This window comes from Anomaloglossus baeobatrachus, chromosome 6, assembly GCF_048569485.1.
Source record: "Anomaloglossus baeobatrachus isolate aAnoBae1 chromosome 6, aAnoBae1.hap1, whole genome shotgun sequence".
Classification (NCBI taxonomy): domain Eukaryota; kingdom Metazoa; phylum Chordata; class Amphibia; order Anura; family Aromobatidae; genus Anomaloglossus; species Anomaloglossus baeobatrachus.
In genome coordinates this window covers 485,395,273-485,639,065 of record NC_134358.1, presented here as the reverse complement: position 1 = coordinate 485,639,065, position 243,793 = coordinate 485,395,273, and the positions used below count along the sequence as shown (strand labels likewise).

Here is a 243,793-nt window from a genome sequence, read left to right as displayed (position 1 = left end):
TCGGCGTCATAGCGACGTCACTAAGCGGCTGGCCAATAGAAGCGGAGGGGCGGAGATGAGCGGCCGAAACATGCCGCCCACCTCCTTCCCTCCGCATTGCCGGTGGACGCAGGTACGGTGAGGTTCCTCGCTCCTGCGGTGTCACACATAGCGATGTGTGCTGCTGCAGGAACGACGAACAACATCGTTACTCACCAGACAACGATATTTGGTGTTTGGACGACCTCTCCAAAACCAACGATTTTTACCACTTTTGCGATCTTTGTAGGTCGCTTGTACGTGTTACACGCTGCGATGACGCTAACGACGCCGGATGTGCATCACAAACACCGTGACCCCGACGATAAATAGTTAGCGATATCGCAGCGTGTAAAGCACCCTTTAGTCCCTATATGTTCTCAGATTACATAGCAAAAACCTGCTGACAGATTCTCTTTAATGAAGCAGTCCAGCAATTTATTTGAACACTAAACCTCGTCAATCATCTTAACTCCCAGATTTCTCTCAGCATTTTAATAATTTATGTTCCACAGTAATTTCCATAAAGCATCAGTACAGCATAACATGAGCTGCAAGAACAAGTACCTTCTATGCCTTTTGTGGTAACACTATAACTATCCTTTCTCCTATATCCTCATAAATAAGCTACTAAACTTTAAGTATATACAGTAACAGAATATGTGTTGTCATCAGGAGCTGTGCAATCATCATCAGTAACTGTTATAGCAGTTTCTATGTCCCCCAGCTACGAACTGTCCAAGAAATTTCATCAAACAAGAAACTTTGGTGATAGAGGAGAACATAAAGCAATATTTCTCAGGAAATCATCATGACATCAACTACTTTATAAGGTAATACTAGCAGAATTCTACGCAATTCTTGCGTTACTGGTGACAAAATGAATTTAAAAAGTCATTGAAATGCGACTTTAAGTGCTTAATATTTTTTTTTATGTTGCAGAAATTCAAACAATTTATCAGGGTGACATCAGGAAATGTAAAGTACTCTGAGGAAGGCACAATTTGTTTCCACATGTATTTTCCCTGAGTGTAATGCATTTAACCCATAAAAAACAAACAACCCAATCAGACATTCTAACAAGTCTGTTTTTGGTTAATTTCTTGGAATATTGTGCAATAAAAATACCATTTGGCTTAGATAGAAAGTCATTAAGTTGCTAAGTAACATTAAACAAACTAGTATGTAAATCATTGGTTCCATATTTTCATTAAAATACAAATGCAAATATGCAGAGATAATAAGTCTGTGGTCCTCTGATCATTCCCTGAGTCTTGTTAGCGGCCCTGTCACATCAGTCTTGCATTTTCATCTGTTTCATTGGATTTCCCAGATTCACTCATAATTCAATAAATGGTTTGGAAATTCTGTCTTTACAAAATTATTAACATTTTGGTTGTTTTCTTTTTTTTTTGATGCTTTTATATCAAAACTTCCCACAATTGCAACTTATTCCCTATCCACAGGATAAGTGATACATTTTTGATATTGAAGCCCTTATTCATGAGAAGAACGGTCAAGGCCTCTTTACACGCTACGACATCACTAAAGCGATCTCGTTGGGGTCACGGAATTTGTGATGCACATCCGGCTGCGTTAGTGATGTTGTTGCGTGTGACAACTATGAGCGATTTTGAATCGTTGCAAAAACGTTCAAAATCGCTAATCGGTGACATCCCCCCTATTCTCAATTATCGTTGCTGCTGCAGTAGCGATGTGGTTCATAGTTTCTGCGGCAGCACACATCGCTACATGTGACACCGCAGGAATGAGGAACCTCACCTTACCTGCGGCTGCCGGCAATAAAAAAGGAAGAAGATGGGCGGGATGTCACGTCCCGCTCATCTCCGCCTCTCCTTTTCTATTGGGTAGCGGTTCAGTTATGCTGCTGTGACGCTGAACGAACCGTCCCCTCAGAAAGGAGGCGGATCGCCGGTCACAGCGACGTCGCAGAGCAAGTAAGTGCGTGTGACGCTGCCGTAGAGATGTTTGTTACGGCAGCGATCAACACATATCGGCCGTACGACGGGGGCGGGTGCTATCACACTCGACATCGCCAGCAAATGCTTGCGATGTCGCAGCGTGTAAAGCGGCCTTCACTGTTGGCTGACTGAATAGAACGCCGGTCACACCGACACTCCAATCACTGGGAGTGCGGACATGGCTGTGCAGGGCTCGGCTACAGTACCTCTTTTAGTCCCATAGACCTTGAGTAGAGCAGTAGTGAAACATGTGCACTGCCACTGTGATTAAAGAGGACCAACCACCAGGATTTTCGTATATAAACTAAAGTCAGTGCTATACTGACACTATCATGCTGATTCTAAACGTACCTTTAGTTGTGAGATCGGATGTATACTTTCCTGAATATAGGCAAGTAAAGTTTGGGAAATGCACTGTTACTTGATTGATAGCAGCTACAGAATATTTAATAGGTGGGTCTGGTTTTGCTAGTTATACCCGTCCCTGTCTGCTGCCTGTCCTTCCTTGTCTCTGTTATTACAGGGAGAGGAGGGAGGGAGGAAGGACAAGGGGGAGGAAGGACCAGCAGGCAGACAAACTTTACTTGCCTGTATTTCAGAAAGTATACATCCGATCTCACAACTAAAGGCATATTTAGAATCAGCATGATAGTGGCAGTATAGCACTGGCTTTAGTTTATATATGAAAATCCTGGTGGTTGGTCCTCTTTAAAGGAGGGATTTGGGACCCCTATTCTCATGGCGGCCCTAATAGAAGAGGTGATAAGCTGTAATATCAGTCAACTTCCTTTAGTCCTTTTGAAATGAATATTCTTTAAGTACCAAAAGATGTGAGTGTACAAACAAATTATGCCTTCTTCTGAATCCATTAAAGGCATTGTCCACTACTAGGACAACCTTTTCTGATTCCACGTTTCCACCAGGTTAAATTATAAAGACTAAACTTGTCTTCCGTACCAGCGCTCACTTCCTGTTGATTGTTCATTTGTTCCGAAGGCAAAGAGGAGGAAGTCAGAGCTGATTGGAAGTGGGGCTTGCGTGACGTCACAACCCCATGTGAGCCACGGCACTGCGAGCCCAGACACCGCTGGAAGGATGTCGGTATGGGAGGTGAGTATAGGCTGTATTATTTTACCTGGGGGAAACATGTGGAATCAAAAGGGGTTGCCCTAGTAATGATAAACCCCTTTAAACACTAAACTGTAGATTACGGGTTATGGGGACCTAAAAAAGTTACTAACGCTAAAAATCATACACAAATGTAGAAAATGTTGAGAGTTCATTAAACCACACGTATTGCTAATATGAAATATACACTTTGGCCCCGATTCTTCAAAGCTTTTATGCCAGAAAACTGGCATACAAAAATTCTGAAAAGTCACAAATGTTTTGCGCAATTTTTTTGTTTTTGTGTTTTCTCGCTCAACTCCGACAAAGTGGATCAGGGTCTATGTTTGTCACATTGGAGCAGTCCATTGTTCCCTAATCTCCAGGTCTGTTGTCAGCAATAGATGATATACAAGTGTAATGTATGCTCTGATTTTCTTTTCTTTCTTTGCAGAAAAAACAAAAGGGAGAAAAGGCACATTAGAACCAGAGCAAAGTTATGAGAGTCAGTGCCTTAAGAGAGGAAAAAAGCAGAGGAGCCATCGCCTTTAGTGGCTTAAAGGGAACCTGTCACCATATTTGTGACAATAAGCAGCGGCAACCACCAGTGGGCTCTTATGTACAGTATTCTAGAATGCTGTATATAAGAGCCCAGGCCGCTGTGTAGAACATAAAAACTTTTAGAGTACTCACCTAGCGGGCGGTCCTGTCTGATGGGTGTTGCTGCTCTGCAGTCCGGTGCCTCCTCTCTCCACCGATCTCCGTCCTTCTACCCAGCCCAGGCCGGCATTGTGGTCTTCCACAGGCACACTTTGATCTGCCCTGCTCAGGGCAGATCAAAGCACTGTAATGCACAGGCACAAGGAAAGGTATAAGAACACATGCGCAGGTGCACTACAATACTTTGTTCTGCCCTGAGAAGGGCAGATCAAAGTGCGCCTGCGCAGGAGTGCAATGGAGGCCTCTGTGGATGATGTAGGATGCGTCATGCACATGGACCTCAGAAGGAGGCTGAAGAGATTGCCGCAGAGAGCAGGCACCGGACCAGAAAGCAGCAACTCCCATCGGATCAGACAGCCCCCACATAGGTATTACAAAAGTATTTTTTACGCTCTACAGAGCGGCCTAAGCTCTTATACACAGTATTCTAGAATGCTGCATATAAGAGCTCAGTGGTGGTGACTGCAGCTTATAGTCACCAAATCTGGTGATAGGTTCCCTTTAAGGCCAGTTTCCCACATCTAGCATTTTGCCACTTTGCCGGATCCGTCACACTGCAGTACAGTGCAATACAGTATAATGGCATCGCGGCAAGCTCCAGTCACATGCTGTCATGTGACTGGAGCTTGCCGCGATGCCATTGTACATGTTATCTGCAGAGGAACACGAGTTTTGTGGCATGAAAAAACCTTTATCTGCTAAAAAGATATTGTATGAAATTTATCAACAAAGTCTTAAAAAAAAACAAGCTAAACAAAAAAGCAAACCAAACAATAAATTAGTGTCTAAGTGTAGACGTTACTTTAAAGCAATTGCAAATGAATGCTTCTTCTCATTTCTGGCGTTAGGGATGGAGGTCACAACCATACAGACTGTGCTGCTTCATTACATGTATACACCTTGTGTTATTACATAGTAGAGTATTAAGGCGTCATGTATAGCTGGCAGATATGCCTTATTAAAGGTGGACATACTGTATATGTAACCCGTTTCTGCCAATACGGCAAATCATGTAATCACTTTATATACATATTCCGTCCACATTTGCTGCCTTCTGTAAATCCACACTTACTGTACAGACATATTCTACAATCCTCATCGATAATTGAAAGGATTTTCTCGTCATTATAAATAAGTCAAATTTCAAAGAGCTTATGAAAATAAGAAATTTTGCAAATTAGCTGTCATTAAATATCCTCTCGGTTCTGAAGAAGGAATAGTTCTACAATTTACTTCTCACGGCGTACATTACTGGCCGCCTCTGCAATGTATCAGAAGTGGCCTGATCCTAGGCAAGGAGTGCAGGCTTACAAGCTCTTTGCTGTAGGGCTTGTAAGTGCTGCTCTAAAGCTGGCTTGATAGCTGTATTTGTCCAGCTTCAGTGTCCCTGTACACCCCTAATGCTGAAGAGGCCAAGCTTCATGTGCTTGCAGCATAGGGGAGCACATACTTTGGACCAAGGATGCAGCTAAGCTACTGGTACAAAGGATAAATTATCAGGATCACATCGCCCCTTGATAAGCATGAAGCTGGCAGGGAGGGAAACAGAAATCTCCTGGACACAAATTTATGGGAACAACCATTTAAAATGATCCTGTCACATTTAGAAATGATATTCAGTTACAGATAGGAGTAATCTGCACATAAATAGCGGTAAAATCCTATTTATTCAGCTTACTCAATCAGCGGCTACAGTGAGAAAATGTTTTATTCTCCTTGCAGCTGCTTGTCTTTAGTCATCAGACAGTTGCCAGAAGAGGTTAATCTCTGCTCACTGTACCACGAGTGTGGTGTAATCACTCCCTGGCAAATTGATTGATGGTCTGCTCTGCACACATATGCTGCAGAATGGACTGTCAATAAAGCGATCGTACCCGCCCCCGTCAGTTGTGCGACATGGGCAAATCGCTGCCCGTTGCGCACAACCTCGCTTAACCCCGTCACACGGACTTACCTGCCCTGCGACGTCACTCTGGCCGGCGGACCGCCTCCTTTCTAAGGGGGCGGGTCGTGCGGCGTCACACGGCAGCCGTCCAATAGTAGCGGAGGTGCGGAGATGAGCGGGACGTAAACATCCCGCCCACCTCCTTCCTTCCGCATTTCCGGTGGAGGCAGGTAAGGAGATGTTCATCGCTGCTGCGGTGTCACACACAGCGAAGTGTGCTGCTGCAGGAACGACGAACAACATCGCTAACATGCAGAGAACGATTTTTTGTTTCAGGACGACCTCTCCGCGGCAAACGATTTTGCCCACTTTTGCGATCGTTTAAGATCGCTCGAACGTGTCACACACTGCGATATCGTTAATGACGCCAGATGTGCGTCACACACACCGTGACCCCGACGATAATTCATTAACGATATCGCAGTGTGTAAAGCCCGCTTACCTCTACCTGCAACGTTCCATTGAAGCAAGAGGATACAGGGAGAATAGAACTTAATTTTCTCCCTGTAGCCGCTGCTTCAGTAAGTCGGCTACACAGGATTTAATCACCATTCACCTACAGATTCCCCCTATATTTGCAGGTATATAGTTTTTTGGACGAGCCAGGTTGCCTTTATTACTGTCATATTTTGCAAAATGTTGTTACTCTTATGGACACATTAAAGGGAATCTGTCATCAGGTTTTTGGTACCTAATCTCAGAGCAGCATAATGTAGAAAAAGAAACCCTCATTTCAGGGATGTGTCACTGTGCTCAATGTTTTGATAAAATCACTATTTATCACCGAGATTATCACTAGAGGACTAGTAAATCTGCTACCAGGTATAGTATTCATGACCTCTGTATAACACAGCCCCCCACCACTGATTGTCAGTTTTTTCTGTACACTGTACATATGCAGGAAGCTGCCAATCAGTGCCGTGGGCGGGGTTATACAGAGCTCAGCATTCAGAGTACTGCTAGATCAAAATAACAGAATACAGACCAGTAAGTGACACATCGTTGGAATCAGGATCTCTATCCCTAAGTTATGCTGCTCTCAGATGGGGGATTAAAAACCTGGTGACAGATTCCCTTTAATAGTTATTTTAAAAGTGGAAGTACAATCACACCAAATGTATTATAGCAGTTTTTTGTAATCTAGGACGACACTATACTTAAGTCTGCGTTGAGAAGCTCTGTGTCTCTTAAAGTTTCTTATTCTGTTTAAAATGCTATAATTTTGGATAATTCTACCCCCAAATTTACCATTATTTTATCTTATAGTTTTATAGACGGTTAACACAGAAAAGTTCATAATTTTACACTTGAAAAATGGCCTATTGTTACATATAAAAACTATTACAGTACTTCAGAAATGAATTAATGAAAGCCACCAATATGTTTCCCTTGCAGCAGTTTAAGCACTCGAAAGTTGCTTTTTTCCATGTCCGCAGATGTAGCAGAGCTGGATGTGTCATTTCACTTTTTTTGTGCATCAACAACATGAGGCCCTGTGCGCACGCTGCAGATTTACTGTGGATTTTACCACGGATTTGTTGCAGAAAATACGTCTAACATTTCTGCAGTCATTCCCCAGCAAAACCTATGGGTATAAAAAAAATGCTGTGCGCACACTGCGTTTTTTTTATACCTGCGGATTTACCTGCAGAATTTCCGCTGAGGAATTAATGAGCATGTCACTTCTTTTCTGCAGGTCCCTGCTTTTTTTTGCCATAGATATTGATAAAAATGCGGAGGGACCAACCTGTGGAAAAACCGCGGCAAACCCCCGGCATGTGGATTTCGTTGCGGTTTTGGTGCGTTTTTTTACCGCGGGTGCAGGATTCTTTAAGAGGGTCCAGATTTTCCTTGAGAAAAAGTCAATTTGTAGTGCGCACATGACCTAACAAACTTTAGAGTCCAATGACAAGCTCATCTCAATGCGTCTGCATCGTGACAAGGCCACAAACCTCTCTGCGAAGTGCACATACAATCTAGCTAAAGTGTAATCAGTGCTTCGTAAAAAACATACAAAAGATAATAAAAAGAATAAAGTGCTAGAGTCAAACCTTGTACCGTACAGTAGTAATGCACATGGATCTAGTAGAGCAGCTACAAACAACTCTCCGCAGTTATGTCAGTTCACAAATCTATACAAGATGAGAAAAATCATGTCGTGACGAGGAATCACTCGGTGCCATCGCTTGCAGAACGGCACTCTATAATTATCATTAGTCTTTTGCTCGATAAACGAGGGCGTCCGTTCTGATGGTTTGTCACGTGCGGAATAAACAGGCCCTGCCCATTTATATGGCATTAATATCAGGCTAAAGAATGTCTAGAAAAAGGCAGAAAAGTCACTGAATGCAGACGCCACGGAGAGATGTGGTCACCTAACGCAGACAGGAGCTTAAAACTTGTACTTGAGCGCTTCGTGCACCGCCAGTTTCCCAATGCTGATATTAATGTCTTCTGGCTTTTCCCGAGTATATGTCACGGTCCTCGAGTACACATTGTGCAGGCCATTTTTATCCTGTGGGAAAGACAAGAAATTTAGGAAACAGTCTTCATCCATTGTTGTTCAGTGTCTGTTTTTACCCTCAGCGCAGCATTGTACATTGTATGCAACATTGTATGCATGTCCGTGTTGTTCCAGGATCACGGATGTCAAGTCTATGGGTCAATGAGAAACGTGTACCGCACATGGATGCCATCAGTCTGCCAACCGTGTGCTTTTGTGTTTTACATCGCAAAGTATAGAAGAAGCTTTGTCCTTTACTTTTTTACTAAGCTATCAGTGAAGAACAGTGATGACACTGAAGGTAAAATAAAAGACACGCGGACGGTACACTGATGGAAAACACATATGACACCGTCACCAATTTTTCATGCATGCATTTAAAGCCCGCTTTACACGCTGCAATGTATCTTACGATGTGTCGGCAGGGTCACGTCGTAAGTGACGCACATCCGGCATCGTAAGGTACTTTGCAGTGTGCGACAGGTATGTGCGATTGCGATTGAACGGTAAAACGTTCATCGCACGCACGTCGTTCATTCCTCATGAATTGAACGTCAGGTTGTGCAATGTTCCCGAGGTAGCGCACATCGCAGTGTGTGACACTCCAGGAACGATGAACAGATCTTACCAGCGTCCTGCGGCTCCCGGCCAGCAATGCGGAAGGAAGGAGGTGGGCGGGACGTTTACGTCCCGCTCAGCTCCGTCCCTTTACTTCTATTGGCCGGCTGCCGCGTGACGTCGATGTGACGCCGAACATCCCTCCCACTCCAGGAAGTGGACGTTCGGCGCCCACATCGAGGTCGTATGGAAAGTACGTGTGACGGGGGTTAATCGTTTGTGCGGCACGTTCAACAAATTGAACGTGCCACACATACGATGGGGCGTTGCAAATCGCATACGATATCGTAAGCGAAATTGCAACATGTAAAGCAGGCTTAAGAATGGATGTGTGAATGAGACCTTAAAGGGAATCTGCCAGCAGGTTTTTGCTATGAAACCTGAAGCCAGCATGCTGCAAGTTTTAACACAGAGAATTCAGGGCTGCCTGTCTTGTCACAGTCCAATCTGTTGTTTATTTGCTATATTTGTAAACAGCAGGATCCGTATCATTGCTCAGACTACAAAGTAACGCACTTGGCAGTCCGGCAAGCCCCCTCCTCTGAAGGACACCTCACTGTCAATGTCCAGTCTCAATTGAGAGCCTGGCCTGGTGTGGGCAGGGACAGCTTTCTCAGTTCTGCTGCATGACTAAAGCTAAAAATTCTGAGTGCATCGGAACAGCTGCAGCCAGTAATCTAAGTGATACATAATTGGATTCAGGATCTCTTTGCCTACATTATACTGCTCTCAGATGAGGTCGCAAAAACCTTCTGACAGATTCCCTTGAAGCACATAAAAACAAACACGAGTGACACATTGGTCACATGTGTGTGTTTTAGTTTTTTGTGATAATCCTATTAATTTTAAAGGAAAAGTTGGCTCCTTGACTCATGGACCTAATGGAGACGGGCAGGGAGAGATTCCGGATTTTGGGGCACCTTACCTTCATTGACGTTGGCACCCTGTAGTCAGATGAAGAGGTCCTCCTGTTGTTACTGCATTGTAAGAAAGTAACTCTTATTATAAGTACAGAAAGAAACCCAATAAGGAAGGTTGCTGTAAAGATGATGAAAAATATCTTCAGGATCCAAGGGTCCGAGAAGCATTCTGAAAAGAGAAAGTAAATGATAGGTAAGGACTGTACACTTCCTATCTTATCCTGGGGTAGGATGTTGAAAGCCCACATAAATTTACATTACAGTGGAACCTTGCTTAACGAGAACAATCCGTTCTGGGACTGTGCTTGTTAACCAAGTTACTCATTCAGCAAAGCAAGATTTCCCATAGGAAATCACTGCAATGCAGACAATTCCTTCCACAACTAGTTAAATGTCTCATCCTGGTCCCCTATTCTGTTATTCCACACACGCACAAACACACACAAACACACACAAACACACACAAACACATATTATATGCTCACCTTACCTTCCGTTCCATCGCCGGTCTCCTGGGACTTGCGGTGCGGGACGTGTTACAATAACGACGAGGGAGGAACTTCCTGCCAGAGCGCTGGCGTCAAAGGCAGAGCCGCTTGCCTCTGATTGGCTAGTGCGCTGCCTTTGAGTAGCGGTGACAGGAACCAGGAAGTTCCTGCTTCGTCGCTATGGATGCACAGCCTGGAGTGGAGCGGAGCGGCGCGGCGCACTACAGGACCCAGGAGACCGGCGATGAAACGGAAGGTACACATATTATATGCTCATCTTACCTTCCATTCCACTGCCGGCCTCATAGTACTTGTAGTTCGCCGCGACCACGTCGCAATGTACCCGGGAACTACAAGAACCATGAGATCGGCGGTGGAACTGAAGGTAAGGTGAGCATAATACTGTATATGTGTGTGCGTGCATGTGTGTTTGTGTGTGTTTGTACGTGCTTGTGTGTGTTTGTGTGGACTGCAAGTGCGGGTCAGAGCGCGGTGGATGGACGAAACCGGAAGTGTGTGAGGTGAGGATTTCGCTCGTACAGCAAAGCTTTCTCGTAAAGCGGGTTACAAATTTACAGAAAGCTTTGCTTGTTAAGTGAAATTCTCGTTAAGTACTCGTTAAGCGAGGTTCCACTGTATTCACGTTAAAGGGAACCAATCACCAGGATTTTCCTATATAACCTAAAGCCAGTGCTGTACACTGGTAACACTACCTCCTGATGAAGCCGTGATAGGCGGCACGCATTGGGTCAGGTCTCCTCTGCACCTTATCTTGCTGCTCATTGTATGCTAATTTTGACACAAGCTAGGCTGGTTATAGTGGGAATATACTATATATCAGCTATATTATATGCTTGATGTGCTTCACCTCTATATGTTATATGGTTGCTTTGTAGACTTTGTCCTACCTTGCATTGTCTGATAGTATTGAGATATTCCCCTATATTTTCTTGTGCTCTATTAGGAGCCTTCTCTGTTATTTGGTTTTGGCAAGATTTATATTATTATGCTTTTAAAGAACTTAGGTGCATAAGGGGCCCTTGGTTTATATGGTGGTGTCTGTTTTTATGTATTTCTGTATGGATTTAATTATGCACTAATAAAACTTTGTAATTTTTATTCATTGAGTGAGTGTCATATTTTGTAAAGTGCTTTTTCTCCCTTGTCATTTACCTCATTTGCAGGATAATATAGTAGCTTAGGTATCCCTTGTTACGACAACTAGCAACTAACTATTTAATACGGAGTGGTCGTAACCATGGATACCTAAGCTGCAATGCCCTGCACATGAGGTAAGAGACATGGCTAATCAAGAGAACTATACTACATTTCTTTGAGACAAGTGTAAATCCAGCAATAGTGGTGTTGTGTAATTAACACATATTATAAGATTACAATGGGGGAGTCCTTGATTTTAGACCTCACTGATAGAGATGAACGGACCCGAACAGTAAAGTTCGATGTTTACACCAGAGATTTTTTAAAAAAATCATTATTAGTTAAAGGTTTCAGGTGCTTTATGTATGCAGACCACTAGAATTAGGATCTCTGTACTCGGGTACCCTCGGTGCTAAGCCCAGTGCAAGCCGCTTGCAGTGTTTAAATGCTTCGCACGTGATTGGATGTAGTGTACACGAAAAAAAAATGCCATTCGTCCTCTGGAAGTGATCTGTTTATGACTGGCTGTATATGTGAGCGGAGACACGAACTGCCCAATCAGTGACTTACAAAGTTCAGGTCAAGTCCAGGTCCAGAACTGAACTATATCTAAGGTTTGGCTGAAACCGCCAAACCTGAACATCTATGGGTCGCTCATCTCTATTCCCTGATTTCATGAATTATTGAGCAGTGAGAACCATTTCAGTGAATTTGATTCATAGGAATTTAATGACAAGAGTCTAAACCAAAAAATATATATTGATAATGTAACACTTCCACCCACATGTCTCGGTCAACAGATGTCATGATTTGCAGGTAATCAAAACAGACTTTGGGATTAGAGACAGCTGAATTCTCTATTTCAACTCTTACAGCATGCTGTCTTCAGATTACATAGATTAAACCTGCTGACAGAGTCCCTTTAAGTTTTGATACTTTATATAACAAATATATCTATATATATATATATATATATATATATATATATATATATATATATATATATATATATATATATCTATTAAAAATGGAGCAGTTTTTGCAGGTCAAGCTGTAGCTTTTAGGCTGCGACCGCACTTTGCGTTTCCACCTGCATTTGGGTGCTTTTTAGGTGCGTTTTGAGAAACTCCTATTCATGCCAAAAGGGTAAAGGATGTGTCGTTGCTTACCAATTAATCAGATAGTCAGCAAAGCAAAGGTACTAAACAATTGTGGTCACAATTAAAAAATAACTTTTAATATTTAAATTTTTTTAAAAATTTTTTTTTACCACACAACATAAATGGTTGTATAACCAACCAGCTAATTGGAGCTAGTATTTAAGCTCCTATCATTACCCGTTAAGGACACTGTATAACCGGTAGTAATAATTCTACCGGAATAACACCTATTGAGACAAAAATTGTCCCGTATGTGATATATAGATTAGTAATCCATAGCATAAACAAACATTAAGCAGGAATGGTCCCACTAAGATAACAATATTAGAGACCAAGGTGTTACTGTCTCCTGAATGTTATACATAAACTACAAGCTACAGCGACAGATAACCAAGGTATGGTCTCACTGTAGAAAAATGAAGTAAAAACTTGTTTTAGTTGTCCAGTCGCAGGGGGGGGGGGGGGGGGCGCACCAATCAGCCTCACAATACCCCTTGGCTGGCAACAATCTGACCTGATATTTTCTTAGACCTCCCAAAGGTGCGTTTTGCTAACATTGGAGTCAATGAGAAATGGCAAAAAAACAAGTTTCCTACAAATTCTTGCGTTTTACCTGCTTTTTCTGTGCAGAAAACATGCGTTTTGAACTTACAAAACGCATGCTTTTTGCACATTAAATTAATGATTTCATATGTCCCTTTACACACACACATAATCCGACAATTAAATGAAAGAAAATGTTAAATTTAGTGCTATTTTTCTAATAAATACTATATTACCGCTATAATTCCATTATATATTTCTATTTTCTTTTTAATTTCTGTACTTATGTAAGTAATCCTTTTTTTTAATCTTTTTTCAATATATTTGAATGTTTAACCTTTATTTAGCAGTGTCTTGATTTTACAAACGCATTTGTCAAAACACAGGTGGAAAAGCAGGTAAAAAGCGCTGAAAACGCATCAAAAACGCGGGTAAATACGCATGCGTTTTCAGCGCTAAATTTCTGAAAAAGGCAACTTTGGTCAAATCATTTAAGCACAAAATGTGCGTTTAGAACTGCAAGTAGGAAAACGCAAAGTGCGGTCGCAGCCTTAGAGACTATTTGGGATACGTCTGACTTTTTGACTATCTTTTCACTTTGACTGCTTTTCTGGGGAGTCAAAGTGACCTAATATCAACAATTCTGGCAGTTTTTTTCCTGATGGAGCGGTAAATATCACAATAATTTAATAGTTTGGACCGCTACAACTTTAAATACAAATCACTCTGGGGTTTTTTTTTTGCTTACTTTTTTATATAATCTTTTAAGTGTAAATGTTTATTTCTATTTCAGAAAACATTTTCACTTCTTTTAATATATTTTTTCTTTTTATATATTTTTTATTTTTACTATGGGTCTTGATCATTTGTTGGCTTGTACAATACATGGCAATTTTTTTGTGTTGCGTGGTATTGTCTCATCTAAGTCCACCTCTGGAGTGCAAGTAAATATTCTTTTTGTATAGAATTTTCTTTTTATTATTTGACTGAATTTGCTGCTTTTATGAGTTCTCATATGCTTGTATTCCTTGTATAATATCCTACAAGGTGCAATAACTGGAAGTAAAATGACTATTGGTCAGGACAGGTTTCTCAGCCGTATACTATACGCCGGGTAGGCCTTTCACTAGGTAGAGTTATCGTTCTTAATGACTCCCACTAGAACTAGTCTCTAAGAGATCCTCAAAGGCTGCAAGTCATCAGTCATCAACTTGTAAGATTATAATGACTTCTTGTAATTCCCCCGACTTCCTAAACACCATTGAATGTTGTTAATAAAGTGAAGGAGGAACGGTCTGTGCCTGATACAACCAGACCTTTTGATAACCTTAACATATTTGGAGAAATAACATATTATGCTGCTGTAAGACTACAAATTAGTAGACGTTCAGTTTATCGGACGGTGTGACCTTGCCATTGGCGATGACCTTCTACAACTTTGAAGTGTGCACAAGGGGTCTGGAATTCATCTAGACAAACTCATTTCTTCCGAGGCACAGCTATCTTGATGTGATAAACTAGGTAAACACCGTCTGCTCCATTTTCTCCCTGGCATGGCCAATGTCAGATGTTACTGCCTGATTCCCAGCATCACTAATGTCCAGGACTTGGCCGTCTTGTAACATATATTTGGCTGAATTTGTATGAAGATATTTACCCAATTTCTCGACAATACACTTCTCATCTCTGGGCGACCAAGTCAGTTTCATTTATTGGAATGCTGTATGTTACAGGGGTATTCCCAATTTACAAATTTATAACATATCCAGAGGATAACCTAAAAAACGTCTAATAGGTATGACCTGCACCAATGGGTAGAATGTGAAAGTCTGGCAGTCACCTCAACATATGGATTTGGGGTCCCTTCACGCCCGTTGTATACATTGGTGTCAGTCCCAAAGGTTTAAGCCACAATTATCAGACATTTATTTCTTACCCAGTGGAGATGTTAAAATGCAAAAGATTGAGAATTTGCTTTAAATCAGTCATCAGGTTTTTACTACACATCTGAGAGCAGCATAATGTAGGTGCAGAGACCTGATTGCAGCAATCTGTCACTCCATGGGCTGCTTGCTGTTGTTTTGACAAAGCTTCTGTTTTATCTGTTGCAGATATATCAGTTCTCTGAATGCTCAGCTGTGCATAATCCCACCCACGCCACTGATTGGAAGCTTTCTGCCTATGCACAGTATACACAGAAAGCTGCCAATTAATGGTGCGGGCGTGGTTATACAAAGCTCATGAATATCAATTCAAGATTCATCAGGCACATATTACATTAGTGGTGTCTATTTTTGGACGAGTAACTAAGCATGAATATCAGTACAAATATTCAATATATCGGATACAAAATGTCTATACATTTATCCATTAATACGGCCATCGCCATCAAGTGCACAGCTCCTTCCTTGACAAAGCATCTTGCGAAACGCGCATCGGACTGCGTGTGGGGACCTCCATATGGGTGAGCCATGCACTTGATGGCCGTATTAATGGATAAATGTACAGACATTTTGTATCCAATATATTGAATATTTGTACTGATATTTATGCTTAGTTACTCATCCATTTTTTCGGCCTGCACTATATATAAGTGAAATCCCCATTGTCATCTGATCGTTCCCCTGCTTTTTCGGATGTACTTGTGTACTCCTTGTGACCTCTATTATATGTAATGTTTGTCATATATGTTTTTTAATATGTCCCAATAAATATTTTGATACATTTTATTCATCTTTTGGGTTGATTAATCTGGTTGCTCTGGCCATATAATTGTGTTTCAAAGCTCATGAATATGCAGGACTACATGGCTTCAGGATTAATAGTCCTGAAATGATAATATTCTGCTGATAAAACACTGATTTTATCAAAACTACAGCAAGCAGCCCAGTAAGTGACACATCGATAGAATAAGGATCTATGTCTCTACATTATTCTGTTTTCAGATTAGGTGGCATAAACCTGGTTGCAGATTCCCTTTAAATTGGTTTTATCACCCTGTCTCTTCAGGAGCGCAGCACTACCCTGCCTCACCGTTAGATTGACAATTCAGACCAGTCCGAACCATCCAGTCTCCGATGCTGCTAGGTTTGTTTCTGAAGAGCAGTCGGTCTGAAGCTGGCATTTATAATTGAAGGTATTTGCTAATATTATTACACCTACTACATATTAGGATGGGATCTTGGAGCTGGGAATAACCCTTTAAACATACCCTCACCCAATGTTCACACAAGCAGTATGGCTGACCATAAACTTACAAATTGCTACTGTAATACTATAAACTGGGAACCTTTTGAAATAGTGAATATTAAAATTCCCAGGCTCTGTCTAAGAATCAAGGCCCAAAATGTGCAAAATAATAAGGGTTTAAAGCAGGGGTCTCAAACACGCGGCCCGCGGGCCGCATGCGGCCCTTCAGGTGGCTTCTTGAGGCCCGCAGGCCCGTGGACCCAGTAAAGATGGCGACGGGTGCAGGAGCCGCAGCCGCCAGCTATTTATTTCAGCCTACAGTTTTGTCTTTGCCGCGCACAGTGAAGTTCTCGCTGCAGAACGCAATAACAGCCGCCTGCCAATCAGAGCAAGCATCTGCTGCATATGACCTCAGATGCTTGCCTGTGATTGGCCAGTGGCTGTTGTGCAGTGATAACTGCTCTGCACGCGCCGGCAGAAAGTTCAGTGATGACAGCAGCTGTGATCATTACCGGGTCCACGTGCCTGCGTGCCGCTGACGGCAGGTGAGAAGAATGCTTTTGTGTGTGTGGTGTGTGTGTTAGCTGAGGCTGCACGGGGTGGGAGTGTGCTAGTGCGTGTGTGCGTGTGTGTGTGTGTGTGTGTGTGTTAGCTGAGGCTGCACAGGGTGGGAAGGGGTGTTAGCTGAGGCTGCACAGGGTGGGAAGGGGTGTTAGCTGAGGCTGCACAGGGTGGGAGGGAAGGGGTGTTAGCTGAGGCTGCACAGGGTGGGAGGGAAGGGGTGTTAAGCTGAGGCTGCACAGGGTGGGAGGGAAGAGGTGTTAGCTGAGGCTGCACAGGGTGGAAGGGGTGTTAGCTGAGGCTGCACAGGGTGGGAGGGAAGGGGTGTTAACTGAGGCGTCACAGGGTGGGAGGGAAGGGGTGTTAGCTGAGGCTGCACAGGGTGGGTGGGAAGGGGTGTTAGCTGAGGCTGCACAGGGTGGGTGGGAAGGGGTGTTAGCTGAGGCTGCACAGGGTGGGTGGGAAGGGGTGTTAGCTGAGGCTGCACAGGGTGGGAGGGAAGAGGTGTTAGCTGAGGCTGCACAGGGTGGAAGGGGTGTTAGCTGAGGCTGCACAGGGTGGGAGGGAAGGGGTGTTAGCTGAGGCTGCACAGGGTGGGAGGGAAGGGGTGTTAGCTGAGGCTGCACAGGGTGGGTGGGAAGGGGTGTTAGCTGAGGCTGCACAGGGTGGGTGGGAAGGGGTGTTAGCTGAGGCTGCACAGGGTGGGTGGGAAGGGGTGTTAGCTGAGGCTGCACAGGGTGGGTGGGTAGGGGTGTTAGCTGAGGCTGCACAGGGTGGGTGGGTAGGGGTGTTAGCTGAGGCTGCACAGGGTGGGAGGGAAGGGGTGTTAGCTGAGGCTGCACAGGGTGGGAGGGAAGGGGTGTTAGCTGAGGCTGCACAGGGTGGGAGGGAAGGGGTGTTAGCTGAGGCTGCACAGGGTGGGTGGGAAGGGGTGTTAGCTGAGGCTGTACAGGGTGGGTGGGAAGGGGTGTTAGCTGAGGCTGCACAGGGTGGGTGGGAAGGGGTGTTAGCTGAGGCTGCACAGGGTGGGTGGGTAGGGGTGTTAGCTGAGGCTGCACAGGGTGGGTGGGTAGGGGTGTTAGCTGAGGCTGCACAGGGTGGGTGGGTAGGGGTGTTAGCTGAAGCTGCACAGGGTGGGTGGGTGTGTGTTTTGCTAGCTGAGGCTGGGGCACATTGCTACAAGGGGACAAGGATGCACACATCTTTACAGAATGGGAAACAGGATGGGGCACATTACTACAAGATGTTGGCCAAAATTACTATGCGGTGGTTATTGTAACACACACACACACACACACACACACTCTACACATTTGTTATAATGGACAAATGAAAAATGTTCAAAAACAGTGATCCAAGGGTGTATAGAAAGAAAAAATGGTACCACTACCAATGTCACTTTTTCCTGAAAAGAATGCGGCCCCTCAAATTATTTTTTTCCTGTGTGCGGCCCATACACCCAGCCGAGTTTGAGACCCCTGGTTTAAAGGTTCTTTAGAAAATATATTTGAATATTTTAGCACAAGAAAAAGTTTCAACAAAACTATTCTTACCATAAGTCTGATCGATATAGTACACCAGTGTGTTACATTTGGTTTTATAGGGATCCTTTGGATCGACGGATCCGTTTAGTGATCCGTGAGAGTGCTCACAGTTCCTGTGCATTAGATAAACAGAGGAGATCACAGTTAATAAAGAGCTTTGACATCTGTGTGACTTAATCTGTGGTAACAGGCAATAACAAGACAAAAAAAAGCAAATAATGTACAGAAAAAGCTTAAAATATATTTAAGGTCTTGCTTTTTGCCACGATAACATTAAACTGGAGATAGATGAAGATCAGGTTTATCATCACTGTACAGTCTTGGTAAAGTGTTATGACTGACACAAAGTTTGGTTTTCAGTGTTTTTGTAGATCTTTTAGTCAGATGTTTCTACGATTACTGAAATACAATTATAAGATACCTCATAAGTTTTTAAGTTTATACAAAGGGGCACTTTGCACACTACGACATCGGTAGCCGATGCTTGCGATGCCGAGCGCGATAGTCCCCGCCCCCGTCGCAGCAGCGATATCTTGTGATAGCTGCCGTAGTGAACATTATTGCTACGGCAGCTTCACATGCACTCACCTGCCGTGCGACGTTGCTCTGGCCGGCGAACCACTTCCTTATTAAGGGGGCGGGTCGTGCGGCGTCATAGCGACGTCACACGGCAGGCGTCCAATAGAAGCGGAGAGGCGGAGATGAGTGGGACGTAAACATCCCGCCCACCTCTGTCCTTCCGCATAGCCGGCGTGAGCCGCAGGACGCAGGTAAGGTGATGTTCCTCGCTCCTGCGGCTTCTCACACAGCGATGTGTGCTGGCGCAGGAACGAGGAACAACATCGTACCGTCACAGCAGCGTACTTATGGAATTTCAGGACACTGCACCGATGATACGATTACGATGATTTTGCGCTCGTTAATCGTATCATCTAGGATTTACACACTACGATGTCGAGAGCAACGCCGGATGTGCGTCACTTTCGACATGACCCCACCGACATTGCACCTGCGATGTCGTAGTGTGCAAAGTGCCCCAAAGACTTTAGTATTTACAGTGTTGCCCCTGACATTTTTTTAAGACTTTGGCAGTGTGCTCCGGCATGCTGGACATCAGCTTCTGGGCCAAATTCTGACTGGTCGCCCATTGTTGTCTCGTCAGTGCTTGGAGTTTATCACAATTTCTGTGTCTTTATTTCTCCTCCCGCTTTTTGAGGATTGACCACAGGTCCGTGTATCACAGTCCTGTTACAGACCTGACCTTGACAGCACATACATATACATATACATTATATATATATATATATATATATATATATATATATATATATATTATACATTATACACGTGCTGCCACTTTCGGGTCAGTAGATCTGTGGCCAGTCTGTGTGAATCATGGTCAGCGAAGCCAGGGACAGGTGAGTAGAAAGTTTCCGTTCTCCGTGTGTTATCACGGATAACACACGGAGAACACACGTGTGCCACAAACACGACGCACGGAGGGCAATACGCACCTCTGACACATCCGTGAAAAACGTGCTTGGTTTTTCACGAACGTGTGAAAGAGGCCTAATGCTGTATTAGACTGGTCATATTTCCATCTGCCTGAATTGTGTGTTTTTTACATGCAGTCCCTGCCCCCACACTGTGTCTTTATTCGCATGTGATGCCGGTTCTTCTGTTTTGGTCACCCTGCCTTGTGGCAAATACCTTCCCTCCCCCCCTCTTTTTAATCAATAAAATATTAATTTTCTGACCTTACTCGGTTCTCTGTAGAATTTATTTCTACCTATTGGTGTTTCTATGTCACTATATCTGTAGGTCGAATTACATCCATTCAGCCCATACACCTGTATACTATGAATTGGTGATGTATGTCTTTTCCTCCCCTTGGGTGATTTGCATGGCTGTTACTCTTGATCTCTCTCGGTATTTAGGTGTTTGTGTGTGTGCATGAGATTTCAGAAATCTCATAGACTTTGCTGGGACTGTAAAAAGCAGTGTTTTATTAGCATGGATTTGCATAAAACCAAGGCAAATCCGCAGCTAAAAAATGCAACAAAAACTTACCAAAAAAGCCCTGTGTGAACATATCCTAAATGTATGGCTTCTGGAACAAGTGCGAATTGAAAATGAAACAGGATGTATACCTAGCTTAAATGTGCACGTCCTGGGAGTTTCTTATCAGCATATAGGAAAGTAATTTCTGCAGAGAAAGGCGTGATATTGGGGCGGTCAAGTCCATCAAACTGCAATTAGGGAAGTGGGTAGAATAGAGTGACCGAGCAGATATCAAGCACCAACCACATGACTGGAAGCCAGAGATTTACATACAAGATAATTAAATATTTTAAGTAAATTTTTATGCTTATGTACTAGAGCATTTAGAGGGAGCCTGTCACCAGGATTTTCCTCTACAAGCTGTGGCCAGCACCACTGAGCTCTTATATTCAGCATCCTAGAATACTGTATATAAGAGCCCTTATATACTGCTCTGTATAATGTAAAAAAAGAGAATTTTGTTTACTTACCGTAAATTCTTTTTCTTATAGTTCCGACATGGGAGACCCAAACCATGGGGTGTATAGCTTCTGCCTCCGGAGGACACACAAAGAACTACACTCAAACGTGTAGCTCCTCCCTCCCAGCATATACACCCCCTGGTAGCCAGTCCTAGCCAGTTTAGTGCAAAAGCGGAAGGAGGACATCCACCCACAAGTAGAGATAGAGCAAAACCCGGAACAACCGGAACCTCTGTCTACAACAACAGCCGGTGAAAACACACGGAACAAGAAAACTGCCAACAGGCAACAGGGAGGGTGCTGGGTCTCCCATGTCGGAACTATAAGAAAAAGAATTTACGGTAAGTAAACAAAATTCTCTTTTTCTTTATCGTTCCTTATGGGAGACCCAAACCATGGGACGTCTCAAAGCAGTCCATGGGTGGGAAATAAACAGACACTGAGAAGTAGGCGAAACCTAACTTCACAAATGGGCGACAGCCGTCCGAAGGATGCGTCCGCCCAAGCTCGCATCTGCCGAAGCATGAGCATGCACTTGGTAGTGCTTCGAAAAAAAGTGCAGACTAGACCACGTGGCATCCTGACAGACCTGCTGAGCCGTAGCCCAAGAGGCACCGACGGCTCTGGTCGAGTGCGCCTTAATCCCCAGCGGGGGAGGCATCTGAGAACATTGGTAGGCCTCGGATATGGCCGACCTATTCAATGAGCTAGGGTCGGTTGAGAAGCCGAGAGACCCTTGCGCTGACGTATGGTCAGCACACAAGAGAGGTGCACCGCCTAAGAAACAGCGGTGCGTGACACATAGATCCGGAGCGTCCGCACCAAATCTAAAGCATGCAACGCTTTCTCAAAGCGATGCACAGGGGCCGAACAAAGGGAAGACAAAGAAATGTCCTGGTTAAGGTGGAAAGGGGACACCACCTTAGGGAGAAGGCCCGGAGTTGGACGGAGAACCACCTTGTCTTGGCGAAAAAAACCCAAAAAGGGTGACTCCGAAGAGAGCACAGTCAAATAAAAGACTCTCTTGAGATAAATTATGGCCACCAGAAAGACCACTTTCTGTGAAGGACTAAACAACGAAACCTCCCTAAGAGGCTCAAAGGGGGGTTTCTGTAAGGCCATGAGGACCCGAGTAAGGTCTCAGGGATCCAGAGACCGCCGGTAAGGCGGAATGATGTAAGATGCGCCCTGCATGAAGGAGCGCACCTGGGCCAGTCGGGCGATATGCCGCTGGAACAATGCTGACAGAGCCGAGACCTGTCCCTTGAGGGAATGAGGGACAGACCTAGCTGCAGGCCGGACTGTAGAAAGGACAGGATGGTCGGCAAGGAAAAAAACGGCCAAGGAGCATGGCCGGAAGAACGACACCAGGACAGGAAAATTCTCCAAGTCCTGAGGTAAATCCTGGCCGAGGAAGACTTCCGAGCCTGAGTCATAGTGAAGATGACCTCGGAAGGAATGCCTGAAGCCGTAAGGATTCAGGGCTCAAGAGCCACGCCGTCAATCTGAGAGCCACAGAATTGTTGTGGAAAACGGACCCTCTGAGAGAACGTCTGGCCGGTCCGGGAGATGCCACAGCACCTCTTACGAACAGACGGAGCAGGTCTGGAAACCAAGCTCGCCTGGGCCTGGGGCGATAAGTACGACCCGACGGCCCTCCATTTTGATCTTGCGCAGGACTCTGGGCAAGAGAGCTAGAGGGGGGAAACACGTAGGCCAGACGGAACTGGGACCAATCTGGAACCAGCGCGTGCCAAGGCCTGAGGATCGTGGGAGCGAGCCACGTAAACCGGGACCTTGTTGTTGTGCCGGGATGCCATAGATCCACTTCCGGAGTGCCCCGCCTGCTAAATTGACCGGAACACTGCCGGATGCAGGGCTCACCCGCCGCTGCCCATGGTTAGACGGCTGGGATAATCTGCCTCCCAGTTTTCTGCGCCTGGGATGTGGACTGCGGATATGGTGGACTCGGAGTCCTCCGTCCACTGAAGGATATGTTGAACTTCCAACATTGTTAGGCGGCTGCGAGTCCAAGGACTACAGCCCTGATTTCTAGCACATTGATCGAAAGGGCTGATTCGGACGGTGTCCAAGTGCCCTATGCTCGGTGGTGGAGAAACTGCTCCCCAGCCGGACAGACTGGCCCGTGGTCAGAATCACCCAGGACGGGGCCAGAAAGGAGCGTCCCTGGTACAGAGAGAGGGGCCGAAGCCACCACTTAAGGAGAGCCCCTGGTCTGTGGCGACAGAGCCACCAGTCTGTGCAAGGAAGAAGTCCCTTGCCCCAACAGCGGAAAATGTCCAGCTGCAGGGGACGCAGATGGAACTGGCAAGGGGAACCGCCTCTATTGACGCCATCGTCTGACCCAGCACCTGCATGAGGTGCCTGATGGAATGACGGCGGAGCCTCAGCAGAGAGCGAACCGCCAGATGAAGAGACTGCTGTATGACTAAGGGCAGCTTCACAAGCGCCAGCAGAGTCTCGAATTGCATACCTAGGTACGTAAGTTCCTGGGTCGGGGTCAGAGTGGACTCACTACCAACCCCTGGAGGAGCAGCACCGCAATTGGTGAATACACAAAGGGCCGTGGCTAGCCCAAGGGGAGAGCCACGATTGGAAATGTTCCTCTCTGATTACAAAACGTAGCCAACGCTGGTGGGAAACTGCGAATGGCACATGCAGAGAGACATCTCTGATGTCGATGGATGCTAAGAAATCTCCTTGGGTCATTGACTGATCGCAGAGATTTCTGCAAAATTGCCGCACCTGAACATGCTTGTTGAGAAGCTTGAGATCCAGGTCGGAAGCACCGTCCTTTTCGGGGACTAGGAAGAGATTTGAGTAGAAATCTCAGAACCGTTCCCAGTCGGGAACTGGTACAATTACTCCATTGGCCTGCAAGAATGCCACGGCCTGTGAGAAGGCGGCTGCCTTGGAGCAGGGGGGAGTTGTCAGAAAAAAATCTGTTTTGTAGCCGTGGGAGAGGGTAACCCACACCCACTGATCGAAGACGTGTTGCAACCACACGTCGCCCAAGAGGGAGAGCCTGCCATCGACCAAGGACGTTACTGGCGTGGCCAGATAAACAAGAGGAGGCTGCCCTGGTGGCAGCAGCTCCTGCCGACTTAGGACACGGCTTCATGCGCTAGTTGGTTTACGGACCTTGGCTGAGATAGTGGACGAGGCCGAGGGCTTAGAGGACGACCAGTTAGAGGAAACGAAAGGAACGAAACTTCGACTGGTTCCTGCCCTGGAAGGTTTCCTGGGTTGTGGCATGGAAGTACTCTTCCTGCCAAAAGCTTCCTTAATAATTTCATCCAGTTGTTCACCGAATAGACTGGTCCCAGCAAAAGGGAGTCCAGCAAGGAACCTTTTAAGAAGCATCTGCCTTCCACTCTCGAAGCCACAGGAACCTGCGGATAGCGAGGGAAGTGGCCGAGGCCACCGCAGTGCGGTGACAGTCTCCAGCTATAGGATGAAAAGACTGAAGCCTGGAAGTTAAGGCAACCCATTCGGGCAAAAAGGCCCTGGTGAGGGAATGCATCTCCTCCCAAGAAGCAGAGATGGCTTGAGAGCTCGCACTGCTGCAAAGATGGGGAGAACGAGGCCCCTGCCGCCTCATATATAGATTTGGCCAGAAGGACAACCTGGCGGACAGTGGGATCCTCAGAGAGGAGCCGACAACTGTCCGGGCTGAAAATCTAGACCCCGGAGGGTCCACCCTTGGTGAATGAGCCCACTCCTTGACCACCATTGGTGGAAGGGGGAAACAGTCATCAGAACCACGCTCTGGGAAGCGTCTGTCAGGACAAGCTCTGGGCTTGGTCACAGTGACCTGAATGGTGGAGTGGATAAGGAACACACTCCTTGTTCTCTTAGGCAAGGTATACTGATGCTTTTCTGCCAAAGAGGGGTGCTCCCCTGATACAGGCGGATTGAGGTCCAGTATAAATATAATGGACGCAATCAAATCATTAGCATCTGCGTCACTTTCGGACAGATCAATAGGGTACATGGAGAGCGTCCGAGCCCCCAGTAAGTCAGAAGTACGCTTAAGAAAGCGTTTGTCAGGACAGGCCCTGGGTTTAGTCACAGTGGCCTGCTCTCTTAGGTGAGATAAACTGATGTTTTCCTACTCTGACACTGGAGGGTTAAGGTCCAGAACGGAGTTAATGGACGCTATCAAATCGCTAACATCTGCATCCCCATCGGTATCAATGGGGTACAGAGACGAAGCGTCTGAGCCCACAGTAAGGGTATCCTCCTCGCCATGTGACTCGGCCCGTGAGGCAGAGCCGTGGGGCGAGGAAGGAGAGGAGTCCCTGCGTCTCCGTTTAGGAGGACGGGGTCTGGGATTAGATGAAACAGACTCTGTGAGCTCTGCAGAGCGAGCTGGAGCATCAGAGGCACCCTGAGAAGGGGGCTGATGCATGCATAGCAGCGTCCGAGACAACTGTCCAATGGAGTCTGCAAAGGACTGGGAAATAGCGTTAGAAAAAGATGCTACCCAAGACAGGGGTTCAGCCTGGGGAGACTCCAGGCTGAGGCACCACCACATGAGACCCTTACAGTGTGTGGTCTGTGCCGGTTCAGGCAATATGAGCTTACATGCAGAGCATGTAGTGTACAGCCTTGGAGCCTTGCTCCTAGTGTGAGCCATGCTGCTGAGGAGGGGGTTCTATAATAAAGAATTAACTCCTTCAGAATGCCCTGAGAGTGCATAAAAGTGCACAACCAAAGGTTGTGACTTATCAGGCCGCTATTATGAGTGCCCTCCGGATTCCAAGCCTGGACCCCCAGCCAGATATTCACTCCCTCTGCACTGCAGAGCAGCCAGCGCCGACCAGTGTACTAAGAACGCTGAGAAAATGGCGCCAGAGTGAGGGGGGGGGCGGGGGTTAACCCAGGAGCGGGAATCGGAGGGCTAAGGAGATGTACAGGGGAGGGAATCATCTCCTCAGATAGGAGTGTCCTCCCCTGTGCAGAGCGGCCGGCGGGCGGCGCTGCAGTGTCCCCCTGCATGACTGACATGCAGGGGAACGAAACGAAACTAGGCCGTGGCTGAAGCCGGGGCCTAGAGTTATGCATGCGGCCGACAATCAGGCATCATCGGCGCGGTTCTCAGTAAAAACCGTGGAACCGGCCGGAAACAAAGTAAAAAGCAGCATTATCAAAGTAAATCACTGTCCCCCCCAATAAAAGTGCCCCACATTGCAGAAGGACCCTCTGAATAACGTCTCTATACTTAGCTTTGAGACGCAGGGCCCAGTCCCTGGTGGGGTGGGGGTTCAGTGCTCCTTCCAGCAGGGTCCTGCACAAGGGCTGCGGATGGAAGCCGGTCTCCTGCAAGGCAGTGAGAACCGTGTTGGCTCTAACTTCAAGCCAGAGCCCCTAAGGGATGGTGAAGGAGCGCGGCATGAAGGGCTCCTGCCCTGAAGTCAACCTTAACAGCACCGCCGCCAGGGGGGTGAGAAGGGACATGCCGGGAGTCCAGTGGACCCGCTTTTCTTCCAAATCTTTAGAAAAAATGAAAAATCAAAAGAGAATGCATGTGTGTGTGTGATCCTCCTGACACACAAAGCAAAAACTGGCTAGGACTGGCTACCAGGGGGTGTATATGCTGGGAGGGAGGAGCTACACGTTTGAGTGTAGTTCTTTGTGTGTCCTCCGGAGGCAGAAGCTATACACCCCATGGTTTGGGTCTCCCATAAGGAACGATAAAGAAAAGACCTTTATTATACTCACCTGTGGAGCGGTCGGTCGGTCCAATGAGTGTCTCTGGTCTCGGTCCGGCGCCCCCTCTCTTCCGTTCATCACTATCCTCCTTCTCAGTTCCGTGTGGATAACGCGTCCTACTTCATTCAAGCACAGAGTCTGCCATTGCTCCTGCGCAAGTGCACTTTTCTCTGCCCTGATCTAAGTATTGTAATGCGCATGTGCGGGCGGTCCTTGACCTTTACTCACACCTATGCATTACTTAGTACTTTGCTTTGCCCTCAGCATGGCAGATCAAAGGAGCGCCATCGACGCCTCCGTGTGGATGACGTGGGACGTGTCATTTACACAGAGCAGGGAAGGAGGACAGCAATGGACGGAAGAGAGGAGGCGCCAGACCCAAGAGCAGCAACTCCCATTGGACCAGACCGCCCCATAGGTAAGTATAATAAAAGGTCTTTTTTTATGTCATACAGAGCGTCCTGGGCTCATATATTTATATACAGTATTCTAGAATGCTGTATATAAGAGCTCACGGATGGTGGCCGCAGCTTATAAGGAAAATTACTGGTGACAGGTTCCCCTTAGCCTCACAGAAACATGTTAATGATGTACATTGAATGGGGGAAGCTGAGTAGGGCAAAATGATGACAGGTTCCCTTTAAATTCACGTTAAAGAAATACTCCGAAAAGAAGGCTACAAGTCACTTGTGATGCTGATGTAGCATTTGTTAAACTGCCCGACCTGGTGCTATGTCATTATGATAGCACACGTACACTATCTGCATAGCTGCTGCTTATTCACATTGTATGAGAGCAGCTACAATATGCAAAGAGCACGGCGTGACATTTATACAGCGTGACATCTGTATATGGAGGTCACTGATCATACTGACCTCATGGTTACTCAGTGGTGATCTATAAATTGAGAAATACTTGGAGGACATACAAAGTGATACCAGGAAAGTCCACTACAACATTATATTAGTATTTTTACATCCATATTTTGACATAACCATAGTCTAGTCGTGGATCTTCTTTCCGCAGTGTTCCCTGTCACCTTTGTATAAGATTTAAAAAACATTTTGCAAGTACATACGGCCATCCTTAATATATTTATATCCCCAAAAGCTATTATCGCACCATATAATAACAAAGAGGCAACCACATAGGCCACAAATGATCTGTAACATCAATATTTGGGTCACAGCAGGTCATAGAGTCTACAAACAAGCCCAATAAAAAGCCACAATGCCAGTGCGGACTGCATAACATTATAGTATCTCCTGCACCGTACACTCCCAGCTATTAAACAATGGGTGATGTTCCTCGCACCCCCTGCAATATATCGTGTTATAATGCCTCCCCCACAAGAGCTGTGCTCCCACCTGTCTCATATATAGTGAGGAGAAAGGAGGCCACAAAGTAAGAAAGTCAATCTAGTAAAATCCTTAGTTAAGGAAGATAATGTTTATGTAGATTGCGGATGTGTAATGAGTATCGGTATTTATTAAGATAACAGCGTAGGAGCGAGGCGCTATGAAGAACGGTATCATTTTCTGTAAAGGACATGAACCGTGAAAGCTTTGCCTTAGTACTACAAAAACATTTTCTGCATGCTGGATAGAAGGGAGTAGCTGTATAAACAGATGGAGACGGTGATTTTCAGCTCCGCCGCGTCTTGGTTTATAAGCAAACAGGATATGCTTCTAGAATGTTTAATTCAGAGGATAAAACATAGAAGTTACAGTATTTAAAGGGAACCTGTCACATTGAGTATGCTCTCCGATCTTCAGAGTGGGAAGGACTGAGGGGATGGATAGTTTATGGGATTCTACATAGCCTTACTAGTATTTGATTAATCATTTTTCTTTTTCTAACCTTAGTAGTCCAGTGAGTGGTCCTAGTTGATTGGCAGCTTCCCTATTATCAAAGGTTAGGACCACCCACTGGACTACTACACGTAAAAAGAGTAGACATTTAAATGAGGAAAAACAAGTTATGCTAAAACATTCTCCACAAAACTATATATTAATCAGCTCAGCCCTTCCCACATATAGAGCTGTGTTTACAATGTGACACGTTTCCTGTAAAATGAGGAAAATATACATAATACAGCCACCACTCTAGATACACGCAGCAGTGACTGACCCTACGCCACCTCTGGGACTGACACTGGAACGCTGCCAGGAGGCTTCAAGTTAACTTCCATTTATTTGCTTTCTTTTTCCCTTATTTTTTTTAATTATCTGGGTTACTGAACCCTAACAGTAATATGGACTTCCCTGAGAAGTCTGTGTTTGGAATCCGTGCACAGACACAAGGTATCCGGCATGTACCCCAAACTTTACAGTTCGGGTTTGCTCATCACTACTTTTAAGGTAAATTTGCAAAGGAAAAAACACCATCCATTTCTAATCTAATTACAAGTCTATCTGTTTTGAAGCCGATAGGTGAAATAGGCTGGAGATATCAGATGTATCCCAACCGGACCCGCTAACCTCATAGGTCTCTCCATGGCAGACTCTTCCCCAATGGTGGATATTTGGGAAACTAAGGATCAGTCATTAGCATTTCCCTACCAATCTATAAAAGGGGCTTTACACGCAGCGATATCGCTAGTGATATCGCTGGTGAAAGCACCCGCCCCCGTCGTTTGTGCATCACGGGCAAATAGCTGTCCGTGGCGCACAATAACGTTAGTCCTCGTCACACGGACTTACCTACCTAGCGACGTTGCTGTTGTCGATGAACTGCCTCATTTGTAAGGGGGCGGTTTGTGTGGTGCACGAAGCGGCTGCCCAATAGAAGCAGAGGGGCGGAGATGAGCGGCCGTAACATGCCGCCGACCTCCTTCCTTCCTCATTGCCGGCGGCCGCAGGTAAGCTGTAGTACGTCGTTCCCGGGGTGTCACACGTAGCAATGTGTGCTGCCTCGGGAACGACGAGCAACCTGCGTCCTCAACAATCAACGATTTTTTGAAAATGAACGACGTGTCAACGATCAATGATAAGGTGAGTATTTTTGATCGTTAACGGCCGTTCGTTAGTGTCACACGCAGCGACGTCGCTAACGATGCTGGATGTGAATCACAGAATCTGTGACCCCGGCGATATACAGTTAGGTCCAGAAATATTTGGACAGTGACACAATTTTCGAGAGTTGGGCTCTGCATGCCACCACATTGGATTTTAAATGAAACCTCTACAACAGAATTCAAGTGCAGATTGTAACGTTTAATTTGAAGGTTTGAACAAAAATATCTGATAGAAATTGTAGGAATTGTACACATTTCTTTACAAACACTCCACATTTTAGGAGGTCAAAAGTAATTGGACAAATAAACCAAACCCAAAACAAAATATTTTTATTTTCAATATTTTGTTGCGAATCCTTTGGAGGCAATCACTGCCTTAAGTCTGGAACCCATGGACATCACCAAACGCTGGGTTTCCTCCTTCTTAATGCTTTGCCAGGCCTTTACAGCCGCAGCCTTCAGGTCTTGCTTGTTTGTGGGTCTTTCCGTCTTAAGTCTGGATTTGAGCAAGTGAAATGCATGCTCAATTGGGTTAAGATCTGGTGATTGACTTGGCCATTGCAGAATGTTCCACTTTTTTGCACTCATGAACTCCTGGGTAGCTTTGGCTGTATGCTTGGGGTCATTGTCCATCTGTACTATGAAGCGCCGTCCGATCAACTTTGCGGCATTTGGCTGAATCTGGGCTGAAAGTATATCCCGGTACACTTCAGAATTCATCCGGCTACTCTTGTCTGCTGTTATGTCATCAATAAACACAAGTGACCCAGTGCCATTGAAAGCCATGCATGCCCATGCCATCACGTTGCCTCCACCATGTTTTACAGAGGATGTGGTGTGCCTTGGATCATGTGCCGTTCCCTTTCTTCTCCAAACTTTTTTCTTCCCATCATTCTGGTACAGGTTGATCTTTGTCTCATCTGTCCATAGAATACTTTTCCAGAACTGAGCTGGCTTCATGAGGTGTTTTTCAGCAAATTTAACTCTGGCCTGTCTATTTTTGGAATTGATGAATGGTTTGCATCTAGATGTGAACGCTTTGTATTTACTTTCATGGAGTCTTCTCTTTACTGTTGACTTAGAGACAGATACACCTACTTCACTGAGAGTGTTCTGGACTTCAGTTGATGTTGTGAATGGGTTCTTCTTCACCAAAGAAAGTATGCGGCGATCATCCACCACTGTTGTCATCCGTGGACGCCCAGGCCTTTTTGAGTTCCCAAGCTCACCAGTCAATTCCTTTTTTCTCAGAATGTACCCGACTGTTGATTTTGCTACTCCAAGCATGTCTGCTATCTCTCTGATGGATTTTTTCTTTTTTTTCAGCCTCAGGATGTTCTGCTTCACCTCAATTGAGAGTTCCTTAGACCGCATGTTGTCTGGTCACAGCAACAGCTTCCAAATGCAAAACCACACACCTGTAATCAACCCCAGACCTTTTAACTACTTCATTGATTACAGGTTAATGAGGGAGACGCCTTCAGAGTTAATTGCAGCCCTTAGAGTCCCTTGTCCAATTACTTTTGGTCCCTTGAAAAAGAGGAGGCTATGCATTACAGAGCTATGATTCCTAAACCCTTTCTCCGATTTGGATGTGAAAACTCTCATATTGCAGCTGGGAGTGTGCACTTTCAGCCCATATTATATATATAATTGCATTTCTGAACATGTTTTTGTAAACAGCTAAAATAACAAAACTTGTGTCACTGTCCAAATATTTCTGACCCTGACTGTATCATTAGATAAGGCCCCGTTACACGTAACGACGTAACTCACACAATTCCTAAATGTGTATCTATGAACAGACATATGGCCTCAGAACGGACGTCATACTGAATACAGCTGATCAGTGCTACTGCGTTAGAGCAGTCGCATACTGTAGATTTAGCGAATTAGACACATGTGACCACCAGAGACGAGGGCACTGAGTGGGCATAACTCAGAATCCAAGGAGATCTACACATCTACTTATGGGTGTGATATCAAGCTAATTTTACAAATTACATTACAGATATTATAGCTCTTTACCTATTGGAAAAAACATTTAATGCATTCATAATGGTAGAGTTAATGAATTGGATAGTTCAATATTTCATACCATATAGTGTATGTCTAAATACAAATACTATAGATAGCTAATAAAAAAAAAATGAACAAACCAGTTGTCTGTGCAGGTATTGCTACATCCAGAGCAGTATTGGCACAAAGGGCCAAAGCTTTTGTCATTAGTGCACTCGCATTTACCACACGTGCAGGTTCCCCTCCCACTACATACAAGTCCATTAGAGTCCATGCAGTGTTGTTTTGATGAGGAGCATTGACAGCGGTCACCTTCCCAGCCACTGTGACATCTACAGTACCCATTTTTACATTCACCGGTACCTATCAGACAAAAAAAATAAATATTAATTGAAGACTTGGAATTAAAAAAAAAGCCATTTAAAAAGGTCTACATTTCTGTGTTGATAAACTTCTTAATATCTCTTTAAAATAGTAATAGAAATAATGAAGATCAAAATCTATGCATAACCAGAGTAAAAATATAACATTTGTTCTGCCTGTGGTCACCACTAGAGGGAGCATACTTTACAAACAAAATGCAGTAAACTCCCTAGCTCCCTCTAGTGGCAGCCAACCCCAACCACTCTTCTGATGTTGTGATTGACATGATAAATGTCAACTGCAGGACATTTTCTGTAACATTTCAGTATATTGTTTAAAGCAATGCTTTTGACTTTACTGGATAATTTACAAACTGATGTCTATTTTACAAGCCACGAGCATTCCAGGATAAATGATCCGGTTCTAGGGGTGTCTAGGAAAAACATTCCAAATTCTAATGTAATCCAGTGGTGTTTGTAATGGCTCCCCTGCAGAGGAACGTCTGCTTAAAATAACAAACACCACACATTACTTGTAATACAACATTAGCTCTCACAGTTTATGCCTTTTCACACGCTGTGAATAACATACATGTTCACAGTACCCAAGAGTTAAAGCAGAGGGGGTCCTCCGGGCAGATTTCATACTGATCGGTGAAGTATTATGCTTCATTTCCTGAGTGTGTGTGTAAGTCGTAAGCTGTAAACCCAGGTCATTACTAGGACCTGACCCATCACCGGACGGATGTGTTAGTTAGGGCTTAGAAACATTACACAATCATCTACTGCACAGAATATTCTGCTCTGCACTCAGCGGCCTTCGGCTCTCCCCTCCCCCGTCAGCATGCTGAGTATTGTAGCTTCGGTGCAGCTGGAGAGCTACGTGATTTACACCATTGATGAGGTGTCCCATAAAGAGACTAAAGTTCTAATTCACAGTGATTTTTTTCCCATTCTTTTTGAGTTTGTGTTTTTATCAGCAAATATATTGCAGCCCGTAGAACCAGTGGAACCCAAATCAGTCACACGGGTCACACCTCTGTTACAAAGGTTAACCCCCCAGAAATGTATCACTTCTCAATAGACAGATATCTAACGGTCTTATCGCTGGGTGACCATTACACTCCTACTTTCATCACTGTGGTTAATCAGCATATGGTCATGAAGAACAGTGGGCGCTGGATCTAATCACCAGTGAGGCCCCCAATAATCACAAGTTAACCATCCAAGCTCTGTAATCAGATGTGTCTGTCGGCCCGAGAGAGTGGGACTCATGTGTGACCACCGATCCACTCAAACTTTGCTCTGTGCTAATGAAAAGCAACGCTGTGGACAAAACAAGGGCAATAGGATCTTACCCAACAAACAGAATAAATTGTGGGTGAAAATGCTCACCTTGTAGGGTTGTGTAAACCCACAACCAGTATGAAAGCAATATATGGCTGCCGCATGATCTACTAGCCCTAAGGCAGAAAGGAAATATATAGGAACCAGGAGAGGTGTGGATCAGTTTACACTGCTGTAGATAAATAAAAACTCCAGTGGTAGATGAAGGGTTCTTTATTCAAAGCGTTTCGAAGTGAAGCCCCACTTCGTCAGGATAGACACCAAATTCAATGCCTGTCCTGAAGAAGTGGGGTTTCACTTAGAAACGCGTTGAACAAAATACCCTTCATCTACCGTTAGATTTTTTATCTATCTACAGCAGTGCAGATTGATCCACACCTATCCTAGTTCCTATAAATTTCCTCTCTGCTAATGGGCAGTATACAATGAGTGGAAACCGGGAGCTCAAGACCCCACATCTAGTAAACATTGGAGGTACCAGAAGTGAGTCCCTCTACAATCATACAGATAATAGCCAATCAATGCACCAATAAAGAACGCAGCAGCAGGCTGCATGTGTGATCACTGCTCTAATTACACTCCTAAACACTGTGGCACTCATTTTCTAGAAATCAGTAGGGGCCCCAGTGATCTTACATTAATCACCTATTTTGTAAAATTTTGATCATGTAACAATCCCTGAGGAAATATCAAACGTGTGAATGCAACCTACATTTCATGGCTAAGCTACTTACCAGAACATAGTTTTCCAAGGTTGTATGGGCAAGAAAAATTGTCCATTTCACAGTATTTCCCGTATATTTTTCCTAGTTTGGTTTTCGAGCAGTAGCATTTTCCACACAGACACTTTCCTCTTCCACTACACTCAGACTCGGATGGGGATTGCTTGCAGTTTTCAGTTTGGGTCTCCTCGTCTCCTGAGCTGCAGTTACTGTCTGTACATGGAACTCCTGGGCAGTCTGGATGGACCTCGGTAACACACTTGTCCTTATGCCTTGGCGGACTGTTACACTGACAGCTGCAACTTTTGTGAATCTTTATTTTAGCGGTTTCATTGAAACCAATAGGTTTAAGAATGATGTAGTTGTGTCCACCTTCTACATCACAAGTGTCCATAGTCACTGATACATTGAAAAGTACCTAAAGAACAAGAAGACGTTAACATTACATCATGCCATAGTGAAGAACTAACCTATATTTCCTGCCGATTCCTTATCTAGACTCAGCTTATAACTATCATTGCTTTACATCATATATTGAGAAAACTTCTCAAGTGAAATAGAAAACTGAAAGGTTAACCTTTTTTCTTAGAATCCCAGACACAAAGCTCAGTGCAACAATGACTTTTAGGTTAGGTCCATCCAATGAAACAAGTCTCCCTGGAATAGGTTATGATGCTGGGAGCCAAGGAGTGTAATGCATTTAGGCAATAGAGACAGGAGATCAGCGTAGATCGAGACCAGAGACTGGATGTGGGATGGGACCTCCTAAAAAAACACCATCATGAACTGCTAACACCTTACTTGGCTAGTGAAAAAGAACATACCATCCCGGGTAAGCCCTCGACTTAGCCACACTCCGTCCATCTGGCAGGAGAGCAAAATCAGACTTAAACTTAAACCATTCTGTTTTATTTTCTCTCTCATTCAGTTCCTCGGTCAGAGACAGAAATGTGGACACACATGATTTCACAGGTTTTACTGTAAGTCAGCCTCGAAATACAAAAGCAAAGCTGCATTTTAAATGACATCTGCTAGAAAAATATACAGTACAAACCAAAAGTTTGGGCACGCCTTCTCATCTCTAGAACAACTATTAAGAGGAGACTTTGTGCAGCAGGCCTTCATGGTAAAATAGCTGCTAGGAATCCACTGCTAAGGACAGGCAACAAGCAGAAGAGACTTGTTTGGGCTAAAGAACACAAGGAATGGACATTAGACCAGTGGAAATCTGTGCTTTGGTCTGATGAGTCCAAATTTGAGAACTTTGGATCCAACCACCATGTCTTTGTAGAAAAGGTGAACGGATGGAGTTTACATGGCTGGTTCCCACCGTGAAGAATGCAGGAGGAGGTGTGATGGTGTGGGGGTGCTTTGCTGGTGACACTGTTGGGGATTTATTGCAAATTGAAGGCATACTGAACCAGCATGGCTACAACAGCATCTTGCAGCGGCATGCTATTCCATCCGGTTTGCGTTTAGTTGGACCATCATTTATTTTTCAACAGGACAATGACCCCAAACACACCTCCAGGATGTGTAAGGGCTATTTGACTAAGAAGGAGAGTGATTGGTTGCTATGCCAGATGACCTGGTCTCCACAGTCACCAGACCTGAACCCAATCGAGATGGTTTAGAGTGAGCTGGACCGCAGAGTGAAGGCAAAAGAGCCAACAAGTGCTAAGCATCTCTGGGAACTCCTTCAAGACTGTTGGAAAACCATTTCCGGTGACTACCTCTTGAAGCTCATCAAGAGAATGCCAAGAGTGTGCGAAGTAGTAATGAAAGCAAAAGGTGGCTACTTTGAAGAACCTAGAATATAAGACATATTTTCAGTTGTTTCACACTTTTTTAATTATTTCATTCCACATGTTTTAATTTATAGTTTTGAAGCCTTCAATGTGAATCTACAATATCTTTGAATGAGGAGGTGTGTCCAAACTATTGGTCGGCACTGTATATTTTTAGACATTACTACAAATAACAAATGGGTTTGTAATGTCTAAATACTTCTGTGCAGAAATAGATCATTTATTGAATATATAAGCCCAAAGCTAAAGGGTTGAGTACAGCAAGGTCTTGATGAGAAGAGTTCTGAATTTGGTTGGGTGCCTTGTGTAGATTCACATCAATATCTACAGTTTGCCGGTGTGAGTGTGAGCACTTTGCGATGCGTTGGGTTTCTGCACACATAGATTTTGCTTTTTTTCCCTTTAAAGTGCTGTTTAATCCATTTTCCTACATTTTGAAGTACTGTACAGTTGTTGATTGTTTTAAAAAAAAGGAAAATATTCAATTTACTTCACTTTTTGTGGCGATTTTGTACATTTTTCAGTGCTTTTTATGCAGAATTGATGATTACTTTAAAAAAAGGTAGTATGTTCTAGGTACGCAGGTTCCTTTATCGAACAGGAAAACGCGTGAAAAAACGAGTATTGAAACAGCGGCTATAAAAAAATAAAACAAACAAAAAAATGCTTTGTGTATGTTAGAAGGTGAAAAAAAGCCCTGCAAAACCTAAATGAAAATGTCATCAAGTGTGTGGCAAATTAAAGGGGGTCTGTCATCCCTATAAGGGCAATTAAGCTGCCTATACATCTACAGTTAGGTCCAGAAATATTTGGACAGTGACACAATTTTCGCGAGTTGGGCTCTGCATGCCACCACATTGGATTTGAAATGAAATCTCTACAACAGAATTCAAGTGCAGATTGTAACGTTTAATTTGAAGGTTCGAACAAAAATATCTGATAGAAATTGTAGGAATTGTACACATTTCTTTACAAACACTCCACATTTTAGGAGGTCAAAAGTAATTGGACAAATAAACCAAACTAAATATTTTTAATTTCAATATTTTGTTGCGAATCCTTTGGAGGCAATCACTGCCTTAAGTCTGGAACCCATGGACATCACCAAACACTGGGTTTCCTCCTTCTTAATGCTTTGCCAGGCATTTACAGCCGCAGCCTTCAGGTCTTGCTTGTTTGTGGGTCTTTCCGTCTTAAGTCTGGATTTGAGCAAGTGAAATGCATGCTCAATTGGGTTAAGATCTGGTGGTTGACTTGGCCATTGCAGAATGTTCCACTTTTTTGCACTCATGAACTCCTGGGTAGCTTTGGCTGTATGCTTGGGGTCATTGTCCATCTGTACTATGAAGCGCCGTCTGATCAACTTTGCAGCATTTGGCTGAATCTACACTTCAGAATTCATCCGGCTACTCTTGTCTGCTGTTATGTCATCAATAAACACAGCAACAGCTTCCAAATGCAAAACCACACACCTGTAATCAACCCCAGACCTTTTAACTACTTCATTGATTACAGGTTAACGAGGGAGACGCCTTCAGAGTTAATTGCAGCCCTTAGAGTCCCTTATCCAATTACTTTTGGTCCCTTGAAAAAGAGGAGGCTATGCATTACAGAGCTATGATTCCTAAACCCTTTCTCCGATTTGGATGTGAAAACTCTCATATTGCAGCTGGGAGTGTGCACTTTCAGCCCATATTATATATATATAATTGTATTTCTGAACATGTTTTTGTAAACAGCTAAAATAACAAAACTTGTGTCACTGTCCAAATATTTCTGGACCTATCTGTATATAGGGCACCTAGCCCCTATTAAAATCATCCTAAGCAAGTATAACTAAGTTTAATATGTAATTAAAAATCAACTTTTATTTGATATGCAAATGAGGGCGCTTTGGTGCACCCTAGGCCTGGCCTACACCTTGGAGCACTGTCACACCTTCTTATTTGCATAATAAAGCTGGCATCTCCCATTGATTCACTTGTCTCTATGGTCCCAAGCGAATGCTGCACACAATGACTGCCACGTGCGCTCTAATCTCTAGCTCCTTGGATGACACATCAGAGCCAATCCGCACTGACACAATGAGTGCGCGGCCGTGATCATCCAGTGTAAGTGCGCAGGCGTAGATAGGAGGAACATTTTTGGTTCTGGGCCTTAGGGACTAGTCAATCAATGTATAGTACCGCCTCCTAAATAAGAAGGCGTGAGGGTGCACCAAAGTGCTCACATTTGTGAATCAAATATAAGTTGATTTTTGTTTAAATATTAGGTTAACCCCTTCACCCCCCAGCCTGTTTTTACTATGAACAGGCCAAAATTTACAATTCTGACCGTTGTCACTTTAGGAGGTAAAATAACTCTGGAACGCTTCAAAGCATCTCAGTGTTTGATATTGTTTTTCCGTGACATATTGTACTTTATGGTAGTGATAAATTTAGGACGAAATTTTCTGTGTTTGTGAAAATATCTGAATTTTGGAGTACATTTTTAAAATTTAGCGATTTTCAAACTTGTACTTTTTATGCCCTTAAACCAGAGAGTTATATCATACAAAATAGTTAATAAATAACATTTCCCACATGTCTACTTTATATCAGAATCATTTTTGAAACATATTTTTTTCCTTAGGAAGTCAGAGGGTTTAAAAGTTTATCAGCTTTTTCTATTGTTTCCAGTAATATTTACAAAACCTTTTTTAGGGACCAGATTACATTTGAAATGACTTTGAGGTGTCTATGTGACACAAAGAAGGGAATTTTGTTTACTTACCGTAAATTCCTTTTCTTCTAGCTCCTATTGGGAGACCCAGACAATTGGGTGTATAGCTATGCCTCCGGAGGCCACACAAAGTATTACACTAAAAGTGTAAACCCTCCCCTCTGCCTATACACCCTCCCGTGGATCACGGTCTCCTCAGTTTTGGTGCAAAAGCAGGAAGGAGAAGACTTATGAATTGGTCTAGGGTAAATTCAATCCGAAGGATGTTCGGAGAACTGAACCATGAACCAAAAGAACAATTCAACATGAACAACATGTGTACACAAAAGAACAACCAGCCCGAAGGGAACAGGGGCGGGTGCTGGGTCTCCCAATAGGAGCTAGAAGAAAAGGAATTTACGGTAAGTAAACAAAATTCCCTTCTTGTCGCTCCATTGGGAGACCCAGACAATTGGGACGTCCAAAAGCAGTCCCTGGGTGGGTAAAAGAATACCTCAATAAAAAGAGCAGAAACGGCCCTCCTCTTACAGGTGGACAACCGCCGCCTGAAGGACTCGCCTACCTAGACTGGCGTCTGCCGAAGCATAGGTATGCACTTGATAGTGTTTCGTGAAAGTGTGCAGACTAGACCACGTCGCTGCCTGACACACCTGCTGAGCCGTAGCCCGGTGCCGCAATGCCCAGGACGCACCCACGGCTCTGGTAGAATGGGCTTTTAGCCCTGAAGGAAGCGGAAGCCCAGAAGAACGGTAGGCTTCGAGAATCGGTTCCTTGATCCACCGAGCCAAGGTTGACTTGGAAGCCTGCGAACCCTTACGCTGGCCAGCGACAAGGACAAAGAATGCATCTGAACGACGCAGGGGCGCCGTGCGAGACACGTAGAGCCGGAGTGCTCTCACCAGATCCAAAGAGTGCAAATCCTTTTCACATTGGTGAATTGGATTAGGGCAAAATGAAGGCAAGGAGATATCCTGATTGAGATGAAAAGGAGATACCACCTTAGGGAGAAATTCCGGGACAGGACGCAGAACCACCTTATCCTGGTGAAACACCAGGAAGGGGGCTTTGCATGATAGCGCTGCAAGCTCAGACACTCTCCGGAGTGATGTAACTGCCACTAGAAAGGCCACCTTTTGCGAAAGACGTGATAAAGAGACATCCCACAGCGGCTCGAAAGGTGGTTTCTGAAGAGCCGTTAGCACCCTGTTAAGATCCCAGGGTTCCAGCGGACGCTTGTAAGGCGGGACTATGTGGCAAACTCCCTGCAGGAACGTGCGGACCTGCGGAAGCCTGGCTAAACGCTTTTGAAAAAATACGGAGAGCGCCGATACTTGGCCCTTGAGAGAGCCGAGTGACAAACCCTTGTCCATTCCGAATTGGAGGAATGAAAGAAAAGTGGGTAAGGCAAACGGCCATGGAGAGAAACCGTTATCAGAGCACCAGGATAAGAAGATTTGCCAAGACCTGTAATAGATCTTGGCGGACGTTGGCTTCCTGGCCTGTCTCATGGTGGCAATGACATCCTGAGATAACCCTGAAGACGCTAGGAGCCAGGACTCAATGGCCACACAGTCAGGTTGAGGGCCACAGAATTCAGATGGAAAAATGGCCCTTGTGACAGCAAGTCTGGGCGGTCTGGAAGCGCCCACGGCTGACCCACCGTGAGATGCCACAGATCCGGGTACCACGACCGCCTCGGCCAGTCTGGAGCGACGAGAATGGCGCGACGGCAGTCGGACCTGATCTTGCGTAACACTCTGGGCAGCATCGCCAGAGGAGGAAACACATAAGGCAGTCGGAACTGCGACCAGTCCTGAACTAACGAGTCCGCCGCCAGAGCTCTGTGATCCTGAGACCGTGCCATGAATGCCGGGACTTTGTTGTTGTGCCGTGACGCCATGAGATCGACGTCCGGCGTTCCCCAGTGGCGACAGATCTCTCGAAACACTTCTGGGTGCAGAGACCATTCCCCCGCATCCATGCCCTGACGACTGAGAAAATCTGCTTCCCAGTTTTCTACGCCCGGGATGTGAACTGCGGAGATGGTGGAGGCTGTGGCTTCCACCCACTGCAGAATCCGCCGGACTTCCTGGAAGGCTTGACGACTGCGAGTGCCGCCTTGGTGGTTGATGTATGCGACGGCAGTGGCGTTGTCCGACTGGATACGGATCTGCCTGCCCTCCAGCCACCGCTGAAAAGCCAATAGGGCTAGATACACTGCCCTTATTTCCTGAACATTGATCTGAAGGGAAGACTCTATCGGAGTCCAGGTTCCCTGAGCCCTGTGGTGGAGAAAAACCGCTCCCCACCCTGACAGGCTCGCGTCCGTGGTGACCACAGCCCAGGTTGGGGGTAGGAAGGATTTTCCCTGCGATAGAGAATTGGGAAGGAGCCACCACTGAAGTGACGTCTTGGTTGCAAGGGAAAGAGAGACGTTCCTGTCGAGGGAAGTCGACCTCCTGTCCCATTTGCGGAAAATGTCCCATTGGAGCTGCCGTAGATGGAATTGCACGAACGGCACTGCCTCCATTGCTGCCACCATCTTCCCCAGGAAGTGCATGAGGCGCCTTAAGGGGTGTGACTGACTCCGAAGAAGTGATTGCACCCCTGCCTGCAGAGAAAGCTGTTTGTCCCGTGGTAGCTTGACTACCGCTGACTGTGTATGAAACTCCATCCCGAGGTAAGTCAGTGATTGGGTCGGTGTCAACTTGGATTTCGGGAAGTTGATGATCCACCCGAACTGCTGGAGAGTCGTCAGAGCGACTGTAAGGCTGTGTTGACACGCCACCCGAGAAGGGGCCCTGACTAGGAGATCGTCTAGGTAGGGAATCACCGAGTGGCCCTGAGAGTGTAGGACCGCCACGACGGATGCCATGACTTTGGTGAAAACCTGTGGGGCTGTCGCCAGGCCGAAAGGCAATACCACGAACTGAAGGTGTTCGTCCCTGATGGCGAAACGCAAGAAGCGTTGATGTTCGGGTGCGATCGGCACGTGGAGATAAGCATCTTTGATGTCGATCAATGCTAGGAAGTCTCCTTGTGACATCGAGGCGATGACCGAGCGGAGAGATGCCATCCGAAACCGTCTGGTTCTCACGTGTCTGTTGAGGAGTTTGAGGTCCAGAACGGGACGGAATGATCCGTCCTTTTTTGGCACCACGAACAAGTTGGAGTAAAAGCCGCAACCACGTTCCTGAAGGGGAACGGGGGTTACAACTCCTTCTGTCTTCAGAGTGTCCACCGCCTGAAAAAGTGCGTCGGCCTGAGCGGGGGGCGGAGAGGTTCTGAAGAAACGAGCCGCAGGACGGGAGCTGAACTCTATCCTGTAACGATGAGACAGAATGTCTCTCACCCATCGGTCTTGAACATGTGGCCACCAGGCGTCGCCAAAGCGGGAGAGCCTGCCACCGACCGAGGATGCGGTTAGGGGATGCCGAGAGTCTTGAGGAGGCCGCCTTGGAGGCAGTGCCTCCTGCGGCCTTTTGGGGGCGTGACTTGGACCGCCACGCATAGGAGTTCCTCTGGCCTTTCTCCTGCCTGCTGGACGAAGAGGATTGGGGCTTGGCGGAGGGACGAAAGGACCGAAACCTTGATTGTATTTTCCGTTGTTGAGGTCTCTTAGGTTTGGACTGGGGTAAGGAGGAGTCCTTTCCCTTGGATTCCTTAATAATCTCATCCAATCGTTCGCCAAACAAGTGTTCGCCAGAAAACGGCAAACCGGTTAAGAACCTCTTGGAGGCCGAGTCTGCCTTCCATTCGCGCAGCCACATGGCCCTGCGGACTGCCACAGAGTTAGCGGATGCCACAGCTGTACGGCTAGCCGAGTCTAGGACTGCGTTCATGGCGTAGGAAGAAAAAGCTGACGCTTGAGAAGTCAAAGACGCAACTTGCGGAGCAGAATTACGTGTGACAGCATTAATTTCAGCCAGACAAGCTGAGATAGCTTTGAGTGCCCACACGGCTGCAAAGGCCGGGGCAAAAGACGCGCCCGTGGCCTCATAGATGGACTTCACCAGGAGCTCTATCTGCCTGTCAGTGGCATCCTTTAGCGATGAGCCATCGGCAACAGACACAACGGACCTAGCCGCCAATCTAGAGACTGGAGGATCCACCTTGGGACATTGAGCCCACCCCTTAACGACTTCAGCGGGGAAGGGGTAACGCGTGTCAGTGAGGCGCTTAGTAAAGCGCTTGTCCGGGACCGCTCTGGTCTTCTGGACAGCGTCTCTGAAGTTAGAGTGATCGAAGAACGCACTACGTGTACGTTTGGGGAACCGAAACTGGTGTTTCTCCTGCTGAGACGCCGACTCCTCCACAGTAGGAGGCGGGGGAGAGAGATCCAACACCTGGTTGATGGACGAGATAAGATCATTCACTAATGCGTCCCCCTCAGGTGTATCAAGGTTAAGGGCGACGTCAGGGTCAGAACCCTGAGCTGCGACGTCCGCCTCGTCCTCCAGAGAGTCCTCAAGCTGAGAACCCGAGCAGCGTGAAGAAGTCGGGAAGATTCCCAGCGAGCCCGCTTAGCCTGTCTAGGACTGTGGTCCTGGCAGGAGTCCTCCGCGTGGGACCTAGGGCCCAACCTGGGAGCGCGCTGCGGCTCGGACCGAGAGGGGCCTGGAGGTGACGATCCAACAGGGGCCGGGGCCTGTGTAAGGACCGGTCTGGACTGCAAAGCTTCTAGCAGCTTGGCAGACCATTTGTCCATAGACTGAGCCATGGATTGTGAAAGTGACTCAGAGAGTTTCTCAGCAAAAGAGGAGAACTCTGTCCCTGCCGCCTGGACAGGGGGAGCAGGGGGGTCTACATGAGCCGAGGGGTCCACTAGTGACCGAGGCTCCGGCTGAGCAAGTGAAACAGGGGTCGAGCATTGCTCACAGTGAGGGTAGGTGGAATCCGCAGGTAACATAGCCCCACAAGAGGTACAGGCCGCAAAAAACCCCTGTGCCTTAACAGCTTTGCTCCTTGTGGACGACATGCTGTTGTCTCCTAGGAGAATGATCACTGAGGGTATATGGGCAAAAACAGGGTATACAGCCCGACCAAACAGAAATATATATATAAATTCGTATCTATTACGGCACCCTAAGGGGGACCAGCACCGGGTGACCGGTGTGGCTTACCGACCGCTAACAAGCGGAGTGTGTGCCTCCAGATTCCCAGCCTTAGGTCCCCCGGAGCTGCAGAGCTGTTCCTGAGAATCCTCCACCGGCAGAATGCCCAAAAAATGGCTGCCGGAGATCTCAGGGGAGGAGTGGAGCCGTGGACGGCGCCAGGAAAGTGCGGGAATCTGGGGTCCCCACAGTGATCAGTGAGGGGGGAGGAAACATGCAGGATGCTCCAGCCCTCACATCCAACGTCAGGTCGGCAGTCCCGCCCTTACCTCTGACAGGCAGGCCCGGGGGCGGGATTTTTGCGACTAGGCCGCGATGAAGCCGGGGACTAAATTTGAGACCGCGCCCGACAAGCAGGCACGGTCGGCGCGAAAGTCCGCCGGTCTTCTCAATTCAGCAGCTGCCGCAGCGTCCGGGAAGAAGGTGCGCTCCTGCACAGTCCCCAATGGGGACACAGAGTACCTTAGAGTTGCAGGGCCCGGTCCCTGAGGTTGAATAGACTCCGGTCCGGCAGATTCCCACAGGGGCTGCGGAAGGAGCACGGTCCCAGCAAATGGATGACCGTTCAGGATCCCACTTCTCCCAGAGCCGCTAAGGGATGGTGAAGGAGACGGCATGAGGCTCCGGCCTTTGTACCCGCAATGGGTACCTCAACCTTAACAACACCGCCGACGTAGTGGGGTGAGAAGGGAACATGCCGGGGGCCCCGTGGGGGCCCTCTTTTCTTCCAACCGACATAACTAATATGAGAATGCATGAGTGGATGTGTGCCTCCTTCCACACAAAGCATAAAACTGAGGAGCCCGTGATCCACGGGAGGGTGTATAGGCAGAGGGGAGGGGTTACACTTTTTAAAGTGTAATACTTTGTGTGGCCTCCGGAGGCAGAAGCTATACATCCAATTGTCTGGGTCTCCCAATGGAGCGACAAAGAAATACCCAAAAGTGACACCATTCTAAAAACTGCACCCCTCAAAATGCTCAAAACCACATCCAAATTCTGCATTCTTATAAGGGTAACAGCAGAAAATGCACCATACAATTTGCTGTGAAATTTCTCCTGAGAACACCGATACCTCACGTGTGGAGGAAAACTACTGTTTGGGTGCATGGCAAGACTAGGAAGGAAAGGAGCGCTCCTTGATCTTAAGAACACAAAATTGTCTGGAAATGATAGCGGGCACCATGCCACATTTGGAGAGCCCCTGAGGTGCTCAAACAGTGGAAACTCGCCTCAAGTGACCCCATTTTGGAAACTAGACACCTCAATGAATTTTTCTGGAGGTGTGATGAGCATTTTGAATCAACAGTTGCTTCACAGAACTGTATAACTTTGAACCATGAAAACTAGAAATCACAATTTCCTACAAAAATGTTTCTTGAGCCCCAATTTTTTTCTTTTCACAAGGATTACAGGAGAAAATGGGCAATATTATTTGTTGTGCAATTTCTCCTGAGTACACCAACATGTGGTGAAAAACTACAGTTTGGGAGCACATCAAGGTGCGGAAGGGAAGGAATATTATTTGACTTTTTGAGTGCAAAATCAGCTGGAATTGATTGCGGATGCCATGTCGCATTTGCAGAGAAATGTGCACTGACGATCATAAGACAAACTGACAAACTGCAGATTAAAAATTTACAGAGATTGTCAATTTATGTGACAGATATTTTTCACACTGCATGGATGACATTTCTTAAAATCTCATACACAATGCTGGTACTGTAAAGCACAGTGGAATTTCCGTCTGCACAATCCTGAAGCACAATCTGCTGCCAATAATGATCCAACAATATCTTAAAACATACTTGGTATTTAGTCTAATCACAGAGCACTTCACTCTTTAGCACAACCTACAAATGAACGGTTGTCAGAAAAGAGGAAGACAGTGACGCCAGACGCCACATGTGTAATATATGGTGCAGGTATGCGTAACCAGTACATGAATGATTAGAAGAATCACACATTACATATTAAAAATAAGTTTCGCTCTCTAAAAGAGGACAATTAAAGAGTTATCCATCTTTATGTTTAATCTTTTTTTATTAAAGTTTTAGAATAACAACAAATGTGTCCATACAAACAAAACATGTCAAAACATCCACAGCGTAGACATAAATTCTTGAAAAGTAAAAGTACCCCAACGGGTAAAGAACAATAGTTGTTATCTGGAACCAAATCCTCTACACATTTTGTTGAGGAAGAAGTCATTTACCAATGCCTTCAATACTTTTATAGATAAACAGGAAAGATATAGAAAAGGGAATGAAAGGAAAGAAAAGAAAAGAAGGAAATGAGATGGAAAGAGGGCAGGAGAACAACAAAAAAACCCCAAACAACCCCCTCACCGCTATTGCACATACATACTGCCTCGCCATCCTTCCTGATCTCAGAACACCGCTCGAGAGAACACAATTAAGGGGAAAGATCCAGGAAGAGACAGCTGATGCAAAGGGAGGAACAGAAACCTCATGAGTTAGGGAAGGATGAAAACAGGATCCAGGGGCTCCATATTTGTAGTCATTTGTCGGTATTCCATCTTAGGGTATGTGCGCACTAGGCGTTTTTTTCACGCTGCGTTTTTATGTGCGTTTTTGTCTAAAAAAACGCGCCCGCGGCTAAAAAACGCGGCAAAAACGCATGCGTTTTTGCCGCGATTTGGTGCGTTTTTTGCTGCGTTTTTAATCAGTGCACAATGCCATTAAAGATTGTTGATGAAAAAAAAAAAAAAAAAAAAGGTCTGATGTCATTTCCTTCTTCAAAATGTTCATTGTATACAGGAGAGCAGACAGCTGCAGAACTAGTGTATGCAGGAGAGCAGACAGCAGCTGCAGAACTACAAGTCTCAGCATCCTCCATTCACTAGTGTATGCAGGAGAGCAGACAGCAGCTGCAGAACTACAAGTCTCAGCATCCTCCATTCACTAGTGTATGCAGGAGAGCAGACAGCAGCTGCAGAACTAAAAGTCTCAGCATCCTCCATTCACTAGTGTATGCAGGAGAGCAGACAGCAGCTGCAGAACTACAAGTCTCAGCATCCTCCATTCACTAGTGTATGCAGGAGAGCAGACAGCAGCTGCAGAACCACAAGGCTCAGCATCCTCCATCCAGGACTGTATGCAGTTTTTTGCCCAAAAAGAAAAAAAAAATGACATGGGCTTCGCCATATTTTTGTATGCTAGCCGGGTACAGCAGGCAGGTACGGGCTGCCCCCAACCCCCAGCTGCCTATTTGTACCCGGCTGGGAACCAAAAATATAGAGAAGCCCTTTTTTTTAATTATTTCATGAAATAATTAAAAAAAAAAAAAATGACGTGGGCTTCGCCTAATTTTTGAGTCCAGACGGGTACAACTAGGCAGCTGGGGATTGGAATCCACAGTGCAGGGTGCCCATGCTTTCTGGGCACCCCCACTGCGAATTGCAGTCCGCAGCCACCCCAGAAAATGGCGCTTTCATAGAAGCGCCATCTTCTGGCGCTGTATCCAACTCTTCCAGCTGCCCTGAAGCCGGGTGGCTAGCTAGGTAATAATGGAGTTAGGGCTAGCTGTATAGCTGGCCCTAAGCCCGAAATTCATGGTGTCACGCCAATATTAGACATGGCCACCATGAATTTCTAGTAATGACAAAAAAAAAAAACACAACACCCAGAAAAATATTTTTATTAGAAATAAAACACAACACAATTAGTGACTCCATCTTTATTGAAATAAACCCCCCTCCGCAGTAATCCTGGGTCAGGGTCCCGCGCCGTCCAATCAGGATCCAATATCATCTGATCGGTTTGCTGGAAGGCATAGCGATCAGATGATGTGTCAGGATCAAGTGCCTGAATCCCATCACACATCAGCTGATTGTATAAAAGCCGATTATACAATCAGCTGATGCATCGGTGCAAAATAAAAAAAATAAATAAATAATACTCACTTATGTGCTGTGCTGATTACCGGCAGCTCCTGGAGCGATCGATTGGACAGGAGTCTGATCCCGTCCGATCGCTGCAGCAGCTGCCGGTAATCAGCTGATGAAGTCCCCTGACGGCAGGATCAGCTGATAGCCGGCCGGGCGCGAAAAAGCCGGCGACACCGCGATCAGTTGATGCGTCAGGTGACTGCATCAGGTGATCCACCGCCAGGTCCTGCAAGCAAGGTCCTGCCCCGGGGAGACTGCACACAGCCAGAGCGGCGGTACCGGGAGGAGCTGGGAGCGGGCATGGCACCGGGACCTTGCGGACAGGTGAGTATATATGACATTTTTTTTTTTCTACTGTTCACTTTGGTTTTCGCCGCTGCCTCCACCTCCCGCCCAGACATGGCGCCGCACGGAGCTGACATGGCACCGGACGGGAGGTGGAGGCAGCGGTGACGGTACCGGGAGGATTCACGCTTCTGTGTTTACCAACAGAAGGAATCCTCTTCCTGTACACGTCAATATACTGCCCACCCCTTGCGTTTATAGCTGCGTTTTTAGTCATAGAAACGCGGCTATATGCGTTTTTCATTGCGTTTTTAACATCTCATTGAATTCAATGAGTGAAAAACGCAGTGGAAAACGCAGAAATAATTGACATGCTGCGTTTTTGTGGTCACCACAAAAACGCAGCTAAAAAAAAACGCTGTGTGCGGACAGCACTTATGAAAACCCATTGACATTGCTGGGGAAGCAATGTCACTGCGTTTTCAGCACAAAAACGCGGTAAAAAACGCCGCTAAAAACGCGGCAAAAACGCCTAGTGCGCACAAGGCCTTATAAAGGCTGTTCATCTCCCTGTACCATTCCTCTAGGGTTGAGGACTGTGAGGACCTCCAATACCTGGGTATAACCGTGCGAGCCGCCATCAGACAAAATCTTAATAATCTCTTTTTCTGAGACTTAAGTGACTCTGGAGGACAAATAAAAAGCTCCTTATTCCATCTCTCCATGAAGCTAGTGTTTACTATTTCAGTTTGTTGGATCAGTAGAGTGTATATGAGGGACACGGTGTGTGCCGGTAGCGATTTCAGGAGAAATAGTTGCTCAAATCGTGTAACAGCAGAAGAAAAAATCCTTTCCCTACCCCCTCCAGAAAGGAAGGAACGAGTCTGAAAATATTGCAACCAGGGAAGAGGCCCCTCTCCCTCAGGGGCAGCCAATTCACCGTAAGGGGGTAAGCTATTGCCCCTAAAGATATGAAAAAAACAAGTATCCTCACTCGACCTTGGGGTATTCATCTTTGAGAACATTTTTTTCCATTTTTTAAATGCATGTATTTGGGACTTTAATTTTTTTTACAAGTGGGTTTTATTATAAATGTTGCCCCATTTGCCTCTATGGCCATTATATTGTGCTGTCTATTGATGGCTGCAAAATAACGTAAACTAAGAATGCATTAGTCAGCCCATGATGATGGTCTCACTGGGAGACTTACGCGGGCGTCACACGGTACGATATATGGGCGATATGTCGTCAGGGTCACGTCGTTAGTTACGCACATCCGGCATCGTCAGACATATCGTACCGTGTGACACCACGGAACGACTGTGAACGAGTAAAAATACCTTATCGTTGCCCGTTGACACGTCGTTCATTTTCAAAAAGTCGTTCCTCCTTCTGTGCTCCGGTTGTTCGTCGTTCCCGTGGCAGCACACATCGCTCCGTGTGACACCACGGGAATGACGAACACAGCTTACTTGCGTCCCACCGGCAATGCGTAAGTAAGGAGGTGGGCGGGATGTTACGTCCCGCTCATCTCCGCCCCTCTGCTTCTATTGTCCGGCAGCTGTGTGATGTCGCTGAGATGCCAAACGTCTCTCCCCCTTCAGGAAGAGGATGTTCGCCGCCCACAGCAAGGTCGTCTTGTAGGTAAATACGTGTGAAGGGGTAAATGACTTTGTGCGCGACGGTCAACAAATTGTGTGTGACGCACAAATGACCGGGGCTGATGCGATCGCTTATGCGATCGCAAGATTTATCGTCCCGTGTGACGCCCGCATAACTCTTTTATCTGTCTTTTTCTGAGCTACTCAAAGCTGATTTATGAGCACAGACCACATCAAAGCTGTATGTGCAGAGACAAAAAAGTCTGCAAAAGCTAAAAGGTGCAAAGTTTTGAGTGAGATCCAATTGAATAAATGATGTTTAGACCCAAATAAATTGTCCCTCAAAATAGTAAAATGATGGACAGAAAATATGTAAAACAAATAGCAATAGATATGATGCCATTTAAGGGTGTCTTTACACGCTGCGACATCGCTAGCCGATGCTAGCGATGGCGAGCGTGATAGCACCCGCCCCTATCGTTATGCCTATATTTTGTGATCGCTGCCGCAGCGAACATTATCGCTACGGCAGAGTCACACGCACTTACCTGGTCGTCGTCGTCGCTGTGACTGCCGAACAATCCCTCCCTCAAGGGGGAGGGATGTTTGGCATCACAGCGACGTCACCGCGACGTTAATAGGCGGCCGGCCAATCAAAGCGGAGTGGCGGAGATGAGCGGGACGAACATCCCGCCCACCTCCTTCCTTCCTCATTGCTGGCGTGTGGCAGGTAAGGAGAGGTTCCTCGTTCCTGCGGCGTCACACGTAGCGATGTGTGCTGCCGCAGGAACGAGGAACAACTTCGCCATGTGACAGCAGCGATATTTGAGAATGGACCCCCATGTCAACGAGGAGCGATTTTGGATGTTTTTGCAACAATCCTAAATCGCTACTAGGAGTCACACACAACGAGATCGCTACAGCGGCCGGATGTGCGTCACAAAATCCGTGACCCCCAACGAGATCGCTGTAGCGATCTCATAGCGTGTAAAGCCCGCTTTACCCACAATTGGGAAATAATTTGTCTCGTAATATGGGACAAATACCATCTGTCACAAGGTAGACTTTGTCTTCCTCTTAATCAACATCTTAGGGTATAGGTTTAAATGAATATTATTATTATTATTATTATTATTAATAATAATAATAATAATAATAATAATAATAATAATTTGATGGACTTTTTTCAACCTTCAGCCCTAAAAACTATGAAACTATAAAACACAGCAAACATTGGGCATTTTTAGTTATCCTAGTAAGGCTGATAAGTCGCTATGAGAATTTGCCATATAGAAGGATCCACAATTACAGGGGACAATGTGATATCTAGACCACTAAGCATCTAGAGCACTCACAGAAACGGACAGTGATAACATTGCATGAGAAGGAGCTGTGACACGGTCAGACATTTTGGCAAAAAAACTGAAATGATGAGAAAAGTAACTGAAAGAGGGAAATGCAGATGGAATAGTTTGACACTTATAATCTACAGTTTGTGCAATCATTTCCCATAACAGATGTGTAGGTCGAAACAAGGTCACACACACAAGCCATAAAGTGGAGCTACGGTTTAGAACTCTCCGAAAAGAAAAAGGCCAGGAATGGATGAGATGTCAAATCCTACCACTATAGCAACAACATCAGAGAAAGGTTATTTGAGTCTTTACTTTTGTTCATTACAGTAAAAGATCCCAATGTTATAAAATTCAGTTTCTGATGCAAAACAGGACGGCAGTATCCATAGCAAAGCCATCAACTTCATGATTTACAAGCGATGATCTGTGGCCATAGTGACAGGAAAATGTGATACAAACGTACACTAAATGTATATGCAGGCCTAGCTAATCTCCTGTTTTCAAGAGAGAATTGATGAAAGTAGTTTTTGAATGCAAAATTGTGTTTGCATTATTCCCAGACCACCCTCAATATGGGTTAGGGGGGAGTTCTTGCTTTTTGTTCAGAGCCTTACTTTCACATGCCCAGAAAAAAAGTGGTCAATGGTGATTTTCACTTCCTGTTTAATAAAACAGCAAATGTAGAGTTGAATCATGTCATCTCATGGTAAATCTCTAGGAATTACATGTCTTTATGTTCTCTGAAGGGAGTCACCATCCAAGTCTGCAGAAATACCTGTATGATCACACTGCATGGATGGTACCTTGGAAGTTCTCTGTAGGGATTAATAGAAAACTCCTATCAGAGATACTGATGATGCTTATACAGCTCCTGTCATACGGTTAAAGCCCCCTTCACATTGATGGGTTCGACAGACAGTCTACTGAGCATACGGCCTCCCTATTGCCCTCTGATAGATGATGTTGGGGAACAGAAGAAGTAAGTGAGAAATTGTAATACCTGCCTGGGATCACAGTCTCAGGATGTCTGTCACGGACAGGGTAGAGGAAAGCCGCCCACTAAGCAAGATCCCGAGAACCCGAAACTATTTAACCTCTATGCAGGGCTTTGGAATTACTACAGGGACCTGGAGATCGCTACCTATGGAAGGCTGAGTCTGGAGGAAAGTAGTCGTCAGGCAGAGTCAAACCAGGAAATACTGAAAAGGGACAAAATCAGCAGACAAGGACGTAGTCAGGAAATCAGGCTGAGGTCAAAACTGGAGATGGCAGTGAAGTACAAAAATGGCAGGCAGGAGAGTAGTCAGAAAGCAGGGGTCACAACACAGGGATCAATATTCAGAACAGAGCGAGGACTAGAAACAAGCAGGAATTCAAAACTATATCTGGCAGCAACCAGCAGACAGGAGGGGGAATTAGAAGGGTGTGGTGCTTTTCCATTGGCTGTAGCTGAATCGTGGAAACTTCAGCTAGAAGACACACACCACCACAGTCAGGCAGTTGTACTGCAGATCCCAGGGAAACCCAGCTTAATGGATGGGTGGAGCCTGCGCCCACCAGAGCCACTGGTACTGACTCCTCCCCTATCACCAGCACTGTCTGCAGCGGGAATACGGTGGCGCCTGGTGACTGAAGCAGGAGTTGCAGGAGTGGACTCCGGTGGGGACGTGACAGATATGTATGACAGTGGCTCTCTTGCAGAGAATGCACTACAGCTTGACCAGCTGAGTTTGCCTGTGCATGGGAGTATTAGGCTGACAGTTATCTAAAATATTTGGCGGGCTTTAGAATGTAGGTGATGACAGTTAAGCCTTCCTACTTGAATAATGAAAATATAGAAGTTTATTTAGGAGATTAGAGGGGAGAGCAGCCACTAAGTTACCACAGTAAGCAGAGCGTACTGGCTCTAGCTCTCAATGAAAGGAAAAAAAAAGGTAGGGTTCAACATTGGAATCACAATGGAGTCTGAAGTGAAGCAAAGAGCAAGCTGAACTGAATAAAACAATTACACCATAAATTAAAGGATTGAGGGCGTAAAACACATTTAAGTGGAGGAGCAGAAATGGAAATAAAACTTTGCCGGACTACTTCTTTATATAGAAGGTAGCCATGGCATTACTGTGCGTGGGTGCAAAAATAGGATCCTGTTCTGTAGAGGGACAAATTCGGCACTCCAGATATGTGACATGGTGGGGTTAATTATAAAGAGAAATCCAGAATAATAATAAATGTTTTGGTCATCAACAGAGAGGATCATTCACCTGTATGTGACTAATGGTGGAAGCCGCAGCATCACACGAGCGCTGAACTCCCAGCAGTCTCACTGCAATCAGTGTACTGACGAAGGAATGTCTATTTATGCGTCTTTGTACAGGACATGTCGGCTCTCTCAATATGTTTGTTTTAGCAAATACTTCAATTTCCCAATTCTAGAGCATATTTCTTATAGCTGTTCATTGTGAAGCTTGAATAAATTCACCACGGGATTTTACCAGTTGGGGATGTGTCCCAGTCAGTGCTGCAGGTAACAATAATTTAGGGACATTTCGTCAGAAGAATGATATCCCCCAGGAATCAAATCCTGAATTTCTAAAAGAAATAACAGAGATACATAAGAGATGCTCCAGAATTGGGACTTCATACCTGCAGTCAATCATATCAATCATTAATGTTTACACTTTGTTCCCCTTGTGATGTGCACAATGAGTTTTATACACGTGCAGGGTTTCCTTATTTCAGGAGGTTGTGCATTAAGGTACCATTTTAATAGGAATATCACGGAACTGATCAAAAATGAATACTTTGAAAGTGTATGCTCTGTGATGCTCTGCAATCAGAGCTAGCATGAGGTAACTATAGTGTTGGCCTGGGGATTGGGGTATCTGTCCTTGTGGGGTGCACTTATATAATGCTAAGAGTACTGGGCAATCAGCCTAAACTACCGTATTAGTATGGGTGTCACTAATAGACTTTACTGGCTGAGCGCTCCTTCCAACAGCCTAGACTGTTTTTAATTAGAGCTGATCCTGCCTACCCTTAAAATTGTACGCTGTCAGCCCAGGTAGTGGCAGAACTGGTTAGGGTCGCAACAAAAGGGTACGCATTCTCACAGGGAGTTGCATGTATGCCAAATTAATTTGTGCGCTAAAGTACCTTCATTTCTTTAACATATTTTCTATGGCAGTAATGCTGTTCCAAATTCATATATTCAATGCTTGCATATTATAGCAATTCAGAGTGCAGCTGTATATTTGGGTTATACTAATAGACTGTAAATCAGACACTGTCTGATTGGCGCCGTATGCAAGGCTTATCCTTGTGCACATCTAACTACTTTTTCATGAACAGTCGGCATTTGATGGTTGTTTCATCAGAATTTTGCACCTGTGCTGTCCCCACCTCTATCATGGGGGTCGGCTGCATCCTGCAGGGCATTAATATTGTGTTGTGGTGTTGATAAATATGGCTGCCTTATTTCCATGAGGTTATTATTATTACTTGAACACTTGATGCAGAATAGTAGACGATGTATTTCTGCAGCTGTGGGGGATATGTAGAAATACTGTACCTTATCATTAAACTGTACATTACGACATCCTTCCATCCCAGAATGTCTGCTCCCATCCGGACAGATAGCAGTAATATTTACATGAATGCCCTTCATCGGATTGTCCACTTGAATCCTCATTTCTGAGAGAAGTGCCTGAAGAGAATACATCAAAGTCGAGATTAGATTTATTTACAATCATGTCTATCCTTTTAATTAACCAGTGGGTTTCTCACAATAGATGAGCTGATTCCGATAAATAATAAAAAAGCGTTAACAACATCTGAACGCATGAAGCGGGGACATTAATAATGGCCTAAAGGGAGGACCACAATTAACCCCACACAAGGACAGAAGTGTGAAAATATCTGGTAGAGACCCAACTAATATATAGACCTATAGTAACAAAAAAGACTCAAAAAACAACCTTATTGCAAACCAATATATAATTTTATTCATGAATCAATCATAAAAACAAACATCAATAACATATACAGTGTGTCCACCCATATGCTGTCCACCGCCATTAACTTGAGAACAGCGGCAGCTATAGGCATAGAAGTGGTGTCTAGGTATAGTAAAGTAGCCATGCGCTACGCAATGAAACCACCTATAGCACCACCTGGTGGAAAACAACGGAGTTAGCATTTTTATCTCGAAAATGAAACGAGATAGAGAAGAAAAGTGAATTACAAAGTTGTAGGGCATCATGAATTCAATACGACTCGACACCTAGCATACAGAAATGCTATGATTAGAACGTGTAAAACTCACAAGGCTGCGGACGTGAAGCTATACCTCATGGAGACCTTCCTACAAGTCAATGGGTATGGTGGCTGTGTGGAGTGGCCTCCACGCTCACCTGACCTGACCCCATTGGACTTCTTTCTGTGAGGTCACATCAAACAGCAGGTGTATGCGACCCCTCCACCAACATTGCAGGACCTACGAAGACGTATCACAGATGCTTGTGCAAACGTGTCACCTACCATATTGCACAACGTGCAGCAAGATACAGTATGCTATCCAGAGTCCAGATGTGCATTGTAGCTGACGTTGGCCACTTTGAGCATCAAAGTTAAATGAGCGCCATATTCGTGACCAGCATTCAATGTTTTGGAGGGTCATGTGTTTCATATCATAGCATTTCTGTATGCAAGGTGTCGGTTCGTATTGAATTGATGATGCCCTACAACTTTGTAATTCACTTTTTTTTCCTCTATCTCGTTCCGTTTTTGAGATAAAAATGCTAACTCCGTTGTTTTCCACCAGGTGGCGCTATAAGTGGTTTCATTGCGTAGCACATGGCTACTTTACTAGACCTAGAGACCACTTCTATTCCTATAGCTGCCGCCGTTCTCAAGTTAATGGCTGTGGACAGGATATGGATGGACAGACTGTATAATAAAGACATGAGTGCTGGTGAGGATACAAAAAAGGAGGGCACCCACACACTGACAATATAATAATAGGGAGGTGGGTGTAAAGTGCCTATGCAAGATAGCAGCTTCAATGTTTAAGTATGATGGGGGAGTGTTTGGTCCACAAAAAAAGTGCTCATGTGCAATAGCAGCGAAGTTGAAAGCATTGCAAAGTACAGGGCTACCAGTAACCACCCCTCATAAAGTGCAAATGCATAGTTAACTCCACACAAAGCAGCTAAAAATGGAGAGACACTCGCCCATAATACCTCCTAGTCAGCAGGGGGATGCACCTCCAGGACTGGTCTGATCACAACTGATCAGCAGGACCCAGCAGTAGTGTAAAGGCCCAGTCACACTAAACAACTTACCAGCGATCCCAACAACGATACAACCTGATGGGGATCGCTGGTAAGTTGCTAGGAGGTCGCTGGTGAGATGTCACACTAAGCGACACTCCAGCGATCCCACCAGCAACCTGACCTGGCAGGGATTGCTGGAGCGTCGCTACACGTGGAACCATGCTGCGCTTGGTAACTAAGGTAAATATTGGGTAACTAACCCGATATTTACCTTGGTTACCAGCGCACACCGCTTAGCGCTGGCTCCCTGCACTCCTAGCCACAGTACACATCGGGTTAATTACCCGATGTGTACTCTGCTACGTGTGCAGGCAGCAGGGAGCCGGCTTCTGTGGACGCTGGTAACCACGGTAAACATCGGGTAACCAAGAAGCCCTTCCCTTGGTTACCCTATATTTACCTTCGTTACCAGCGTCCGACGCTCTCACACTGCCAGTGCCGGCTCCCTGTTCCCTGCACTCCTAGCCACAGTACACATTGGGTTAATTACCCGATGTGTACTCCAGCTACGTGTGCAGGGAGCAGGCAGCTGAGAGCGGCGGACGCTGGTAACGAAGGTAAATATCGGGTAACCAAGGAAAGGGCTTCTTGGTTACCCGATATTTACATTGGTTACCGGCGTCCGCAGAAGCCGGCTCCTGCTCACTGCACATTCAGTTGTTGCTCTCTCGCTGTCACACACAGCGATGTGCGCTTCACAGCGGGAGAGCAACAACTAAAAAATGGTCCAGGACATTCAGCAACAACCAACGACCTCACAGCAGGGGCCAGGTTGTTGCTGGATGTCACACACAGCGACATCGCTAGCAAGTCGTGCCTCAGCAGCGATGTTGCTAGTGATGTTGCTTAGTGTGACGGTACCTTAAGGAGCTAGTAAACAGTGTAAGGAGCAGTCGTGTTTGCTCAGTTCTCTACTTACATCTGGCCTCCACCAGAGTTGATTGGTATCAAGTGGTCCTGACAAACCTGATAAAGGTGCAGAAGCTGCACTGAAATGTGTTTTTCAAATAAGACTTTTTAATAAAAATGGTGATTTGGCACCAGCTCATTTGGACCTAAGCAGCGCTGTCAGTGCTGATCCATGCCCCTTTCAGCTAGGGCTGGGCCTACCTCCTAGAGAAATGGTCCCCCAACCTGTAGCTTTGGAGCCACATCTGACTCGCGGGCCCATGATGTGTGACTCGCGAATGTCTGCCAGCTTGGTGCATAAGCACCAGGTCTAGCAAACAGCTATGAAGAACAGGTCTCCATATGGTGACTTTTAAGAGTAGCTTCACACAGAAGAGTAACATCTGAATGGGAATAAGGTAGGAACCCCAGGATCTTGGTATATTACCTTGTGAGATTTTTGTGGGAAAGCTTTGGCTGACATTATACTGGTAATGGGGGCTCTGGGAGTCACTACTGTGAGGGGGCGAGAGCTGGATGTGGTTTGTGACTGTGTGTCAGAGCTGATTGTGGCTCTCAAGGTCAGAAAGGCTGAAGAAGAAGCAGAAGATGTTCCCTTACGGGGATGGTCTGAATGCTCAGAGGAGTATTTCATAGAGTTGTACCGAAATTTGCACCTTCCATCAAGTTAGGGTATTTCTATCAGACTACTTTGAAAATTTTGATAAAATCTGCTCTCTTATATTCATTGCACCAGGGAGTGCATCTATCTCTTTTTTCACAACTGTACATAACCTTTTGGAACAATATAATGTTATAGGCTCTGGGCACAACATTTCTAGAATAAAACATTGATCTAGGGAAATAGTTTCATTGTCGGGAAGGAACGTTTCCCCTAATATGAGGCAATTATTGTTTTCATGGAGATTTGCCTTCCTCTCTATCAACATGTTAGGCTATAGATTGAACTCGATGGACTTTTATCTTTTTTCAACCTTAAAATTATAATGAAATATTCCAAATGAATGGAGCAGCAGATAAAACTGAAAATCCATTAGCTCAAATTCGAGATCACTAACCTGGTAAGCTTCAACCACCACATTCTTAATGTTTGTGTTTGACGTAGTGTCATCCAGTTTCTTGGCTACTGTTCCTGGCAGCAAAGGTAAAAGATCCTATAAAATGAAGAAACTGAAGTCATTTACAACTAAAGAGAAAGAAATATTTAAAAAAAATGCAATCAATATTTTTTGTTTTACCTTATACCAACTGAAGGCGCTTCCACGGACAGCAAACAGACCGTAGATATGGTTTTCTGCTAATTTCTCCCCCAGCAAACCTAGTGATGGATACTCCTGTAAGGAAATATGATTGGATTAACTACTCAGGATATAACGCAGGTTGTATATTAGGGTATGACTTATCAATGTGTATTATTCATGCACCATGTACTGGACATGATAGATCCCATCTAAAGGCCGCTATACACGCAACGACGTATCTAGCGATGTCGTCGGGGTCACGGAATTCGTGACGCACATCCGGCGTCGTTAGCGGCGTCGTTGCGTGTGACACCTACGAGCGACTGCTAACGATCAGAAATACTCACCAAATCACTGATTGCTGACACGTCGTTCATTTTCATAATATCGTTGCTTTTGCTGGACGAAGGTTGTTCGTCATTCCTGAGGCAGCACACATCGCTACATGTGACACCCCGGGAATGACGACCAACAGCGTTCCTGCATCCTCCGGCAACAAGGTGGGAGTGAAGCGAATGCGGCTGCTCTCCGCCCCTCCGCTTTTATTGGTGGCCCGCTGATTGATGTCGCTGTGACGCCGCACGAACCGCCCCCTTAAAAAGAGGTTGTTCACCAGCCACAGCGACGTCGCTAGGTAGGTATGTGTGACACGTCCTAGCGATATTGTTCGCCACGGGCAGCGATTTGTCCGAGACGCACAAACGACGGGGGCGGGTGCGATCGCTAGCGATGTCGCAGAGTGTAAACCACCCTTTAGTCTATCGGGTGGGCGTTGGTGTCCGGCATATACATTGTCCACAACTGATATTAGTTTTGGTATTCTGGGCTGTCACATGAGCAGAACGACAGAATTTGTATCACACATACAGGAATGTGCAGAATAAATATATATACTTTGACATCTGTTCCTAACTGTATGAGTGTAAAATGCCTTGAAAATACAGCTGATATGATTTGATTCTACCTATTACACTAAAGATTAGTGACTTATAGTTATGAGACAACCTAAATTGGAAGCAAGCAGCTGCAAACCACCGGATGTTGTGACTAAACCCACATCCCCATTAGTCCCGAGATCCCAATTTCCTATGAAGTTTACTGTTCATTTTAAGGTTATGTTCGTAGCAGAGAAAAATGCACTGGATGAAATTTCAAGACTAAAGCCACATTTATAAGCCAAGTCCTGTTTGCAGTACTCGGTGTTTACACCTCCACGTGCGGAGTACAAAGTGTTCCCTGTATACTCCTCATAAAAGGAATTTGCCTTTTCTTCTTGAAGTGTCTCTAAACCTAATAAGACAGAGGTAAAACTTGGTGCTAGGAGTTACCAGTACACTCAGTTTGGGCAGCGGCTTGCTGTACTTGGCATGGAGCTGCCACAGACACTTGGGCAGAGCATTGAGATTTGCTGTTAGTCGCCTGCTTGCAGTCAGTCAGCAATGTTTAAAGCACCACTACAGCAATTTTTTTTTATTTTACCGCTGGAATGATGCTTCTAATCTAAGTCCCCTGCCCTTTGTCTTATACTCACCCTCTGGCGTCTTCATCTGTCGGTCTTCATAGTTTGATGCTAACATTCGTGATCATCATTTAACCCCTTAACGACCGCCGATACGCCTTTTAACGGCGACAAATTAGGGTACTTCTTCCGATCCGCCGCTTTTTAACGGCGGTCGGAAAAAAGGGTCTAGCGCCCCCCAGAGTCAGAAAATTTCCGGGGTCTCAGCTGCCGCGGGTAGCTGAGACCCTGGAGATCATGATTCTGGCCGGTTTTTCCGGTCCCCGCTCACCTGATGACCGGTATACACCGTATACCGATGATCAGGTTACAGTAAATGACCGCGCCGGTAAAAAATCATTTATCTCCCATCTGGCATGATCAAACATGCCAGATGGGAGATAAATCTTTTTCCCGGTTCCCTCCGGTCCCCTCGGTATCCCCAAAGTGCCCCCCCGACCCCCAACCCCCTCCCGAAAATCCAAGATGGCCGCGCGCACCGGCGAGCACAGCAGCGCGCCGGCCGCATTTCCCCCTTTCCTATGGTTTCTGTCGTATGTGCCATAACACATGCGACAGAAACCTGCTCCCCAGGCCCTGCCGGGTCCCCCCCTATCCCCCCGGTGTTCCCCGGTGTCATACGTACCTGTCGGAGCGCTGATCCCCTGCGGCCCCCTCCTCCGGCTCCTTCACAGCAGACGCCGGTCACATGAGCAGAGCAGCTGACAGCTTCCTGTGTTCAGGACGCTGGCTGCTGCTGCTGCTCGGCACTGTGTGTGCAGCTGTGACCCGGGGAGGGTGGGTGCAGATTCATTGCACCCACTCTCCTCAAATGGAGGGTCCTCACACCTAGAAAATGGGGGATACGTTCCCTGAACGTGTCCCCCATATTCTAGAAGGTCCAGAATCGACGTGGGATGTCCATTTTTTTTTTCTTTTCTTTTCAATAAATTGGTCAATCAGGGAATGTTTTGGGGAGTGTTTTTTCAAATAAATTTTTTTTTGTTGTCAATTTTTTTTTTTATTACTGTCAATTAGTTATGTCGGGTATCTGATAGGCGCCGTGACATAACTAATTGCTGGGCTTGATGCCAGGTGACATTACACATCTGGTATCAACCCCATTTATTACCCCGTTAGCCAACGCACCAGGGCGCGGGATGAGCTGGGGCGAAGCGCCAGAATTGGCGCATCTAATGGATGCGCCACTTCTGGGGCGGCTGCGGCCTGCTATTTTTAGGCTGGGAAGAGTCCAATAACCATGGCTCTTCCCATCCTGAGAATACCAGACCCCAGCTGTCAGCTTCACCTTGGCTGGTGATCTAATTTGGGGGGACCCCACGTTTGTTTTGTTTTTTTTTAATTATTTATTTATAAATAATTAAAAAAAAAAAACAGCTTGGGGAGCCCTCCAAATTGATCACCAGCCAAGGTGAAGCTGTCAGCTGTGGTTTGCAGGCTACAGCTGTCTGCTTTACCCTAGCTGGCTATCAAATATAGGGGGGACCCCACGTCATTTATTTTAATTATTTTTTTTTCTTTTTGGGCTAAATACAAGGCTAGGCACCCTTTAGTGCCACATGAAAGGCACTAAAGGGCGCCAGCTTAGAATATGCAGGGGGGTGGGACGTTATATATGTTTGACATCTATCCATTGTAGCATTTTAGGCTGTGTTCCCACAATCAGGGCTTGCAGCGTTTTAGACGCAGAGTGTTTTCCCTGCGTCCATAACGCTGCGTTGTGCAGTAGAAGCACAGTGGAAGGATTTTTAGAAATCCCGTGCCCACTGTGCTTCTTTTCTCCGCAGCATAAACCGACCTGTGGTGCAGCTTCCCGAGCCTCAGCATGTCAATTTATGCTGCGGAGATGAGTGTTCTCTGCAGGTAGCATAGAGCTCCACAGCAGCCTGAACCCAAATCGTGGGCATGGGCAGCTGCGTTCTCCCGTGGACAACACTCACATCTCTGCAGGAAGGCTGACACTGTGTACTGGACGCCGTGTCGCTGGATCATGGCCACATAGCCTAAAAGAGAGAAATTTGTTGCTACAGCAACATTTTTGTGAAGTACCTATGGATTCAAAATGCTTAGTATACTCCTGAATAAAATCCTTGAGGGGTCCAGTTTCCAAAATGGAGTCACTTGTGGGGGGTTTCTAATGTATAGGTACCCAAGAGGCCCTGCTAATGTGACATGGTGCGCGCAATTTATTTCAACTTTTCCAAAATTCAAATGGTGCTCCTTCCATTCCAAGCCCTCCCATATATCCAAACAGAGGTTTTTGGCCACATATGGGGTATCTCTGCGCTCACAAGAAATTGGATAACAACCTGTGGGGTCCACGTTTTGTTGTTGCCTCTTGAAAAAGTGAGAAATGTGATGCTAAAGAAACATTTTTGTGAAAAAAATGAAAATTTTCAATATGGCAACCTAAGCTTATCAAATTCTGTGAAGTATTCGTGGATTCAAAATGCTCAATATACACCTAGATAAAAGCCTTGAGGTTTCTTGATTCCAGAATGGGGTCACTTGTGGGGGGCCTCCACTGTTTAGGCACTTTAGGGGCTTTCCAAATGCGACATAGCGTCCACTAATTATTCCAGCCAAATGTTCAGTCAAATTGCACTCCTTCCCTTCCAAGACCTGCCGTGTGCCCAAACAGTTGATTTCCACCACATATAAGATATCACCAAACTCAGGAGAAATTGCAGAATATATTTCATGGTGATTTTTTTCCTGTTACCCTTGTGAAAAAAAAAGCTACCTGGTTGAAGTAACAATTTTGTGGTAAAATTTTATTTTTTTATTTTCATGGCTCAACGTTATAAACTTCTGGGAAGCACCTGGGGGTTCAGGGTACTCACCAAACATCTAGATAAATTCCTTGAGAGGCCTAGTTTCCAATATGGGGTCACTTGTGGTGGTTTTTTGCTGTTTACGTACCTTAGGGGTCCTCCAAATGCAACATGGTGCCCGCAATCTTTTTCAGCCAAATTTCCTTTCCAAAATTCAAATATTGCTCCTTTCGTTCCAAGCCCTCCCATTTGTCCAAACAAAGGTTTCAGACCACATGTGAGGTATCACCGCGCTCATAAAAAAGTGGGTAACAAACATTTGGGTCAAATTTTTGGAATTACCTCTTGAAAAAGTGAGAGAATTGATGCTAAAGCAACATTTTTGAGAAAAAAATTACAATTTTCAATATGACAAAGTAACGTTATCAAAATCTGTGAACTGCCTGTGGGTCCAAAATGCTCAGTATACCCCTCGATAGAAGCCTTAAGGGGTCTAGTTTCCAAAATGGGGTCACTTGAGGGGGGTTCCTGCTGTTTAGGTACCTTAGGGGATCTGTAAAAGCAACATGGTGCCCGCAATCTGTTTCAGCCAACTTTGCTTTCCAAAATTCAAATATTGCTCCTTTCATTCCAAGCTCTCCCATTTACCCAAACAAAGGTTTCTGACCACATGTGGGGTATCGGCGCGCTCATAAGAAAGTGGGTAACAAAGTGTGAGGTCCAATTTTTGGTGTTACCTCTTGAAAAAGTAAGAAAATTAGTGCTAAAGTAACATTTTTAGGTAAAATGTTAATTTTTATTTTTTTTCATTCCATATTACTTTAGTTCCTGTGAAGCACCTGAAGGGTTAATAAACTTCTTGAATGTGGTTTTGAGTACCTTGAGGGGTGCAGGTTTTAGAATGGTGTCACTTTTGGGTATTTTCTGTCACCCAGGCCTCTCAAAGTCACATCAAATGGGATGTGGTCCCTAAAAAAATGGTTTTGTAAATTTTGTTGAAAAAATGGGAAATTGCTGATGAACTTTGAACCCTTCTAACTTCCTAACCCCAAAAAATTTTGTTTCAAAAATTGCGCTGATCTAAAGTAGACAAGTGGGAAATGTTATTTATTAACTATTTTGTGTGACATAACTCTCCGGTTTATGGGCATAAAAATTAAAAGTTTGAAACTTGCAAAATTTTTAATTTTTTTGTCAAATTTCAGATTTTTTCACAAATAAAATAAAAAAATATCATCCTAAATTTACCTCTAACATGAAGCCCAATATGTCACGAAAAAACAATCTCAGAATCGCCGGGATCCATTGAAGCGTTCCAGAGTTATAACCTTATAAAGTGACACTGGTCAAAATTGCAAAAAATGGCCTGGGCATTAAGTACAAATCTGGCTTCGTCCTTAAGGGGTTAATAATGCCCATGTTTACCCAGCTCAGGTCCAGGCCATTTTCTCAGTACCTGACCAGGCTCATTTTCAAGTATTTTTGTACACGCAAATTTAAAGATGTGTTTTTAAATCCCTTTTTTAATCTTTTGTTTTGCAGATATTGAGGTGGAGCAGAGTAAGGAAAAAAATGAAGTACCTGTCTATTTTTCATGATTTTTTTTTTATGACTACAAGGGATCACTTAAAAGACCTTTTCAATTGTCTTCGTCTTTCCATAGAAATTATTCTTTATGCATTGACTTTGATCTTGATAATAAAACACAGTGGACCTGCACCAGCAGATGACATGGCTCCCCAAACCATCACTGATTGTGGAAACTTCACACTAGACCTCAGGCAGCTTGGATTGTGGCCTCTCCACTCTTCCTCCAGACTCTGGGACCTTGATTTCCAAATGAAATGCAAAATTTACTTTCATCTGAAAACAACACCTTGGACCACTGAGCAACAGTCCAGTTCTTTTTCTGCTTGGCCCAGGTAAGATGCTTCTGGCATTGTCTATTGGTCATGAGTGGCTTAACACAAGGAATGTGACACTTGTAGCCCATGTCATGGATACGTCTGTGTGTGATTGCTCTTGAAGCACTGACTCCAGCAGCAGTCCACTCCTTGTGAATCTCCCCAAAATTTCTGAATGCCCTTTTCTTAACAATCCTATCAAAGCTGCAGTTATTCCGGTTGCTTGTGCACCTTTTTCTACCACATTTTTTCCTTCCACTGAACTTTCCATTAATATGCTTGGATACAGCACTGTGAATAGCCAGCTTCTTTAGTAATGACCTTTTATGCATACCCTCCTTGTGGAGTGTGTTAATGACTGCCTTCTAGACATCTGTCAAGTCAGCAGTTGTTCCCATGATTGTGTAACCTACTGAACAAGACTAAAGCTGGTGTCACACTAAACGACAGCGACAACGACGTCGCTGTTACGTCACCATTTTCGGTGACGTAACAGCGACCTTGTAAGTCGCTGTTATGATCGCTGCTTAGCTGTCAAACACAGCAGAAGCAGCGATCATAAGGTCGCTGTGCTACATGTTCAGAGAGCAGGGAGCCGCGCTTAGCGCTGGCTCCTTGCTCTCCTGCAGCACACATCGGGTTAATTAACCCGATGTGTGCTGCAGCTACATGTCACAGTTCAGAGAGCAGGGAGCCGCGCTTAGCGCTGGCTCCTTGCTCTCCTGCAGCACACATCGGGTTAATTAACCCGATGTGTGCTGCAGCTACATGTCACAGTGCAGAGAGCAGGGAGCCGCGCGCACTGCTTAGCGCTGGCTCCTTGCTCTCCTTGCTACAGTATACATCGGGTTAATTACCCGATGCATACTGCAGCCACATGTCACAGTGCAGGAGCCGGCGCTGGCAGCAAGAGCGGAGGCTGGTAACCAGCGTAAACATCGGGTAACCAGGGAAAGGTCTTCCCTTGGTTACCCGATGTTTACGCTGGTTACAGCTTACCGCAGCTGCCAGTGCCGGCTCCTGATCGCTTCATTTCGTCGCTCTCTCGCTGTCACACACAGCGATGTGTGTGTCACAGCGGGAGAGTGACGACCAAAAAATGAAGCTGGACATTCAGCAACGACCGGCGACCTCACAGCAGGGGCCAGGTCGTTGCTGGATGTCACACACAGCGACAGCGACGGGACGTCGCTGCAACGTCACAGAAAATGGTGACGTAGCAGCGACGTCGTTGTCGTCGTCGTTATGTGTGACACCAGCTTAAGGGACCATTTTAGACACTTAGGAAGCCTTTACAGGAATTTTGTGGTAATTATTCTAATTTTCTGAGATAATGACCTTTGGGTTTTCATTGGCTGTAAGCCATAATCATCAACACTAACAGAAATATATCTGTGTGTAATGACTCTATATAATATATGCGTTTCTTTTTGGTATTGAATTACTGAAATAAATTAACTTTTTTGATGATATTCTAATTTATTGAGATGCACTTGTATATACCTACACACCTACCCATACATACATATATATATATATATATATATATATATATATATACACATATATATATATATATATATGATATACACTACATGTGATACATGTGTTTGTATGGGAAAATACTAACCTGTATATATTGCGCAAGTTATTGAAATTACACGTTTTGTTCTAAAACATGTTTATCTCCTTTTTGTGTATTGGCAATGGATATGTTGGATATAATTTTTCATGTCTCTATGTCAGCAATGGGGTCCTCCTGGCTCTCCTGCCATAGTGTATCATTCAAATGTCGACAGATAGTTCTCGGTGATGCACCCTGAGCCTGCAGGACAGCTTGAATTTCTTTGGAACTTAGTTGGGGCTGCTTATCCACCATCCAGAAAATCCTGCTTTGCAACCTTTCATCAACTATTCTCTGTTGTCCATATCCAGAGAGATTAGCTACACTGCAATGGGTTGTAAATTTCTTGTTTATGTTGTGCATGGTGCACAAACAAACATCAAGATTTCTGAGATGGACTTGTAACCTTGAGATTCTTGATATTTCAACAATGTTCGTCCTAAAGTCCTCAGACAGTTCTCTTCTCCTCGTTCTGTTCTCCATGCTCAGTGTGGCACACACAGACACACAATGCAAAGACTGAGTTAACTTCTCCTCTTTTTATCTGGATTCAGGTGTGATTTCCATATTGCCCACACCTGGTACTTGTCACAGGTCAGTTTGAATGAGCATCGCATGCTTGAAACAAAGTTGTTTACCCGCAATTTAGAAACGTGCCAACAATTTTGACCAGCCCATTTTTGGGATTTTATGTGAAATTATGGCCAATTTGCCTTTTTTTCTTGTCTTGTTTGAATACACACAAATGAAATAAACATGTGTATAACAAAACAAGCGTAATTGCAATAATTTTCTGGGGCAAATGCCTCATTTTTTTTAAACAATTTCAAGGGTACCAACACTATAAAGAGTCTTTATTGCCTACCTTTGTGGCAATAATGATTTTTAAAAACCACTTAAGATAATATCATGGTGGTAGCAATCGCAATAATTGCAAATTACCATACTTAATTTTATTATAAAATATTTTGAGATGCCTTTATCTTCACTCGTTATTACGCAGGTTGCGTTACGTGTTAGGTACATTTAACAGAAGTTTTCATGACAGGCTGCCAGTGTATACAAAGCTAAACATGTAAGCCAATTAATGTTAAACCTTTTGAGTATGTCAGCCACACGTGCGTACAATTACCTCTTCCTGACAACCTTTCTGATCACTTGAATCACTTGCGCTGGGAACCAAGATTACAATAACGAGCCCTTCTTACCCAGACAGATTATTCCTCTTGTACAGGTCCTTACCATATCTGACGCTCTGGTGTAAACGTTGTCTTTGAGATGACAGCTTCCATCATTCGGGGACACAATCCCGGCTAATTTACTGTCAAGTGCTAAATGAGAAGTTTGATCTGTCATCAATATAATTAAGCGCTTTGCTTCTTTCCGCCAGCCAATTTCTTTCTGAAACATAAAAGAAAACGCGGTAAAAATCAGTTTGCCTTTAATCTAAAAATGAGAAAATAGTGACATAGAAATCACCATTTATATTTACAACGTATCAAATCGGAATGTTGGGAAGATGGGAAAGAAACAGAAGAAAGCTTTTCTTCTAGTCCTGACGCCTGATGCATCACGTCATGCGATCCTGTCCATAGATCTGGATGAAGCAGCGACAGGAGGAGGATACACAGCAGTAACTAGAGCAAAGTTAGGGAGATTCGCTGCTGATCTTGGATAGTAAACCAAGTTTTGGGATAATGAACCTGGCACGCCAAGAAGATTAAGCTGTAAGATAAGCCGCTAAAGGAAAAACATGACAATGAAAATAAACGACAAAAAAAACAAAACAAGAGAAGATATATTATCTGTTATTACATTTCATATTTTCTGCTGCCAAAATAAACAGGTTACCATATTCTCTAAACAAGAGTAATAGGAAAGAAAGTACTTTAGATATTAACAGTGTCTTGAAAAAGTATTCATATCCCATCAACTTTTCCACTTTTTTTCATGTTAAACCAAGAAACCCAAATGTATTTTATTGGGATGTGACATATAAACACCAAGTAATGGAGTAATTATGACGTGTAGAGGAAATGATACATGATTTTCTAGTCAATGGGATTTAGGTCTGGCCTTTGACCAGGCCATTCACATACATGACTATGTTTTAATCAAAACCATGCACTGTAGCTCTTGAGTATTTTAAGGGTCGTTGTCCTCCTGGAAAGTGAATCTACACCCCAGTCTTAAGTCTTGTGCAGCCTCTAACAGGTTTTCCTCTAGATTGCCCAGTATTTAGCTCCATCCATCTTCCCACCAAGTCTGATCAGCTTCCCTGTCTCTGCTGATGAAATGCCTTCCCACAGCATGATGCTGCCACAACCATGTGTGACGGTGGGGATGGTGTTTTCAGGGTGATATGAATTGCTAGTTTTGTGCCACACATAGCATTTTGCATTTAGCCCAAAAAGTTCCACTTTGATCTCATATGACCAGAGTACCTTCTTCAACATTCCAGCTGTGTCCTCTACATGACATATAGAAGAAGGTACTCTGGTCAGATGAAACTAAAGTAGATTTTTTTCAGCTAAATGCAAAGCACTATCTGTGGTGGAAAATTAACACTGCTCATCACCCCAAAAACACCATCCCCACCGTCAAACATAGTGGTGGCAATATCATGCTGTGGGGACGCTTTTTTCAGCAGGGACAGAGAAGCTGGTTAGAGTTTATGGGAAGATGGATGGAGCTAAATGCAGGACAATCCTGAAGGAAAACCTGTTAGAGGATGTAAAAGCCTTAAGACAGTGGCCTAGGATGATGTTCCAGCAGGACAATGACCTTGAACATTCTGCTAGAGCTACAATTGATGGTTTACACCAGAAGCATATTCATGTGGTGAATGGTCCAGTCAAAGGCCAGACCCTAGTAGAGACATATCCTAAAAGACTTGCAGCAGTTATTGCAGAAAAAGATGGTCCTACAAAGTATTGACTTATCAATACAAGATTCATTAAGCACATAAATAGTTCAATAATGTCGAGGGTCTCCTCAAAATGAGAAGAACCCCTCCATTTTTTCTGGTATAAACCACTCAGAAGAACAAACAGCAACAAAATATGGGGTAGAACAAAAACCAGAAAAATAATCCAAACTTATTAATGAAAATATCAAAAATATTTATTAAGACATAAAAATGACATAAATGGCAAGACTATTATATAAATTAGAGGTCAGGGAGGAGTAAAAAGTAAAACACTCCTGAAGGCGGGAGCAGGATAAACACTAGGTAATTGTATGTCGCTTATTGGCCACAAGTAAAGCAATGACCGAATAGCAATTAGCCTATCTGTGTAAATGGTTTCCACCCCATCAACAATGTATAGATGGGAGAGTATAGTGTAGAATTATAGTGCCCATGCAAAACCTCAGTATCAGAGGTTGTCCCTACATCACCAGGTTAAAGTGGGCCAAACAAGTGGAGCTTACCTATATTGGAAACCCCCACACGTAATCCAACGCGCGTTTCGCCACCAGCGCTTTCTCAAGGAATGAATCTCTCAATAATTTGTCACACGTGTGTGTTCTGTGTGCTATCCGTGATAGCACACGGAGATCAGGAACTTTTTACTCACCTCTCTCTGGCGTTGCTGTCCCCAGTGCTCATGTCTCCGGCAATGAGCATAATGAGCGGCCCCTGAAGCAAGTGACAGCAGCGCCAAAGACAGAAGCACTGGAGACAGGTGAGTATAGAAAATCATTTTATATCAAAGACACGTGTTTTCTCTGGTATGTGTAACATGGATCAGACCACTGTGTGGTCCCTGTGACATCATTGCTGCCGGAGAAAAACGGACTTGAGAAATCACCGCACACGGTCCATGAGAAATCACTGATGTGTACGCAGACCTATTGATTATAATGGGTCTGCGTATGTCCGTGATTTCAGTACGTATAAAAACGGCGACATACTACCAGAATCCCTGATGTGTGAAGGGGCCTAAACCAGATACCTGGGACCTCAAAACGTCTTATTGATAGGGGATGCCGGTGATAATGCATTTTCCTGCTATCCACCTGAGCAATGGCATCATTTTCCAATAATAATGAATGAACGAAAAAAGTCTTCAGCTCACCTGCTGCCCGGACTGCTCAGCCTTGCGGGTGCCAGGATCCCACGGTCTATCCTGACCGGTAGCAGAGATGTGGGAAGGAGAGGGAGAGGGAGTGATCCAGCACAATTCCTCCTTGGTTTAAAACATTTAGGATCTTTATTGAAACTTCTTTAAAAACATGGTGAAGACCGAAAATAAACTTGCATAGTAAAGGCGCAATTCATGAGGGCTTTACGCGTTTCGGACTGAAAATAAAACCAACTAGTCCTTAGTCATAAGGACTAGTTGGTTTTATTTTCAGTCCGAAACGCGTAAAGCCCTCATGAATTGCGCCTTTACTATGCAAGTTTATTTTCGGTCTTCACCATGTTTTTAAAGAAGTTTCAATAAAGATCCTAAATGTTTTAAACCAAGGAGGAATTGTGCTGGATCACTCCCTCTCCCTCTCCTTCCCACACATCATTTTCCAATAGAGTTTAACAACGAGATTTGCAGAATGGCATGGCCCCATACTACAATATACTACAGTTCTACAAACCATCTCCTACCTGCTGTAGTGATGACGTTGCACTGGGCCTACTAGTCAGAAGAGGTGCTGGGGATGCAGACCGGTAGTAGGAGGTTCACAGGGCTGTGGTTCAGTGGCCACTGGATTAGGGTCCATCAAATCTGTTTCTTCAGCTTGATTTTTCACCATTTATGAGTTGTCTGGCTTTGGGACTTATTCATACTACTACAGGCCAACTATCCACATGAATATCGGCATTCCACATCACCAGATGGCAGGTTTTACGTTTCACCATAACATAATCCTTTCAAATCCCAATTTCAGTATACAGTCAAAATAAGAAAGCTGGAGGCCTGGCATTGAGTGTCTCCTACCCGATGCTATTATAGGAATAGATATTACATAATACTCAGTAACACATACTCACATGGCAAACTGCTGCCTGCAGCATAGCATCAAACGCACCTTCTGGGTCATCGATATTCCCGGAGATTTTCTGCTTACTAACAATCTGCTTGAATTGTGTGATATTGTTTGTTAAGGAGAGCACATGAATGAACCCATGGGGCGGCATGCAGTTCTTGTTATAGGCACTGGAAAGAAAGAACGGTCACACAGTTACTACACAAGACCAGCTGCGACTACGAGGCTGTGACACAGCGCTCCCAATGAGGCATGTCAATAAAGACAAAATATTCACTGGTGAGCTAAGAAGAGAATGGGATGGAATAATCCTTTAAGAAAAACAAATGGTTTGTGGCTCATTTCCCAGGACACACTTTATGGGGAACTCTATTTAACAGGAGTCTGTCAGCTATTTTTTGCTATGGAATCTGAGAGCAGCATAACGTAGGGGCAGAGACCCTGATTCCAGTGCTGTATCACTTACTGGGCTCCTCGGTGCAGTTTTGATAGAAATTCTATCTTCTCTCAGATTGCTGAGCTGTATATAAAACCCACCCTCACTTATGATTGGTGGGTGGGGGCGGGGTTACAGATTAGCTTGACTTCCTGGCACGCAACACCTAGTTTTGCAGTGATAATTTCATGCTGATAAAACGCTGATTGTATTGAAACTACAGCAAATTGCTGAGCAAGTGACACCTTCCTAATACATTGCAGCAATCAGGCTCTCTGCCCCTACATCCTGCGGCTCTCATAGCACATAGCAAAAACCCTCTGACAAATTCCTTTTAAATTTAAGGGAACCTGTCAGGTGCAATATGCACCCAGAACCACGAGCAGTTTTGGGTGCATGTTGCTAATCCCTGCCTAACTGTCCCTGTATACACTAGCATAAACAAAGATATCTTTAGAAAAATAATTCGCAAAAAATAAGTCGCAAAAGGTGTTATTTCCCCTGGCTAGTCGGCCCCCTTAGTATGTTAGTACGCCCCTATTAGTGTACGAACATGCTAATGAACGTGCAGCATCAGAGCATGGTCGCTCTCCCCTCTCTGCTGCCATCACATTTGAGTCCTGAATTTCGGCTTAGTGCGCATGATCCCAGATTTTCGGTCTTGCGCACTACATGGGTTTGAAGCCAGGACGCGTACAACCAGGCTTCATCGTGTGCATGACTGAAAGTCCGGGATCATGTGCACTGAGCCGAAACCCAGGACTCGGACATGATGGCAGCAGAGAGGGGAGAGCGACCATCCTCTAACGCCGCACATTCATTAGCATGTTAGCACGCTCACAGGGGTGTGTTACATGTAAGGGGGCCGACTAGCCAAGAGAAGTAACGCCTCATTAGCATATCATATGGGATCTTTAGAACTACTTTTTCTATAGATCCCTTTATGTATGCTACTATAGGCTGTGATGGTTAGGCAGGGATTAGCAATATGCACCCAGAACCACTTGTGGTTCTCACTGCATATTGCACCTGACAGGTTCCCTTTAATCCATTCAGAATAAAATCCCATTGCGCTCGAACCAGTGTCAGTGAATAAGGCAGTGTGGATCTGCGACTTTTTCCACAGCTCAAATCAGACTGAAGAAGTCCCAGCATGCTGCGATTGCACTTGTCTATCAGACACGACTCGTCAATGCAAATCAATGGGTGCGATGAAAAAACGGACGCCACAAGCATGTCCGTGTGGCATCGGTGTGGCATCCGATTTTTATGGATACATCACCATTCTGTAGCACAGAACACTGTAAATGGCTGTAGAATAATAATTTATGAGAAAAAAAACGCATGTCATATGGGTGGCATACGGATGCTAGGTGAGAAAAAAAAAAATCACATGCTCACATAGCACTCGCATGGTATACAGAATAATAAATGGATTTCACTCACCCCACTTTTCTAAATGAGCATGGGACTGATTTATTATATACCAGTGTGAGCGTTACCCTAAAACTTTACTCATTAAAAAAAAAAAAAAAAAAAAAACTAGTGATGCTGATTGACTGATACCCCTGTATATTACATCCTGGGTCCCCGCTGGTCCCTGTTTTTTCTTGACACACAGGAAACGACCACTTAGTAAATCACGAGTGACTATTTTATGATTATCTAGAGGGACCAAGAAGTAGAGACCGCTGGAAAGTCAGAAAGCTTCAGAATCACAGCTACTGGGATCAGAGCTGCGAGCAGATCAGAGATATTTAAAAAAAAAAAAATATATATATATACACATCTTATGGACAAACGCTTTATTAGATATGTGTGAAAAATGTAGGGTTAAAGGATGATAAAATACATCAAAGATCACAAGGATCCTAGAAGATGGTTTTGATGCCGGTGCATATATGGTGCATCTGGCTACTATCATTCATTGTGATACTACACCGTGTTGGTTTGTAGTGGTTTACCGCAGGGACATATAGATTTACATAGGAGCTTTATACACAAAACGACAGATTTTAAATTAAGCCAAGGCCGAGTTCACATGTCCAGTACTCATCCAGTAAAACAGATCCAGTTTCAACCCATTTTGCAAACACAACTTTATTGTCCATTTTTAAATAAACGATTTCTGCTGGATCCGGTTTTTTTTTTAACATTAGAGCCTATGGGAAACGGATCCGTTAACCCCTTCACCCACAGACAATTTTCCGTTTTTTGTTTTTTTCCGCTCCCCTTCTTCTCAGAGCTGTAACTTTTTTATTTCTCCGTCAATCTTGCTATATCAGGGCTTGTTTTTTTGCGGAACGAGTTGTACTTTTAAATGAAACCATAAGTTTTACCATATAGTGTACTGGAAAACAGGAAAAAAATTCCAAGTGCGGAAAGGAAAAACTGCAAAAAAGAGAATTTTGTTACTTACCGTAAATTCTTTTTCTTATAGTTCCGCCATGGGAGACCCAGACCATGGGTGTATAGCTACTGCCTCCGAAGGACACACAAAGTACTACACTCAAAACGTGTAGCTCCTCCCTCCTAGCATATGCACCCCCTGGTAGCCAGTCCTAGCCAGTTTAGTGCAAAAGCTGAAGGAGGACATCCACCCACAAGAAGAGACAGAGTAAAACCCGGAATAACCGGAACCTCTGTCTACAACAACAACAGCCGGTGAAGACACACGGAACAAGAAACCTGCCAACAGGCAATAGGGAGGGTGCTGGGTCTCCAATGACGGAACTATAAGAAAAAGAATTTACGGTAAGTAACAAAATTCTCTTTTTCTTTAACGTTCCTATGGGAGACCCAGACCATGGGACATTCTAAAGCAGTCCATGGGTGGGAATAAACAGACAAACTGAGAAGCAGGCGAAACCTAACTTCACAAATGGGCGACAGACGCCTGAAAGATGCGTCTGCCCAAGCCCGCGTCTGCCAAAGCATGAGCATGCCTTGGGTAGTGCTTCGAAAAAGTATGCAGACTAATCCGAGTGGCAGTCTGACAGACCTGCTGAGCCGTAGCCTGGTGCCTGAAAGCCCAAAAGGCACCGACAGCTCTGATCAAGTGTGCCCTGATCCCCGGCGGGGAAGGCACTTGAGTACACTTGTAGGCATCGGAAATGGCCGACCTAAGCCAACGAACCAGGGTCGGCTTAGATGCCGAGAGACCGCTACGCTGACTAGTGGTCAGCACCAGAGAGAGGTGCACCGCCTAATAACGGCGGTGCGAGACACATAGATCCGGAGCGCCTGCACCAGATCCAGGATATGCAACGCTTTTTCAAAGCGATGAACAGGAGCCGGACAAAAGGAAGGCAGGAAAAATGCCCCGGATAAGGTGGAAGCAGCAACCACCTTAGGGAGAAAGTCCGGAGTCGGACGGAGACCACCTTGTCTTGATGACAAAAAAACAAAAAAGGGGGTGACTCCGAAGAGAGTGCAGCCAAAACTCCCTGGCGGGAAATTATGGCCACTAGAAAGACTACTTTCTGTGAAAGATGAAACAAAGAAACCTCCCTAAGAGGCTCAAAGGGGGGTTTCCGGAAACCGTGAGGACCGGATTAAGGTCCCAGGGCTGCATAGGCCGCCGGTAAGGCGGAATGATGTGAGATGCGCCCTCGAAGGAGCGCACCGGAGCCAGCCGGACGATACGCCGCTGGCACACACTGACAGAGCCGAGACCTGTCCCTTAATGAGGGATAGTCCTAGCTGTAGACCGGACTGTGGAAGGGACAGGAGGGTCGGCAAGGCCAAAAAGGCGAAAGGACACTTTGGAGCTCGAGTCATAGTGGAGATGACTTCAGGAGGGATACCAGAAGTCGTCAAGATCCAGGACTCAAGAGCCACGCCGTCAATCTGAGAGTCCAGAATTCTGGCGGAAAAAACGGACCTTTTGAGAGAAGGTCTGGACGGTCCGGAAGATGCCATGGCAACACAACGGACAGATGGAGCAGGTCAGGGTACCAAGCCTGCCTGGGTCAGTCTGGAGTATGAGAATGACCCGACGGCCCTCTTTACTGATCTTGCGCAGGACTCTGGACAAGAGCTAGAGGGTAAAACACGTAAAAGAGACGAAGCTGGGACCAAACATGAACCAGTGCATCTGCCGCAAAACCTGAGGATCGTGGACCACGGTTGGACAGCTGAAATAGTCTGTCTCGCAGTTTTCACGTCTAGGATGTGGGCTGCGGATACGGTGGACTAGGAGTCCCTCGTCCACTGAAGAATGCGTTGAGCCGCCAACATTGCCAAGCGGCTGAGTGTCCCGCCCTGGAAGTTGATGTAGGAAAACGCTGTCACGTTGTCTGACTGGACTCGAATGTGCCTAGCCGCCAACAGATGGTGAAAGGCTTAGAGAGCTAGAAATACAGCTCTGATTTCCAGCACATTGATCCAGAGGGCTGATTCGGACAGAGTCCAAGCGCCCTGCGCTCCACGGTGGAGATATACTGCTCCCAAGGCGGATAGACTAGCATCCTGGTGAGGATCACCCGGGACGGGGCCAGGAAGGAGCGTCCCTGAGACAGAGTGGCCGAAGCCACCACTGAAACGAGCCCCTGGTCAGTGGTGAAGCCACCACCCCGTGGAAGGAGGAAGTTCGCTTGTACAGCGGAAAAAATCCAGTCTCAGAGGACGCGGGAGAAACTGGGCAAGGAATCGCTTCCATTGACGCCACCATCTGACCAGCACCTGTATTCGGTGCCTGATAGAACGACGTCGACCGCCAGCGGAGGGACTACTGTTCGACTAAGGGCAGCTTCACAAGTGCCGACAGAGTCTCGAATTGCGTCCCTGGGAACCTCTGGTTCGAAGTCAGAGTGGACTTGGACAGAATGACAAGCCACCCGAATTGGTTAGAGTGGCAAGAGTGAGCGAAGCACTCTGCTAAGAATCTGCACTGGATGAAGCCCTGACAAGAAGACCGTCCAGGGCAAAAGATCACTGCCAATCCCTAGAGGTGCAGGACCCTAATCACAGCTGCCCTAATGAGAATACTCGAGGGGCCGTGGCTAACCCCAAGGGAAGAGCCACGAATTGGACCACTCCGATTGCAAAACGTAGCCAACGCTGGTGTGAAACTGCGATTGACACCTGCAGATAGGCATCTCTGATGCCGATGGCTGCTAGGGAATCTCCTTGGGTTATTGATTGATCCGGTGAAAAACACACGGAACAAGACCGAGACTCCATGTGAAAACGCCACACCTGACCATGCTTGAAAAGCTAAAGATCCAGGTCGGAAAGCACCGCCCTCTTCGGGGACTAGGAATAGATTTAAGCAGAAATCTCAGAACCGTTCCCAGTCGGGAACCGGTACAATTACTCCATTGGCCTGCAAGAATGCCACGGCCTGTGAGAAGGCGGCGGCCTTGGAGCCGGGGGGAGTTGACAGAAAAAATCTGTTTGGCGGGTGGATAGAATTCCATCCTGTAGCCATGGGAGGTATAATCCCGCACCCACTGAACGGAGACGTGTTAAAACCATACGTCGCCAAGTGGGAGAGCCTGCCACCGACCAAGGACGTTGTTGGCGTGGCTAGATAGCTCGGAGGAAGCTGACTCAGTGGCAGCATCTCCTGCGGTCTTCTGAAGACGCAGCTTCGAGCGCCATTTGGGTCTATGAACCTTGGCCGAGCTAGTGGACGAGGCCGAGGGCTTAGAGAACGATCAGATGGAGGAACGAAACAACCGAAACCTCAACTGATTCCTGCCCTGGACAGGTTCCCTGGTTTAGGTTTGTGGCATGGAAGAACTCTTCCCGCCAAGAGCTTCCTTAATTTCATCCAGTTGGTTCCGAAGAGACTGGTCCCAACAAAAGGGAGCCCAGCAAGGAACTTCTATAGAAGCATCTGCCTTCCATTTCCGAAGCCACAGGATCCTGCGGATAGCGAGGAAAGTAGCCGAGGCCACCGCAGTGCGGTGTCCAGCATGGCAGACATGGCATAGGATGAAAAGACTGAAGTCTGGAAGTTCAGGCAACCATTTCGGGCATAGAGTCCCTGTGAGGGAATGCATCTCCTCCAGAGAAGCAGAGAAGGCTACAAAAAGACCGCACTGCTGTAAAGCTGAGGAGAACGAAGCTCCTGCCGCCCCCATACAGATTTGGCCAGAAGGACAACCTGGCGGACCGCAAAAACCTTAAGTGAGGAGCCATCAGCCACTGACATAACGGTCCGGGCTGAGCCACCTGTGGTGAATGAGCCCACTTCTTGACCACCACTGGTGGAAAGGGAAAAAACAGTCCTCAGAATCACGCTTCATGGGAAGCGACTGTCAGAGCGGACCCTGGGCTTGATCACGGTGGCCTGAAAACTGGAGTGGTTAAGGAACACACATTGTGTTCTCCTAGGCAAGGTAACTCCGGCGGATTGAGGTCCACTACAAAATTAATGTACCGTGGGATCCTTATAGAGGTGCCGTCAGCCACTGATACAACTATCCGGGCTGAAAGTCTAGACACCGGAGGGACCACCCTTGGCGAATGAGCTCACTCCTTGACTACCTCTGATGGGAGGGGGAAACAGTCATCAGAACCCCGCTTTGGGGTCTGACAAGACAGGCTGTGGGCTTGGACACAGTGGGCTGAAAACTGGAGTGGTTAAGGAACACACTCCTTGTCCTGTTTAAGGTATACTGATGCCCTTCTGCCAGCGGGGAATACTCCCCTGATACAGGCGGATGGAGGTCCAGTACAAGTATAATGGACGCAATCCAATCATTAGCATCTGCGTCACCTACGGACAGATCAGTGGTACATGAAGTAGCGTCCGAGCCCCTGGTAGAGACATCCTCCTCGTCCAGTGAGTCAGCTCGTAATCAGAGCTGCGGGACGGGGAGGACAGGGGACCCTGCGTCTCCATGTCAGGAGGACGGGGTCTGAGCCAGAAGGAGAGTCCTCTGTGAGCTTTGCTGAGTGAGCTGTAGCAGAAAACGCCCTGAAGCTCCTGCCGCCCAGAAGGGGGCTGCATGCTCAGCAGATTCCGGGACAGCCGACCCCTGGAAATAGCGGATTCTAGCCAAACCAGGGGTCAGCCACCGAAGCCGGAGCAGCTGGAGGGACCACTAATGAGCCTCCAGGCTGAGGGGCCACTGTGTTTATGAGCTCGGTACAACCGTACGAGACTACATGCAGTGCATAATAAAAACAGCCTTGCAGCCTTGCTCTGATGTGAGACATGCTGCAGAGGTGGGGGATCTGTCCTAGAATGGCCCCCAGCATAAATAAACAGATAAAATAAGCAGCTGCACAAAGCGGAGGTTGTGGCTGCCAGATCGTTTAAACATTTCTGTGCCCTCCAGTCCCTCAGCCCAGGCCCCCACTTGTCACAATGTGGAATCTCTGTGCCTATGCAGGCACAGAGAACGCTGAGAAAATGGCGACCGGAGCGAGGAGAGGGGGCGGGGCCTACTCTGAGAGCGGCAAATGAGGTAGCCAGGGGAGGGAATCCTTCCTCAGTGAGGAGTGTCCCTTCCCTGTGCTGCACAGCCGCTGGGCGGAGCCACACTGTCCCTCTGCATGACTGACATGCAGAGGCAGTGGAAACCGAAACTAGGCCTCAGGCGAAGCCGGGGCCTAGATTTAAACATGCGGCCGGCGTGCAGGCACCATCGGCGCGGTTCTCCAGTGAAAACTGGAGAACCGGCCGGAAATGTTAACACAAACATAAAACACACTCTCCCCAATAAATAAAGTATAAAGGACCCCTGGAAAGACCACTTTCTGTGGTAATAACGTCTCATATACTTAGCTTGTGAGACGCAGGTTGCCAGGTCCCTGAGGGATGAGTGCTCCGTCCAGCAGGATCCTGAAAAAGGGCTGCGGATGGAGACCGGTCTCCTGCAAAGCAGTGAGAACCGTGTTGGCTCCCACTTCAAGCCAGAGCCCCAGGGGATGGTGAAGGAGCGCGGCAGGAGAAGGCTCCAGCCTTGGAAAATCAACCTTAACAGCACCGCCGACACAGTGGGGTGAGAAGGGACATGCCGGGAGTCCAGCTGGACCCGCTTTTCTTCCAAATCTTTGATCCAAAAGGAAAAATTAAAAATCAAAATCAGAGAATGCATGTGTGTGTGACCTCCTGAAACACAAAGCATTGAACTGGCTAGGACTGGCTAGCAGTGGGTGTATATGCTAGGAGGGAGGAGCTACACGTTTTGAGTGTAGTACTTTGTGTGTCCTCCGGAGGCAGTAGCTATACACCCATGGTCTGGGTCTCCCATAGGAACGTTAAAGAAAAACAAGTTTTTGGGATATTTTATTCACCATGTTCAATATATGATAAAACTGATGTGTGGGTGTGATGTCTCAGGTCGGTGCGAGTTTGTAGACACGAAATATGTATAGGTTTACTTTTATCTAAGGGGTTAAAAAAAAAAATTCACAAGTTTGTCCAAAAAAAAAGTGACGCACTTCTTGCGCCATTTCCTGAAACTTGTAGCGTTCTCATTTTTCGGGATCTATGGCTCAGTGATGGTTTATTTTTTGCATCTCGAGCTGACAGTTTTAATGGTGCAATTTTTGCGAAGATGCTACATTTTGATCGCCTGTTATTGCATTTTGCGCAAAATTTGCGGCGACCAAAAAAATTAATTTTGGTGTTTGGAATTTTTTTACCGCTATGCCGTTTACTGATCAGATTCATTTTAATTAATTAATTTTATATTTTGATAGATCGGGCATTTCTGAACGCGGCGATACCAAATATATGTTTATTTTTTTAACCCTTTAATTTCCAATGGACCAAATAGGGGGTGATTTGAACTTTTAGGTTTTTTTATTTTTTTTAAAACTTTTAGCTTTTTTTTTTATTTTACTAGGTTCCCTAGGGCACTCTAACGATCAGCTGTCTGATCACTCTTTTATTTCTCCAGATCACAGCTACACAGCTGAAATCTGGAGAAAAGCTGCTTTAAGCCTGTTTTACACGGGACGACCGATCGTGCGATTTCACGATCAATCGTACCCGCCTCCGTCGTTTGTGCGTCACGGGAAATTGATTGCCCGTGGCGCACAAACTCGTTAACCCCTTGTCACACGTACTTACCTCCCGTGCGACGTCGCTGTGGGCGGCGAACATCCACTTCCTGAAGTGGGAGGGATGTTCGGCGTCACAGCGACGTCACGCGGCGGCCGGCCAATAGAAGCAGAGGGGCGGAGATGAGCGGGATGTAAACTTCCCGCCCACCTCCTTCCTTCCTAATAGCCGATGGGAGCCGCGGGACACAGGTAAGCGATGTTCATCGTTCCCGTGGTGTCACACGGAGCGACGTGTGCTGCCACGGAAACGATGAACAAGCGGCACCATGTTTCATAAACGATTTTATGAAACCTAGCGACAAGTACACGACTCACGATTTGTGAGAGATACTGCGTCGCTAGGGGGTGTCACACAGGCCGACGTCGCAAGCGACGCTGGATGTGCATCACAAAAACGTGACCCCGACGATCTATCGCACGATAGATCGTCTCGTGTAAAGCACCCTTTACTCTCACACATTGCCCTCTGCCAGCAGTGAGAGAAAGTGACTCAAGATAGCTACAGGAGTCACCACATGACCCTGTGCTACCATGGCAACCACCGGAAATCACGTGACTTTGATGGGGGTGGGTAAGTTATCCTTAAGGTGGCACACTGTTACATCTTGCTGTAACAATTAACTCCAATAGGCGCAGGTGGAACGTGGTTCCACTCGCGCCTGGCAGGCACACATGTCAGCTGTTGAAGTCACCTGACATGTCAGCGGATCGCCACGGACTGCCCACGGCAGCCTGTGGGGATTAACCTCACACGATGATCCATGATGTACCCAGTACGTCATGTGTCATGAAGAGATTAATTAGCCATCCGTTTTTCCGCTTATTGGATCAGTTTCAAATGGAAGATAAATAGCAATCAGTTAATGGATCCGTTTTCCATCGACTCCAATGTTAAAAAAAAATGCAGCTGAATTCAGTTCTTTATAGATGGACCAAAAGCTGTCTGCACAACTTTTTTGCCAACATATTGCTGCTGGATCCGTTGTAATGGATTATTACTGGACATGTGAACCCAGCCTCAGCCTAAACCTGAACGTCCTCACTCACCTGCACTGATTCTTTAATCTCTCGGGATGAACGCTAATATATGGTGATACAGGTTTATCCACAAAGGATCCGAATCCAAACCTGACGTCATGAGAGAAGTCTGCCATTTTCTGGGACAGGTCAGATCCAATGGCATTAAGTTTTTCGATACTTGTAATCATTGAAGCAGAGACATCGACCAGATAATAAAGGTCCAGAGGATACTTTTCCAGACGTTGCATTCTAAGCAAGAAGTTGACAGAAGCCCCTGGCGAAAGACAAAACAGTAAAACTTAGACATAATACAAAGCGTGGAATAACACCCACATAATTATTCGGCCTGTGATTATAATCCAGTAGCAGATACTGTTTTTCCTATATGCCAACAGACAAAGAAAGTCATTTTTAGGACATTCAGGAAGCCCTCAGCCAATCATGTTTCAGTAATTTTTTTTTTTTTTCCTGACTGATACAATTCACTCTCTCCATGGATTATGTGTCAGTAAAATGGCAAAGCAAACTACGGTATACAGTAAAGCAGTCGGAGTCGGAGCTCATTTTGGTGGAGTCGAAGTCGGTATAAAATGCACTGACTCCGACTAAAATATATAATAAATTGGGGACAGTAGTGCAATGCAGAATGTGCCGAATATTTTACTAAATAATAACATTTAGTATAATGCTTATATTTAAGTGAAAAATGTATTGTAGTACAATGTGAACATTAGACATTTAATTATTTTTATGATACAATAATCAAGATATTTAGATAGAACATAAAATCTATTTATTGGAATACAACTTTAGAACACAAAAAACGAATAAATTGTAAATATAAAAACAAAAAAACAAAAAAAATATTAAATTGTAAATATGTAATACAATATGTAATATACAGTAGATTGCATATATATCATGTGTGTGTGTATATATATATATATATATATATATATACACATACATACACACACACACACACACACACGATATATATGCAATCTACTGTATATTACATAGTGTATTACATATTTACAACTTTATTACAGTTTGTGTTCTAAAGTTGTATCCAATAAATATATTTTATGTTCTATACAAATATCTTGATTATTGTATCATAAAAATTATTAAATGTCTGATGTTCACATACACATGTTCATGTATTACAATACACTTTTCACCTAACTATAAGCAATATATGTAGGAGTTGGAGTCGGAGTCGGTGCAAGAGAAATTGAGGAATCGGAGTCGAAGGTTTGGTTTACCGACTCCACAGCCCTGCAGCAAAGTCTGAAAATTAGAGGGGTCTACATGTCTGTTTTGCTTGAATAATCCATTAATTAAGAGTATTAAAAGATCTTTTCTTAGAGCTGTCTGCTATTCCTCTCTTCATGCTCAAAATGTATGCACAACCATCCCCATAGCCAATAAGGTGTGTATATAGTTTATGCTTTTAGCCCTGCATGACCAGTGTGAGAGAATGAGGGGGCATGACTAGTGATGAGCGAGCACTAACATTCTCGGATGCTCAGTACTCAGAACGACTAGTGATGAGTGAGCACTACCATGCTCGGGTGCTCAGAACTCATAACAACTAGTGATGAGTGAGCACTACCATGATCGGAACCTATAACGACTAGTGATGAGCGAACACTACCATGCTCGGGTGCTCAGTACTCATAACGGCTAGTGATGAGCGAACACTACCATGCTCGGGTGCTCAGTACTCATAACAGCTAGTGATGAGCAAGAACTACCATGCTCGAGTGCTTGGTACTCATGACAAGTAGTGATAAGTGAGTTCTACCATGCTCAGATGCTCGGTATTCGTAACGACTAGTGATGAGTGAGCACTACTATGCTCAAGTGTTCGTTACTCGTAACGAGTAGTGATGAGCAAGCACTACTATGCTTGAGTGCTTGGTACTCGTAACGACTATTGATGAGCAAGCACTACTATGCTTGAGTGATTGGTACTCGTAATGACTTGTGATGAGCAAGCACTACCATGCTCGGGTGCTCCGTACTCATAACTAGTGATGAGCGAGCACTACCATGCTCGGGGGCTCATTACTCTTGACAAGTAGTGATAAGTTAGCTCTACCATGCTCAGATGCTCGGTACTCGTAACGATTAGTGATGAGTGAGCACTACTATGCTCAAATGTTCGTTACTTGTAACGACTAGTGATGAGCAAGCACTACTATGCTTGAGTGCTTGGTACTCGTAACGACTGTTGATGAGCGAGCACTACTATGCTCCGGTTCTTGGCATTCATAATGAGTAGTGATGAGAGACAACTACCTTGGTCGGGTGTTTGGTACTCGTAATGAGCAGTTCAATGCTCGAATGGGCACGACTCGAGTACCGAGTACAGTGGAAGTCAATGGGAGACTTGAGCATTTTTCTGGAAGATCTTTCAGAAAAATGCTTGAGTTCCCGATTGACTTCCATTATACTCGGAGTCGAGCCCATCCAATAGTAAATCTGGAAAATTAAAGGGGTTCTTCACTTTGAATAATCCCTAATAATTCGAAGGATTCCTTCACAATAAATTGATTTTGTGGGACCCAAACTGATGTCATTTGTGGAGATATACAGCATGCATTTAATTTCCCTGCAGCGCCCCCCACAAGAGAAGTGAAACATTAGAAGATGAATATGTAATGCACAACAGAACAGGTCATCCAGAGCAAGAGATTGGGATTCTGAAAAGAGGGTTTCCCGCTACTAAAGGCCGCTTTACACACTGTGATATCGGTACCGATATCGCCAGCGTTCGTACCCGCCCCCATCGGTTGTGCGACACGGGCCAATCGCTGCCCGTGTCGCACAACATCGCCTGGACCCGTCACACGGACTTACCTTCCCTGCGACGTCGCTGTGACCGGCGAACCGCCTTCTTTCTAAGGGGGCGGTTCGTTCAGCGTCACAGCAAAGTCACAGCAGCGTCACTGAACCGCCGCCCAATAGAAGCGGAGGGGCGGAGATGAGCGGGACGTAACATCCCACCCACCTCCTTCCTTCCGCATTGTGGCCAGGACGCAGGTAAGGAGAGGTTCCTCGTTCCTGCAGTGTCACACGGAGCGATGTGTGCTGCCGCAGGAACGAGGAACAACTTCATTACTGCTGCAATAACGATATTTGAGAATGGACCCCCATGTCCCCGATGAGCGATTTTTCACAATTTTGCGACGATGAAAAATCGCTCATAGGTGTCACACGCAACGGCATCGCTAAAGCGACCGGATGTGCGTCACAAATCCCGTGACCCCCAACGAGATCACTTGAGCGATGTCGTAGCGTGTAAAGCACGCTTAACCCTAAACAGGACAACTCCCTTTAGATCATGAGAATATTGTGGTAACTTGATGGCTTCATAAACCCTCAGGTCCATTTATACAGACTGCTGGACAAGGAAAAGTTGCGGTCACAGCAGGATTGTTATGGCTACATTTAAGGGGTCATCCACTTCTGAAAGCAACTTTTAGATGTTATGGTATGTTTGACAATCAACATTTCACTGGGGCTTCCCTGCAGATAGGGAAACGTCTGTAAAAATAAAACTGACGTCTAATAACAAGGGACAGTCTGAAGGCTGACAGTGCAGAGGTTTAAGAAAAAATGCATTTGCCAAAAGCGGATTTATGCCTAGTTAGCAGCTCTGCTCCAAAACATACGTGCACCGTAGGTAGGATACAAGGGTAGTAATAACCCATGCTGGCCCGGTCTCATGGTAATCATGAGTCCCTCACTTTTAGCACCCAAGTCTTTTACAAGCTGGAGATAATTGGGGACAGGGAGATATAAAGCATTAAAGGGAACCTTTCACCAGATATTGTAGTGCGCATACGTGGGCGGTCTTTGACCTTTCCTCACGCCTGCACATTACAGTGTTTAATCTGCCCTGAGTAGGGCAGATCAAAGCTCGCCTGCGCAGAACCTCAATGCTGGCCTGTGTGGATGACGTAGGACACATCATCCATATTGGGCTGGGTAGAAGGAGGACGGTGATCACCGCAGAGAGGAGGCGCTGGAATGGAGAGCAGTGACACCCATCGGACCGCCCACTAGGTGAGTATTATAAAAGTGATTTTTACATTATATAGAGCGGCCTGGGCTCTTATATACAGTATTCTGAAATGCTGTATATAAGGGCACACTTGTGATGGCTGCAGGTTATAGTTGCCAAATCTGGTGACAGGTTCCCTTTAACAACAACCTAATTCAAGAGACAATTTTGCAGCTTTTAATTTTACAGAATTAGCTATAGTTTTTTTTTCTACCAAAATCCATGGGAGGGAAGAAACACAATAATCCTAGATGTGCAACATGTTGCGGTTTAATAAACCAAAACCACAGTAAAAGAACAGTTTAAACAAGCAAACTACATTGTAATTTATAGTACACTTGGCTTGTTGTGAAAAATGGAATAGTAATTATAAAAATCTGCACTATAAAGAAATAAAAGTCAGCTAATTGTAATTATTATTGAACGACTCCTACTCAAATCCATGTCAATGACAATGTTTCTAAGGGTACGCTCACACGAGTGTGAAAAACGGACAAGTGCAATGCGAGAAAATCTCGCATTGCACTGAGACGAATGTTAATCTCTGAGGGCGAGCAGTTAGTCAGCTTTTCTCGTATACAGATTATGGATGCGAGAAAAGTCACAGGATGCTGCGATTTTCTGCTAGAGCCGTATCTCTCGCATCCATTTAAGTGAATGGGTGCGAGAGATACATCGGACTGCAATCAGATGTTATCCCAGTTGACTGACAATGGAGGAGATGGGGGGATTAACCCCTTCCTCTCCTCCGCAGCGCCCACCCTCAGTTTCGCAGCTAGGACCCGATTGCAGGATCGGGTCACAATCGCATGACACTCGGCTCACGTTCACAGCAGAGCCTGAGCCGGGGGTCATTAGCATATCGCATCCGATGCTCTCGCATCGGATGCCATACGTTCGTGTGAGTCCAGCCTAAGCATAAGTGACGCACCCAGGGGTCGGGGGTTACTCATCACCGGGCTGTGGTGCTTCTCCTGGGATGCCACGGTGGCCTTGCCCGGTTATGTGACCATGGGTGTCAATAAAAAGGCTGGGGATGGGGATGATGGGGGGTAGTTGATCGTGACGCCACCTGTGGTGCGCGGCCAGTATTAGCTGCCGCTGCGGGACCTCTCTGCTGGGACGGATAACAATTCAGCTCGGATGGTTCAGCTCTCCCCACCCAGAGCTATATGACCCCAGGGAGGATGGTGGCAGTAATAGTCTATCAGGTCCTGATGGCGCGATGGGGAGGTCGCCGGCAGTAACGTGATGACACAAGCTGAACAGTTCAAGGTCTTTTACTCACTGGTCACACACTGCCATCGGAGTACGGGGCTATGCTGTAATGGGCCTCAGCCGATCCCGGATACTTCGGGGGTCGTGGCCGGCGGTTTCTTCTGTGCATCACATTTCGATGGTTTCCCTCCATCCCAGCTCCTGGGCAGTGGAACGGATCACGGTGCCTTCTGCACTCCCCGCTAACCCTGGGATCCCCCTTCTTTCCTAAGAACTGGGGTCAAGCCTCCGGCTCCAGACCATGGGCCCCGAACTTTCTGTGCCTCTTTGCTTGCTTGTCTGTTCCGGAATCCGACCTGACAAGGACGCTGTGCGCAACTAACTCCCTTTGCTAGTGCTTGCTGTACCTGCCGGAAACTCACTGAGTGTCTGAGATGGCTCCTGACTACCCCTGTTGGTGCCCCGCCTCCCGGGTCCCTGAACTAGTGGGCATGAGGTCCCATACCTCGTGATGGCCAGCCTAGCACCTACCCTAGCCCGGTCCGAATGACAGAACTCCCGTGTTATGTGTTGGTTGAATGTGTTTGTGGTTTTTATTGGTGACGACCTTCTCCGTATCCGCGATGAATACTGCACCTCGGGTGAAGTGTAGTACCCTGTGGCGACTGAAGCCTCAGGGGCACCACGGAAGCACTAGAGGATAGGTAAACATTCATCCAGAAAATATGGTGTCAGTCCCAGCAGTGGTCCCTAATAGACATTTATGGCATATCTGATAGATTCCAAAACACATAAATGTTTGGGCATCAAAGATATGGTTAAAGATGCCCTAGACACTGGCCCAAAAATTTGGAAGAATCCACAAAAACAAACAGATGGTTAAGAAATATATCAGTCTATAAATATACAAAGTGAATGTAGTCTAATGCTCTAGATTAGATGCAAAACAAATTAAAGACACATAAAAGGAAAGAAAAAAATATGTTAAATGGCATTTGCAGGTGATTGTAACAAACATCAAATGGACATACTGCCACAATAAAAGTTCCCGCAATCACTGACTAGTTCCCACTATTACTATCTCATCAGAAAAAAAAAAAAAAAGAAAATATTCACCACACAATCTTTACACCCATAAGGAGATTGGATGGTACAATACCATCAAAAATAAGGATACGTATGACAACTGACGCCAGACGTCAAAATGCAGGAATATAGTAAGATACTATACATAAAGTGCTGCAACATCTGATCAAAGTTGAGAATTAATCCAAAAAGATAACAGAATAGAGACAAAAGAGGCTTAAAATGGATGATAATAATCACCCTGTATTGGGGGATGAGAAGGAAGGGGTGTATCACCACTCACAATGGCTTCCTCAGGGGTAATGTATAGCTAGATCTATATGTTTAAATATCTATATACCAGATGTATCGCTAGTGCACAAAAAAGTAGAAAATAATGGTATAGTAATTAAAGAAACAGCGTTAGGGGAAAGCTGTCCGCTATGTGGGTGGGAGGAGTAGATGACGCTGGATCAGGGAGATAGACATGGGCATGCATTGTAGACATAGACATGCAAACTAGTATTGCACACTAATACAGCCACAGTGTAATACAGTCAGGCAAAATGTTTTAAGAATAATATCCACCTGGCCAAATGGAGATAAACTTTTTCTCTACTTACAGAAAGTAATGAACACTCCAATATACTGTAGCTGTAGTAAGTCACATCTGAGATCAGTTCACCCACTTGCAAGCAATTGATCGATTAGGGGGGCACTGAATAATGCACCTGTAAATTACCCAGCTGTGTGCTCAATGTTCAGGCCGATAGAGAAATATCCAGTCCTAATAACTACATCTGACATTGTACACATCCCCACTCTCTACATATGAAAAGGCCATAGACATAGACAGGTACAGACTGCTAGCAACAGCTGAAAGAACAAGGAATCTGAGGCGTGAGCTCAAGACCAGACACAAGAAGTACAGACTGATCTCTTTGTGCTCTGACCTCGGCTAGTCTGTCGATGTGGTGGTCAAGAGGGAGATCAGGAAAGAGGAGGGTACAAGCCGGATTACCATACAAGAAAACATGTTTGCACAGCCCCCAGCACACAATATGACCAAACAGCCCCCCCACACATTATGTTGACCCCATAGCCCCAACACTGTATGATGGCCCCCCACAGTTAACCCCAAATAATATGATGTCTCCTCTGCCACCCCGAAAAAATATGATGAACTATAGTTTCCTCCAAATACTTAACCGAGTTACCCCAACGTGTCACACAAGTCTGTGCAGAGTGTATACTGAGGTTACACAAGATCTAGTGATGTCATCATGCCAGCTGAGCTGATTATGATGCACAGGTTAAAGGATGGAAGAGGGCGGCAATGACTCCCACCACTACCATTTTGGTCAACAATATCTGTATCTTAAGGATGCAGATAGCGGTGAAATTGAGACACCTAGCGGGGGAACGACCCTGTGCTGTGGTACATCACTGTTTCAAGCCAAATGGCTGTCCTGGTCCAGAGGCTGAACAGGAACAACGAAAGTGCCAAATGTCGCCCTCATGGCATACTTTGTCCAGGTCTACCTTGTAGGATGATTTCTAGTAATAGAAGTAATTGCAGCTCTATATTATAAAACAGAAGCAATCTAAGTCCTGACATATGGTGCACAGTGAAAAATCCCAATAATGCTTTGGTTTTCGTTGACAAGATAAGCACACACATTTCAACTGTACAAGAGAAAACAGATCATATTAGATCACAATGGATCCAATGTAAATCCTGTAGAGACTGACGCAATGACCTCAGCGTTTACAAAGACTAAGAAGTCAAAATTACTATATGAGCAAAAAAGTAGATATAGTAAAACAGTAAATATAAATACTCTGGAATTACAATACCTTACATTAGAATTTGTTATTAGCCCTGGAATGTCCTCTGCCACTTTATTGAGCTATCAGTTTTGGTGTGAATCTGTGTCAGCTAATGCGGGCGTCACACGGGACGATAAATCGTGCGATCGCATAAGCGATTGTACCCGCCCCCGTCGTTTGTGCATCACGGGCAATTAGTTGCCCCTAGCGCACAAAGTCGTTAACCCCCCGTCACACGTACTTACCTCCAGGGCGACGTCGCTGTGGGCGGCGAACATCCTCTTTCTGAAGGGGGAGGGACGTTCGGCGTCACAGCGACGTCACACGGCAGCTGGCCAATAGAAGCGGAGAGGCGGAGATGAGCGGGACGTAACATCCCGCCCACCTCCTTCCTTCCGCATTGCCGGCGGGACGCAAGTAAGCTGTGTTCGTCGCTCCCGTGGCGTCACATGGAGTGATGTGTGCTGCCGCGGGAGCGACGAACAACCAGAGCACAGAAGGATGAACGAGATTATGAAAATGAACGACGTGTCAACTATGAACGAGAAGGTAACTATTTCTGCTCGTTCATAAGTGTCACACGGTACGATATCACTAACGATGCCGGATGTGCGTCACTAACGACGTGACCCCGACGACATATCGCCAGATATATCGTACCGTGTGATGCCCGCATTAGGCAGGCTTTACACATCAGGTTTTTGCTGTCAGGCACAATCCGGCGAAAAAACTGATGCGACGGGTCCGGTGAAAAAACGGATCCGTCGTATCAGTTTTTTCCATGCATTCCTTTAGTTTTTTGACGGATCCATTGTCATACTGAGCATGCGCAGTTCAAAAAAATGCCAGATGACGATGGATCCGGCGCCCATAGGCTTCCATTATACAACATGGTGGACGGCGTGGTCTGTTTTTTTGCTGGAGACAAAAAACGCTGCATGCTGCATCCTTTCCGGCAGCCGGACAAAGAAATTTTGCTGGATCCGTTAGACGCGGCGTGCAACGCAAGACCATCCGGGACAATCCGGCGCTAATACAAGTCTATGGGGAATAAAACGGATCCGGCGCCGGATCCGTTTTTTTGCCGGATTGTGCCTGATGCCAAAAAAACTGATGTGTGAAAGCAGCCTAAGTGTCTACTTCTGCAAAGAAAGCAACAGCTAGAGAAAAATGTAACTCTGATGAGCCTAAAGCCTGCTTTACATGTTACGATTTCGCATAAGATATTGTATGCGATCGTAACCGCCCCCATCGTATGTGCTGCATGTTCAATTTGTTGTGTGTGACGCACAAACGATTAACCCCTGTCACACATACTTACCCGTTCATACGACCTCGATGTGGGCGGCGAACGTCCACTTCCTGGAGTGGGAGGGACGTTCAGCGTCACATCGACGTCACGCGGCAGCCGGGCAATAGAAGCGGAGGGGCGGAGATGAGCGGGACGTAAACATCCCGCCCACCTCCTTCCTTCCGCATTGCCGGCGGGAGCCGCCGACGGAGGTAAGCTGTCGTTCAATGTTCCCGGGGTGTCACACACTGCGATGTGTGCTGCCTCGGGAACATTGCACAACCGCACGTTCAATTTTTGATGAATAAACGACGTGCATGCGATGAACGGATTTTCGTTCAATCGCAATTGCACGGAGGTTTTACACGCTACAATCATACTTACGATGCCGGATGTGCGTCACTTACGACGTGACCCCGCCGACACATCGTAAGATTTATTGTAGCGTGTAAAGCGCCCTTTAGGCATAGCTAAAATAATTGAATTAAAAAGCAATTGTAGAGATCTGCTTTTTACATTAAGAAGGTTTGCACATAGTGGAATTTTCGGCTGGGCATCTGATGCAGGCTGAAGGCGGACTGTTTTTACTGGCACAAAAAATCAAGTTATTTTAACATAATTGTTGAATTGCATCACTGAACACCTGGCGGTCCTGCTTCCAATGTGCATACGGTAGTCTCATTTCAAAGGATTCCTTCAACTGGATAATATATACGATCTTGGCCTTTCTAATGTCTGCAATCTTTACTAGTCACCTGCAGCACATGTTTAAAAGGCGCACAAATGGGTTGGTATCCTGCGCTGAGGATATAATGCCAGCTCCTCTTTGCCAATGTGCCCACTCATGCGTTTCAGTAGCGCTGCTGAAAGTACTTGATAATTCGGCCCCAAAATGTCTAGACTTTTCATTACCTAAAGTACACAGCGTTTTCAGCTATACGAGACTTAACAGCAATAATTTGAGTGAATATTTTCCACTATTTCATTGACATGTTATTTTAGAATTTTAATAAGTTGTTTTTATGATCTCATATTCCTTTAGGCAATTTGTAGGGTAATGTGTAAATTGCTAATTGTGCAGTACCATAACTAGTTAACTACTGGTGAACCCAACAAAAGTAACAGAACCTTCTGAAACCCCAGATATGAGATAATTGCTAGAGGCAAGCAAGGATTAATAAAAATTCTGTTTAACCGGATAATTTCCTGATCACTTGGGTCCCAACCACCGCCAATTATGAGAATTAGTGCTCCAAAGAGCCCCATAGGAATGGCACAGTGGTCAACAATGTGTAAAGGCCGCTTTACACGCAACGACATCGCTAAAGAGAGGTCGTTGGGGTCACGGAATTTGTGACGACATCCGGCCGCATTAGCGATGTCGCTGCGTGTGACACCTATGAGCGATTTTGAATCATCACAAAAACGTGCAAAATTGCTAATCGGTGACATCACCCCATTCCCAATTATCCTTGCTGCTGCAGGTACGATGTTGTTCGTCATTCCTGCGGCAGCACACATCGCTATGTGTGACACCGCAGGAATGAGGAAGGAAGGAGGTGGGCGGGATGTTCGTCCCGCTCATCGCCAATCCGCTTTGATTGGGTGGCCGCTTAGTGACGTTGCTGTGACGCCGAACGAACTGCCCCCTTAGAAAGGAGGCGTTTCGCCGGTCACAGTGACGTCGCTAGGCAGGTAAGCAGTGTGACGGGCCCGCGCGATTCTCTGCGCCACGCGCAGCGATTTGCCCGTGTCGCACAAACGATGGGGGCGGGTACACACGCTAGCAATCTCGCTAGCGAGATCGCAGCGTGTAAAGCGGCCTTAACTCTTCCCCACTTATTGTCTTTGGGACTAAGAGATAACCGAGCGCTCTGTGCAGCTGGGCTTTTCCATTCATTCTTATGAGAGTGCCAAAGAGGTGTAAATAATCGACCAATCACATGGGGCTTTTCATAGCACTGGTTCTTGGGATCATCGGGGGTCCCAGTGGCTGGACCCTAGCGATCAAGCAGTTATTCCCTAAGGAATCATGCACATTTTTTCTCCATATGACCTAAGAGAAAAAAATTGTGCCATATTATGAATTTTCCTACCTATGATACTATAATATTACTTCTGGAGACAATAATATTAATTATATAGCACCAGATAGGACCCTATATGACAAGTTTCTGTCTAGCAATGCCATGTGCAATAAAAATATATACATTAAAAGTCGTGTCTCTGCCTTTGATGTGGGCTCGTATTCCAAGCCCGCGTCTTTCCCTGCACATGTTGGCTTATTTAATCTCTAACAGCTGAGGGTAGATCAGAGATCTGTCCATGGCTGATAGCAAGTTAATTCTGGCTGTTAATCTCTTCTAACGGGATTTAACACAGGATGTCGGGCAGCACTTTATTCCCTGCTCCCATCGGTGCCTGTGATGTGATCGCGGGGTGCTAATGGGTTTCATGACAGCCAGGGGTCAGTGTTGTTGATCCTTCTGTTTGTCATGATGATCAACAAGTAATCAGATTATCGCAGCTTCAATCTAAGGGAGTCAGGTCTATTAAGCTAATGACACTCCGTGATCAAAGTTTGATCCGAGTGTCAGAATTGTGTGATTCAATTTAGAGAGAATTGGAGCACACCGTCAGAGGACAGAGAACAAAGTTTCTCCATCTTCTCCATATGCGAGTCAGGGAAAACAGATGTAATTTGAGTGCCATCTGATGTTTTCCACGGATGCACAGACTTGAAGGTGTGAGTGGCATCCAATCGATTTGCGAGTCAAACCGCAGCATGCTGCTATTTTTCTCTCATGCCAAATTATCGGAAAAAAAGCCATTGATCAGCACTACCCCATTGAATAATATTGGTCCAAGTGCTATTTGATTAAAAAAATAAATAAATAAAAAAAATAAAATCGGATAGCATTCGTCAAATTAACAAAATGGTGTGAGCGGGCCCTTAGAGACAGCAAAAAATGTAAATATAACCAAGCAAGCTAAAGAGTGAGGAGAGGCATACCACAGCCTGATGAGACCTCAGGAAGATCTGGGACCAGAAGGCCATAGCTGATCACAGATCTTTAAAGCCCACTTGTCATTTATCCTAAGAGTTTATTTAATTTAATTTGGTGATGAAGGGGTTAAGGTTTCTTTTGGATTCTGCTGTAATTGACAAGTAGTTATTAGTCCCAGCTCCAGCCACTCCCTTCCGCTATATAAACCCACTCGTTATGGTACATTCCCACAATCCGCATGACAATGCGTTCTGACACATTGTCATCCCTCCTGCAGAGGCGCGAGCGTTCTCTGAGTGAGAACATAGCATCCTTGTCCATGATTGGGGTTCTGGGCGCTGCGGACTTTCGCTGTGTTCTCCCGGCTGAGAACACTCGCGTCTGACATGCTGCGGCTCGAGAAGCCCGCCTGATGTCAATTTATACTGCTGAGAGAAGAAGCACAGTGAGCATGGTATTTCTATAACTCCCATCCACTCTGATTCTACTGTACAATGCAGCATTTTGGAAGCAGTAGAAATATGCTGCATCCAAAATGCTGCTAATCCTGATTGTGGGAACCTGGCCTTACTTTTTCCTCTGCCAGCTATAGTTAATTCTATACTGACATGTGAAGGAGTTGTCTCCGGAGAAAGCTGTGGCTATCTTGTCAGTGGATGCTGTGGAGTCTCTCACTGGAGAAGAATTGGAGTTAATTTGTTGAATATGTCTCCCTTGTTTGTCTCCCCTTCCTCGTGTTGTCTTTACATTAGTAGTAAGACTAATGTCCTGTTTGCCTGCTCACTAATCAGGGCTAGTCCAGGGTTAGCCAGGGCCTAGGTGCGTGATCGCGCATGGGGGTATTCGGAGGACCTATCTAGGAAGGTTAGAAAGCTCAGGGATCAGCCATATATCAGCTATATATATATATATATATATATATATATATATATATATATATATATATCAGCTAGATTGTGACCCCTCTCCCTATCGTCAGAGCCTTCCTTTACATCTTCCTTTGAGTACCTTTCTTCTTGCACTGCACACCGGATGCTCCTCACCCCGGTGTGGCACCTGGATTCAACAAGACAGACCCATGTTTTGAGTGCTGCCTGGGAAGTATGCTGCAAGTCTTGTGACCTTTCAAAGCCATGTTTTCTTGACTGGATTGACTGAGTGAGATTGAAGTGATTCATGTACACAGGAGTTAGCTCGGCCTTGTCACTCCCTAGTGGTTTCGCAAATGCACTTTGCTATGCTTCACAGGATGAGTATTTCAAAAGGAGCATCTGGCACTGAGTGAGCACTAGGTATCTGAGGTGATACTTGAGCCAGGCACCAAATCATCAAATACCCTCTAACAAAAATTATGTAACATCCGTATCCACTGAACAGGATGAGGGGTGTAACTGGTCAGACTGTACAATATACAACATGGAGCTTAACAGGATGTATGTCTGACATAACGACAAGGCTTCTTTAGGTTTCTTAGGGTAGAATATCATTGCAGAGCATTAGTGAGCGTAGCAGATAAATACTAAGAGTTTTATAGGATTCAATGTAGTGAACAAAAGGTTAAACAGTCATGATGGAACAGAACAGGGCCTTTCCCAAACTGTCTATTGTCACCTGGATCAGTGTAGGCAGCAGTAAAGCACAGGCCACTTTCCTAGGAACTAAGCAGAAAATCAAGAGCAAAGGTGAATTAAGGATCATGATTAGAGTTGAGCGGATCGGCTATAATCCGGGTCCGACGGATCCGGATCGGGTTGACGCCGAAGTCCGGATCCGATGCGGAATCCGCGGCTATGTAAATGAATGGGGAGTCGGATCCGGGACGAGAGAGGAGAGAGGAGAGAGGAGAGAGAGAAAAAAAACGAAAAAAAAAACAAAACGGATCCGGATCGTGCACCCCGGATCCCGGGTACTGGTCGGACTCAGATCCGGGTCCGCTCAACACTAATGATAAATCTATTTCTTCAAAAGTAAAACAAATAGTGAGCCCACCAAACATGGGAATCCAGCCAAAATGACTGAGAAAATAACGATTAACACAACTAATGGTTACAAAAAGGAGTTGAAACAACCCTTTGATGCAAGTCTAAAACAAACAAAAAACCCTAAGCATAAATCTTCAGCTACCCCGCCATTAATTGCCGTATAATGTCAAGCCTTAGGGGATATTAAATGTTGGTTTAATACTGAGTCATCTCTTTTTTTTTAATAATGTGTTTCACGCAGATTTCTTCTGCAAAGACACAAAGACACCCACTGATACCAAGTCTCATGCGGGTGATTTAATGATATCAATATTCTGCTTTGTAATTGTTCAAAACAGCCACGTTCATAAACACACATTCATCAAATATATATATCTATATATATAGTAAAAGAGCAGGAGGAAAAGTCCTGGATATCAGATATGTGTCACTGAGGTGGCTGGCATCTGTGAGATAAGTCCCGCATTAAGGCTATGTGTCCACGGTAGAATGTTGCTGCAGATTTTTCTGCATGAAAATCTGCGACTTTCGCGGCAAATCCACACTTTTTTTGCCGCGGATTTACCACGGAATTGCCGCGGAATTTGATGCGGATTTTTTTTTCCCCAATTCTGAAGCCAAAATCCGGATCAAAATCCGCAACAATAATTGACATGCTGCAGATTTTTCCGGATCAAAATCCGCGGCAAATCCGCCGCGGAAAAATCCGCAGCATGGACATAGCATTTCCAAAAATGCCATAGAAATGGCTGGGAAGTGCCTGAGCTGCAGATTTTCGGAAAATCCGCGGCTTTTCCGCGAGAAATCCGCGGCAAAATCCGCGCATTTTCCGCAGCGTGGACACATAGCCTTAGGCTCCAGCAGTAGTAGGTTGCTGAGAAGGTTTTTATTTGGACGACATTTTGGGTCCGGGATTTAGGAGCGACCAAAAGCGTCTAGGTGGGAAGGTTCATTCCCATACCTCCAGTCCAGGCTTTGCAGGTCCTACTAAAGGAAGTTTCACAGGCTTTGCAGGTCCTACTAAAGGAAGTTTCACAGGCTCTGGAGGGCCTAACGTGTGGGAGCTGCTGTGTGTTCGTTATTGCTGGCCACTCACAGAGAGGCATTGCCTGGATTGCTGCATGGGTGAGACTGTTTAGCACAGTTTGCCTTCGACTCTCCTGTCATGCCACTTTGCATTAATTCCTGAAAAGCAGCTTTAGGCTAAGACCGCACTTTGCGTTTCAGCTGCTTTTTAGGTCCGTTTTGAGAAGCACCTTTTTCATGCCAAAAGGCATGCGTTTTGATTTTCCAGCAAAGTCAATAGAAAATGGTGATTTTCAGACCGCACTTTGCGTTTCTAAACGCTGCGTTTAATTTGCATATTTTGTGGCAAAAAACATGCGTTCAAAGAAGCAGCATGTCAATTGTTTTTGCCATTTTAGGTGCATTTTGCTAACATTGGAGTCAATGAGAAATGGCAAAAAGCAAGATTCCTTCAAATTCCTGCGTTTTACCTGCTTTTTCAGTGCAGAAAACATGTGTTTTGCACTACCAAAACGCATGCTTTTTGATCAATAAAATAATGATTTCATAAGTCCTTTACACACACACATAGTCCGACAATTTAAATTAAGGAAAATAATACTTTATTGCAATTTTTCCATAAAATATCATATTACCGCAATAATTTAATGAACATCATTTAATTTCATGATTTTTTCTATGATTATAGATTAGGGTTTTTTTTTACATTTTTTTCTAAGATTTTGACTATTTAAACTTTATTAAGCAGTGTCTTTATGTTTAAAACGTAACTATCAGAACGCAGGTGGAAATGCAGATAAAAAGCGCTGAAAACGCATCAAATACGCGGCAAAAACGCATGCGTTTTCAGCGCTAAATTTCAGAAAAAGGCAACTTTGGTCAAATCAATTAAGCCCAAAACGTGCGTTCTAAACTGCAAGTAGGTGAACGCAAAGTGCGTTCCTAGCCTTAAGGCTGCTTTACACCAGACAATCTATCGTGCGATAGATCGTCGGGGTCACGGTTTTTGTCACGCACATCCGGCATCGCTAGCGATGCTGGCCTGTGTGACACCTCCTAGCGACGCAGTATCGCTCACAAATCGTGAGTTGTGTACTGGTCGCTAGGTTCCATAATATCGTTTAATTTAGTTGTTCATCGTTTCCGTGGTAGCACACGCCGCTCCGTGTGACACCTCGGGAACGATGAACAGCAGCTCACCTGCGTCACGCGGCCGCCGCCGGCTATGTGAAAGAAGGAGGTGGGCGGGATGTTTACGTCCCGCTCATCTCCGCCCCTCCGCTTCCATTGGCCGGCGGCCGTGTGACGTCGCTGTGACGCGGAACGTCCCTCCCACTCCAGGAAGTGGACGTTCGCCGCCCACAGCGTGGTCGCACAAGAGGTAAGTACGTGTGATGGGGGGTAAATGACTTTGTGCGACACGGGCAGCGATTTGCCTGTGACGCAAAAAGGACGGGGGCGGGTACAATCGATTGTGAAATTGCACAATCGGTCGTACTGTGTAAAGCAGCCTTTAGAGTTAAACTGACCCTGTCAGGTCCAATATGCACCCAGAACCACGAGCAGTCTTGGGTGCATATTGCTAACCCCTGCCTAACCTCCCTGTATACACTAGCATAGATAAAGAGATCTTTAGAAAAAGTATTTCTAAGGATCTTTTATTTTATGCTAATGAGACTAGTCCCAAGGGCATTATATCCCCCGACTAGCCTCCCTCTTAGCATGTTAGTTCGCCCACAGGGGTGTGCTAACATGTTATTCAATGCAGTGTCACCAGCGGTGATGCGCGTACCTGTGTCCTTGGTAAATGCTCTCCTGAGCACGTTCGGACCGCATGCACGATTCCTTCCTCATAGACCTACTGGATTTTGTGCTCAAGCACAATTATTTCCTATTTGATAGGAATTTCTATAGACAAGTTTCAGGCGTCGCAATGGGGGTTCGCTGTGCGCCGGCCTTCGCCAACCTATTCTTAGGTTGGTGGGAGGCCACACAGGTTTTTGTATTGGATATGTTTTGCAGCAAGGTCAGTCATTGGTATAGATACATCGATGACATATTCTTCATATGGTCAGGGACTAAAGAAGAATGTGATGAGTTCATTACAACCTTGAATGTGAACTCTCATAACATCTTCTTGACTCATCATGTCTCGTCCTCTACAGTGCCCTTTCTGGATTTGCTGGTTTCAACTAAAGGGGACCATCTGACGACGACCTTATACAGAAAGCAGACAGCTACCAACAGCCTTTTAGAATTTCACAGTTTCCATCCACATCATGTGAAAAATGGAGTACCAACGGGTCAGTACCTTCGTGTGAGACGTAATTGCTCAGATGACCAAGACTTTCATCAACAGGCGGCATTACTCACCAATAGGTTCCGTGCCTGTGGATATCCCAGGAGAGTGCTGTCCAAGGCATACCAACGGGCTTCATCTGAGACACAAGCTTCCCTGATCAAGACCACCTTGAAGCGTATTGATGGAAAGGTGAGGTTTATTACCACCTTTAATGATCAGTGGGGGGAAATCAGGAGTATACTGCAAAATCGTTGGTCTGTGCTAACTCTAGACACACAGACATCAGACATGGTGCATCAGCACCCCCAGATTACAGCCCGACGGGCCCCGAATTTGAGGGATCTCATCACAAGGAGCCTTTTGGTGAGACCTGTGACCAGGCTCAATCGTGGTGTGGTCCTAAAAGGGTCCTTTCCATGTGGCGAATGTAATATCTGTAGCCACATGCTGCCTACGTCCAATGTCTTTAACAACCCACATGACAACAAGGGTTATGCCCTCACTGGATATATAAATTGCAAAACGCGGAATGTAATCTACTGCTTGATATGTCCGTGTGACCTAGTATATGTGGGACAGACAACGCAGGAGCTCCGCAAGAGGATTCAAAAACACTTCTCGACGATCAATCTTGCACCATCAGATATAAGGAAGGGTAAAACTATCACCCCAGTTGCTTCTCACTTCATGACATACCATCGGAGTAGTACATCGGGCACACGTATTTTTGGGTTGCAGAAATACTTTGGAAATGGTAGGGGTGGCACGTGTCACAGATGGTTGTTACAACAGGAATCTAAATGGATTTTCAATTTGCACTCTGTTTCTCCATCAGGCCTGAATGAGGAGTTGCTCTTTACAGGATTCCTGGGCTAATACACCACACGCAGGTATGGTCTCCATTTGATTTCGGGATAACAGTACAACATCAAGGATAATTGAAGAAATAATAATTTATAATTTTTGTATAAATTGATACAAGGGGTTCTGTACCTCTTGGGGTCTAGATCATTTTTTCATTACCTTGGTGGGAGGATCTCCCAGTATGGACACCATGTGGTTACATATGTCTAGACGGGTATATATATGTATATAACAGTGATTTTTTCTATATACCTGTCATAGAGTTCCTCGTTGGGTTCCTCTGATGTTCCGGTTCCATAAAGTTATCATCTATAGTACCGGAGTTCTGTTGTTCCTTGGATCCTCATTCGGTACATGGATTTCCTGGAGGCATCTGTGACACTTGCTACCACTGGATTGTTTGGCCCTTGAATCTTCTGGGTGGTCGTTGCTGTTGGTCTACTTCTTCATTCATCTGGCATTTGGTTGCCACTCTGTATATGTTTCCCTTGGTCTATGGCTTGGAACAGGCGACTATGGCTCTAACCCCATGGAGTATCCCTCTTAGGGAGCATTAATATACTGGCACGGAACAACAAGATTGAAGTATTGGAGAGTTTTTCCATGATAATATTGATTCTTTTAGAGACTTCTGCAATGGTTGTCACTTTCAGGGTCTTGAGACCTGGTGGTGACATAAGTTTCAGCTGGATTGTCTTCTGATTTCCTCTCCTCCTCGGACCTTCTGGATTGTCCTGTATCATCGTAAGAAAGGACCCCATGGACTTCTACTTAAGGGCCTTGGTTATGAACTATTCCCCCTTCCCCCCCCTCCCCCCCCCTTCTCTCTCTCTCCCCCTCCATCCTCCCCTTCCCTTCCCCTACCCCCCTCCCCTCCCCCCCCCTTTCCCCTCCCTCCTTGCATATTTCAATGTTTTGAAATGCTGCATAAATGTAGGATGTCCCCCTTAGGGGCTCCTGTGCATTGCATACTCTTGTGGGAGTATTTAGTAATTGTGCGTGCGGTGTGCCCTGTTGTCTGGGTATCGCACGCATAATTATGAATATATAGGTTACAGATTCTCCTGACTGGGAGTGATAGCCTATGTCTCCGCAAAAAAGGCATTGAGTGTTTATGAGTCCTGTTGGCCCTCGGTGGAACATTGACCATAATTGGTCATGTTTTACAGTAGGTCCAATATATACCAGGACAGGGTGGGACCATCCATTGAATTTGGTGTTTACGGGTTGATCCTGTTTAAATTATGCTTATTAGTTAGAGGTTTTTCCTCCTCTCTATGGTCACATCTCTCCTCCCTCTCCCCCCCCCCTCTCTCTCTCCTTCTCTCTCTCTCTCTTTCTCCTTCCCCCATCCCCCCTTCTCTCCCTCTCTCTCCTCCTTCCCCCCTTCCTACCCCCCACTTTTAATCTAACACGGTTATTTGATTGTATTAATAGCATCTCCCTTGGGTACTATTGTTTTTGACTACCTGTATTTACAGTGAGGGTATCAGCCTTGCTGTACAACAGCACAGCGCCCATTACATATATATGCGATAGGGGTACTGACCATTCCCCCCTGTGGCATTACATTATGCCTGCGTTATAGGCTCGGGTCCTACGTACAGACCTGCGGGCGCAATGGTTATTGCACGTATATGTGATGTGGGTACCAGCTGTGCTTTACAACAGCGCGATAGTGTGCCTCCTTTGTATGTTTAGTCTTCACGCATGCGCCTGCGGGCACAGCGTTTTTGTTTTTCATGAACCTCCTGACTTACCGTACATGCTCCTCTGCGCATGCGCCACTGCTTAGAATGACACACACGGTCCGGACCGCGCCAGCGTCATGACACAGGTGACTGTTTTTACTTTAAATACTCCCTATCTTCAGTACACTCTCACTTCTTTTTCCCTGACGAAGCCGCAGCGGCGGCGATACGCGTGGGATTTCCTGAGCACCCACGTGTTTTCTGCCACGGTCTGTGTCTCTCGGTTACCTGCCTCCCCATAGGTACAGCCCCCCTCCCCTCTCTTTTTGGGGGGGGAAACTACCTCGGTGGATTATTGGCCGCATTTTGGGTGTGGGACTGAGCTGTTGATACTATATTATTGTGGGGATCTAATTTTGGCTGTTACCGGCACAGTCTCCATTTCAGCTTTATAGCCACATGCACTTATAGGCATCCTTGGGGCAGCACTATACATATTGCCACACATATTGTGTATGTGAATTCTCTTCATTCTGGCATGGCATTCTATGTTGTGAAAACTTGTTATTGCATATAATTGTTCTAGATTGCTATTCATGTGACCTTCATTGTTGCTGGAATTCGCATATGAAATTGCTTAAACTGGGGGACACGGACCTATCTGATTTTGGCAATATATAATTAAATTGTATGGTTATTAACTGATTTCATTGTAACATTCGTAGGTGCCAGGTTGATGTTTTCATGGTTCACGGTTTTAATTGGTTTTATTGTGTACAAGTGTACTAATAAAGGTGTAGATATTACAATTGGGTTGTGCGGATATGTGCAATGTCTTTTTCTCCTTGTGGTTACCCTTAATTCCATTGCATTTCCAGCACCCTTTTACATTTATATACATAGATGCTGCTGTGGTGCACTCCTTCCCCCCCTTTTTTGTAACATATCCCCCGACTAGCCTCCCTCTTAGCATGTTAGTACGCTCACAGGGGTGTGCTATCATGTTATTCAATGCAGTGTCACCAGCGGTGATGTGCGTACCTGTGTCCTTGGTGAACGCTCTCCTGAATGCCAGGCACTTCAATTATGCGCAGTAGACCTCTCTGAAGCTGAGACACGTACACCCAGCTTCATACTGCACATGACTGGCGGTGCCGGGCATTCAGAAGTGCGGTCACAATGAACACAGGTACGCGCAGCACTGCTGGTAATGCTGAATTGAATAGCATGTTAGTACACCCCTGTGGGTGTGCTACCATGCTAAGAGGGCGGCTATTCGGGGGATATAACGCCCTTGGGACTAGTCTCCGTGCCCATTAGTATAAGATAAAAGATCTTTAGAAGTACTTTTTCTATAGATCCCTTTATCTATGCTACTATAAGCTGGGACGGTTAGGCAGGGATTAGCAATATGCACCCAGAACTGCTCGTGGCTCTGTGTGTATATTGCACGTGACAGGTTCCCTTTAATAAGCTACCTAAAGTTTTGAATATGTTGAGGGGTGCTGTTTTTAAAATAGTATCACTTTTTATTTTTTTTTCAATCTGTAGGTCCTCAAAAAGTCACTTGATATATAGAAGAATTTTTGCAGTTTTGATGTTTTAAGGCAAAGGGTGGTCACACCAAAACTTGTACATTTATATTTTTCTCATTCATTTTGCTAATTGATAAAATAAATATACAATCACTTCTATTGGCGGAGGCATTCTTACTATACAGCACTTTTTTCCAGATCTGCCTTAAGGTTTTGTACAGTCCCGTTCATGTACACACACAATCTAATGGCAAAAAATGAGGCTGGAGAGTGAAGTAACAATTTCCATGGAAGGTTGATATTTGTTATCCCATAATATCCAATTATAAGCTACGCAGTCATTATATCTGTGAGCATTTCATGACCCTGTCATCAAATTATGATATAAGTGCACAGACGTGTAGCTCTGGTGCTGCTTATTCGATCCAAGATGCAGATATCGGTGAATACAGTGACGGAACAGGGAGCAGTGAGCTGTACGCTGAGAGTGCAGCCGGCGCCATGATGATACTGCATCCGGACCCACTATGCGGAGCTCAGTACATCGGATAGGTCATAAATTGAAGATTGGTGAGGCGATTGGACACTCGCTGCTCCCACCCATCAGCTGTTATTTGTCCCAGCAGTAGCTTGATGTAAACTTAAAAGAACTGGAGTTGTGCAGCCGGATTCTGCAACATCTAGCAGAGGGTGCTAAAACTTGGCCGGAGCTGCACTCAGCAGTTTCAGTAAAAGAGCTACTGTAGATTCTTCACAGTGATTACACCAGAAATTTGGCATAAAACTTTTTAAAAGTTGTACATTTTTTGTGCATCACAAGGTTGTGCAAAAATTGTACAACTTATGGGGCTTTCATGCTAGTTCCTGCCAAGTCCACCAAAATGAGCAGAACTGGGCCGAAGTCTGCTTGCCTAAAGGGGGCTTTACACGCTACGATATCGCTAGCGAGCGTACCCGCCCCCGTCGGTTGTGCGTCACGTGCAATCGCTGCCCGTGGCATGCAAAATCGTTAAGAGCCGTCAGACGTACTTAAATACCTAGCAATGTCGCTGTTGCCAGCGAACCGCCTTCTTTCTAAGGGGGCGGTTCGTGCGGCGTCACAGCTGCGTCACTAAGCGGCCGCCCAATAGAAGCGGAGGGGCGGAGATGAGCGGCCGTAACATCCCGCCCACCTCCTTCCTTCCGCATTGCCGGTGGCGGCAGGTAAGCTGAAGTTCGTCGTTCCCGAGGTGTCACGTGTAGCGATGTGTGCTGCTTCAGGAACGACGAACAATCTGCGTCCTCTACAATCAACGATTCTTTGAAAATGAATGACGTGTCAACGATGGACAATTTGGTGAGTATTTTCCATCGTTAACGGTCGTTCGTGCGTGTCACACGCAATGACATCGCTAACGATGCCGAATGTTCATCACGGAATCCGAGACCCCGGCGATATATCGTTAGATCCGTCGTTGCATGTAACGGGACCTTAAGCCATGACAAAGTTGTAGGGTACCTGAAATCGCAAATCTTACTGAAGATTTGTAATGAGGCACATGGAGGCGAACGCCATGTTTAAGATGTGCCTGATTTATTATTAGGTGTGCACTTCTTATTAGGTGTCTCTGACTCCACCACAAACTCTTATTAGGAAATTCTTGATGAATAGGGGCCAACCAGAGCAAATAACAGCTGATCGGTGGAGGCACCGGCTGTTGAACCCCCACTGATCTGCTACTGATGACCTGTCCTGTTGAGAAGTCATCACTATCATATGCTTGGATAAGCCCTTTAAGATACAATTCCATCTGTACATGTATGTCCTTCAGTAAGATACTGACACTGAGCAGATATAGGAAGAGAAATCTTCTGTGAGCTATTGTTGCAAGAAGCTGATAGCTGTATGGAGAAATTGAAATGTTGCTGATGATGTTGCAGCAGATCATGGGGAAAGCAAGACAGGAACGGGACTCTGGTAAATTTGGCATGAAGGGGAGATCCCCAATCCAAGGCAAATTCACATGTGAAGAAGAGAAAAATAAGCTCCACTCCAGTGTGCATAAAAAACTTCAACTTTATTTTATGAAAAGGTGTGTATTAAAAAAGCAGCAGCGAAGCCGTGTGTAGGCTGCCCAGGACGACGGACGTTTCGCACTGTCAAGTGGACCCGTAGAAGCACCTGACAGTTCGAAGCAGCCATCATCCTAAGGGAAAAAAAAAGCAGCAGTAAAAAACGCAGCACTTATACTACATGTGAACACAGCCTAAATGTCCAAGCAAATTGGATGTGATTTCATGAAATCTCCGCTCTTGGTGCATCTAAAGATGCAGCTGAACTGTACAATTTTGATGCTTTTTTTTCTCTATAGGCGTCCATGTGGACCCTGCAGTAAATGCAGGATTAAAAAAAATAAATGAATAACAATTTTAAGAGCAGAATGAAAGGTTTTCTGTAGTAATAAGAAAGCAATAAAATCGCTGATTCACATCTGCAGCAAAAACGCATCGAATGAGGAAAAAGCAGATAAGAAATGCAGCAAACAAGCAACAATCAGAGAACTGCGTTGTGTGATGTGGACACCTGGAGAAGTCATGCACGAAAAAAAGCATAAAAAAACCAACACAGAATTTACTTTACATTTTTATGGGTTTAATGAAGAAAAAAGAACATGCCATTTTTTTTACACCATTTACCGATCCCCATAAATAATTTGATCTCTGTCCATGTTATTTACCAATTTGTGATTATTTTTTTTTAAAAACACATTAAAAATGTAATTATCTTAATTGTTTTTCATTATTGTTTATTCATTTTATAGGATGGAAAAAATCTTTTATTTTTACTGTAGAATACAGGTACAAAGGATACACTGCTTTGTATAATGTACCTGCATGCACCAATATAATCTATTCTGGAGTTAGAGCCTACACTGCAGCTTCAAGATTACAAAATTCTTCTAATGACATCAGCAGAGACTGTGGCTCAGAGGTTTAGCTACTGCCTGTAATTGTAGAGGTTGTGGGTCCAAGTGCTAGGAAATTCACACAAAAAATAGACCGTGACACTTTTGGAACTAGAAAGAAAATGAAATCTATGCAATAGTTTGGTGGGGGGGGGGGGGGGGTTAGTAATTTTTTTTATGAACAAAAGAATATGATAATTCCTTCACCCCTTGAATACAGAAACATAGAGATATACTGCTATGTACAAATGTATATCTCTGTACAAGTATAACCTGCTTCTGGGTTCACTTTCTGCAATGCAGCTCAAGTATACTATATTCTCCCATCTTCTTCAGTGTGGGCTGTGGTACCCATTAACAGCAACGCAGGCAATGGCACCCTCATTCAACATAGCATAACCCTTGCAAACGGTATGTCCCTTAATAAGCAATATCCCAACTTACGTTGCCTTTTAGGGTGCCAACCTTTGCAGCTAGGTAGGCTTATTATACCCTTTTTTCAGCAAAGGTCTATGAATATATATATCTTTTTTCTTTTTTCTGGATTCCCTATTCTACTTATATACATTATCTGTAATGCTACGTATGGGGAACTACTAAACACACAGCGAAAGGAACGGGAAACCCTATGTCTAGGGAAAGGGAAGAAGGCGACCCGTGACCGAACGTCCCCTGGGGTCCCTCACCACCCTAGATAGGTTCCGCACTTATGCACCAAGCTGGATACCTGAGCCTAGGTGTCCCTAGTGTTGGGCCATAAATAGGAAACAGATGGGTTGAGCTCTTTGTCAACCCCACTAACCACTATAGAAGACACACAGGAGAAAAAGCATGAACTACTTATCTACAGATGACACAAGTAGAAGTTCAGCAGAGATTTCAGCAATGATACCACAGTGGAGTACAAGCCACCTGCTTGCAAGCAAGGCTTGAAGGAACTAAAAAATATCACCAGCATCAGTCCAAAGAAGGTATTTAAACACCAAGGGAATACTGATGATAAACAGCTGGATGGAAGACGAACTACTGCTGGGTCCAAAAGGGAGGGAGATGAATCCAGTAGGAAAGCTACGTATACCAATGAATACTGACAGCAGGAACAATGGAAAGTCAGGGAGCATTCTGTGCAACCAGACGCTGTGACCTTCTATGGCCTGAAACCACATGACTGTCTGTCACACGTGACACACCCATGACATTATCCTTCTTTGTTCTAAATTTTTATTATTTTTGGGTTCTATTTTGTATTTTTTTTTAAAAAATGTCTAATAAAACAATTTTTTAGGGATTTTTCTGTTAGCTCCATAACCACATTACCATTTTCAGATTGACTGATTATTATTAGTAATTAATGAGAATTAATACAGTACAACAAGCCGGTAAACACTAGGACATGCGACACATACCTGGTCTGAGGTGGACGGACACCTCTGCTGGTGTGACCTGACTGTTTGGCTCCTTGCTGCTCACGACCTGGATCTGTGCTGATGGGTGCTCTATGGAGTCGGTTCTGCAACCCTTGGATTTTAAATTAAAGACAGTGTCGCATCTTTCCCCCTCCATCGAATCCACCATGAAATCCTGTTTGGAGATAATGAAAAAAAAGACTGAGCATTAGCAGATGGGTCTGCACAGATGTAAGGAAGCTTTGCCAGACAGGCGGCTACAGTAGGAAGCTTTGCATTTCTGATTTATATCATGTGGTAGGAAGACAATTTATAAAGCTGATTTTCTAATTAAAGTGTTATAGCCCGACTAAAAAATCTGTTTGTGCTGCGCGGTTACATAAGACAAGGAAAGAATATTAGTTATGCAAGTTCTCCCATTAGTGAAGCATCGCGCACCCAACCGCATTACTGATTCGGATCAGTTCCTCGTAAAGAGGGTGAACAGTACAATCTTCATGTTGCAGTAAATGGACTGTATCCCTTATCACTAATATGCATCTTATAGAGGACGGCCTGCTGAGCTAGGAGACTGAGCCGTGGATTATATGTCATTAGAGATGAGTGCACCTGTGGAAGTTCGGTGGGTTGAGCCGGACGTTTGAAAAAGTTTGGTTTGGGACCCGGACTTGACCTAAACTCCAATGGAAGTCACTGATTAGCTGTTTTTGGGTCTCCACCCACATGCAGCCAGCCATAAACAGATCACTTCCGGGGTCAGGTGGGCGGGATTTTTCCATATTCTTTTTGGGATGCACACTACATCCGACCCCGCTGTTGTTGGGCTGAGCACCAAGCATACCCGAGCACCACGATGCTTGCGCGAGTCGTTTGCACACTCGAACTGTGATTTTTTTGTAAAGACTGTGTTTGGCACAAACACCGAACCTCGGGTTCGCTCATCACTATTTGTCATGTACATACATTTAACATGGTTGTATATGTTGATGTTTGACACATTGTCGGGATGGTAGGTAGCTATGCCAGGATGAACTGTATGATGGCAGGAGTGGCTGTCCTCTGGACTGTCATCTACTAGTATGAGAGGAACGGATGGCAGAACAGGGCTTCATAGGAGTATAAAGATGGCAGACAAGGGGTGAAAGAGGGAGCACCCCTATATATAACCACTCTATGTGACTGCAGGATTATCCGGTGTCAGCGGCGAGAATGCGATCTAAAGTAAATACCTCCAGCAATGTATCAACTAGACATGTGTGGTTTACTAAATTTACTAGTATTGATCAAGGCTGCACACGTCTGGACAGAATGTGGCCGGTAGGATTTATAGCACATACCTGTGGTCACATGACTGCTCGCGCTCGCCACCGACATCAGAGAATCCTGACACAGAGGGACTGTAGACTTGAAGACCCCGTTACGCATAGCGATGTCATTAGCGAGATCGCTGAAATGTCACAGGTTTTATGACGTAACAGCGACCTCGCTAGCGATCTCGCTACTTGTGACACATAGCAGCGACTGGCCCCCTGCTGCGATATCGCTGATCGTACCTGAACGTCCTGGTTCATTTTTTGATCGTTGGTGCCCCGCTGGGCAACATGCATCGCTGTGTTTGACGCCATAATAATGACGAGCGACCTCGTTGGTGACTCAGAACTCAGCGACGCAGGCGTATTTTTGCTTTGTCTTTTCATCGCCCCCTCAGCTTCGATTGGTGATCACAACTGCGTTAAGATTGGGCGACCTTGCCATAAAGAAGGAGGTATAATATGATTCACAGACATGCATGCGCTCAGGAACAAAGGAAGGAAGCGCTACTGCGTTGCCTTCTAATGGCAAGGTCGCCCAATACGAGAATGACAGCGCAGCAGTAGTGGCCACCAATCGGAGCAGAGGGGCATGGAAAAGACAACGCAAAGGTACGCCTGGGTGGAAACACTACGCCTCTATTGAGGTCTGAGTCGTCAGAATAGCTACTGTGTGGCAGGGTCCCAAAGACCGCCGAGGTTGTTAAACAGATCACCGTATCGTTGCTGCGTCGTTAATTAGATCTGCCTGTTTGCCAGCTCACTAGCAACCATGTAGCGACGTACCAGCGATCCTGACCAGGTCGTATCGTTGTCGGGATCGCTGGAACGTCGCTACGTGTACCGAGACCCTTAAGCTGGTGTCATACACAGCGACAACGACGTCGCTGATACGTCACCATTTTCTGTGACGTTGCAGCGACGTCCCATCGCTGTCGCTGTGTGTGACATCCAGCAACGACCTGGCCCCTGCTGTGAGGTCGCCGGTCGTTGCTGAATGTCCAGCTTCATTTTTTGGTCGTCACTCTCCCGCTGTGACACACACATCGCTGTGTGTGACAGCGAGAGAGCGACGAAATGAAGCGAGCAGGAGCCGGCACTGGCAGCTGCGGTAAGCTGTAACCAGCGTAAACATCGGGTAACCAAGGGAAGACCTTTCCCTGGTTACCCGATATTTACCTTCGTTACCAGCCTCCGCTCTTGCTGCCAGTGCCGGTTCCTGCTTTGTGCACATGTGGCTGCAGTACGCATCGGGTAATTAACCCGATGTATACTGTAGCAAGGAGAGCAAGGAGCCAGCGCTAAGCAGTGCGCGCGGCTCCCTGCTCTCTGCACTGTGACATGTAGCTGCAGCACACATCAGGTTAATTAACCCGATGTGTACTGTACCTAGGAGAGCAAGGAGCCAGCGCTAAGCGCGGCTCCCTGCTCTCTGCACATGTAGCACAGCGACGTTATGATCGCTGCTTCTGCTGTGTTTGACAGCTAAGCAGCGATCATAACAGCGACTTACAAGGTCGCTGTTACGTCACCGAAAATGGTGACGTAACAGCGACGTCGTTGTCGCTGTCGCTTAGTGTGAACCCAGCTTTAGATTGCCTCATTCCAGAGAATCGGATTATGTAAATGACACTTTGATCAAACTGTAGATAGAATTTGATTAGTATCAACATAGCGTCTCCTGATTCTCTGAAGAGAGAATGTAGCACCTGTGAGGAGAAAATGGAGAACAAAATTTCTCCACATTCTTTATGCGATGAGTCCACGGCCGTCATCCGAGTGCAGTCTGCCGATTTCCACGCACCCGTACACTAGAATGGGTGCGAGACGTCCGATATGGGCTGCCGCTCAAAGCAAGCTGCGCTTTATTTCTCATGTGGATATGAGAAAATATGGATATTTTTCTTAAAAATATCATGGAAAATCTCACATGGAAAAATGCTGTGTATTTCTACTGCATCTCATTATTTTTTTAAGTTGTAACATGATACAAAAGATACAAGTTGTTTTTACAGGTTATTTTACATACTACACAAAATGCTCTGAGTTTGTTTTTTTTCCTATTGGCTAGAAAAAAAAGAAAAGAAAAAGAAAACATAAAAAAACAGATGAAATTTATTGCAAATAAGAAAAAAACTGTATGCGGGAAGACAAAAAAAAAAAAGTGCATATTCACAGTTTTTAAGTGGCTTCTGAAGTGGATCTGGCACATTAAGCAACCTTAAGATCCTTATAAAAAAGCTCATAAAAAAAATTCACAAGAAATATTTCGGTATATGCACACAACTATTAGATGCCGGAGTACCCATCAAGTTTTGCAAGCAGAAGACATTTTAGGCAAACACCAGTGGTGATTCTTCTAATGTCTTTTGTCGTTGTGCCGGCAGCGTTGGTTTTTTTTGCTTGTATGAATAATCTACTGGGTGGCTTCTAAGCAAAGCGGCTTGAAGAATGGTCTGGTCACATTTTAATCACTTCATGGTTTCCGAAGCCTGAAGCAGAGAGAAGATGAACTAAAAGAAAGAACACATGCACAGCAAGTCATTTTGACAGTGCATATATTCATTTATTTTAGTATTTTTTAAATATTTTACCAGGTGGGTTTTGGAGCAGGCCTGCCTGAATAAGCCATTGTGTGCACACACCCTTGAAAAGTATAGTCATATGAAAATGTTTGGGCACCCCTATTAATGTTAACCTTTTTTCTTTATAACAATTTGGGTTTTTGCAACACCTATTTCAGCTTCATATATCTAATAACTGATGGACTCAGTAATATTTCTGAATTGAAATGAGGTTTATTGTACTGACAGAAAATGTGCAATCCGCATTTAAACAAAATTTGACCGGTGCAAAAGTATGGGCACCCTTATCAATTTCTTGATTTGAACACTCCTAACTACATTTTACTGACTTACTAAAGCACTAAATTGGTTTTGTAACCTCATTGAGCTTTGAACTTCATAGGCAGGTGTATCCAATCATGAGAAAAGGTATTTAAGGTGGCCACTTGCAAGTTGTTCTCCTGTTTGAATCTCCTATGAAGAGTGGCATCATGGGCTCCTCAAAACAACTCTCAAATGATCTGAAAACAAAGATTATTCAACATAGTTGTTCAGGGGAAGGATACAAAAAGTTGTCTCAGAGATTTAAACTGTCAGTTTCCACTGTGAGGAACATAGTAAGGAAATGGAAGAACACAGGTACAGTTCTTGTTAAGCCCAGAAGTGGCAGGCCAAGAAAAATATCAGAAAGACAGAGAAGAAGAATGGTGAGAACAGTCAAGGACAATCCACAGACAACCTCCAAAGACCTGCAGCATCATCTTGCTTCAGATGGTTTCAATGTGCACAACACAGCGCACGTTGCACAAGGAGAAGCTGTATGGGAGAGTGAAGTGAAAGAAGCCGTTTCTGCAAGCACGCCACAAACAGAGTCGCCTGAGGTATGCAAAAGCACATTTGGACAAGCCAGTTACATTTTGGAAGAAGGTCCTGTGGACTGATGAAACAAAGATTGAGTTGTTTGGTCATACAAAAAGGCGTTATTGCATGGAGGCAAAAAAACACGGCATTCCAAGAAAAGCACTTGCTACCCACAGTAAAATTTGGTGGAGGTTCCATCATGCTTTGGGGCTGTGTGGCCAATGCCGGCACCGGGAATCTTGTTAAAGTTGAGGGTCGCATGGATTCAACTCAGTATCAGCAGATCCTTGACATTAATGTGCAAGAATCAGTGACGAAGTTGAAGTTACGCAGGGGATGGATATTTCAGCAAGACAATGATCCAAAACACCGCTCCAAATCTACTCAGGCATTCATGCAGAGGAACAATTACAAAGTTCTGGAATGGCCATCCCAGTCCCCAGACCTGAATATCATTGAAAATCTGTGGGATGATTTGAAGCGGGCTGTCCATGCTCGGCAACCATCAAACTTAACTGGAATTGTTTTGTAAACAGGAATGGTCAAATATACCTTCATCCAGGATCCAGGAACTCATTAAAAGCTACAGGAAGCGACTAGAGGCTGTTATTTTTGCAAAAGGAGGATCTACAAAATATTAATGTCACTTTTATGTTGAGGTGCCCATACTTTTGCACCGGTCAAATTTTGCTTAAATGCGGATTGCGCATTTTCTGTTAGTATAATAAAACTCATTTCAATTCAGAAATATTACTCAGTCCATCAGTTATTAGCTATATGAAACTGAAATAGCTGTTGCAAAAACCCAAATTGTTATAAAGAAAAAAGGTTAACTGTTGTGAATGTTAGTTATGTTTTGGCTGCTGGGAGGCTCCCTCTGGTGGCCAGGAATGGTTTGGACTTGGACCAGGTGGGTTGTGCAGTGGGTGTTTCCTTTGCTAACTCTCTGCTTATTTAAATCCTGGTCTGATTGCAGGCTGTTGCCGGATGTCAGTTGTTCTTTGTATCACCAGCCTACTTAATCCTGCTCTACACCACATCTTCCCCAGATAAGTGCTTGCTCTTTATTTATTGTCTGGTTCTTTTGTTTATCTGGGTTTGTCATTTGCTGTGGTTGGTTTCAGTTTATTTGCTTGCAGGGATTTTCCCCCTTAGTGGATTGTTCAGGAACTCCCTGCAGTTCTGTGTGGAGTATAGCTCCTTTGGGTCATGTGTTTGTGGCTTGTTGACTTTGTTATGATTCTTGTTTTCTGTTCATTGGTATGACAAGGGCACCTGGTATAGAACGGAGTTCAGATCGTGCGATCTGAGGGCCTTTTTGTACTATCAGGAAGTTGGTATTTTGCAGGGTTTTTCTCTGGCCACCATCAGTCCCTTTCCTGTCCTTTCCTATTTTAGTCAGCGGGGGCCTCACCTTTTGCTAATCCTGTCATCCACCTGTGTATTGTGTTTTTCCTATATCACCGCAGTCTTTGAATGTGGGGGGCTAGCTATTCTTGTCTATTTTCTGAGGCAGAGAGTTATTCATCTTTCCTACCTTTAGGATAGTTAGTTCTCCGGCTGGGTTCGCGGTGCACAGGATGTTAGTTCACCCCTCGGCTACTTCTAGTTGTGATGGTTAGTAAGGGGATGGCAGCCAGATTAGTTGCCAATGCTCTTGTCACCTTTTGCCAATGATTTGTGGTGGTCTTCCATGGTTCTGGATCATAACAGTTAACATTAATAGGGGTGCCCAAACCTTTTCATATGACTGTATATTCACACTGAGTTTTTGGAGCAGAAACTCACCAAATCCTCAAAATGTCACAAACCTTGAGAGATTTTACTCAATATTACTGTTTAAAAAACTCAGCAAACAGACACAGGCTCTTCCGCCACTTAGAAGCATTGGCGAAACGTACGTCGGGTGTGGGGATGTTGTGGCCATCATAATAAGTTGGTATTATCTATTATTTACATCATTATATTTTTTTATTAGATCTGTGCAATCCCAGCATGTGTTCTTATAATTAACTAGCACTGTGCACTTTAGTTGCCTTAATGTTATAACTATATCTTCCATTCAGGCAAATTCATTTGAGTATATGAAATTTAGAACTGATGCACTTATGCCCTTATATTTTTCACTAGGATGATAGAACTGCTGTTTTATTGTTTTTATATTATTGTGTAACTATGCTTCAATAAAGATTGATTTTTATGACAGTCTTTTGCAGACATTTTTATAGGTTTTGTGTGTGGAGCAGACCTGTCTGAAAATACATTGTGTACACACCCTTGAAGGGTACGTTCACAATATTATCATTATCCAGATTAGGTCTCACACGCCTGCTAGACCAATCAAGCCCTACATCTGTTCATAAGCAGCTTACTGTCTATAGACATTGTACATACAAAGCTGTGGTGTGGGCGGGGTCAGCTTTCTGAGCTCTGCTACATGTTTCATCCAAGAACTCTTTATTACATAGTTGGAATCAGGGCCTCTTTTACTGCATTATTCTGCTCTTAGGGGAGATAGCAAAAACCTGGTGACAGATTTCCTTCACCCATGTTATGACTGAGCCCCTCCACTCACATGGGGACCTCCAAAACCAGGAGAGATGTTAACCACAGGTCCCTATACAGACTAGAAGTACCCTAGACCTGACACTGTTTTGTCCCTGCCTGACTGCGGAGGTTGGCATCCTAAAGTTACGCAATGGCGGCCCCACTCACCGTTGGCTCACCCTGAGTGTTTTTAACTGTGCCCTAAGCTATAAACCAAGTGTAACATAAAACACCAATAAACATAAAATAAGTATATACAGGCAGAGGGTGAGACACAGGGCTAAAGATGTGTTCACACAGTCATACAGAAAAAATGCAGAAGACTGAAAGAACCCCAAAAAGACTTAAGGAATAAGTGGAACCCCTCCAAATCCCAAATGAAACAGAATGGCATAATGCGGGAAAGGGAACACACTAAGAAACTGAAGGAAAAAGCAAAAGTAATTACTCAGCAAGATTCCCTTTAAAGGGACTTTGTCACCAGATTTTGCTACCCTATGTGCTACCCCAGAATGATGTAGAGGCAGAGACCTAAATTCCAACGATGTGTCACTTACTGGGCAGCTTGCTGTCATTTTGATAAAGCTATGTTTTCTCTGCTGCAGATCTAGCAGTTCTCTGCATGCTGAGCTCTGTATAGCCCTGCCCACACCACTGATTGGGAGATCTTTGTGTACACTGTACGAAGGGAGAAAGCTGCCAATCAGTGGTGGGGGCGGGGTCATACAGCGCTCATGAATATGCAGGACTACATGGCAATAGTTTTACTAGTCCTCTACTGATAATCTGATGATAAATCAATGATTTTATCATAATTACACTAAGCAGCCCAGTAAGTGACAGACCGCTGGAATCAGGATCACTTCCCTTACATTTTGCTGCTCTTAGATTACATGACAAAAACTTGATGACAGATTTACTCTAACACACAGGATGTTGAGATGATCAATGTTGTTTTTTTGGGGGGTCACAATCGAATGTCTTATGGAAAAATTTGCAGCATGCGTTATAGTCTCCAGTGTTTTGCATAGAAGCCTCACCTAGTCAAGTCTGCAATTGTTAAAACATCAGAAACTGTACATGTGCTGGTAAATTTTAATACCTGCTCGTATAAAAACAGATGACACACGATGACAATGTAAGTGACAAATCATACAATTTTTTATACGATAATGCGATATTCACAGCAACTGAGAGCAGAGGAGTGATAAAATTCTTGTTTCTGCAAGGAAAGTCCGTGAAGGATATTCACGGTGATATGTCGCAGACATTGGGGGATCAATGCCCTTCATATTCCACAGTTAAGAACTGGGTTGCCAAATTTAATATGGGCCACTTCAGCAGCAATGATGAGGAACGTCCTGGACGACCGAGAGTGGTTGTTGTTCCGGAGATCGTCGATGCTGTGCACAACCTCATACTGGAGAATCAACGCATTTCAGCTAAAGCAATAGCAGACATCATGGGGATTTCCCATGAACGTGTTTGTGTCATTATCTATGAACAATTGGACATGAGGAAGCTATCTGCAAAGTGGGTCCCCAAATGTTTGGCAACAGATCAGATCAGAGAAGCATGCGAGTGAAAACTTCTCTGTTCATTTGTCAGCGTTTCCAAACTGGTAAGAACTTCCTGGATCGACTGGTCACTATGGATGACATCTGGATTTATTTGTATGACCCTGAAAACAAGGAGCAGTCAAAAGAGTGGAGGCACAGTGGTTCTCCTCAGCCAAAGAAGTGCAGGGTGCAATAATCAGCCACTAAGATGATGGTTGTCTGTGATCTGGGATAAGGAGGGTGTGCTGCTAGTGGACTACCTTCAAAAGGGTTCCACCATCAATGCAAGGTATTACATTGAACTTTTGGACCAACTGAAGGCAGCCCTGAAGGCCAAAAGGTGCGGCAAGTTGTCCAAAGGAATCTTGTTCCTGCAAGTCAACGCCTCCGCTCACACTGCACAAGCGACGACAGCAAAACTGGCAGCGCTGGGCTTCCATCTGGTTGACCACCCACCTTATTCACCAGATCTAGCTCCCTCCGACTATCATCTGTTTACAAACCTGAAGAAACACCTCAAGGGTACCAAATGTCACACCATTTCTGATGCCATGGCTGCTACGGATGCCTGGTTTGAAGCAGAAATGAAAATTCTTCTTCTTGCTATTAATAGTGAACTTGGAATACCGATGTAAGAAGTGTGTTGTCATCAGTGGAGAGTGTGTGGAATAAATGTAAAACTTCATCATCCTATCTCGTTTCTTTCTGGGTAAAGCCAAAGACTTATCAGCAGTCCCTCGTATATAAAAGAGAGTAAGATGAATAGCAAACTGATACATTGCTAAGAATGAATGGATAAAAAATTAAGTAAATAAGATGCAATTAGGATGTCACATGAGAAAAGAAGGTAGCACTCACACGGATATGTGAATGCAGCCTGAGGTCCCGAATCGGTGACCTCCCCCTGTGGGGATGCCATTATCACAGTGACGCCTGCTACTAAAGACAAACACACAGTGTGAGCTGGAACATTAGGCCATAAACAAGATATTGTGAGCGCCGCACGCAGTACATTGACAATTTTCCAGACTCCACACCTGCTTCACATGTGACAAGTCAGAATTATGAAATAAACAGCTGTGTAAGTAAAAACTACAGAACAAAAGCATGTGTCCTTTAATGAACTATCCCAGCCCCCACCGCTCCGGGCTGCATTTTGTACATGGCTGCACTTCCATAAAACGTTATCCAGCAGGATGCCTGAAACCACTGGAATATGTCCCAGCTGCAAGGTGTCGAGGAGCCCTGCTCAGGTTTAAAGGCACACTCACAGCATAGCGCGGGCCTAGACGCCGTCACGTGCTTATAGTCTCCCTCGTAAATACATTTAATGGAGCTTTTCAGTCTGCTGTCTACAAATTCAATCAGGCAAAAATAGTTAGAAGTTGTTTTTATAGCCTCGGCTCACTGTAGAGCTATTAAAATGAGGGAGTCTCAATGTTTCCAGTATACGCAGGAACCCTACACACAGTAACAATCTCAGGATTTGTAGCTAAAACCAGGAGTGGGACAATCTGAGGTAAAGTATAATAGAAACACGTCACCACTTCTGGATTTATCACCCACTCCTGGTTTTGGCTACAAATCCTGAGGTAAAAACTCACCGAAGGCTCAAGATGTGCACGCGGCCTTAGGGGTACTTTGCACGCTGCACCATCGCAAGCCGATGCTGCGATGCCGAGCGCGATAGTCCCCGCTCCCGTCGCAGCTGCGATATCCTTGTGATAGCTGCCGTAGCGAACATTATCGCTACGGCAGCTTCACATGGACTCACCTGTCCTGGGACGTCGCTCTGGCCGGCGACCCGCCTCCTTATTAAGGGGGCGGGTCGTACGGCGTCACTGCGACGTCACACGACAGGCGGCCAATAGGAGCGGAGGGGCAGAGATGAGCGGGATGTAAACATCCCGCCCACCTTCTCCCTTCTGCATATCCTACGGGAGCCGCGGTGACGCCGGTAGGAGATGTTCCTCGCTCCTGCGGCTTCACACAACAGAACAACATCGGACCATCGCGTCAGCGTAATTATGGATTACGCCAACGCTACACCGATGATACGATTACGAAGCTTTTGCGCTCGTTAATCGTATCATCTAGGCTTTACACACTACGATGTCGCCTGTGATGCCGGATGTGCGTCACTTTCAATTTGACCCCACCGACATCGCACCTGCAATGTCGTAGTGTGCAAAGTACCCCTTACAGTTTTAGCAATGTGGATGGGATTTATAGAAATCTCATGCCCATCGCCACCGCTGCAAAAATAGACTATAAAAGCAGGTAATCCGTACATGACTACATTATATATCATGACTATAAGCCGGGTCTGCCGCTGACCTCTTCTGACCTATGGAGCCTCGTTCTGAGAAAGAGGCTCCATAGGATTCAATGGACATCGTGAGGCATTATACCATTGGATTATGTCAGAACTTCGAGGATTTCTTTTTAATTAATAACTTGGTGAATGAGGGAGTGTGGTGGAGTCTTTATTTCCCAAATAGATTACTTTGGCACTTTGAGGATTTTTTAAAATTAATAAACTGGTAAACGAGGGAATGTGTGGGAGTGTTTATTAAAGGCAATCTGTCACCAGTTTTTTAACATCTGAGAGCAGCATAGTGTAGGGGCAGAGATCCTAATTCACTGGAATCAGGGTCTCTGTCTCTACATTATGCTGCTCTCAGATGGGGGAGCAAAAACCTGGTGACAGGCGTGGGTTCCTTTCTACTTTGGATAACCAGCCAAAGTGATGCAGATAGCTGAGGCTTGCAGCCCGCAGTTGTCTGCTTTACCTGCACTGGTTATCAAAAATAGGGAAGACCCCACATCATTGTTTTTTATATTTATTCCCTATCCACATTTGTATGCAGGACAATTGTCCTGCTCTTATCTCCACTTTGCTTCCTTTTGAACCCCCCTAGGTCTTATTTAAGACCATTTTACAGCTCTTTTATAGCACTAAAGTACAGGTCCCCATTAAATTATATGGGATTTGGTCAAATTTGGATACCACACCGAACTTTTAACTAAAGTCTGGCGGAACTCGAACATCCAGGGGTCCACTCATCCCTAATCCTGACTGCCCTCCCAGGCTAACACAAGCAGATTTTGCTCTGCTGCATAGGAAAAGCACAGGGGGCTAAAACTTGTTCCATCCATCCAGCTTTAAAAGGAACCTGTCACCAGTTTTGGGGCCTATAAACTGCAGCCACCACCAGTGGGCTCTTATATACATTCTAACATGCTGTATATAAGAGCCCAGGCCGCTGTGTAGAATGTAAAAATCACTTTATAATACTATAGAAGGTGAGATTGGTCAGATGGGTGTCTCCGTTCTCTGGGACCGGCGCCTCCTCTTTCGGCCATCTTTGTCCTCCTTCTTCTGAAGCCTGGGTGCATGATGTGTCGCCCGGGGACCAGGGGTACTCAGATCCGGGCCACAGAGTCACTTCTGTGGGTATCACGGTGGCGTGACCCGGTCTGTGATCCCAGGCTCCACAGTAAAAGGGGTTTTGTTAAGGGAGATTGTCCGTGATGCCACCCACGGTTGTGGTGATTGTGGAACACCACCGCTGCTCTGGACGGGGATTCCGGGAGCGATGGTATGGAGCAGCTAGATGTTATTTCTCCCCTCCGTGGGTAGGGGGTTGGTTGTCCCGGGGCCCGTTGATGGGGTAAGCAGAGAGCAGGGCGTAGTGCTGCAGTGCGGTGCCCGAGGGCACAGGTGTACTCACAAGAAAGTCACACGGAGTCACTGGTGAACTAAGAATTGCCGGTGTCCGCAGCCTTCGGTACGGGGGTGTTAGTGTCCCACACACGGTGCAGCAGCCCTTGTTGTTCTCTCCCTGCAGCCAAGTGCCTTTCTCTCCACTCTCTTCCTCTTTCTCCTCAGCCGGGAACGGGGAATCTACTCCCCTGTAGTGATCCGGGTACCCAGGTACCGAGGGGCCACCGCCCTGCTCCGGCTACCTGTTCTGGCCCCTTCCTCACTACAGCCTGTCCCGGCCCTTTTGGAGCACGCTTCACTCCCAGCCTGGGAGCCACCACTTCCGACCTCCGTCCTGTCTGCCCTCCACACACTCTCTGCTCCAGCCCCTCCCCTCTCCTCTGCTTTTCTCTTACACTGGGGCGGGCTGTGGCTTGTCCGGCTGCACCGGTGTGAGATCATATTACCAAGGAGGATTAACTCTTTCTGTGACAACCTGGCTGTGCCAGGGCGTCACACATGACGCGTCCTACATCATACACACAGGCCGGTATTGAGGTCCCGTGCACGCGCACTACAATACTTTGATCTCCCCTGCTCAGGGCAGATCAAAGTGCGCCTGCTCAGGACCTCAATGCCGGCGAGTGTGGATGACGTAGGATGTGTCATCATGCACCTAGGCTTCAAAAGAAGGAGGACAAAGATGGCCGAAAGAGGAGACACCGGTCCCGGAGAACGGAGACACCCATCCAACCAGTCTTCACCGGAGCGACCTTTTAGGTGAGTATTATAAAATGTGTTTTACATTCTTCACAGCAGCCTGGGCTCTTATATACAGCATGTTAGAATACTGTATATAAGAGCCCACTGGTGGTGGCTGCAGCTTATAGGCCCCAAATCTGGTGACAGGTTCCCTTTAAAGTGGCCTGCCAAGGCTCTCAAGCATGGAGCCTACAAGCAGCACATTCTTTACCTAGATAACCAGTCACTCTGACCCTGCAAGGTGCCGGTAACCTAGGGAAGGAGCCCAATAGCATTACAAATTCTTTGGTTCTTGATAACAGACAGAATTTTTAATAAGTTAGGCAAATTGCAGTTGCTTGTTGCAATTAGGAACTTGAGACAACACCTTTAAAAATAAATTACTTTTTTAAAGTCGAATACAATGAAGAAGAGCTAAATATCTAACCACTTTCCTTCAGCCCTGCACAGACCCCAGATGTAACGCTTCTACCACCTTCCTTTCTACACTGCAAATATCGTTTCCTTTTTACGCAATAGGATAACACAAGTCAGTTTATAATAACACAAGCTCAGTAACAAAAATATTCCCGAGAGGTGGGTCTGATCCAAAACATGACATCACTGTTTTTAAAGCAAGCAAAAAAGATAACAAGTCGAATGTCGCTGAAAGTAGATATTAGAGTATTAAAGGGAATCTGTCAGCAGGTTTTTGCTATGTAATCTGGGCGCAGCAAAATGTAGGAGCAGAGACTGATTACAGTGATGTTTCACTTACTGGGCAGTGTTTTGCTGTTTCAATATAATCAAGTGTTTTATCAAAAGGAAATTATCATTACAGGACAACTTGGCAGAGTAGTCCAACCTCACCTCCAGCACTGATTAGCAGCTTTCTGTCACTACACAATATACACAGAAAGCAGTGGTGCGGGAGGCATTATACACAGCTCAACAACTGAGCTCTGCTACATCTGCAGCAGAACAATTTGTGATTCTATCATAACTGCTCCACAAAGTGAAATAAGTGATATATCACTGGAATGATGATCTCTGTCCCTACATAATGCTACTGTCAGATTAAAACCATGCTACAGATTCCATTTAACCCCTTCATAACCATTGATATAAGTTTACGTCATGGTCGGATAGAGGTTCATGACCCAGGACGTGCTACCATGCTAAAACTAACGCCCTTGCGACTAGTCCCTGCGCTCATTAGCATATCATAAAGTATCTTTAGAAATACTTTTTCTAAAGCTCTCTTTATCTATGCTACTAGATACAGGGACAGTTAGGCAGGGATTAGTAATATGCACCCAGAACTGCTTGTGCTTCTGGGTGCTTGGTGCACCTGACAGGTTTCCTTTAAGGCTATGTGTCCATGGGAGAATGTATCTGCGGATTTTTCTGCCTCAAAATCCGCAGCTTTCCCGCAAAATCCGCACCATTTGCTGCGGATTTGATGCGGATTTTGGTGCGGATTTTTTTTTTCCCAATTTTAAAGCCAAAATCCGGATGAAAATCCGCAACAATAATTGACATGTTGCAGATTTTTCCGGATCAAAATCCGCACGAAATCCGCTGCGGAAAAATCCGCAGCATGGGCACAGCATTTCCAAAATGCCATAGAAATGGCTGGAAAGTGCCTAAGCTGCAGATTTTCGGGAAATCCGCGGCTTTTCCGCGAGAAATCCGCGGCAAAATCCGCGCATTTTCCGCAGCGTGGACACATAGCCTTAGACATGTATCATACCCATCCATCACGCATCTCTTAATAGGAGGATAATATTCAGTAGGTATGTGTCGCACCCAGCGATATGGGGTACTCGGTCCCGGGCAGTGACTCTCTTGGGAATGTCACGGTGGTGGCCATTGCCTGGTGCCGTGCCCTGGGCCCTTTTAGTAATGGGGTGTATTTACAGGGGATTTAGGTTAGTGTTCATACGTGACGCCACTTGCGGTGTTGAGGCTATATATGTGGAGCCGGCGCTGCAGAATGTCACTACTGGGGCTGCTGTTAGTTGCAGTCTGGATGGTAGGCCCTCCACAAGCAGGGCCAGGCCTCAGAGGATGGGTGATGTGACGGGTGTCTGAAAAAGGTAGGCCACACAAAGGTATAGTGCAACTGTTCTTTACTCACTGCTGGTTGATGGTATCAGGTCACCCGAGGCCGGCTGGTTTCACCTCTAGGTCCCCTTCGTCCCAGTGCCAGTTTAGTAATCTGGTACCTTCTTCCCCTGCACTTGTGTCTGGTAAATGGGTCCCCGTTGCGTAGAGCCCCCGGTGGTTTGTCCACTTCTGTCCGCCTGACGGTAGCATGAACCCTGTGGGGTTGGAGTCTCTGGTCCTGTCCCCGGTTCTCCCTTTGCTACTGAGTCTTCGGATTTTTAGGGTCAGCAAGGTCCTTGATGATCCTCTCGCTGTGCAGGTGTTAACAGGTCGGCTTGAAGCTGTTTCTTGTCCTAGGGTCCTGTACCCCGTCGGTGCGTAGTTCTGGGAGTACTCCACCGGCAACTACTCTCCTGGATACCAGGTCACCGTTAACCCGAGTCAGGTCGTCACTTCGCTTCCACCTTCACTCCTCTCCTGCTACTGTCCGACTACTGACTACTCTCCATAGTCTGCCCCTCCCACCTGGTCAACTAGTGGACTGGTCTGGCTCCACCTCTAGGCGGCAATCCATTGGTCCGACCCTAGTTAAGTACCATGGTATGGGGGATTGTTGGGGAAAACTGGGATTACCTGGGTTTTTGGTGTTACCGGCACTGGTCTCCCAGGGCCCTAGGGGGTAGGCTCTGCATCCTTGTGGGGATGCAGAACCTTGTAGCACCCTGATGGCTTCAGAGGCGCTGCATATGCAATACATATAACTTTTCAGCCTAGCAAAATACACGAAACTTCACTAAAGAAAACACAAACAACATCTATAAACATGATCAGCATATGCTATTCAATAATGGTAAGTTAAATCATGTTGTAAATTCAGACCAAAAGGCTGTCTAGTTTGCAATACAAAACCCAATTGGCTTCCCTACTCAGTAATAATTTCTTATAATCCCCACCTCTTGCTCCTGATTTCATCTATTCTGTACCTATAACTCTAAAGGCCGCTTTACACGCCGATGCTAGCGATGTCGAGCGTGATAGCACCCGCCCCCATCGTATGGCCGATATGTGGTGATCGCTGCCGTAGCGAACATTATCGCTACGGCAGCGTCACACGCACATACCTGCTCTACGACGTCGCTGTGACCAGCGAACCGCCTCCTTTCTAAGGCGGCGGTTCGTTCAAAGTCACAGCGACGTCACTAAGCGTCCGCCCAATAGAAGCAGAGGGGCGGAGATGGGCGGGACGAACATCCCGCCACCTCATTCCTTCCTCATTGCTGGCGGGACGCAGGTAAGGAGAGGTTCCTCGTTCCTGCGGCGTCACACGGAGCGATGTGTGCTGCCGCAGAAACGAGGAACAACATCGTTACTGCAGCAGCAACGATATTTGGGAATAGGGGGGCATGTCACCGATTAGCGATTTTGAACGTTTTTGCAACGATTCAAAATCGCTAATAGGTGTCACACGCAACAACATCACTAACGCGGCCGGATGTGCGTCACAAATTCCGTGACCCCCAATGAGATCACTTTAGCGATCTCGTAACGTGTAAAGCCACCTTTAGGCTGATAATGTCACCTGTGTGAACTTAAGCAAAATGTCGGGAAACCACAGATATTTTAATATTCTTATTTATCAGTCAGAAAGATGTCTGCGTATTCTTACGTAAGGGGATCCTGTGGTACATCCAACATATTGTACCTTACACAAAATGCAGATTATTAAATATATCACAAAGTTTCTATTGCAATTTATAGAAGTTTAAATAGAACAAAAAATGCCTGAAATTGCAACAGACATGTGTCAGTCCATCTGGGCACACAGTGGGCGAAGTATTTTGGAGACTGGCCTGGTTTCAAGAAAGGCAGCAAAGAAACCACTTCTTTCCTAAAAACCACAAAGGACAGACTGACATTCTGCAGTAAGAAGAGGGATTGGACTGCAGAGGGATAGGGTTAACTTGTTTTTTTCTGATGAAGCCCCCTTCAGACTGTTTGGGGCATCTGGAAGAATGATTGGAGAAGAAAAGAGGAGCGCTACCATGAGTCCTGTATCTCTCAACAGTAAAGAATCCTGAGACCATTAATACAGGGGTTTCTTTTCATTCAAGGGGGTGGTGGACCCACTCATAATTGAATAAAGATTCTAAACATTCTCCAAGAACAAGTTATCCAAATGATCCAGGAGCAATTTGGTGACGAACAATATTTTTTCCATAATGGATAATGGAGAGCTTGTCCCAAGACAAAAGTTTGCTAACTAAGTCGCTCAGAGAACAAAACATTGACATTGTTGGTCCATGGCCAGGAAACTCCCCAGATCTCAATACCTGTGGGCAGTACTGTGGGAGGATAAACAAAATCATAGAAATTGTAATAAACTTCAAGCACTGATTAGATAAGAATGTGGGCTGTCATCAGTCAGGATATGGCTCATCAGCTGATCTTCCGCATGCCAGGACGAACTCCAGAAGGGTCAACATGAGAAATATTGAGTCTTTGCATAAAAGTTTAAAATTGTAAGAAATATGTTCTAATTGTACTTCAGTAACCATAGAATCATCTGACTAAAGCCTGCTTTACACGTTGCAATTTCGCTTACGATATCGTATGCGATTTGCAATGCCCCCATCGTATGTGTGGCATGTTCAATTTGTTGAACGTGCCGCACATACGAGTAACCCCCGTCACACGCACTTACCCGTCCATACGACCTCGCTGTGGGCGGCGAACGTCCACTTCCTGGAGTGGGAGGGACGTTCGGCGTCACAGCGACGTCACACGGCAGCCGGTTAATTGAAGTGGAGGGGCGGAGCTAAGCGAGACGTAAATATCCCGCCCACCTCCTTCCTTCCGCATTGTGGGCCGGGAGCCGCAGGACGTAGGTAAGATCTGTTCATCGTTCCCGGGGTGTCACACACTGCAATGTGCGATACCCCGGGTACGATGAACAATCTAACGTGCAATTCTAGAGAAAGGTACGACGTGCATGCCATGAACGTTTTAACGTTCAATCGCAAGTACCTGTCACACACTGCAATGTAACTTACAATGCCGGATGTGCGTCACTTACGACGTGACCCCGCCGACACATTGTAAAATACATTGTAGCGTGTAAAGCGGGCTTAAGGGCCTCATTTACATGTTGTTACACATCTGTCCCATATCCAGACTTTACTCTCCTGACCCCGGGCCATTGAACTTAGTTGCGCTCCATTGCAAGTTTTGCATGTGGCCCAGTGTTCTCCCATGTGATTGTCTGCTTTGATATATATAAGGCATGCCAAGACACACACCTGTGTCTAGGTATCAATACGTTTAGGCCTAGCACACATGGCGAGTAATATGGAGCGAGTGGAATGCGATAAAAAAAAAAAAAAAATCTCATTCCACTCGGACCAATATTACTGTATGGGGCCGATCCCATGAGCAAATGTTTTCTTAACTCTAATCGGACCAAGAAAACATTCGTAGCATGCTGCGGGTGTAATGCGATCCTGTTTCACTCGCACCCATTCAGGTCTATGTGGAGAGAGAAACATCGTACTGCTCTCGTGTTACACCGGTGTAATGCAAGTGCAGTGCGATTCTCGCATCAGTCGGCAATGGAGGATATAGGGAGATAAATCTCTACCTCTCCTCCGCAGCGCGCAGTCGCGTGACACTCTGGTCCAGAGCATAAGCCGAGTGTCATGCGAGGACTCGCACATAACCCCGTGTGGCCTCAGCCTTAGTTTTGCTGTGTCCTGACTGCCTGCAGGATCCGATGCTTCTGCTATCTTCTTTCCAGAGTGCCTCACCTGCCTGTTGCAGTGATGCCCATGGCACCTCACCAGGTAAGCCAAAATATGTCTGTTTTTTCAAGTATTAGGGCTCATGCGCACGTTGTGTACTCACATGTATTTACGCTGTGTATAGTACTGCAGTGTAAATGCATGCATCCTGCATCCCCTGCACAATCTATGTAGATTGTGCATGACACGTGCACACGTTGCTTTTATAAACGCAGCGATTTGGGTGCTAAAATTTTGACCCAAATCCATGCGTTCATAAAAGCAGCATGTCAATTATTCCGTGCGCTTTGGATGCAGCTCCCACTCTGTCTATGGTGGGGGCAGCAACCATAGTGCATGGAATTGGCTTTTTATACAAAAATACTGCATTCATTATGCAGTGTTTCTGCAGCAATTTGATGCGCACATGTGCTGTCAAATCGCTGCAGAATATTCAGCAGCTATGTGCGCATGAGCCCTTAAGGGCACTTTACACGCTGCGATCTCGCTAGTGAAATCGCTAGCGAGCGTACCCGCCCCCTGTCGGTTGTGCGTCACAGGCAAATCGCTGCCCATGGAGCACAACATCGCTTACACCCGTCACACGGACTTACCTTCCCTGCGACGTCGCTCTGGCCGGCAAACCACCTTCTTTCTAAGGGGGCGGTTCGTGCGGCGTCACAGCGACTTCACACGGCAGCCGTCCAATAGAAGCTGAGGGGCGGAGATGAGCGGGCCGAATATCCTACCCACCTCCTTCCTTCCTCATTGCCGGTGGACGCAGGTAAGGAGATGTTCGTTGCGATGTGTGATGCCACAGGAATGACGAATAACATCATACCTACAACAGCAACGATATTATGAAAAGGAGCGACATGCCAACCATCAACGTTTTTGAACGTTTTTGCGATCGTTGATCGTCGCTCCTAGGTGTCACACGCTGCTATGTCGCTAACGGCGCCGGATGTGCGTCACTAACGCCGTGACCCCAACGATATATCATTAGCGATGTCGCAGTGTGTAAAGCACCCTTTAGTAAAGCTGACAGTGTTTCACCAGCAATTTGGCGAGATTTCCATAGGATTTTGGTATGAGTTTCATCAGTTTTTCTTGGTTTGCATATACCAGTAAGGGACCTAGGATGGGGGACATTAGTATAGAATTGGGGGACATTACCCTCACAATAATGTCAGCAGCATATCTCTGATAATAGTGTGTCATGACCACATTTTTTGGTGACATGTCTTTCCCTATTTTCCTCCTCTAAAATGTAGGTGTGTATTATGATCCAGTGTGTCTTCTAAGTCAAAAAAATCAGGTACATGAGAGAACTGTTTAGCTTTTTGCCTAATTTCATCCACTCTTCAGCGACTTCAAACTAAATTACAACTTATCAGTCATGGTGTTACCAGCCTGTGTCACTCCAGGTCTTGTGAAACCACAACTCCCAGCATGCTCTGACAGCCTGCAGCTCCGAGAGGTGACAGAAGTTGTAGTTTTACACCAGTCGGGAGTGCTAGATTGCTGACCCCTGGATGAGAGCTTATACGAGAAAGCAGTAATAACAGAAGCACTCACCTCTTGAGTACACCATCCACATTCGGGGCCCAGTGCAAAGCAAGTTGTGCATGTAGCTGCATTGGAAGAGGAACACTTGTTTTCAACTGAAAGAAAAAAGAGAATATGCAAGAAAACGTAAATGTACAGTCTGGGAAACTCAATCGCAGTTTAACGCAGCACAATACAGTTAAAGGGAACCAGTCACTAGGTTCTGAGCCACTACGCCATCCATATACGTAACATTGTACTAGGGTTTAGTAAAAGAGTGATCATCACAAACATGTCATTTAGGCCCCTTTCAGATGTCCATTTTTAAATAGGTACAAGCCACAAGCTTCGGTATTGTCATACTTGTGTCACACGTGTGACATCTGTGTTTTCATACATGTGACACGTACCGGAGAAAACATGGGTCTTTGAAATAAAAAGACTTTCTATATTCACCTGTTTTCTTCGGTTCTGCTGCCTCCTGCTTCTGACCCCCGCTCATTATATTCATTGATTATTCACTGCACTGAGGGCCTTGAAGCCGGAGCATCGCTGGGGACAGCACCGCGGCGACAGGTGAGTATTCATTAAGCAGTGCATGTGCAGTGACCTTCCCAATGAACTCTGATGACACCCGCGCTACAGTGGGTGTCACCACGGTGACTTCACGGGTTCATCAGAGTTCATTGGGAACTCCAATGACCTCCTGGACGTCACTGCACACACACACTGCTGAATTCTCACCTGTCACCGGCGATGCGGTCCCCGGTGATGCTGTCCTTCGCGGTGCTCCGGCTTCCAGGTCTTCAGTGCAGTGAATAATCAATGAATATAATGAGCAGAAGTGGGAGGCAGCAGAGTTGAACACAGCACCACTGGATACAGGTGAATATAGAAAATCTTTTTATTTCAAAGACCCGTGTTTTCTCCGGTACGTGTCACACTGATGCCACACAGAGCACATCAGTGTGCGATCCGTGTGACACCCGTTCTGCAGGAGAAAAAACAGACATGTCTCCATGTGTGCATGCGGGGCCACAAGGGGTCACATGGTCCATGTGAAAACACGGCCGTGTGAGTAACACCAGAGAATAACAATGGTACGTGTGCAATCCATGTTAAAAGCGGATGTCACACGTACCTGAAACACGGACGTCTGAAAGGGGCCTAAGAAAGTAAGAATTCCCGAAATTTTCCTGAGAGGAGTCTGGGACTGCAGGGCAGTGAGCTCATGCATGTTGTATAAGGATGTGTGCACAAAGTGCATTTTTAAGGCGTTTTTTTTTTAAATTGTTTTTTGGTGCAGTTTTATTACAAAACTGCAAGCAAATGCTAATGCCAGCAAAGTCAATGAGAAACCTGAAGTGTAGAGACACGTTATGGTTATTGCCCTTGTAGATTTGGTGCAGAAAATAATCTACAGCATGTCAATTCTTTAAGTTTTTGAATGTGTTTTTCACCATTGAAAACAATAAAAAATACAGTGGAACCTTGGATTAAGAGTAACTTGGTCTGAGAGCGTTTTGCAAGACAAGCAAAGCTTTTTACAATGTGTAACTTGGTTTAAGAGCAATGCTTTGCAAGAGCAAATACTCATCGTGCACACGTCTGGTTCTGCCCTGTCACCGCGCTCTGAAGGTAACTGTATACAGTATACCACTGTACAGTACAGTATATACCGTAATATACAGCATGTCTATCAATTTGCATTTGTGGATACAGTATTGTACTTTCTTTCTGATAACCAGTGCAGCACATTGCTTATACTGTACCTCTCGCACACCAACAGTTCTATTGTAAGCTACATGCAGTTTAATTTGCTTTACATGTTTTTACTATACAGTATTTTGTATTAGTGACTGTAATAATTTTATATGAATATAGTACATTATTGTGTATTACTGTAATACGTTTGTATAAATATAGTAAATATTTTTGGGTTGTGGAACGAATTGTCTGCATTTCAATTATTTCCTATGGGAAAATTCGCTTTGATATAAGAGTAACTTGGTTTAAGAGCACACTCCCGGAACCAATTATGCTCGTAATCCAAGGTTCCACTGTACATGCAAACAACTCACTAAAATCAAGGCAAAAAGAACTGTGTTTTCCCTGCCGAGAGATGCAGAAATGATGCAGAATTTTTTGTAACCAAACACTCAACATCCATAGATAGCCTAAGAGAGCTGAGGCCGTACACGCCACTGCATATGTGCAATGCAGCAAGGTGACCTGCCTTCGGCTTATTCTGTGCACTATACCGAGCAGATGCTCTTCACTCATCTACGGCCAATCATTAGCACTTTTACTACATAATGCCAATATGCCAGTTTTGAAATGGACATTTTAGAACACTTAGGGGCACTTTGTACGTTGCGACATCGCAAGCCGATTGCTGCAATGCCGAGCGCGATAGTCCCCGACCCCGTCGCAGCAGCGATATCTTGTGATTGCTGCCGTAGCGAACATTATCGCTACGGCAGCTTCACATGCACTCACCTGCCCTGCGACATCGCTCTGGCCGGCGGACCGCCTCCTTACTAAGGGAGCGGGTCGTGCGGCGTCACACGGCAAGCAGCCAATAGAAGCGGAGGGGCGGAGATGAGCGGGACGTAAACATCAGTCCACCTCCTCCATTCCGCATAGCCGGCGTGAGCCGCAGGACGCATGTAGGAGATGTTCCTCGCTCCTGCGGCTTCTCACACAGCGATGTGTGCTGCCGCAGGAACGAGGAACAACATCGTACCGTCGCTGCAGCTAAATTATGAAATGTCGGACACTACACCGATGATACGATTATGACGCTTTTGCGCTCGTTAATCGTATCAAAAAGGATTTACACACTACGATATCGACAGCGACGCTGGATGTGCCTCACTTTCGATTTGACCCCACCGACATCGCAGCTGCGATGTCGCAGTGTGCAAAGTACCCCTAAATCTCCACTACACAAAAAAATATGTTAGTGGGACAAAACCTAGTAACATATTCCCTTTAAATAGAACCTCAATGTTTTCTACATGTATTTAATTATCCTCCTGGCATTGCAAAGTTATGAATTTTGGTAGTACTTGATTACCTTATTCTTCTTTATTTTCTCCCAAACAGTAAGCTGCAGTGCTGTTTCAATGACCAATTCATGCTCCTTCAGAATCTCCTTTTATCTGTTGCTCAAAGGAACCTAACATTGCATTCAAACACTCGTATATGGGACTTTCGTTGTATGAGCCTCACTGCTCCCTGCCCAGTACATATTCTGAATCCAATGTATGGTGATTCCCGAGCTGCGGTTGAAAGGAGCTTCTAAAGGAGCATAAACTGGGCATTCAGGCAGCACTGCAGCATACTGTTTGTGAGAGAAGAAAAAAATGGATAAAAAAAAATAAATCATAATTTTGCAATGCCGAGAGCATTAACAATAATAATTTAAAAATCTTTATCTACTTTAGGAAAACTAGATAATAAAAGTGGTGATATACTAAAAGCAATCTGAGAACCTTAAATAAAAAAAATTACTAACAGTCAAATGCTGTCCAGCCCACGATGGCAGGCACATAACGACTGCACTTTAAAGCACCACTCAGGTGGTGCAATAAAAAAAGAAAACCTGCTGGAGTGGTGCTTTAAATGTAAGTCTGCCCCCGTTTTATCCTCACCATCTGTTGACTTCATTTTTTATCACAGCCGCTAACTTATGACCTCCAGCAACTCCGGTGTTTCCTCAAGCGCAACGGAGGTCATAACTCAATACAAATCTATGAGAGCCTCGTTCTGGTCTCATTCAGGCTCTCATAGAGATGCATTGGGAGCTTGTAAAGTAAGTTCTAACTTTCAGCCAATCACAAGATACAGTCACAAGACAGTGATGTAGGACCAGAGCGGAGTCGGTAAACGATGAAGGTGAGTATATGACAGGGCGCTTACATTTAAAGTGCCACTCCAGTGCTGCCGAAAAATATGCTGGAGCCGTGCTTTAACTTTAGTCGTAGCCCTATACTTCAATAAGACAGCGCTGCCTAGTGGAGACAAAAGTGGCTACTATTGTTTGTTTGTTTTTTAAATCAGGTAAATTTTCATTAAAGGGAACCTGTCAGGTAATTTATGTGTTCTAACATAGCAGCAGGGTGATGTGTAGCCTAGTAACCCCTTCCTACCCATCTGTGTTATAATATTGTGTAATGTGCATGCATAAAAATGTTTTATTACGTACATGTTCCCCATGTAAATGAGCAGGTCTCTAGCCCCATGGGCGTCGCATCTCTCCGTGGGCATTTGCCTTATTTCCGTGGTATCACGTCCCTGTGGGAGTGATACCATGGATTTACATGAGCGATGTCCCGTCACTCCTTGAGATCTTACCATTCCCGCAGCCTTCTTATCCGGGTGCTTGCTTCTTGGCTTCAGATGCGCTTTGCGCATGACCGGAAATGAAGGAGTCTTCTGATCATGCGCAGAGTGTGTCTGAAGCCAAGAAGCAAACACCCGGATAAGAAGGCTGTGGGAATGGTGAGTACGCACGCGCGGGATCTCAAGGAGTGACGGGACATCGCTCATGTAAATCCATGGTATCACGCCCACAGGGTGATGTGACGCCCAGGGGTCTAGAGCCCTGCTCATTTACATAGGGTACACATAAGTAATAAGACATGCACATTACACAATATTACAACACAGGGTTGGGTAGAAAGGGGTTACTACTAGGCCACACATCACCCTGCCACTAGGTTAGAACACATAAATTACCTGACTGGTTCCCTTTAAACATTTTCTGCACTACTATTATTTTTAACTATTTATGATATCACACTTGGTGATGTTTTGCGCTTCTCAATCAAGCTACTAAACAAACAAATAGCTCATCTTGATAAGTCTTTCATCCTCTAGGTTACAGAGTAACAATTAATTTAATACCCAAAGGACATTCTGTAGATTGCCTTGTTTAATAAATACATTTCACACACAATTCAAAATACTGCCATCACTTAATGCATAAGAAAACACTGGATAAAGACGCTACTGAAAGGGTCTTAACGATATTAATAAAGATTAAGCAAAATGGAGCAAACAGTTGTCACGGTGTATGTATCGATGGAGCAGGGGCTCCTAGGCTGACCATAAGACTGGGGCCTCTGCGCTGTCCCTTATCTTGAAGGTAGGCTTGATGGTAGCCAAGTTCGAGCCCCCAGCATGACCCTGTCTCCTGTCCGAGCCCTGATACTACTCCTCCCCCACCCAAGGACCGGGCTGGAAACCCAGTAACGAAAACCTCACAAATAGGCACAGACAAGCGTAAACAAAAACTCGTGCACACTGCAGTCAGACACAAAGGAGGGACAATATGTGAACTGGGGAGTAACGCAAAAGTGGTAGGAAATATATGAACAAATGGAGAACTCACACACCACGCAGAACCGCAACTTGTAGATCACTATAGAACTTGATAACGACAGGAACCGAAGAAGCAGAAGCTATATCTGGCACTCAGCCCCTGAATCCAGAACTTTATAAAGGGTGAAGGCGACTGATGATGGTAAGCAGCCACTCGGGCTCCCAGCAAATGATCACAAGCCAGCAGAAATTAGCTCCTGCTGTACTGGACAGCAGTGAAGCCTGAACCAGCCGAAGACCATGACAGGCTGTGCAACTAAGTAATCCCAGGCTGTTTGTCAAACTCTGCATTGTGAACAGAGTCCAATGGCACCATGACACCCAGCAAGTGCAACGCTGAACACCGTACCACACCAGTGCCAGACAGCTGCTGCCAGGACTAACAAGATCAAGGATTGCATTAATAGAGGCAGAGTTGCATGCAGTTTAGTGCCGTTTTGTGCCCATATGTATAAGACATGATGACCTGAATATACGGTAGTTCAGAGGCAAATGAGAATGTGAAAACTACTTCAGCCAATTAATCAGAAAAGAGATTCCTTGATTGATTAGTTTTGTCCTAATAAGTATGAGAAAAATTGTAAATTGTCAATACAGAGAACTATAAAATGATCTTGTGATATTTGACTTGTTGTTATAACACAGATGAACCCATTTGGATGGAGTCAGAATTGTTTATTTTGAAAGAGGAGGTGTCACTTTCCATAAATATATGTTGGGTTTTTATAACCTAGTGTTAAAGAGAACCTGTCACCATTTTTTTCAGAATTGAACCAAAAGGATCACCTTCTGCAGCTCCTGGGCTGCATTGTATGAAGGTGCACCTTGTTCCCTGACTCCCATTGCAGACCCCAGAAATACCTTTATAAAACATAGGTGCGCTTGCGCAAGCCGGTAAGGGCTTTGCGCAGTCGCAAGATTATAGCCGGCGATGAGGATGACACAGGTGATGTCATCCACATCGCCGGCCATAATCTCGCGCCTGCGCAAAGACCTCACTGGCTCGCGCAAGCGCAACTGTTTTCAGCTCTGCCCCCTGCAGAGCAAACTGCGCCTGCGTGAGCCGGGAATGACTCTGCACAGGCGCAGGATTTTGCAGAGCAACTAGGATGATGAGTGAGGCATCACCCACGTCAATCATAAAAGGAGGACTGCGAACAATAGCAGAAAGAGGGACATGAGCCAAGAAATAGACACCCATCCGACCAAGAAAAGGACGCCCATACGACCAGAACGGTTAATTTACATATGTGGCGGCAGATTTTATAAAAGTATTTCTGGGGTCTGCAAGGGGAGTCAGGGAACAAGGTGCACCTTCACAGTATGCAGCCCAGGAGCTGCAGAAGGTGACACTTTTGGTTCAATTCTGAAAAAAAATGGTGACAGGTTCCCTTTAATGCCTCTGGTCTCCTAAATTCAGCATTGTTTATTTTTGGTTCCTGGTCTTGAGATTTGGTCACCACTAGAGATGAGTGAGTACCGAATTATTCGTAATCGCTATACTCGTAACGAGTACTTTGTAATACTTGCGTATTCGTTCCGAATAACGAGTACAATGCAAGTAAATGGGAAATGAGAGTAATTCTCTGCTGGACCCAACAAAGAGGTCTCGGGGATGGGAAAGTGATGAAACTGGGGAGAGCCTGGAGAATATGCCTGTATGCATTGCTGACTCACATATGGGTTCTCCCTCTCTCGCCCGCGATCGATAAGTATGACGCTGAGCAGACAGCCAATCACAGTAATCTGACAACCGATGGCTGCAGCATTACTGTGATTGGTTAAGAAGCCCAGCATGTTTAGTGGCTGAAAATTAGGCGCCAATCCTTGTTTTTTGTGGGTTGAATAGAAGTTTTTATTGGTAGAATTTTGGGGTACAGAACATTTTGGATCAGTTTCCATTTATCCGCTGCTTTAGGCCCGTTTCACACGTCAGTGAAAAACACAGACGTTTTTCGCTGGCGTGTAAAACACGCACATGTCCCTGCGTGTGCCGTGAATCACGGCACACGTGGGTTGTCTAAGTGCAATCCGGGCTCCGTTCTCCGTGGCCCGTGATTGCACTTAGAAATCAACTCACCTGTGCGCGCTCCCGCTGTCCATGGTGCTGATCGCTCCCGCGGTGCAGCATCCGGCCAGCGCTGACCCCTGCAGCAGCTGCTTCCGGGTCGGCTGTGTCGTGCATCATTAATATGCGCGACAGTAATCAGCCGGCTTAGAAGCAGCAGGCTGCATGGGCTGCAGAGAGCGCGGCTGAAGCCGGGTGAGTAAAAATGTTTATTATTTTAAATGCACGTTTTTTTCTGGCACGTGTTTCACGGACCACACCACTGCGTGGTCCGTGGGACATCAGTGATGCCAGAAAAAAATGGACATGTCTCCGTGCGGCAATCACACACACGCGGGTACGCCGCACGGAGGCACGTGCAGTGAAAAATCACTGACGTGTGAGCAGACCCATTCATTATAATGGGTCTGCGTGTGTCAGTGATTCTGGTACGTAGAAAAAAAAAGCACAAATGTACCAGAATCACTGACGTGTGAAAGGGGCCTTATGCTGAGCACTTACATCAGGGTTTCTGTAATGCTGCCACCAGGGGGAGCCAGAGCTCTGCAGCAGACGACACTACACAGAGCTATGAGAACCAGGAAGGAAATGCACAGCGTTCTCATGCACTGCCTAATCAGCACAGCTGAGAAGCAGAGCTGCAGAGCATGCAAGGAATAGTCACACAGGCTGGGTCAAACACCGTACGGGCAGAAGCAGGACCGGAGGAACGAGCAAAAGCGGAGTCAAAGTCAGGCCAAAATCAGTACCGTAGGAAGCAACCGAGTGGGGAAATAGGAGAGGGGACAGAGGACAGGAGGGACCACCAGGGGATGGAACACAGACAAGGGCACGGGGCACAGGAACAGACAGATCAGGATATCACTCACAGGACCAGCAATCACAGGCAAAGCAGTGCTAAGCTTATAGCCGGCACTGGTTCACTGGAAATGCCAGCTTTTAAGGCATCCAGGGGCCGGAAGTGAGGCCTGAGAGAAGGCTCCGCCCCCTAGCCATGTGGATAGGGAGGCGAATCATGACAGTTTCCACCTAAATATACAAAATATGTGATTCAGATGAAAACCCTTACGCACTGAAAAAGGACCCTATGCAAGAAGAATACATGGGCCTTTTGCAGCCTAAAAGCGCATCAAAATGCACAATTCAGCCTAGTTTGGAGGTTGAAATGGACCCCTTTACCTCTTGGGCCCCTGTGTGGCTTCGTCAGGATCCTTATAAATATGGCCCCATCATGGTATATGCAGTATGTCCCCATCCTGGTAAATATATCTCCAAACCTGGTATATATGTCCAAAATCCTGGTATATAAGGCCCCCGGCCTGGTATATATGGCCCCTATACTAGTATATATAGCTCCATCCTGGTATATATGGCCCCCTACCTGGTATATATGTCCAAAATCTTGCTATATAAAGTGGTGAAATAAGTATTTGTTACACTGCCGATTTTGCAAGTTTTCCCACCTGAAAAGTGTACCTACAGTTGTAGGTACACTTAAACTATGAGGCTATGTGCCCACGGGAGCTTGCTTCTGCAGATTTTGCCACGGAAAACCTGCGGATTTATCTGGATTTTCCAGATAAATCCACAGGTTTCAGCAAGTACAGATACTCTCCATGTTATCCTATGGGACATGGGGAGTGTCTGTGTCCACGCTGCGGAACGTGCGGCTGCTGAATATGCTGCGGATTTCCCACAGCTACACATAACTGCATGTCAATTATTCCTGCGGAATTACCTGCGGAAATCCCGGCCCTCAACTATGGAGATAGAGGCCGGGACGTCCGCAGGTAAATCGCAGGAAAGTCCGCAGGTTTACCGCAGCTAGTCTGCTGTACTATCGCAGCTAAAAATAGCTGCAGATGCCGGCGGATAGCTGCGGTAAACCTGCCGTCGTACCTGCGGATGTATCCGCAGGTACGAGCTCCCGTGGGCACATAGCCTTACAGGCCTGTTATTTTTTTCTTTAAGAAGCTGCTATTCTGCACTTATTACCTGTATTAATTGCACCTGTCCACACAATCAATCACTCTCCAACCTCTCCACCATGGTCAAGACCAAAGAGCTGTCTAAGGACACCGGGGACAAAATTGTAGCCCTGCACAAGGCTAGGATGGGCTACAGGAGAATAGGCAAGCAGAATTCTGGAATGCTGTATATAAGAGCTTACTGGTGCTGTTATAGTCACCAAATCTGTTGACAGGTTCCCTTTAAAGATCTGCATGCATGTCCATAATATGTGGTTTGAGGATGGGGGGGGACTTTGGTCTTATTGTCAGATTGCCAGTAATTAAAGGAATTTTAACTACATAATATGCCATGTTTACTATTTCACTACAGTAATTTTAGGATTTTGCCATATTTGAATTATTAGAGGGAACTGCAGGATGACGGGGAACTAGATAGATTTGTTATACTGAAGATTTATTTAAGGGAAAGGGTTGAGTTAAAAAAAAAAATCTTCCTTTTATTAGCAGCTCTATGATCATTGTGGCATCTGGTATTGATATTCAGCTGCAATGAAATTAAAATGACTGATTTTTCTGCTTTATTTTCTCATGCTCGTGAATTTATGCTATAAAGGAGGACAATATATTACTTATGCTATAAAGGAGGACAATATATTATTTATGCTATAAAAGAGGACAATATATTATCTTGTACATATGTAACTAAATAGATGTGATATGTTAAAGTGTGACATAAGAAATGAATGCCAACTAAACTGAAGTAGATGTTGACTTGTCTCCTTCCTCTCACAGGGAACGCGGATCTAATGCCTGTGGTATTTATTAATACTGGCAGATTGACAAGAAAGATTTCCCTGCCAATAGTATGGATGTGGCATTACAAAAAGGTTTGTTCTTTTACTGTCCCATTGTGTTTCTGTGGAAGAGCAAAATACCAAAGATGTCAACCTGAGGAAAAAGAAGCTAGAAGTATGGGAAAATCAGGGGTGTCAGACACTGTGCTGTGGTTTGTCTAATGTGTCCATGATGTATGCAAGAATAATAAAAGAAAAAACTGGGATCAAATTTGCTTCAGCCTTTCTTACTAATGTCCCTTTATAATGGACGTCATATAACAATGTTCACACTTTAGTGTAATGCCAAGCTATACCATAACTCACTTGTCGCTCTAAGGGCGGCGTCACACGGTACGATCTATCGTGCGATTGCACGATCGATCGTTCCAGACCCCGTCGTTTGTGCGTCACGGGCAATTAGTTGCCTGTGGCGCACAAAATCGTTAACCCCCCCGTCACACGCACTTACCTCCCACTGTGGGCGGCGAACATCCTCTTCCTGAAGGGGGAGGGACATTCGGCGTCACAGCGACATCACACAGCGGCCGGCCAATAGAAGCGGAGGGGCGGAGATGAGCGGGACGTAACATCCCGCCCACCTCCTTCCTTCCGCATTGCTGGCAAGACGCAGGTAAGCTGTGTTCATCGTTCCCGGGGTGTCACACGTAGTGATGTGTGCTGCCTCGGGAACAATGAACAACCGGCGCGCAGAAGGAGGAATGACATTTTGAAAATGAACGACGTGTCAACGAGCAATGATAAGGTGAGTATTTTTGCTCGTTCACAGTCGTTCGTAGCTGTCACACGCCATGATATGTCTAACGATGCCGGATGTGCGTCACAGAATCCGTGACCCCCGACGACATATCGCCAGATATATCGTAGCGTGTGACGCCGCCCTAAGGCCTCCTTCACATGTCTGTGAAAATCAAGCACGGACGTGTCAAATATGTGTATTGTCCCGTGTGCCGTGTTTATCGCACACGTGTGTTCTCCGTGTGTTCTCCGTGATAACACAGGGAGAACGGGAACTTTCTGCTCACATGTCCCTGGCGTTGCTATCCGTGGTGCTGATCTGCGGTCTCCGATCCTGCCGACTCCCCGCTGCTGCTGCTTCCGGCCCGCAGTGAAGTGAATATGCGATGAGCATAATGAGCGGGGGTCAGAAGCAAGTGACAGCAATGGCAGAGACAGCAGCGCTGGAGAGGGTGAGTATAGAAATGCTTTTTATTTCACAGGCACATGTGTTTTCTGCAGTGCGTGTCACACGGATCACATCTGTGTGGTCCATGTGCGGTCCGTGTGACACCCGTGATACCGGAGAAAAATGGACATGTCTACATGTATGGCAAAACACGCACGTGATCGTAGACCCATTGATTTTAATGGGTCTACGTGTGCCCATGTCTCCGGCACATGAGTAAACGGACCACACACGTACTGGAGACACGGACGTGTGAAGGATGCCTAAGGTTGGCTTCACATCTGCATTGTCGTTTCTAGTTTTTTGCTCCATCATAGAAGAAAAAAAGCAAAAAAGATAACTGCAGACGCCATCATATAATGGACACCGATTGCACTAAGGGAACAACTGCAGCTGTGTATGCTTCCCGTTAAAGGAGTTGTCGACCAATTTTATATTGTTGAAGTATATTGTTGTATAGGGTGTTAGTATAAGGTGGTCTGGCAGAACTGCGCTGCACACTATATAGTGCCTGTTCTTGCGTATTTCAGATCAGATCCTCTTAAAATAAAAGTAGTTCTGTGGTACCCGGTAGCAGTGTATGGAGCTGTGGTGATTACAACTGATTGGTGGTGGAACCAGGGACTCCATCGACCTTATATTCACCCCATACACAAGTATAAATACCCATTGGCTTTACATTGGACGTCTAACTTCCGAGGAGTGAAATAATGATACTGTCCTGTCTTCATCTAGTGAAGAAAATAGAAGGTAATATGGAAACCACCAAAAATACAAGCAACAGCAAAGTCTGGAGTATACTGCGGCATGACTTTAGCAAGAAAGCATATACAGGATAAATGATAGACTATGAGTTAGGAAAGGAAGAACTTTGATCTTGTATACATACGTCTGAGTCACCAGAACGCTACTATAGCTGCTATAGTTGCCATCTTGCTATAGTTGGAGATACTGCTTCAAAACATGAATACTCTGCACCGTGCCAATGTAATAATGGACATTACATTTCACGAGATGGGCAGAAATGTCCTTAAGGATAAGCTCACACAAGCGTATGACTCGGACAAGTGCAATGTGAGAAAATCTCGCATTGCACTTGGACCAATGTTATTCAATGAGGGAGAGCAGGTGGTCAGCTTTTTTCTCATCCAGATTCTCGATGAGCGAAAAGTTGCAGCATGCTGTGATTGTCCGCGAGAGACGTCTCACTGTAACCCATATAAGTCTATGGGTGCGAGTGCAACATCAGACTGCACTCGGATGTCATCCAAGTGCAGTGCGATAATCGCATCAGCTGACAATGGAGGCTATGGAAGATTAACCCCTTCCTCTGCTCCGCAGCTGTGATCTGATCGCAGGATCGGATCACAGTCGCATGACACTTGGCTCACGTTGGCAGCACAGTGAGAACCAACGGTCATTAGCATATCACATCCGATGCACTTGGATCAAATGCTAGACGTTCGTGTGAATCCAGCCTTATGTGCGCATGTTGCGTACAGTCACTGCAAAAATTTCTGCAGCGATCTGAAGACCACACGTGCGCTTCAAATCGCTGCAGAAAATGTCCGTAGTGAAAAAAAAAGCCGATTCCATGCGCTCTGAGTGCAGCTCCTCCCATAGACAGAGCAGGAGCTGCCGGCAAAGCGCACGGAAGAAGTGACATGTCACTTCTTAGAACGCGCGCTTCAAGCAGCAGTCGAAGCGCTGCGCTCTAAGACGCCACGTGCGCACGTCTCCTGCATAATCTTCAAGACGCATGCAGTTACGCTGCGCTACAAAGCACAGCGTAACTGCATGTAATTACGCAACGTGCGCACAAAGCCTTAGAGTACAGGTCAAGAAAATGTTGTAACATGCACCATGGCACCTGCCCAAGGGAAGACCTGGGTAATCTATATTACACAGTACATACCCCAAATCTATAGCACAGGCATGATCATGGGACACCTCTCAATCAGTCAGAGGTGCCAAAATGTAGACTGGCATCTTAGATGAGATAAATCATCTATATCTCATAGTCCAGGAGGACTACACATTCCCAGTTGTCTCTATAGATATGTATAAGCCTGTTCCCGGCCAGTAACTTATACGCATTATTTACCTTATTTGCTCAAGAACTAAGAATTTCATAAAATAGCCAAGAGCACATTTCTGTCAGAACATGTCATCTGTCTAACATCAGACTTGTGAGCAGCGGCAGGAAAGTTTTCTTATTTATCCCTTTTATAAATTTACTACAAAGCGGGATCCTGTTGGCTTTTGATCAGTCGTATGTTTGCTACCTGTAAAGGGAATGTGAAGGTTATTTTCTAGCTGGATTATGGCACGTCTATCTGTACAATGTAACCTTGCCTAATAAATGTTTGATGTGGAAAAACAAGCGGAAAGCAGTCACCATATAATTTTTGGAATGTGGGAAATCACACCTACTTTGCTGTATGAAATACTGCTTTCCTGAAACCATTTTCCATTTTCCCAAACACAATGATAAATATTTCAGAAATATGGAAACGTTTCACTGAACCCATCCAAGCAGTCTATAGTGTTGGTGCAGGACTCTCCTTGACACCAGGGGAATAACACGGGCTTTTCAGCACAGATTGCCTGAATGTATGGTAAATCTGAAGCCATACAGATCACAAGTCTGTAGACTGTATATATAGGTAATAGTACTAACCAGCTCTGAATACTATAGCAGCAAGTTACTGCTTCAACTGGACTATAAGGCTATGTGCGCACTAGAAAAGTGATTTTTCTCAAGAAAATTTCTTGAGAAACTTTTGGGAGTTGAAGATTACCGCACCTGCGGTAAAAAAACGCACCAAATCCGCGGGAAAAACACATGCGTTTTTGCCGCGGTTTTTCCGCAGGTTGGTCCCTGCGGTTTTTTTATGCTGTAACTACTGCAATAAATAATATAGATAATAGATATATAATCGATAGACAGACAGATAATGGATAGAGGGAAAGATGCATAGATGAATAGATAGATAGATAGATGAGAAAGACCTATATAATGTCCCACCCCCCTGCATAGTCTAAGCTGGAACCCTTTAGTGTCTTTCATGTGGCACTAAAGGGTGCCTAGCCTTGTATTTAGCTAAAAAATAAATAATTTAAAAAAAAAATGACGTGAGGTCCCCCCATCTTTTGTAGCCAGCTAGGGTAAAGCAGACGGCTGCAGCCTGCAGACCACAGCTGGCAGCTTCACCTTGGCTGGTAATCCAAAACAGAGGGCACCCCACGCTGTTATTTTACATTAAATAAATAATTTAAAACAAAAAACGTGGGGTCCCCCCAAATTGGATCACCAGCCAAGGTAAAGCAGACAGCTGTGGTCTGATATTCTCAGACTAGCAAGGTCCACTGTTATTGGACACTCCCCAGCCTAAAAATAGCAGGCAGCAGCCGCCCCAGAAGTGGCGCATCCATTAGACGTGCTAATCCTGGCGCTTCGCCCCAACTCATCCCGTTGCCCTGGTGCGTTGGCAAACGAGGTAATATATGGGGTTGATGCGAGATGTGTAATGTCACCTGGCATCAAGCCCTGGGGTTCGTGATGTCACGCGTCTATCAGATACCCGACATCACCAACCCAGTAATAAATAAAAAATAGACAACAAAAAAAGTTTTATTTGAAAAAACACTCCCCACATTCCCTCTTTCACCAATTTATTGAAAAGGACAATCAATTCCACGTCCGTCGTAATCCAATAATGGGGGGGAGGTTCCACGGCGATCCATACCATAGTCACTGTCCCATTCAATGAAGAACAGAATGTTCCCCATTGGCTGGGAGACCAATGCAGTGACCTGAGCTAATATCAATAGCCCAGGTCACTGCAGGGGATGACGAGCGCTGCTGTCAGGAGGTTAGATGAGATCATTACCTGCTGTGATGATCTCCTGCAGTCCTGCCATCAGCGCTGTCACTGACTTCTATGCCCGCCTACGTTGTCAGCAGTATCGCGAGAGCCCGTGACGTCACCGCTAGTGACAGTCTCAGGCCGCTCGCGAGACGGGCATAGACAGCAGTGACCGCGGTGACGTCAGGAGATCGTCACAGCAGGTAATTATCTCTTCTCACCTCCTGACAGCAGCGTTCGGCATCCCCGCGGCTGCACGGGTCTGCCAGCACTGCGGCGTGACAAGCTGCTGATACTGCGGGCAGACACTGACACTGCTGTGCTGGCAGCGGCGGGGCCGAAGCGGGACACAGACTGCACGGGCACCTGGAGGTCACACGGAAGTGCTTCTGTGCGGAATCCAGGGAGTGTGACGTCTGTGTTTACTCTGCTCCGCTTCCTCTTCTGTCATAATGACATCACTCCCTGCAAAACCGCAGGCAGCGATGAGCATTATCGCATGTAAATCGCGGCTATACCGGAGGTATACCGCAAATCATTTGCTACCTACGGTATACCCCCGGAATTTCGCGATTACATTACAGTGAATGGAGTGAAATAGCGGGGGTATTCCGCATGCACATGCACATTTTCTCAAGAAATTTTCTCAAGAAAATCTTCACAAAGAATTTTCTTGAGAAAAAAAAAGCAGTGTGTGCACACCTATTTTTTTTTCCCATAGGTTTTTCTGGGAAATGTCTGCAGAAAGATTTCAAAGATTTCTCAAGAAATTTCTGCAGCAAAACTGCGGGTAAATCCTCGGGTAAAACGGCCTAGTGCGCACATAGCCTTAGGCCTAAGACACACGACGTGAAAATCGGAGCGAGTGGGATGCGATAAAACATCGCATTCTACTCGGACCAATATTAGCCTGTGTCAACACCCATGAGCGATTATTTTCTCAGCACTAATCGAACCGAGAAAACAATCGCAGCATGCTGTGATTATAATGCAATCCAGGGTTCTCATTCAAGTCTATGGGGCGAGAGAAAAATCGCACTGCACTTGAAGTACACCGGTGTACCGCAAGTGCAGGGCGAGAATGGCAAAAGCCGACAACGGAGGAGAGAGGGAGATAAATCCCTCTGTCCCCTCCACAGCGCTGGTCCGCCCCTCCTCAGCGCCGGCCCTCCCCTCCTCAGAGCCGGCCCTCCCCCGCAGCTGAGGTCCAATCACCTGATCGGACCTCAGTCGCAGTGACACTCGCATGACACTCGGCTCCTGCTGTGCTGCCAGTGTGAGCAAAGTGTCATGCGAGGATCACAGTAGATCCCCGTGTGGCCCCGACCTTACTGACGGTGTCCACTAACTTTGGTCACACAAAGACTTCAGGGGAAAGGGCAAAGAACAAGGTCACTCAATAATTTGTCACAAATTTTCAACTTTGCACAAGGCTTAATGGGAATCTGTCAGTAAGATCAACACTCCAAAACCATCTATATGGGTAATTAAGTCACAGTAAGCTGAATCATGCCTTGATATCTGCAATCTGATGTCTTATTCCAGAAAAATCCAAATTTTTCTTATATGTAAATGAGCTGTTAAGATCTATGAACCGGACACAGATCTCCCTGAGAATCTGCCTAGAGAGCTTATTTTAAATTAAAGGGGTGTTACAAGAGTGAAACTTGTACTGACTGATAGTCTGCCCTCCTGATCTCAGTGCAGAGTGGTGTGAGATTAACTAACACAGCACAGCAGAGATGAACTTTGGATCATTACAAACACAATTGCAGCTGCAGCTCTCCTCTCACAGTGCTGACAGCTCAGCTGCAGTGATGTGCATGATTACAACTAACTCTTCTTTAGCTTTCATCTCACAAGCAGCCAGTGTGGGGGGAGGGGCAGTCCAGCTAACATACCAGAGATCAAAGTGATTTTATTTTCAACGCGTTTTAGTGAAACGACTGGTCTTCATCAGGAAAAAAAAATTATATGATTATTTTTCTGATGAAGGTGAGAAGTTTCGCTGAGAATTTGAATGTGCTGGGTATTTTTTAATGCCATCTGTGTGTCGTATTTAAATCCCAGTAACACCACTGTTTTGTATGTTTCACTGTGCAGTGACAATTTCATGTGTACGGCTGCAGCCTTCATTCCTGTTACACATTAGTCCCAACGTCCTACAATTTTTCGGTGCACAATAAGTGCTGTTAGTGGGGTCCGGCAGTAGCTTGTTCCTCGCTCAACAATGAAATTAAAATGTTCAACCAATCCGCATATTTACAGGAGTCCAGGGAGATTGCAATCAGCCTAAAGTCCAAAGTAATATATGAATTATTTGTCAGGATTATACATATATGCATTGTATGCAAGTGGATGTCAGAGGCAGGGGCCAGGGGTCCCCGAGCTATTGTGCTGAGGACTTTGGTGTAAAGGCTGCTTTACACGCAGCGACATCGCTAGCGATGTCGTTCATGAAAGCACCCGCCCCCGTCGTTTGTGCGTCACAGGCAAATCGCTGCCCGTGGAGTACAATATCGCTAACACCCGTCACACGTACTTACCTTCCTAGCGAAGTCGCTGTGGGCGGTGAACGTCTTTGTTTAGGGGGAGGTTCATGCCCCGTCACAGCGACGTCACACAGCGGCCCGCCAATAGAAGCGGAGGGGCGGAGACCAGATGCATTAATGACACACCCCCCTCGTTGCCGGAGGACGCAGGTACGGTGTTGTTCGTCATTCCCGGGGTGTCACATGTAGCGATGTGTGCTGCCTCAGAAACGAAGAACAACCTGCGTCCAGAACGACCAAGGAGATTTTGAAAATGAACGACGTGTCAACGATCAACGATTAGGTGAGTATTTTTGATCGTTAGCGGTCGCTCGTAGCTGTTACACACAACGATGTCGCTAACGAGGCCAGATGTGCGTCACGAATTCTGTGACCCTGACGACATATCGTTAGATATGTCGTTGCGTGTAAAGCCCCCTTAAGAATATCACCCAACGACCTCAACTGAGTTTTGAGGTTGGAAATGTCCCCCTACAAAGTGTAAGTACGTGTTTGAGCTTTTCACCTGAAGTAGGTGAAGCATATTTCCTAAATTTGCCTCTTTAAAAAAACTAAAAAAGACTCAGAGGTTGCATTTACAATGACCTTTTGCTGCACAGTAGATATTAGTGCAGTAGTGGATTGTATGCGCTGTAACTGCAAAATGTGAAGAGCCAGAAAAGTGTACAAATGATATAAATACTTAAATCCATACCTAGAAAACAATAGCCATTACCAGGATACTGGTTAGAAAGACAATGGTTTCCAGCTCAGGAATATCTGTATATTATCATGCAAAACAACAGGCTGTTACTTTGCAAGGAAAAAATGTCATTTCCCACATAATGCCATTATTGATTCAGCACTGAAGATCCGCCAGCAAATTCCAGAAGTAAATGTTTGGCAGCAGCGTGCGCTATCTTCCGCATGCCATACTGTGTAGACAAAGTATCAACGTGTCCCATCAACGTAACAGGATCTGCCAGACACTGCTACAATGCACGCACTATGAAGAGTCCAGCACAGTTATAAATTGCTTCTATACCTGCCCCAAACACTCGCACCTTGTACATCAGGTAAGGTCTATACTCTCCGCAGAAGGAAATTGGTAAAATGCTGCTATTAATTTCCAAATATCTATCAGCAATAAATCACAATCAGATCAATTCAATCAGAATAGCAAAATTGTGAATTCTCAAGAAGAAAAAAAAACTCCTAAAACATAACTTTTACTAATACCTTAAAAAGGTCACAAACTGACCCCTGTGATTAAAAAAATGTATCCGCATGTATATTATTAAGGTCGGTCCTTTCGCCTCAAATAATTTTGTTAATAGGGATAGTATCACACCACAATTAATTCATAGAATACCATTAAATCTCTTATGAAAAACTGGAACAGTCTCACCCAATTTCCAGATGGCACTTTCTTAGTAACGAATTAGGGTCCAATAATTCATTTCTTGGTACCCAAAAATTGTCATATAATCCCTTCCAACTCGTTTCATGGTGAGATTCCTCAGAGATAATACACATCTCTGGACTCAATTCAATATCAAGCATACGACAGTAGCGGTGGCAATCATCGCTTTATACCGCCCCATTCAATCCAATGGCAAGCATGTGGCAGCAGCGGTAGCGATACTCGCTCGGTACAGAGCTTCTAGGCTTCAATGTATACCCCTGATGACAATTAATTTGTTTTTATTTTGATCATTTATTGACTAGTGAGTGCAAAGCATAATGTCCAGCAAAAGGAATTACAGTGGAACCTTGGATTACGAGCGTAATTGGTTCCGGGAGTGTGCTCTTAAATCAAGTTACTCTTATATCGAAGCAAACTCTCCCATAGGAAATAATTGAAACGCAGACAATTCGTTCCACAACCCAAAAATATTTACTATATTTATACAAACGTATTACAGTAATACACAATAATGTATTCTATTCATATAAAATTATTACAGTACACTAATACAAAATACTGTACAGTAAAAAACATAGAAACAAATTAAACTGCACATTAGCTTACAATAAAATTATTGGTGTGCGAGAGGTGCAGTATAAGCAATGTGCTGTACTGGTTAGCAGAAAGGAAGGACAGTACTGTAGCCACAAATGCAAATTGATAGACATGCTATATAGTATATACTGTACTGTGCAATGGTATACTGTATACAGTATACAGTACATATGTACAGAAAGTTACCTCCAGAGCTTGTCAGAGCGCGGTGACAGGGCAGAAATGGAAGTGTGCATGGTGCGTATTTGCTCTTCTTGCAAAGCATTGCTCTTAAACCAAGTTACAAATTTGTAAAAAGCTTGGCTTGTCTTGCAAAACGCTCTCAAACCAAGTTACTCTTAATCCAAGGTTCCACTGTATAAAGTATTTCTTTCTTTCTTGATTGATAAACACACTATAAAGGGTTCCAGACTCCTGTCTCTTTACGTCAATGCGTTTCAAAGTTATCGTTCTTATTGATCAAGACCGATCCAATTGAGACACGTTGGATCCTGAGCACACACAAGTCTGGAACCCTTTAGAATTTTTTGTATTGCACCTCAATAAAGAAATATTTTTAAATTACTTACGCTGGACAATCTGTTTTGCATTTCTAAATTGCTGCAAGATGACAGCGTCCATGCACTTGGGAAATATTCAAAGAGGCTATGTGGCCATTTCTCCAATTTCGGAAAGGACACACTTCTCTTTGCATATATTCACAAAATATGAATAGACTAGACTGATTGGTAATGGTCTGACTATAAGTAACACTGTTGTCAATACACATTTTTTTAACTGTATAGACTGTTGCAGTCACTATCCGTGGTCCTGCAAAAAAAAAAAATCTATATGTTAAAGTATACTATTCCTCTTTTAATAGGATCTGATGGGCAATATATCACCTGCCTATACAGTGGCACATATATAGGCAAAGGTGCACATGCACTGCAAACACAGTGTGAATATGGCAAGGCAAAGGGGTTGTCCAGTCTAAATCCATAAATCTGCAGTTGCTCTGTATGTCACTCCATGTGACTGCAGAATTATGAATCCCAATAGATGAGTGCAGCCTCGCTCTATACACTCACTGTGCGAGGCTGTACCCTTCTAGTTGGATTCTGGCTGAGAATACATACCGAATACTCATGGCCATGTGACTACCAGCCTTGGGTGGCGTGGAGTTCAGAATGTGACTGCTAACATCATAAAGGGACTTTATCAGCACAAAATGACTGTTCAAACCAAGCAAAGGCACTCGGGGCATCATTGTGGGGCTGATCATGTAAGTACAGCTTCTCACCTGCTTGTTTTCCCTCTATCTTCACACCCCTCTCTTCTTTGATTGACAGTTCTGACTTCATATAGCCAAAGAATGGAGGAGAAAGATAGAAAATAAGCAGGTGGGAAGGTGCATCTAAATGTTTGGCCCCACCATAAAGCACCAAGTGCCTGAACTTGGTATGAGCAGTCATTCTGTGCTGATAGCCTCTTTACCACTTCACAACTTTGGACACGCTGGTACGTCCAAGGTCGTGTCCCTGCCTTTGATGCGGGCTTGTGATTTAATCAGCTCTCATGTACCACTGACAGCTGCAGACGGATCTCAGATCTGCCCATAATAACCAGTTAAATCAATCTCTGACGGTGGGATTACATGGGCTGGCGGGGAGTGTGCCATTCCCCTCTCCCATCGGCACTCCCATGATGCCATCGCGAGGTGCTGATAGGTTGTAATTACAGCCAGGGAGTCAGCCGATGACCCCTGTGTCTGTCATGATGTATTTCCTGTGAACACTGGCTGCGAGCCGGCATTCTTAGGAAGTCATCATTTCTGCTGTACAGAGAAGTGCTGATGCCTTGCTTTTTACAGCATATGCAATAGGATGATCGCAGCTTCAAGTTCCGTAAGGGGAGTAAAAAAATACAGTAAAAAATGGAATTTAAAAAAAATGAAAAAAATAAAATACATAAATTCAAATCCTCCCCCCCTTTGGCCCCATTGAAAACAATACAATAAAAATACACATATTCGGTATTGCTGAGTTCAGAAATGGCCGATCCTTCAAAATCTAATACGATCAATAAACAGCGTAAAGGAAAAAAATTAAAACAACCATATTACGTTTATTTAGTGGTGGCAACATTACAATATAAGCCAATCAAAACATCGCACCTACCCAAATATATCAGTAAAAAACGTCAGCTTAGGATGCAAAAAATAAGCCCTCACACAGCCCAACATCCTGAAAAATGAGAACATTACGGAGCTTGGAAAACGGCAACAAAAGTGAATTTTTTTTCACCAATGAAATAAAAGAAAAACTATACTGTCTACATACTCGTACTGACCTGGGGAATCATACTGCCAGGTCAGTTTTTCATATAGTGAACATGGAAAATAATAAAAATAAACAAAAACAACTGAGGAATTGCACTTTTTTTTGCAATTTCACTGCACTTGGATTTTTTTTCCTGTTTTCTAGTACAATATATGGCAAAATTAATGGTGTCATTCAAAAGTACAACTGAACCCACGAAAAACAGCCTTCATATGGCTATATTGACAGAAGAATAAAAAAAAGTTACGGCTCTTGGAAAAAGGGAAAGAAAAAATGAAAATAAAAAATGGAAAATCGCTGGGTGGTGAAGGGGTTAAATGATGCTGTCAATCTCTGACAGTTGCATTAAGAGCGTGTTGGCATGGGTGTGCATCATTCTATATGCCCACTGGCTGCCCTGTGACCTGATCGCAAGGAGCCGATGCATTGCTATGACAACCAGGGGACTGTTGAAGATCTCTGCGCTTGTCATCACGGAGCTCCACTGAAGGGTGACTGTGATTTTTGCTATATACAGCCGCACTGTGGCATTACTGGATATAGTACTATATAGTACAAGCGAACAGATGATTGCAGGTTCAAGTCCCCTGGGGATAGTAATAAATACAGTAAAACAAAAAAAAGCATAAAAGTTCAAATCATAAGGGTGCTTTACACTCTGCGACATCGCTATCGCTATATCGTCGGGGTCACGTCGTTAGTGACGCACATCCGGCGCCGTTAGCGACATCGCAGCGTGTGACACCAAGGAGCGACGATCAACGAGCGCAAAAACGTCCAAAATCGTTGATCGTTGACACGTCGCTCCTTTTCATAATATCGTTGCTGCTGCTGGTACGATGTTGTTCGTCATTCCTGCGGCAGCACACATCGCTGTGTGTGACACCGCAGGAACGACGAACATCTCCTTACCTGCGTCCACCGGCAATGCGGAAGGAAGGAGGTGGGCGGGATGTTACGTCCCGCTCATCTCCAACCCTCCGCTTCTATTGGACGGCGGCCGTGTGGCGTCGCTGTGACGCCGCACAAACGATCCCCTTAGAAAGGAGGCAGATCGCCGGCCAGAGCGACGTCGCCGGGAAGGTAAGTCCGTGTGACGGGGGTTAGCGATGTTGTGCGCCATGGGCAGCGATGTGCCCGTGTCACACAATCGACGGGGGCGGGTACGCTCGCTAGCGATATCGGTACCGATATCGCAGCGTGTAAAGTACCATATACTCTATTCCCCTATTAATTAAAAATAAATTCACATATGAGGTATTGCCAAGTACATGTACAGTAAAGGACAGTAAAGACAGAAACAATTCAAAACAACAAAATTGAGAGATATTTGTTTTTTTATTGCCGCAACACCACAAACAATGATGTAAGAGATGATAAAAATGTATTATCTATCCAAAAATGATATCCATAAAAACACTGTTTTGCAACACAAAAAACAAGCCTCACACAGCTCCATCAACCAAAAAATGAAAACATTATAGGTCTTGGAAAATGTGAACACAATAATATTAAAAAAATCAAATTTTTCTTTCACCAATAATATAAAAAAACAATTTGGACAGGTTTGGTGACTCCGTAATCAAACTGCATAGGAGAATCATATTGCCTGGTTATTTTTACCAAACAATGTAAGTGACAACAATTCCCAAAAAAGCGATATCAGATTTGTGATTCTTTTTCTCAATTTCACCACACTGGGAATGTTTTTTTCTTGTTTTCCAGTACACTATGTGGTGAAATGAATGGTGTCATTCAAAAGTACAACTCGTCCCACTAAAAACAGCTCTATGTGGACAGGAAAATAAAAAAGTTATGGCTCTTGGAAAAAGTGGAAGAAAGAAAACAGAATGCAAAAAAGGAAATTGGTGGCGTCATGAAGGGGTAATGAATCAGAAGTGTCTGCCTCCAGCGAGCCTCCTGATCAAGACTGACGTAAAAAGAACGCCGATCTTGGTGAATCGGGCCCTAAGTTTTCCCAGAAGAGTGTCAGGAGTTTTAGCTGCAAAGAAGGGACCAGCTCCATATGAGTGGAATTGATCCCTTCTTGGACAACACCTTCTTCATTCATGTAGCCCTCGGAGTACAATAAATAAGAAGCGCATCCTCACCTTCCATATTGGCGTCGTTCAAACACTGTTGGTGCTGGATTTCCTAGAGCTCGGAGCTTGCATGACATGACTATGGCACATAAGTGCTGCAGTCTATGAATGGAAGCTGATCTGCTGCTTTGCTCGCACTTCCCCTGGACTTTTGTGTTTTGTCTATGGAAAGTGTGAATGAAGCAGTCCATTACCGGCCGCTGATAGGCTGCAGCACTCATGTGGTATAACAGCGCCTACATGGCTGAAACACCGACGGTGCAGGAGGAGAGTGTAAGACAATTTTTATTTTACATGGAAGACCACAGCATTTAAAGCACCACTCCAGAGGGGTTTTTTTTTTTGCACCATTAGAGTGGAGCTTTAACTGTATGTCCCTGCCCCCCGTCTTATACTCACCTTCCGGCAGCATCAACTTTTATTACCGCAGCTCTGGTCGATCCCCTGCAGTTTATAACTTGCCGGTAGCTCCAGTGTTTTATAGAGCACACCGGAGGTCTCAACTCAATACATAGAGTTGTATTGAAAGCCTGTGATGTAAATTCTGACTTCTGGTCAGTTAGAAGTAATGGGCACAAAATGGCACTGCGGAACCGGAGCAGCACCGGAAAAGGATGAAAACACTAGGGGCACAGGGATCAAATTTAAAGTGCCACTCCAGCCCTGGAAAAAAAATGCTGTAGTGGTTCTTTAAGAAGATGTCTCAATAATATGCTTATGAATTTTGTACGTCTTGAAGAAGCATTGTGCTGCTTATTAACTGTGACACACCGCTTAGATTCCGTATGCTCCCGCAAGAAATCTGTCCGATATTGCTGCACAAAACTAATTAGCTTAACCTCATAACGACGGCCGTACGACTTAAAGCGGCGGCAAAACAGGGTACTTATTCTGTTCCGCCGCTTTAAAGCGGCGGCCCGAAAAAGCCCTGTAGCGCCCCCCAGCGACCGAAAATCTCGGGGGTTTCAGCTACCGGGGGTAGCTGAGACCCCCCAGATTATGAATCGGGGTGTTTTTTTTGGACCCCGATCATGTGATCGCCGGTATACACCGTATACCGACGAACACATGAAAAAAAAAGAAATGGCCGGTAAAACTGATTTCTTTTTCATCTGACATGATCAAACATGTCAGATGAGAAAGAAATCTAAACCCCTAGTGCCCCCAAAGCCCCCGGTACCGGAGAGTCCCCCCACCCCCCCCCTACCCCCACCGGACATCCAAAATGGCGCCGAAGCGCACAGAAAACTGCAGCCGCCGCCGGCTCTGCAGTCATTTCCCTCCGATCTGAAATGATCAAACATTTCAGATCGGAGGGAAATGTCCTCCCCCTGACCCCTCCTCCGGTACACCGGAGATCTCTGGTCCCCGGAGCCCCCTCCGGTCTCCAGAGCCGCCTCCCCCCTCCGGAGCGTGGAAGATGGCGGCGCGCGGCCGCATTCATTCTGCTCTTTCTGCCGCATGTGACACGTCACATGCGACAGAAAGGTGCCCCCAAGTCCCCAGGTCCCGCTAGGTCACCCCCCGTCCCCCCCCAGCCCCAGCCCCAGCCCCCGGTCATACGTTACCTGTCTGGTGATCCGTCCCGAGATCACGCCGCCTCCTTCTTGAATGCTGGCGGCGCATGCGCAGACAGCGGCTGTCAGCTGGATCCCTGGGACGCTGACGTCGCTGCTGCACAGGCTCTCCACTGTGGACCGGGGGAGAGTGAGTGCAGTAATCAGCAGTCTCTCCATGTGAGGAGTGTGGTCCTCACATGGAGAGACTGCTGTTCCAGAAAATGGGGGGTACGTTCTATGAGCGTGCCCCTCATATTCTGGAATGAGGTTACTGCAGGTCACTCTGCCCTAAGTTGGACCGGGGCAGTGTGAGTGCAGTAATTCTCAGATTACTGCACCCACACTGCTCATGGAGAGCTTGCTCTTCCAGAAAATGGGGGATACGTTCCCTGAACGTGCCCTCCATATTCTAGAAGATCCAGAGTCGGCGTGGGACCTCCAAAATGGATTACAGCGACCGGAATTTCTTTATTTTCAATAAATTGGGGAAAGAGGAATGTTTCGGGGAGTGTTTTTTCAAATAAATTTTTTTTTTGTCTTTATTTTTTTCTATTACTTACTGGGTTAGTGATGTCGGGTATCTGTTCAGATGCCGTGACATCACTAACCCCAGGGCTTGATGCCAGGTGACATTACAGCTGGTATCAACCCCATATATTACCCCGTCTGCCACCGCACCAGGGCGCGGGATGAGCTGGGGCGAAGCGCCAGGATTGGCGCATCTAATGGATGCGCCACTTCTGGGGCGGCTGCGGCCTGCTATTTTTAGGCTGGGAAGAGTCCAATAACCATGGCTCTTCCCACCCTGAGAATACCAGACCCCAGCTGTCCGCTTCACCTTGGCTGGTGATCTAATTTGGGGGGGACCCCACGTTTTTTTTTTTTAAAAAAAACGCCTGGGGAGCCCTCCAAATTGATCACCAGACAAGGTGAAGCTGTCAGCTGTGGTTTGCAGGCTACAGCTGTCTGCTTTACCCTAGCTGGCTATCAAAAATAGGGGGGACCCCACGTCGTTTATTTTAATTATTAATTTTTTGGGGGGCTAAATACAAGGCTAGGCACCCTTTAGTGCCACATGAAAGGCACTAAAGGGCGCCAGCTTAGAATATGCAGGGGGTGGGACGTTATATATGTTTGACATGTATCCATTCATCCATTGTAGCATTTTAGGCTGTGCGCCCATAATCGGGATTTGCAGCGTTCTGGGCGCAGAGTGTGTCCATAGTGTGTCCCTGTGTCCATAGCGCTGCATTGTGCAGTAGAAGCACAGTGGAAGGATTTTTAGAAATCCCATGCCCAATGTGCTTGCCCAATGTGCTTCTTTTCTCCGCAGCATAAACCGACCTGTGGTGCAGCTTCCCGAGCCTCAGCATGTCAATTTATGCTGCGGAGATGAGTGTTCTCTGCAGGTAGCATAGAGCTCCACAGCGGCCTGAACCCAAATCGTGGGCATGGGCAGCTGCGTTCTCCCGTGGACAACACTCACATCTCTGCAGGAGGCTGACACTGTGTACTAGACGCCGTGTCGCTGGATCATGGCCACATAGCCTAAAAGTGAGACATTTGTTGCTACAGCAACATTTTTGTGAAGTACCTGTGGATTCAAAATGCTTACTATACTCCTGAATAAAATCCAGTTTCCAAAATGGGGTCACTTGTGGGGGGTTTCTAATGTATAGGTACCCAAGGGGTCCTGCAAATGTGACATGGTGCCCGCAATTTATTTCAACTTTTCCAGAATTCAAATGGTGCTCCTTCCATTCCAAGCCCTCCCATTTATCCAAACAGAGGTTTTTGGCCACATGTGGGGTATCCCTGTGCTCATAAGACAATGGATAACAACCTGTGGGGTCCACGTTTTGTTGTTGCCTCTTGAAAAAGTGAGAAATTTGATGCTGAAGCAACATTTTTGTGAAAAAAATGAAAATTTTCAATATGGCAACCTAAGCTTATCAAATTCTGTGAAGTATTCGTGGATTCAAACTGCTCACTATACACCTAGATAAAAGCCTTGAGGTGTCTTGTTTCCAGAATGGAGTCACTTGTGGGGGACCGCCACTGTTTAGGCACCTCAGGGGCTCTCCAAATGCAACCTGGCGTCCGCTATTGATTCCAGCCAATTTTGCAGTCAAATGGCAATCCTTCCCTTCCGAGCCCTGCCATGCGCCCAAACAGTTGATTTCCACCACATATAAGGTATCGCCAAACTCAGGAGAAATTGCACAATAAATGTTATGCTGAATTTTTTCCTTTTACTCTTGTAAAAAAAAAAGCTACCTGGTTGAAATAACAATTTTGTGGTAACATTTTCTTTATTTTTTTTTCATGGCTCAACGTTATAAAATTCTGTGAAGCACCTGGGGGTTCAGGGTACTCACCAAACATCTAGATAAATTCCTTGAGGGGCCTAGTTTCCAAAATGGGGTCACTTGTGCGGGGTTTCTGCTGTTTAGGTACCTTAGGGGTCCTCCAAATGTGACATGGTGCCCGCAATCTTTTTCAGCCAAATTTCCTTTCCAAAATTCAAATATTGCTCCTTTCGTTCCAAGCCCTCCCATTTGTCCAAACAAAGGTTTCAGACCACATGTGAGGTATCACCGCGCTCATAAAAAAGTGGTTAACAAACCTTGAGGTCACATTTTTGGAATTACCTCTTGAAAAAGTGAGAAAATTGATGCTAAAGCAACATTTTTGAGAAAATTATTAAAATTTTCAATATGACAACGTAACGTTAACAAAATCTGTGAAGTACCTGTGGATCTAAAATGCTCACTATACCCCTAGATAGAAGCCTTGAGGGGTCTAGTTTCTAAAATGGTGTCACTTGTGAGGGGTTTCTTCTGTTTAGGTACCTTAGCGGACCTGTAAATGCAACATGGTGCCCGCAATCTATTTCAGCCAAATTTGCTTTCCAAAATTCAAATATTGCTTCTTCTGTTCCGAGCCCTCCCATTTGTCCAAACAGAGGTTTCTGACCACATGTGGGGTATCGGCGCACTCATAAGAAAGTGGGGAACAAGTTTTGGAGTCCATTTTGTTGTGCTATTTCTTCTAAAAGTGAATAAATTTGGGTTAGAGCAACATTTTTAGGTAAAATTTAATTTTTGCTTTTTTTCATTCCACATTGCTTTTGTTCATGTGAAGCACCTGAAGGGTTAATAAACTTCTTGAATGTGGTTTTGAGTACTTTGGGGGGTGCAGTTTTTAGAATGGTGTCACTTTTGGGTATTTTCTGTCATCTAGGCCTATTGAAGTCACTTCAAATGTGATGCGGTCCCTAAAAAAATGGTTTTGTAAATTTTGATGTAAAAATGAGAAATCGCTGATAAACTTTGAACCCCTCTAACTTCCTAACAAAAAAAAATTTTGTTTCCAAAATTGTGCTGATGTAAAGTAGACATTTGGGAAATGTTATTTATTAACTATTTTGTGTCACAGAAATCTCTGGTTTAACGATATAAAAATTCAAAAGTTGAAAATTGCTAAATTTTCAAAATTTTTGCCAATATTCAATTTTTTTCATAAATAAACGCAAAAAATATTGTCCTAAATTTGGTACTAACATGAAGTCCAATATGTGACGAAAAAACAATCTCAGAATCACCGGGATCCGTTGAAGCGTTCCAGAGTTATAACCTCATGAAGTGACACTGGTCAGAATTGCAAAATTTGGTCTGGTCATTAAGGTGAAAATTAGCTCCGTCACTAAAGGGTTAACAAATGACGTTTACACAAAAGCTCAACGCAGGTTAATATTTCTAGGTGAATTTTACATTTTAGCAGGAAATGTTTTCCCGGTCATACCATTAACATGCTTCGTGCCTAATAGTGATGATCACCATTACTAATAGCTATTAGTGAATGTATCCCGTGAAGTGAGAGCTGGGTATCTAATGTGGTTTACTGGTAAAAGAATTTTGAGGCTATGTGCGCACGTGTGCGCTCTGCACCGCACCTAAAAGGTGCGCTTCAGAGCGCAGCTGAAAAGCTCCGTTCTGAAGCGCATGGTGCCGGCGAGAACGTGCACTCTGCCTGTAGCTCCTGCCATAGACAGAGCAGGGGCTGCCGGCAAAGCGCACGGAAGAAGTGACATGTCACTTCTTAGAACGCGCGCTTCGGGTAGCAGCCGAAGCGGTGCGCTCTAAGACGGCACGTGCGCACGGCCCCTGCACAATCTCCATAGATTGTGCAGGGGACGCAGGACGCATGCAGTTACGCTGCGCTACAAAGCGCAGTGTAACTGCATGAATTACGCACACGTGCGCACATAACCTAACAAGTTGCTTTCAGGTAGTACAACTTTTACATATCACATATTTACTGTCCATGGTACTGAGAGGAGTAGCATCTACTTTCTTTTATTACTATAGTCTTCCTCTTCACTCCATCACTGAGGCCCATGTGCTCTAGTATACGTGCATCATTTACTTGGACTTTATTGTCATTATCTCCTTGTAGCAAGGTGTAATGTTTTCCGGGAAACGCCTACAGAGGCTCAATATTCTCATTAATCTTACTGGTGCAGGCCGCAAGGGTTCAATCTTTGAAGTTGTTAGCTATGGTTATTTTGTCTTCCATTATTGAAAGAACCAATGGTTTCACCATTCTGCTCAATGTTTTCAGGCCTGTGTAAAGCTTGTTGCACAGCTTCTAGCTTACCAGTTGCAGAAGAAAGTTTAAAGAGCAGATGGGATTACATGGGATGACAAGGTCTTTACTTCTCAGAACATGAGGTAAAAATATGCACAGTCATACAGCACTGCATCAGGAAAAGAAACCAAAACCAGGAAGAACAAGAGACTTTTTACAATACAGTGAGCAAGGAAACTTTACACAACATCGCCATCTACTGTTAGATCAGCATAAAGTCCTCCTTCACACAGATAAAGAAGTCCTCATCTGTTGCATATACCAACAAGGCTGACCATAAACATGAAATATTCCCTCGTTTATGATAATCGGCACGCCGCCCCTGGTGTCTGATATAGGATTCTGCTACTCCTTACTTCTACCATATAAATTACATGCTACATGCCTGATTGATGACCAAATGTGTTGTCAAAAGGTACCACATAATTATGGCGCACTTAAAGGGAATGTCCACCATTTCACGTTGTTATTAGGTCGGTGAGGCGCTTCATATTTGTATATCACTGGTGGGCTTTCATGATACAGAACACCAAGACCCATGCAGGGATATAAAGATAACAATATAATTCTATCAGGTGACAGGTCTGAGTGGTCCTCACACACATAGCCCCTAAACCACCGCCATAACATTGTTCAAGGTAATGCATCTTAAAGATTTCACTCTCTGAAATGTTCTTTGCAGTATAAAAAAAATAAACAAAATCTTATCGTGTAGCTCATGCCAACGAGAAGAGTCATTAGGTGATCTGGATCCATCATTAACCCTCATGGTTTAATTGATGTCCCACAGACCAGTAATCACTCTTAGGCCTCTTTCATACACCCATGAAAATCACGCACGTGTTTCACGGACGTGTCAAAGATGCGTATTGCCCTCGGTGAGCTGTGTGTATGGCACATGTGTGTTCTCCGTGTGTTATCCGTGATAACACACGGAGAACGGAAACTTTCTACTCACCTGTCCCTGGCGTCGCTGTCCATGGTGCTGATCTTCGGTCTCTGGTCCTGCTGACTCCCCGTTGCTGAAGCTTCCAGCCGCAGTGAAGTGAATATTAAATAAGCATAATGAGCGGCGGTCGGCAGCAAGTGACAGCAGCGGCAGAGACTGCAGGGCTGGAGAAGGTGAGTAAAGGTTTGTTTATTTTTAATAGACACGTTTTTCTCCGATGAGTGTCACATGGAACACATCCGTGTGGTCCGTCTGTGTTACGTGTGACACGTTTGCGTACCGTGTGACACCCGTGATGCCGGAGAAAAACGGACATGTCAGCGTGTGGAGCACACAGGCACACGTAAGTACGGAACGGACACACGTTCCGTGCAAAAATACTTAAGTGTGCCCGAAACTATAGGAAAACATATGTCAACGTGTGCCCGTGTCTCCGGTACGTGAGAAAACTGTCCATACATGTACCGGGGGCACGGACAAGTGAAAGAGGCCTTACAAGGCAGCTCCAGAGGCACCACTTACACAGGCCCCAAGACTCAGTGTCTATGGGGAGGAGAGGAGCATTCATTTATTTTTTGCCAGGCATACGGGGACTTTGTTATTTATATAAGATGGTAGAGTGACATTATAACAAGAAGGCACAATGGGTGACATTATTATAAGGAGGCAGTACACACATATAGGGGCTGCAGAGCACTAGTGTAGAGCTGATAGCTGCCTTTATATGGTCACTATATGGTGGTAATATCAGGTTTATTATGGTGGTTTTGGTTAATGATAGTTATGGTGGTGTTATCCCTGCTGTACAGTTAGGTCCAGAAATATTTGGACAGTGACACAATTTTCGCGAGTTGGGCTCTGCATGCCACCACATTGGATTTGAAATGAAACCTCTACAACAGAATTCAAGTGCAGATTGTAACGTTTAATTTGAAGGTTTGAACAAAAATATCTGATAGAAATTGTAGGAATTGTACACATTTCTTTACAAACACTCCACATTTTAAGAGGTCAAAAGTAATTGGACAAATAAACCAAACCCAAACAAAATATTTTTTATTTTCAATATTTTGTTGCGAATCCTTTGGAGGCAATCACTGCCTTTAGTCTAGAACCCATGGACATCACCAAACGCTGGGTTTCCTCCTTCTTAATGCTTCGCCAGGCCTTTACAGCCACAGCCTTCAGGTCTTGCTTGTTTGTGGGTCTTTCCGTCTTAAGTCTGGATTTGAGCAAGTGAAATGCATGCTCAATTGGGTTAAGATCTGGTGATTGACTTGGCCATTGCAGAATGTTCCACTTTTTTGCACTCATGAACTCCTGAGTAGCTTTGGCTGTATGCGTGGGGTCATTGTCCATCTGTACTCTGAAGCGCCGTCCGATCAACTTTGCGGCATTTGGCTGAATCTGGGCTGAAAGTATATCCCGGTACACTTCAGAATTCATCCGGCTACTCTTGTCTGCTGTTATGTCGTCAATAAACACAAGTGACCCAGTGCCATTGAAAGCCATGCATGCTCATGCCATCACGTTGCCTCCACCATGTTTTACAGAGGATGTGGTGTGCCTTGGATCATGTGTCGTTCCCTTTCTTCTCCAAACTTTTTTCTTCCCATCATTCTGGTACAGGTTGATCTTGGTCTCATCTGTCCATAGAATACTTTTCCAGAACTGAGCTGGCTTCATGAGGTGTTTTTCAGCAAATTTAACTCTGGCCTGTCTATTTTTGGAATTGATGAATGGTTTGCATCTAGATGTGAACCCTTTGTATTTACTTTCATGGAGTCTTCTCTTTACTGTTGACTTAGAGACAGATACACCTACTTCACTGAGAGTGTTCTGGACTTCAGTTGATGTTGTGAATGGGTTCTTCTTCACCAAATAAAGTATGCGGCGATCATCCACCACTGTTGTCATCCGTGGACGCCCAGGCCTTTTTGAGTTCCCAAGCTCACCAGTCAATTCCTTTTTTCTCAGAATGTACCCGAGTGTTGATTTTGCTACTCCAAGCATGTCTGCTATCTCTCTGATGGATTTTTTCTTTTTTTTCAGCCTCAGGATGTTCTGCTTCACCTCAATTGACAGTTCCTTAGACCGCATGTTGTCTGGTCACAGCAACAGCTTCCAAATGCAAAACCACACACCTGTAATCAACCCCAGACCTTTTAACTACTTCATTGATTACAGGTTAACGAGGGAGACGCCTTCAGAGTTAATTGCAGCCCTTAGAGTCCCTTGTCCAATTACTTTTGGTCCCTCGAAAAAGAGGAGGCTATGCATTACAGAGCTATGATTCCTAAACCCTTTCTCCGATTTGGATGTGAAAACTCTCATATTGCAGCTGGGAGTGTGCACTTTCAGCCCATATTATATATATAATTGTATTTCTGAACATGTTTTTGTAAACAGCTAAAATAACAAAACTTGTGTCACTGTCCAAATATTTCTGGACCTAACTGTATATGTTGGTAATATTAGTTCTGGTCAGGCGATATTATTTGTCTGTTATATTGCAGTATTGATGCCAATATTGGTCATGATAAAGCCATGTTTATAAATTGGATTGTGGACCCGAGATAATTGTTGGAAAGCAATGCAAGATGTCGATCTTAACAGTTAGGATTGGGCTCTACTTGCTGGCTCCAGGAGTCATCATTAGGCCGCTAGTATCCAAATTGGTCACGTGATGACTAGATTCTCAGCAGCTTCGCTCAAGGAACACTGGAAATGTCAAAAGGAGCCAAATCCCAATGGTGTGCATATTACACACTGTTAGGGCTCAGCAGGTTAACCCTACTACTTGCCAAAAATTTACATGAGGCTACAAACACTTTAATGCAAGTCAATGGGGAATACTCGCAATGTCACAAGTAACCGAATGCCGCACTATTTGTTAATCGAATGAATAGTGCAGAATTCGGGTTACTCATTACATTGCGAGTATTTTCCATTGACTTGCATTGCAAACATTATTAGTAATGCATACACACGAGTATTAGACAGTACTCGTTACGAGTATCGCGAATCCAAGTATTTCGAAACTCGCTCATCATTAATATCAGGAAGGATAATATTTGTAATAAATATCCCTATCGGTTGAAATGGGCATGAAGGGTAAAGCATGGGCCTGTGGGTTTTTCAATGCTAGGGCTGAATTTAAGTCCAAGAAAAAAAGAACCCGAACTCTGTACCAATAAGTCCGTGCTACAGATTCCTTACTATTCATCACAGCGTCCAGTTTAGGAACGTGTCTCATGAAATATTAATGCTTGGAAGGTATGACATCATCTATTCTCCAAATAGACGTGTGAATTAAGGGCACTTAATAGAACAAGGGTTTCAGTCTTTGTAAGTGTCAGTATAATTTGTACTGCCATTAGATACGACTTGGGGCCCAGACGTGACCTCAAGCTGGCATTTTCTTATCTGAAGAATCGTTGCTATTTGTTTGTTCAAAGCAAAGTTATCTGAGCGATCACTTGGAGTAGAAGTGGATTTATTTAATAGGACAAGAATCTCAGACCTGAACCATTGGGAATATGACATCTATCAACAAGCAGAGCAGAAAATACCAGCTACATGTGTATGAATAGCAGGAGTACAATCAAGAGCGGCTCCAGGGTTGAAACTATTTCTCTCATTTTTTCGTGGATTACATAAAGGCCTTCATTGACAATAAAAGAATGTCCTCAGAACCCTGGCTTGTACTGTAATTTGGGGTACAGGGGCAGTGAGCACACAGCCTACGGGGCACAATGTGTTATGTCCTTTCTCTGGCGGGGACACCAACACACTCACCCAACCAGCTGCCCAGCCGTGGCTTCCGTGTCCCCAGTCCCTGCTGCTGGCTCCCAGATCCTGCGCACGCTACATAGCTGTCATGAGTGTTTCATGACAGAGAATAGTCCCTCCCATTTCTGGTGTCAGGAAATCGAAGTGCAGGACTACAAACTCAGGATAATCCTGCTGGCTGTGCAGATTCTCCTTTATCCGGTACTGATAGGGTTAAGTAGTTCCTCTGGTCTTCTATGCTCTGGATGAAAGCTTGTATCAGCTGTGCTGTGTTTGTAATTACCTCTGCTGTAAAGACATCTCTCCCAGGCCAGGTAAATGTCAGTGATAAGTTTCTGCTTAGCTTGCCTCTAGAGGGAACCTGTGAGCTGTGGACCAGGAAGTCATTCAGAGATCAATTGCTGTGTGAAAGTTGTGTTGCGTTTTTCCCTTCCTTATTCCTCTTTGGTTTTGCCCCTTTCGTCCATTCCTCAGTACTTCCTCCTGTCGTTTTGAGTGTTTTGTATGATTGCTGTTTATGTTACCCGTCTGTCTAATCATCTCTGTTTTTAACCTAGAGAGCGACTAGCCTTGCTGCAGCCCTGCGACTAGCCTTGCTGTAGCCCTGCTGATTAGACAGGACTGAGTTAAGAGAAAGGTAGGGATATATACTTGATCGGGGACAGGGTGAAAGAACTCATATAGGGACTATAGGGAATGCAGGGATCAGTCTCGGATGCGTTTAGGAGGTTACCCTGCACCCCTTATCCTAACACCAGCAGCGGACAGTAACTCATGCGAAGTTCATTGAAAATGCTTTGGATGAAAAATGTATCAGTTTTTGCGGCAAAAAATCCATTCCTGCCGCATTTCAAAAAACGCTGGTTTGAAAAAAGCATAAGAAACATCAGTCATTTCTATCAGTCCAATAGAAAGTGTACGGAGCATTAATCAAGAATGAGAAGCACTGCTCCATTCACACAGGGGACCTTGGGACCCTTCTTTCTGGTGATCAGGAGGTGTCCCAGTAATCAGATCCCCAGAGACTTAAGGCCCAGTCACACACAACGACTTACCAGCGATCCCGAAAACGATGCGACCTGATAGGGATCGCAGGTAAGTCGCTGGGAGGTCGCAGGTGAGATGTCACACAGTCAGATCTTACCAGCGGATGCAGGAACAATACAGGACGCAGTAGCGACCTGTATAACGATCTCAGCAGTCACTGTGACCCTGTCACACAGCGTCAAACACAGCGATGTGTCCTGCCCAGCAGGACATTGCTTTTGAAGAAAATGGCCTGGACCATTCGGCAACGAATAGAGATCTCACAGCAGGGGCCTGATCGCTGGTAGGTGTCACACATAACAAGATCGCTGACGGGATTGCTACTGAGTCACAGAAACCGTGACTCAGCAGCGATCTCGCTAGCGATCTCGTTATGTGTGACGGTACCTTTATTATTCATTCCGTAAGTAGGTGATAATGTATTCACGCTCGTACGAAAGCCCCTTTAAGTACAATTCACCACTGACCACATTGTTTCCCCACATTCCCTTGTTGATTTATTGATACCTTTCCTGTACACTTGGTTTTGGGAGGTTTTGGTGCCCTTGATGTAGTGTTTATGATACCTTGTACTTTTATTACATTCCTCCAGTTAATGAATAGGCAGCTATAAAACACATTCCTCACACATTAGTTAATATTCAAGACTACATAGGCTCCTGTGAGAATCTACATATGGAAATATCCTCTTCAGAGAGAAACAGAGCAGGAACTGTAAGACAAACCTATTGTATGAAGCAATCCTAAAAGTCAACTCATGTCAGAAGCCTCTCACAGAGCCAAATCAGCTCATCTGCTTTGCACTGATGAGGGGGGAAAAAACCTAAACATGTGTCTGTAAATGGAGTGTTTGGTTCGGTGTGTTATTACAAATCATATGGCAAAGCTCGTTAAAGGGTCAATACTGATTTTTAGGATTATTACCCTCAATAGTTAGCACTAGAGTTCCTGTTCTCTTAAGGTACCGTCACACTAAGCGACGCTCCAGCGATCCCACCAGCAACTTGACCTGGCAGGGATCGCTGGAGCGTCGCTACACGGGTTGCTGGTGAGCTGTCACACAGGCAGATCTCACCAGCAACCAGTGACCAGCCCCCAGCCACGCGTGGAAGCGATGCTGCGCTTGGTATAAAAAGGTAAATATCGGGTAACCAACCCGATATTTACCTTGGTTACCAGCGCGCACCACTTAGCGCTGGCTCCCTGCACTCCTAGTTACAGTACACATTGGGTTAATTACCTGATGTGTAGTCTGGCTATGTGTGCAGGGAGCAGGGAGCCGGCACTGACAGTGTGAGAGCGGCGGACGCTGGTAACGAAGGTAAATATCGGGTAACCAAGGAAAGGGCTTCTTGGTTACCCGCTGTTTACCGTGGTTACCAGCGTCCACAGAAGCTGGCTCCCTGCACATTCAGTTGTTGCTCTGTCGCTGTCACACACAGCGATGTGTGCTTCACAGCGGGAGAGCAACAACTAAAAAATGGTCCAGGACATTCAGCAACAACCGGCGACCTCACAGCAGGGGCCAGGTTGTTGCTGGATGTCACACACAGCAACATCGCTAGCAACATCGCTGTTACGTCACAAAAGTTGTTCCTTAGCAGCGATGTTGCTAGCGATGTTGCTTAGTGTGACGTGGCCTTTAGGCGGGCTTTGCACACTACGACATCGCAGGTGCGATGTCGGTGGGGTCAAATTGACCATCCGGCATCGCATGCGACATCGTAGTGTGTAAAGCCTAGATGATACGATTAACGAGCGCAAAAGCGTCGTAATCGTATCATCGGTGCAGCGTCGGCGTAATTCATAATTACGCTGACGCGACGGTTCGATGTTGTTCCTCGCTCCTGCGGCAGCACACATCGCTGTGTGTGAAGCCGCAGGAGCGAGGAACATCTCCTACCGGCGTCACCGCGGCTTCCGTAGGATATGCGGAAGGAAGGAGGTGGGCGGGATGTTTACATCCCGCTCATCTCCGCCCCTCCGCTCCTATTGGCCGCCTGCCGTGTGACGTCGCAGTGACGTCGCACGACCCGCCCCCTTAATAAGGAGGCGGGTTGCAGGCCAGAGCGACGTCCCAGGACAGGTGAGTCCATGTGAAGCTGCCATAGCGATAATGTTCGCTACGGCAGCTATCACAAGGATGTCGTACCTGCGACTGGGGCGGGGGGACTATCACGTGCGGCATCGCAGCATCGGCTTGCGATGTCGCAACGTGCAAAGCCCGCCTTACTCTCTGAAGAGGATATCTGCACAAGATGCAGCTAAAGATAAGCATTACACAAGTATTTTTACCATATCAACAATTTTATGTAGATTTTCCAACTCCAAGCTGTATTACCTTCAATGCTTAAAAGATTAATGAATTTTTGGATGTGTGGTCCATGTCGTTTTCTACAACCATGTTGCAATGCATGGGGTATCCCCTCTGCTTTTTTGTTTTCTTGGACCAGCACTCGTCCCATTTGGCACAGGTGTTTTTAATTAGCAGGAGACTGCAAGAGGGGTCTGCCTTTGCTCTCAGTTCACATACTGGGAGCTTGTGTATGGTGAGTTATTCAGCTCCTTTCACAGGGTGTTTGTGCTGTGTGACGGCCATTGTTGTGGTGGTTTTGTGTCTGTGGGGCGGTGTGGCCTGGAGTCCTGTAGACTCAGCCTTGCAGTATGGGCGCTGTGAGGCACCAGATCACCTGCCCTGCTGGTGCATTGTTGCTGGTGCATTGTTGCTGCAGCAGTGGTTGCTTCACAGTGATGCACCTTTAAGGCTGGAAACACACCTATGCGAGTTAAATCGGTCCGACTGGGCTGAAAAAAAACTCAGCTGATTTTAGTTCACGTTAGGTCCGAGTGCAACGCAAGTGCGATGCTTTTTCTGAATAAATTAATGATTTGGCTCGCGTGTGCGTCACGTTTGTGATGCTAGTTTCCTGCAACATCTTAACTAGATAAAAGTGATTACACATGTGTCAGTTAATTTACCTTTGGGAATATGATGTCACATTCATCTGTTGAATATTTAATGAGCATAGTTCCTTCCACACTCGCAAATGTGAACGCTGGTGCTCGATCCTTCTTTCAATCCGCTTTCATAGGGAATCATTGAGAAAAATGGTTCGAGAAACTCGCAAAAAAGCAGCATGCTGCGATTTTTTTTCTCAGTCCGATTTGGACTGAGAAAAAAATCGCAGATGAGAGCTGAATCATTCACTAACATGTGTCCGATTCCAATGCGAGATTTTCTCGCATTGCTCTACTGCGAGAAACTCGCAAGTGAGAAGCAGCCCTAAGGCGTCAAAGTTGGGGATCCATTCAGAAGTTCGCCGTGATGTGGCAGGGGCCTTCATACAGTCTGACCACAATGTTTAACCAAGAACCTCATGTTCAGGTATATAAAATTTTGCCTAGTGGCATTAGATCAACTTATGATTTTTGGATGTGCGGCCCATGTCTTTTTCTACAACTATGTTGCAGATCAGGTGATGTGTATGTGTAATATGGGAGGATGCACCCTATGGATATAAACCGCATTTTATCAGCTTGAGTAGAAATATTAGACAGCTTGTTTTCCTCCAGTGCTATCAGGCTATCATATCCCAGAACTGCAACTTCCTGAAGTGTCCAGACGTACCATGTGTTCAGTGCTCAGAGATCTGGCCGAGGTAAAGACAGCTGAAACCGACCACCACTGAGCAAGACACAGGAGTTGAAATGGGCCAAGACAATGAATGGAGCGAAGATTGAGCATGTGCACCTGCACTCCAGTCAAGTTCGGGCTTTCAAGTTCCCAGAGTACCATTTTCAGAATTGCCTGGAGCCCTGGCTTTTGGTCTCCCAAATATCAGCATGTTATCCCCTCTCTTTAAAAGGGAACCTGTCGCCGTATCTTTTGGCCATCTTTGTCGCCGCCTCTGTCGTCCTTCTAATGCCGCGGTGCATGACGCATCTGACATCGTATACACTCGCCGGCATTCAGGTCCTGAGCAGGGCAGATCAAAGTATTGTAGTGCGCATGCGCGGGACCGGCGAGTGTGTATGACGTAGACACGTCATGCATACAGGCTTCAGAAGGAGGATGAAGATGGATGAAAGAGGAGGCGCCGGCACCGGAGGACGAAGAAGCCCATTTGAATCACATTCACCGCAGCGACTGGTTTAGGTGAGTATTATACAGTGTTTTTTTATGTTCTACACAGCAGACTGGGCTTGATATACAGCATGTTAGAATGCTATATATAAGAGCCCACTGGTGGTGGCCGCAGCTTATAGGGTAAAAAACTGGTGACAGGTTCCCTTTAAGTTGAAGGCTAACGGTATGGAGATATATTCAGCTAGCTCCCCCTAGTGGGGAAAAATGAGCTACCCATACAGTGATATGATTGAATTAATCAGCATAGTATTTTACGATGCAATAAGCATATGGCACATTTATTGAAGCTCTCAGTAGGACGGGTGCCCATTTTGAGTTCTGCTACAGGGCCCCTTTGATTTTTCATTATGCCTCTGGCTCTGGTGCTATAAAATCTGATGCAATCTGGTCACTCAGAGCGATGTCATGTCATGTGTTGGCAGCGGCAACATTTTAATTTTAATTGATCCAAGGATTTGTGAACCTAAATACACATGTCGCTAAAAATAATAATAAAAAAAAAATTCTTGCTATGTTATTAGGTGCATGTACCATACGTTCTTAGCACTAATGATTGCAGAATATCTTCAGATTATTGCATTTATATGGGGGGATCCAATTCAGCAGCGTTCTGCCTGAAAGCCGCCTCACACGTGCGTGCTGAGAAAGAACAGACATTGTAGTCTTTCTTTGAAAGAAAAAAAAAATGAAAGTGATTGAAAATGTATGTAAATAGATAGGGCGATATTTTCTATAAATGTCATTTTAGAAAAACAAGGAAGTGCATTGAACAGTGGGAGTAGACACAGCGAGAGATACTGCAGGGAGTTAGTGGGTGGCTGATTAGTATCTGATATGGCATATGTAAAACAAATCAGTGCAAACAGAGCCCTCCGCTCGCACCATAAGCCCTCTCCCTAAATAGCACATTCTTCAGGAACAATGCTGCGACTGTATGAGGCCGCACAGCCGACAGCACTGAGGCCAAACACTGCAGACTGGACAAAAGCAGCAAATACCCTCCAACTACTGCAAATACTTGCAGTTGTCTCAGACATTTCACAGCCATTAACTTTGTGATTGAAAAGCTCTGGGTGACTGACGTTCTGAGAGTCTGGTTTTACGTCTCATAACGGATGTAAAATATTGATATAGTTGTACAGAAATAATGGCTTACATCTCCTGATAAAGTATCACTATGTGTATAGGGAAGGGATACAACATAGGGTACTTTCACACTTGCGTTCAGCGGAGTCCGTTAACGCACTGCGCTATTCTCCATAGACTTGTATGGACAACGCACTGTAACGCAAGTGTCAGCGTTGCATCCGCTGGACGACGCAGCGTCGTTATTTTGACGCTGCGTCGGGCGGAAGAAACGCAGCATGTAACTTTTTTTGAGCAGCGCAATCCGTAGGATTTCACTGTGCATGCTCTTTTTTTTTTTTTTAAATCACAAATTTTATTTTGTCTCTCGGTGGCCGAACGTTCAGCTGAGCGCCCGCCCGCCGGCATGTGAAAGCGCTCAGCTGAGCGTCCGGCCATTGGCATGTGAGAGCGCTCAGCTAAGCGCCGGCATGTGAGAGCGCTCAGCTAAGCGCCCGCGCGCCGGCATGTGAGAGCACTTAGCTGAGCGACCGACTGCTGGCATGTGAGAGCGCTCAGCTAAGTGACCGGCCGCCGGCATGTCCGGCCGCCGGCATGTGAGAGCGCTCAGCTGAGCGTCCGGCCATCGGCATGTGAGAGCGCTCAGCTAAGCGACCAGCCGCCGGCATGTGATAGCGATCAGCTGAGCGCCCGGCCGCCGGCTATTGAGAGCAATCAGCTGATCGTTCACAATAGTCTGCTGCCGGTAAAACTGTAAAGAAGAAAAAAAAAAAAAGCTTTCCGTTGTTTTGTACGATCCGTAGCATCCATTGTGCCACTATAAGCAACGCATCCGTTGCATCCGTCACACAACGCAATACTACGGAAGCCGTCCAATGCAAGTGTGAAAGTAGCCATATACAAACTACTGACCGCTCGCCCTGCACACATCAGGTGGTCAGTGGGTCCGGCTGACGTTAGTGTATACCGGCCTTAAAGGGGGTTTCCCACAAAGATCACTTTAAAAGTTGATTTTAATCAATAGATGTTGGAATAATAATAAGCTCCACAATTGGATGTGATTAAAAAATGTTCCTGTGCTGCGATAATCTTATATACAGTTGAAACGAGAAGTTTACATACACTGTCTATAAAGACACATCTGCATGTTTTTCTCACTGTCTGACATGAAATCAAAATAAACCTTTCCCGTTTTAGGTCAATTAGGAACCAAAATTATGCCAGAATAATGAGAGAGAGAACGTTTTAAGGCATTTTTATTACTTTCTGCAAAGTCAAACGTTTCCATATATTTCATTAGTATTTGGTACCATTGTCCTTAAACTGTATGACTTGTGTGAAATGTTTTGGATATCCTTCCACAAGCTTCTCACAATAGTTGGTAGGAATTTGGGCCCATTCCTCCTGACAGAACTGGTGTAACTGAGCCATGTTTGTAGGTTCCCTTGCTCGCACCGGCCTTTTCAGCTTTGCCCATAAATTTTCAATAGGATTGTGATGGCCACTCCAAAACATTGACTTTGTTATCCTTAAGCCACTTTGTAACCAGTTTGGCAGTATGCTGCGGGTCATTGTCCGTTTGGAAGACCGATTCCCGCCGAAGCTTTACGTTCCAGGCTGATGTCTTGAGATGTTGCTTCAGTATTGCCACATAATCTTCTTTCCTCATGATGCCATCTATTCTGTGAAGTGCACCCATCCCTCCTGCAGCAAAACATCCCCACAACATGATGCTGCCAAACATGTACTTTACAGTTTGGATGGTGTTCTTAGGCTTCAAAGCTTCTCCCTTTTTCCTCCAAACGTAATAGTGACCATTATGGCCAACCAATTTAATTTTAGTATCATCAGACCACAGGACATGTCTACAAAAATGAAGGCCTTTGTTCCTGGGTGCATTTGCAAACATTAATCTGGCTTTTTTTATATGTGTTTTTCGGAGTAATTGCTTTTTCCTAGGAGAGTGGGCTTTCAACACATGTTGATACAGTACTCGTTTCACTGTGGATAATGACACAATCTTACCAGCTTCCGCCAGCATCTTCACAAGGACTTTTGCTTTTGTTCTTGGGTTGATATACAAATGTCTGACCAAAGCACATTCATCTCTGGTACACAGAACCTGTATCCTTCCTGAGCGGTATGATGGCTGGACATTCCCATCTTGTTTGTACTTGCGTATAATTTTTTGTACAGATGAACGAGGCACCTTCAGGTATCTGGACATTGCACCCAAGGATGAGCCAGACATGTGCAAGTCCACAATTCTATTCCAGAAATCTTGGCTGATTTCCTTTGACTTTCCCATAATGCTACACAAAGAAGCAGTGTGTTTCAGGTGTGCATTAAAATACATCCACAGGTGTGTCTCTATTTAACTCAGATGTTGCTAATAAACCTATCAGAAGCTTCCAAAGACATGACATCAGCATATGGCTGTCCCATATTGTTTAAAGTCATATTGCTCTTTGTGTATGTAAACTTTTGACATTGAGGAAAGTAAAAAAAAAGGCTTAAAACATTCTCGCTCTCATTATTCTGGCATTTGGCAAATTGTGATTTCATGTCAGATAGTGAGAAAAATACACGTGTCTTTTTAGATGGTGTATGTAAATTTCTGGTTTCAACTGTATGTACCCCTGCTATGTACTGTGCAAGGAAGACGCAAAAGAGAGTATACAGGCATTACAGCATGGGATCACCGCTGAATCTTTTTGTGAGGTAAAACATTTTGGTGCCTGTGTTTTAAAAAAAAAAATGTTTTACCTCAATGAAAAAATAATTTGACATCTCATGCTGTATACTATACCTGTATACTTTTTTACTTTCTCCCCTGCCCAGGAGATGTGGTATGATCAGATCATGTCCCTGTCAGACACGGCCATTACACAGTACACAGCAGGGGCACATATATAAGATTATCTCAGCACAGGAACATGTTTGTTAAACACATTTGATTAAAATGATCTTTGTTCATGAAACAATCCCTTTTTACTTTGAAAGGATATTGTTTTCCTTATCTTACCCTGCACATATTGTGCTCCAATTCAGCATTCATTGTTCTGGTTGCGGTCATGTTGGGTTGTTGCACTCATCTGCTATAAATTTGGGTGTCCATATAGGTCTGAACCTGTCTCCATATACTCTGGTTAACCAGAAGACTACCAGAATATGTTAGACTGAACACAAATCTGACAATGGTGCATGTATATAGGAAGGAGGTGAGGTTTGGCGAGGGTGTGTATACAGTGGATCTTGTCTGGGATCTGTCTACAAGGAGACTGGTCTAGGATCTGCATGTAGAGGTGGCTAGCATAGAGTGTGTAAGCAGAGGATTTGGTCTGGGATCTGTCTACGAGGAGACTGATCTGGGATCTGCATGTAGGGGCACCTAACCTAGGGTGTGTATGTAGGGGATCTTGTCTAGGATTTGTCTACAAGGAGACTGGTCTAGGATCTGCATGTAGGATCACCTAGCCTAGAGTGTGTATGTAGGGGATCTGGTCTGGGATCTGTCTACAAGGAGACTGGTCTAGGATCTGCATGTAGGATCACCTAGCCTAGAGTGTGTATGTATGGGATCTTGTCTGGGATCTGTCTACAAGGAGACTGGTCTACGATCTGCATGTAGGGGCACCTAGCCTAGAGTGTGTATGTAGGGGATCTGGTCTGGGATCTGTCTACACGGAGACTGGTCTATGATCTGCATGTACGGGCACCTAGCCTAGAGTGTGTATGTAGGGGATCTGGTCTGGGATCTGTCCACAAGGAGACTGGTCTGGAACCTGTATGAAGGGGCATCTAGCCCAGGGTCTGTATACAGCTGATCTGGTCTGGAGTTGCTATACAGAGGGTGGTGCTCTGGAGTCTGTAAGGGGGAGTCAGATCTGATATCTGTATATAAGATGTGCTTATATGTTATTAGGTGTTTGCTGTGTGATCTGCATTCATTTTGCAGCATGCTGAAGTAGGTTAGATGTACTTTTTGTTGTTATAATGCCTTAGATTTTGAACATATCATGTATAAATGTTAAAAACAAATATCATTTCACACATAGGACAGATCATCAATAAGGGCAAACAGTTTAAGTTAAACAACATCTGAAAAATAGGTAAGTCGTGAATGATTGCCTTCAAAACCTGCAGAATTTTATTATTACCAGATACTGAACAGCTGCTTTATATAAAAATCTTTCATATGAATGTATGATTTTGTAACAAGTGTTAGTCAATGTCATGTGTCATATATGAAGCGTCCCACACAGATCGATTAATGGTAAAGACTCCAGATGTACACAGAAATACAGAATGTTTGTGTTATTCTAAGGCTATGTGTCCACGGTAGAATGTATCTGCGGATTTTTCTGCATGAAAATCCGCGACTTTCGCGGCAAATCCGCACCTTATTTTTGCCGCGGATTTGCCGCGGATTTACCGCGGATTTTGATGCGGATTTTTTTTTTTTTCCCATTCTATACCCAAAATCCGCACCAAAATCTGCAACAATAATTGACATGCTGCAGATTTTTCCGGATCAAAATCCGCGGAAAAATCCGCAGCATGGAAACAGCATTTCCAAAATGCCATTGAAATGGCTTGGAAGTGCCGCTGCTGCAGATTTTCGGAAAATCCGCGGTAAATCCGCGGCAAAATCCGCGCAAAATCCGCAGCGTGGGCACATAGCCTAATGGGTGTTCTGGTTGGAAGACGTTATCACCTATCCTTGACTTCAGATCTATCACTATCTACTACAAGACACTTTCAAAAGTCACGACTTGTGTCGTTTTCAGACCAGTTTAAAGAAGCTCTGCCAAAATAGGAGTTGGCGCAGAGTGTAGCCATGTCCACCCATCAAATTGATCAAAACTGCCAGCATTTTGTACACCAGAAATGCTACGCACCAAGGCCCACACCACTGAGAAGATGGACCAATATCATTAAAAGGAATGCGCCTCTTAAATCAACAAGTTCATCATTAAAGAGGATTTTTCAATAGGTTTTTGCTATTTAATCTGAAGACCACATGTTGTAGTGGTTAACAGAGAATTTAGCAATGCGTCATTTATTACACTGTGTGCTATTTTTTTACCTGAAATTTGTTTTAGCTTCAGGAAATTATCATTGCCAGACTAGGTCAGCTAGTCCAACACTCTCCCTGCTGTGATTAGCAACTCACTGTCAAGACACATTGTACATAGAGAGCCTGGTGTGGGCAGAGGCAGCTTTCTCAGTTCTGCTGCATTGCTAAGGCCCGTTTCCCAAATCCGGCATTTCGCTGGATGCCGCATCCGGCACGCATGCAGTACAGTACATTCATTTACAGTGGAAGTGCGACACATTGGGGTTGTGTGCTTCATGCACAACCGCATTTGTCCGCATGGTGTCACGAATCCACTGTAAATTAATGTACTGTACTGCATGCGTGCCGGATCCGGCATCCAGCGAAATGCCGGATGTGTGAAACGGGCCTAAATCTAAGAACTCTGATTGTATCAGAACCGCTGCATCCAGTAATCTAAGTGATGCATCACTGGAATCAGAATCTCTTTGCCTACATCATGCTGCTCTCAGATGAAGTAGCAAAAACCTGCTGACAGATTTCCCTTTAAGACTAGCCCTGTAGATTTCTATGTAGACCTGCCTGATCTGTAAGACAATACATATTGCTATACACATGACTTTATTACAAAGAGGACAATCCAATCGAGCTACAGTTTTGTGTGCTGGCAATATACCGTAGCTTTCTTACTGTTTTGCCTGTAGCGTCACTGCTGCTGATGCAACATGTTTTTTGGGCAGATTTTCCCTTTTACTGTTTGATATTACAGCACCTGTTTGTTTTATCCAAAGTAAACCGACTTAATCCAGATTAAGAACCGACCGTTCTTAATCTGCATAGAAGGAATTCCCCATCTGATGCAATGACTGCTTACCTATCACAAGGTGTACATCACATTTTCCATTTTAGCTCCGAAGCCCTAATGACTTCACAGACTGTAAACAGAGGTAATTTCAGAAGCAGCCGTGCCCCGGCTTTATTGTATGTGTCACCTGATGATGATTACAAGACCTTCAGCCAAGTCTGCTGGAGGACAAATCTATAAAATGCACAAGCTGCATTTCAGTATTAAAATAAAATCCAAGAAACGATGTAAGAGTAGAACAGCCATGGATGAGATCAGATGGAAAAAAGTGAAGACCATGGTCACATAGTATTTGGGAGATCCGCTCTTTGACTTTGGAAACAACATGACCTCCATTCACTCACACCATGCTGCGATGTAACGTCAGTATACAGAGGTCATAGTCACCATGCAGACCAAGCTCTGGATGAAAAGGAAGATCAGCGCTCGGCATAATGTTGCGGGGAAGCATTCCCTAAATTTTTTTATAAAATGGCATATAAAAGGGTGTAAGTCAAGTCAAAAAGAAGATGGCAGGGTTATAAGTTACCGTAAGGCCTAAAGCCTGCTTTACACGTTGCAATTTCGCATTGCAACGCCCCCATCGTATGTGTGGCACGTTCAATTTGTTGAACGTGCCGCACAAACGATTAACCCCCGTCACACGTACTTACCCTCCATACGACCTCGATGTGGGTGGCGAACGTCCACTTCCTGGAGTGGGAGGAACGTTCGGCGTCACATCGACGTCACACGGCATCCGGACAATAGAAGCGGAGGGACGGAGATGAGCGTAAACATCTCACCCACCTCTTTCCTTCCACATTGCCGGCTGGAGCCGCGGGAGGCAGGTAAGCTGTGTTCATCGTTCCCGGGGTGTCACACACTGCGATGTGTGCTGCCTCGGGAACATTGAACAACCCGACGTGCAATTCGTCAGGATTCAACGACGTGTATGCGATGAACATTTTAACGTTCAATCGTATGTACCTGTCACACACTGCAATGTACCTTACGATGCCGGATGTGCGTCACTTACGACGTGACCCCGCCGACACATTGTAAGATATATTGTAGCGTGTAAAGCGGGCTTAAGACACACGGCATGAAAACATCACATTCCACTCGGACACTCTGTGTGTCAGCACCCATGAGCGATTATTTTCTCAGCCCTAATCGGACAGAGAAAACAGTCGGAGCATGCTGAGCGTGCAATGCGAGTCTTTTTCTCTTCATTCAAGTTTATGGGGCGAGAGAAAAATCGCACTGCACTCGCAGTATACCGGTGTACTGCGAGTGGAGGGCGAGAATGGCAATTGGCCGGCAACGGAGGAGAGAGGGAGATCTCCTCTCCTCCTCAGCGCTGGCCTGCTCCTCCTCAGCACTGGCCCAACCCCTCCTCAGCGCTGGCCCTCCTCTCCTCAGTGCCGGCCCGCCCCCCGCAGCTGTAGTCTGAACGCACGATCGGACCTCAGTTGCAGTGACCCTCGCATGACACTCTGCTCCCGCTGTGCTGCCAGCCAAGTGTCACGCGAGGATCGCAGTAGTCCCTGTGTACTAAAAGTTATCCGTATAAGGCCTGATTCACACATATTTTCTCAAGGAATTTGTTCTATCGCGGACAGGACACATACCCAATATAATCTATGGGCCATCCACAAATCCATGCTTCATGCAGACTGAGTGTCAACAAAAAAAAAGTCGCATGCCTTTTTAAGGCGTCCAAAAAAAACCTGGACAAGACATTGATGGCCTCCTAGGTGCATCCCAGTGCTGTCCGAATTTCCAATACTGTTTTAAAACCTCGATCCGTTTTTTTGTTGTTTTTTTTTCTGCATATGAGAAAAACTGATGGTAAAAACCTGCAATCAGAAAACACTTATGAAAATCTGATTTAAAACACTAAACGAGGCCTACCAATAAAGCCCATTACTAAAGAAACTTTTGACCCTTTTAACCCATAAAAGACCTTTTGCCAGTATAGATAAATAGCGCGGCCATGTGTCGATAATGCGCTGTATTGACTTTCCCACTCCACTGTCAGTTTTTAGACAATTTGTCACTGAAGGTTAACGAGAACGAGTCTTTCCAGATTTATCTCATTTTAGTAAACACTTGCATTTCTCATTAAAAACAACTGTCTTCAGATATCTTTATTACTATGTCTTCTTCAGGTGGTCAAAAATCTTAATTTTACAAGCAAAAGATGTTTTAGTGTGGGTTTTTTTGGGGTCGCTTGAGTACATTTTCAACTGTTTTTCCCAACTAAATTAATTTAACGTTTTTGGGGGGTATCTTTTTACTGGAAAATATTGAGCATCTTCCTAGCGGAAAACACCAGAAGAACGGACATATTCATTATTTTAAACACTTGGCATCTTTGAAAGGTTAGAGTGCCTAAAAGACATTCAAAAGCCGACTATATCAACAGCAAAAGGTTTTCCCATACAAATTAGAGCCCTCATTAATTTGTGTGTGTTTTTCTGCTAATTTTTTTGGATTAGACTCGCTAAAAAAAACAAAAAAAACAGGTGAAAAAGGCACAGTTTGTACACACGCTAAGGATGGTGTCCTACGTAGTATTAGGCAGGCGTATAGTACCTGTCCTTCTTTGCACACATAGGACACATCTTCAATAGGGGCAAACCGTTTAGGGTAATCAACTAAGTGGCGAGTGATAAGCTTCAAAATCAGCAGAGAAGGACACCAGATTTACACAGAAACAGATTTTTTTTTTTTATTTTAAGGCCAGTGTCACACTTGCGAGTGCCTCGTGTGTATCTCGTATGAGTCTCGCGTTGCATCACCCGGCACGGAGCACACTCTCCGAACAGGAGCATCTCAACTGCATAGAGATACATGCAACCGACCCGCTCGTGTGAGGAGAGTGTGAGTCTGTGCCGGGTGATGCAATGCCAGACTCGCACGAGATACGCACGAGGCACTCGCAAGTGTGACACCGGCCTAAGGGGCATTCTGGTTGGAATAAGTTATCACCTATTATTGAGTTCTGCTCCATCACGCTGTGCTGGACTGTGGTCGCTCTGTGCTCGGCTCTCTCCGGCAGCCCCATAGAGGATGAATGGAGCGGAGGTCGAGCATACGCACTGCCACTCCATTGTAACTGAGATTTTAAGTGTGCCATTATGATGAATGGTGGGGCAATAAAAAATACCGCAATTCTATTTCAAAGTGCAGAATCAAACCTTTTCTGTACTAAAAATACGGCCTAAAAAAGCAGCTTCCAATCTGCACCAAATAAAAGAGAAAAAGCCTTAAAGGGAACCAAACATCAGGATTTTCATGTATAAGCTGCAGCCAGTGCAGTACTGGCACTATCAGGCACAGGCTGTACATACCATCAGGGGGCAGCTCGGGTGTTTAGGCAGTGAAATCCAACTTTATAAAGTTTGAAAATTCGTGCACTTTTTGATTGACGTGTGCACCTCTCTCCTAATGTCCGGGCGGGTTATGCACGTTTATCCTCGCCCCTCCCGCCGCCTGTTCCTCCCTCTCTCCTAATGTCCGGGCGTGTTATGCACTTGTATCCCTGCCCCCCGCCGCCTGTTCCTCTTTCTCACTGGCCGTATGTAAATTTCTCTCTTCAGAAACATGGCACCGGAGTTGGCACCTGCGCATAGCGCTTATCTCCGGCGCCATGTTTCTGAAGCCTGCTGTACTTAGTATTTTGCGCCCTCGCTTCTTCAGATCCTGTTGTGACCGCGCGTGGTCACAACAGGACTGCAGAACAGCTGATGAGAGGAAGGCAATTAGCTGCAGGTAATCGCATCCTCTCATCAGCTGTTCTGCAGTCCTGTTGTGACCACGCGCGCTCCCGTTGTCACAACTGGATCTGAAGAAGCAAGGGCGCATGCGCCGGCCTCTCCTGCAAAATGCCAAGTACAGCGGTCTCCAGAAACATGGCGCCGGAGATAAGCGCTATGCGCAGGTGCCAACTCCGGCGCTATGTTTCTGAAGAGAGAAATTTACATACGGCCAGTGAGAGGGAGGAACAGGCGGCGGGATGGGGGGGCGGGGATACAAGTGCATAACACGCCCGGACATTAGGAGTGAGGGAGGAACAGGCGGCGGGAGGGTGGAGATAAACGTCCATAACCCGCCCGGACATTAGGAGAGTGGTGCACACGTCAATCAAAAAGTGCACGAATTTTCAAACTTTATAAAGTTGGATTTCACTGACTAAACACCCGAGCTGCCCCCTGATGGTATGTACACACTGTGCATGATAGTGCCAGTACTGCACTGGCTGCACCTTATACATGAAAATCCTGATGTTTGGTTCCCTTTAACAACATACAGAAAAAAAACAAAAGAAAAAGTTCTTATTACACATTATTATGGTGTTGACATATTCAGAAAAAAATGAGGATAAATAGCAGTGGAAAAAAAAGTTGCACTTAGGCTTGGACTGTAAATAAAACTGAGGCGCCTGCAACACTTTACATATTTTGCACCAATTATGCCACATTCACACATCCATGCATTCACACAGGGTCTGAGCAAAGACAGTGATAGACGGACTGTCTGAGGGTCTCCCGACACATACGAGGCTGTCAAGTTTGGGTTAGCAGACCCACAGACCACCCGTGACATAGATGTGTGAATGCGGCTACAATAGGTTTTTGATGTTGCAGATTTTCTGTAGCATTTCTGCACCAATTAGCTAAATTAGACCACTTGCAGTCTTTCATTGTATTAGGCTGCTTTCACACTTGCGTTGTTTTGCATCAGTCACAATCCGTTGCCTTGAGGAATTACGGTATCCTGCTAAATATTTTGCAGGAATCCGTTTTTTCCCCATACACTTCTATTAGCGACAGATTGTGATTGATGGCCCTGCGTTGCATCCGCCGTATGACGGATCAGTCATTTACTGACTGACCGTCAGGCGGGAGCAACGCAGCTTGTAGCGTTTTTTGTGTGCGACAGATCGTTTTTTTACTGTGAGCATGCGCACAGTAAAAAACCATGATCACTGTAAATTCAGTTCCAGCAGCAGGAATGATCAGCTGATCGGAAAAGGCAGCCGCCGGGCGAACGATCAGCTGATCGACCCGCGGCCGGCTTTTGAAGTGGCCACTTTGAGCATCAAAGTTAAATGAGCGCCATATGTGTGACCAGCTTTCAATGTTTTGGGGGGGGTTCACGGGATTCATATGATAGCATTTCTGTATGCAAGGTGTCGATTCATATTGAATTGATGATGCCCTACAACTTTGTAATTCACTTTTTTTCTCTATCTCGTTCCGTTTAAAATGCTAACTCTGTTGTTTTCCACCAGGTGGCGCTATAGGTGGTTTCATTGCGTAGCGTATGGCCACTTTACTATACCTAGACACCACTTCTATGCCTATAGCTGCCACCATTCTCAAGTTAATGGCGGTGGACAGGATATGGGTGGACACACTGTTTATTCCAAAGGGTGTGCAACCAAATATTACGTTGAGGATGCCATCAATTTTGTCTGGCCCATTTTTGGGGTTTCGTATGAAATTATGTCCAACTTGCCTTTTTCTGGGGGTTTTTTTTGTATTGTTTCAATAGATACAAAGGAAATAAATAAAAGTGTGTGAAATGAAACGTGTAATTGCAATTATTTTATGGGAGAAATACTTCCTTTTCTGGAACAATTTCAAGGGTGCCAACACTTTCGCCCATGACTGCATTAAGAGATGGTCTGCAGATGATGACTGTTCTGAATAACCTTGTACATTGAGCAGATTTGGATTTGCATACAGTGGCAGGGGGATTCTGCGAGTTAGAGGGGTGCGTGAAGATGTCACAGTATGGGTGGGAGCACTTGATGTGAGAACACTGAATGGGGGTAAGGTAGGAACAGCTGGATGAAAGTCTGTTGCCTATAATTGAGGTCTCTGTGTGATTTCTTGGCTTTGGCTGTCATTATACTGGTAATGGGGAGGATCTTGATGTCACTACTGTTGGTGGGATAAGGTGGGGGGGCACAGGTTGTAGCTCGCTTTAAACAACTGAGAATGACAAAGCCACAGTCACTGACTGTGTCCTCTTGGTCTGGCTAATTGGTGATAGTTTCCAACTCTTACCAATTGCATGAAGAGGGGCCAGTAATAAAGTATCCCAGGAAATTCAGCATGCCGTCATTACACCCCTAGCCTTCAGGTATGCTACAACAACCTTGTATGGATATCTGGCACTTGGTGATAGCATAAAATGTCAAAAGAATACTAATTTTCCACCTCTGCACCCTAAAAAAAAGAACTGAGATCTTAGATTAAGTATCGGAAGGCAGAAGGGTGGAAAAATGTAACCTTTCTATGGATCAGCGGAGGAATTCTGCAAGTAAAAAATGCACGTGACCTTTATCAAAGAACATGGCCATATAATGGTTATATGCAGAATGCTAGCATCTACATGGGGTTTTCAGAGACCCGGCAAATATATATATATATATATATATATATATATATATATATATATATATATATATATATATATATATATATATATATATATATATATATATATTATGCACACACGACAGGCAATTAGACTGATACGAATGTGTGGACATGGTTTCTTAAAGGGGCTTGACTACAAGAAAAGAAAATACATCCTATCTAGAAGATATTAGAAAAATAATACCATTCTCAAAAATAGCATCAATTCCAGACCTGGACGTTCTCCATCAGACTATGTAGCCAGGTCTAAGGGGTACTTTGCACGCTGTGACATCGCAAGCAGATGATGCAATGTCGAGCGCGATAGTCCCCGCCCCCATCGCAGCAGCGATATCTTGTGATTGCTGGCGTAGCCAACATTATCGCTACAGCAGCTTCATATGCACTCACCTGCCCTGCGACGTTGCTCTGGCCGGCGACCCGCCTCCTTCCTAAGGGGGCGGGTCGTGCGGCGTCATAGCGACGTCACAGGGCAGGCGGCCAACAGAAGTGGAGGCGCGGAGATGAGCGGGACGTAAACATCCCGCCCACCTCCTTCCTTCCTCATTGCAGCCGGGACGCAGGTAGGAGATGTTCCTCGCTCCTGCGGCTTCATACACAGCGATGTGTGCTGCCGCAGGAACGAGGAACAACAACGTACCTGTCGCTACACCGGCATTATGGAAATGGCGGACCCTACACCGATCATACGATAACGACGCTTTTGCGCTCGTTAATCGTATCAAAAAGAATTTGCACACTACGATATTGACTGCTACACTGGATGTGCGTCACTTTCGATTTGACCCCACCGACATCGCACCTGCGATGTCGTAGTGTGCAAAGCCCGCCTAATAAGCTTCACACCACACATAGTCCACCAGAAGGCTTCTCCTGCGGTGGCCGAGCCACGTGATGTGTAGTATTCAGACAGAGAGCGCAAACAGTTGTAAGCGGAGCTCAGGACTATGTGTTAGCTTATTTTTGTTTGTTTTTTTAGAAAAAAAATAAATAAATCCAGCATAGTGACAAGCCAGCAAAATCCTGGACAGGCTGCAATTCATATTACAACCACTGGGTGGCCACGCAGACAGGCACAGCATCGACAGCCCCTCAAGTATGAAGCTTTCAATCCAAGAGGCTGATATCTGCTGTGTACTGAGCAGACGGAGACTTGTGCTGTTATTTACGCCATTTGTGGTGTCCTCTAGTAACTGTCAGCCCCGCGGGAGGTCATGTATAACCTAATTTTCTCTACCCATTTGAAGTGTTCAGAGAAATGCAAAAAAGGTGGAAAAATATTGTTTAAAACAACTGACGTCCTCAGTGGTTGATACCTTTTAATGGCTAACTGAAAAGATGGTAATAATAGCAACTTTCCAGACTACTCAGGTCTCTTCATCAGGCTCAGGACCGCAAGAAAGTTGATCATTTTCTACCAACATGTGACTTTATTCTGCTAGAAATCTGGCGTAAAGCCCCTGATACACTGTGCATTAAACATACAGAATTGGCTTTTCTTCGCAGGATGTAATGGACATTAGTGACCTTCTGAAGCTGTGTCCTACCCTCCACCCAGGTGAGGATTGAATGTCCGCACTACTATAGCATATATCCATGTATAGTGACACATGTACCTAGAGACAAGAAGGTTTATCCTAAGCAGCAGGCGAGTGCCTATGACAGTTCCGCCCGATATACAGCTGCCCGTCTAGGAGGGATATGTTTCAACACAGGAAGGCTCCATAGGACTAGCCCGAGAAATATATCAGAGCAGAGTCCAGAGACCGTTCCCCTTTAAATGACCCATTTGGAATGATGTTTGCCCTTAATGATGGATGCGAGTTTATTATTCCTAGGTGACCCCGTCTGACCTCTCAGGGTCATGTCTTCAAAAAGAACCACAGACTGAGTAAAGCAGCTCTACACATGAGCCGGGACTGGCTGCATCACCCTAGCACCGAGCATGTACAGTGCTGACCAAAAGTATTGGCACCCCTGCAATTCTGTCAGATAATACTCAGTTTCTTCCTGAAAATGATTGCAATCACAAACTCTTTGATATTATTATCTTCATTTAATTTGCTTCAATGAAAAAAAAAAAAAATTGTCAAAATGCCAAATTGGAAATAATTCCACACCAAACATAAAAAAGGGGGTGGACAAAAGAATTGGCACTGCTTGAAAAATCATGTGATGCTTCTCTAATTTGTGTAATTAACAGCACCTGTAACTTACCTGTGGCACCTAACAGGTGTTGGCAATAACTAAATCCCACTTGCAGCCAGTTGACAGGGATTAAAGTTGGCTCAACCTCTGTCCTGTGTCCTTGTGTGTAGCACATTGAGCATGGAGAAAAGAAAGAAGACCAAAGAACTGTCTGAGGACTTGAGAATCCAAATTGTGAGGAAGCATGAGCAATCTCAAGGCTACAAGTCCAAAGACCTGAAAGTTCCTGTGTCTACGGTGCGCAGTGTCATCAAGAAGTTTAAAGCCCATGGCACTGTGGCTAACCTCCCTAGATGTGGAAGGAAAAGAAAAATTGACAAGAGATTTCAACGCAAGATTGTGCGGATGGTGGATAAAGAACCTCGACTAACATCCAAACAAGTTCAAGCTGCGCTGCAGTCCGAAGGTACAACAGTGTCAACCCGTACTATCTGTCGGCGTCTGAATGAAAAGGGACTGTATGGTAGGATACCCAGGAAGACCCCACTTCTTACCTCGAAACATAAAAAAGCCAGGCTGGAGTTTGCCAAAACTTACCTGAGAAAGCCTAAAACATTTTGGAAGAATGTTCTCTGGTCAGATGAGACAAAAGTAGAGCTTTTTGTGAAAAGCCATCAACATAGAGTTTACAGGAACAAAAAAGAGGCATTCAAAGAAAAGAACACGGTCCCTACAGTCAAACATGGTGGAGGTTCCCTGATGTTTTGGGGTTGCTTTGTTGCCTCTGGCACTGGACTGCTTGACCGTGTGCATGGCATTATGAAGTCTGACTCTGAAGACTACCAACAAATTTTGCAGCATATTGTAGAGCCCAGTGTGAGAAAGCTGGGTCTCCCTCAGAGGTCATGGGTCTTCCAGCAGGACAATGACCCAAAACACACTTCAAAAAGCACTAGAAAATGGTTTGAGAGAAAGCACTGGAGACTACTAAAGTGGCCAGCAATGAGTCCAGACCTGAACCCCATAGAACACCTGTGGAGAGATCTCAAAATGGCAGTTTGGAGAAGGCCCCTTCAAATCTCAGGGACCTGGAGCAGTTTGCCAAAGAAGAATGGTCTAAAATTCCAGCAGAGCATTGTAAGAAACTCATTGATGGTTACCGGAAGCGGTTTTTCGCAGTTATTTTGGCTAAAGATTGTGCAACCAAGTATTAGGCTAAGGGTGCCAATACTTTATTTTTGAGCCGCACACTCTCCTGACAGGAGTGTCTCAGCTGCATAGAAATACATACAGCCGATCCGCTCCTGTCAGGAGAGTGGGTGGCCATGCCGGGAGATGTGATACGAGACTCTGAGTGTGACTCCGGCCTAAAGGGCTAAATACAGCTGAGCTCAGGGATTGACTGCAGTGGTCTTGTATTGTAGGTAGGATATCACTGCTGCAGCTTTGTAAACTAACACCGGAGCAGCAGGAGTAAAAGACTACATACAGTCAGTAATGCCTATTGTTATTAACCTTTACTTGCTTGTCCCCCAGTTCTGATGCATTCACCCTGGACATATCACACCTCCTCCTAGGCTTCATGCCCACCATGCTGGGGTACACAGGAGAATAACTCGGTAATATAAGCCTATCACATGTGTACTACCCCGAAAATAAGCCCTAGTAGGATTTTTAGGGCTTTTTTGAATATGCTTAAAATATAAGAAATACTCCAAAAATCAGCCCTATATACTGTTTCATAAGGAACTGTCCAAGCAGCTAAAAATGTTAACGAATACAGCAGGATTCTTCATCAAAAAAGCAGACACCCCCAAAAGAAAGCAGAAACCCCTAGAAGAAAGCAGACACCCCTAAAAGAAAGAGGACCCCCCCAAACAATTACAGTTAGTAAATGCTGATGGTGGATGGGCTCTCACACACAGATCTGCGTCGCTACCAAGTCCCTCACCGTTCCAGCTGCATTGCACTGCAGCTCTCACAAACAGAACAGGTACCAGTATCACTCCAAGCAAGTGATACTGCTTACAGTCACCAGGGGGAGCCAACCGCTGTAGAACACAGGTGGAACTGACAGCGACGAAGATTGGTATGTGAGAGCCCATTCGCTTAACTCTAATTGTTTGGCGTTTAGTAAGTGTCATACTTTTAGAGGGTGTCTGCCTTCTTTTGGGGAAAACTTAACTACTTGGAGAATAAAAAATGTTAGCAGGTAATTTAAGCCTTTGTAAACATGATCTGTGCCCACCGCTACAGGACTGTTTCTGCACCATGAGAATAGCAGATCAGGTAAGAGAAAGGGCATCTGATCTAGTAATAGGATTAACACAAAATGTTGACCCTCCAGAATGTGATGACAGGATTAGATTTGAACAAATGTTGATTTTTTTGTTCAAGAATAAATGTGGATTGTTGTTCATGGGAAAATATAAGACATCCCCTGAAAACAAGCCCTAGCCCATCTTTCGGAGCAAATAACAATAGAAGACCCTGTCTTATTTTCGGGGAAAATTAGATGACAAAGCCCTACATTTGATATTGGGCACATACAGTGGCCACAGCGGAGGCCGAGCTCAATAGCTGCCACATCATGGAGCTGTACAACTCAGACGCTGTTCACATGATTAGGATTTAGGTGCAGATTGGACCAAATCCGCCTCAAAGAATGAAAATGTTTCATCCAAATCAAATGAATAGTGTATTTCAGATCCTATTTCCATGGAGCAGAATAAAATCAGCGCAGAAGAGGATTTCAAAATCTGCAACGTTACATGTGTGGATGCCAGGAGTAAAGCCACGTTCCCTCCATGAGCTTTTGATGTTGCAGCTTTTCCCCGCATATTGTGTAAATTAGATTACTTGCTTTTTTATCACTTTTTTAGTCTCTTGTTGGTATGTCATGTTTTAGATAAAGTTGCTTTGATTTTTATCTTTTGTGGTATTTGGCTTTCACAAAACTTTCTTGATATACTTACTGCGGATTATATGCGTTTATGATACATTTCCGTAGCGTTTTTTATGTGTGGATTTTCCACATTTTATACAATTCAATGGGGAAGTCTGCACATAAGGCTGGTTTCACACATCCGGTTTTTGCCAACAGGCACAATCCGGCGAAAAACTGATGCAACGGATCCGGCGAAAAAACGGATCCTTTGCACAGTTTTTTCCATGCGAGCCTTCCATTTTTTGACGGATCCATTATGATACTGAACATGCGCAGTCAAAAAAACGGATCTGTCGTTGGATTCTGTCATATGCCGACGGATCCGGCGCCCATAGGCTTCCATTATACAACATGGCGGACGGTGCCGGATCCGGCGTGGTCCGGTTTTTTGTCAGAGACAAAAAACGCTGCATGCTGCGTCCTTTACAGCAGCCGGACGAAAAAATTTCACCGGCTCCGGCGGACGCCGCATGCAACGCAAGGCTATCTGGCACAATCCGGCGCTAATACAAGTCTGTGGGGAATAAAACGGATCCGGCGCCGGATTCGTTTTATCCGCAATTCGCCAGATTGTGCCTGACGGCGAAAAACGGATGTATGAAAGCAGCCTAAACTCAGTGTACCCGCAACAGAAATTGATATTGTAGATTTGATTACACTGAGTATAAAAAAGCACAAGGGCAGGAGATTTCTATAAATCCCATCCACTTTGCTGGAACTGTAAGGCTACTTTCACACTTGCGTTGAACGGCATCCGTTGCATTGTGTTGTGTGACGGAAGCAACGGATGCGTTGCATATAATGGCACAACGGATGCAACGGATTGTACAAAATTTCGGAAAGCTTTTTTTTTTTTTTTTCTTTACAGTTTTATTGTCAGCAGACTATTGTGAACGATCAGCCGATCACCCGGCGGCCGGGCGCTCAGCTGATCGCTCTCAATAGCCGGCGGCCGGGCGCTCAGCTGATCGCTCTCAAAAGCCGGCTGCCGTGCGCTCAGCTGAACATTCGGCCACCGAGAGACAAAATAAAGTTTCTGTGATTAAAAAAAAAAAAATGATGAGCATGCGCAGTGAAAAATAGAGGATTCCGCCGCTCAAAAAACGTTACATGCTGCGTTCCTTCCGCCCGGTGGAAGCAACGCGTCGGCCAGCGGAAGCAACGCAGGTACTTTTGGCACAATCCGTCATCCGTTAACGGATTCCGCTGTTTTCCAAAAGAGCTGATTGCGCCAGAAGGAAAAAAACGCAAGTGTGAAAGTACCCTTAGATGTTGCAGTTTTTGACACAGGAAAAATATGCAGCATCAAAAACTCATCAAAATCTGATTGAGGTCACAGGTTGCATTTTTAAGTGCAGATTTGTTAAAGAACCTAAAAGGTTTTCTGATGGCAGCAAAGTCAGTTACAATGCTGACATCTCTTGCACATGTTGAGTATTTTCTTCTTGCAGATTTGGTGCAGAAATAAATCAGGACCATGTCAAATGCTGCAGCATTTTTGCTGCTGATTTCACCCAGGGAACAACCTGTGTTAGCTGCTGCATTTTTCCAGCTAAGGGCTCATGCGCACGTAAATGCTGAATATTCTGCAGTGATTTGACAGCACAAGTGCGCGTCAAAATCGCTGCAGAAACACTGCGCAATGGATGCAGTTTTTTTTGTACAAAAAAAGCAGATTTCATGCGCTCGGGATGCTGCCCCCACCATAGACAGAGTGGAAGCTGCATCCATAGCGCACGGAATAATTGACATGCTCATTTTATGAACGCACGGATTTGGGTCAAAATTTTAGCACCCAAATCGCTGCGTTCATAAAAGCAACGTGCGCACGTGTCATGCACAATCTTCATAGATTGTGCAGGGGACGCAGGACGCATGCATTTACACTGCAGTGCTATACGCAGCGTAAATACATGTAATTACGCAACGTGCACACGAGCCCTAAGAGATGCAGAAATGTCTGCACCAAAACCGAAATGTGTGCCCATATCCTAAGGGTATGTACACACATAGCAGATTTGTGTGCAGATTTTTTACACACAAAACTGCTTACTTTGGCAGGAAAATCGCAACAGAAAAAAATGCATGTTTTTTATCATGTTTTCGCATTTCCATTAGTTTTTTTTAGTTATGGCGATCATGGGGGTTCAGGCGCTGTACCCCCCGCGATCGCCACCAGGTCTCTGGCTGATGTTACAGCCGGGACCTGGCTCTCACTGCCTGGAGCTGTGCCTGCACCGCTCACAGTAGTTTAACCCCCTGAATGGTGCAATCAATGAGATCGCAGCATTTAGGAGGCAGGGAGAGGAATTGCTTACTTCTTCTTGGCGATCGGGTCCCTGTAATGTGATCACTGGGACCTGATTGCTGCCATGGTAACCCTGGGTCATCACAATGACAACCCCAAGTTACTAAGCTGCAGAGAGCCTCACACACCATGCCGGATGCACGAGCACTGCAGGAAAAAATGCAGAACGAATTGACATGCTGTTTCTTTTTTTGCAACAAAAACTGCAAGGGAAAAAGAAGCAACATGTGCACAGCAAGCAGGATTTTCATAGACTTTGATGTTATGTGTTTTTTCCTTGCAATATTGATTAAAATCTGCAAGAAAAAACGCATGAAAAATCGCAGCAAAAATGCACCGTATGCACATAGCTAACGAGTTACAGAATACTCCTCAGTAGTCTCGAAAGCTTGCTATTATTACCATCTTTTCAGTTAGGCTACTTTCACACATCCGGATTTTTGCTCTGCGGCACAATACGGCGTTCTGCAGAAAAACCGCAACCGGCTTTTGTAACGCCGGTTGCGGTTTTTTTTTGCATAGACTTACATTAGTGCCGTATTGTGCCGCAGGGGCTTGCGTTCGGTCCGGTTTTTGCCGCATGCGGCAGATTTAGCCGATGCCGCGGCCGGATCGAACGTTCCCTGCAACGTTTTTTGCTCCGGCAAAAAACACTGCATCGCGCCGCATCCGGCCTCTGCGGCGCATTTTTCAATGCATACCTATGGAGGCCGGATGCGGCAAAAAACGCATCCGGTCGCCGCATGCGTTTTTTCCACTGCGCATGCTCAGTAGCATGCCGCAACCGGAAAAAAACGGACGGGCCGCATGTAAAAACGTATGCAACAGATGCGGTGTTTTCGGCGCATCCGCTGCATAGTTTTCACAGCCGGATTGAGCCGCACTGCTAAAACCGGATGTGTGAAAGTAGCCTTAGCCATTAAAAGGTATCAACCACTGAGGACTCTCAGTTCTTTAAACAATTTTTTCTCTACTGGTTAACACGGTACAAAGATATATGTTACCTGTATCAGAATACTGTACAGGGAAATATGGAGGCACATCCACATTGGACAGAGGCAACTGAAGATTAACAAAAAAGTGCCGCTGGTGTCCATCTTGTGATGGATCCAACACTGCCATTGATCATGGAACAGACTGGAAATAAGAAACAAAGAGGTGCACATAGTGTCTAAATCTTAGGCCATGTGCACACGTTGAGTATTTGGTGAGTTTTTTACCTCAGCATTTGTAGCCAAAACCAGGAGAGGAACAATTAGAGGAAAAGTATAATAGTAACACGGGCACCACTTCTGTATTTATCACCCACTCAAGGTTTTGGCTACAAATACTGAGGTAAAAAACTCCCCGAACACTAAACATGTGAACAAGGCCTTAGGGTTCACTCACATCTGAGGAAAAAAATCTCAGCTCAGCACTGCCTCGTTGTTTAACACTGGAGTGTAATCTGATTTTTTATTAGATTGCACTTGTATTTATATGCAAGTATGAGCGAACGATTATAATGATTATTGTAGTGAAACAGGAGCTTTATGGCTTCTCTAATTGATCTGAGGAGATACAGTACACCATGACATGTGCATAGCAAAAACAATGGAGACAATGGCCCCGATCCATCATTTTCATTTCACTTTTCTATTTTTTCCTTGTGGTATTTGCTATATTCATCAAAATGGCACACACTGTTTATTATCGTTGTGCAAAAATCAAAACTGGGCTTTTTTCTGTCAGTCACCATTTTTTTGTAAGGTCACATCAAAATGTCACAAAATAAAAGGGGCTTTTTGCTTCAAAAGCATAAAATCACTTTGGGGAAGAGCACAGTTGCGCTAAAGTTTGTGACTTTTTAAAAAGTTGCAAACAAATCAGATAAAAATATTTGGAATCACTAAACTCCATCCACAATGCAGAAAAAAAGAAGAAACAGGTGAGAACATGGAAAATGGAGTTCAGAAAAAGCACAAAAGTGGGCAAAAATATAACAAAATGTAACAGCAATGATGAATCAGGGCCATATTGCTCAGCAGCCGGCCGCCTGTAGTAGGACTATATTACACGGACATCTAGGCAGACATCGGGACAGACATCTAGGCAGACAACAGGACGGACATCAGGACAGATATCAGGACGGACATCAGGACAGATATCAGGACGGACATCAGGACAGATATCAGGATGGACATCAGGACAGATATCAGGATGGACATCAGGACAGACAGCAGGACGGACATCAGGACAGATATCAGGACAGACATCAGGACGAACATCAGGACAGATATCAGGACGAACATCAGGACAGATATCAGGACAGACATCGGGACAGACAGCAGGACGGACATCAGGACAGATATCAGGATGGACATCGGGACAGACAGCAGGATGGACATCAGGACAGATATCAGGATGGACATCGGGACAGACAGCAGGATGGACATCGGGACAGACATCAGGACGGACATCGGGACAGACATCAGGACGGACATCAGGTCAGACATCAGGACGGACATCTGGACAGGCATTTGGACAGGCACCAGGACAAATATCTGGACGGACACCAGGACAGACATCAGGACGGACATCTGGACGGACATCTGGACAGACAACTGGACAGACATCAGGACAGACATCTGGACGGACATCTGGACAGACAACTGGACAGACATCAGGACAAACACCAGGACAGACACCAGGACAGACATCAGGACAGACACCAGGACACCAGGAAAGACACCAGGACAGACACCAGGACAGACATCTAGATAGATGTCAGGACAGACCACTCTGATTATTGGCAGTGGAGTATGAGACGGCAGATTTATCCTCTAATTGGACATATGGCAATGAGGAAAGTATCCCAGACTCCGGCTCCTCTATGGGTCACTTTGTGCCCTTATTAATGTGGCAGCATGACACAAGTGAAGCATGTGATTGTCATTTTTCCGACTGTCCACATCCACTGCCATCAAAGAGCTTTCTTCTTACTAGTAATCTGCACATGACGCTGTGCGCTCCTCTATGGCAGAGAGCTGAGCGCCGGCATCAGGACTGTGACTAACATAATTCTGATGAGAAGCCACAGTAGTCGTACTGGGCACCACATCAAATACCCTGCAAAGTGCGGGGAAGCTCCTCTGATCCCGTTACCCAATACATTTCCTTTGTACCAGCTCCACCAGCCGCAGTTTATTTATACACAGGCGGCTATTGTATGAGAATGTATAGGATTAAAAGGGAGCAGAAGGATTTACACAGAGATATGGAGAAAATAATACCAGTGCCCTGAGCTCAGGAGACGCTCAGTCCTCAGAGATGGCTGTACACAGTGCTGTGTCCAGAGACGTCTATACAGGGGGCAGCCAAAGAGACTGATATACCCCACTGAGGGTGGCTGTGTGCCACCTACACCGGGCACCGCGACCTGTGATACACGCACACAGCCATCCCTATATACCCTACCCACATATACTGCTGTATACACCCCACATATACTGCACACACAGAGGTCAGTGCCATACAGCGAACACATCCATACACGGAAAGGTGGGGAACAATGTCCCTGAGGAGCAGCTCCATGTATAGGTACATTATGTACAGGTACTTTGGGATCTAAGTAAGAAAGTATGAAAGTATATATATATATATATATATATATATATATATATATATATATATATATATATATATATATATAATATATATATATATATATATATATATATATATATAATATATATATATATACACACATACAATTTAGGCAGTATTCTGTATTCCAAAAGCTGAAACATTGAGATTTAGATAATGTATCTGCACACGGTGCAAATAATAATAATAATAATAATAATAATAATAGGTATGTATGAGATATGGTGTATAATACTAAATATATATATATATATACATATATATATATATGTATATATTCCATGGTATATATCGCACTATATAACTTATAACACTATATATAACATAACATACTATATGGAAACTCACTATATATAACACTGACACTATATATAGCACTATATATAACAGTAAATATAGTACTATATATAGCACTGTATATAACACTATATATATATATATAACACTGTATATAACACTATATAACACTGTATATAGCGCTGTATATAACACTGTATATAACACTATGTATATATAACACTGTATATAACACTATATAACACTGTATATAACACTGTATATAACACTGTATATAGCGCTGTATATAACACTGTATATAGCGCTGTATATAACACTGTATATAACACTGTATCTTACACTATACAGGGCAATATATAACACAACACACTGCATATATCACACTGTGTATATATATCACACACAGTACGATGCCCACAGCTGCCCCTCCATCACTCACCTGCCCGGCTCAGCCCCAGCAGCAGTGACAGGACCCCGAGCAGCAGCAGCAGGCGGCCCCCTGGGGCTCTGCTCACCCGGTGCCAGCGGGCAGGGCGCAGCTCGGGGCACATGGCGGGGGGCACGGGGCTGTCGGGGAGCCCGGGCGGCGCCTCCATACTGACGGCTTTGTGGGCACAGGCTGCAGCGCATATCGCCCTGTGCAGATGGCCGGGCTTCTCTATGTGCAGCATTGGCCTCTCACACCCCGGGGCATTGGAGTCACGGGCAGTGCCAGTCTGGAGCGCCCGGCGGTGCCATCAGTGTCTGCCGTCCGCTGTCCTCAGGTTCACACTCAGGTGCGTTATATGGAGGCGGCGCCGCGCTCAGCGCGTGTCCGCGCACAACTCCAGCTCATTAGCATGTCGCCTCATGCCCAGCGGAGGGGATCACAGTGACAGCCAATGGAGCGCGGCACAGCCACTATCGCAGCACTCATCCACTCGGGACATTCCACGATCCTGTCGTCCTCTTGTACCGGGATCAGAGTGCCGAGTTGCTAGGAGACCAGGATCCCGCACTCTGAGAAGCCTCACACTGCGGCTCCGGTCTGAGGAGTGTGGGCGGGAGAGCATTGGTGGAGCATGATGTCACCGGATCGCTCTCCCACTTTTCTTTGTTTTCTCCTGGCTCCTTCTCACTGGCTGCCTTGTTCTGGGACCCTTCAATACAGCAGTACTGGGAAGAGAAGGGGAGCAGCAGCGCCAGGAGAGCGCAATACAGAAGAGGGGAGCAGCACCAGGAGAGCTCAGGACAGCACAGAGGAGCAGCACCAGGAGAGCTCAGGACAGGACAGAGGAGCAGCACCAGGAGAGCTCAGGACAGGACAGGGGAGCAGCACCAGGAGAGCTCAGGACAGAACAGAGGAGCAGCACCAGGAGAGCTCAGGACAGGACAGGGGAGCAGCACCAGGAGAGCTCAGGACAGAACAGAGGAGCAGCACCAGGAGAGCTCAGTACAGGACAGAGGAGCAGCACCAGGAGAGCTCAGGACAGGACAGAGGAGCAGCACCAGGAGAGCTCAGAACAGGAGAGGAGCAGCACCAAGAGAGCTCAGTACAGGAGAGGGGAGCAGCACCAGGAGACCTCAGGACAGGACAGGGGAGCAGCACCAGGAGAGCTCAGTACAGGAGAGGAGAGCAGCACCAGGAGAGCTCAGGACAGGAAAGAGGAGCAGCACCAGGAGAGCTCAGGACAGGAAAGAGGAGCAGCACCAGGAGAGCTCAGGACAGAACAGAGGAGCAGCACCAGGAGAGCTCAGAACAGGAGAGGAGCAGCACCAGGAGAGCTCAGTACAGGAGAGGGGAGCAGCACCAGGAGACCTCAGGACAGGAGAGGAGCAGCACCAGGAGAGCTCAGTACAGGAGAGGAGAGCAGCACCAGGAGAGCTCAGGACAGGACAGAGGAGCAGCACCAGGAGAGCTCAGGACAGGACAGAGGAGCAGCACCAGGAGAGCTCAGGACAGGACAGAGGAGCAGCACCAGGAGAGCTCAGGACAGGACAGAGGAGCAGCACCAGGAGAGCTCAGTACAGGAGAGGGGAGCAGCACCAGGAGAGCTCAGGACAGGACAGAGGAGCAGCACCAGGAGAGCTCAGGACAGGACAGAGGAGCAGCACCAGGAGAGCTCAGGACAGGACAGAGGAGCAGCACCAGGAGAGCTCAGGACAGGACAGAGAAGCAGCACCAGGAGAGCTCAGGACAGAACAGAGGAGCAGCACCAGGAGAGCTCAGAACAGGAGAGGAGCAGCACCAGGAGAGCTCAGTACAGGAGAGGGGAGCAGCACCAGGAGACCTCAGGACAGGACAGGGGAGCAGCACCAGGAGAGCTCAGTACAGGAGAGGAGAGCAGCACCAGGAGAGCTCAGGACAGGACAGAGGAGCAGCACCAGGAGAGCTCAGGACAGGACAGAGGAGCAGCACCAGGAGAGCTCAGGACAGGACAGAGGAGCAGCACCAGGAGAGCTCAGGACAGGACAGAGGAGCAGCACCAGGAGAGCTCAGTACAGGAGAGGGGAGCAGCACCAGGAGAGCGCAATACAGAAGAGGGGAGCAGCACCAGGAGAACTCAGGACAGGAGAGGGGAGCAGCGCCAGGAGAGCGCAATACAGAAGAGGGGAGCAGCACCAGGAGAGCTCAGGACAGCACAGAGGAGCAGCACCAGGAGAGCTCAGGACAGGACAGAGGAGCAGCACCAGGAGAGCTCAGGACAGGACAGGGGAGCAGCACCAGGAGAGCTCAGGACAGAACAGAGGAGCAGCACCAGGAGAGCTCAGGACAGGACAGGGGAGCAGCACCAGGAGAGCTCAGGACAGAACAGAGGAGCAGCACCAGGAGAGCTCAGTACAGGACAGAGGAGCAGCACCAGGAGAGCTCAGGACAGGACAGAGGAGCAGCACCAGGAGAGCTCAGAACAGGAGAGGAGCAGCACCAAGAGAGCTCAGTACAGGAGAGGGGAGCAGCACCAGGAGACCTCAGGACAGGACAGGGGAGCAGCACCAGGAGAGCTCAGTACAGGAGAGGAGAGCAGCACCAGGAGAGCTCAGGACAGGAAAGAGGAGCAGCACCAGGAGAGCTCAGGACAGGAAAGAGGAGCAGCACCAGGAGAGCTCAGGACAGAACAGAGGAGCAGCACCAGGAGAGCTCAGAACAGGAGAGGAGCAGCACCAGGAGAGCTCAGTACAGGAGAGGGGAGCAGCACCAGGAGACCTCAGGACAGGAGAGGAGCAGCACCAGGAGAGCTCAGTACAGGAGAGGAGAGCAGCACCAGGAGAGCTCAGGACAGGACAGAGGAGCAGCACCAGGAGAGCTCAGGACAGGACAGAGGAGCAGCACCAGGAGAGCTCAGGACAGGACAGAGGAGCAGCACCAGGAGAGCTCAGGACAGGACAGAGGAGCAGCACCAGGAGAGCTCAGTACAGGAGAGGGGAGCAGCACCAGGAGAGCTCAGGACAGGACAGAGGAGCAGCACCAGGAGAGCTCAGGACAGGACAGAGGAGCAGCACCAGGAGAGCTCAGGACAGGACAGAGGAGCAGCACCAGGAGAGCTCAGGACAGGACAGAGAAGCAGCACCAGGAGAGCTCAGGACAGAACAGAGGAGCAGCACCAGGAGAGCTCAGAACAGGAGAGGAGCAGCACCAGGAGAGCTCAGTACAGGAGAGGGGAGCAGCACCAGGAGACCTCAGGACAGGACAGGGGAGCAGCACCAGGAGAGCTCAGTACAGGAGAGGAGAGCAGCACCAGGAGAGCTCAGGACAGGACAGAGGAGCAGCACCAGGAGAGCTCAGGACAGGACAGAGGAGCAGCACCAGGAGAGCTCAGGACAGGACAGAGGAGCAGCACCAGGAGAGCTCAGGACAGGACAGAGGAGCAGCACCAGGAGAGCTCAGTACAGGAGAGGGGAGCAGCACCAGGAGAGCGCAATACAGAAGAGGGGAGCAGCACCAGGAGAGCTCAGGACAGGACAGAGGAGCAGCACCAGGAGAGCTCAGGACAGGACAGAGGAGCAGCACCAGGAGAGCTCAGGACAGGGGAGCAGCACCAGGAGAGCTCAGGACAGGACAGAGGAGCAGCACCAGGAGAGCTCAGGACAGGACAGAGGAGCAGCACCAGGAGAGCTCAGGACAGGACAGGGGAGCAGCACCAGGAGAGCTCAGGACAGGACAGAGGAGCAGCACCAGGAGAGCTCAGGACAGGACAGAGGAGCAGCACCAGGAGAGCTCAGTACAGAACAGGGGAGCAGCACCAGGAGAGCTCAGTACAGGAGAGGAGAGCAGCACCAGGAGAGCTCAGTACAGGACAGAGGAGCAGCACCAGGAGAGCTCAGGACAGGACAGGAGAGAGGAGCAGCACCAGGAGAGCTCATGACAGGACAGAGGAGCAGCACCAGGAGAGCTCAGGACAGGAGAGGGGAGCAGCACCAGGAGAGCTCAGTACAGGACAGGGGAGCAGCACCAGGAGAGCTCAGGACAGGACAGAGGAGCAGCACCAGGAGAGCTCAATACAGAACAGGGGAGCAGCACCAGGAGAGCTCAGGACAGGACAGAGGAGCAGCACCAGGAGAGCTCAATACAGAACAGGGGAGCAGCACCAGGAGAGCTCAGGACAGGACAGAGGAGCAGCACCAGGAGAGCTCAGTACAGGAGAGGGGAGCAGCACCAGGAGAGCTCAGTCCAGGAGAGGGGAGCAGCACCAGGAGAGCTCAGTACAGGAGAGGACAGGGGAGCAGCACCAGGAGAGCTCAGTACAGGACAGAGGAGCAGCACCAGGAGAGCTCAGTACAGGACAGAGGAGCAGCACCAGAAGAGCTCAGTACAGGACAGAGGAGCAGCACCAGGAGAGCTCAGTACAGGAGAGGAGAGCAGCACCAGGAGAGCTCAGGACAGGAGAGAGGAGCAGCACCAGGAGAGCTCAGGACAGGAGAGGGGAGCAGCACCAGGAGAGCTCAGGACAGGAGAGAGGAGCAGCACCAGGAGAGCTCAGTACAGAACAGGGGAGCAGCACCAGAAGAGCTCAGTACAGGAGAGGGGAGCAGCACCAGGAGACCTCAGTACAGGAGAGGGGAGCAGCACCAGGAGACCTCAGTACAGGAGAGTGGAGCAGCACCAGGAGAGCTAAGGACAGGACAAGGGAGCAGCACCAGGAGAGCTCAGGTCAGGACAGAGGAGCAGCACCAGGAGAGCTCAGGACAGGAAAGAGGAGCAGCACCAGGAGAGCTCAGGACAGAACAGAGGAGCAGCACCAGGAGAGCTCAGAACAGGAGAGGAGCAGCACCAGGAGAGCTCAGTACAGGAGAGGGGAGCAGCACCAGGAGACCTCAGGACAGGAGAGGAGCAGCACCAGGAGAGCTCAGTACAGGAGAGGAGAGCAGCACCAGGAGAGCTCAGGACAGGACAGAGGAGCAGCACCAGGAGAGCTCAGTACAGGAGAGGAGAGCAGCACCAGGAGAGCTCAGGACAGGACAGAGGAGCAGCACCAGGAGAGCTCAGGACAGGACAGAGGAGCAGCACCAGGAGAGCTCAGGACAGGACAGAGGAGCAGCACCAGGAGAGCTCAGGACAGGACAGAGGAGCAGCACCAGGAGAGCTCAGGACAGGACAGAGGAGCAGCACCAGGAGAGCTCAGTACAGGAGAGGGGAGCAGCACCAGGAGAGCTCAGGACAGAACAGGGGAGCAGCACCAGGAGAGCGCAATACAAAAGAGGGGAGCAGCACCAGGAGAGCTCAGGACAGGACAGAGGAGCAGCACCAGGAGAGCTCAGGACAGCGGAGCAGCACCAGGAGAGCTCAGGACAGGACAGAGGAGCAGCACCAGGAGAGCTCAGGACAGGACAGAGGAGCAGCACCAGGAGAGCTCAGGACAGGACAGGGGAGCAGCACCAGGAGAGCTCAGGACAGGACAGAGGAGCAGCACCAGGAGAGCTCAGGACAGGACAGAGGAGCAGCACCAGGAGAGCTCAGTACAGAACAGGGGAGCAGCACTAGGAGAGCTCAGTACAGGAGAGGAGAGCAGCACCAGGAGAGCTCAGTACAGGACAGAGGAGCAGCACCAGGAGAGCTCAGGACAGGACAGGAGAGAGGAGCAGCACCAGGAGAGCTCATGACAGGACAGAGGAGCAGCACCAGAAGAGCTCAGGACAGGAGAGGGGAGCAGCACCAGGAGAGCTCAGTACAGGACAGGGGAGCAGCACCAGGAGAGCTCAGGACAGGACAGAGGAGCAGCACCAGGAGAGCTCAATACAGAACAGGGGAGCAGCACCAGGAGAGCTCAGGACAGGACAGAGGAGCAGCACCAGGAGAGCTCAGTACAGGAGAGGGGAGCAGCACCAGGAGAGCTCAGTACAGGAGAGGGGAGCAGCACCAGGAGAGCTCAGTACAGGAGAGGACAGGGGAGCAGCACCAGGAGAGCTCAGTACAGGACAGGGGAGCAGCACCAGGAGAGCTCAGGACAGGACAGAGGAGCAGCACCAGGAGAGCTCAATACAGAACAGGGGAGCAGCACCAGGAGAGCTCAGTACAGGACAGAGGAGCAGCACCAGGAGAGCTCAGTACAGGACAGGGGAGCAGCACCAGGAGAGCTCAGTACAGGACAGAGAAGCAGCACCAGGAGAGCTCAGTACAGGACAGGGGAGCAGCACCAGGAGAGCTCAGTACAGGACAGAGGAGCAGCACCAGGAGAGCTCAGTACAGGACAGAGGAGCAGCACCAGGAGAGCTTAGTACAAGAGAGGGGAGCAGCACCAGGAGAGCTCAGTACAGGACAGAGGAGCAGCACCAGGAGAGTTCAGTACAGAAGAAGGGTGCAGCACCAGGAGAGCTCAGTACAGGACAGAGGAGCAGCACCAGAAAAGGAGCAGCACCAGGAGAGCTCAGGAGAGGGGAGAAGCACCAGGAGAGCTAAGGACAGGACAGAGGAGCAGCACCAGGAGAGGAGCAGCACCAGGAGAGCTCAGGACAGGAGAGGGGAGCAGCACCAGGAGAGGAGCAGCACCAGGAGAGCTCAGTACAGGAGAGGGGAGCAGCACCAGGAGAGCTCAGTACAGGAGAGGGGAGCAGCACCGGGAGAGATCAGTACAGGAGAGGGGAGCAGCACCAGGAGCTCAGTACAGGAGAGGGGAGCAGCACCGGGAGAGCTCAGTACAGGAGAGGGGAGCCGCAGCGGGAGAGCTCAGTACATTAGAGGGAAGCAGTACCAGGAGAGCTCAGTACAGGAGAGGGGAGCAGCACCGGGAGAGATCAGTACAGGAGAGGGGAGCAGCACCAGGAGAGCTCAGTACAGGAGAGGGGAGCAGCACCGGGAGAGCTCAGTACAGGAGAGGGGAGCAGCACCAGGAGAGCTCAGTACAGGAGAGGGGAGCAGCACCGGGAGAGCTCAGTACAGGAGAGGGGAGCAGCACCAGGAGAGCTCAGTACAGGAGAGGGGAGCAGCACCAGGAGAGCTCAGTACAGGAGAGGGGAGCAGCACCGGGAGAGATCAGTACAGGAGAGGGGAGCAGCACCGGGAGAGATCAGTACAGGAGAGGGGAGCAGCACCAGGAGAGCTCAGGACAGGAGAGGGGAGCAGCACCAGGAGAGCTCAGGACAGGAGAGAGGAGCAGCACCAGGAGAGCTCAGTACAGAACAGGGGAGCAGCACCAGAAGAGCTCAGTACAGGAGAGGGGAGCAGCACCAGGAGACCTCAGTACAGGAGAGGGGAGCAGCACCAGGAGACCTCAGTACAGGAGAGTGGAGCAGCACCAGGAGAGCTAAGGACAGGACAAGGGAGCAGCACCAGGAGAGCTCAGGACAGGACAGAGGAGCAGCACCAGGAGAGCTCAGGACAGGAAAGAGGAGCAGCACCAGGAGAGCTCAGGACAGAACAGAGGAGCAGCACCAGGAGAGCTCAGAACAGGAGAGGAGCAGCACCAGGAGAGCTCAGTACAGGAGAGGGGAGCAGCACCAGGAGACCTCAGGACAGGAGAGGAGCAGCACCAGGAGAGCTCAGTACAGGAGAGGAGAGCAGCACCAGGAGAGCTCAGGACAGGACAGAGGAGCAGCACCAGGAGAGCTCAGTACAGGAGAGGAGAGCAGCACCAGGAGAGCTCAGGACAGGACAGAGGAGCAGCACCAGGAGAGCTCAGGACAGGACAGAGGAGCAGCACCAGGAGAGCTCAGGACAGGACAGAGGAGCAGCACCAGGAGAGCTCAGGACAGGACAGAGGAGCAGCACCAGGAGAGCTCAGGACAGGACAGAGGAGCAGCACCAGGAGAGCTCAGTACAGGAGAGGGTAGCAGCACCAGGAGAGCTCAGGACAGAACAGGGGAGCAGCACCAGGAGAGCGCAATACAGAAGAGGGGAGCAGCACCAGGAGAGCTCAGGACAGGACAGAGGAGCAGCACCAGGAGAGCTCAGGACAGCGGAGCAGCACCAGGAGAGCTCAGGACAGGACAGAGGAGCAGCACCAGGAGAGCTCAGGACAGGACAGAGGAGCAGCACCAGGAGAGCTCAGGACAGGACAGGGGAGCAGCACCAGGAGAGCTCAGGACAGGACAGAGGAGCAGCACCAGGAGAGCTCAGGACAGGACAGAGGAGCAGCACCAGGAGAGCTCAGTACAGAACAGGGGAGCAGCACCAGGAGAGCTCAGTACAGGAGAGGAGAGCAGCACCAGGAGAGCTCAGTACAGGACAGAGGAGCAGCACCAGGAGAGCTCAGGACAGGACAGGAGAGAGGAGCAGCACCAGGAGAGCTCATGACAGGACAGAGGAGCAGCACCAGAAGAGCTCAGGACAGGAGAGGGGAGCAGCACCAGGAGAGCTCAGTACAGGACAGGGGAGCAGCACCAGGAGAGCTCAGGACAGGACAGAGGAGCAGCACCAGGAGAGCTCAGGACAGCGGAGCAGCACCAGGAGAGCTCAGGACAGGACAGAGGAGCAGCACCAGGAGAGCTCAGGACAGGACAGAGGAGCAGCACCAGGAGAGCTCAGGACAGGACAGGGGAGCAGCACCAGGAGAGCTCAGGACAGGACAGAGGAGCAGCACCAGGAGAGCTCAGGACAGGACAGAGGAGCAGCACCAGGAGAGCTCAGTACAGAACAGGGGAGCAGCACCAGGAGAGCTCAGTACAGGAGAGGAGAGCAGCACCAGGAGAGCTCAGTACAGGACAGAGGAGCAGCACCAGGAGAGCTCAGGACAGGACAGGAGAGAGGAGCAGCACCAGGAGAGCTCATGACAGGACAGAGGAGCAGCACCAGAAGAGCTCAGGACAGGAGAGGGGAGCAGCACCAGGAGAGCTCAGTACAGGACAGGGGAGCAGCACCAGGAGAGCTCAGGACAGGACAGAGGAGCAGCACCAGGAGAGCTCAATACAGAACAGGGGAGCAGCACCAGGAGAGCTCAGGACAGGACAGAGGAGCAGCACCAGGAGAGCTCAATACAGAACAGGGGAGCAGCACCAGGAGAGCTCAGGACAGGACAGAGGAGCAGCACCAGGAGAGCTCAGTACAGGAGAGGGGAGCAGCACCAGGAGAGCTCAGTACAGGAGAGGGGAGCAGCACCAGGAGAGCTCAGTACAGGAGAGGACAGGGGAGCAGCACCAGGAGAGCTCAGTACAGGACAGGGGAGCAGCACCAGGAGAGCTCAGGACAGGACAGAGGAGCAGCACCAGGAGAGCTCAATACAGAACAGGGGAGCAGCACCAGGAGAGCTCAGTACAGGACAGAGGAGCAGCACCAGGAGAGCTCAGTACAGGACAGGGGAGCAGCACCAGGAGAGCTCAGTACAGGACAGAGAAGCAGCACCAGGAGAGCTCAGTACAGGACAGGGGAGCAGCACCAGGAGAGCTCAGTACAGGACAGAGGAGCAGCACCAGGAGAGCTCAGTACAGGACAGAGGAGCAGCACCAGGAGAGCTTAGTACAAGAGAGGGGAGCAGCACCAGGAGAGCTCAGTACAGGACAGAGGAGCAGCACCAGGAGAGTTCAGTACAGAAGAAGGGTGCAGCACCAGGAGAGCTCAGTACAGGACAGAGGAGCAGCAGCACCAGGAGAGCTCAGGAGAGGGGAGAAGCACCAGGAGAGCTAAGGACAGGACAGAGGAGCAGCACCAGGAGAGGAGCAGCACCAGGAGAGCTCAGGACAGGAGAGGGGAGCAGCACCAGGAGAGGAGCAGCACCAGGAGAGCTCAGTACAGGAGAGGGGAGCAGCACCAGGAGAGCTCAGTACAGGAGAGGGGAGCAGCACCGGGAGAGATCAGTACAGGAGAGGGGAGCAGCACCAGGAGCTCAGTACAGGAGAGGGGAGCAGCACCGGGAGAGCTCAGTACAGGAGAGGGGAGCAGCACCGGGAGAGCTCAGTACATTAGAGGGAAGCAGTACCAGGAGAGCTCAGTACAGGAGAGGGGAGCAGCACCGGGAGAGATCAGTACAGGAGAGGGGAGCAGCACCAGGAGAGCTCAGTACAGGAGAGGGGAGCAGCACCGGGAGAGCTCAGTACAGGAGAGGGGAGCAGCACCAGGAGAGCTCAGTACAGGAGAGGGGAGCAGCACCGGGAGAGCTCAGTACAGGAGAGGGGAGCAGCACCAGGAGAGCTCAGTACAGGAGAGGGGAGCAGCACCGGGAGAGCTCAGTACAGGAGAGGGGAGCAGCACCGGGAGAGATCAGTACAGGAGAGGGGAGCAGCACCGGGAGAGATCAGTACAGGAGAGGGGAGCAGCACCAGGAGAGCTCAGTACAGGAGAGGGGAGCAGCACCGGGAGAGATCAGTACAGGAGAGGGGAGCAGCACCGGGAGAGATCAGTACAGCTTCCCTTCCACCTGACCAACAGCACTGTAGTTGTCCAATATTAAAATTATTCAGAAAAAAATACTAATTAAATTATAATTCTGCACACAGCGGAGGGAGGTTTTCAGTCTCTACAATGGTCATATATCAGAGTATAAATCAGCCAATGACACTCAGACAGTATCACTTTCAGAGTGCCTGCGCTGGATCCACAGGTGTCAACGCAGCTGAGTACCTGATTTTTCTTTTTATTTATTTATTTTTATTTTCTCTGCCTAATCTTTTTTTTTTCTTCTTAACATTCAGAAACCCTTTGAAGGCCAAAACTGACTCTGTCCTTAATGAGTCAATGTAAGTGAAGCTGGAAAGAAGTAAATGCACAATAGGGTCTTATCCAGTTAAAATATTAACAAGAAGAACCATTTGTAGTGAATGTATTCAAAGTTACTTGATTTAATGGACCCTTTGCTGCTTAATGTTTAAGATTTTAAGCACCTATATGTGATGTTGTAATCAAAACCACATTGTAAACTTTTGTGATACTTTTGATGATTGTCCAAAGTTAATAAAAATTATATATTTTTTAAAAAAAAAATATATTTATTAACAGGAGATCTAAGATAGACTCACCTTATGTGGTTGTGAGAGTCACAACCACTGCAGAAACATAAACGGCGCAGCAGACACCCACGTAGAAGACAATCACCGGTAAAGAGAAAAGAATTAAAAGCTCTACGCTGCCGTGGGGATGAAGTCAGCGAACAAAGGAATATGCATACAATAAATACATACGATAAATTATTTCATGCATCATATTCAATTGTTCGCTGACTTCATCCTCACGACAGGGTGGAGCTTTTAACCCTTTTCTCTTTACTGGTGATTGTCAATGACAAGTTTGAATTTTTGTTATATAGAAGGAGATTACAAAGAAATATACCGTGTGCAGAATTATTAGGCAAGTTGTATTTTAGAGGATTTTTTTATTATTGATCAATATGTTCTTAGGCGGGCTTTACACGTTGCGACATCGCTAGCAATTGCTAGCGATGTCCAGCGCGATAGCACCCGCCCCCGTCGCACATGTGATATGTGGTGATTGCAGCCGTAGCGAACATTATCGCTATGGCAGCATCACACGCACGTACCTGCTCTGCGACATCTCTGTGACTGCCGAACAATCCCTCCTTCAAGGAGGAGGTGCGTTCGGCGTCACAGCGACGTCACCGCGACGTCACTAAGCGGTCAGCCAATAAAAGCGGAGGGGCGGAGATAAGCGGAACATAACATCCCGCCCACCTTCTCCCGTCTGCATTGCCGGCGGAACACAGGTAAGGAGATGTTTGTCGCTCCTGCGGGTTCACATACAGCGATGTGTGGAGCTGCAGGAACGACAAACAACATCGTACCTGCGGTCAACCCGACATTATGGAAATGAACGACGTTACACAGATCAGCGATATTGTACGCTTCTGTGCTCGTTCATCGTCGCACCTAGGATTTACACATTGCAATGTCACTACCGGCGCCGGATGTGCGTCACTAACGACGTGACCCCGACGATATATCGGTAGCGATGTCGCAACTAGAGATGAGCGAACCGGCCGTGGTTCGGCTCGAGTCCGGTTCGCCGAACGGAGGTCTCGTTCGAGTTCGGTTCGGCAAACCGATTCGGCGAACCACTCGAACCGCATAGGAAACAATGGGAGGCAATCACAAACACATAAAAACACCTAGAAAACACCCTCAAAGGTGTCCAGAAGGTGACAAACAACTCACAACACAACACAAACACATGGGCAAGTAACAAGAACAAATTCTAATGTGAAAACAAAACAGCGTTACAAGGGAAAGAGAATGAGACACAGATATAGGCATGGCATGCCCTTCTAAAATCATGTAAAACACCGCAAGGTTACTCCAAGCGGAGTCTCCCTTTTTTCAAAAATTGAGCCACACACACACCCACCCCTTCAGTGGCAGCACCAGTTGTACACTTCACAGGTAGAATTGCATCAAGCACATTCAAAAATACGCCATACTTAACCGTTCCCAGGATGACCCCGGGGTAGGTAGCAAAGTCTTTGCTGAACCATGCTTGTTCATCTTGGCTCCTTTTAAAAAACACAGCAAGCAAGGGTTACTCCAAGCGGAGTCTCCCTTTTTTCCAAAAATTGGGCCACACAGACACTCACCCCTTCAATGGCAGCACTTGTGCCCCAGTTGTACACTTCACAGCTAGATTTGCATCAAGAACATTAAAAATCCACAAGCATTTACTCTCCCCAGGATGACACAGGGGTAGTAAATTCCTTGTGGATCCATGACTTGTTCATTTTGATGAACGTTAGTCTGTCCACATTGTCACTGGACGCGTGCGCTTATCTGCCAGCACACACCCAGCAGCACTGAAGACACGTTCAGAGACAACGCTGGCAGCTAGACACGACAAGATCTCCAAGGCGTAAGTGGAGAGCTCTGGCCATTTTTCAAGATTTGAAGCCCAAAATGAGCAAGGCTCCATTTGCAAAGTCATGGCATCAATGTTCATTTGGAGATACTCCTGTATCATCCTCTCCAGCCGTTGACTATGTGTAAGACTTGTTGTCTCTGGTGGCCTTGCAAACGATGGTCAAAAAAAATTATGAAAAGATTCAATAAAATTGCTGTTACCAGCACCAGATACGATGCTGCTGGTACGGGTAGACTGTTGAAGATGACGAGACCGTCCCATGTTTGTCAAGTTACAACTGGGAGATTCACTCCCTGCACCAGGGTTGTTTGGTGGAAAAGCCGAGCTAAGATCGAGTAACAGCTTTTGCTGATACTCCTGCATACGTGCGTCCCTTTCTATGGCTGGAATTATGTCACAAAATTTGGACTTGTACCGGGGATCTAATAGTGTGGCAGACCAGTAGTCATCATCACTTCTAATTTTGACAATAGGAGGGTCATGTTGGAGGTAGTGCAGCAAGAAGGCGCTCATGTGTCTTGCGCAGCCATGCGGACCAAGTCCATGCTGTGTTTGTGGCATAGAGGTGCTAACCGTTCTTTCTTCCTCTGACAACTCCCCCCAACCTCTTTCAACTGAAATTTGACCAAGATCTCCCTCATCCGCTGAGTCTTCCATGTCCATGGACAGTTCGTCCTCCATTTCTTTATGTTCTCCTGCACCTTCCTCAACATTTCGCCTGCTACCATGCGCCCTTGTTGATCCCTGTGCCCCATGGTCCCATGCCTGCCGCGTTGGTGATGATGAACGTCTGGACCTTGGTGATGTTGTTGTGTCTTGCGCATATGAATCCTCCTGTAGTTCCTCCCCTTCCTGTTGTCCCACCCCCTGACTCCGAATAGTGTTTAGCGTGTGCTCCAGCATGTAAATGACTGGAATTGTCATGCTGATAATGGCATTGTCAGCGCTAAACATATTCGTCCCCATGTCGAAACTGTGCAGAAGAGTGCATAGGTCCTTGATCTGAGACCACTCCATCAGGGTGATCTGCCCCACCTCTGCATCTCGTTGGCCCAGGCTATACGTCATGATGTATTGCACCAGGGCTCGACGATGCTGCCACAGTCGCTGTAACATGTGGAGAGTCGAATTCCAGCGTGTAGGCACATCGCATTTCAGGCGATGAACCGGCAGGCCGAAAGACTTCTGGAGCGATGCAAGTCACTCAGCAGCGGTGGTTGAACGGCGGAAGTGAGCAGACAGTTTTCGTGCCCTGTTCAGAAGGCCATCTAGGCCGGGATAGTGCGTTAAAAATTGCTGGACAACAAGGTTCAACACGTGAGCCATACAAGGCACCTGTGTCACCTTGCCCAGGCGAAGGGCCGCACCCAGGTTTGCAGCATTGTCGCACACGGCCTTACCAGGCTGCAGGTTGAGTGGAGACAACCATTTACCAAACTCAGTCTCCAGAGCTGCCCACAACTCAGCCGCTGTGTGACTCTTAATTCCAAGACATTTCAAGCTAAAGACTGCCTGATGCCGTTGCGCTCTGCTGCCAGCATAGTAATGAGGGGTGCGTGATTCCTTCTGCGCAGTTAGAACGCTGGTGGCCTGACCAGGCAGGCTTGGGGTGGAGGTGGAGGACCCAGATGAGGTGGAGGAGGCAGAAGCAGTGGCGGAACTTGGACAGACAGAGGATTGACACACAAGTTGTGGGGACGGCAAGTCTTGTGCAGCAGACCCTTCACCATCTATCACCATCTATCACCATAGTTACCCAGTGCCCTGTCAGCGACATGTAACGTCCCTGTCCATGCTTACTGGTCCAAGTATCGGTAGTGAAATGCACCCATTCACACACAGAGTTTCTCAAGGAAGCGGTGATGTTGTGTGCGACATGCTGGTGTAGCGCAGGCACACCTTTCTTAGAGAAGTAGTGGCGACTGGGCATCTGGTACTGGGGCACAGCGACAGACATAAGGTCTCTAAAATCCTGTGTGTCCACCAGGCGGAAAGGCAGCATTTCGGTAGCCAAGAGCTTACAGAGGGATAAAGTCAACCTCTTAGCTTTGTCATGGGTCGCAGGAAATGGCCTTTTATTTGTCCACATCTGAGGGACAGAGATCTGGCTGCTGTGTGTAGACAGTGTTGAGTAGGGTGTCCCTGGAAAAATGCAGGTTTGTGAGGAAAGTGCAGGCATAGACATGATGTTGCCTTCATCCAACGTTGGTGCTATCGATGTCTGAGAGAGCAGTACACACGCACTTGTTTCCCCTTCCAAACCAACTGACGACCTACCAAGCAAACTGCCTGTTGCAGTTACAGTGGTAGAAGTTGTGCGTGGAAAACCAGGTGTGACAGCTGTCCCCACAGTCCTAGAAGATGAAGAGCGCGCGAATGTGTCGCCCTGGGCAAGCCAGGGGACACAGGTCACACCACCACTACACCCCACACTCCAGGTAGGCACATCACAGCTAACCTACAAATCCTTGTTGCCTTCCTCCAGGAGTCTGATGATGCACACCAGGGGGTGGGCCAGGCGGTTGGCTCCGCCCACCGAGGAGCTCACAACTCTGGAGGCGGGAAAACCAGGCAGTGAAGCCCAGGCAGGGCAAGTGTGAGGAGCTAGGTAGAGGAGTTAAGAAAGTGAAAGTAGTGAAAGTGGAAAAGGAGGAAAGCAAGCGAAGTGACAGCAGAGAAAGAAAGCCTGAAGGGTCCAGCTTTGTGGAGGGCCAGATCAGCAAGGTCAGCGACGGCGGTGACTGTCTGGAGGGGGACCGTTTGGAAGTTCCTGGAAGGACCCCGTTGGCTGTGTGCCCGGTGGTCTGGAGCAGTGTTCCGAAGGACAGTCAGCACCAGGGCAGGGGCCTCTCGGACCCCGGCAAGGCTAGGAGTCGCCAAATTTGCCGAATCCGTCAGTGACGGGGACGCAGATCCCCCAACAACCAAGTCCCGATTGAAGGCAACAGCCCAACTTGAAGCAGAGAGACACCGCCACCGCCAAGGCACCAGTTTCTCAGGGCCAGCGCCTGCGGGCAAAGTGTAGAGCTCCTCCGGCCCAGATTGCAGTCGGGGAGCGGGTAACCGGAGGGAATCCACCGCTACCACAAGTCAAACATAGGTGCAAGGAAGAGGGACATCACCGTCACCTCCCGGGAGTGCAGGTGCAGCCGTCTGTGGGACCGTCCTACCAGCCGTTTGGTTTACCGTACAAACTGTGTCCGTGTCTCAGGCTGAGTGAGTACCACAGTGCCGCAAGGCACAGCGCTGCCCCCGCGTCCCTGCGCCCAACAGGCCCCGCACCTACGTCTCCATCACCGGGCCCCGGGATCACCAACCCCTACCCACGGAGGGGCAACATAACAACTGGCTGCTCCGCATCACCATCCCCGGGATCCCCATATTGAGCAGCGGTGGTGAAATCACCACAACCGTGGGTGGCGTCACGAACTATAACAATCCCCACACCCAACCACAAAGCCCCCTTTCACTCACGGGCGAGGAGTGTCGCTCGAGAAACCCCGGGATCCGGCCCACAGCTCGAGCCACCACTGAGCAGCTGCCGGACCCGAGCAGAAGGGGTGAGCGCGGTGTGCTGACACCCTCCTCCCCGCCCGCGACAACTTGGCGCTGTGAACAGGATCTTACCGCTCTGCCGTCAGGTAGAGGTGCGCCTTGTTACCGCCGGAGGCATCCGGCAGGAAAATTTCAGAAGCCGCCATCTTTGGCGCGAAAAGTTCCCGCTCGAGCGTCTTCTCGAGCAGTAGAGGCGCGAAAGCCAAAACTCCGCCCCGAGAGAGGAGGGGCTGGAAAGAGCTAAGGGGGACGGAAACAAGATGTCTGCGCCCGACGGAGCCGCTGGAGGAGCGGTGGTCGCAGCCGCAGCGGCACCCGCGGATGGGAATGGGCCTGCCCAGGTCCCGGCCGTACCGGCGGGAGGTGCCGCGGCCCCCGCGCTTGCTCAGGTCATGCCGTTTTCCTTGCCCTATGCGCCTGAAGCTGCCTGGCTACCGCGGTATGACGGGAAACCGGATGCCTTACAGGCCTTCCGGAAAAAGCTTAACCCGTTGCTAGAGCTATACCCCCTGACTGATAAGCAACGTGCAGCGATAGTGCTAGGCCAGTTAACCGGTGCGGCGGAGCAGGAAGCGGAGACCTGGGCCGAGGGGGACCGGCTCTCTGTAGCCGCCATCTTCGAGAAGCTACAGACTGCCTTCGAGACCCGGACTGAAGCTGAGCTGAGGATGCAGTTTTACCAGTGCCGGCAACGAGCTGGGGATAGCATTCGGGACTATGCTCTACGTCTGCAGACCGCCCTCCGCACGCTGAAGCGGGTGAACTCTATTAATGAGGCGGATAGCAACAAGATGTTAGTGGAGCAATTTGCGCAGGGGATGAGGTCCCCTGAGGATCGTAAACAACTCCGGCTGTGGGCCCTGGAACACCCTGATGTGGGCTTTGCTGTGTTAAAGGAGCGGGCTATCAAGGCACTACAGCCCCCAGCTGCTGAAGTTCTGGAATCCGTCCCGTGGCCTGTCGAGACAGCTCCCGTTGTGGCGGCCCCAGCCAAACCAACCTCCTTAATACCTGCAGCCCCGAGCAGCACAGTGGAAGAACTGGCGGCCCAGGTCCGTCGCATGGACGGAGACCTTGCCAAGATCCTTGCTGCGCTACAACCTCTGACCAGATCTCAGCCTCCAGCACAGATACAGCTTGCTGACAGTCCTGAAGATGTTCCCTGGATGCAGTGGAGAAGCGCTAACAACCCGCGGAGCAGACCCCCAATCTGCTACATGTGCCGTAAGCCGGGCCATTATTACCGACTGTGCCCGTTAAACGAGCAACCCCTGGGGCCCCGGGCCAATCCTCAGGAGTAGAACACCGTGGCCCCCCGGACTGGCGAGACCGATATATCGGGGCCCGCCCTATCATCCCCGTGGCTGTGGACGGCATACCAGTGATGGCTCTCTTGGACACTGGATCACAGGTAACTACCATACCGTACACGTTGTATCAGCAGTATTGGGCCACAGACGAGCTGGCGCCTCCAGACAATAGTATAAATTTGATTGCCGCTAATGGACTTCCATTGACCCAGGTGGGGTATAAACAAGTGGCTATGACAGTGGGGCAAGCTGAACTGCAGCACCAGGGTATGATTGTGATCATGAATGAACCCAGCGATCATAACCCGAAAATAGTGCTGGGAACCAATGTGATGGAACACTGCATGGTTGATGTGTTGAACCTACTGCAACAGCTAGCCGCCACTGCGGCGGGGAGCCGGCAGAGGGCTGTGCAGCGGGAGATCCGCGCCCTGATGTACCGCCAGCATGTAAGCTCAACCGGAGGGGAGATTGGTGGAGTGAGAGTGATGGATGTTGCTCCATTGACTGTGCCCCCTAGGAGTGAGATGATGATTTGGTGTAGGGCAGCAGTAGGGCCTCAGGGGCGTGACTACCCTGCGATGATGGAGCCCATGCCTTCCGAGCACTGGCCCATTGTAGTAGCCGCCCGAGGGCTGGTAGATGTGAAGAAAGGGAGAGTGCCCGTGAGAGTGTTGAACTGTGGGGAGGAAGAAGTCAGGCTCCCCCGGTATGCCACCATTGCCAAGCTGCTCACCCTGGACCCTCACACTATCCATGAAGCCGGGCCATCCACACTCCCACCTACCGTCAGCACTCCCCCACCCCAGGGGGATGCAAAGGAGTGGCATCAACAGTTACATGTAGGCACTGATGACACCCCTACACATCACAGGGCAGGGGTACACAGGGTGGTGCAGGAGTACGAGCAGGTTTTCAGTAAGCACCCCCTAGACTTTGGGCAGATCAAGGGGGTCCAACACCACATTCCCACGGGTGAACATCCCCCTATCAAAGAGAGGCATAGACCTATTCCCCCTGCACATTATCAGTGTGCCAAAGATATGTTGAGGAATATGAAGGAGGCAGGGGTTATTCGGGACAGCTGTAGTCCCTGGGCCGCTCCGTTGGTACTGGTCAAGAAGAAGGATGGTACCATGCGGATGTGTGTGGACTACCGGAAGATCAACCAGATAACCCATAAAGATGCCTATCCATTACCTCGTATTGAAGAGTCTTTGGCTGCACTAAGAACTGCAAACTACTTCTCGACCCTTGACCTCACCAGCGGATACTGGCAAGTGGCCGTGGCCCCAGAGGACCGGGAGAAGACCGCCTTCACCACCCCGATGGGGCTCTGCGAATTCAATAGCATGCCGTTTGGGCTGTGCAATGCCCCCGGGACCTTCCAACGGTTGATGGAGTGCTGTCTGGGACATTTAAACTTCGAGACCGTCCTGCTGTATTTGGATGATGTGATTGTTTATTCCCAGACGTATGAAGCCCATCTGGAACACATGGCCGAGGTGTTCGCGTCCCTTGCCAAATACGGGATGAAGTTGAAGCCCTCAAAATGCCACCTGCTGAAACCCAGGGTGCAATATCTAGGGCATGTGGTGAGTGCAGATGGCGTCGCCCCCGACCCTGAGAAGATTACTGCCATCCAGAGATGGCCGAGACCAACTACCGTGAGGGAAGTAAGGCAGTTTCTGGGTCTGGTAGGGTACTATCGGCGCTTTATAAAAGGGTACACGAAGATGGCTGCCCCCATGCAAGATCTCCTCGTGGGACAGACCAAAGGTGGTAGACCCATTGGAGCCCCACTGTCGTGGGAGGACAAGCATGAGGAGTCCTTTTGCCAGTTGAAGGCGGCCTTGACCGGAGAAGAGGTCCTTGGCGTACCCTGACTATGGGCGCCCGTTTATCCTCCACATGGACGCCAGTAACGTGGGGCTAGGAGCGGTCCTATCCCAGGTCCAAGATGGAAAGGAGAAGGTGATTGCCTATGCTAGCCGAAAACTCCGGCCGACCGAAAGGAACCCCGAGAATTATAGCTCCTTCAAGCTTGAGCTATTAGTGTTGGTATGGGCTATCACGGAGCGGTTCCGCCACTACTTGGCGGCAGCGACCTTCACTGCGTTTACGGACAACTATCCGCTGACCCACCTGAACACGGCCAAGTTAGGCGCGCTGGAGCAGCGGTGGGTAGCTCGGCTAGCCAACTATGATTTCACCATAAAGTACCGAGCTGGTCGTGTCAACATAAATGCTGATGCCCTCTCCCGGATGCCCCATTTGTCGGAAGAGGGGTGCGAGGATGACGACCTCGAGGAGATCGAGTTGCCTGCGTTTCACCAGCCGCCTACCGAGAGGGTACAAGTATGCCAGCAGAGGGTAGATCTGGACCCGCGGCCCAGTCAAGAGTGGCAGGACGCCCAGGACCAAGCGCCGGCTGTCCGTCAAGACTCTGGTGGAACAAGGCGCCATGGGAATAGACCCTGGCGCTCCAGCCGAAGCCCAACGCTTGTGGAAAGAACGAAAACGGCTCTACCTACACCAGGGGAGGCTGTACCGTGAGCTGATCAACCCAAAGACCCATGAGAAAATATGCCAGTTGATCGTTCCTCAAGCGGAGGTCGCTACTATCCTGCGGGCATACCATGATGGTGCTGGCCACTTCGGGTGGAAAAAGCTGGAGATGCTGTTGAGGGAGCGGTTCTATTGGAGTGGGATGCGTGAATCGGTGGAAGCCTGGTGCCGAGAGTGCGGTCCTTGTACACTGAGGAGAAAGGACGAGACTAGCCAGAGGGCACCGTTACATCCCATCGTTACCCATCAGCCGCTGGAGCTGGTCGCCCTGGACCATGTCAATCTCACCCCTAGCCGAAGTGGGTACACCTACGCATTGACCATGGTAGACCACTACTCAAGATTTATGGTGGTAGTACCCGTTAAGGACCTAACTGGTCGAACCGCTGCTCGAGCGTTCCAGGCTTATTTCTGCCGACCCCATGGGTACCCCGAGAAGGTGCTGACTGACCAAGGCCCGGCTTTTGAAGCAGAGGTGTTTCACGAATTCTGCCAGTTGTACGGCTGCAAGAAGATCCGGACCACTCTGTACCACGCCCAAACCAACGGCATGTGCGAGAAAATGAACCACTTAGTCCTGGGGCTCCTCAAGACGTTACCGCTGGAAGAACGGAACATGTGGCCGGAAAAGCTACCTTACTTGGTCGACATGTACAATAATATCCCGTCCAGCTCGACGAAATGCACCCCAGCGTATTTGATGAGGGCTCGGCCTGGCCGCCTGCCGGTGGATCTGGAGATGGGGTTGGAAGCTCCGGAAGCACTCCCTTCAACGGCGGAGTGGGAAAGTCGGAGGAGGGCACAGTACCGAGGCAAATCCAGGAGTATGTGGAGAAAAACCTCAGTCGAAGTCGAGAGCAGCAAGAGCACCGGTTCAACCAGAAGGTGCCCGCAGGTCCTTTCCAGCCAGGAGATGTGGTGCTGAAACGGAAGAGAAAAGCCCACAAGCTAGATGATCAGTGGGAGCAAGTCTCTTATGTCATACAACCCACAGAATGGGGAGATGGAAAAACCTACCAGATCAGTCGTGACCAAGGGGGCACCCTAACCACAGTTTCCCGGGACCATCTAAAAAAATGCCTCCCAGCGCTGAAGGCAGAGGCTGAAGTACCGGTTCCTCCACCAGTGGAGAAGGCAGCAGAGGTAATCCACACTGTAATGGGTGACTTCCCAGCAAACTGGCCTACACAGAACGGCGCGGTGATTCTTCCAGTGATACTGTTCCCACAACCCGTGGATGAAGAAGTAGTGGAAGCGGTTAACCGTGAGCCAGAACCAATGCCAGTGCCCAGGGATCAACCTGTACCCAGCCCCCCTGCACCTCCGCCTGCTCCGCACTATAGCCGGGAGGAGGAACTGATTGTTCCCTCTACCCCACTGTCTAGCACCACTGACACCGGGCCCCGAAGGTCCACCCGTTCCAACCTAGGTAGACCCCCACTTAGGTACAGGGAGACCGTTCTATGAGTAAAAGGGGTCCGCAAATGTGAAAGAGTGTTGTTGTTTGTTTGAAAAGTTGAAAATGATAAGAAAAATGATACCGAAGTTTAACCTGATTTGCCTTTGTGATTGAACCGGCAGGAGCCGGCACCGTTGTCCCCGTGGGGACTGTTTAAAGTTTAATTTGCATGGGAACTATCCATGGACAAGCCCGTGAACTTGCAGGGCACCACAAACGTTAAGTGGCTTGTAAATATGTTGGTTACCGTTACCGTTTCCGCCATACCGCCTCCGGAGAGGCAGGTTGGAGGGAGGGCCCTGAGCAGAGCAGGCTGGGGCACAGCCACCAAAGGAACCGGTGGCCACCCTCTGGAGGGGAAGGACAGATCCCGCTCGGGTAACTTGTGCTGGACTGTGGATCAAGGGGTGCTGCCTGGGTTTTAGGGGCAGCATCAGGGCCAGGTTGCTTGGGTGGGAGAGAGCGGAAACCGTGACCGTAAATCGTTGCAACGTTTAAGTAAATGTGCCTCCCGTCTTGGGAAGAGTTTTGATTAAAAATGTTATTCATGTTTTCTTAACCTTGTTACCCCTTTTTACAGAAAAATAAAACCGGTGTAGGACGGCAGCCCGCGGACGGTCTGCATTTTGCTAAGGGGGAATGTGTCGCCCTGGGCAAGCCAGGGGACACAGGTCACACCACCACCACACCCCACACTCCAGGTAGGCACATCACAGCTAACCTACAAATCCTTGTTGCCTTCCTCCAGGAGTCTGATGATGCACACCAGGGGGTGGGCCAGGCGGTTGGCTCCGCCCACCGAGGAGCTCACAACTCTGGAGGTGGGAAAACCAGGCAGTGAAGCCCAGGCAGGGCAAGTGTGAGGAGCTAGGTAGAGGAGTTAAGAAAGTGAAAGTGGTGAAAGTGGAAAAGGAGGAAAGCAAGCGAAGTGACAGCAGAGAAAGAAAGCCTGAAGGGTCCAGCTTTGTGGAGGGCCAGATCAGCAAGGTCAGTGACGGCGGTGACTGTCTGGAGGGGGACCGTTTGGAAGTTCCTGGAAGGACCCCGTTGGCTGTGTGCCCGGTGGTCTGGAGCAGTGTTCCGAAGGACAGTCAGCACCAGGGCAGAGGGCTCTCGGACCCCGGCAAGGCTAGGAGTCGCCAAATTTGCCGAATCCGTCAGTGACGGGGACGCAGATCCCCCAACAACCAAGTCCCGATTGAAGGCAACAGCCCAACCTGAAGCAGAGAGACACCGCCACCGCCAAGGCACCAGTTTCTCAGGGCCAGCGCCTGCGGGCAAAGTGTAGAGCTCCTCCGGCCCAGATTGCAGTCGGGGAGCGGGTAACCGGAGGGAATCCACCGCTACCACAAGTCAAACATAGGTGCAAGGAAGAGGGACATCACCGTCACCTACCAGGAGTGCAGGTGCAGCCGTCTGTGGGACCGTCCTACCAGCCGTTTGGTTTACCGTACAAACTGTGTCCGTGTCTCAGGCTGAGTGAGTACCACAGTGCCGCAAGGCACAGCGCTGCCCCCGCGTCCCTGCGCCCAACAGGCCCCGCACCTACGTCTCCATCACCGGGCCCCGGGATCACCAACCCCTACCCACGGAGGGGCAACATAACAACTGGCTGCTCCGCATCACCATCCCCGGGATCCCCATATTGAGCAGCGGTGGTGAAATCACCACAACCGTGGGTGGCGTCACGAACTATAACAATCCCCACACCCAACCACAAAGCCCCCTTTCACTCACGGGCGAGGAGTGTCACTCGAGAAACCCCGGGATCCGGCCCACAGCTCGAGCCACCACTGAGCAGCTGCCGGACCCGAGCAGAAGGGGTGAGCGCGGTGTGCTGACACTCTCCTCCCCACCCGCGACAGATGCACTGGAAGGGGCAGGCGGTGGATGGTTCGCTCCGCTAGGCCACATTGCAGCACGGTGAGCTTCCCACTGGGACATATGATATTTATTAATGTGACGATTCATGGAAGAAGTTGTAAAACTGCTGAGGTTTTGCCCTCTACTAACAGAATCACGACAAATTTTACAGATCACATAATTTGGGCGATCTTTTGCTATGTCAGGCTAGGCAAGGCTTAGAGGGCATGCGACCTGCTGATCCACCCCGACTAGTGCTCAGAGACACAGTGGTGGCTGAGGATGCAGTTGTAGATGTGCTACCAGTACTCCTACTCTGTCCAGGAAAGCGCAAGGTAACTTCGTCGTCAGTTGCATCCTCCTCCACTGCCTCTGTTGACCTCCTAGAGTGCCTGACTGTGGGTTGACAGTAGGTGGGATCTAGAACTTCCTCATCAATTGTTGTGTTTGCACTCCCCTCACCCTCAGACCGAGCCTCTTCTTGCCCTGACCGAATATTTAAGTTGTCATCCCAATCTGGTATCTGCGTCTCATCGTCATCAGTATGTTCCTCATTGGCTATAACAACAGGTGTTACAGTTTGTGAATAAGGGTCAACATTATGTTCAAAAACTTGGTCCTCACAGCCTGAATCAGAGTCACAAAGGTTCTGGGCATCACTGCAGACCATTTCCTGGTCTGTACTCACTGTAGCTTGGGAGCACACCTCTGATTCCCAGGCTATAGTGTGACTGAACAGCTCTGCAGACTCAGCCATCTCAGTTCCACCATACTGTGCAGGGCGGATGGAGACTTCAGAGCTGGGAGAAAGCAAGTGTAATTGGGATGACAACTCAGAGGACTGGTATTTTTTGGATGCGGTAGTTGAGGTGGCGGAGAGGGCACTTGTTGGACCACTTGAGATCCATTCAAGCATTTTCTTTTTTTGGCCATCATCTACCTTTGTTCCAGTTGTTCATGTCAGTAAAAAAGGGAGCACATCGGATTGTCCACGGTAAGTAGTAGACATCTTACTTTTGCTGGAATATGGTCTATCTTCAGCAGATGTTAATGGAGCTTTGCCACCTTCCCCACGGACAAACCCTTTTTTTCCTTTTCCAACACGCCTCTTAAGCTTTGCACCAGCATCTGTCATTTTGCCACTCATTTTGATTGCGACAAGATTGTGCACTTAAAATTTGGTAGTAAAAATTGAGAGGTGGTGTAGATTGCAGCGGTGGTCTATCTTTATTAACAGCAGAATTAACAACAATAACTATCCCTGACAATGCAACTACGGCCTTTAATCTGGCAGCATAGTTTGCTATTAGAATGGCTTAGTAACAATGAGTTTGAGTGTGCAATGCAGTGGTGCTGCAAATAGCTTTGCATCAGTGGGACACTAATGGAAGTCCAACAGCCACTTTTAGGATGCCACTAAGTTTTCTCAGTGTTTGCTAGTATAATGGCTTAGTAACAATGAGTTTGAGTGGGGGCGTGGCCAGCAGGCAGCATGAGCGGTCGCATCTGAGAGCAGCTCCGCAGTCCAACGCTGATATATACTATTAATCCTGCTGAAATTGGTGCCTAAATACATCTCTGGATTACCTGTGGTGCGGTGAGCATTCGGATCGGTACCATGAGCAGAGGTCGCAGTGCAGCGGCGGCTGAGAAGCTGAAGAAGTTTGCCCGGGACTCCCAGCAAGATGGCGCCGGCAAGCAGGCAGAGCGGGAATCCAGTGAGGCGGAGGAGGAGGAGAGCATGGAGGCCGGATCCAAGGAATCGCAGGAGCTAACCTTACAGCAGGTTACGTCGCAGTTACTTGCAGCGATCCAGGATTCAAAAGTGTCGCTGACGGGTAAAATCGAGGAGGTTAAGATCGATGTGGGTCTCCTCCGGCTGGACTTGCAAAACCTGAGAGAGCGGGTAAAGGAGACCGAGCAGCGGATCTCCACGCTGGAAGACGACGCAAGAGCGACGCCGGGCAGACTGTCCTCTCTGGAAAGCGCGGCAAACAACTGGGCGCAGAGGGCTGATGACCTGGAAAATCGCCTGCGTCGCAATAATTTGAGAATTCTGGGGATGCCGGAGAGGGCAGAAGGGAGCGACCCATGTAAGTTCATGGAAAAGTGGCTCTCCGAAACTTTCCCTGATGCGACGCTGTCAGCGGCATTCGCTATAGAAAGAGCTCACCGGGTACCGGCCAGGCCTCCTCCTCCGGGAGCGCAGCCTAGACCTCTCCTGGCCCGACTGTTGAGCAGCAGAGATAGAGATGCGATCCTTGGTGCGGCGCGGCGCAAGGGCCCGATTTTACACAACAACGCCACCATATTGATCTTCCCTGATTTCTCTGCGTCGCTCCAGAAAACGAGGGCATCCTTCATTCAGGTGAAAAAACGCCTCAGAGAGCATCAAATTGCTTACTCCATGATGTTCCCAGCCCGTCTTAGAGTGGTTCATCAAGAGCGATCCCTGTTCTTTACTTCTCCTGCAGAAGCGGATGACTGGATCAACACATTGAAGAGGAAACGCTGATGCGTCACGGTCATGGGCGCTGCCTGTTGGGTCGCGGTTGTGATAGCGTCGCGGTTCTGATTCACTTATTTCATCCTCTTCGGAGCAAGGTCGGTGATGCGACTCCAATCCTTGGGACGTTGTGTTTGAAATCACTGTTGAGATCGCTTCAGGATCATCCTATGCAGGTACTCGGCGTCCCTCGATTCTGAAGGCGCGAAAGATTCTTGTTTGTTTCATCCCTCCTGGCATGTGAGTGGAGCGGGACCGCAATTGCGTTCGCGTCCTGATCTTATGGTCCCTGTTGGTTGAGAAGCTAGTGATCTCATCTGGAGGTGCTGGTGCGCCTGTGGCCTTCCCGGAGGCATGAGAGTTTCCGGATGTATCCATTATTGGTTTCCCAATGAACCGGCCTCCGGGTTTGGCCCTCGTCGAAGGCGGGTGGCTTGGGGCCGCGCCTGCGTATGGGACGGCTGCTGCGTTCTCCGGGATCTTTGCTTAGCCCAGTCTGTGCTCCAGATTACTCATCGCTGATGGGGCCGGACCGAGGTGACACCAGACGGGACATGGGTCAGACCGCTGTTGCGACGCTCTGAACTCCTTCATGCGATCTTGTTTTATCCTATACCTTTTTGGATCCAAATTGGAACTCTACTTTGGGCTCGCAGTATTTGGCAACGCACTTCAGTTCATAATGTTGAATTTTGCTCTATTAGTGCTATATTAAGTTTCTGAGGTTACCATATGTCATAATATCCTACAGTCTAAGATTACCTGCCAATCCTTCTTCTATCTCCTTCACACTCCCACCTCTTCTCCCCCTCTAACCCCCTATCAGCTTATTCCTCATCCCTCTTCACCTCGCCCCCCTACTTCCTCATTGTTCTTTTCTCCTTTCCCTTCAGTCCCCCCACTTTCTCTCCTCATATCTCTATATTCCTTCTCTTGCCCCCGCTTTATCTCCTATTCTAATCTCTCCCCTTTCTCTTTCTCTCTTCTACCCTATTTCTCTTTCCTCCTTCTTACCTCTCTCTTCCCCTCCCCCCTTTTTTTTTTTTTTTTTCTTTTTCTCTCCTTCTCTCTTCCTCCTCTTCTTCTCTCTCTCTATCCTCTTCTCTCTCTCTCCCTTACTTCCTTCCCATCTACTCTTGGTCCCCTCACTTATGCACGATTAAAGGCTAAGCTGCAGGGTAATTCATTTATTGGACTGCAGGAGAAGCTCAAGTCCTTGTTTGAGGACACCCCCATACCAAGTACACCATCTAGCCACGTTGGTTCACCCTAGTCGTTGCTAGGGAAAATCTTTCCTGGTCGCACTACTGGACCAGTTCTTGTCGGTTGTGTGTGCGCAACCGACAATTTGTATTTAAGGGTACGTTTACCCAAGTTCTACTGTAGGCTAAGTTTTTGATATTTTTCTAGCAATTCAGCAAGTGGCATCTCTCAATGGCTTTAAGCTTGATGACATGGAATGTTAGGGGACTGGGCACATCCAGGAAACGGGCGGCAGTATTTGCTCATATCAAAAGATCCAAAGCTCAGATTGTATGTTTACAAGAGACCCATTTATTGTTGGATACCACTAGAGTGCTTCAAAAGCCTTGGGTTCAATGGTCAGCTCACTCTGTTCATTCATCATATTCTAGGGGAGTATCGGTACTAGTCCACAAAGCACTGCGGTGGGACCCGGGTAAAATTTTAAAGGATACTGATGGGAGGTATGTGTTTATCCAGGCTCACATAGATGGGGTTATGATAGTGGTCTTGGCCATATACATTCCCCCTGCAACGGGAATCTCGATTCTATATGAGGCGGCTAAGTTCGCCTCACAATTCCCACAAGCCTTAGTGCTCTGCATGGGGGACTTCAATTTGATTAATAACACGGGACTGGACAGATTCAACACCCGACAGGTCCCGATCTCCCCCACGATACAAACTAGATTGAGTATATTCTTACAGGAAGTGGGATGGTACGATATGTGGCGGTTTTTTAACCCAGCACTGAGAGAATATACATGTTATACTCCGGGGAAAAACTCATTATCTCGAATTGATTCCATCTGTGGAAATGAAAGAGTCTGTGCCCATATACAATCGGTATGTCATTTGCCCAGATCAGTATCAGATCACTCCCCGATATTTGTAGGCATTAAATGGGAAGGATGTAAATCTCATAAATTGTCAAGGAAAATTAACCCTTGGTGGCTGTCATTCTTTGGTGCCAATGACAGGATTCCTGATCAGCTTGGGGCATACACGGAAATGAACTCCGTGGAAGAGAATCACTCGGCTTATTGGGACGCGCTTAAGGCGTATCTGAGGGGATGCTGCCACTCCTCTATTTCCTATATCAAGAAACAGGCGGCCAGGGAGGAGGAGGAACTGGCCACCCAAAATAGAGTGCTTGAACATAGATTCACCTCGGACCCCTCTGAGGAAAATAGATCTCATTGGCTTCAGGCTGGGAGGAAATATCTATTGTATCTGCAAGACAAGGCTAAGAGACATGTATTCTTCACAAGCCAGAGGTATTTTGAGCAAGGGAACCAGTCCAGTAGCTTACTGGCGTTCCTGGTGCGTCAATCCAATAGCTCACCTGCTGTCCTTAAGATTAGAGACCCTCATGGAGAAACAGTTACTTCCGTCAATGGTATATTGGAGGTATTTTTGGACTTCTATAGGAACCTGTATGAGTCCAGGCTGACCGTGTCAAGGGAGGAGATTGCTGAGTACTTACGAGATCTGGAGTTTCCCAGGTTGACTTTGGCTCAGAGATCGGCCTTGGATGAGCCCATTAGTATGGAAGAGATGGTGGAGGCAATGAAGACCCTCAATAAGGGTAAGGCGTCTGGGCCAGACGGACTCCCGATTGAGATCTTTGACAAATATCAGGGGGAGCTGGCCCCAGCCCTCCTGGAAACGGTTGAAGCCTCGTTCCGCAAGGGACGGTTGCCTGATTCCTTTTATGAGGCAACCATTGTCCTGCTATTGAAATCAGATAAGGACCCATTGGATTGTGGCTCGTACAGACCGATCTCTTTGTTGAACTCTGATTACAAAATTCTTACCAAAATTCTAGCAACTAGACTCAATAAAGTGGTCTCCTCTATAGTACATGAGGATCAGTCAGGATTCATCCCGGGTAGGAGTACCTCGGATAATCTGAGGAGGGCGCAGGTGGTCTTACAGATGGGCACCAAGTTAGAGGAGGATTGGGCTCTGGTCTCCCTGGATGCAGCCAAAGCCTTCGACTCTATAGAATGGCCATACTTGCTGGAGGTGCTGCGGGCATTTTGGTTTCGGCAACGAATTTATCAGATGGATTGAGATCATATATAAAGCTCCATCTGCTAACATTCAGGTGGGTGGTGGTGTGTCGGAAACTTTTCCTTTGGGGAGGGGAACCAGACAGGGATGTCCCCTATCCCCTCTCCTGTTCGCTCTTGCCATGGAACCGCTGGCGGTGCGCATTCGAGCGGACCCAGTCTACCGGGGGGTGAGACATAGTAAGGGAGATGAACGTTTATCTTTGTACGCAGACGATTTGTTACTGTTTGCATCTGATCCGGATTCCTCCATTCCTAGAGCCGTGCAATTGATTGATCGATTTGGGGAGTTCTCCGGTCTGTCAATAAACTGGTCAAAATCGTACCTCTTCTTTCTGTCTCGGAACAGAGAGGATCTGGTGTACGACCACATATGCAGGGCTCCGGTGGTGGATCATTTCAAATATCTCGGAATTATACTGGCGGGAAGCCCTGCGGAGATGATAGCGAGAAATATAGCCCTCTTACTAGCGTACTTCAGGGAGAAATTTAATAGATGGAGCCAACTCCCACTATCGGTGGCGGGAAGGATTAACCTCCTTAAAATGATAGTGCAACCAAAGTGTCTCTATATTACCCAGCATGTATTTGTACAGATTCCTCGCTCTTTCTTCCGGTCCCTGGAATCTCTAATGATTACCTTTGTCTGGGGCTCGTCCAGATCAAGGGTCCAATTGGCCAAATTACAAAGACCCAAGGATATGGGGGGTATGGCCCTTCCTGATCTTTATATTTACTATCTGGCCGGACAATTGAAATATTTGGGTCCATGGACACTTCCCCGGGTTGGGGGTTCTCCGGAGGGACTCCTGGCAGAGTTCACAGGTGTGGATCTCCTGTGGCCGTTACTGACGGATCACAGGAGGGCCCCTGAGGGTCGTGTCCTCCCGATACACAAATTGGGGGCCAGGATCTGGAAAGAGGCTAAAGCCGTATTTGGATTTTATGATGTACCAACTGAGACGCCCTTATGGGATAACTTGGACCTTCCACATTTTTGTGGGTTGCCGGGGTTTGGTGAATGGAGGAATCGCGGAATAATCTCCCTGGGATCACTGGTCCGGGATGGTGAACTCCGCCCCTTTGCACAACTGCGGACAGAATTCGACTTGCCGGAATCTCATGGGTTTCAGTATCTCCAGATTAGGCACGCCTTTCGAGCTCAGTTCTCTGGCCGTGGGGTTAGATTCTCTTCCTTCCCAGTCATTGGAATTATTAGATCACAAGGCCCTGGTGGTCTTCTTTCTAAACTATACTCCTCCCTCATTCGGGCCAAGGCCATGAATAATCCTCTTTCTGTCCGTGAGAGGTGGAGTGCCAGGATCCCTGAAATTGATGATGTAGTGTGGGACGACATTGTCGAATCCCACACGTTGGTCTCTCCTGCTGTTAACAATAGACTGATCCAATTATATATAATACACCAAAGTTATATTACTCCCCAGAGACTGAACAAAATGAAAAAGCTGAATAATTCGGTGGGGATGGGCTGTCCGAGATGCGGGAGAGACGGTGCTGATTTCTGGCACATGATATGGGATTGCCGAGTCATTCTCTCCTATTGGAGTGAGATTGTAATGACTCTTTCCGCCATATTTCAAAAAGCGGTTGCTATGTGCCCAGTCCTGTGTCTATTTGGGGTGGTAGATGTACACTCCTGGTCCCAAGATGAGAATCTATTAATAAAGAAGGTCCTTTTTCTGGCCCGGAAGGGCATTATACTAAATTGGATGAGCACTCATTCCCCAACTAGAGCCTCTTGGATTGCATTGGTAAATGCTATAATCCCGTCTGAACAATTTGTTTATAAGACAAGAGCCTCTTCAACTAAATTTGACAAAATTTTGGGTAGATGGATGAGGTCGCCCTTGACTGGCGGATCTCCTAGTTCTCTTGCTGATAACCTACAATCGGTATTATCGCAATAATAGCCAGTAGTGCCCCGGTAGGCAGAGAGGAGACACATGTGATTCATGATACACTATATCAGGGATACCACGAGTTCCCCGAAACTTGGGTTGCACTCTCCTTGACAATATGGGTTTTTTGCCTTAAGTTGGATGTGTCTCGCGAGCTAACACCTTTGCTATGTTTGATGCTCTATGGATATGCTGAAAATAATGGACGCTGATTTGATTGTTGTTACTTTATTATCCTGATGACCAACCAGTTTACATGTACTCTGTCTCACTGAACAATTTGCTGATTTATTCTTTTATGTAATGTTTTACTTAACTTTCAATAAAACGAGTTTAAAAAAAACAATGAGTTTGAGTGTGCAATGCAGTGGTGCTGCAAATAGCTTTGCACCAGTGGGACAATAATGGAAGTCCAACAGCCAATTTTAGGATGCTACTAAGTTTACTCAGTGTTTGCTAGTATAATGGCTTAGTAACAATGAGTTTGAGTGTGCAATGCAGTGGTGCTGCAAATAGCTTTGCACCAGTGGGACAATAATGGAAGTCCAACAGCCACTTTTCGGATGCCACTAAGTTTACTCAGTGTTTGCTAGTATAATGGCTTAGTAACAATGAGTTTGAGTGTGCAATGCAGTGGTGCTGCAAGTAGCTTTGCACCAGTGGGACAATAATGGAAGTCCAACAGCCACTTTTAGGATGCCACTAAGTTTACTCAGTGTTTGCTAGTATAATGGCTTAGTAACAATGAGTTTGAGTGTGCAATGCAGTGGTGCTGCAAATAGCTTTGCACCAGTGGGACAATAATGGAAGTCAAACAGCCACTTTTAGGATGCCACTAAGTTTACTCAGTGATTGCTAGTATAATGGTTTAGTAACAATGAGCTTGAGTGTGCAAAGGGCAGGAGGGTACAGTGGCAGGGTTGTGGGTCTGTGTAGAGGAAAGGAAGCCTCACTTTCTATCCCTCCTAATGGGGAAATGCAGCGAGGACGTCCCTGAGCTTAGCTACACTGACGCTGTTATCTTCTGTAGCTGTTAAAATTTGTTGACACAGACCTGACTGTCACCTATGGCTCTGAGCCTGCTGTTATTAGCCCTTACAAGGGCTAATAGAAACTTCTATCCCTATTCTGTATAGCACTGTGTGTAGAGCGTACACAGCAGTATCGGAGACAGGAGCTACGCCTGCGGTGACTGACACCCAGACGCAGAAGGCAGATAATGGCATCCGGACGGGCAGATACCCGTTTTTATAATGCAGGGACATGTGACATGGACATCCTATCACACATGCCGTTCTTCTCTGGCTAAAAGTCCACTTAGCTGTGTGTGTGTCTGGGATTGGCTGACATGCTGGCCCGCCCCACTACACGCGCGCGCTTAGGGAAGGAAGACAAGGGGAAAAAAAAAAAAATGGTGATCACCATTGTCCCAGCAGCAGTGATCTGAATGCGCTGTTCCCGCACACTATACGCTGAAATTTCATAATAGTGTGAGTCACAGAGTGACTTACACTATTACAGCGGAAAGCCAGCTAGTAATTAGCTTGGCTTTTTGCTGCTAGAACCGTTCTCGAACGTAACTAGAACTATCAAGCTTTAGCAAAAAGCTCGAGTTCTAGTTCGATCTAGAACAGCCCCCAAAATCACTCGAACCGCGAACTGGAGAACCACGAACAACAAACCGCGCTCAACTCTAGTCGCAAGATGTAAAGCCCCTCTTAATCAAACCAAAAGACTCATAAATATCAAAGCTTAATATTTTTGGAAGTTGGAGTGGGGTTTTTTAGATTTGGCTATCTTAGGAGGATATGTGTTTGTGCAGGTAACTATTACTGTGCAGAATTATTAGGCAACTTAATAAAAAACAAATATATTCCCATCTCACTTGTTTATTTTCACCAGGTAAACCAATATAACTGCACAAAATTTAGAAATAAACATTTCTGACATGCAAAAACAAAACCCCCAAAAAATTAGTGACCAATATAGCCACCTTTCTTTACCCGCAACAGCCTACCATCCATAGATTCTGTCAGTTGCTTAATCTGTTTACGATCAACATTGCGTGCAGCAGCCACCACAGCCTCCCAGACACTGTTCCGAGAGGTGTACTGTTTTCCCTCCCTGTAGAGCTTACATTTTATGAGGGACCACAGGTTCTCTATGGGGTTCAGATCAGGTGAGCAAGGCGGCCATGTCATTATTTTTTCATCTTTTAGACCTTTACTGGCTAGCCACGCTGTGGAGTAGTTGGATGCATGTGATGGAGCATTGTACTGCATGAAAATCATGTTTTTCTTGAATGATACCGACTTCTTCCTGTACCACTGCTTGAAGAAGTTGTCTTCCAGAAACTGGCAGTAGGTCTGGGAGTTGAGCTTCTCTCCATCCTCAACTCGAAAAGGTCCCAAAAGTTCATCTTTGATGATACCAGCCCATACCAGTACCCCACCTCCACCTTGCTGGCGTCTGAGTCGGAGTGGAGCTCTCTGCCCTTTACTGATCCAGCCTCTGGCCCATCCATCTGACCCATCAAGAGTCACTCTCATTTCATCAGTCCATAAAACCTTTGAAAAATCAGTCTTAAGATATTTCTTGGCCCAGTCTTGACGTTTTATCTTATGTTTCTTGTTCAAAGGTGGTCGTTTTTCAGCCTTTCTTACCTTGGCCATGTCCCTGACTATGGCACACCTTGTGCTTTTTGATACTCCAGTAATGTTGCAGCTTTGAAATATGGCCAAACTGGTGGCAAATGGCATCTTGGCAGCTTCCCGCTTGATTTTCCTCAATTCATGGGCAGTTATTTTGCGCCTTTTTTGCCCAACACGATTCTTGTGGCCCTGTTGGCTATTTGGCATGAAACGCTTGATTGTTCGGTGATCACGCTTCAGACGTTTGGCAATTTCAAGACTGCTGCATCCCTCTGCAAGACATCTCACAATTCTGGACTTTTTGAGCCCGTCAAATCTCTCTTCTGACCCATTTTGCCGAAGGAAAGGAAGATGCCTAATAATTAAGCACACCTTATACAGGGTGTTGATGTCATTACACCACACCCCTCCTCATTACAGAGATGCACATCACCTGATTTACTTAATTGGTAGTTGGCTCTCAAGCCTATACAGCTTGGAGTAGGACAACATGTATAAAAATTATCATGTGATCAAAATACTAATTTGCCTAATAATTCTGCACACAGTGTAATACATGAATGAATAAGCTCAAAAACTGTACAAATCGATCAGTAGTAGTGATGAGCAAGCGTACCCGCCATTGTGCAATACTTGATCGAGAATCAGGGTGCTTGGGTACGCTCGTTACTCTATCGACCATTGCAGGTGCTTGCAGGTAATTCCATAGCCATGTTGGCTACTAGTATTACTGCCGGCCACATCGTATCAGCGTGTCATATATTAAACCTGGTGATTCGATACTCTGCCTACTGTCCTCTGGAAGCAGTTCAGGGAGAGTTGATGTATTAGGTGGAGCTGACCTTACAGCAGGTATATAGGCAGTGTTGAATTGTGTTATGCTTCCCGGGTCCCGGCGCCGCCTGTCACTCACAGCTCCAGTCCCCAGTCCTCCTGCCCGCAGCTGCCCCTCTCACTCCCCCTCCTGTGCATCCTCCATGCCTCCCGTCCGCCGGTCCCAGCGTCCCGCTGCGACCCAGGACTTTGTGCCTAGCTCCCCTGCATCTCCCCCACCTTCCTCTCTGCTTCCTGCACTGGTCTCCGGCACTCGGGCCTCGCGCATGTGCATTAGGGCGCGGGCACGCTCACTCACCTCTTGTTAAAGGGCCAGCGTCCCTGGAACAGGATATGGCTGATTAAAGGTACTGGGTATATAAGACTTCCTTTTCCATGTGGGCGGTGCCTGTTCAACGTGTTCCTGTAGCTAGGTGTTCAGGTCCCTCTGTCTTGTGTACCCAGATTAACCCTGTCTCTTCCGCTGTGCCCGTCTGCCGTCCCGACTGTGTCCTGCTTGCCGGTTTCCCAGGAGGTGTCCCGGTGACTGTCTGTTGTAGATCCCGCCATCTTCCGTCAGCTTGAACCCGTCACTGATCCTGAATTCCACCTGGATACTTCAGCCTGCACATCCCGCTGGATCCGGACCCCGCCTGCTGTTACTACTCTGCACCTGTACCCGGTTCCAGTCATCCGTCCTGCCTACGGTTCCCTTTGGACTAATAGTCATCTCCCGTGCAGACCTCTGAAGGACCCGTACTCTGTACCCCTAGTGTTCCGGCTACCGTGCATCTAGGCCCACTGGTGGGGTGATCGGACAGTCCCTGTATAGGGGTTAACTCCGGGTTGCCTCTCTGGGGAGTCCGGTGCATGGTCCCGTGAATACACCTCCAGGACGTCATAGTTTGAACAGGCCATGGATTCCACCGGAGCACAAGCGTCCCAGCTGGCCGGATTACAACAAGAACTGGTACGACAACGCGAGACCCAATCTCGCATGCTGGCCTTTATGTCGTCAGTGGACACCCATCTGAATAATCTCCAAGCAACAGCCACACCCCTGTCAGATCAGAACACGGCAGCGGCTTCCGTAGTGGCTTCCTCTTAAACCTCGAGACTCCGCCTAGCTTCACCGTCCCGATACGCTGGGGACCCCAAGACCTGTAGAGGTTTTCTAAATCAATGCTCACTGCATTTCAAGTTGCATCCACACCTTTTTGCCTCTGATCAAGCAAAGGTGGCCTTTCTGATGTCCCATCTGGAGGGTGAAGCATTGGCCTGGATTAATCCCTTGTGGGAGAAGGAAGATCCGGTGACTACCGACATCCGGAGATTCCTTGAGGCCTTCTGTAACACCTTTGATGAACCGGGATGCACCACCACGGCCGCCTCTTCGCTCCTCCGGCTATGCCAAGGAACCCTAACGGTTGGCCAGTGCGCCATCCGGTTCCGTACGCTTGCCTCTGAGTTAGGATGGAACAACGAGGCATTGACAGCAGCCTTCTGGGAGGGTCTCTCCGGCCGCATCAAGGACGAGTTGGCCGGTCGTGATGTTCCTCCTACCTTGGATGGTCTGGTCTCTCTAGCAACCCTTGATCTCCGTTTCCAGGAACGATCCAAGGAAGTATCCCGGGAGAGGTGACCGACACGTCACGCCTCCACTCCGCAGAGGTCCACCGTTCTGCAGTTAGTGCCACCCGGCAACTCTACTCCCGACCCTATGCAAATAGATCGTCTGGGACAAGCCGAGCAACGCCGAGCAGAGCGGCTCGCCAAGGGTCTGTGCTTCTACTGTGGAAGCGGTACACATCTGTTTCATTCCTGCCCCGAGAAGCCGGGAAACTCCAAAGCCTAGGGTTGGTAGGACAGGCCACCCTAGGTACCGAAACCCTCTCAGACCCGGTTACGCTGACCGTCCAAGTGACGACGGAGGAGACCTGGTTCATGGCAGAGGCATTCCTTGATTCGGGGGGAGCGTGTAATTTCATCCAACAAGCTACGGTGGACAAATACCAGGTGCATGTCATCCCGCTTTCAAAACCCCTAGTGATCGCTTCCGTGGATGGGAAACCCTTATCTGAATCTGTGTTGTTTATTACCAAACCCGTGGAACTCCATATTGGTGCTCTGCATACCGAAAAGATTGCTCTATATGTCCTCCCGAAACTGACTCACTCACTCCTGTTGGGCCTACCCTGGTTACGACTAAATGAACCTGTCGTCAGTTGGCGCTCTGGAGAGATTACTCGTTGGGGGCCGTCTTGTCACGAGAACTGTCTGCAGTCTGTACGGCCCGTCCATCAGTCTCCAGCACCGGAGTCCCTACCGGGACTGCCTTCCACATATTGGTCTTTTGTGGACGTTTTCGACAAGGAGGCAGAGGTATTACCGCCACATCGACCCTACGACTGTGCTATCGACTTGCTACCGGGTACAACTCCTCCCCGTTGACGGATCTATCCCTTGTCCCCTGCCGAGACTCAGGCCATGTCGGATTACATAGCAGATAACCTGGCAAGGGGGTTCATCAGGAGATCCTCGTCTCCTGCAGGAGCGGGGTTTTTCTTCGTCAAGAAGAAAGAAGCTGACTTACGCCCCTGCATCAACTACCAGGGCTTGAACCAGATCACAGTAAAAAATAAATATCCTCTTCCTCTCATCCCGGAGCTATTCAATCGGCTCAGGGGGGCCCGTATCTTCACCAAACTAGACCTTCGCGGAGCTTACAACCTGGTTCGTATTCGCCCGGGAGACGAGTGGAAGACTGCATTCAACACCCGTGACGGGCACTACGAATACTGTGTGATGCCCTTCAGTCTCTGCAATGCCCCGGCTGTCTTCCAGGAACTGGTGAACGATGTTTTTAGGGATCTTCTCTACGTCTGTGTGGTCGTGTATCTGGATGATATCCTGGTCTATTCACCGGACTTGCTGACCCACAGGAAAAACGTACGACTCGTTCTGCAAAGGCTTAGGGAGAACCGTCTGTACGCCAAGTACGAAAAATGTGTGTTTGAACGGTCGTCCCTTCCCTTTCTTGGCTACGTGATTACCGACAAGGGCCTGCAGATGGATCCCAAGAAGGTGTCTTCTATCCTCAAGTGGCCTCCTCCCTCCGGACTGAAAGCCATCCAACGCTTCCTAGGCTTCGCCAATTATTATCGCCAGTTCATCCCCCAGTTCTCTGCTCTGACGGCGCCTCTCTCCACCTTGACCAAGATGGGGGCCAACCCGAAAGACTGGTCACCTGAGGCCAACGACGCTTTCTGTTCCTTGAAACGGGCATTTGTCTCCTCTCCCGTTCTCCAGAGACCGGAATTGAACCAACAATTCACCTTGGAGGTGGACGCCTCCTCCTCAGGAGCCGGGGCCATGCTCATGCAGAAGTCGTCCACTGGGAAGTTGGTCACCTGCGGCTTCTTCTCCAAAATCTTCTTGGCACCGGAACGCAACTATGCCATTGGCGATCGGGAGCTCCTGGCTGTCAAGTTGGCTCTGGAGGAATGGCGGTACCTGTTGGAGGGTGCGGTATACCCGGTTATCATCTACACCGACCATAAAAACCTGGAGTACATGCGATCCGCTCGAAGACTTAACCCGCGACAAGCCCGTTGGTCCCTGTTTGACTTCCAACTGCATTTCCGGCCTGCGGACAAGAACGTGCGGGTTGATGCTTTGTCCCGGTCCTTCGTTCGGGTAGAGCAAGAGGAAGAGACGAACCAGTCCATCATCTGTCCCAGTAAGGTCATCCCGGTGGCTCCCGTAACCCTGGCACAGATACCCCCTGGGAAGACCCTCGTCACGGAGACCTACAGACTAAAGGTCCTTCAATGGGGGCATTCTTCGAAAGTGGCCGGACATGCCGGTGAGAAGAAAACGTAGAGCGTTATAGTCCGTGACTATTGGTGGCCGTCTCTCCGTAAGGATGTTGTCTCCTTTGTCTCCGCTTGTCCATCCTGTGTCCGGAACAAGACGCCCAAACACCTGCCCTATGGCAGTCTCCTGCCTCTGCCGATTCCCTCCATTCCATGTCAACACATTGCCATGGATTTTATCATGGACTTGCCTTTATCTTTTGGATATACATTTGGGTCGTGGTGGACCGATTCTCAAAGATGGCTCATTTTGTCCCCATGGTTGGCCTACCCTCTGCCCAGGAACTCGCCGATGCCTTCATTCAGCATATCTTCCGGCTGCACGGCTTTCCCTTGCATATAGTCTTCGACAGGGGAACTCAGTTCACCTTGCGCTTCTGGAGGGCGCTCTGTAAACATCTGGGAGTGTCCCTGGACTTTTCCTCGGCCTACCATCCCCAGTCTAATGGCCAAGTAGAACGTGTCAACCAGGTTCTGACCTCCATCCTTCGACACTTTGTCAACGTCCATCATGACGACTGGTCCACGCTACTCCCTTGGGCTGAGTTCTCCCATAATCATTACGTCAGTGAATCCTTCTCCAGCTCTCCCTTCCATATTGTCTACGGTCTTCAGCCTTCTGCACCATTACCAGTATCCTCTACTTCTGATGTTCCCGCTGCAGATGCCCTGTCCAGAGACTTCTCTAATATATGGAGTACTGTTAAAACCTCCCTTGAACGTGCTTCCGCCCAGATAAAGACACATGCAGACAAGAGACGCCTTGATCCTCCTCGCTTCTCTCCCAGGGATTTGGTGTGGCTTTCCTCCAAATACGTCCGGTTGAAGATTCCATCTTACAAGTTGGGTCTGCGGTACATCGGTCCTTTCAAGGTCATCAACAGGATCAATGAGGTCTCCTACAAACTGCAGCTCCAAGCCACGGTACGTATCCCTAACTCCTTCCACGTGTCCTTGCTCAAGCCGGTCATCCTTGGTCCCTACTCCTCTAATACCGGTACTCCTCCTCCTCCCATTGTCGACGACGATGTGTATGCGGTAAGAGACAGTGGCCATGAAGATAGTGCGGGGTAAGCAGTTCTTTCTTGTTGATTGGGAGAGATATGGTCCCGAAGACCGGTCCTGGGAACCCCGGGAGAACATTGCTGCTCCTCTTCTACGCGACGTCTTGTCCCGATTGCGGGGAGGGAGGCATGAGGGAGGGGGTACTGTCACACTCCCCGGATCCCGGCGCTGCCTGTCACTCACAGCTCCGGTCCCTGGTCCTCCTGCCCCCGGCTGGCCCTCTCACTCCCCCTGTGTGCATCCTCCATGTCTCCCGTCTGCCGGTCCCGGCGTCCCGCTGCGACCCAGGACTCTGCGCCTGGATCCCCTGCATCTCCCCCACCTTCCTCTTTGCTTCCTGCACTGGTCTCCGGCACTCAGGCCTCGCGCATGCGCATTAGGGCGCGGGCGCGCTCACTCACCTCTTCTTAGAGGGCCAGCGTCCCTGGAACAGGATATGGCTGATTACAGGTACTGGGTATATAAGATTTCTTTTTCCATGTGGGTGGTGCCTGTTCAACGTGTTCCTGTAGGTAGGTGTTCAGGTCCCTCTGTCTTGTGTACCCAGATTAACCCTGTCTCTTCCGCAGTGCCCGTCTGCCGTCCCGACTGTGTCCTGCTTGCCGGTTTCCCAGGAGGTGTCCCGGTGACTGTCTGCTGTGGATTCCGCCATCTTCCGTCAGCTTGAACCCGTCACCGATCCTGGATTCCACCTGGATACTTCAGCCTGCACGTCCCACTGGATCCGGACCCCGCCTGCTGTTACTACTCGGCACCTGTACCCGGTTCCAGTCATCCATCCTGCCTACGGTTCCTGTTGGACTAATAGTGATCTCCCGTGCAGACCTCTGAAGGACCCGTACTCCATACCCCTAGTGTTCCGGCTACCGTGCATCTAGGCCCACTGGTGGGGTGATCGGACAGTCCCTGTATAGGGGTTAGCTCCGGGTTGCCTCTCTGGGGAAATCCGGTGCACGGTCCCGTGAATCCACCTCCAGGACGTTACAAATTGATACAGCAGTAATTTATTCTGCTGCTGCACCATGAAAACAAAAATCCTGTTCAGGGCTACATGTTTTCCTTTCTTTAGCAAAGTAGCTGTTACTTGCATTCAGTGTGGGGATAGATTTGTGGAGGAGGGATAGTTTTGGATTAGAAGAATATAGGCATGCTTTATTGCCTTACAAGTCCTTCTATATATACGGTATATTGATTTTGCAGCCTCAAAGCAAAAGTTATTTTCAGGGCTACATATTTTCTTTTTCTTCTTAATAGCAGAAAGTTTTCAGTTATATATATATATATAGTATCTTCCTCATTTAAAATGCGAAAGGTGTGCCGGGTGTCTGCTATCAAGGCAGGTAAGTATGGGACCAAGGCACATTTCCGCAGTGAAATCCGCAGGAATAATTGACATGCAGTTATGTGCGGCTGCGGGACATCCGCAACATATTCCGCAGCCGCACATTCCGCAGCGTGGACACAGCACTCCCCATGTCCCATAGGATAACATGGGGAGTGTCTGTACTTGCTGAAACCTGCGGATTTATCTGGAAAATCCAGATAAATCTGCAGGTTTTCCGTGGCAAAATCCGCAGGAGCAAGCTCCCGTGGGCACATAGTCTAAAAGTGCGCATTTTTAGACTGCTTGCTCTGGATATGTTGCTATTTAGGCTTAAAGAAGTTGTCCAGTTACCAAAACTGATTTTTTTTTTCTGATAAATCTTGCTAATATGTGCCCCTCAACACATCTATTATGTTTTTTCAGCAAAATTAGGTTTTATTGTGCACTAGCAGCACATGCTCATTGCTGGATCCAGCTCTGATGGGGTTAATCTCTCCTCTGACTTCCTGTGTTCAGTTCCTACAAGTTCCATAATTCTTTGTGGCTCTAGGGCGGTGTCTAGCTTATCTAACACACCCCCCTCAGATCTCCACCCAAAGCCTCCTCCCTGCCTCTTCCCTGTGTGGATGAGAGAAATCACACAGAGACATCCGAAGCTGCCAGCTCTGCACACAACCAGGGGAAGAAAGTGTGCGTGTTTGTGAGTGTTTGTGTGTGAGTGTGAGTGTGTTTTTGTGAGTGTTTGTGCGTGAGTGTGTGTGAGTGTGTGTGTGTTTGTGAGTGTTTGTGTGTTTGTGTGTGTTTTTGTGAGTGTTTGTGCTGAGTGTGTGTGTGTGTGTGTGTGTGTGTGTGTGTGTACACAGAAATTATGATTATTAGCCGGCGCAACATGTGAAAAAAATAATTGGGGAAAAAAAAGTGAGGGGGTGATGAGATTGCTTTTTTCCCTCTTGCCTAGTCTGTGTGTCGTCCGTATCATCCGCAAACCGCATATGACCGGATCCTGTGGATTAAATGTGCAGCGCATGCAACCGTTATTTTACCGGATCCTTCTGCAGCGGGACACAGAATTTATCGGCCGGCGCTGGAGTCAGCTGACTCCTGATCTCACACCCCGCACACGCTGCAATGGCTGCAGGTGGGCTCATTCACATGACCGTTCCGTTTGTCCTGGTCAGTTCCTGTTTTTTTGCGGCCCCACAGACAGGACCATCTTTTCAATGTCTTTTGTGTAGGATCGGATGGCACGCGGTAGCACTTCCATGTGCATACGATCCTACAAAAAAAAACACATCGGATGCCGTATGTCCGCTCCGTTATTATAGAACATGTCCTATTCTGTTCCGTAATAACGAACCGTGACTCAATACAAGTCAATGGGTCCGCAAAATTCCCGGAAGCAACACGGAAGCACTTCCATGTGACTTCCGTTGGGTGCCCGTGCAGTCAGTGTCCCGCTCCAGCCCCAGCCCCGCGGCTGACCGCTCAGCAGTGTCAGCAGCGGCCCGCACTGCAGTGTCAGCAGCCGCGGGGATGACAAGCACTGCCGTCAGGAGGTTAGTAAGTTCATTACATACGGTGATGAAGTCCTGCCCTTCTGACGTCAGCGGTCGTCACTGCCTTCTATGCCCGCTGCTTGTCACATCACCTCTCGCTGTCGACCCGAGACTGTGACTAGTGGTAACGTCACGGGCCGCTCGCGATACTTTGTTTTTGAAGGCGGCGGTCATTGAACTCGGTGACAGCGCTGCTGTCAGGAGTTCAGCGATCATCGCAGGTAATATACCTCGCTAACCTCCTGATATCAGGACTCGTCATGCCCTGCAGTGACCTGGGCTGACCTATTGATGTTAGCTCAGGTCACTGCACGGCTCTCCCAGCAAATAGGGAACATTCTGTTCTTCATTGACTGGGACATTGACTATGGTATGGATCATCGTGGGACCCCCTTGTATTACACCAGACCTGGATTTGTTTTTCTTTCTAATAAATTGGTGAAAGAGGGAATGTGTTGGGGAGTGTTTTTTCAAATAAAAATGTGTTTGTTGTCTATTTTTTTTTTTTTATTACTGCCTGGGTTGGTGATGTCGGGTATCTGATACACGCCTGACATCACTAACTCCAGGGTTTGATGCCAGGTGACATTACACATCTGGTATTAACCCCATATATTACCCCGTTTGCCACCGCACCAGGGCAACGGGATGAGCTGGCGCGAAGCACCAGGACTGGCATATCTAATGGATGCGCTACTTCTGGGGCGGCTGCAGCCTGTTATTTTTAGGCTGGGGAGTGTCCAATAATGGTGAACCTCCCTAGTCTGAGAATACCAGACCACAGCTGTCCGCTTTACCTTGGCTGGTGATCCAATTTCGGGGGACCCCGTGTTTTTTGTTTTAAATTATTTAGTTAATTTAAAATAACAGTGTGGGGGGGCCTCTGTTTTGGATTACCAGCCAAGGTGAAGCTGCCAGCTGGGGTTTGCAGGCTGCAGCTGTTTGCTTTACCCTAGCTGGCTACAAAAGATAGGGGGACCGCATGTCATTTTTTTTTATTTATTTATTTTTTGGCTAAATACAAGACTAAGCACCTTAGTGCCACATGAAAGTCACAAAAGGGTGTCAGCTTAGAATATGCAGGGGGTAAGACATTATATATGTATTTCTTATCTATCTATCTATCTATCCATTCATTCATTCATTCATTCATTCATTCATTCATTCATTCATTCATCCCTCTATCCCTCTGTCTCTATATCTATCTATCCATCTCTATATCTACTCATCTATTTATCTTTCTTGCTGCTTCCGTTTTTTGCGGTCCGCAAAAAAACCCGGAAGGCACGCAGATGTCACACGGATGCCACTAGAATGCATCCGTGAAACAAAAGGACCGTTTTTTGTGGCCCGCAAAAACGGAACGGTCATGTGAATGTAGCCTTAACAGCAGTCGCTGCTTGCTGCCGATCACATGTGACCGTGTGCGGGCTGTGTGTTCAGGAGTTCAGCTGAGTTCAGATCAGCTGACTCAAGTGTCACACAGGGATTACTGCGATCCCCTCGCATTACACTCGGCTCACGCTCAGTACAGCAGAGCCGAGTGCCATGCGAGTGTCCCTGCGACTGAGGTCCGACTGTGCGAGCAGACCTCAGCTGCGGGGAGCGGTCCGCCACTCGAGGGGTGGGCCAGCACTGAGGAGTGGTGGGAGGGATTTCTCTCCCTCTCTCCTCCGTAGTGCACCGATGTACCGCAAGTGCAGTGCAATTTTTCTCTCACCACATACACTTGAATGGGTAAAAGAGAGAGTCTTGCATTACAATTGCAGCATGCTGCGATTTGTTTTCTCGGTCCAGTTAGGGCGGAGAAAATAATCGCTCATGTGTGCTGACACACAGGCTAATATTGGTCCGAGTGGAATGCGATGTTTTATCGCACTCCACTCGCACTGTGTTTCTCGCCGTGTGGCTTAGACCTTACTTGTTCTGTGTCCCCCTGCATCCATCGCAGCGTGTGCAGGCTGGAGTTCAGCTGCGATCAGATAAGCTGACTCCAGTGCTGGACCGAACTCCGCTGACCTCACAGCCCGTACACGCTGCAATGGATGCAGGGGGACACAGAACAAGTAATCGGCCGACACTGGAGTCATCTGATTACTTGGGATGAATTGAGCAGTAAAATGCTCTGGTGCTCGATGGGCAAAGCCCATGTCGATATTTTTTTTAAAAATTCACTAAAAAAAAAACAAACAAACAAAAAATCACATTGTTTGTGGGCTCCCGCTGCATTTTCTATTGCTAAGGGTAACCCAAGCAGCTACTGGCTGCTAACCCCCGCTGCTTGGTGTTACTTTCACTGGCAATAGAAATCCAGGGAAGCATTTTTTTTTTATAAAGGTTTTTGCCTGAAAACTTTTTTAAAAAAATGACGTGGGCTTCGCCATATTTTTGTATGCTAGCCAGGTACAGCAGGCAGCTACGGGCTGCCCCCAACCCCCAGCTGCCTATTTGTACCCGGCTGGAAACCAAAAATATAGAGAAGCCCTTTTTTTTTTTTTTTATTTCATGAATTTCATGAAATAATTAAAAAAAAAATGACATGGGCTTCGCCGAATTTTTGAGTCCAGCCAGGTACAACTAGGCAGCTGGGGATTGGAATCCGCAGTGAAGGGTGCCCAAACTTTCTGGGCCCCCCGCTGCGAATTGCAGTCCACAACCGCCTCAGAAAATGGCGCTTTCATAGAAGCGCCATCTTCTGGCGCTGTATCCAACTCTTCCAGTGGCCCTGGTGGCAGGTGGCACGCTGGGTAATAAGGGGTTAATACCAGCTATGTTTTACCAGCTGGTATAAAGCCCGAGATTCTTAATGTCAGGCCAAGTTTGACCTGGCCATTAAGAATCTCCAATAAAGGGTTTAAAAAAAAAAAAAAAAGACCACACAGAGAAAAATACTTTATTAGAAATAAATACACAGACACAGTAGGGACTCCATGTTTATTACTCCCTCTCACCCCTCCACGATGGAGAGATTTCTGTACTGACCATGCCAGGAGAGAGCGAGGGAAAAGAGAGAGAGCGAGGGGGGAGGAAAAGAAAGCGAGGGGGGGAGGAAAAGAGAGCGAGGGGGGGAGGAAAAGAGAGCGAGGGGGGGAGGAAAAGAGAGCGCGGGGGGGAGGAAAAGAGAGCGCGGGGGGGAGGAGGAAAAGAGCGCACGGGGGGGGAGGAAAAGAGAGCGAGGGGGGGAGGAAAAGAGAGCGAGGGGGGGAGGAAAAGAGAGCGAGGGGGGGGAGGAAAAGAGAGTGAGTGGGGAGGGAAAGAGAGTGTGGGGGGAGAGAGCGAGGGGGGGAAGAGAGCGAGGGAAAAGAGAGGAGAGAGGGATAAGAGGGGGGCAGAGAAGAGGGGGAAGAGGGGAGGAGGAGAAGAGTGGGGGGAGAGAAGAGAGTGGGGAAAGAACGGGGGGGGGGGGGCAGAGGAGCTCTGTCACCAACTGTCTCCACTCTGTGACTTGTGGTGCAGGTGACAGAGTGCAGACAGTTTGTCCCATGCAGCAGGACAGATGGCAGAGCACAGCAGTGACATGCCTGTCAGTGTCTTGCTGCGTCCTGCAGTGCTGCTGGGAGGAGCAGATGATCAGACTGCCCGACACCGGCCGCTCTCCTGACATCACAGCAGAGCGGCCGGTGGACAGTGTGATCACATACTTACGTGCAGGGGGGGATTCAGCTGAAGAACCCCCCCCCCCCCCTGTACTGCACACTGGCGCCCCGTGCCTCACCATCTGCAGGACGCCGGCTCCACACTGACGTCCTCCAGATCCTCCCCTCGATACTGGGCTGTGATGTGCGGTAGTCACCGCCCACAGCCCTGTCACTCAATCTGAGTGGTGCCAGCCTCCTCTGATGTACCCGTCTTGTTTGAGAGCCCGGAAATGCTGGGACGTCAGAGGATGCTGGCGGCCACAGCTCCAGGGGGTCATGTGACCGGCACTGAGCGTGCAGGATAGCGCCGCTCAGTGTCAGAACTGGAAACAGAAGACAATGGAGAAAACGCCTAGAAAGGTAAGTAGAACTCCTACAGAAAATAAAAAAAATGGGTGAACCACCCCTTTAAGGACAATGAGGTTTTCCACAACCTAATGGCAGCGGCCGTCCCACTGTACCCAGCTGCCACTATTTTTCCTGGTGTGCTGTCCCTGCATTACACAAGCAAATGTCCCATAACATCACCTGTGCCCTGACCAACTCAGCTAATAGGAAAGTCCAGTTAACGACCAACACATGGACAAGCGTTCATGGCCAGGGATGTTACATTTCCCTGACGGTACACTGGTCAACCTTTTGGAGGCCGGGACCAAGTAGGACCCTGGGATGGTACATGTACTATCAGCGCCGAAGAAAGCAGGCCCTAGTTCCATCAGCCATTCCGCTACCTCCTACATCAGTTCTTGCACCCCCTCATCCCCCTCAACCCCCATCTCCGAATTATCATATCGAAGCATGTTGTCCATATCAGTCACAAACTGGAAGCACTGCAGCACTGCCTTGGTTGAGCGGCGACAGTTTCTGCTAAGACTAATTTGTTTAGATGACAAATAGCACACTGTTGCAGAGTTATTGAAAGTAAGCAGACTAGACAGATCTTTGGCGCTCGCCACTGAACCTACAATCAGGTATGGTTGTGTGTGTTAATGACCGTAACTTGATGGCAGCTTTTACGCTTAGCAAGCTCGCACATGTACCATGCCTGGCCCACATGCTCAACATATTGGTTCAGCACTTTCTGAAAACTTACCCAGATTTACCTGAGCTACTTGTGAAGGTACGCTGCTTGTGCGTCGATTTTCCCAAGTCAGCTACAGCTTTTGTCAGTCTGGCAGTACAGCAGTGCAGGGCCGCCACTAGAAATTTCAGGGCCCAATACTGGCAAAATTTTGGGCCCCCTTGGGATTCCGCCCAGGCTCCACCCCAGCTCCGCCTCCACCCCTCAAATTTCCTACAGACTCACTGCCACTCTTGCAAAAACATGCATGTATGATATACATATATACACAGACAGACAGTATACACACAGACAGTATACACACAGACAGTATACACACAGACAGATGGTATAGACAGACAGACAGATAGTATACACAGACAGACTGTCTACACAGACAGACTGTCTACACAGACTGTATACACAGAGACAGACAGACTGTATACACAGACAGGCTGTATACAAAGACTGTATACACAGAGACAAACAGACTGTATACACAGAGACAGACAGACTGTATACACAGACAGGCTGTATACAAAGACTGTATACACAGAGACAGACAGACTGTATACACAGACAGACTGTATACACAGACTGTATACACAGACACAGGAAGACTGTATACACAGACTGTATACACAGAGACAGACAAACTGTATACACAGACAGGCTGTATACACAGACTGTATACACAGAGACAGACAGACTGTATACACAGAGACAGACAGACTGTATACACAGACTGTACTATATACACAGAGACAGACAGACTGTATACACAAACAGGCTGTATACACAGACAGGCTGTATACAAAGACTGTATACACAGAGAAAGACAGACTGTATACACAGACAGACTGTATACACAGACTGTATACACAGACACAGGAAGACTGTATACACAGACTGTATACACAGAGACAGACAGACTGTATACACAGATTGTATACACAGAGACAGACAGACTGTATACACAGACAGGCTGTATACACAGACTGTATACACAGAGACAGACAGACTGTATACACAGAGACAGACAGACTGTATACACAGACTGTACTATATACACAGAGACAGACAGACTGTATACACAAACAGGCTGTATACACAGACAGGCTGTATACACAGACTGTATACACAGAGACAGACAGACTGTATACACAGACAGACTGTATACACAGACTGTATACACAGAGACAGACAGACTGTATACACAGAAAGGCTGTATACACAGGCAAACTGTATACACAGACTGTATACACAGAGACAGACAGACTGTATACACAGACAGACTGTATAGACAGACAGTATATAAATACAGACAGTATACACAGACAGTATACAGAGACAGGCAGACTGTATATACAGACAGACTATATACACAGACAGACAGTTTAAACATACAGATAGTATACACAGAAAGACAGTATACACAGACAGACACAGTATATACAGACAGTATACATAGTGTCACGCTCCCCGGCTCCCCTGCCACGCTCCCCGGCTCCCCTGCCACGCTCCCCGGCTCCCCTGCCACGCTCCCCGGCTCCTCTGCCTCGCTCCCCGGCTCCTCTGCCAGGCGTCCCCCGCTCCACAGCCTCCATGCCCCATCACCTGCGGTCCCCAGGCAGCCTGGTCCCCGCTCCCGGCGCCCCCTTCGGCAACTCTGCTCCAGCCCAGCTCTCCTGCCTCCTGTTCACCGCTCCCTGCTCTGGCTTCTGGCACCCGGGCCTCATGCATGCGCATTAGGGCGCGCGCGCGGTCATTGACCCTCTCTTAAAGGGCCAGTGTCCTCCAACAGGATATTGAAGAATCAGGTACAGGGTATATAGGGAGATCCTTTTCAAGTGGGCGGGGCCTGTTCTTCGTGTTTTGCTAAGCTAGGAGTCAGGTCTCCTTGTGTCTTGTGGTATACTTACCTATCTCTCTCCTAGAGCCGCTCCTGCCTCGCCAACCGGTCCTGACGATACCCGAACCCCGAACGGTGACGGTCTGCCATCCCGTCAGTTCATACCATCTCCGATCCCTGTGGTGACCCGTCTTCTCGCTCCGTCAGTTCCGGACTCTGCCTGACGTCATCTCGGCCTCCGAACCTGAGCTCCGTCACCCGGACTACCTACAGTAACTCCGTGGTCCCAGGGACTTCTACACTCCAC

At 46.7% G+C, this 243,793-nt stretch overlaps 1 protein-coding gene across 1 annotated transcript; it reads right to left on the bottom strand.

The window, feature by feature from the left end:
- Window positions 1–4,488: 4,488 nt before the first annotated feature.
- On the bottom strand, window positions 4,489–194,954 carry ITGB8 (integrin subunit beta 8). The gene is made up of 14 exons (XM_075315380.1): window positions 194,391–194,954; window positions 128,734–128,819; window positions 107,986–108,160; window positions 81,775–82,021; window positions 71,269–71,434; window positions 67,518–67,676; window positions 58,452–58,547; window positions 58,272–58,367; window positions 54,543–54,677; window positions 34,193–34,598; window positions 31,890–32,112; window positions 18,466–18,569; window positions 9,819–9,982; window positions 4,489–8,287 (listed from the first exon to the last, which is right to left on the bottom strand). Exons 1-14 carry the CDS (start codon window positions 194,620–194,622, stop codon window positions 8,165–8,167), a joined length of 2,412 nt encoding a protein of 803 aa, XP_075171495.1. The 5' UTR covers window positions 194,623–194,954; the 3' UTR covers window positions 4,489–8,164.
- Between the last annotated feature and the right edge of the window lie 48,839 nt (window positions 194,955–243,793).

Bases quoted from the DNA above. Each gene is read 5' to 3' on its own strand.
- ITGB8 (XM_075315380.1), bottom strand. From the start codon at position 194,622: ATGCTGCACATAGAGAAGCCCGGCCATCTGCACAGGGCGATATGCGCT. The intron at 82,022-107,985 runs GTATGTGTCGCA...GTCTTTCGCCAG, and splicing joins GTCCGTCCACCTCAGACCAG to GGGCTTCTGTCAACTTCTTG. The intron at 32,113-34,192 runs GTAAGTAGCTTA...TTTGTCTGATAG, and splicing joins CCTTGGAAAACTATGTTCTG to GTACCGGTGAATGTAAAAAT.